This window comes from Hypanus sabinus, chromosome 28, assembly GCF_030144855.1.
Source record: "Hypanus sabinus isolate sHypSab1 chromosome 28, sHypSab1.hap1, whole genome shotgun sequence".
Classification (NCBI taxonomy): Eukaryota; Metazoa; Chordata; class Chondrichthyes; order Myliobatiformes; family Dasyatidae; genus Hypanus; species Hypanus sabinus.
In genome coordinates this window covers 41,663,738-41,907,530 of record NC_082733.1, presented here as the reverse complement: position 1 = coordinate 41,907,530, position 243,793 = coordinate 41,663,738, and the positions used below count along the sequence as shown (strand labels likewise).

General features: G+C 44.7%; 1 protein-coding gene across 3 annotated transcripts; it reads left to right on the top strand.

Annotated features, from left to right (window-relative positions):
• Positions 1–13,220: 13,220 nt before the first annotated feature.
• Positions 13,221–199,920, top strand: uacaa (uveal autoantigen with coiled-coil domains and ankyrin repeats a). 3 transcript variants are annotated; one of them, XM_059953027.1, is made up of 19 exons: positions 13,221–13,433; positions 110,503–110,633; positions 121,942–122,030; positions 127,040–127,104; positions 132,115–132,172; positions 137,842–137,912; positions 140,899–141,005; positions 142,155–142,336; positions 155,617–155,654; positions 163,487–163,576; positions 165,418–165,525; positions 170,284–170,316; positions 175,122–175,220; positions 177,329–177,377; positions 180,325–180,368; positions 181,864–184,578; positions 187,847–187,996; positions 193,823–193,888; positions 197,989–199,920. In XM_059953027.1, the coding sequence occupies exons 1-19, from the start codon at positions 13,386–13,388 to the stop codon at positions 198,058–198,060; spliced, it is 4,215 nt and encodes a 1,404-aa protein (XP_059809010.1). In that variant the 5' UTR covers positions 13,221–13,385; the 3' UTR covers positions 198,061–199,920. The 3 variants fall into 3 exon arrangements, with proteins under 3 accessions (XP_059809010.1, XP_059809009.1, XP_059809011.1); XM_059953026.1 differs by having other exon boundaries at positions 180,322–180,368; XM_059953028.1 differs by lacking the exon at positions 170,284–170,316 and having other exon boundaries at positions 180,322–180,368.
• The last annotated feature ends 43,873 nt before the right edge of the window (positions 199,921–243,793 follow it).

Below are 243,793 nucleotides of genomic sequence, written 5' to 3'. Positions count from 1 at the left end.
CCTGGAAGGACAGTTTAGGGCCCTGATAGGTAATAAGGGAAGAGGTATAGGGGAGATGTAGCACTTGTTCTCCTTGCAAGGATAAGTGCCAGGAGGGAGATCAGTGGGAGGGACAAATGTCCAAGGGAGTCGTGTAGGGAGCTGATTTATTATCCCTCTCAACCCCATTCCCACACTGATTCTCCCAGTGAATCTCACAGCTACCTGGACTATACCTCTACCCACCCAGTTACTTGTAAAAATGCTTCCCCTTCTCTCAATTCCTTTGCCTCTGCCGCATCTGCTCTCAGGATGAGGCTTTTCATTCCAGAACTAAGGAGATGTCCTCCTTTTTCAAAGAAAGGGGCTTACCTTCCTCCGCCATCAACGCTGCCCTCAACTGCATCTCTTCCATTTTGCACATGTCTGCCCTCACCCCATCCTTCTGCCACACTACCAGGGATAGGGTTCCTCTTGTCCTCACCTACCACCCCACCAGCCTCCGCATCCAGCACATAATTCTCCGTAACTTCTGCCATCTCCAATGGGATCCCACCACCAAGCACATCTTTCCTGACTACCTCGTACTTCTTCTCTCCCTCCTGGTCCTCTTATTCTGACTTCTCATCTCTTTTTTTCCAGACCCGATGAAGGATCTTGGAATGAAACATTGACTGTTTACTCTTTTCATAGATGCTACTTGGCCTGCTGAGTTCCTTCAGCATTTTGTGTGTGTTGCTTGGATTTCCGGCATCTGCAGATTTTCTCTTGCTTGTGTTTAGACTTTGAAATTGCGCCACTTTAGGGATGAAAATGGGGTTTAAAGCACATAGAAGATAAAATATAGAACACAAAACCTAGAACATTACAGTACAGTATAGGCTCTTCATCTCACAATGATATGCCAAATTTTAATGTACACCAACATACTTTCCTCCTACATAGCCCTCCATTTTTCTTTCATCTATGTGCCTATTTAAGGATTTCTTAAATCCCCCTAAAGTATCTGCTTCTATCACCACCCCTGGAAGGTTGTTCCAAGCAATCATCACTCTTTTGTAAAGAATTTACCTCTGACATCCCTCTCTACTTACTGATAATCGCCTTAAAATTATGCCCTCTCCTATTAGCCGTTTCCACCCTGGGAACAAGTTCTTTGGCTTATCCACTCGATCGATGCCTCTTATCATCTTGTACACCTCTAACAAGTGACCTCTAACCCTCCTTCACTCCAAAGAGAAAAGCCCCAGTTTGTTCAACATAAGACATAAGAGATGGAAGTTCAAAGTAAAACTTACTTTCAGAGTACCTACACATTGCCATATACAACCCTGAAATTCTTTTTCCTGTGGACATATTTAGCAAATCTATAGAACAGTAACTGTAAACAGGACCAATGAACAACAAACTGTGCGAATGCAAATACAAATAAATAGCAATAAATAACAAGAGCATGAAATAATGAGATAGAGAGTCCTTGAAGGCCTAGAGAAGAAGAGAGAGAAATTTTAAAGGGAATTTCCAGAACTTGTATAATCTGGGTATCTTGAAACTTGGTGCTAAATTTCTGTTCAAGTAAAATATGTTTCTTTGAGTGTTATTTTAACTGTTGGAAACCTGAACTTTTTCCCAGGGTAGAAATATCTATTACCAGAGGGCATGCATTGAAGGTGCGAGGGGGTAGGTTCTAAGGGGATGTTAGGGGTAAGTTTTTTACCCTGAGAGTGGTGGATGGCTGGAGTGCACTGCCTGGTATGGTGATAAGAGACATTTAAGAGACGCATGTGGATGTAAGGAAGATGGAGGGATATGGGCATAGTGTAGGAGGGATTAGTGTTTGGGTGTTTCTGAGTTGCTTGTTAGCCAGTTTGGCACAACATTGTGGGCCAAAGAGCCTGTCTCTGTGCTGTACTGTTCTATGTTGTATGTTCTATTAAAGAGGCCGAGAACAATAAAACAATGTAGCTCTTGCCACGACAATGCCCTCTTCTTGTTACCACCATCAAGAAGGAGGTACAGGAGTCTGAAGACACACATTCAATGTTTCATGATCAACTTTTTCCCCTCTGCCATCAGATTTCAGAATGGGCACTGATCCCACAAACACTACCTCACTACTGTACTCCTTTATGTCTTCCATTTACTGCTGCTGCAAAGCACAGATTTTGTGTCATACATCAATGATAATAAACCTGATTCCAATTCTGATTCATGTCCCATCACAAGAACAGGACTTGTGTTTGAACTTGTCTGCTTTGGAAGTGATCCAGCCAATAGTTACATTAACCCTGCTGAATTGTGTTTTCATTGCCAAGAATGATGCAAGAAACAAGATTGTTTTTCTCTGATGTTCTGTCTGTTGACAAAGAGCTAACCACCTGCATTAGGTTCAGCCATCTCTGTTTATATTGACCCTGGATTTTAATCTTCTTTCCCAGGAGACACAGCACATTAGTGTAGCTGTTAGCATAATGCTTTACAACACCAGCAATTGGAAGACTGGGGTTTAATTCCCACCATTGTCTGTAAGGAGTTTATACATCCTCCTGGTGACCGCGCGGGTTTCCTCTGGGTGCACCAGTTTCCTCCCACAGTACGGTATTTGTCATCGTGGAGCAGAGAGTGAGTTTGCAAATCTGGCAGGAGCAAAGGATATTGGGAATGGCGAGGGTGGAGCGCCATGGGAGGGGTGTGGGGCAGGTGGCAGAGAAGGAGTACCAGGAGTAGGGGGTGGCAAGGATGTAGACACACCCAGCCCTGAGTCACCAGGCAAGGTTATCTGATTACAAATAATTGGTTTATTGATCATTACAGAATGTCTCTCTGGTGCTTCCCACTCCCTTCTCCTTTTTCCAACCATGGTTCCGGTCTCCTTGTCCTCTTTCCACGCTCAGTCCACAATAGAGACCCACATCAGAATCAGATTTATCATTACTCACATATGTCATGAAAGTTGTTTTTTCCTTAAGGCAGCAGTAATGTGCAAAAGTCTTAGGCACCCTAGTTCTATATGTATGTGTACATATAGATAAGTTAAAGTAGAATCAGAATCAGGTTTAATATCACTGGCATATGTTGTAAAATTTGATAACTTTGCAGCATCAGTACAGTGCAATAGCCAGGCGTGGCAATGGGGAAGAGCTCCTACTAACTACTAAATGCTCCCTATGGCATACGCCTCAAATAGCCTCTGAAAACCAAGTCCAGCTCCTGGCCTTCACGTGTGGCTTGCCTACTAGGCCCAGCAAAACTGTTTCTACTGACAAAGGTAATGTCACAGTAGTTATGGGGGATTTCAACATGCAGGTGAACTGGGAGAATCAGGTTGGTGCTGGACCACAGGATAGGGAGTTTGTAGAGTGCCTACAGGATGCATTCTTGGAACAGCTTGTATGAGAGCCGACCAGGGACAAGACTATTCTGGATTTAGTGTTATGTAATGAACAGGATTTGATAAGTGATCTTGCAGTAAAGGAGCCATTAGGAGGTAGTGATCATAATATGATAAGCTTTTATCTGCAATTTGAGAAGGACAAGGGCAGATCGGAGGTGTCAGTGTTGCAGATGGACAGGGGAAACTATGGAGCCATGAGGGAGGAGCTGGCCAAAGTTGACTGGACGGATAGCCTAGCAGAAAAGACAGTGGAACAGCAATGGCAGGTATTCTTGGGAATAATGCACAAGGTGCAAAATCAGTTCATCCCCCAGAGAAGGAAGGATTCAAAGGGGGGAAAGGGGCCACAGTGGTTGACAAAGTAAGTCAGAGATTGCATAGCATTAAAAAAATAGGAAGTATGACAGAGCTAAGGTGAGTGGGAGGACAGATGATTGGGAAGTTTTTAAGGAACAACAGAACTTAACTAAAAAGGCAATACGGGGAGAAAAAATGAGGTACGAACACAAGCTAGCCAGGAATATAAAGGAAGATAGCCAAAGTTTTTTAGTTATGTGAAGAGAAAGAAGATAGTTAAGAACAATGTTGGGCCCTTGAAGAATGAATTGGGTGAAATTGTTATGGGAAACAGAGAAATGGCAGAAGAATTTAATGAGTACTTTAGATCTGTTTTCACTAAGGAAGACACAAGCAATCTCCCAGATGTATGGATGGGCCAAGGACATAAGGTAACAGAGGAAATGAAACAGATTGACATTCGGAAGGAAACGGTGATGAGAAAACTGATGGGACTGAAGGCTGACAAATCCCCAGGTCCAGATGGTCTGCACCCTAGGGTACTAAAGGAGGTGGCCGTGGAAATTGCGGATGCATTGGTAATCATTTTCCAATGTTCCTGAGATTCAGGATCAGTTCCTGAGGATTGGGGAATGGCTAATGTTATCCCACTTTTTAAGAAAGGAGGGAGGGAGAAAACAGAGAACTATCGACCTGTCAGCCTGACATCGGTGGTGGGAAAGATGCTAGAGTCCATTATTAAGGATGAAATAATGGCATATCTAGATAACAGTGATAGGATTGGGCCGAGCCAGCGTGGATTTACCAAGGGTAAATCATGCTTGACTAATCTGTTGGAGTTTTTTGAGGATGTAACCAGGAAGTTAGACGGGGGAGATCCATTGGATGTAGTGTACCTCGATTTTCAGAAGGCATTTGATAAGGTCCCACATAGAAGATTGGTGGGTAAAATCAAAGCTCAGGGCATCAGTGGAAGGCATTGACATGGATAGAAAATTGGTTGGCAGATAGAAAGCAAAGGGTAGCGGTGAATGGGTGTTTCTCGGAATGGCAGGTGGTAACTAGTGGTGTGCCACAGGGCTCGGTATTAGGACCACAGCTGTTTACCATTTACGTCAATGATTTAAATGAAGGCATTGAGAATATCGTCAGCAAATTTTCTGATGATACTAAGCTGGGTGGCAGTGTGTCGTGATGAGGATGTTAGGAGAATTCATGGTGACTTGGATAGGCTGGGTGAGTGGGCAGATACTTGGCAGATGGCATTTAATGTGAATAAGTGTGAGGTTATCCACTTTGGGAGTAAGAACAGGAAGGCAGATTATTATCTGAACGGTGTAGGGTTGGGTAAGGGAGAAATACAAAGAGATCTCGGAGTCCTTGTTCATCAGTCACTGAAGGTGAATGAGCAAGTGCAGCAGGCAGTGAAGAAGGCTAATGGAATGTTGGCCTTTATTACAAAGGGAATTGAGTACAAGAGCAAGGAAATCCTCTTGCATTTGTACAGAGCCCTGGTGAGACCACACCTGGAGTATTGTGTACAGTTTTGGTCTCCAGGGTTAAGGAAGGACATCCTGGCTGTAGAGGAAGTGCAGCGTAGATTCACGAGGTTAATTCCTGGGATGTCTGGACTGTCTTACGCAGAGAGCTTAGAGAGACTGGGCTTGTACACGCTGGAATTAAGGAGATTGAGAGGGGATCTGATTGAAGCATATAAGATTATTAAGGGATTGGACAAGATAGAGGCAGGAAATATGTTCCAGATGCTGGGAGAGTCCAGTACCAGAGGGCATGGTTTGAGAATAAGGGGTAGGTCATTTAGGACAGAGTTAAGGAAAAACTTCTTCTCCCAGAGAGTTGTGGAGGTGTGGAATGCACTGCCTCAGAAAGCAGTGGAGGCCAGTTCTCTGGATGCTTTCAAGAAGGAGCTAGATAGGTATCTTATGAAAAGGGGAATCAAGGGATATGGGGACAAGGCAGGAACCGGGTTTTGATGGTAATTGATCAGCCATGATCTCAAAATGGCGGTGCAGGCTTGAGGGGCCGAATGGTCTACTTCTGCACCTATTGTCTGTTGACAGAAGAAGGGGCAAAGATAGGCACCTTAAAACCAGTTGCTTGTCAGCCGTGGTTGGCAACCCATGTAGGAGAAGAAAAACTCTGATCTCAGACCTCCGCTGCCCTGTGGCCATACCCTCTCATGGGTGAGGCTTTGGGAGTAAACCCCGAGGGAAAAATCCGGAGCTGGAGTCCCTAGGGCAGTACTACATTGAGTTCAATGATCACTGGCATCTCCTGTGTCGCTGTCGGTACCAGACTGTATCAGTCTCTGCTGTTCCTTTGGGATCATCTGATATGTGGAGAAGGGGAGCTTGCTACACAGGCAACAACTTGTTCTCCATATTGTACTGCCCAGGCTAGCATATCTAGACAGCTAGGACGCAGCATCCATTGTCAGCTCTGACCTACAGAGCCCCTCACCTCATATATATGTATACTAAATAGTTAAATAAGTAGTACAAAAAACAGGAAATAAAAAAAGCAGTGAGATAGTGTTCATGGGTTCAATGTCCTTTCAGAATTCAGATGGCAGAGGCAAAGAAGTTGTGAAGTTGTTCCTGAATCACTGAGTGTGTGTCTTCAGGCTCCTGTACCTCCTACTTGATGGTAACAATGAGAAGACAGGAGTCCTTAATGATGGATGCTGCTTTTCTGAGGCATCGCTCCTAGAAGGTGTGCTGGATCCTGTGGAGGCTGGTGCCCATGATGGAGCTTACTAACTTTACAACTCTCTGCAGTTTATCTTTATCCAGTGCAGTAGCAACAACCCCCCCTTTCCCCCGCCGTACAGACGGTGATGCAGTTAGAGTGCTCTCCATGGTACATCTATAGATAGTTGCGAGTGTTTTTGGTGGCATACCAAATCTCCTCAAACTGAAACTCCAATTAATCTACCAATGTGCACAACTTCAGAAGGTAGGAGGAACCTGGAGTCCTCGGAGGAAACTTGCACGGTCACATGGAGACTGTGCAAATTCCACACCGATAGCACCGGAGGCCGGGTCTCTGGCACTGTGAGGTAACGGCTCTACCCACTGTGTGGTATGCACCCGACCATGCTCTCCTCTGGTGTTTAGACTCTCCGATTCTCCAGTGCATGTAGAACTGGTGCTGCCCCGTTAAAGGTTCTGGCCCACTCCTAAAAAAGGTTTGGATATTTAAAGAGAAGCTGAACTTAGGTTCTGGACTCAGTCTTTAGCTCAACTTTGGTTCAGTCTGCAGTTGTGTTTAGAATTTCTGTCTCGTTTGGATTCTCGTCTAGCACCTAGTCAAGAACCCTGTTCTCGGCTTTGTCTTGAAATCGTGTTGATTCTAATCTCAGATACTCCAGTAGCTTTCTCGCCCAGGCCTCTTGTCACAGTACCACTGTGCTACCTGTGGCGTTCATTTCCCTGTACGTGAGAGACAGAACCTCGTTTTAGCACCTCAGCACTCCCTCAGCCCTGCATCCGCACAACAGCCTGGCTTCGTGTGCTCGAGTTCCTGGACTGAGTCGACTCTCCTGCCCACCGATCTTTGGCTCTGCTCAATGAACCTCTGTGGATGCGTGGTGGGGAGTTTACTGACTGATGGTATGTGTCCACACGGTGTTGTTCCTCACTGTAACAGTGCAGAAAACCACAGATGGAGAGGTTCGAGTGGGGGTGGAAATGGGTAATTAAGCGGGCAGGCACTGGGAAGCTCAGAATTGTTCCTATGATTCGACATTCACCGGGTCAGACTGTTGATCAGCTTTCTTATCTGTAGGACCATGAAGATGTGTACATGAGTCAAAACAATCCCATCCATTCTGTTGCCACGTGACCTCAGTCTGTTGCTTGTCTTTGCAGTTGTCCTTGATTTACCTTTAGCTCATTGGGCTTGAATATCGTCCCACATAACGAAAGTGCTTCAGGCCCTAAGCACTGGAGCCAGTATTTTATGCAGAGACAGCAGACACGATGTGAATGAGACACAGACGTACAGCGACTGGTGCATGGACAACTCCGAACCACATGATGAATGTAAAATCCTAGTCTGGATTTGTATTGGCACAAACCTTGGTCCTGGAACAGGGTTGTGGGCAGGGTTCAGGCCTGGTGCATTTAGAAGGAACTGAGAGAAAAGTAAAGGTAAGATACAACCCAATTACAGTGCCTTCAGCCTTCAGCCACCTCCTTACAGTAACCCCAGTGTAAACCCATTCTGTTCTGTCAGGAATTGTACACCGAAATATGTTGTTTGTGTAAACAACCAACAGAACCTAACGATGTGCTGGGGGCAGCCTGCAAGTGTTGCTACACATTTCGGTGCCAATATAGCACACCCACAATGCTCAGCAGAACAACACAGGACACAACAACAACAGCAGAACAAGCCCTTTTCCTGCCCTCCCACATGAACAGGCCTCCAACTCCAGGATAGGCCTTTGAGCCTCCAGTTTCCATGTTTCAGCCATCGAGCGTTGACCTCCAGATTTCCGACCATCAATTCCCTCAGGATTTACCACTTCAAAGTTCAAAGTAAAGGTATTATCAAAATACACATACATCATCATACACAACCCTGAGATTCATTTTCTTGCAGGCATACTCAATTAATCCATAATAGAATAATGACCATAATGGAATCAGTGGAAGACCTTGGGTGTTCAGCTGTAATTTACACTGGCCAGTTAACACGATAACTCATATTTCTGAGATGTTGTTGGAAACAGGAGCAGCTGGAGGAAAGCTTCAGACTCACAGGGAGAACGTCCAATTCCCACACAGACATCACCGGAGGTCAGGATTGAAGCAGGGTCTCTGATGCTCTCTGGCAGCAGATCTTCCAGCTGCCCCTCTGTGCTGCCAGTCTCAGTTTCATTCCAGTGCAGGGTTAAGCGACCCTCAGACGGGTAGTGTTGAAAAAAACACACTAAATTATCAATTTATGGGTTGACGTTTCAGGTGAACTCCTGAAGCGTGTACACACACACACACACACACACACACACACACACACACACACACACACACACACACACACACACACACACACATAGGCACACTCTCTCAGACGCACACTCATGAAAAAACACTCACACACATTCTTACATTAGAGGACCTGAAATGAGATCAGATGTGGAAGATCCATCAGATTCTCCTCTCTGTAATGCCAGGAACTGATAGTTTCCTCAGGTTAATTCACCCGGATTGCCTCAGCTGAACATTTCACCCCAGGTAACTGATTCAGTACAACTCAATTGTTATTTTTTTAGTTCAGAGTGCATTGCTTTATTTTGATGTTTCTCCAAGTAGTTGAAGAATTAAAGAAAATATTTTTTAAAATGGAATGGAATAAATATATGAGAATTGTTGATTATTTTTAAAACAGATGAACATTTTGTAAATTAATTTTTTCAATCTCTTCATAACAACCACCATTTGCTTGCAATTGGACGATGTGCAAACAGCTCCCGGGACTCTGTGGCCGCTTTGTCTGAGGAAAATGAGGGATTGTATTCAGAAAGATCATCCTTCGCAGTTCTACTTCTGCAATCTGTCGCTGATTTTTCCTCTCTCCTTGACGAGATGCTTAAAGACAAAGTTTCCAAGTGTATTTTGGCAAGGAGGGAGGTAAACTGTGCCAGGGTGTATTGGAAAATCATAACTGTTTACTTGGAAAACCTGTTCTGGCCTCCACTCAATGCTTTCCTCAGACGAATGTTGACATTGGTTTGGGGATGGTGGTTGTAAATATGGAACTTACAATATGTGGCAGAACATTTTGAACTTAAGGCTTGAACTCGGCCGTATGGACCAGAAAATTAGTGTTTCCTCGTCAGTAGGTTGTTACTAAGCGTGGGTCAAATAGCCTATTCATTGTTGCTAAGCCAGACACCAGAGACATTCAGAACGTGGTGGTTATCCCTTGTATCTGACCATGACAGGAAACTTGTGTGGGAGTGCTTATAACGTGGAAAAGCTGTCTTGACCTCTGAAGTTCAGGTCTAGTGTTACAAGTATTCCTCAGAAAGTGGGGTCCTCCTTGGTTAGTGGATGGCCATGACTTCTTCTGTGCCCCTCAGAGTGTTGCAGAGCAGTCTGTCCGGTTGTTGGATCTCACTGTCGATCTCATCTGCCCTGTCTGCCAGAGCTGACTTCACATGCTAAGACAGGCACGCCCCTATCCCACTGGCCACCATCACCTGGTTTAGCCCACCTGTTGAAGCCATGTACTGGGGTGTGTCTGCCATCACAAGCAAACAGCTACTTGGAGCTGCAGGTGAGAGCTGAGTGTCTGGTGGGAACCAAAGGCTGAGTGAGCTGCCCCAAAATAGATACGACAAGCCCCTTCACCAGAGGCGCTACCTCTCCCTAGACACCCAGATTCATAACATAATGGTTTCTCTAATGTGAGTCACATACCCACATTGGAAATTATCCATGCTCTTCCTTGAAATGGTCTACTGAAATCTTGTATAAATACCAGCTGGAGTAGAGCAAATCTCAGTTTAACAGTTCTTCCCAAATGCAAAACTTCTGACACAATGGAAATATCTATCAGCAGAGGGATACATTTAAAGTGAGAGGGGGTAATTTCAAAGGAGATATGAGGGGCAAGATTTTTTTTACTACAGAGAGTGAATGAACTGCCTGGGTGGTGATAGAGGCAGACTCATTACAGAGGTTTAGCCAGGCACATAATTGTGAGAAAAGTGGAAGGATATGGACATTGCATAGGTAGAAGAGATTAGTTCAGTTGGCCATTTGATTGGTTCAGCACAACATTGTGGGCTGTGCTGTACTGTTCTACACTGAGGAAATCACACTGGGAGTTGACTTCCTCATTGGGAGACCACAATTATTGTGGATTGGAAATAATATCTCCTCCTTGCACTCAGCGTCAAATTGATTATGGCAACACACACACAAACACACACGTACATTTTTCCATTGATGCTGCCTGGACTGCTGCATTCCTTCAGCATTTTGTGTGTGTTGCTCGGATTTCCAGCATCTGCAGATTTTCTCTTGTTTGTGAATGAAATCGGCAGAACGTGTCTCTTCAACGAGGGGTCAGCAGTGGAAAGGGTGAGTAGCTTCAAGTTCCTGGGTGTCAACATCTCCCAGGATCTATCTTGAGCCCATCACATTAATGCAGTTATGAAGAAAGCATGTTAGCAGCTATATTTCATTAGGAGCTTGAGGAGATTTGGTATGTCACCAAAGATTCTAGTGAATTTCCATAGATGTACTGTGGAGAGCATTCTGACTGTCCACCTGGTATGGAGATGCCACTGCACAGGACCAGAAAAAGCTGCAGAGAGTTATAAACTCAGCCAACTCCACCATGGGCACCAATCTCCCCACCATTAGGGACGTCTTCAAAAGGCGATGCCTCAAAAGAGTGACATCCATCATCAAAAACCCTCAGCACCCAGGACATGCCCTCTTCCCATTATTACCTTCAGAGATGAGGTACAGGAGCCTGAAGACTCGTTCCTCTGCACCATAACTCCAGGCAATGTCACTTGCATCATGTCATGTGCCTATCTAGGAGTCTCTCAAACGTCTCTAATGTATCTGCCTCCCCAACAGCCCGGCCACACATTCCACACACTCACCACTCTTGGTGTAAAATATCACCTTCAATATCCCCCTCCCCCATTGGTCTTTCCTCCAATCACATTAAAATTAAACTCTCGTATTAGCTATTTCTGACCTAGGCACCTGAGCAAGCAATTCATCCCACATAATAAATTTCCTAATAAAAATTACAGTTTATCTTTATTTGCCATTTATACATTGAAACACAGTGAAATATGTAATTTGTGTCAATGACCAATACAGTTTGAGGAGATGCGGTGGGGTTGTGGGGAAGGTGTCACCATGTTTCTGGTGTCAACATAGCATCCCCACAGCTCACTGACCCTAACCCAAACATGTTTGGAATGTGGGAGGAAACCAGAGCACCCAGAGGAAACCCACACAGTCATAGGAAGAACACACAAAATCCTTACAGACGCTGGCGGGAATTGAACTCCGGTCACTGTCACTGTAAAGTGTTTTGCTAACTGCTACACTATCATGTATTAAACCTTCATAAGGTAAAATATTTCTTGGCACCTTGTTGAATCAAAACTGGACAAAAATTGTCACCGAGCCAAAAGAGACACTAGGGTGGTGACTGAAAGTTTCCCTCATGTTCACACATGCATTATTATTGTGAATGCAGCACTCAGGTATTCAGCTTAGCTACATGGTCTGTATCAGATCAAAGATCTCAGCATAAATAACAGACATTATTTTCTTCTCTCTAAAATACGTAATAATACACATTTAACAATTACCTATCAACTCTTGTCATTATCACTAATACAAAAGAAAGTTTACAAAAGTAGGAACATGTTCCTTAATAGAATGATTCATAAAATAATCCGATACAGAGTACTTTTAAAAATAATCTTCAGAAGCAGAATCAGAATCAGGTTTATTATCACCGGCATGTGAAGTGAAATTTGTTAACCTAGCAGCAGCAGTTCAATGCAATACATAATCTAGAAGAAAATAATAATAATGAATAAATAAGTAATCAATTACAGTCTACTTATATTGAATAGATTGAAAATCATGCAAAAACAGAAATATATATTAAAAACTGCGTTAGTGTTCAAGGGTTCAATGAGGAATTGGATGGCAGAGGGGAAGAAGCTGTTCTTGAATCGCTGAGTGTGTGCCTTCAGGCTTCTGTATCTCCTACCTGATGGTAATAGTGAGAAAAGGGCATGCCCTGGGTACTGGAGGTCCTTAGTAATGGACACTGCCTTTCTGAGACACCGCTCCTTGAAGATATCCTGGGTACTTTGTACTTTGTACCCATAATGGATCTAACTAAATTTACAACCCTCTGCAGCTTCTTTCAGTCCTGTGCAGTAGCTCCCCCCCCCCCCCCATACCAGACAGTGATGCAGCCTGTCAGAATGCTCTCCAAGGTACATCTACAGAAGTTTTTGAGTATATTTGTTGATAGATAATAAATGAACAAAATTAATTTCAATTAGTCAGCTTAGTAGAAAAATTACCAAACAGGAACTTATAAATTAATTTGAAGATCGGGGGTCTTGCAAATAAAATTCCTATAGATAAAATAATGCTGAACAATGAATAGAAACTGATACCCTAAGATTAAAGATAAATATATTGAGTGCTGGATAATAATACTGGAAGAAACAGAATAATTACTAATGGGGGATTTTTTTTTAAAGAACTTAGGGTCGGTTGCTATGTAAATAAAATTCACCAACACGAACCGGAGCTGTGAGTTTGCCGAGTGGCAGGTGAGGGACTTTGGAGGGTTCCAGGTGAGTGCCCATCCGCGCTTGCGCTCTGAGCCGTCCATCAAAGCCAGGAAATCCCGCCTCCCCATCCATCGTAGGCTGGTCCCGTTCGCTCCACCCACCGGCGTTGCTGCCGCGATTGGTTAGGGGCGGACGTCAATCGGAGGCTACGCTGAGCGTCAGGTGAGCTGGTGCCGGGAGGAGGGAGGTTGTGGCGGAGTTCGTCAACGGTGTTTCGCTGCCCGGAAAGTTCAAAAGTTTGGTTGGGGGGAAAAACAACAAAGTCCGTACATTCAGTCTCTCGCACCATCTCTGTCTGGAGAACTAAATATACAGCTTATTCTGGAGTTAGCCATGAAGAGCTTGAAGTCACGGCTGAAGAAGCACGAAGTGACTCACAGCGTAAGTTTAAAGTTGTGGATTTAGCGGCCGAAGTCGCTGTGTTTTGGTTATTCTGTATTTCTGAAGCTTCAATTAATGTTTCTTCTCCCTCCTGGGGTGTGTGTGTGGGGGTGAGTGCTAAATTGTTTTGGAGGTTGACTATTGTGCGTGCCCAGTATGTTTCTGCTGTCTCTCTTTGATCCTGGAACTTCTGCTTCAGTTTTGAGTCCAAACGGGGAGGTGTTAATTTGGCAAGGTAATTTTATTAAACCTGCTATTTCTGCAGTGTGTCGTATCGGGAGGTTGTGGTTCAGTTGGGATTTGCAGATGGGCACAGGCAGACAATATTGCACAATACTATGCTGAACTACTTTTCGACTAAGCTAACCAAATGTAATGAATTTTATTCATATAAGATCTGTGGATTTTTTAAAAGTACTCTACTCTATATTACATTGTTACTATTAAAAGACATGTTTCTACTTTTGCAGGCTTCCCCCTGCAATATTCACCAGAATTCATTGGGAATTGTTAAATGTGTAATATTGTGCATATTATTCCAGAGAGAAGTAAATACTATCTGCTATTTATGCTGATTTTTTTGATCAATCACAGACCATGCAGGAACCTCTATCACAAAACAGCATACCAGGCACTGCCTGTGAGGTCTGGCAAGGCATTTATGTCGAGCCCAGTGAGGCCATCCACAATGGCATTGGCTGTGATTTTTGGGTGTATACATTTGCGAATTGTGTTGAATCCTCTGAAGGGTTTGTCAAGCATTTGGATAATTCCTGGATATCTATCGGTGCCCAAGTTAATCCACAATCGTGTATTAATTCCCAGATACCACTTCTCCATAGAAAGCAGATGCTGACTTTAGTTTGATGGTAGGCTTATAATCAGTCCCAATTATGTAAGATTTTCCATGCATCTGCATTGACTCCTTTGTAAGTTTATAATTAGTTTCAAGAAAATTACAGCTCCCCCATGAAGTGTGACGATTCTGCTGACTATGCTTTGATATTTACCAGAATCAAGTTTAATTTCACTAACATACGTCTTGAAGCTTGTTCTTTTGTGGCAGCAGTACATAAAAATTGCTGTAATTTTCAATAATATATACAGTACTGTGCAAGAGTCTTAGGCACACATACATAGCTAGAGTGCCTAAAACTTTTACACAGTACTGTAGTAATTTTATATATTGCACTGTACTGTGCCGTAAGTAAAAACAAATTTCATGACGTGAGTGATAAATCTGATTCTGATTTGGGTCTCTATTGTGGGCTGAGAGTGGGAAGGGGGCAGGGAGAGTGGAATCATGGTTGGGAAAAGGGGAAGGGAAAGTGGAGGGAGCAGGAAGCACCAGAGAAATATTCTGTAGTGATCAATAAACCAATTGTTTGGAATCAAATGACCTTGCCTGGTGTCTCAGGGCTGGGTGCGTCTGCACCTGCAGCATCCCCTGCCACTCCTCTGCCACCTGTCCCACACCCCTCCGCTGCACTCCACTCCTGCCTTTCTCAACATCCTTGGCTCTCACTAAATTTACAAGCTCTCTCTGCTCCACAATGAAGAATACAGTACTATGCAAATGTCTTAGGCACCCTATATATACATATATGACTTTTGCACAGTTCTGTAGATTTAAAATGAAATCTCAGAAAAAGAGAGCAAAATAGTGAGGTAGTGTTGACAGACTGTTCAGAAATCTGATGGTGGAGGAGAAGAAGCTGTTTCTAAAGTGTTTGATTGTGTGCCTTCAGGCTGACGTACCACCTCATTGACAGCTTGCCCTGAGCAATGCTGGGCAATATCTGACAATTTGTCTTATCAATGTAGCTGCATGCTTATGCTGCTGATCTTGTAATCAATGTGCATGTCATTCTGAAAGTTTTTGGGAATTGTCCACCTAGTTTAAGATGGTTTTTGATCTTTGAAGTGATTCATTTGTGGAGTTTGGCCTTTGTTAAACTATGGTGATTTTCGGCTAATTGGAACACATGAGGATCAGTCCATTTTCACTTAATTAAGTGCCTTCCCCAATTAGCTGAAGTTTCAATGAAATAGTTTAAAAGTTATAAAAATAAGAGAAGCTACCATTTAACTGAGTAGCAAATTGTGTATTAATGAAATGCAAAACAAATTAGAACACTATCAATACTGCTACAGTGCTATAAATCTGTAATTTTGTTCCTAATAGTTATCGATGGAGGAATTCACCTGCTGTGTTCCTTTGTAAATGAACAAAGTCAGTGCAGACATCTAGTTCAGATAATGAACTGCCTTCATACAGTTCCTTGGATGATTGCATCCTCCTGATCTTCATTATCATTGTAACATTTAAGGTGATTGGCGATACCTTCAAATTCATTGTAGTACCTAACTTGTTGAAGTAGGGAAATTTTCATTTTCACTCCCAGGCATTTCTGGCATCATCTCCAAGCCTGAATGCTTGAAGCCACAGTGAGTGAAACAGTTTTGAAACATAAGAAGATCTTCAGATGCTGGAAATTTTAAAGTAATACACAGAGTGCTGGAGGAACTCAGGACTGGGGAAAATAAGATGAGAAGTCAGAGTACGAAGGTGGGGGAGGGAAGGAAGATGAGAAGGTGGTGGGTGATTGGGAAACCAGGGGAGGGGTGAAGTAAAGAGCTGGGAAGTTGATTGGTGAAAGAGATAACGGGCTGAAGAAGGGGGAATCTGGTAGGAGAGCACAAAAGGCCATGGAAGAAAGGGAAGGAGGAAGGGACCCAGAGGAGGTGAGAAGAAGTAAGAGGCCAGAGTGGAGAATAGAAGAAGAGGTAAGGGGGAGGGATTTTTTTAACAGAAGGAGAAATTGATATTCATACCATCAGGTTGGAGGCTCCCCAGATGGAATATAAGCTGTTGCTCCTCCATCCTGACGGTGGCCTCATCTTGGCACAAGAGGATTTAAAAAAATTAGAGCTATTTAAAACTGTTCACTCTAAGCATGATGTAGTGTCTACTGGCCACACAAGTGGACATGACTAACCTTAGTTTAGAAACTGTTCAGCAATGGTCTCCAGCCCCAGTTTTGTGCAGCCTAGTGTCCCGGATAAACAAAGGGAATGACGGTTATTTCCTCATTTAGTTTTTGATCTTTATGAGTTGTCCCAAATAAGCAGCTGCCACAATGAACTGAAATCCATGGTATATTGTCAATATATGTTTCCGGTTGAGTATTCCCTGCCCTGGTTCCGAGTGCTGTGAGAACAAACTCACTGCCAAACTTCGTATATTCTCTACATGGATGGCAGCTGCTGTTGGTCTTTAATACAAAGACCTCATTTCCCTGCGGCTGGAAATGAAGTTGATTTGCCAGTGCACGCATTCGCGTTTGTGACTTTGGGACTAAGTTCATTGATTTTTGTGTTCACTCAACTGCCCCACAGCTGAGTGATACAAGTAAATTGGCTTCTTATTGTCACAGAAATAACTTTGACTTGCATGCTGTCCATACTGACACAATCACATCAGTGCATTGAGATAGTATCTGCCTCATCGGGGTATGAGCTAACAGGGATAGAAGACTGGTTGAGTGGCAGATGGCAATAAAGGGAGCCTTTTCTGGTTGGCTGCCAGTGATTAGTGGTGTTCTGCAGTGGCCAGTGTTTGGAATGCTCTTTTTTTTAACATTATATGTCAATAATCTGGATGACGGAATTGATGGCTTTATGGCGACGTTTTTGCAGATAATATGAAGTTGGCTGAAAGGACAGGTAGTGTTAAGGAAGCAGGGAACCTGCAGAACGACTGACTCGGAGAATGAGCAACGAAGTGGCTGATGGAATACATTGTTGGGATGTGTATGGCCATGCACTTCGGCAGAAGGAATAAAGGTGTAGATTATTTAATAAATGGAGAAAATTCAGAAATCAGAGGTGTAAAGGGACTTGTGAGGCCTTGTGCAGGATTCCTTAAAGGTTAACTTGTAGGTTAAGTCAGTGAGGAAGGCAAATGCAATGTTAGCATTCATTTTGAGAGCAAAGATATAATCCTGGGGCTTTGTAAGGCATTGGTCAAACCGCACTTGGAGAACTGTGAGTGGTTTTGGTCCCCTTATCTAAGATGAGATGTGTTGCCGTTGCCGAGAGTCCAGAGGAGGTTCATGAGAATGATCCCAGAAATAAAAGGGTTAATGTATGTTGTGTTTGATGGCTCTAGGTCCTTGGAATTTAGAAGAATGAGGAGGGGGAGTCTCATTGAAAATTCTGGATAGTGGATGTGGAGAGGATGGGGTGCTAGAACCAGATGGCAAAGCCTTAGAATTGAGGGACAGAGATGAGGAATTTCTTTAGCCAGAGCATGGTTAATCTGTGGAGTTCATTGTCAATGACGGCTGTGGAGGCCAAGACATTGGGTATATTTAAAATGAAGGTTGATTAGTAAGGGGATTAAAGGTTCTGGGGAGAAGGCAGGAGAATGAGTGCACCTCAGTCAGAGTGGTGAGAGTGTGGAACAAGCTGCCAGCTCAAGTGCTGGACGCAGGTTCGATTTAGCCAAAGAGCGGTGAGTCTGTGGAGTGCTTTGCCACAGACTCTGGTGGAGGCCAAGTCCGTGGGTATATTGAAGGTGGAAGCTGATCGTTTCCTGATTGGTCTGGCATCAAGGGATATGGTGAGAGGGCAGGTATGAATGGGATCTGGGATCAGCCATGATGAAATGGCGGAGTGGACTCAATGGGCTGAATAGGTATCTTAATCTTGACAATATAAATGAGAGAAGTTTTATAATGCTAAACTTTTAACCATTAACAAAGTGATGGGACAGTTATGATCCTGTCACAAAAGCTTCATGCGTGTTCACTCCAACTGTTGAATCCGATTCACAAATACGTTGTTTTGCAGCAGCAGGACAGTGCAGACATAAAAAATACCATAAATCAGTCAAAGAAAGTTTATTATCAAAGTATGCATGTGTCACCGATACAACCCTGAGATTCATTTTCTTGCAGGCATTCACAGGAAAAGCAAAGAAATACAACAGAATTTATGAAAAACTAGACATACAGACTGAAAAACAACCAAAAACAAAAGGAGAATTTTGCAAATAAAAAGTAAATAATACTGAACACAAGTTGCAGAGTATGTTTGCAGGTTGTGGAATCAGTTTGGTGTTGAGGTGAGGGAAGTTCTCCACGCTGGTCCAGAAGCCTGCTGGTACCAAACTGTATTGGTCTCTCCCATTCCTTTGGATTCACCAGCTGTGTGGAGCGGGGAGCTTGGTACTGTCCTGGCTTGCGTATCATGTAGACAGTTAGGATGCAATATCTGTGGTCGACCCTGACCACCCGAGGGCCTCTCTTGAGTGACTTCTCGTCATCCTGCATGTTGTTGCTCATTAACTTTGCATTCTGGTGGGCAATACTGCCTTGCCAGCAAGCTTAAAATAGAATCCGTTTCAGCAGAGTTGTTTTGTGTGTGGATTAGACTAAAGTCAAAGCAGCTTTAGTCCTGTGCTTGCATAGGCTGGATGCCTGGACTGGGTGAAGTTTTTCCAAGGATTAGTCATAATTATAGAATGTTACAGCACAGACACAAGCCCTTTGGCCCATCTAGTCCATGCTGAACCATTATTCTGTTAGTCCCATCAGCCTGCATCCTGACCATAGCCCTCCATATCCCTCCCATCCATGTGCCTATTCAAATTTCTGTTGAATGTTGAAATTGAACTTGTGTGAACCACCTGTGCTGTCAGCTCATTCCACACTCTCTCCACCCTCTGAGTGAAGAAGTTTCCCCCTTATGCTGCCCTTAAACATTTCACCTTTCATCCTAAACCCATGACCTTTATTTGTAGTCTCACCCTTCCTCAGTGGAGTTACCCTCATTATTCTGTATACTTCTGTCAGATCTCCTCTCTAGGGAATGAAGTCCTAAACTGTACAACTCAGTTCTTCAAGTTCCAGCAACATCCTTGTAGATTTTCTCTGCACTCTTTCAACCTTATTTATATCTTTCCTGTAGGTAGATGAGCAGAACTGCACTCAGTACTCCAAATTTGGCCTCACCAATGTCTTGTACAATTTCACATAATCAACAATTCCAACTCCTGTAAAATCACAAACAGTAGAAAATCTGCAGATGTTGGAAATCCAAAGCAACACCCACAAAATACTGGAGGAGCTCAGCAGGCCAGACAGCTTCTATGGAAAAGAGTAAACAGTCGACATTTCGGACTGCTGCCATGGTAGTGTAGCAGTTAGTGTGATGCTATTAGAGCCCTGGGTATTCTAGAGTTCAGAGTTCAATACCAGTGCCATCCGCAAGGATTTTGTACGTTCTCCCTGTGTGGGTTTCCTCCCAAAGTACAAAGACCTATCTATAGTAGGCTAACTGGTCATTGTAAATTGTACTGTGATGAGGTTAGGGTTAAATCGGTGGACCGCTGGGCAGTATGGCTCAGACCAGAAGGGCATGTTCCGCACCGTGTTTCAATTTAAAACAAAATAAACACAGTGGACAGCCGGAGACTTTTCCCCGGCGGAAATTCAGTACTGTGATGCCTGCTGCCCAGCTGAATCACAGTAACAGAATTTGCTTTGAATACAGGAAAGAATTTTAATCCCTTTTCAGACAGATTTATACACATACACAAAGAAAGAATGGGTCAACCAAGGACCGGAGGAGGAGAGGAGGAAGTTCAACTGAGTAGCAGCCCAGAATGTTAATCACTTACACTCAGTGATGGGGCCCAAGAAATGCTCTCATTGTGGTGCACTGTTTGGCTTTAACATTTGGACATAAAAGGCAGAAACACAAGTTGTGTATAAACCCTGACTCTCCTGTTCAGAAGGACCATAGCTGATCTGAGCTTGGCATTTCCTGCCTGATCCCCACAATCTCTTTGACCTTTAATGTCAGGCAGAGGGTATCGCAGTATAAGACCAACTGTTAGGCTGGGTAACAGCTCCTTCCCCAGGCTGTGAGACTTCTGAACACCCAGCACACATTATTTATGACACTGTTTACTGTGTGTATTTAACTATAGGTTGTATATGCACTTTGTTAACTTGTACACCTACGGGATACTTTTTTAATCTATTAATATTATTGCACTAACACAATTTTGTGTTGATGTGATATATGTACTGTATTTTGCTCCTTGGTCCCAGAGGAACACTGTTTTGTTTAGCTGTATACATTTGTATTGTTGAATGACAATAGGCTTGAACTTAATCTAACCCTTTCAAATCTAAAAATCCATTTCATCCTTGAATATATTTAAATGATGTAGCCCTCTACGTTTCTGGATATAAGCAGTGAAAAGTTTCATGACTCAAAAGAAATCAGTCACCTTCTTCTTAAATGGGCAACCTGGTATTTAGAAACTATGCCCCCCCCCTGCAGCTCCTCACCAGGGGAATCTATCCTCTCACTCCCTCTGAGTAACTCACATTTCAACAAGTGGCCCAAATGTTTCCCGTGGTTATTTTAAGTTGCACACATCACAGGATGACAGCACAAGTTAGGCAGATCAACCAGCGTAATTGGACATGGAAAGTATTTCACTAATGGTGCTCTCGAGCAAAGATCACGTGGGACACTGCCCTACAAAAATCATTAAAATATCTACCTCGGCAGAGGGGACTCAAATTGCAACAATTTCTGGGGAAATTCCTGAGCCTGTATAGTGTGCAGAAGACTACATCACATGCTGGAGCAGAGATGACTACACCAGACTAGTACTGTGAAACATTTCAAAACACTTCATTTAAAAACCTACCTTTTAAATTTGGCCTGCTTATAGGATTGCTTAATGCCTGTTGATGTTGATTAGATTTATATAATTCGATACATTCGATTACATTTTATTCTATATAATGTTTGTCTTATGATTTTTAATTTTGTCTAATATTTTATGACTTTACTGCTTTATCTATGCAATCTATGTAAAGCAGTTTGGGGCTGAAAGGTTCTATATTATTTCTGAATCCATCCTTGCAGCTGTGATTCTCTGGAACCACTCTTTGAGACCAGACTCCACCGTTCAGAGTCAGATGTGTTTATTATGTGTCCAGTACATTGAAACATACAGTGGAATGCGCCGCTTGCATTAACAAGCAACACAGTCTATCAGGACACATTATGGCCCGTATGGCAACTGCACATGATGGGAAGGAACTGCAGAGAGCTGTGGACACAACTCAGTCCACCACAGAAACCAGCCTCCCTTCCAGGCTCTGTCCAGACTTCTCAGTGCCTCAGGAAAGCAGCCAGCCTGAAGACCCTACCAACACGGGTATTCTCTCTTCTCCTTGCTCCCAAAAGACAGAGTACAAAAGCCTGGAAGCATGTACCACCAGGCTCAAAGACAGTTTCTTCCCGGCTGTTATCAGACTCTTGTGTGATCAGATGGACTTTTGGCCTGCCAGTCTACCTCGTTATGATCTTACACTTTATTTTTTAACTGCTCTTGTGAGTAGCATTTGCACTTTATTCTGCATTGTTATTGTTTTACCTTTATTGTAGCTTAATACACTGTTTAATGATCTGATCTGCGTGGACACTGTGCAAGGCAAGCTTTTCACTGTTTCTTGGCACATGTGACAGTAACACACCAATATCAAACTGCACAATGCTTTCCAATGCCAGGGATCACTGACCTATTTATTTATTTATTGAGATATAACACAGAATGTGTCCTTCGAGCCATGCCACCCAGCAACCCCTGATTCAATCCTGGCCTAATTACGGGACAATTTCCAATGATCAATGAATCTACCAACCAGTACGTCTTCGGACTGTGGGAGGAAACCAGAGCACCCAGAGGAAGCCCATGTGGTCACAGAAGGAATGTACAAACTCATTACAGACAATGGCAGGACTTGAACTGTAAAGTGCTGTGCTAACTACTACGCTACTGAGATCAAGGATTGATTCTCCCCGCTGTCTGTAAGGAGTTTGTACATTCTCCTTATGATCACATGGGTTTCTTCTGGGTGCTCTGTTTCCTCCCACATTCCCAAAACGTAGGGATTAGGGTTCGGCATACCATGTTGGTGTCGGAGGTATGGTAACGCTTGTGGGCTGCCCTCAGCACAACCCTTGGATTGTGTTGTTTGTTGACGCAAATGATGCATTTCAGCATGTTTTGAATTTCCATGTGACAAACAAAGCTAATCTTTAAAAATCTCTCTAGTAGTTGAGAACTCCATGTTTCCTCTGCTTCCATTGCTCTGGGTCAATCGTGGGTAGATAATGGCACGTTTCTTGTGTTAAATAAATGATCCTGTGGCTTGACTCTATGAAGAGTAAGGTGGGGAATCACATAGAGGCTAGGTAGGAGTTGTAATGAATTGTAGGTTGAAAGCCCCTTTACTTTTGTCTTGGAGTTTGACATTGGAGTAGAGCTTGATCTTCTGAGGTGCCCACAAACTAATTTATAGATAGTAAATTCTGACTGTTGGAGGATATTGGCTGTACTAACAGTTTATTGGTTTAATTGTGTTGTGACTAGGAGTGGTGAGGTTTGATGGTCAAAGGAACATGTTTAGAATTGGTTTTGCACAGTGAACGAGACTGACAGTGACTGTACTTTTCATTATCACCTTATCTACTGATTTCAGCAGACACTGGTGTTTCGCGCCTTGGCATTCTTTAAAGGCTCTAATTGGCGTTTTATAGAGAGTGCTGCCATTTTTCAAAAAGAAAATCTAGATTGTTTAATGTCATTTCCAGTACACAAATGTAAAGGAGAATGAATTAATTGTTACTCCGGATCTGATGCAGCACAAAAACACAGTAAGATTAGAATTTTAAAAATACCATAAATATAAGATGGCATATAGTACATAAGATAGCTTATATATATATATATATATATATATATGTGTGTGTGTGTGTATATATGTACAATATATTGTGTATTTGTATAATATATATACAGACACACACACACTGATTGTATGTCATAAAGTGACTAGGCACAGGAGTGTCTGAACATACAATGACTAACAAGAAATGATAAAATATGGTGGGGTGGATTAGTGGGTGGAGGTGTTGATCAGTCTTACTGCTTTGGAAAAGTAACTATTTTTTGAATTTGATGGTCCTAGGGCGGATGCTACGTAGCCCCCTCCCTGATGGGAGTGTGGCAAGCAGGGTGGCTGGGATCCATAGCCAAGAGAAAATTTGCAAATGGGAAAGGGGAATGGTGAAGTGGGGGGGGGGCAGCAATTACTGGAAATTCGAGCAATGACCCCTCTCCTTCACCACTCCCATTTCCCTCTCACCTTATCTCCTTACCTGTCCACCACTTCTCTCTCTTCCTCCCCTTCCCTTTCTTTACAGGCCTTCTGTCCTCCCCGATCAGATTCCTCCTTCTCCAGCCCTTTATCTCTTCCCCAATCGACTTCCCAGCTCTTTGCTTCACTTCTTCCCTTCCCAATTTCACCTACCACCTGCCACCTTGTATTTCTTCCTCCCCTTTAATGCTAGCCTAATCACAGGACAATTTACAGTGGCCAGTTAACCTACTAACTGGTATGTCTTCAGACTGTGAGAGGAAACTGGAGCACCCAGAGAAACCCACGGGTTCATGGGGAGAATGTACAAGCAACTTACTGGCAGTAGTGGGAATTGAACCCAGGTTGCTGGTTACTGTAAAGCGTTCTGCTAACCACTACCCTACTGTGCCACCACTGAAAGTAATATTTGTGAGCTGTGGAGACTGAAGTCAAGGTGATTAAATTGTGTAATTCGGTTTTAAAGAAAGCTTCAGTATTATGTGCTTTAAGCAATTTGGAAGATGTGAATCACTAAAGAATACTTTGGCAGCCAAGTTCAGGAGAAGCTGCTTCCCATCAGCCATTTATTTGGTTCTTGAACCAACCAGCAAAACACAAATCAAGAACAGGAGATTCTGCAGATGCTGGAAAAATTTCCCCACTCTGCCCTATTACCTCTTCTCATTTGCTGATCACCTCCCCCTGGTGCTCCTCTTCCTTCCCTTTCTCTCAAACTCCACTCTTTTTTCCTATCAGATTCCTTCTCTCCAACCCTTTACCTTTTCCACCTATCACCTCCAGCTTCTTGCATCACCCACCTTCCCTCACCTATCGCCTCTGAGCTTGTCCTCTTTTTCTTCTCTCCCTCTCCCCCCCCCCCCCCATTCTGGCATCTTCCCCCTTCCTTTCCAGTCCTGATGAAGGGTCTCTGCTTGAAACGACAACTGTTTATTCATTTCCATAGATGCTGCCTGGTTTAGAACATAGAATAGTTGAGCACAGTACAGGCCTCTGTCCCATGATGCTCTGCCGCCCTTTCAACCTACTCTTAAGTTCAATCTCATCCTTCCCTCCTACATAGCCCTCTTTTTTTCTATCATTCATGTGACTATCTAAGAATCTCTTAAATCTCCCTAATGTATCTGCAATTGGCAGAGCATTCCATGTACCCACCACTCTGTCTATAAAAAAACTTGCATCTGACATCCTCCCCCTCATATTTTCCTCCAATCACCTTAAAGTAATGTCCCCTCATATTATCCATCTCCATCCTGGGGAGAGAGGTCTCTGGTTGTCCACTTGATCTGTACCTCTTCTGATCGTGTACACACCTCTATCCAGTCGCCTCTCATCCTCCTTCGCCTCAAAGAGGAAAGCCCCAGCTCACTCAACATTTCTTCAGAAGACATGCTGTCTAATCCAGGCAGCATCCTGTTAAATCTCTAAAGTTATGGAGTGAAGGTCAATCTCTGGGAAATCTGAAAGAGAAAGCTGTTGGTTCCTGGTTGGTCCTGAAACCATGCTGGATGGGTTGGTTCTAATCACAATGAAGAAATATCTGTGATTCATCCAGTAACTGTGCAATCAGTCTGCGTTCTGAAGAATGTTTTCCAGATCCGGTTGTAGGCAACTGCCTCGAGCTGATTTATAACTAAACCATTGCAGACAGTTTGTACAAATTGCTGATATAGAAGCGTCTTTATTCCAAGATTGATGTCTCTGTATCTCTGACTATTGAAGGAAGTTGTCTGCTTTGTCATTGAGTTAGCTGCATCAATCGCACATCGGTCTTTAATCTCAAGGATATGTGGATAAATGTTGTAGTTTGGAAGGTTACATGATAATGAAACTGTTTATATTTAAAACATTAAAATCATAACAAGTTTTGCTTTCAAGGATCAACTTTATTTTCCGTGTACATTTAAATTTATTAGGAATTTGCTGTTCAGCATTCAACAGTTACAAAGAATGAAGATAAAATATAGGTATAGAGTAAAATGTGAATAAATACATAAATACCAGCATTTGTTTACAATGTAAACAGCTTTATGAACAGGTTTAAAGGGTTTACAGTGCAGTGATGGGTAATCGATAGAGGGGTTAGGGGAAAGAGGCTAACTAGAATGGTTGATCAGATTAGCTACCTAGGGAAAGAAACTTCTAATTTGCCATGAATTTTGTTTTAATTGTCCTGTAACCCTTTTCAGAAGGGAACTTCTGTAAAAGGCAGTTCCCATGGTGGGTAGCGTCCACAATGATCTTTTTCCTGCCCACTTCTTAAGTTCTGGACGTGTATAAGTCACGCACTGCCGCCTCCAGACTTGACAGATCGCTGTAGTTTTTGTACATTCGTGAGGATGCTGCACCAAACCAGACAGTGATGGGTGATGTGAGGATGCTCTCGCTGATGGTTGTGTTAGCCTTTGCCTCTATGGATGTTGCCTAAACAGTTCAGTTCTCCCAACTTTTTTTCCTGCTCCACAAGTCTACTGAAGTCTGTCCAACATGTGATCAGCATGAGTACAGAATGTAAAAGTTTACTAACCTCAGGTAAAGTTATTGTCAAAGTGTGTGCAGGTATATGTATAAGCTAAGACTGAGAAACCACCAATGTGCAAAATAGATCAAACTGTGCAAATAAAAAGTAAACAATACTGAGGACGTGAGTTGTAGAGTCCTTGACAAGAGGTTGTAGGATCACTTCAGTGTTGAGGTGAGTAAAGTTATCCACACTGTACATTTTGAAGTTGAAAGTTGTGGCAGAACAAAGGGTCACACCCAGCAGATATGATGGACATTAAATAAAAGTTCACTTGCTGTAGTTTCTTTTTGGGCTAGCTTCCTTCCTCTTGCCGTCAGATTTCTTAATCCTTTTGCACTGTGTTTGTAACTTTGTCCTTGTTCTGTACTGCAGCCACAGAAATAAATAAATTTCATCACACAATTTAGCATTAAAATTTTTTTTATAGATACAGCACAGTAACAGGCCCCTCCAGAGCAAAGAGCCTGCACTGACCAACTAACTTACTGACTTGTGTGTCTTTGGACCGTGGGAGGAAGCTGGTGCTCCCGGTGGGAACCTACGTGGTCATGGGGGGGGGGATATGTAAACTCTTTACAGACACAGGCAGGACTAGAGCCCCGGTCACTGGAGCTGGAACTACACCACCGTGCTGTCCTTAAAGCGTGAAGCATCCTGAGAGTAAACTGCAACCTGCTGATACATGCTCGATGCAGTACCTGTAGTTACTTGTGTTGATGGACTTCACCCTGTTGATGCATACATACTCAGTACATTACCTGTGTAACTATGGGCTTTGACAAGTGCTGGCATGATCTGGCGCGCTCAGTCTGGGGACATCTTAGTGCCAAGCGCGAGCAAGCATTTGGTTCTGTGCCAAGCTACTCATCCCCTAGGGCTGGTCAGGTCCCGGGCTTTTAAGAGAAACGCTTGTTCTCTGTGAATAGCCTAGAAAGCAGGTCTTCAGAATGTGTGATAATAAACCTGTTTCTGAATTTAGTTCTGAATGGTTTTGCTTTTCAAATTAGAACATTTCATTTATCATTCAGTGTTAGCCTCTGCACGGTACTTGCTTGCTGCCTTCTCTCAGTGAGTATAAAGAGTTTTCTTCCACTCCTCCCACATCGTAACACTAATTAATTTCCCCAGCTGCTATTGACTTGTTCTCTGAATAGTGACCTGATCCTGTAATATGCAGTAAAACCAATTCCTCATCCAGCTCATTAACCAATTTCTTAACACTTCATCAGACTGAATGTTAAGTGTGTGGTTTATTGGTACAATATTGTTGGTCTCTGTTTCTCTTGGGCAGTCTCTCAGTGTGGAGGATAATTTACACTTGGTCTGTACTGCGTTGATGTCTTACAAACAGGTTGTTTGAACTGGAGCTCCAGGGAATTCATGTTTTCCAGCATGCTGAGAATTAATGCTCAGTTTAATAGGGATTCTTTGCCTTGTAGATCTATCTCACACTTGATTGCTTACTTGCACTTTCTCTGTAGCTTTACATTTAAAGATAAAGATCACCTTTATTATTACATGCACATTAGATAGGAACAGAATTAGGCTATTCAGCCCATCTTGTCTGCTCCACCATTCTGTTATGACTGGTTTACGATCCCTCTCAACCCCATTCTTCTGCCTTCTCCCCATAACCTTTGACATTATTACTAATCGTAAGCTTCCTTTAAATCAGGGTTCGCAACCTGGGGTTCACGGACCTCTGGGTTAATGGTAGGGGTCCATGTCATAAAGGCCAGGAACCCCTGTTTTAAATATACCCAGTAGCTTGCCCTCCACACCTGCTGATGGCAACGAATTCCACAGATTCGAGCCGTGCAGTGAAATGCATCGTTTGCTTTAATAACCAGTGTAGTCCAAGGATGTGCTGGGGAAGCCCGCAAGTGTTGCCCTGTTTGCGGCGCCAGTGTAGAATGCCCACAGCTTACTAACCCTAACCTGTCCACCTTCTGGATTGTGGGAGGGAACCGGAGCACCCGGAGGAAATCCACGTAGTCACGGGGAGAACGTGCAAACTCCTTTCATACAGTGGCAGAGTTGTAAAGCATCAAGCTGACTTCTACGTTCCTGTACCAGCCTCTTTATTCTGTTGTTGTTTTACCGTGTTCTACCTCAATGCACTGTGTAGAGATCTGATCTGTATGAATGTTGTGTAAGACGAGCTTTTCACTGTGGCTTGTACGTGTCACGACAATAAACCAATACCAATCTTGAATGTGGAAAGAGCTGTTGCCGCCTACCGAACAATACAACTTGGACACACGATTATCCAATCTTGGGCAATACTGGGTGTGTTTCATTATCTAACTTGCCCAACTCTAATGCCCATGTTCTCTTCACTGTCCTTCATGCTTTCTACTCTATGCCTGTGATACTAAAATTCTCACCACTAAATCAAAATCAGGTTTATTAGCATTGACACATGTCGTGAAATTTGTTTTCTGACAGTAGTCTAGGGCAATATATAAGGAATTGCAATAGAAACATAGAAAACCTACAGCACTATACAGACCCTTTGGTCCACAAAGCAGTGCCGAACATGTCCTTACTTTAGAAGTTGTCTAGGGTCACCCATAGCCCTCTGTTTTTCTGAGCTCCATGTACCTGTGCAGGAGTCTCTTAAAAGACTCTATTGTATCTGCCTCCACCACTGTCACCAGCAGCCCATTCCACGCACTCATCTCTCTCTGTGTTTTTTTAAAAAAATACTTAGCCCTGAAATCTCCTCTGTATCTACTTCCAAGCACCTTAAAACTGTGCCCTCTTGTGTTAGCCATTTCAGCCCTGGGAAAAAGTCTCTGACTATCCACATGATCAATTCCTATCATCATCTTGTACACCTCAATCAGGTCATCTCTCATCCTCCATCACTCCAAGGAGAAAAGGTCAAGTTCACTCAATCTATTCTCATAAGACATGCTCCCCAATCCAGGCAACATCCTTGTAAATCTCCTCTGCACCGTTTCTATGGCTTCCACATCCTTCTTGTAGTGAGGCGACCAGAACTGAGCACAGTGTTCCAAGTGGGGTCTGACCAGGGTCCTATACAACTGCAACGTTACCTCTCGGCTCCTAAACTTAAACCCACAGTTGATGAAGGCCTTCTTAACCACAGAGTCAACCTGCACAGTTACAACAAGAAATATATAAAAATATAACTAATCTCAAATAATAATGAGGCAGCCTACAGAGAGGAAGTCATTACCCTGACACAATGGTGTCAAGAAAACAACCTGTCAAGGAAACAGACTGCTTAATTCATGCTGACGCTATACTGTATTTCTAAATCGACTATCCTGATGTACATATTTATTATAAATTACAATAACTGCACATTAGAGTAGAGACATAACAAAGATTTTTACTCCTCACATACTTGGAGGATGTATGAAATAAAGTCAATTCAATATTGTAAAAAGAGAAAACAGGTAGTGTTGCTGGTTTCACAGACTGTTCAGAAATGGGAAGAAGCTGTAAGACCATAAGATAAAGGAGCAGAATTAGGCCATTTGGCCCATAGTCTGCTCTGCCTTTTCATCATGGCTGAGTTATTGTCCCCCTCAAACTCATTCTCCTGCCTTCTCGCCATAATCTTTGATGCCCTTACTAATTGAGAACCGATCAACCTCTGCTTAAATATATCCAAGGACAATTTTCTAAGTTAAAAGCACAATGAGGCCAATACTATTGTGTGGGTGAGTTGGTTTTTGAGACTGGGCAACTCATTGGGAAAGAGTTCATCTCCCATAATGGGAATTGGAATAAAATTTGAAAGAATAATAATACACAGCAGATTCCTTCCTCTCCAACCCTCTGTCTTTTCCACCCAACTGGCTTCACCTATCACTGAGCTATCCTCCTCCTCTCCCCCCATCCCCTGCACCTTTTCATACTGCCATCTTTCCCCCTTCCTTTCCAGTCCTGAAGAAGAGCCTTGGCCTGTTTGTTCCTCTCTACAAACACTGCCTGACCTGAGTCCCTCCAGCATTTTGTGTGTGTCACTCTGGATTTCCATCATCTGCAGAATCTCTCGTTAATGTTTTGTTTTTGTTGCCTTTATCTAGTTTCCATTCTGATGTATTTGTGCTGCTTGCTTGAATTGATTGTTTTGTTGAATTCCAAATGTGGAGCACTTCTGAATAAAGAAATTTCTCTCGAACCTCAGACAGGATTTTCTGGATTGTCCTACTTGCTGTTCATTTCTGTTGCTTTGTTTTGAGTTCCTCTCCAAAGTGCTGAGTATTTCAAATCCATTCAACCTCAAAGACTTCAATCAGCATTTTCTTTTTCAGAGAGTGGAGCCCTGGTCTGATTTGGTATTATCCTAGTAAATTTCTTTTTTGTAGTTTTTAAATGTCTATAGGCTCATAAATGTATCAGATATGGTCTGCACTGTGGTCTAATCCAGGGTTTGTACAAATTCAAAATAATGTGCATGTTTTCCAATTTTCTCTGCAGCGCTGACCCACGTACCTTTGCTGCTTTTTAAAACCTCTAAGATTTGCTTCCTGCCCCTCTACTCCAACTTGATTCAAGTTTAATTGTCATTCAACTCCATGCAAGTACGTGTTAATACAAACAAGACAGTGTTACTCCAGAGCCAAGGTACAAAACACAATACTAATGGTCATACACAGCACAAAGCGCGCACAGCATCTATAAGATAGAAAATTATAGTCATTCAAAAAGATTCTAAACTCAAGCTGTCCAATGCCGTAGAAATCTGCCGATGACCACAAAGGAGCCTGTCTTCTGCTGAGGGGGAGGGTACCAACTCCAGGCTGGACGTGTGCCACACCGCCCCTGGTGGAGTGCACCAGCTCCAACCCCTCTCTGGTGGCTGTAAGCAGGCAAGACCGTGGCTTGAGGCCTAGTCCTTTCTACGTCTGAGGCCGCGCAGCTCCCCCCGCCATCCGCCCCTGCTCCCTGCCAATAAATCAGTGGATGAAACTTGTGGCTCACCACGTTAAGTGTCCAGAAGGGTCTTGTGATTACAAGAAAAGCGACCATCATGGCCACTCGCTATGAGTCTGTCCGCTTCCTTGGGCACAGGCAGGAGCACAATACGCAGCTCCTTTTTTTTCTGCCAGCAAGCAACTTGCTGATGGGATGGGCCTGAGTTGAACTACCTCTCACAGCTATTACAGCTGGTAGTCGTCTTGAATAAGTCTCTCCTGTTCAAAGCCCAAGTGACACAATCTAGCTTGTCTTCCACAAAGTGAGCACTGGAGGGCAGCACCAACGGGAGGGGCCACCCGCAACCCAGTGTGGACGCAGTGTTACACCACCTCCATCGTCTCCTCAGGCAAGCCCCCAACTTGAGGCCCAGTCCTCACTACAACTGAGGCTACACTCTCCCTCCCCTACCGTCTGCCTTGCCAATAAAGGGAAGTGAACTTGCTGCATTTTACATCACCAATGTCAGGCATCCCACCCTGCCAAAACTCATTTCAGGGAGGTAGCACCCTCCTGGAACTTCTGGGAAAGGTGGGATGTCTGCAGTAGAGGAGTTCCTTAGCAGCTAGCCAGCTAGTTTAAATAACGTTAGCTATGCTAATGAATGAATGACATCTGTTAAACTCACCTCAACATGTCTTTTACATTTTACCCCACCATGGGCAATAGAAAAGTCACTGTTGCAAACAGTGCAGCGAGCAACACTGTCATTATTTCTGACCCCTATTAGGCAGGGTTACACCTTCGTGTAGTCTGGGGTGAAGTACATTTTCATTTTTTGGAACACTCTGCCATAGTGTGCTCTCTCGCTTGCTCTCTTCCTCATTCTCTCTCTTTTGCTCTCTTTCGTTCTCTCTCTCTCTCAAAAAAAAATTGATTTCCGGGATATTGTATATAATTAGCGAGTGTCAGGGAGCCGCTATCAATATGTGGGAGACTCCCAGAACTTATGGGAGAGGTGGGATGTCTGCAATGTCCAGCAGGGTCCTCCGGTCACAAGAAAAAGGTCCAAGACAATCACTCACTGTTAGGCTGCACACCACGCACTGACTCTGACGCCTTTCTGGAGCAGGCAGTGACACAGTCTGCACCGAGTCCAGCTCCTCCGCCAACTGGCAGCTTGCTGATGGGGTAGACCTGCAGTACTTGAAGTTCTTAATATCTGGCATTGTCTTGCGATCGAAAGATACACGTTTAAAGAAGACAACAGCACCATAGGTTGGCCCCCGAGAGACCACCGCATCTACATGCTGCCATTTTACCAGAAGTTAATGCATTAAGTGTAGGTTGTTGGTGTGTACATAGTGTGGTGAATGGAATGTAAGACTCTAACTTCAGTAATTGTTACAAATGACCAAAAGACTCTGCAGGGTCTTGGGGCAGTGAACAATGCCAGTGGAATCAGCGTGTGTTTGTTTTGTAGAACTTAGAATCAGAATCAGGTTTATTATCACTGAGATATATCATGAAATTTGTTTTGTGGCAGCAGTACAGTGCAATTCATTAAAAATTACGTTACAATAAGCAGTTCAAAAAAAAAGCATAGTGCAAATAAGGGTGGTGGGGTGGAGATATGTCTCTACCAAAGGAGGTGGAAGTCTCTTGTTCCCCCCACTAGCCTGCGGGTCACCCTTGGGCAAGGTGTAGCACCTGCTTAGACTCCTGATCAGGATCATGTAAAGCCACTTGGGATCAGGTGGTGGATGGTCACATGAACAGTTGGTCCATGCCACGTGTCCTGGTTATGTGACCACTGACGTCAGGAAGACAACCTCTGTGGAGTGTTGATAATGGCTGGGGTCACCCTGTCTTGTAAAGACGCTGTCCAAAAGAAGGGTAGTGTAGAGAAAAATTTGCCAAGAACAATCATGATCTTTCCAAGTCTTACAACACGGCACATAATGATGATGAGTGCAAAAAGTGAGCTAGTGTTCAGAAATATGGCAGAAGGAAAGAAGCTGTCCCTGACACGTTGAGAGTGTCTTTTCAGGCTCCTGTATCTCCTCTCCGATGATAGTAATAAGAAGAGGGCATCTCCTGCAATGTTTCCTCTAAGATGTGCCCACACACACATCTTTGGTGCTCGCCCACAAAGGAATTTAAATTTCGCATAAAAGTTTGTCACCCTCTACCTCATTGACAAGTGAAGTATATTTTACAATTGTACACAATCACATTTCCTTTTTCCGGCTTCTGATGCAGACGGTGTTGACAACGTGAAGTTTGTGAAGATTTGCCAGCAGCTTTTACAACTGGTTTATTTGTACTGTTTTTGTTGAATAAATTATTCAGTGCGCACATGTTGTTGTCACTGGGCAAAAATTTGCACAGCACAAGATTTTTGCTAACATTACAAACTTAAGGGAACTTTGATCTCCTGGATGTTGGGGTCCTTAATGAAGCTGTCGTTTTGAGGCACCACCTTTTGAAGATATCCTCAATTGTGGGAAGGTTGGTGCCCAAGATGGAGCTGGCTGAGTTTACAAACCTCTAACTTTTCCTGATAGTTTTGTGCCATTCATTGAAGGACCACAGGGAGGGCGGTTTTGGTACAGTTGGTCTTAGATTAAACCATGATCGTAGCATCCTGGCTGTCCTTAAACCAGGTGGTGTATGGCATACGTTGGTATGAGATTGAGAACCTGGGGACTTCTTGTTTCCCAGACACTGACATGGATTTGATTTCTACCTCAGGGAGTTACCCTCAATGATTGCCAATTACTTTCCTGTCTTTTTATTTCAAACCGATAAACATGTTGGAGCCTGTGGCTGTTTTTAGGACTGAAGTTACTAATTTTGGGATCATTCCTTCAGCAGTAACCTGAACATGTGACCCTGTGGAATGTTATTGTCACTCGGTTTCTTGGAACTGTAAAAATGGGTCTGTTCCACAGATAAAAGCTGGCTTGTCCGTTCAGACACATGGCAATGAAGTTAAGCTATTTTAAATCCAGTTTTAGTTACAATAACAAATTGCTCTTGATGAGATAAAGTTTATTTTTGTATAGATCTAGGAGCATTGTATTTTCCTTTTAGTGTCACCACTCCTTACTCAGTTAATGTCTTTGAGGGCAGTACGTGAGTTTTATGTTGCTGGAGGGTTTGTACAGCTGGGAACTTGGAATTTTTTTTTGCTGATGCTCCCAGCCTTTGATAAACTTTTGTAGATGTGTAGTGCAGAGTATATTGACTGGTTTGGAAATGCCAATACTCTTGTATGGAAAACTTTACAAAAAGTAGTTGATACAGCCCAGTCCATCATGGGTAAAACCCTCCCCACCACTGAGCACATCTACATGGAGCAGGAAAGCAGCATCCATCAATAGGGACCCCACCATCCAGGCCATGCTGTCTTCTCACTGCTGCTATTGGGAAGCAGGTACAGGAGCCTCAGGACCCACACCACTAGGTGCAAGAACAGCTATTACCCCTCAACCATCAGGCTGTTGAACCAGAGGGGATAACTTCATTCAAATTCACTTGACCCATCACTGAACTGTACTCACAACCTATGGACTCACTTTCAAGGGCTCTTCATCTCATGTGACATACATGCTCTGTGTGATAAATATACTTCGTCTAAAGGGTGAACTTATTTGTGCTGGAGTGAGATGCCAAGTTGGATTCTGAGGTAAAGTCTGTTGGGATTTTAATCCTTTTAACTTACTCAGTTATGGAGCGCTAGAGTACAGAAACAGGCCTTTCAGCCCATTTAGTCCATGCTGGGCTGGTCTTTGGCCTAGTCCCATTTACTTGTACCTGGACCATAGCCCTCTGCATCCTCTTTCATCCACGTGTCAATCCAAACTTCTCTTGAACCTGCATCTATCACTTCCACTTCCACTGCGGATGCTGGAAATCTTGAGCAACATGCTACCGCTTTCTCTGGCAGCTTGTTCCAAGCTGGCGTGGCCCTCTGAGTGTAGGGGAACTTGTTGGGAAGAGTATCACTATTTGTGTTAGGTGGACTGTTGACAATGGGAACATTATACACCTAATGACATGAAGCAATAAAGGAAAGAGTGGGTGGTTCAGCTGTTCAGAGATTGTAGTGTTGGAGGCAGTCTGTTAATGATTCATCAGACCAATTCCTGAACTGAGATGTTTGTCCTTTCAGGAGAGGCTGAACAGATTGGGTGTGTATTCTTTAGAGTATCTTCCACTCCCCAGACATTCTCAGTTCTCCCCTCTCCCATCAGGCAGAAGGTACAAAAGCTTGAAAGCACGGACCACCAGTTTTAAAGACAGCTTCTACCCCGCTGTTAGCAGACATTGGAATGGATCTGTTGTATGATAAGATGGACTCTTGGCTTGACAATCTCTGATCTTACACTTTATCCTTTGCCTGCGCTGTACTTTTCCAGCAGCTTTTACACTTTGTTCTGCGTTGTTATTGTTTTACTTTATTCTACCTCAATACACAGTGTAATGATTTGATCTGTATGAGCAGCGTGTGAGAGACGCTTGGAACATCTGACAATTCCAATGAAGGGGTGATCTTATTGAAACAAAATCCTGATCAGCATACGATCGACATTTTAATCAGAGTCAGGTCTAATATCACTGGCATATGTCATGAAATTTGTTGCTATGTGGCAGCAGTACATTGTAATATATAATAAAACGTAAATTACTGTTTGTGTATATGTATCTATGTGTATAAAGAAATTAAATAGTGGAAAATGGAGAGGAAAAAAGTAGTTAAGTGGTGTTTATGGGTTCAGTGTCCATTCAGAAATCTGATGGCGGAGGGGAAGAAGCTCTTCCTGAATTGTGTGTGTGTGTCTCTTCAGGCTCCTGTACTTCTTTCTTGACGGTAACAATGAGAAGAGAGCACACCCTTGTTGATGGGGGTCCTTAATGATGGATGCTGCTTTTTTGAGGCTCACTTCTTTTCACAAGAATGTTGAATGAGGGGCATAGTCTTCTGATAATGTGTCTGCAGAAGTGCTACAGTCTAATTCAAACACACAGGTCAAAGAACACAATTGAGGATTGTAGAAATTTCTTCTGGTGAAGGGTGGTGAATCTCTGGAATTCTGTTCTCATCAGTTTGTGGTCCTAAGCTCATTGGAGGTACTTAAAGTGGAAGTAGACACACTTCTGAGCGATCTCACTGTGGACATCGAACTCAGAAGATTAAAAATTCACTTTATTTATTGCATGTATGTTGAAGCATGGTTAAGTGTGTCATTTGCATCAAGTTAAATTAATGATTATGTGCTGGGGGCAGCCCATGCTTGGCATGCCACAACTCATAACACTAACATGAGAAAACCTGCTGATGCTGGAAATCTGAAGCAGCTCACACAAAATGCTGGAGAAACTCAGCAGGCCAGGCAGCAGCTTTTGGAAAAGAGTGCAGTCGATGTTTTGGGCCGAGACCCTTCATTAGGATTGGATAAAAGAGATGAGACGTCAGAGTAAGAAGGCCCAGCTCTTACTTCTCCCCCTTCCCCTCTCCCGGTTTCACCTATCACCGACGACCCTGTACTCCCTTCCCCCCCCCCCCCATTTACTGAATTCACATCTTTTTCTTCTCCAGGCCTGAAGAAGGGTCTTGGCCTGAAATATCAACTGTTTACTGAAACACTGTTTGGAAAGTGGGAGTGGGAAACCCATGTAGTCATGGAGAGAATGTAGAAACTCTGTACAGACAGTGCAGGATTCGAACCTCATTCTACAGCTGCTGATGTACAACCATTGTGCTAATTGCTTTCCGCCCTGCTTTGAGGGCTGGTGAAGATCAGCCAAGATCACATTAACTGGTGGGGCAGGGCAGTCTTGAGTGGCCAGATGTGCCTCTCCTAATCTCTTGTGCTTTCTTCGTTTTCGACTCGGTCTGTAGCTTTTCCCTGTCTCAAATCTGTTTTCCCAATTCAGCCACATTTTTCCCTTTGATAGGGGCAGAAGAGAGTGCAAGTCATTTGATAGTTCGTGCTCTGTAATTCTAAGTCATGCAGTGAGCTGAATCTTTGCAAAGATTCTAGTGGATAATTAAGATGGAATGTGGGCAGCCTGGAGTACTATTGTAACACGGTTTTAATGAAACCCATTGAGTCTGTGTAATTAATATCATGTCTGCAGTAAGTAACCAAATAGTTCTGTGTAGGCCCCTCAACCACTACCTCATCCAGTGGGTTTGGATAGACTTATTATCATGAACATGAGAATTCATAAGGAGAATTTGGCACAGGAATGTGACAATGCAGAAACAAGAGCTTGTCGAGGAAGTTTGCAGACCATGTGTTGATCATTAATTACAACACATCCCTTCTCTCAGAAGGCATTAAATTCACACTGGGGGACCTTGCCGAGATCTGTTTGCTGTTGGTATTCCAAAGTGTATCATCATCGACATTTCCAGGTTTTGCATCCGGTTTAGTTGTACAGGAGCACTCAACGTTGTACTTCCCCTCCGCAGTCAGATTTCTAAACGGTCCATGAACACGACCTCACTATTTTGCTAAACATGACGTTCTGTAGATATCGAAATCCAGAGTAACACGATGCAGACCTGATGAAGTGTCTCTTACTGAAACGTCGAGTGTTTATTCATTCCCGGTGACGCTGCCTGGCCTGCTGAGTTCCTCCAGCATTTTGTGTGTTTCTCACTATGTTACTCTCTTTTTGTAGTAATATATGTACAGGTGGCCCCCGTTTTTTGAATGTTCGCTTTACAACACCTTGCTGTTACAGAAGACCTACATTTGTTACCTGTTTTCGCTAGCAGAAGGTGTTTTCACTTTTACGAGAAAAGGCAGCGCGTGCCCCGAGCAGCCAAGCTCCTCCCCTGGAACTGCATTCTAGCCGGCATTGCTTAAACATGTGTCTGTGAGCATCTGTGCTTTATGTCGATTTATTCTGTGCATCTGTTAGCAAGGTGAGTTCTAAGGTATCAGAAAAGCCTAAAAGAGCTCGTAAGGGTGTTACACTTAACATAAAACTAGACATAATTAAGCGTTTCGATTGTGGTGAACGAAGTAAGGACATTGTTCCAGCGTTGAACCATTTGCACTATTTATATGCAGAGAGAGAATTTTGAAAGCTGCTGATGTTACTGTTGGTTCTGCTCAGCAAAGTGGTCTCTCTTAGTCCAATAATGAATAAAATGGAAAGGCTATTGCTTGAGTGGATTGATGGGTGTACAAAGCGTGGTGTTCCGTTAAGCTATCTTATACTTGAGGAGGAATCAGTCAAGCTTTTTAATAAGCTGAAACAGAAAGCACTGGACGATGGTGATGAAAGTGGAATTTAAAGGTAGTCATGGGTGGTTTGATCGGTTTCTGAGGTGAGGGCAGCTTCATAGCTTAAAGTTTACTGGAGAGAGTATCGGCTGATACTGAAGCTGCTGAAAAGTTCCCAGCAGAACTGAAGAAAATAATTACAGAAGATGGTTATTTGTATAAGCAGGTGTTCAACTGTGACGAAACCGCAATTTATTGGGAAAAATTGCCGAGCGCCCCAACCTCCGACTCAGCCTAACACACCATCAGTGTGCTCGCTGTCTTCCCGATTCCTGTAAGTGAAACTACACTGTACATACATTATTTCTACTTTATATAGACTGTGTATTTTTATGTGTTATTTGGTATGATTTGGCAGCTTCATAGCTTAAAGGTTACCTGAAAGTGTTTCTGCTGAGAGTGCTTGCGAAAAATACGGTGGACAGTGCTGCAATGATTGCAAAAAAGTATTCATACTTTATATAGACTGTGCATTTATCATATCATTCCTACTTTTACTATGTGTTTTAGGTTTTATGTGTTATTTGGCATGATTTTGTAGGTTATTTTTTGGGTCTAGGAATGCTCACAAATTTTTCCCATATAAGTAAATGGTAATTGCTTATTCACTTTACGACATTCCGGCTTACGAACCATTTCATAGGAACGCTTGACTTTCAGATAGCGGGGGAACCTGTAATTGTAATTCACAGTATATTTTGTGTGCTGCTGACACAAACAAGTTTCATCGTGATAATGAACAATATTCTGATTCTTCCCCATCCTCCTCCCAATCTTTTTATCCCCCTTCCTTTTCCAGTGCCGAAGAAAGGTCTTGACCTGAAACATTGACTGTGTATTCATTCCCACAGATGCTGCCTGGCCTGCTGAGTTGCTTCTGATTGTCTCCCCAGTGTCACCAGTCACTGCTGAAACTTCATGCAAATAATGAATACCTGTGTACGTTCCCACTATGTTGATTCAGTGGGCCAGGGAAGGAGAGGGATTTAATTAAATGCCGCAGCTGATTTGCACACAGCAAGCACTCACACATAAGCATGATACCAATCAAGTAAACTGCTTTACTGATGTTGATTGAGGAGCAGAAATGCCCAGGGACAGAGAGCAGAATTAGGCCATTCAGCCCATCAAGTCTGCTCCGCCATTCCATCATAGCTGATTTATTATCTTCCTCAATTCCATTCTCCTGCCTTCTCCCCATGACCTTTGACACCACTACTTTAAATATACCCAATGACTTGGCCTCCTTGGCTATTGGTGACAATGAATTCCTCCCTTTGGCTAAAGAAATTCCTCCTAATCTCTGTTTAAAGGGATTATTTTTTTCTGTTCTGAGGCAGTGGCCGGTCCATCATGGGTAAAGCCCTCCCCACCTCAAAGCGCTGATGCAGGCAAGCAGCATCCATCATCGGGGACCCCCCACCACCCAGGACATGCTCTCTTTGCACTGCTGCCATCAGGGCGAAGGTACAGGAGCCACAGGACCCACACCACCAGGTTCAGGAACAGTTACTACCCCTCGACCTCTTGAACCAAAGGGGATAACTTCACTCAGTTTCACTCGCCCCATCGCTGAACTGTTCCCACAACCTACGGACTCACTTCAAGGACTCTTCATCTCATGTTCTCGATATTTATTGCTTAGTTATTATTATTTCTTTTTTGTACTTGCACAGTTTGTTGTGTTCTGCACGCAGGTTGAACACCCAAGTTGGCTGGTCTTTCATTGATTCTGTTATGGTTATTATTCTATAGATTTATTGAGTATGCCCACAAGAAAATGAATCTCAAGGTGATACATGATGGCATATATGTGCTTTGATAATTTGGTTCGCACTTTGATATATTGGACAGAGTCCACTACTCTGCACCTTGGCTAACTCATGTGAAGAGTGAGCAATTGATCTAACAACTTGGTGAGCAGAGTGGTCACTTATGGTAAAGTTCTCAAATTAAATTTGACGATTGTATTTTTCAAAACAATGCTGCTACTCAGCTGACTGTGGAACATAGATAGCAGTGTTCTGTTGCTCGTGGAATACTATCTGGTTATCTTATCGAGACTTACCTGTCTACAAAGCAAACAGATATAAATGTAAAGAGCCCACTAACCTCCGTGACTGCATCGAGTAAGGATTTTGAATCCATACTTTGTCAGTCTTTGGCTTTGAAATCTCTCTCGCTAGTTGCTGCTTCGCTGACTCTGTGAGTGAGTTGCTGTGAGCGGAGGACTATACAAGTAACTGATGGAGTTCTGCCAATCTTCCGGAATGTTTTTAAGTTGAAGAAAAAAGGAGGAAAAATATCTGGAAGTTAAGTATCCAACTTACTGCAAATTATAATGCAGCTAATGTTGTAGCAGATGTTAGTGTTGGAGGGAAAGAAGAATTTGCCTCTGCCCAAGAGCTTGTACTCAAGTTCTCCAAATAATCGCAAGTTTAATATTTAACAGAATAGGGTTTCAAAGTTCAAAGTACATATATGTCAACATATACAAACCTGAGATTCATTTACTCGCGGGCATACTCAATAAATCCATAATAAAATAATCATAATGGAATCAATGAAAGACTGCACCAACCTGAGTGTTCAGCCAGTGTCCAAAAGACAGCAATCTGTGCAAATACAGAAAGAGAGTAATAATAAATAAATAAGCAATAAATTAAAAAATTGAGATGAAGAGTCCTTAAAGGTGAGTCCACAGGTTGTGGGAACATTTCAGTGAAGGGGCAAGTGAAGTTATCCCCTCTGGTTCAAGAAACTGATGATTGACATGTAGTAACTGTTCCCGAACCTGGTGATGCGAGTCCTGATCCTCCTGTGCCACCTTCCTGATGGTATTATAATCATCGACTTACAGTCAATGGCCAATTTATTAGGTACTGCTGTACTCCTGCTCATTAATGCAAATATCTAATCAGCCAATCATGTGGCAGCAACTCAGTGCATGAAAACATGGAGACATAGGAGCAGAGTGAGGTTCAGGTGTTCAGATTAAACAACAGGGTGGAGAACAAATGTGATCTCAAGCTTTGGATGTTGGCTTTATGGGTGAAGCCAGAGAGTGGCAGTAGATGGTTGTTTCTCTGACTGCAGTGGTATCCCGTGGGGATCAGTGCCTGGTCTGTTGTTCATTACAACGAGCTGGATGATAATGTAGTTAACTGGATCAGCAAATTTGTGAATAGCACCAAGATTGGGGGTGTAGTGGACAGTGAGGAAGGCTGTCATGGCTTACAGAGGGATCTGCATCAGCATGAAGAATGGCAAATGGAGTTTAATGCAGGTAAGTATGAGGTTTTGCACTTCAGTAGGACCATCCCGGGTAGGTCTTACACCGTGAACACTAGGACACTGAGGAGTGTGGTAGGACAAAGGGGTCTGGGAATACAAGTCCATAATTCATTGAAAGTGCCGTCATAGATAGATACAGTCATAAAGAGTGTTTTTGGCACATTGTCCTTCATAAATCAATGTATTGAGTACAGTAGATAGCATTTTATGTTGAAGTTGTAAAAAATGTTGGTGAGGTCCAATTTGGGGTATTGGCTATGGTCTTAGTCACCTGCTGACAGGAAAGATGTAAATAATGTTGAAAGAGTACAGAGAATGTGTACAAGGATATTGCCGGGTCTGGAGGACCTGAGTTATAGCGAAAGATTGAAGACGTTATGACTTTTCCTTAGAAGGTAGAAGATTGTCAGATTTGATCGAGGTATACAAAATTCTGAGATATTGATAGGGCAAATGCAAGCATTTTTTCCACTGAGGGTGGGTGGGACTACAACCAGAGGTCATGGCTTAAGGGTGAAAGGTGGGAAGTTTAAGGGGAACATGAGAAACTTCTTCACTCAGAGGGTTGTGAGAGCGTGGAATAAGCTGCCAGCACACATGGTACACACACGCTCGATTTCAACATTTGAGGAAAGTTTGGAGAGGTACGTGGAAGGTGAGGATATGGAGGGCTGTGGTCCCAGTGCAGGTTAATGGGAGTGGGCAATTAAAATGATTTGACATGGACTAGATGGGCCCGTTTCCACACTATACATTTCTAAAGTTCAAATACATTTATTATCAAAGTATGTATATTATATACATCCTTGAGATTTGCCTCCTCAAAGGCAGCAACAAAAGAAGGAAACCCAATGGAGCCCATTTTTTAAAAAAAAGACCGTCAAATACCCAGAAAAATCATGCAAACAATAAAAGAAAGCAAATAACATTCAGAACTGAAGTTCATCGAAGTGGGTTCACAGCCCCGAAGCCAGTCTCAGGCGATCCAGGAGCCGATTAGTTGCAGGCCACAGCCTCGGTTCAGCGCAGAGACGAGTAAATTTTACCCAACAGCACACTGAACACCGGCTCATTCCTCAGCTCGGGCCCTGACACGCTGAGCTTTTCTTTTTTTAAAAAATTTTTAAATTAGTTTTTCAAAACATTTTACAAATTAAAAACCCCAAATCCCAATGAGGAACATTAAAACAGTGCAAAATTAAGCATACAATAACAATATGTTACAAAGGAAGAGAATTTAGCAAAAAAAAAGCACCTAAATTAAAGACAAGTAAGCTTAGTGTCCTCCCCAAGCCCCACAACACAAGAAAAAACAACAGCAACTCCAGACCAACCACAACACAATGTAGAGAGTATAAGTCAGGACAGCCAAACTCCCAGACTGTGAATACACTCAGCAACAGAGGATAACAATGCCTTCTACCAGGAAAAAAAAGGAGCTGAAAGCAAGGGACCGAAGACAAAAAAAAACCCTAGTCAAGAGGAAGGTTATGAAAGTACTTGATAAAAGGTCCCCAGACCTTATGGAACTTTAGATCCGAATTGAGAACTGAATAATGAATTTTTTCGAGGTCCAAACAGGCCATGATGTCGTTAAGCCATTGAGCATGAGTGGGCGGGGCAACATCTCTCCATCTGAGGAGGATCAAGCGTCTAGCCAGGAGAGAGGCAAAGGATAATATTCGGCATTTGGTCGGACCCAGACATAAATCTGTCTCGCCCCAAAAACCGAACAGAGCAATTAAGGGGTTTGGTTCTAGGTGCTGATTCAGAATACACGATAACGTAGTGAAGACATCTTTCCAGAATTTCTCCAAGCTAGGACAGAACCAGTACATATGGATGAGAGAGGCCATGTCCCTCTTGCATTTATCACAGAGCGGACTAACGCTAGGGTAGAATCGAGATAGTTTAGATTTAGACATATGGGCTCTATGAACAATCTTAAACTGTAAAAGGCAGTGGCGAGCACAAAGAGAGGTTGAGTTAACTGATTTGAGAACTGAATCCCAGCTCTCCTCAGATAAGGAGATATTTAAATCCTGCTCCCAGGCCATTTTGATTTTATCCATGGGGGCCCATTGTAAGGCCACTAGTTTATCTGGGATGATTGATATTAAGCCTTTACCTAGTGGATTCATGGAAAGAAATAGGTCCATAGCATTTTTTGCAGGCATTTCAGGGAAGTTAGGAATTAAAGGAGCAATAACGTGTCGGATTTGGAGATATCTGAAAAAATGAGCATTGGGCAGATTGAACTTAACAGAGAGCTGCTGAAAAGAAGCGAAGCGATTATCAATGAAAAGATCTTCAAAATGTCTAATGCCCTTCCTATACCAAACCTGGAATGCTGAATCGTATGTAGTAGGTAAAAAAAGGTGATTATGAGCAACAGGGCTGGAAACGGAAAACCCCTGGAAACCATAGCATTTCCTGATCTGAGCCCATATACGCAAAGTGTGTCTAACAAGAGGATTAGCTATTGATCTGGGTGGACTACTAGGGAGTGCAGAGCCAAGAAGTGCAGAGATAGATAATTCTTTGGTGGAGCTCAGCTCCATCGCCACCCAGTTAGGGCACTCGGGTTGGCCATGGAAGAAAGACCAGAAGGTAGCACAACATATATTAGCTGCCCAATAATATAAACGAAAGTTAGGTAAAGCCATGCCACCCTCTTTTTTAGATTTTTGGAGATGGATTTTATTAATTCTAGAGCGCTTATTCTGCCACAGATATGACAAAATAATAGAGTCTAAGGAATCAAAAAGAGATTTAGGAATAAAAATTGAGATAGATTGAAATAGGTATAATAATCATCATCCGATAGTAAAGTTGAATCAAACCGCCAGTGTTTATTCCTCTGAGGGAGACCAGGCAAATTCAGAGAGAGAGTAATTGGGGCATGGTCAGAGATCAGTATACTCTGATAGTCACAAGAGTGGGCAAATGGAATAAGTTGGTTATCGAGTAAGAAATAATCAATTCTAGTGAAGGTATGGTGAACATGTGAGAAAAAAGAATAATCTCTCTCCGTAGGATGGAGGAAACGCCATATATCAGAGATACCATAATTAGAGAGAAACGATTGGATAGCTAAGGCAGATTTAGTAGGTGGTCTAGTAACAGAGGACGATCGATCCAAATTGGGATCTAACCAACAATTAAAGTCACCACCCAGTATAAGAGAGTATGAGTTTAAGTCTGGTAGTGAGGAAAAAAACCGTTCAAAAAATTAACATAATCAAAGTTGGGGGCATACAGGTTTGCTAGTGCAACTTTAGTGTTATATAGTTTGCCAGAAACAATAATAAAATGGCCATTTATATCAGATATATTATTATGGAGTTCAAAAGGAATATTTGAGTTAATAAGAAAGGAGACACTCCTAGCTTTAGCGGTAAAGGATGAATGAAAATGCTGACCCGCCCACCTTGACAAAAGCTGGGGGTTATCAGAACAACGAATATGAGTTTCTTGAAGGAAAGCAATGTCAGCTTTGAGTTGTTTGATATGTGAGAATACCTTCCTCCTTTTAACAGGGTGATTCAATCCCTTTACGTTCCAGCTCACGAATTTAAGTGCACTAGCCATTATCGATTACTAATGCATAAAAGGCAGAAGGCATATAAAAAGTCAAGCAGTACAATAGCAGTCTGGGAGCAGAGATGTAAACATAGATTCGTAAAATCAAAACATATACATGTCCTGAGCAACAAAGAGATATAATATATACAGTGAGTGATGTTGGAACTGGAAGACCCACCCCATCCAAACAACCCAAAACTAGACGGCTACCAAAACAAGTAGCTAGCTCTACCAAAAAAATTAACCCAAATACAACTTCCAGATCTGTGTCATTAACAGCAGTTCTGTGTAAATACTATAATAAATAGTAACTAGAAAAACATAACTACAGATTAGAACACCTTCTGCAGGAATATAAAACTTAATACAGAGAAAATCCGAAGAGGACCAAACCTAACCTGCCAGCGAAAAAATTATAGAAGAATAAAGTAAGAGAAAGGAAAAAAAGGGATAAAAAAAAAGGAGAGGAAGGGGAAAATTATAAATTCAAGACGAGTATCAACCACTTACGGAGAAGAGAGAGAAAAATTCAGAAATTAGAAAAAAGGGGGTGAAGAAAAGAAAAAAGTATAATAAAATAAATAAATATAAAAAGAAGGAAAAATAGATCGGCAATTAAACTGTGAACCAACAAACAGGAAGGCCTTCACTGAAGACTTCAAACCTCCAAAACAAGTTAAAGTCAGTTGTAGAACTCTGTAGGTAAAGTTGTACAAAAGATAGATTACACACACACCAAATCCAGGGAGAGATTGTCAACAGTTTCGATGAATAATGTCTGAATGATTCAAGTAAAGTCTGAGTCCAGAAAAAGTAATTTTACTACGAGAAGTACTTATCCACCATTTTAGGTTCCGAAGATGACTGGATAGCTGGAAGACTTGCCACAAATGCTTCAGCTTCCTTGGCTGACTTAAACTATTTGTATTTCCCAGTGTTAAGTTTGATTCGTAGATCAGCAGGGGACCGAAGCGAAGGTTTAAAACCACGATCAAAAAGCACTTTCATTGCACCTTTAAACTCAGCGCACATCTTTAAGGTCTGGGGTGCAAAATCTTCCACAAAGCGAATGGTTGTATCCCGGAAAATAAAAGAACCTCTGCGACGTGCCTCTACGATCAGACGGTGTTTTACCTGGTATTGATGGAAACACAGGATTACTGGTCGCGGGCGGTTGCCCAGAATTCCAGCGGGAACATGGACCCGGTGTGCCCGTTCGAGCTCAGGCGGGTTCGGGAGCAAATCTTTCCCGAATATCTCACAGAGAAACTCGGCGAAAAACTTCACTGATGATCCCTGTTCGGTGGCCTCTGGCAATCCAAGAATTCTAAGATTGCAGCGTCTGCTGCGATTTTCGATATCCACCGTTTTGAAAAGGAGTTTGTTACACTTTTCCTCCAAGCTGGAACAGAGAGTCTCCAAGTATCGAACACGACTTTCTAAATCTTCAGAAGTCGAATCGATGCGAGATAAGTGTTGGGCATGTTTGCCCACCTTGTCGTTGATTTGATCAATCTTGACCTCCAACTGTTTGAAAGCGGTTTTGAATTCCTTTAAAATTTCGTCTTGGAGCTGACCGAGCGCAGCCAGGGTCTCGTCTGAGAGAGCCGGAGCTTCCTTTCTCCCGGATTTAGAGCTCTTGCTAGACATTGTAAGTTAGATGTGTTTACAGGCAAGTAAGAGGTACCGAAAAAGTTCCCGACTAAGGTTTAAAAAATGGAGACATTTAGTGCAAAGATAGTGACAGTAACGGAACAAAAGTTCGGAGCAGCTAAGCAATCGCCATCTTACAGGAAGTCCACGCTGAGCTTTTCAAATTAGCCCAGCGATTAAGTCAGTCAAACATTGGCTTGTTCCTCACTTTTGGGCTCCGCTGCCTTAACTCTGCCTCACCTCAGTTGCCAATGAGTCATTGCTGTGCTGTGACTTTGACTGTGGAATGATTATTGGTGCCAGATGAGGTGGTTTGCGTATCTCAAACTGCTGATCTGCTGGGATTTTCAGACATGACATTCTCTAGAGTTTACAGAGAATGGGGCAAAAAGCAATCAAAAAAATAGTAACAGGTGTGTTGGGCAAAAATGCCTTGTTAATGAGAGAGTTCAGAGGAGAGTGGCTAAACTGGTTCAAGCTGACAGGAAGGTGATAGTAATTCAAATAACCATGTTTTACAATGGTGGCATGCAGAAGAGCATCTCTGAACACACAACATGTTGAACCTTGACGTTGATGGTCTGCAACAACAGAAGACCACAAGCCTACACTCAGCGGCCACTTTATCTCAAGTTTAATATTTGTAGTAATCAGGTTTACAATAATTGACATGCTATGAAATTTGTTTTGTGTCTTGTAGTACAGTTCAAGACATAAAAACTATAAGTCACAAAAAATAGGAGAAATAATGAAGGTGGTGTTTATGGGTTCATGGACTGTTCAGAATCTGATTTTTGAGGGGAAGGAGCTGTTCCTGAATATTTGATTGTCTTCAGGCTCCTGTATCTCTCCCCTGATGGCAGTAATGAGAACAAGGCATGACCTGGATGATAGGAGTCGGTAATGAGGGATACAACCTTTTTGAGGCATTTGTGTGTTCTTGGTGATGGATGCTGCCTTCCTGAGACACTGCATCTTGAAGATGTCCTCTCTTCACTCCTCTTCGTTGGTGGCACGGCAGTAGGAACGGTGAACAGTTTCAGTCTCCTGGGACAGTACACCTCGCACAACCTCTCATGGTCCCAGAACACATTCTACACAGTCAGGAAAGCTCACCAATGCCTCTGCTTTCTAAGGAGTGTGAACAGAGCTGGACGATGCACATCTATACTCACAGATGCGCAGTAGAGAGCAGGCCGTATCACTGCACGGTACGGGAACTGCAGTGCCGTGGACAGGAGGGCTCTGCAACGGGTAGTCTAAACTGCCCAACGTATCACTGGCACCAGCCTACCCATCATCAGGGACATGTATATAGAAAGGTGCTGGAATAGGGCCAGGAACATCGTGAAGGATCCCACACACCCTGCTCATGGACTGTGCCATTCCCCTCAGGGAGGAGGCTGTGTAGCGTCAGGACCATAAACAGTTACTTTCCCCAAGCAGTCAGGCTGATTAACATCTCCAGCCACTAACCCACCCCACCACCACTACTTTATCATATTCTATCAGTCTCCTGTGCCTAGCGTCGCCTTATGGAGATGCAATCAATGTGGGTATACAAGCTGTCTTATGTATTTATATTGTGTTTTTTGTGTTCTTTATTTTGTGCTTTTCGTTTTTTTTCTATTTTTTTGTGCTCTTTTGAATCGGGAGTAACAGTTATTTAATTCTCCTTTACACTTGTGTACTGGAAATGCCAGTAATCTATCTTGAAATGACGGTGGGGGATAATTGGCTCGGCAGCTTTGCCCATATTTGGCTATTTTGCATGCACCATTTCTCCTTGATATTTATTCAATATGTTGTTAGGTGTTTGTAACACTTCATTCCACAATATTAGCCCCAAATTTAGTCATTAAATGGCTTAAACTTGTACAGCCGTATCCTGTTATATTAATTAAAGTTCCTGGTTTGCTATTAATTTCTTTAGCAATCTTTCAATTAAAAGATCTTGGATACTGAATATCCAGGATGAAAATGTCAGCAGTGAGAAGGGGGTTCAAGGTAACTTTATCAAAGTACGTGTAGATCACCACTTACAACCCTGAGATTCATTTCCCTTTGAGCATACTCAATACATCTATAGAATAATAACCATATAGAATCAATGAGAGACATCCCAACTTGGATGTTCAACCAGAGAGCGGAAGACAACAAACTGCAAATATAAAAACAAAGAATAATAATAGTAAGCAACAAATTCAAAAGCATGAGATGAAGAGTCCTTGGAAGTGAGTCCATTGGTTGTGGGAACATTTCAGTGATGGGGCAGGCTGGATCTTCAATACTCTGTAGCCTCTTTTGATCTAGACATTGCAGTCTCCACACCAGACAGAGGTTCAACCATTCAGAATGCTCTCCATGGTTACATCTGTAAAAACTTTGCAAGAATCTTTGGCAACATAAACAAATATCTTCCAACTCCTAATGAAGTCGAGTTGCTGGTATGTCTTCCTTGTGATTGTATCAATGTGTTGAGCCCAGGATATATCCTTTGAGATACTGAAATTGAAGCTGCTCATCCTCTCCACTGCTGTTATTAGATAGTACTTATTTAAGAATTTGAAGTCTTTTGTGCCTGGGCATTCAACAGATGTAGTGAGGGAGTCCAGACCAGAGGGCAAAGCCTCGGAATACAAGGATGTCCCTTTAGAACGGAGATGAGGAAGTACTTCTTTAGCCAGAGAGTGCTGAATCAGTGGAAAACATTGTGATGGAGGCCAAGTCATTTGGTATATTGAAAGTGAGCGCTGATAGTTCTTAATTAGGGTGTCAAAGATTACGGGGAGAAGGCAGGAGAACGGGGTTGTGAGGGATAATATATCAACCTTGGCGGAGCAGACTTGATGGGCCAAATGGTTTAATTCTGCTCCTGTGTTTTATGGTCCTACTGTGGCGACCCACTTACTAGCGCACTCGAACCGGCTCACAAATAGCCAGCGTGCCGGCACAAAGGCCAGTCCCAAAAGGGCGCCAGGTCTGCTTCACCAACAAAGGGAAAAGCCTGCGGGGGATTGTGAGTACGTGCCTCTACAGCATCCGCGCCCAGGGAGGGCGGGATCAGGGAGGCTTTAAAGCAAGGCTGTGAAGTTCGAATAAAATCTTTCTTTAACTGCAGTTTACCGACTCCATGTCGTTATCTTAACGCTGCGTGTAGCACACTGCTACAATTGGTGACCCCGACAGTCCAAACGATTTTTGGACCGGAGATGAACGACGCCGCATCTGTTCATGCGGTTTCGTTGAAACTGCCAAGCTTCTGGACGCTGCGACCTCACCTGTGGTTCCAGCAAGCAGAAGCCCAATTCCACGTTCGGCAGATAACCTCAGAGGACACACGTTACTACTACGTGGTGAGCTCCCTCGACCAGGACACAGCGGCCCAGGTTGAGGAGTTCATACAGTCTCCCCCAGTGGACGGCAAGTACACGGAATTCAAAGCCCTGCTCATAAGGACTTTCGGACTCACGGCGTGAGCGGGCTGCCCGTTTACCGCACCTGGATGGCTTGGGAGACAGACCTCCATCGGCTTTAATGAATGAAATGTTGTCTCTGGCCGGCGGACACAAACCCTGCCTCATGTTTGAGCAGGCATTCCTGGAGCAGCTGCCGGAGGACATACGCCTGCTGCTGTCCGACACGGATTTCAGCGACCCCCGGAAGGTGGCAGCCCGGGCGGACTTGCTGTGAAATGCCAAGAAGGAGAGTGGGGCGTCCGTCGCACAGATCACCAAGCCATGCTCCCAGCAGCAAACCAGACCAGGCCTGGCCACAGAGCCCGCTAACCCCAGAGGCAGGGGTGGGGAGCCCAACGAACAATGGTGCTTCTACCACCAGTGGTGGGGCGCAGAAGCCCGCTGCTGTAGCCTGCCCTGCAAGTTCCCGGGAAACGCCAGGGCCAGCCGCCGCCGATGGCTACGGCGGCTGGCCATCGGGATAGCCTCCTGTATGTGTGGGACCAGCGGTCGGGACGCCATTTTTTGGTTGACATCGGTGCCGAGATCAGCGTCTTACCCCCGACGAGTTACGACACCCACAACAGGGCACCGGCACCTGTACGGTGCAGCTACAGTTCAGCTCCAGCAGGTTCACATGGGACTTCACACTGGCCGCCATAGCCCAACCACTTCTGGGTGCGGATTTTTTGCGGGCTCACAGCCTGCTGGTCGACCTGCCGAGGCAGAGACTGGTCCATGCCGAGACCTTTCAGACATTCTCCCTGGGAGAAGCCCAGTTGCCAGCCGCACACCTCGACTCCATCACGCTGTCCGACAACGACTTCACCAGAGTCCTGGTGGATTTCCCATCGGTTCTGGCACCGCAGTTCACGGCAGCCATGCCCTGACACGGCGTACAGCACCACATCCCGACCCAGGGACCACCCCTCCATGCCCATGCTCGGTGGCTTCCCCCGGACAAGCTGCGACTGGCAAAGGAGGAGTTCAAGAGGATGGAGGAATTGGGGATCATCTGGCGGTCCGACAGCCCATGGGCCTCCCCCCTGCACATGGTGCCCAAAGCGACAGGGGGCTGGAGACCATGTGGCGACTACCGCAGGCTGAACGAGGCTACCACACCGGACCGCTACCCTGTGCCGCACATTCAGGACTTTGCAGCAAACCTGCACAGCGCATGGATCTTCTCCAAGGTAGACCTCGCCCGGGGATACCATCAAATCCCGATGCATCCGGACGACGCCCCCAAAACGGCTCTCATCACCCCGTTCTGCCTTTTCGAGTTCCTCCGCATGCTGTTCGGCCTGAAGAATGCCGCACAGACGTTCCAGCGGTTAATGGACGCGGTGGGACACGACCTGGACTTCGCATTCATCTATTTGGACGACATCCTCATAGCCAGCAGCAGTCGTCAGGATCATCTGTCCCACCTCCGTCAACTCTACGCCCGACTGAGTGAGTACGGTCTAACAATCAACCTTGCCAAATGCCAGTTCGGGCTCGACACCATCGACTTCCTGGGCCACAGGATTACTAAAGATGGGGCGACCCCTCTGCCCGCTAAGGTAGGCGCTGTCCGCCATTTCTCCCGACCCACCACAATCAAAGGCCTTCAGGAATTCGTAGGTATGGTCAATTTCTACCACTGCTTCCTCCCTTCAGCTGCCCGAATCATGTGCCCCCTGTAAGCCCTGATGTCGGGTCCGGGCAAGGACATTACCTGGGACGAGGAGTCCACTGCCGCTTTCATTAAAACAAAAGAAGCCTTGGCGAATGCCGCGATGCTAGTGCACCCCAGAATGGACGTCCTTACCACCCTCACAGTGGATGCATCTAACACGGCAGACGGTGGGGTACTGGAGCAGCTCATCGCGGGTCGCTGGCAACCCCTGGCATTTTTCAGCAAACACCTGCGGCCACCCGAGCTCAAGTACAGTGCGTTCGACCGGGAACTGTTGGCGCTATACCTGGCAATCCAGCATTTCAGGTACTTCTTAGAAGGTAGGTCCTTCACCGCATTCACGGACCACAAACCGCTTACCTTTACGTTCACGAAGGTGTCCAATCCCTGGTCGTCCTGCCAGCAGCGCCATCTGTCCTGCATCTCTGAATACACGACGGATGTCCAGCACGTCTCGGGTAAGGACAATGTCGTGGCGGACGCGCTCTCTCGCCCTAACATTCATGCCCTTTCCCAAGGGGTAGTCTTTGAGGCGCTGGCAGAGGCGCGGCAGGCAGACAAGGAGATCCCAAGTTACAGAACCGCAGTCTCCGGTTTGCAGCTCCAGGACCTCCCCGTAGGCCCAGGTGAGAGGACCCTACTCTGTGACGTCGCCACCGGCCAACCGCGTCCCATTGTCCTGGCAAACTGGCGGCGCCGTGTTTTCGACTCCATTCATAACTTAGCGCACCCCTCCATCAGGACAACCGTCCGGATGGTCTCCAGCAGGTTCGTTTGGCACGGACTCCGCAAACAGGTCAGTGAATGGGCCAGAACGTGCATGCACTGCCAGACGGCCAAGGTGCAGCGGCACACCAAAGCTCTGCCGCAACAGTTCCACCCCATCCTCCGGCGTTTCGACCACATTCATGTGGATATCGTGGGCCCCCTGCCAGTGTCGCACGGAGCGCGGCACCTCCTCACTATCGTGGACCGGTTCACAAGATGGCCAGAGGCGATCCCGCTCACTGACACCACCTCTGAATCTTGCGCCCGGGCACTGATCGCCACCTGGGTGTCCCGCTTTGGTGTACTGGCCCACATTACCTCCGACAGAGGCGCCCAGTTCACCTCCAGCCTGTGGTCAGCTATAGCCAGCCTTTTGGGGACACAGCTGCACCACACCACGGCCTGGTGGAGCGTTTCCACCGTCACCTAAAGTCGGCTCTCATGGCCCGCCCGAGAGGAGCTAACTGGGTGGACGAGCTTCCCTGGGTCCTACTCGGCATCCGCACGGCGCCCAAAGACGATCTGCACACCTCGTTGGCCGAGTTGGTGTACGGCGCACCCCTGGTCATCCCCGGGGAGTTCATACCAGCCCCAAGGGGGCACGACGAAGAACCCGCAGCAGTCCTGGGCAGACTACACGAGAGGCTCGGTGACCTGGCCCCCATACCCACTTCGCAGCATGGGCAGAACCCGACCTGCGTACCCCAAGACCTGCAGAACTGTAAGTTTGTGTTTGTACGAAGGGGCGGGCATCGGCCACCGCTGCAACGGCCCTACGAGGGGCCGTTTACAGTGCTCAGGAACAACGAGTCCACATTCGTGCTAGACGTTGGGGGGAGAGAGGAGGTTTTCACAGTGGACCGACTCAAACCGGCCCATGTGGACTTGGCGCAACCAGTCGAGTTTCCGGCACCGCGGCGCAGAGGCAGACCTCCCAAACAGGGTCCGGCTCAGACTGTGGACATTGGGGGGTGTATCGCCGGTTCTGGGGGGTGGGGGGGGCGGTTATGTGGCGACCCACTTCCTAGCACACTCGAACTGGCTCACAAATAGTCAGCGTACCGGCACAAAAGTCCCAAAAGGGCGCCAGGTCTGCTTCACCAACAAAGGGAAAAGCCTGCGGGGGATTGTGAGTATGTGCCTCTACAGCATCCACGCCCGGGGAGGGCGGGATCAGGGAGGCTTTAAAGTAAGGCTGTGAAGTTCGAATAAAATCTTTCTTTAACTGCAGTTTACCAACTCCGTGTCGTTATTTTGGCGCTGCGTGTAGCACACTGCTACACTACAACCTTTTTAGCAGGCAATTCTCCAACACGCCTAATACCTCTGCTTAATCCCATTACTTCTGCCTTTAATGTGACCCAATCTGCAGTTTCCCTTTGGGGTGAACTCTCTTGCTCATCAGGGTTCTCTAATCAGATATTTCGATTCTTTTTCTTTCCACAGGTGCTGCCTGACTGGTTGAGCACTCCCAGTATGTTCTGATTTTATTTATTTATTGAGGTACAGCGTGAATAGGCTCTTCTGGCAGCCCCTGTTTTAACACTAACCTAATCACAGGACAAATTACAATGACCAAATAACCTAGACACCAGTGGGAGGGAACGGGAGGAGTCGGAGAAAGTCCGCATATTCCAAGGGGAGGATGTACAGACTTCTTACAGACAATGTCGGAATTGAACTCCGGATTCTGATGCCCAGAGCTGTAATAGTGTTGCGTTAATCGTGGTGCCCATTTTATTCAAGAAGGCATCTAGGGCTCAGAATCAGAAACATAATTTTTATATTCAATTGTTTTGTCCAATTTGTTTTATGACTGCAGTACAGTGTAGTAAATAAATTACTAAGTTACAGTAAAGAAATATGTAGAGCAAAATAGTGAGGTACTGTGTTCATGAACCATTCAAAAATCAGGGATACCTCCTCCCTCACCTCCATTCAGGCCCCAGGCAATCCTTCCAGGAGAGGCAACACTTCCCCTGTGAATCTGCTAGTGTCGTCTGTTGAGCCTGTGCTCCCTATGCGGCCTCCTCTACATTGGTGAGTCCAATGGGGAACTGCTTCATTAAGCACCTCTGCTCCATCACCCACAAGTGGGACTTCCTGGTGGCCAAACATTTTAACTCCCATTCCCTTTCCAATGTGTCCTTGGTCTCTCCTTGTGCCAGGATGAGACCACCCTCAGGGTGCTGAAACGACATCTTCCATCTGGGTAGCCTCCCCCTGATGTCATAAGTATCAATTTCTCCATCTGATGAACAAATTCCACTGCTCTTCACCTCCCCCATCCCATTCCCCACTTGCTTTTACATCTGTGTATCACCTCCTCCTGGGTCCCCTCCTCCTTCCCTTTCTCCTACGGTCCACTCTCCTCTCCTAGGGATTCCTCCTTCTCCAGCCCTTTGCCTTTCCTACCCACCCGGCTTCACCTGTCAACTTCCAGCTTGCCTGCCTTCCCCATTCAATCCTGACGAAGGGTCTGGGCCCGAAATGTTGACTCTGTTGATTTCCGCAGATGCTGCCTGACCTGCTGAGTTCCTCCAGTATTTTGTGGGTGCTTCATCTGATGTCTGATTTATTCTTCTGGACTGCTGGCTTCACCAATCCCACTGACATAAACTGCCAGAAGGGGTAGTGGTGTGAAGTCAAATTTAAGTTTGTCATCTGAACAAATACCTGTATGTGCAGGTGTAAATCGAATCAAAGTGTAAATTAAACAAATTATGCTCATTTTTACAAGAAAATACAATTTGAACACAAGCCTAATTTACAGTTGGTCATGGTATTGGTAAACTTAATTTGTCAGCCCATATTTTTTTTTGTAAATCTAGTTTCCTTGTGTAGTTTCTTAAAGGAGGGTGTGGATGGTATGTTGTTTAATATAACAGGCAAAACTTTCCATAGTGAGCCAAGTTGATGACAGGTGTGATTAGACGCATGGTGATCCGATGTTGAGCCCTGTAGCACTGTTTAGAAACATAGAAACATAGAAAATAGATGCAGGAGTAGGCCATTCGGCCCTTCGAGCCTGCACTGCCATTCAGTATGATCATGGCTGATCATCCAGCTCAGAACCCTGTACCTGCTTTCTCTCCATACCCCCTGATCCCTTTAGCCACAAGGGCCATATCTAACTTCCTCTTAAATATAGCCAATGAACCGGCCTCAACTGTTCCCTGTGGCAGAGAATTCCACAGATTCACCATTCTCTGTGTGAAGAAGTTTTTCCTCATCTCGGTCCTAAAAGGCTTCCCCTTTATCCTTAAACTGTGACCCCTCGTTCTGGACTACCCAACATGGGAAACGATCTTCCTGCATCTAGCCTGTCCAATCCCTTTAGAATTTTATACGTTTCAATAAGATCTCCCCCCCTCAATCTTCTAAATTCCAGTGAGTATAAGCCTAGTCGATCCAGTTTTCAAACATCTTCACCGCACCCCCCTTATTCACAATGCTTACAAGAAAGAAGATCAGGCTCAAGTACAGCTTCTATCCAGTCTTTCTTCATATGAAAGTCCTGCCATCCCAGGTGTCAATCTGGTGAACCTTCTCTGTACTCCCTCTATGGCAAGAATGTCTTTCCTCAGATTAGGGGACCAAAACTGCACACAATATTCTAGGTGCGGTCTCACCAAGGCCTTGTACAACTGCAGTAGAACCTCCCTGCTCCTGTACTCAAATCCTTTTGCTATGAATGCCAACATACTATTTGCCTTTTTCACCACCTGCTGTACCTGCATGCCCACCTTCAATGACTGGTGTACAATGACACCCAGGTCTCGTTTCATCTCCCCTTTTCCTAATCGGCCACCGTTCAGATAATAATCTGTTTTCCTGTTCTTGCAACCAAAGTGGATAACCTCACATTTATCACATTTAAATTGCATCTGCCATGAATTTGCCCACTCACCTAACCTATCCAAGTCACCCTGCATCCTCCTCACAGCTAACACTGCCGCCCAGCTTTGTGTCATCCATAAACTTGGAGATGCTGCATTTAATTCCTTCGTCCAAATCATTAATATATATTGTAAACAACTGAGGTCCCAGCACTGAGCCTTGCGGTACCCCACTAGTCACTGTTTGGTGAAAGATGCATGCTTAAATGTGAAACTGCTTCCACGCGTGGTTACCTTCTGATCTGCTGAAAGTTCAAGCGACTTCTCTTTTTTAATTAAAAATTTAAGTTTTCCCAAAATGTTTGTTAATCCTCAATCAACATTGCGAAAACAGAAACTGAAATAGAAAGTGCTTACATATTCGGCAGGTCAGGCAGTGTCACTGGAGAGAGAAACCTAGAACATAGAAATCTACAGTGTATTATAGGCCAACACACGCAAAATCCCAGCAAGCCCACAATGACCACGTATCCGACTGTAGAAACTGCCTCGACTTACCCTACCACATAACCCTCTATTTTTCTAAGGTCCATGTATCTAAGAGTCTCTTAAAAGACCAGTTTCAGGTTGATGACCAACAATGGGAAGAGTTCCAAATCTGACATGTTTGAAGTTGCATTGAAAGGGAAGGGCTGGGGAGAACAAAGGGGGTTGTCTGTGATGGGATGGAGGCCACAGGATCCAATGGAGATCACTGAGAGAGGATGATGAAGCTGATGAGTTTGGATGCTGTGTATAGTTTTGGTAAATGTACATGAGCTCTGGTAGCGTATTACAGCTCTGGGTGTTGGAGTTCAGTTCAAATTTGGCGCGTACCCGTGGGCATGGGGGTTTCCTCCAGGTGCTCTGGTTTCCTCCCACATTCCAGTAAAGGAAAGGTTAGTAGGTTAATTGGTCATTGTAAATTGTTTCGTGATTACGCTCGGGTTTAAAACATTGCTGGGTGCCCTGGAAGGGCCTGTTCTGCACAATATTTCTAAGAAAATACATTAATAAATGAACCCCCATTGTGGAGTTTACAGCGGGCAGACGGGCTCTCAGGCCCATCGTGGAGTTTACAGCAGACAGGCTCTGTGCCCCTGTCGTGGAGTTTACAGAGGGCAGATGGGATCTCTGGTAGTATTCCTATGCAATATCCCACATTTTTTGTCTTTAGCTCTATAGTAATAAGCAGACCTGCACCATCCTGTCAGCTGCCCACCCTGGATTTTGTGTCGTGCCGTCACTTGGTTTCCATTCCAGCCCAGATATTCCCCGCCTCTCTCCACCCTGCCTCCTCCCCAGACTTTTTAATCTTAAAACATGTTTGATTTTAAACTCTTCCCAATTCTTATGAAAGGTTGTGGACTGAAAGCAGAACCTCTGTTTCTCTCCCTGCAGGTGCCGCCTGACTCGCAGAGAATTTCCAGCCTCTTTTTTGTTCTCTTTTGAACTTTTATGTTCTGCAACAACACACACAAAATGCTGGAGGAACTCAGCAGGTCAGGCAGCATTTGTGGAGAGGGATAAAGAGTCGATGTTTTGGGTCAAAACCCTTCCTCAGGACTGGAAAGAAAGCGGGAAAAGCCAAAGTCTTTATTCCTCCAGCGCTCGTGTGTGTAAGGAGTTTTTACATTCTCCCTATGACCACATGGATTTCCTGCGGGTGCTCCAGTTTCCTCCCATGGCCCAAAGATGTACAGGTTGGATGGGTAATTGGTCATTGTAAATTGTCCCATGATTAGGCTAGTGTTAAATTAGAGATTGCTGACGATGCAGCTTGAAGGGACCGAATGGCTTATACCGCACTGTACCTCAATAAATAAATAAAATTAATCTGGATCCACAGAATCTACTTCTATTCTGCAGTTCTTATTTTGCTTTTTTCTTGACGTAAATGCACTATCTTCTCGCCAACACTACTGGTCTTGTGATCTTACTGTGTACAAATTCTGTCTTATTTCTGAAACAGCACGGATGGTTACATCTCACAGATGTTTCATTGGTTGTAGTTTCTTTGGCCATTCTGAAAAAAGGCCTTGAAGCTTTATTTATAGCAATGTAAGTCTGTTTTGTGGAATTCTGAACTCTTCCAATTTGTTCAGACAGTGCTGGGCTGGTTTTCAAGTCTCTACTTCAGTTGAGGAGGTATTAGTTAATGAAATCTTCACTAAGAGTTCTTGAATTTGTACGTTTCAAAGCTGGGCATCAAATTCTTTTAATATTTTAGGTGTATCAAGAATGATATTGCTGCTTGCTTTTGATTTATTTTTAAATATTCAAAGTAGATTCTTTTTTGAAAATTTATTGGCATACTGTGAGAAGTAGGCTAGCAATTCCCTGGTTTAATTCTAGCCAAATTATGGGCAAATTTAAAATGAGCAATTAACCTACCAACCGGACCACTTGGTCGCAAACTGGTGACGGGCAGTGGCAGGAATTGAACCTGGGTTGCTGGTTCTGTAAAGCATTGTGCTAATAACCACTACGCCACCGTACTATGAAGTATGTATGCAGTTTACAACTGTGAAATTCATCTTCCCACGCACAGCCACAGAACAAAGCAAACATGGAACCCATTCAAAGAAAACATTAAACACACAAAGTCGACAAAAAAACAAAACAAATATTACAGTATAAAACATCAAACCACAGAGTCATTGAAACGGTCTAGGAATGTTCAGTTCAGTTCAGATCAATTTAGCACTGTGTCATTCACTGACTGTAGATCGCAGAGCCAGTCTTCCCCAAACAGAATCGTGCAGAATACCAATTAAAAAAAAGAGTAATCTGCAACCAGAACACATCATAACATGAAGTGCAGTGTCCTATTCACAAACCATGTTGGTTAAACTTTGCAAACACGAGGAAATCTGCAGATGCTGGAAATTCAAACAACACACACAAAATGCTGGTGGAACACAGCAGGCCAGGCAGCATCTATAAGGAGAAGCACTGTCGACGTTTCAGGCCAAGACCCTTCGTCAGGACTAACTGAAAGGAAAGATAATAAGATTTGAAAGTAGTGGGGGGAGGGGGAAATGTGAAATGATAGGAGAAGGGGTGGGATGAAGCTAAGAGCTGGAAAGGTGATTGGCGAAAGTGATACAGAGCTGGAGAGGGGAAAGGATCATGGGACGGGAGGCCTCAGGAGAAAGAAAGGGGGAGGGGGGGTGGGAAAGCACCAGAGGGAGATGGAGAACAGGCAAACAACTAAATATGTCAGGGATGGGGTAAGAAGGGGAGGAGGGGCATTAACAGAAGTTAGAGAAGTCAATGTTCATGCCATCAGGTTGGAGGCTACCCAGCCGGTATATAAGGTGTTGTTGCTCCAACTTGAGTTTGGATTCATTTTGACAATAGAGGAGGCCATGGATAGACATATCAGAATGGGAATGGGACATGGAATTAAACTGTGTGGCCACTGGGAGATCCTGCTTTCTCTGGTGGACAGAGCGTAGGTGTTCAGCGAAACGGTCTCCCAGTCTGCATTGGGTCTCACCAATATATAAAAGGCCGCACCGAGAGCACCGGATGCAGTATACCACACCAGAACAAGAGCTACACCTGCCCTTACACTTCCTCCCTCACCACCATTCAGGGTCCCAGACGGTCCTTCCAGGTGAGGCGACACTTCACCTGTGAGTCGGCTGGTGTGGTATACTGCGTCTGGTGCTCTCGGTGTGGCCTTTTATATATTGGTGAGACATGACATAGACTGGGAGACCGTTTCACTGAACACCTACACTCGGTCTGCCAGAAAAAGCAGGATCTCCCAGTGGCCACGCATTTTAATTCCATGTCCCATTCCCATTCTGATATGTCTATCCATGGCCTCCTCTATTGTCAAAATGAATCCAAACTCAGGTTGTAGGAACAACACCTTATATACCGGCTGGGCAGCCTCCAACCTGATGGCATGAACATTGACTTCTCTAACTTCCGTTAATGTCCCTCCTTCCCTTCTTACCCCATCCCTGACATATTTAGTTGTTTGCCTGTTCTCCATCTCCCTCTGGTGTACCCCCCCACCACCTTTCTTTCTCCTGAGGCCTCGCGTCCCATGATCCTTACCCTTCTCCAGCTCTGTATCACTTTCGCCAATCACCTTTCCAGCTCTTAGCTTCATCCCACCCCCTCCGGTCTTCTATCATTTCGCATTTCTCCCTCCCCCCACTACTTTCAAATCTTCTTATTATCTTTCCTTTTGGTTAGTCCTGACGAAGGGTCTCGGCCCGAAACGTCGACAGTGCTTCTCCCTGTAAATGCTGCCTGGCCTGCTGTGTTCCACCAGCATTTTGTGTGTGTTGATGGTTAAACTTTGCCCAAGATGTACAACTTTGGCAGCATCGAGCAAGAGACCAGTCAGACGTTGGCACCCTGCTCCGAGAGAGAGAGATATCAGACGCAGGCACCCTGCTCCTGCAGGAGTGTGAACGAGACACCAGTCAAACGCAGGCGCCTTCCTCTGGCAGCAGCAATTTCCTATTGTTTGCACATTTGTGCATTTTTCAAATGTGATGTGTAAACATACAAAGCAATATTTTGTCTATGAATGTTTTATTTTTATCGTATGTACTGAGATACAGCGTAAAGATTCTGTTTGGATTTGTGTGTGGAATTGTTAATTACCTTTTAGCTTAACTTTCCTTTGCTTATTTTTATATAATTGCTTGTGTGTAATTACTCAGTGGATTTTCAGTAATTGTAGTATAGCTGGTACTGTTCTCTGAAGCCTGTGTCGAGCCCTGAACCTGATCACTTCATAAGTGTAATGTGTCTGATGCTGCTGATGTGGCCTCCCCTGTGCTGGTGAGACCCAGTCGTAAATTGGGGAACCGCTTTGTTGAGCACCTCTGCTCAAGCCTTCATAGGCAGAGCTTCCCAATGGTCAAATACGTTAATTCCGATTCCCATTCTGTTACGTTGGCCCAAGGCCTCCTCTTTTGACACCATCAGAGTGGAGGAACAACACCTTGTATTCCATCTGGGTAGCATGAATATCAATTTCTCTTTCTCGTTTTATATATCCCATCCCCTCCCCCTTTTATTCTCCCTTCTGGCCTCTTGCCTCTAACTGCCTATCACCTCCCCCTGAGTCCACTCCTTCTTCCCTTCCTCCTATGATCCACTCTCCTCTCCTATCAGATTCCTTCCTCTCCAGCACTTTACCTTTCCCACTCACTGGGTTCACCTATCACCTTATAGCTGTCTTCGTTCCCCTCCCCCTTCCCCTTCCCCTTCCCACCTTTTTATTCAGGCATCTTTCCCCTTTCCTTTCAATCCTGAAGAAGGGTCTCGGCCCGAAACATCAACAGTTTATTCATTTCCATAGATGCTGCCTGACATGCTGACTTCCTCCAGCATTTTGTGTGTGTTGCTCTGGATTTCTTGTGTTTATTATTTCATAGATTATTCCTTGTATAACAAGAATGTCTTGTTATCCCTCAATCCCCAATGGGCTCCATTCCTGCTTTATAGGCAGAAGTCTGTGGGTTGGGTCCCTTTGCAGAAATGAGTGCAGAACCTCTCTATGTTGTTCTGGGGGTCTGTGCACTGCTGGTATGACACTGAACTGAGCTTCCAAGCTCCATCTCAGGTGGAGATAAAAGATAGTTGGGGTGTTTTTGTGACAAGTGGTTATTCCTTGTTACAGATTCGATGTTCCAGTCATTGCTGTTGGTGGGATCTTGATAATAAGATGTTTCCTATAGTGGGGAGTCTTGGGCCAGAGGGCACTGCTTCTAAATAAAAGGTTGTCCCTTTAGAGCAGTGATGAGGAGGAATTTCTTTAGCCAGAGGGTGGTGAATCTCTGGGGTTCATTTGCCGCAGGTGGCTGTGGAGGTAAAGCTGTTGTGTGCATTTAAAACGGAGGTTCTCTATTAGTCAGAGCGTCAAAGATTCGCAGGAGAATGGGGGTTGGGAGGGAAATAAATCGAATGACACAGAAGACTCAGTTGGCTGAATGGCCTAATTCTGCTCCTGTGTCTTCTGGTCTTGTGCGCGTGGCCATGTTTACTGCCTTCCAGCATTGTCCAAGCCTCAATACTCCACTGGCTTTTGGGAACCAGTAGCTGTGAAAAGGGCTGAGAAAAATTATGCCCAGTGGTTGGCACAATGCTATTACAGTGCCAGTGACAAGGTTCAATTCCCATCACCGTCTAGACCTGCCTGTACCTGCGTAGGTTTCCTCCGCTTTCATCCCACATTCTGAAGGCATACGGGTTAACAGGTTAATTGGCCAACTGAGTGGCGTGGGTTCATTGGGCCAGAAGAGCCTCTAACTAAATAGTGTTTTCCTTAAAGATGTTTTCACACGCAATGAATTGATCAGCTGGTTTCAAATGTCCTGCAACTAAATAACAGAACTGTGAATCTAAAACTGGGTGTGTTTATTGACATACTCCAGAGGCTGAATTGGCTGTTTAGTTGGGTTACGTAATTGTCTGTTACTTGACTCTGCACACTATATAAGTACCAGTATGATGTAATTGGAAGTTTCATGCCAAGCTCTGTAGGAGGCATGCCAGTATGGGTTCTGAGGCGACAAGTGTCTGAGCATGCCAACTGCTAGAGGGTAAACTGACAATTGCAGGGCTTGTTTGATGAATTGTAAACTTCTCCCAGCATGGAGCTCTGATTTCAAGGCTCTGCAACTCGTGTTCTCAGTTTTTTTTATTTACACACTTGTGTTTTGCACATCGGGTATTATGCTTGCTTTTCATAAATTCTATTGTATTTCTTTAGTTTCCTGGAAATGTCTGCAAAAGAAAAGAAAGAATCTAGGGTCAGACAGAAAATGTACTTTGATAAGAACTTTACTTTGATTTTTACTTTAAGAGCCAAGATTTCAGGATCCAGATGTGCTAATTATGTAGTCTCATTTTCATCCAATTTAAATGCTTGTAGTGGTGTTCAGGAAAAGTAGCTGGATTCTCTGCACCGATGTGTTCCTTTTATGGACAGGCTGAATGTGATGTTTTTGTTTCTTGACCAAATGAATTCTGAGTTCTGATGAATGGTCTCCAACTGAACTATTGAGACTTGTCTCTCTCCAATGTCCTTGAATGGAAAATCCTGCAAAAAGTAGTGGATATAGCCCAGTCCATCACGGGTAAAGCCCTCCCCACCATTGAGAAAGGCTACGTGGAGCACTGTCATAGCAAAGCAGCATCCATCATTACGGATCCCCACCATCCAGCCCATGCTCTCTCATCGCAGCTACCATCAGGAAGCAGGTACAGGACCCTCAGGACCCAGGTTCAGGAGCAGTTATTATCCTTCAACCATCAAAGTCTTGAACTAGAGGGGATAACTTCACTCAATCCAACACTAAACTATTCCCACAACCTATAGACTCACTTTCAAGCACTCTTCATCTCAGGTTCTCAGTATTTATTGTATCTGTTCCCAGCATGTGAATTTCCTTACCAGTACATCAGAGATGTCTTCCATCTACTAAGAACAGGATTTCCTTTCCTCCACCATTGATGCTGCCCTCACCCACATCTCCATTTCTCAAATATTCACGCCGCGACCATCTTTCCATGCCTCAACAGTGATAGAGTTCCTGCTTGTCCTTCCCTACTTCCCCGTGAGCCTCCACATCCAACAAATCATTCTCCGAAACTATTGCCATCTTCAAAGGAATACTACCTCCATTACTCCCTCTGCCAGTTGCCCCTACCCCACTACTCTCCCTTCTGGCAAGTGGTCCAAGCGCTACCTGCTCACTTACCTCCTCCCTCGCCTCCATTCATGGCCCCAAACAGTCCTTGCATGTGAGGCAACACTTCACCTGCTGGAGTTGTCTATGGTGTCCATTGCTCCCGATGTGGCCTCTTCCACGTTGGTGAGATCTGTCACAGATTGGGGGACCGCCTCATCAAGGACCTCTGTGCCATCTGGCAAAAGTGGAACTTCCCGGTGGCCACATTTTAATTTTGATTCCCGTTCTGACGAGTTGGTTCATGGCCTCCTCTTGAGTGAGACCGCCCCCCCCCAGGATGGAGGGGCAACACCTTAATTTCCGTCTGGGTAGCCTCCAACCCGACGGCATGAGTATTGATTTCTCCTTTCAATTTGGGGGAAAAATATTCCCTCATCCTCCCTTCATCTATTCCCCTCCTCTGTCCTTTTCTCACCTGCCTATCACCTGCCCCCTGGAACTCTCCTTCCTTTCCTCCTATGGTCCACTCTCCTTTCCTATCTGATTCCTTCTTCTCCAACCCTTTACATTTCCTACCCACCTGGCTTCACTGTCACCTTCTATCCTCCTTCTCCGCCCCCACCTTTTTATTCTGGCACCTTCCCTCTTCCTTTCCAGTCCTGAAGAAGGGCCTTGGCCAAAAATGTTGATTGTTTATTCATTTCCATGGGTGCTGCCTGACCTACTGAGCATTTTGTCTGTTGCTCGTTATTCAGTTTTTTAGTTTCTATATGCACACTTTGTTGTCTTTTGCACATTGTTTGTCCTGTCGGGTGTAGTCTTTCACTGATTCTATTGTGTTTCTTTGTAGTTACTGCGAATGCCCACAAGGCAATGAATCTCAGGGTTGTATATGGTGACATATGCGTACTGTGATAATAATTTTACTTCGAACTTTGAAATGCTACCTCACTTGCTGAATGTCCTCAGCCCTTTCAGGTTCCTGCAGGAAGAAAGAATGGAGGCTCAGTAATTGAAGTTATGACTGGGGAGGAGGAGTGACTAGATTTAGGAATCAAGTGGGCAGTAACTGGGATGATATTAAAAAGTCCCATCATTATGTCAGTGAAATCCAGCATGGAGGACTGTCTCGATACGGAATTGCAGTGCATTTCAGAATCAAATTAATTTTCACTGACCTACATAATGTGGAATTTGTTTTTGTGGCAACAGCACTCCAAAATGACAAAAATACTATAAATAACAAAAATAAACAGCAGGAATTGATCACTACTGTACAGGACCGAAAGAAGCTTCAGAATGGTTGTAAATCTAGTCAGCTCCTTCTTGGGCACGAGCCTGCAAAGTACCCAGGACATCTTTAAGGAGCGATGTCTCAGGAAGGCAGTGACCATTATTAAGGACTTCCAGCACCCAGGGCAGGCCCTTTTCTCAGTGTTACCATCAGGAAGGAGGTGCTGAAGCCTGAAGGCACACACTCAGCGATTCAGGAACAGCTTCTTCCCCTCTACCATCCGATTCCTGAATGGACATTGAATCTTTGGACACTACCTCACTTTTTTTAATACACAGTATTTCTGTTTTTGCACATTTTAAAAATCTATTCAATATACGTAATTGATTTACTTGTTTATTATTTTGTTATTATTAATTTTTCTCTGCTAGATTATATATTGCATTGAACTGCTGCTGCTAAGTTAACAAATTTCACTTCACATGCCGGTGATAGTAAATCTGATTCTGATAGTGATTCAGAAAGCAGTCATGTTGACAGACCATTCAGAACTCTGATGGCAGAAGGGAAGAAGCTGTTTCTGAATCATTGGGCATAGGTCTTCAGACTCCTGTACCTCTTCCCTATTGGAAGCAATGAGAAGAGGACATGTCCCACATGGTGAGGGTCATCAGTGATGGATGCTGCCTTCTCGAGGCATTGCCTGTGGTGGAGAGGGCTGTGCAGCTGATGGAGTTGGCTGTGTAAACAACCTTCTACACCCTCTTTTGATCTCTGTGCACTGGAGGCTCCATACCAGACGGTGATGCGACCTGTCAGACTGCTCCCCGTGGTACATCTGAAATCTGGATTAAGTTTTGAATTAGCTATAGATTACAAAATGCATAGGATTTGCAGTGGTAAAATGTTTATATAAGTGGTCTGAAGTGAAACATCCATTTAATTGTGGGTCTTGTGCTACAGATACTGCCTGACCTGCTGAGCACTTCCATATTTTCTTTTCAGATTTCTATCATCTGCAGTTCCCTAGATTTTTCATGCCGTTGATACAAAACTTGGTATCAATTCTAATGTCAGAGTAGAGGGGGTATCTGAGAATCGGGCAGTTGTGAACAGCAAGGATGCAGCAGATGAAAAATTGAAAACGTAACATGAAGTCATCCACTTGATCCAAAGAAATGGAAGCACATTTGACACACAGTGACCATTTTATTAGGTACACCTGTACACCTGGTCGTTAATGCAAATATCTAATCAGCCAATCTTGTGGCAGCAACTCTGGGCATCAAAGCATGCAGGCATGGTTAAGAGGTTCAGTTATTGTTCAGACCAAACATCAGAATGGGGAAGAAATGTGATCTAAGTGACTTTGGCCGTGGAATGATTGTTGGTGCCAGATGAGGTGGTTCAAGTATCTCAGAAACTGCTGATCTCCTGGGATTTTCATGCACAACAGTCTCTAAAATTTCGAGACTACGGTGCAAAAAATGAAAGAAACATTCAGTGAGTGACAGTTTTGTGGGTGAAAATGTTTTGTTAATGGGAGAGATCAGAGGAGAATGGCCAGACTGGTTCAGGCTGACAGGAAGACAACAGTAACTGTAATCACCGTGTGTGTAGAAGAGCATCTCTGAATGCACAACACGTTGAACCTTCAAGTGGATGGAGTACAGCAGCAGAAAACAGTGAATGTACGCTCTGTGGCCACATCATTAGGTACAGGGGGTAACTAATAAAGTGACTACGAAGTGTATGTTTAAGCACTGAGAGGTGATGGCGTTGAAAGGACCCTGGCTATCCTGAACAATAATGAACAGTTCCACAAGCATTCGGGAAGGCAAATGATACATTTATCAAGAATAAAGCTGTCCTTTCAGAATTAAATCAAATCTAGTTGAGACCACACCTATGCAGTTTGGGTTCTGTGCCTCAGGAAGAAATGTACTTAAAAGTTTGTTATAAATTTATTATCAATGCGTGTAATTATCACCACATTCTACCCTGAGATTCATTTTCTTGCAGGCATTCATGCTAGGTACAAAGAAACAAAATAGAATCAATGGAAGACTATATGAATGTGGATAAATAGCCAATGTGCAAAAGATAAACTTTGCAAGTACAACAGAAACATGAATAATAAATAATATTGAAAATGAGAGTTGTAGAGTCCTTGAAGGTGAGGCCAGAGGCTGTGGACAAATCACAAACAAGAGAATTTGCAGATGCTGGAAATCCAAGCAATACACACAAAATGTTGGAGGAACTCAGCAGGCCAGGCCGCATCTACGGGGGGGAGGAAAAGTACTGTCGACGTTTCGGGCATAAAGTCCAGCTAAAGGGTCTCGGCTGAAATGTCGACTGTACTTTTTCCCATAGATGCTTCCTGCAGCATTTTGTATGTGTGTTGCCAGAGGCTGTGGAATCAGCTCAGAGTTGAGGAGAGTGAAGTTAACCATGCTGTTTCAGGAGCCTAGCGATTATAGGGTAACAGCTGTTCCTGCACCGGTTGATGTAGGACTTGAGGCTCTGTACCTCCTGCCCGATGGCAGTAGTGAGAAGAGAGCATGGTGGAGGTCCTTGATGGATGCTGCTTTCCTGTGGCAGTGTCCTTGTAGACGTGCAAATTTAGTGCCTTGAAGAAGTAGCACACGCAAAATGCTGAAGGGACTCAGCAGGTCAGCATCTATGGAAATGAATAAATGATCAACATTTTGGGCTGAGAGCCCTTCCTGTGTGTTGACTGTTTATTCATTTCCATGGACGCTGCCTGACCTGCTGAGTTCCTCCAGCATTTTGTTTTTGTAAGGGGGGGGGGTGTTGTGTGTTGCTTTGGGTTTCCAGCATTTGCAGACTTTCTTATGTTTATGCATTGAAAAGTATTCGGCCCCCACAAATATTTTTTGCATTTTACTGTCTCATTTTCTAAATTTTAAAATATATTGAAGCAGGATTTTTGAGCAAATTTACAAAATATTGTGTAACATGTCAAATTGAAAGAAAAATTCAAAAACACGTCAACAAATTTACTAAAAATTAAAAACCAAAATTGAGGCTAAAGAAGTAGTCATCCTCTTTGTAATTACTACGATGATTTTCCTCACATGCAGTCCATTATCTGCGCGAGGTGCCTGCGCCGATTGTTTACAGTCAATCAAAAGAACACGGCAGCGTACACTGAATTCCTCTGATAACGATTAGGATCTAATACAGTTTTATAGTACTATAGTACTCTTTGTAGTGTCCTCATCTATTCTGTATTTCTCTTCAATGCATAATTTGCTACTTTGACTTTTTTTATATCCATGAAACTTCGGCTAACTGAAGCAGCCTTACTTGGGCCAAAATGTACTGGTCCCGATGTGTCCCAATTAGCTGGAATTTTATGTATATACTACCAGAGGCCTGGGAGCTTGAGGGTTCAGCGCAGTACCCTTGCCGTTCCTAGCAGTGCGCTCTTCTGGACCGAGATCTCAGATGTTGCTCCCGGGATTTGTTGGAGCCACTCTCCCAGTCCAGCTGTTACGGCTCCAAGTGCCCCTGTCATCACCAGGATTACTCTGGCTTTAACCTTCCACATCCTTGCTATCTGCTCTTCCAAGTATTTCTCCAGCTTCTCATATTCTTTCTTCCTGGTGTTACTGTCCTTCGGCATTGCCATGTCTATTACTGTTGCTCTCTTCTGTTCCTTGTCCAGTGCCACTGTGTCCGGTGGGTTGGCCACTACCTGCTTGTCAGTCTGTATCGGGAAGTCCCACAGGATCTTAGCTCTGTCATTCTCCACTACATTCTCAGGTATTTCCCGTTTGGACTTGGGAGTGTCCAATCCATACTCGGAGCAGGTGTTCCTGTACACAATTCCTGCAACTTGGTTGTGCCGTTCAGTGTATGCTGTCCCGCCTGCATCTTCCACCGTGCTTCTATGTGCTGGATGGTTTTAGCAGATTTCCTGCACAGTCTGCATCTTGGGTCTTGTCTGGTGTGACAGACCCTGTTTCTATCGCTCCTGTGCTGTCCCCCAGCCCTGCCATTTCCAGCCATTGGTAGGACTCTCTTATGCCAGCCACCTCTGATATCATGCAGGGGCTTGTCCTGCCATGGCCTCTGGTCCTCTGACTCTGCTTCACCCACTTCCACATACATACATTTCCTTATTGTAATTCAGTGTTCTTTACTATGCGTTGCACTGCTGCCCCAAAACAAAACAATCCACGGCATGAGCTTTAAACCTGATTCTGACAAATACAGCTAATCTTTTAAAAATAAAACTTCTTCAGATGTGCAAGATCATTCGGCACTATGTTCTTTAAGCATTGGGAGTTCTCCCTCGCAACCTGGCCAACATTGACATCACTTCAAAAGGTCAAAATTGGGTTTATTATCACCAGCATACGTTGTGAAATTTGTTGGCTTTGAGGCAGCCGTACAATGCAATGTGTAATAGGAAAATACTGTGGATTACAATAAATATATATTAAATAGTTAAATAAGTAGTGCAAAAATAAAAAATTAAAAAATAGTGAGCTGCAGTTCATGGATTCATTGTCTATTCAGAAGTCGGATGGCAGAGGGGAAGAAGCTGTTCCTGAATCATTGAGTGTGTGTCTTCAGGCTCCTGTACCTCCTCCCTGATGGTAGCAATGAGAAGGTTGCATGTGGTGGGGGTCCTTAATGACGATGCCACCTTTTTGAGGCATTGCACCTTGAAGATGTCTTGGATACGACGGAGACTCGTGTCCACGATGGAGCTAACAGAGTTCACAACTTTCTGCAGCCTATTTCGATCCGGTGCATTGCCCCCACCCCCCCACAGCATACCAGACGATTAATCAGTCATTAATGTATCACTCCTTGTGGGTGCTTGTTGGTGTGCAAATGGGCTCCTGAAAGTGCATGTGCAGTTTCTGCACTGGGAGGTTGGGCCTGCATTTAATTAAATGTTAGTGAACTTTTGTACTTTCAAGTTGTTAAGCTGGTGACACCCACACTATTGTTAGGGTTTTAAAACTGCTAGTCTGCATCGCTGTGATGCCAACGTTCCGTGTGTTTCACCTCTCTAAATTGGTACCTGTCACTCACAAGACATTTCTGTTCTGTTTTCATTTCTTCAGGAATCCTAAACTGGTGCCTGTTTTGAAGCAAAACTCTACTCCTAATATGTACAGGGTGTCTGCCAGTTGTTCTATTTAGAGGCAGCGGCTGAGCCAAGTCACAAGGGATGTCCAGTTTGTAATGTGAACTGGGATGTCCAGTGTGAATCCCTCGTCATCTGTGTAGGGCAAAACCAGAGTCAGATTTCTGTGTGTAAGTGTGTGCGCGTGCAGTCACAGTTGTGCCCTTTAACAGCAGTGTGTTCACGCTGAGCAGGGTGGTTCGATCCTGAGGGGAGTGCCACAGTAGTGTAGTGGTTAGCGCAGTCACTTTTACGGTGCCAGGTGTAAGGTCAGGATTCGATTCCAACCACAGTTTGTATGTTCTCCCTGTGACAGCGTGGGTTTCCCTCGGGTGCTCTGGTTTCCACCTGCAGTGCAGAGACATACATGTGCGTGTTCATAAGCTGTGAACATGCTACGTTGGCACCGGAAGTGTGGCGGCACTTGTGGGCTGCCCAGCACAATCCTTACTGATTTGATTTGATGCAAATGATGCATTTCATTTTGTTTTGGTGAACATGTGATAACTGAATCTATACTGTGTGAGAAACACTTGGATAGGTTGATGGGCGTGGAGGGGTTTTGGCCAAGTAGTTGGATGGTCATTGTGGTCAGCATGGAGTGGATGGTGTGAAGGGTGCATTTTCGTGCTGCGTGGCTTTATATGGGTAGCGGGGTGGGGTGGAGTTACATCACTGCCAAAGGAGGTGTAAGGTGCTCCTTCCCTCCGCTAGCCTGCAGGTCACCCTTGAGCAAGGTGTAGCACCTGCTTAGCCCCCGATCAGGGTCACGTGAAACCATAGGAACGGGTTGGTGGATGGTCATACGAGCAGCTGGTGCATATCACAAGCCCTGATTATGTGACCACTGACGCCGAGCAGACAATCTCTGAAGATTATTGATAATGGCTGGGGTTACCCATCTTGTAAAGAGACAGCCATTGCCTGCTTCTGGGCAAACCACTTGTTTAAGAAAAATTTGCCTAGAACAATCATGGTCACAGGATATATGACATGGCACATAATGGTGATGAGGATTGCTTTAAGGAGTTTGTACATTCTCCCTGTGACCATGTGGGTTTCCTCCGTGTGTTCCAGTTTCCTCCCACTGTCCAGTGGATTGCTGAGTGGCAAGACTCAAAGGGCTGGGAAGGTCTGCTGCTCTGTACTCCAATAAATAACAAATATAACCCTCTTACAGTAATGAACCAATTTCATGTCAGTGTGTAGGTGGCTGAATTGACTTGGAGATTAGGTGCCAGTGTTGATGGATCAATGTGGTTGTTGTCCACTGTTTATCAATGCCATCATATCTATTGGTAGTACTTCACCATAAGATAATCCATTTCTTTGCAAAAGAGTGCATAAAACATAGACCCATACAGCACAGTACAGGCCTTTCGGCCCACAATGTTGTGCCAACCTTTTATCCTACCTTACAATCAATCTAACCCTTCCCTCTGAGATAGCCCTTTTTTTTTATCCATTTGCCTATTTAAGAGTCTCATAAAAGTCCATAATGTATCTGTATCTTTCACCACCCCTGTCAGGGTGTTCCACAAACTCACCATTTTTGGGGCAGGGGGACTCTTAGATCCTCCTCCTTTCCTTCAATTCCCTCCTTTCCTCCTTACAACCTTAAAATTACTACCCCTTGTATTCGTTATTTCAGCCCTGTGGAAAATGTCTCTGGCTGTCCACTCGATCTATGCCTCTTATCATCTTGTACACCTCAGTCAAGTTATGGCTCATTCTACCTCACTCCAAAGAGAAAAGCCCCAGCTTACTCAACCTTTGCTCAAGACATGCTCTCTAATCCAGCAGGAGCTCAGCAGCGTCTATGGAAAGGAAGAAAGAGCTGATGTTTCAGCTGGAGATGCTTCATCAGGATCCTGATAAAGGATCCCGGTTGACTCTTTATTCCTTTCCATGGATGTTGCCAAATCTGCTGAGTTCCTCCAGAATTTTTGTGTTTGTGTTAATCTGGATAGTCAGCACCTGTAGAACTTGTTGTGTTTATGGTTTGCTGTCTAATACAGGAGGCATCCTTATAAATCTCATCTGCACCCTCTGATGCTTCCACATCCTTTCTATAATGGGGTGAACAGAACTGAACACAATTCAAAGTAAATTTTATTACCAAAGTACATATATATGTCACTATATACAACCCTGAGGTTCATTTTCTTGTGGGCATACTCAAATCTATAGAATAATAACCATAAAAAAGTCAATGAAAGACTGTCTAACTAGGGCATTCAACCAGAGTGCAGAAGGCAACAACTGTGCAAATAAAAAAAAACAATAAATTTTGAGAACATGAGATGAGGAGTCTTTGAAAGTGGGAACATTTTAATGATGGGGCAGGTGAAATTGAGTGAAGTCATCGCCTTTGGTTCAAGAGCCTGATGGTTGAGGGGTAATAACTGCTCCTGAACCTGGTGGTGTGAGACCTGATGGTTGAGGGGTAATAACTGTTCCTGAACCTGGTGATGTGGGACCTGATGGTTGAGGGGTAATAACTGTTCCTGAACCTGGTGGTGTGGGACCTGATGGTTGAGGGGTAATAACTGTTCCTGAACCTGGTGATGTGGGTCCTGATGGTTGAGGGGTAATAACTGTTCCTGAACCTGGTGGTGTGGGACCTGATGGTTGTAGGGTAATAATTATTCCTGAACCTGGTGGTGTTGGGACCTGATGTTTGAGGGGTAATAACTGTTCCTGAACCTGGTGGTGTGGGACCTGATGGTTGTAGGGTAATAATTATTCCTGAACCTGGTGGTGTGGGACCTGATGGTTGTAGGGTAATAATTATTCCTGAACCTGGTGGTGTGGGACCTGATGGTTGTAGGGTAATAATTACTCCTGAACCTGGTGGTGTGGGACCTGATGGTTGTAGGGTAATAATTATTCCTGAACCTGGTGGTGTGGGACCTGATGGTTGTAGGGTAATAATTATTCCTGAACCTGGTGGTGTGGGTCCTGAGGCTCTTGTACTTTTTTTTTCCCGATGACAGCTGCGAAAAGTGTCCTCTAACTAGGATTTTAACTAGGATCTGCATTCTTGGTAAACATTTGAAACGCCTTTTTGAAATGCAAGGTTTACTATTTTATTCTGTTGTTTTTGCATGTTGTGTATGCATTGTCTTCCAATGTAGTGGAGGGCATTTGGTTCACTGTGCTTAAAAGAACTAGTCAATTAATTCCAGGGTTTTCACACAACCAACAATGCAAGTATCGACCTAATTAATTTTTTTTTAATATTATTGCCTCAAAGGACAACAGAAGCAGGTTTTACAATGATGCTGATGTCAAAATTGTTTAAAAAAATCCTTCTGTTTACCAAACCCTGGAAACTATTCTATGCTCACTGATCCTATGTTACTGCAAATAGTTTTTCCTTAATTACTGTCAAAATCAGTCATGTCTCTTGTCTCCCACGACAGCTACATCATGCATATAAACATGTACAACATTAAATGCAGTAAAGAACATAATTTTTAACTTGATACTTGCAAGCAAGTCATACAAAGTACAGAGAAGAAGAGGAATTTTTTTAGCCAGCGGGTGGTGATTCTGTGGGATGCATTGCCACGGGCGGCTGTGAACACCAAATCATTGAATATATTTAAAGCAGAGCTTGATGGGTTCTTGATCAGTAAGGGCATCAAAGGTTACGGGGAGAAGGCAGGAGAAATGTGACCGAGAGCGATAATAAATCATCCATAGTGGAATGGCAGAGCAGTCTCGATGAGCCGAATGGCCGAATTCTGCTCATGTCTGATGAAAACCTAAAATACTGCAGTTACTGGAAATCTGAAGTAAAAGCAAAAAATATAAGGGTGTGCTGTCTTTACGACAGTTATTTAGTTTATAATATTTTCGCTTAGTAATTCATTCAATAGTATTTTCTAGTTAGAATTAGGAGTGTTTAAAGTATATTCATTGCATGTAAAATATATCGGCATGCGATGACGTCACATCCGGTTTCGCCGCGTCTTGTGGGAAAACACCGGTTTGAAATTAGCGCGAGGGTCGGGGCTTTCCACGAGGCTCACCTGAGCACAAGCAGTTTTGCAGGCATGAGAAATCACAGTGAGAGCAACGCTTTTTCACCATATGTTAATGTGAAGAGTGAACAGTAAATGGTTAATCTTACTGCGATCTGGTTCTTATTAACTGTGGTTTATCCGGACGTTAAATTCGGCGTTTCGTTACACCCGAAGGAGAACGTGACAAAGGGTATAAAAGTACAAAATGGTTAGCAAGGCAAGCAGCGTTTATACAAAGTCAGAGTGAAGTTTATTACTAAAGAATGAATATATTACCATTGTTACATGCCCCGTGGGTATCTTGTGACTGTCTTATGACCATGATGTAATTGAGTATCTTGTGAGCATGATGTGATGGTGGGGTGATGTAATTTCCCGCCAGTGTGAGGTCACATGATGACATGTTCCAACAGGTATAAAACGGGAAAGCCTGCTGTGATGCAGGAGGTTTTTGAGTTGAGTCATTGTTTAATTCGTCAGTTACTCTGTTATGCTGCATATTTGTCTCGTGACGCAGTTTCGTTTCAAAGTGGAGTTTCACTTTCTACTGTGGGGTACAGAATTGTTGTGTTGACAGTTGCACTAATTGCTGCCAGTTTTGTTTGATGTATCTTTCATTTAATTTTAAAGTCTAAGTATTGGGGAGTGAAGATTTTACCGAAGTACAGGAACCCGAAGGATTGAATGAAGATGGTGTCATTTGGTGGTTTAATACAGGATTGACCTTATTGAATCTTCGTTCAGAAAATAGTGACCTGCATCTGAGCTAACTCCAGAGCAGAAAGGGTTGTGCTGTGTTATTTGCCAAGAACAAGGTCAGTTCCTTTAAGCCGTTTTTATTTCCTTCGTCGTGAATCCTTCAGACAAGGCTTATTTTGGCTAGGATCAGCAGTAACGTTACGTCGTCGAGGAATTTGTTACTTCAGGAAAGTCTCTCCTAATTGACTGTATAAATTACTTGGACTTTCGTATTTACCACTTTAGGACTGTGTTTGCATTTACCACTCTAAGAACTGTTCCAGAGTTGCCATATAGCAGTTAACTTTCGGTTAAGTTAGTTGTTGGTTTACTTTCATTTTTGTTGAGCAGAGTTTAATATTTATCTGTTTATAAAACCTGACTCTATCCTATATTCATTGTTGCCGGACTCGTATCGTAACACCATATGGCCTGAGCTTCATTTTCTTGCAGGAATTAACAGGACAATAGAAATATATAGAATTTACAAAAAACTATGAAGGCTGACAAATAACCAATATCAGAACAAACCAAACTGCAAATACAAAATACCGAGAACACATTATAAAGAGCTCTTCAAAGTGAGCTGTAAGTCATAGAATCAGTTCAGAGTTGTGCTGAGTAGTTACCCGTGCCAGTTCGAGAGCCTGATGGTTGTAACTAAAGATAAAAGATTAGCTTTATTTGCTCCATGTACTGTACATTGAAACAGGCAATGAAGTGTGTCAAATCAATGAGATTGTATTGGGACAGTTCACAGATGTTGCCACGCTCTGGTGCCAACATGGCATGCCCACATCTTACTAACCCTAAGCTTGTATGTCTTTGGGTGGAAACTGGAGCACCCAGAGGAAACGTGGTTATGGGGAGAAAGTGCAAACTCCTTACAGATGGCAGGGGGAATTGAACCCTGGTCATTGACGCTAACTGCTATGCTACTGTGTAACCTGAGGTTCAGTGACTTTGATAGCACAGGGTTGGAGGAGGACCAAGGGAGGAGTGAATTAGTGTAGATTAACCAAACTGTGGATGGAATTTTAGCTATTGAACTAGGTAGGAATCAGAATGCTTCCTTTAACCAAACTGGGCTGGGAATTTTAATGGCAAGAATGTTGAATTTCAGGTAACACTGAGTGCTGTAGTGGTATCAGCCGGTGGTGTAGTGGTATCAGCACCGGCTTTTGAGGAGAGTAGTCCCGGGTTCAAATCCGGCTAGCTCCTTGCATGTGTGCTGCGCTAAGTGTCGCTAGCAACTCAACCTCACAAAAAAAAAGACAAAAAATGCTAAATAAACAGCAAGGTTGCTGCCCAATGTGTCGCAAGGCACAGATTGAAATTAGATCTATCATGCTCATTGACATGGAAACCTGCACTCTGGATGTGAAGGGATTGGTAACAGTCAGCAATAACCAAAAAAGTGAATTGAATGCAAATGTGTCATGTTTAATTCTCAATAATGTTGGAAGGTTGACTTTTGGTGCTGTTACGGAATTGCTTTGCTTAAAATTTCTGCTTTCTGCAAGGGTTAGAGTTGGGCAGCTGATAATCAAGCAAAGTCAAGCCCACAAAATCTCCAGGGACTCGTGGTAATTATGGACAGCTGTTGTTAAGTGTGTGTGCGCGCGCAGGTCATTTTTAGCCAAGTTTTGTTAAGCATGTTATTTTTAAAACACAGTTCATGGATATCACTGGGATGCAACCGTGTTACTGAATATATTTTGGTAACCTTGTTTACTCAGAGAAGTGAGACAATCCCAGCATTAAAATAGTATTAATTTTATATATTAACTTTATTCAGAGATACAGAATGGTAGCAGGCCCTTCTGCTGCAATGAGCCTGCGTCGCTCAATTACACCCATGTGACTAAATAGCCTCGTAGCTACATGCAATGTGGAGGGAACCTGAGCACCCAGGGGAAACCTCAGCTCGTGGAGAGAATGAGTAAACTCCTTGCAGCCTGTGGTGGGGATTGAACACGGGTCAGTGGTACTGTAACGTGTTGTGCTAACGGCTGCTCTACCATGGCACCCTATAGATTTCAGTAGATTAAAGATTAGCTTGCCTTGTCACGCGTGCTTCAAAACAAGATGAAATGTGTTTGCGTCAAATCAAATCAGTGAGGATTGTGTAGGGCAGCCCACAAGTGTCGCCGTGCTTCTGATGCCAATGTAGCATGCTCACAGCTTACCAACCCTAACCCGCGCATCTTTAGACTGGGGGAGGACTGGGGCAGCAGGCTGAGGGTAGCAGACACCAACAGAATTAACAAACTCATTCGTAAGGCCAGTGATGTTGTGGGGGTGGAACTGGACTCTCTGATGGTGGTGTCTGAAAAGAGGATGCTGTCCAAGTTGCATGCCATCTTGGACAATGACTCCCATCCACTCAATAATGTACTGGTTAGGCGCAGGAGTACATTCAGCCAGAGACTCATTCCACCAAGATGCAACACTGAACGTCATAGGAAGTCATTCCTACCTGTGGCCATCAAACTTTACAACTCCTCCCTCAAAGTGTCAGACACCCTGAGCCAATAGACTGGTCCTGGACTAATTTCCACTTGGCATTATTTACTTACTATTTAATTATTTATGGTTTTACATTGCTATATATCTACACTATTCTTTGGTGCGACTGTAACGAAGCCCAATTTCCCTTGGGATCAATAAAGTCTGTCTGTCTGAAACCAGGACAGCCAGCGGAAACCCACAGGGAGAACGTACAAACTTCTTGCAGGCTCTGGCAGGAATCGGACTGCGAGGGGTGACTACTGGCATTGTAAAGTGATGCGCACATCTGTGGCGCCTCGTGTAGATTGAAGGAAGCTGGGAAACGCCTGTTCTTTGGGCTGTAAATTCTGGATGAATACATTCGTGGCCTGAGCAGTGTTTAACCTTTGAGCATTTTAGGAGCCTGGGTGGCCAGATGGGCAGGAATTAAAGTGGGTCAAAAGGTCGGCACAACATCGTGGGCCAAAGGGCTAGTACTACGCTGGTGAAAATTTCTGTAGATGTACTGTGGAGAGCGTTCTGACCGGCTGCGTCACCACCTGGTTTGGGGAAGGGGGTGTACTACACAGAATCGAAATAAGCTGCAGGGAGCTGTAAAATCATTCAGCTCCATCGTATGTACTGGTCTCTGTAGTATCCAAGGGCATCTTCAAGAAGCAGTGCCTCAAAAGGGAGGCGTCCATCATTAAGGACCCACACCACCCAGGACATGCCCTCTTCTCATTGAGGAGATACAGGAGCCTGAAGACACACACTCAATGATTCAGGAATCATTCTTCCCCTCTGCCATCTGATTTCTGAATGGACACGGAACCCATGAACAGCAGCTCACTACTTCTTAACATTCCTGTTTTTGCTTTACTTGTTTAATTTAACTATTTAATATATATACTTTAATTCATTTATTATTTTCTATATTTATTACGTATTGCTGCTGCAAAGTTAACAAATTTCATGACATATGCTGGTGATAATAAATCTATTCTGAGAGTTTTATATCCTAAAAAAAATACTGAAAATTTGCTTTGATTTCAATATTGGAGTGACTAATTTATTTTTCAAAGCAACACTGAGATTTAATGTGGAAATTCCAATTGTAAAAATAAAAGTGGTTGGTCAGTGATGAATGGTGCTGGTTCTATTCTCAGCTGGAAGGGTGGTGTTTGGAAACTGTGTTGTAAAAACAAGGGGTGCCGAGTTCTGGTGTGAAATCTTATCCAGCTGATTGTCACTTACTGCAGAGTGGCTTTGCTATGGCAAATGCAGTTCGAGTGGACTGTAAGCAGAGAAAGGGTGAAGCACTTGGAGTAATCATGTAGGGTTACTTTCAGAATCAACAATGTCTAATGTCATTTCCAGTACCCAAGAGAACAAAATTGATGTTACTCTGGATCTGACGTAGCATGAAAGGCAGACAGGAAGACACAATAACGTGTGGTCAAAACTGCCCAACGCATCCCTGGCAGCAGCCTCACAGACATGGAAATCTGCAGATGCTGAAGGTCTGAGAAACACACACAATACTAGAGGAACTCAGCAGGCCAGGCAGCATCTATGGAAAAGAGTAAACTGTCAACATTTTGGGCTGAGAAGAGGGGTCTTGACCCAAAACATCAACTGTTTACTCATCTCCATAGATGCTGCCTAGCCTGCTGAGTTCCTCCAGCATTTTGTGCGTGTTGGACTGTCACTAGCCTACTCACCAAGGACATCTATACGGAAAGGTGGTGGAAAAGGGCCAGTAACATCACGAAGGAAACCACCCATCCTGCTCATGGACTGTTTGTCCCGCTCCCATCAGGGAGGAGGCTACGTAACATCCACTCTGGGACCACCAGACTCAAAAACAGTTCCTTTCCCCAAGCACAAGCAGTAATGCTGACCAACACCTCCACCCACTGGCCCCAGCACTTCATTTACTATTGGTCAATTTATGTACAGCCTTGCGTCATATTATGGACATACACTCTCTATGTATATAAGCCATCTTGTGTTTTTATGTTTATTTTGTTTTTTAGTATTACTATCTTTTTTTGTGCTGCATCATATCTGGAATGACAATTATTTTGTGCTCCACACACTTGTATTCAGAAGATGACATTAAGCAATCATGAAGCTTGAAAAACTCAGCAATAAAAGACCACAATAAAAACATAAGAAATATAAATGCATGAGGTAGGTTATCAGGTTTAATATCACTGTCTTATGTTGTAAAATGTGTTTTGTGGCAGCAGGACAGTGCAATACATCAAAAAGCTATAACTTACATAGGATGTATATATTTAAAACAAATTAACGAAGTACAGTAGTGCAAAAACAGAGCCATGAAATACTGAGATAGTGTTTTGTGCGTTGGTTTATTGGCTGTTCAAAACTCTAATGGAGGGGAAGAAGCTGTTCCTGGATTGTTGAGTGTGAGCCTTCAGGCTTCTGTACCTGCTCCCTGATGGTAGCAATGAGAAGAGGTCATGTCCTGGGTGGTGGGCGTCCTTAGTGACAGATGCCGCCGCCATGAAGCTTCACTTCTGGAAGGTGTCCGTGACTGTGGGAAGGCTATCATGTCGGAGCTGGTTGAGTTACAACTTCCTGCAGCCTTTTCTGATCCTGTGCAGTGGGCCCTGCAGCCCCTCCATGGTACAGGTATTCTGCAGGAGCTTGTTGAGGTTGAAAAGAGAGAGAAGGCAGCTGATTTTATTGATGTTGACGTAATAAAGAATCACAACTTTGAGGACAGTAAGCTTTCCTTCAGCTTTAGAAAACATCGAAAACCTACAGCACAATACAGGCCCTTTGGCCCACAGTGCTGTGCCAAACATGTCTTTACCTTAGAAATTACCTGGGGTTACCCATAGCCTTCTACTTTTCTGAGCTTCATATACTATTTAGATGAGTGTTTAGCCCAGGAGGTAAAGAACTTACTCGCCTTTGTAAAGCTCATGAAGAAAATAACATGCATAGCAATAAATATAACCAATGGAGTGGTGCAAAGTTTCACAGTGGTGTCATAGAATCAGAGAGCACTATAGCTGAGAAACAGGCCCTTCAACCCATCTAGTCCATACTGTACTCTTAATCTGCCTAGTCCATAGCCCTGCCATCCACGCACTTATCCAAATTTATCTCAAATGTTATAATTGAAACCACATTCACTTCTTCCACTAGTTTCACACCCTCGCCACCCTCTGAGTGAAAAAGCTCCCCCTCATGTTCCCCTTGAATATTTCACCTTTCACCTTTTACCCATGTCCTGTGGTTTTATTCTCACCTGATCTCAGTGGAAAAAGCCCGCTTGCATTTACCCTGTCTATACCTTCATAATTTTGTTTACCTTTATCAAATCGCCCCTCGTTCTCCTATGCTCCAGGGAATAAAGTACAGCCCTATTCAGCCTTTTCCTATTAATCGGGCCCTCGAGTTGTGACACCACCCTTTTAATCTTGTTAATATTTTCCTGTACGTAGGTGACCAGAGCTGCACACAATACCCCAAATTAAGCCTTGTCAATGTCTTGTACAGTGTCAACATAACATCCCAGCTCTTGTACTCAGAAGTTAGGTTTCTGAAGGCCAACATGCTAAAAGCTGTCATTACAACCCTACCTACCTGTGACGCCACTTTCAAGGAGTTATGACTCTACCAGCTATGCTAATATGCTTCTTGAATATAGAACATTACAGCACAGTACAGGCCCCTAGTCCCATAGTGTTATGCTAATCTTTTAACATGCTACAAAATCAACCTTGTACTTCCCTCCTACATAACCTTCCAATTTTCATTCATCCATGTCTTCATGAGTCTCTTTGAAGGTTTAAAAAGACCCAGAGAGAGTGGAATGGAGAGGATGTTTCCTTTGGTGGGGGGAGTCTAGGCTCAGAGAATGAAGCCTCAGAATAGAAGGGCATCTATTTAGAGCAGAGATGTTGAGGAATTGTTTTAGTCATAGGGTGGTGAATCTGTGGAATTCATTGTCACAGATGGCTGTGGAGGCCAAAACATTGGGTATATTTAAAGCATATATTTAATTAGTAAGGGTGTCAAAGGTTATGGGGAGAAGACAGTTATGATCAAATGGTGGAGCAGGCTCAATTGGCTCCTGTGTCTTACGGTCTTTTAAATTTCCTGGTGTATCTACCTCTACCACCACTCCTGGTAGTGTGTGCTACACACCCACCACTCTGTGTGTGTGTGTGTGTGTGTGTGTGTTGGGGGGGTGGGGGTGACCTACTTCTGACATGCCTCCCCCTCCACCCCATACTTCAATCACTTTAAAATGTTCACTTTCGTGTCAGCCATTTCCACTCTGGGGGTGAGGGGGGGGAGGAAGGTACATCAATGCCTCCTATAATCTGGTATGCCTCTGTCAGGTCACCGCTCCTCTCCTTTTGCCCTCCCATCTCACTCGGAGACTGGGGGACTGCTGTTTATGTTGGTGGGAGGGAGGAGAAGGGCTTGTTTTACTGTTGTTGTTTTGTTGCTTGTTGTGTCCTGTTGTTCTGCCGAGGCTTGTGGGCATGCTATGTTGGCACCAGCATGTGTGGCGACACTTGTGGGCATCCTTGGGTGTGCTGGTACTTTAACACATGTACGTTTGCAGGTACGTGCGATGAATCTGAACTGCAGAAGCAGGTTCAATGGGCGCTGGCCCAGATCGTGTGAATGTTTTCCCTTTGTCGCTCAGCTTCACAGTGTGGGGTAGATTTGTTTCACTGAGTCATCATTGGGTGTGTTTGGGAGAAGAGGGGTCAGAGCAATAGTTCTTGGATTTAAATCCTGCCTTGTGGCAGATTCTTTAGGATTCTCTGAATAAGCTTGTTCCAACTCCTCCCAGTGAAATGTCATTTCACTAAAACCAGCTGTGAAAGTGCTTTCTGGCTCTGGAGCTTGGTGTTAGCGTTGGTTAAGCCAACGACCTATAACTGTGAAATAAATTCCCGGAAGCTTTCTCTTTAACTTCTGCACGCTGTTTATTCTAGGGATTGTCTTCTTCTCCAGCGATATGATGTGCCTAGATGACTGCAAGGATAAAGTGAGCTCGTAATTTAGTTATAAAACAAACACCCAACTCTCAAAGGGCAGTGCAAAATTATTATCGTAGCTGGGTGTGAAACTGGAAAATTCTGCTGTGCTGATAATTTGCTTGTAGATTGATTAGAATTGTTCTCATCTCAGAGAATAAACAGCTAAATGTGATCTTGTGACAAAAGATGGTTACACTTAAGGGGGATCAGAATCAGGGTGGAACTATAGCTCATAAATCTGTCATTAGATGTTATAACCGTTAGCTTTTTTAAAATAGAATTCTTTACTGTTTATTATTGTTGAAGGTTGCTCTTTTATGTGGGTCATCGTGCCCTGGCCAACACACCACAGCAAATTCCCAGTGCATGAAAATATGAGTGAGGCCTCCATCGGTGATGGTCGACCACGGATGTTGCGTCCTAGCTGTCTAGATGCGCAAGCCTGGGCAGTACGATATGGAGATCAAACTGTTGCCCCCTCTCCACGCATCTGATGAGCCCAAAGGAACAGCAGAGACTGATACAGTTTGGTACCAGCGCTGATGCAGGAGTTGCCCCCCTCAACATAGGACTGCCTTCGGCACTCCAGCTCCGGATTTTTCCCTCGAGGTTTACTCCCGAACCCTTCCCCATGAGAGGGTAGAGCCGCAGGGCAGCTGAGGTTTGAGATCAGAGTTTTCCTTCTCCTAGATGAGCTGCCAACCACGGCTGACAAGCCCCATCTGTCCGAAGCTACTGATTTTATGGCGCCAATAACCCGCCTTTGCCCCTTCTCCTGTCCGTAGAAATGGCTCCAATGGGCTTGGTAGCTAAGCCACACAGGAAGGCCAGGAGCTGAATGTTGTTGTCAGAGGCTATTTGAGATGCACGCCTCTGGGGGCATTTAATAGCTAGTAGAGCTTGTCCCCACTACCTCCCTCTGCTATCACACACATAAGGAGCCAGATGTAAATGTACATGGTGAATAAAGTTGATCCTTGATGAGATAGATAACAGTGAATTCCCAAGAACTTCACTTACCCAGAAATGGTGGGTGGGGTGGGAAGTGGGGAAGAGTGTGGTATGGCCAGGGAGGTAACGTTAGCGGTTACGCTGGCAGTGATCACCGATCAGTTCCCACTGCTATTCTGTTAGATGTTCGTGTGTTTATGAATGGTTGGGAGATCCTAACCTCCTCCTTATGCCATTGATCAATACCATTCGGCAAAGTTTCCAGGATGGGAACACCTGCCCGAGGTGTTCCAGTTTCCTCTCATATTCCAAAGACAACCGGGTTAGGGTTAGTGAGTTGTGGGCATGCTCTGTTAAAGTTGTATTGTCCAAGTTGCATGCCATCTTGGACAATGACTCCCATCCACTCCATAATGTACTGGTTAGGCACAGGAGTACGTTCAGCCAGAGACTCATTCCACCGAGATGCAACACTGAGCGTCATAGGAAGTCATTCCTACCTGTGGCCATCAAACTTTACAACTCCTCCCTCGGAGTGTCAGACACCCTGAGCCAATAGGCTGGTCCTGGACTTATTTCCACTTGGCATAATTGACTTATTATCTATCTATCTATCTTTATTTATTTATTATCTTATATTGCTATATTTCTACACTATTCTTGGTGCGGCTGTAACGAAACCCAATTTCCCCCGGGATCAATAAAATATTATTGTCTGTCTGTCAGCCCCAGAAGCATGGTGACACTCGTGGGCTGCCCTCTGCATGTCCTTGAGCTGTGTTGGTTGTTGATGCGAACGGTGAATGTACATGTGACAAATAAAGCAAAATATTTTAAAATTTGTTATGTCGCTTGATGAAGATTAATGCAAGTAGCAGCAGTCTCTATCGTTTTTGTGGCAACAGTTGCAGATTATAAATTGCCCTTTTAAACAGGGAACAGAATTACCCATTCAGAAATGTCAAAACAATTCCAAGTAACAGGATAGATCAGTTTTTCAGTTTTGGAAAAGCTTCAGACAATTTGTGCACAGCAAACAATGTGTTCTACTCTCTCTGCGCCTGTGACTATGCAGCTAGGCACAGTTCAAGAATCGTCTATAAGCTTACCGATGGCTGAATCTCAGATGGTGATGAGGCACATGGGTGGGATAGATTGGCTGGTTGAGTGGTGCCGCAACAACAATTTTGCACTCCCTGTCAGTAAGAAGAAGGAATTGATCGTAGACTTCTGGAAGGGGGAGTCAGGAGGACACACACCAGTCCTCATTGAGGGGTCACCTGTGGAAAGGGCATGCGGCTTCAAGTTTCCGGGTGTCAGTATCTCAGAGGATATACTTTGGGCCCAACATATTGATGCAATTACAAAGAAGGCACGACTGAAGCTGGACATTCAGAGTTTGAAATTTGCCATGTATGTCACCAAGTTCCCTTAAGTTTCTACAGATGTACTGTGGAGAGCATCTTGACTGGTTGCATCCCTCTCGGGAGAAGGGGTCCCCAATGCATAGGATCAGAAAAAGAGTTGTAAGCTCAGCCAGTTCCATTGTGGGCACCAGCTTATTCCCTCAGACAGCTGTGGAGGCCAAGTCACTGAATAATATTTAAAGCAGAGGTTGATAGGTTCTTAATTGGTAAGGATAAACTGCCCATTCTCTGTTCTATCTCTTCTCTCTTCTCTCCCCCCCCCACCAGATGCTGCCTGACCCCCTGAGTTCCTCCAGCATTTTGTGTGTGTTGCTCTGGGTTTCCAGCGTTGGCAGAATCACTTGGGCCTGGATTGTATTGTCGGTGTGGTCTTACCAACACCCTGAATAGTTGTAGCAAGACTTGCTTACTTAGTGCAACATTCCCTTGGTGATAAAGGTCACATTCCATCTGCCTCCCCAATTATTTGCTGTGACGACACACTGACCTTCAACTACCGATAAATAAGGCCACCCAGATCCCCTCTACAACCATGTCCTTTAGTCTTTCTCCATTCAGATAGCTTTATGCTGTTCTCAGATTAAAGATGAGTTTTATTTGTCACGTACATTGAAATGTGACAGTAAAATGCGCCATATTGTGTTAACAACCAGTGAGGTCTGAGGGTGTGCTGGGGGCAGCCCACAAGTGTCACCACATTTCTGCCTGTGATTTACCATCTCTAACCTCTATGTCTTTGGAATGTGGGAAGAAACCGGAGCTCCCAAAGGAAACTGGGGTGGGGATTGAACCCCGATCGCTGGCACTGTAAAGCGTTATGCTCGTCGCAACGCTACTTTGCTGCAGGTAGCCAGATTCTTCCTCTCCCTTCCCTCAATCGCACCTGAACAAGCTGGTAACATGGTACCCGTGCAGTCGGTTCGGGGTATTCTACTGGAGGGGGTGCTGTGTGAATGTGAGGTCATTGTGTGAGTGAGGAGGTGGTATAGTAGTGTCGTGGCTAGTGTAACGCTTTACAACACCGGCGATTGGAGTTCATTCCTGCCACTGTCTAAGGAGTTGATGTGCTGAAGCAGCATCACATTCATGCAGCATATCAACAGTGTTCACAAGAAGACTATAAATTAAACATAACCGCAAGAAATAGATGCTTTTGGCCCATCAAACCTGTTCCAGCATTCAGTAAAGTCTTGACTGATATGGCTGTGGACTCAGCTCTACCTAATACCTGCCTTTTGTTCTATAACCCTTAATTCCCCTGCTCTGAAAAAAATCTAACTGTGCCTTAAATACATTTAATGAGGCAACCTTGGGTACCGGGGTGGAGATATGTCTCTACCAAAGGAGGTGTAAGGCATTCCTTCCCTTCACTAGCCTGCAGGTCGCCCTTGAGCAAAGTGTAGCACCTGTTTAGACCCCCGATCAGGGTCACATAGGTGGTGGATGGTCGTATGAGCAGCTGGTGCATATCACAAGTCCTGGTTATGTGACCACTGACGCCAGGCAGACGATTTCTGAAGAGTATTGATAATGGCTGGGGTCACCCGTCTTGTAAAGACATGACCCCAAAGAAGGCAATGACAAATAACTTCTGTAGATAAATTTGCCAAGAACAACCGTGGTCATGGAAAGACTGTGATTGCCCATGTGATGCAACACAGCACATAATGAACTTCTGCTGCTTCCCTGGGCAGAGAATTCCACACATTCACACTCTCTGGGAAAAGCCGTTTCTCCTCATCTCTATTCCCCTGAATCCTGAGATTATGTATTGCTATAAAATCCACTCCCATTCTTCTGAATATCAGTGAATACAGTTCCAAGTAATTCAGTCTCTCCTTATAAGAAAAGTTGTGTATAGTTTCTAAGAGAAAGAACACAATTAGACTTTTTCTTTAAAAAAAACAATTTATTTTAGTGCAAAGTGATCAAAGAGACTGCAGTGATACTAAACTGTAATGATTAGGCTTGTGCTGTTCAGTTCAAGAACAGAATGGTTAAAGGGAAGTAGCTGTTCCTGAACCTAGTGGTTGGGATTTCAAGCTTCTGTACCTCCTGCTTGATGTTAGCTGTGAGACCATTGCACGGCCCAAATGGTGTGGATCTTTGTCACCTTCTTGAGGCAGCACCTCCTGTAGACAGTGGTGGGGAGGGATGTGGGCAGAGTCCGCTCGTGTTGCTGTGTATTTGAATTGCATGTAACCACAGTACATCTGCAGAAGTTTGTCGATCCTTTTGGTGACAAGCCGAACTTCCTTGATCTCAGCGTTGTGCAATGCTGATCAGTGGTGCCCAGTCTGTGAATGATAAATATAGAACTATTTTATGATTATGCCCTTGTTGTTTGTGGGTGTTTGTACTGTACCAACTTTCCAGAGTGGGAGAATACCTTCCTTAAGGCATGTCTTATGAAATTAGGCTGAGCGAGCTTTTGAGCAAAGGAGGATTGAGGTGACTTGATAGAGGTGTAAAAGATGATAAGAGGCAAAGATAGTGGACAGCCAGAGACTTTCTTTATTTTTAGGATGGATACAAGGGGATGTATTTTTAAGGTGATTGGAGGATGTCAGAGTGGTGAGTGTGTGGAACCAGCTGCCAGGGGTGGTGGTAGAGGCAGATACATTAGGGACATTTAGGAAACCGATAGGCACATGAATGATTGAAAAATGGAGGGCTATGTGGAGGGTGTTACATGGAGGCAATCATTTTTTTAAAAGTGCTTTTCAGCCTTGTAAAATTAGTTTTAGAGTAGGTTAAAAGGTTGGCACAACATCATGGGCCGAAGGGCCTGTACTGTGCTGTAATGTTCATAAAGCTCAGGCTGTCCTCTTGCGATCGGTGTTCTGGTAACGGGCCAGCATTCTATTCTTGCACTGCGTAGTCATGGAGATTGAGAGCTGGACAGTAATATTACCACAGCAGTGTAACATTCAGAGCAATTTTTGTGAAGCCGTTATACGGATGCAGAAGTTTGTTTTTACGGCTTTTCAACTTTCTGAAATGCATAAATAGAAATAAAAGTGGAACAGTGGACTGGGCTGTCTGCGAACCTTTCCCTTTAGGAGAAAATCTGCAGATGCTGGAAATCCAAGCAACACACACAATGCTGGAGGAACTCAGCAGGCCAGGCAGCGTCTGTGGGGAGAAAGATACAGTGTCTCCCGGAAATGCCAACTGTACTTTCTTCCGTAGATGCTGCCTGGCCAGTTGAGTTCCTCAAGCGTTTGGTGTGTGTTGTGTGAACCTTTCCTTCTGGAATTCAGTTCCATTGACCTTGGATGAGTGCATTTCCATCCCTGAATTCCCCGCAGAAAGCAAGACTATCATCTTGAGTTCTGAAAAGGCCAATTAAGGAAATCTAACCTTGCTTCAGAAGGAGGTGAGTATTAGTCTTAAGCTCCCTCTCCAGTTCAGGATGTTTGACCTCATTTGGGGGAGAAGACTCAGAACGGGGTTCTGGAGTGATATTGGTTGAATAGGCCATTCCTGGGTAGCCAACAGGCTTTCTTTCCCATTCAAAATAAATTTTAATCATAATATAAAATTATTTACAGGAATAAACTGCACAATGCCTTTTCCTCTTCACATTCACTGTCGATGTGTATTACATTCCTTAAAACCAATAGGGCTGTTGCCGCATTGTTCCCCCATTGGGGGCATGGGGCATTCACTGCTACAATAATTGAGGGGCTTCCTCACCCTGCCTGACTCCTCCAAGCCTGGCAGCGGAAGAACCCTCGACTGGTCCTTCTCTACCGAGCCCTTGTGGTGGCTGCACAGGGCTTCAGTGCGTCCCGTAGCACGTCCTCCTGCAGGCAGCGTTCCTCCACGGACTCACACAGATGCTGCTTTTACTGGTCAATCCTGTCCACAAGTTGAAAAAAACATACAGAAAAAATAATCCGTTTATGGTCAGTTTGCATCCGCAGTGTTGTAATAAATGACATCCTAAAGTCATCAGACTGATAAAGTTTGGGGGGGGGGGGGTGGGAGGTGGGAGGAGAGAGGAAACTCGTCCTGTCATTTATAGGAACAGATGTATGTCCATTGGACCTCTTAGTTTAATAATATCAAGTGTGCTCCTTTGTATAAGGGATGTCCATCGTTTTATAACCAGGGATCTTCCTAAAATTGTGGATCTGCTGCAAGGCTCTTGTTTTTTTTAGATTAAAGGACATGCACTCTGTGTTGCAGCCCAGCATAACCCGAGAGCCCCTTTTCATATCGCACCAGTAGGATGCCAAGGCATTGCCCAGGGGAGTGATTTGACACTGAGCTGCGTAACGATGTGATAGGTCAGCGGTTAGCGCGATGCTTTTGCAGCTCAGCGCTTTGGAGTTTGAAGCTGTCAGAAGTTTGTACAATCTTCCCGTGATGCGTGGGTTTCCTCCAGGTCCCCCAGTTTCCTCCCACGGTCCAAAGGTGCACAGTTTAGCAGGCTAATTGTTCATTGTACATTGTCCTATGCTTAGGCTAGGGTTAAACTGGGGTACCGGGTAGTACGGCTCGTTGGGGTGGTAGGACCTGTTCTGCATTGTATCTCTAAATGAATAAATAAACAAGTAAATAAATCAATGATTTTGGCATGGAAGGTATTTGACCAGCTAGATTGCACTAGCTCTGTGTAAGATCACAGCCTCCCCTCTTCGGCATCAGAGCGATCCCACCAGCAATTAAAAGGCAATCTCCCCTCTCTGTAGCAGAGTGATCCCACCAGTGATCAAAAGACAGTCTCCCCTCTCTGTAGCAGAGTGATCCCACCAGCGATTAAACGGCAGCCTCCCCTCTGTAGCTGAACGATCCCACCAGCGATCAAAAGGTAGGCAGCCGGTGATCACCTTCTGTATTCACCTCTATGCTTCAAGCTCCCTTGTCGCTTTAATTGGTGAACAATGGAAGTTTTAATCAGTGAAATGGAGTCTAACATCGGCTTGTGCCCCATCCCACAATCTTCTCGCCATGAGGTTTGTGCGCACTGCCTCTGTCTTCCAGAATCCTCTCGAAGACTGCAGAGCGCTGAAACACCCAAACGATCTCCAAACTGCAAATCACCGGCTCCAACAGTTTCAGAATCACATTCAAGATGAAAAACAAACGTAAAAGACATGAAAGAAGATGGTTTCACGATCTATCCGGGAGATGTCGACTATGGGAGTGTTGTATGCAGGTACTATCTTGACCACCCCTCTGTCTTCACCGAGGCTGCTCGACCCTCTGTCTGCAACCAGGAGCTTGATTTTTCACCTGTCGTGGGCTGTTACCACTGTGAGGGCAACGTGCAAGGCGTGCAGTGTATTTGGTGGGTAATGAATCACATTCTGATGTGTTGTTTGTGGTTTATAACCACTATCTAGTAGATAGATCCTTGAAGTAAGGAATAGATCTTTGGACAGGAGTTTAAGATGAGTTCATCTATAATTAGGGTATGAAAAGCTATGATTATCCAGCGTTCGAAAATTTAGTTTGTTTCTAAAGAGTCCAGTAATTGCCAGTTGGATGACCAAATGAAGCAGTTGCAGATAGACCAGTAACTGGTTATACTCCATTACAGTAATTTTCCAGACTTCTAATTTATCTTCAGGGCAAAAGTGAGGCTTGAGATGGTTCCATATTGTAATCTTGGAGTATGGGTTTGAAGGGTGGCACTGTCACACAGTGATGCTTTACAGCATCAACTGTAGGACTGGGATTTGAATCCTGCCACTGTCTGTAAGGAGTTTGTGCGTTCTCCCAGTGACCGCGGGTGTTTTCTCCGTGTGCTCCGGTTTCCTCCCACACTCCAAAGACATACTGCCAGGGTTTGTGAGTTGTGGGCGTGCGATATTGGTGCCAGAAGCATGGCCACACTTGCAGGCTGCCCAGCACAATCCTCGCTGATTTGATTCGTCGCAAATGGCCACATTTCACTATGTTTCAATGTACGTGTGACAAGGGTTCATTTTTCCCTCTTTGTAAGTTACTTCCTGACCCATTACGCTATCGGTGTTCAGGGCAGCAATGAAGTTCCTCTATCTCTGTCTGTCCTTGGCCGTCTTCTCTATTGCGCCCCAGGTGTGGTTCTGGGTCCTCAGTCACACACAAGGATTCTTCATTGCTGTTTCCGTAACAATTTTTTTTTGACCAGTCAGGATTGTTAGCCCTGAGCTTGAACCCCTGACCACTCTAAGTCTGGCCTCAACCCTTTGACTTCTTTAGCATGGCTGTCCCTACCAAGAGCCAAAGCACAAGGCCCTGACTCTCTCTGGTCATTGAGGCACGCAAACCTCCAAACCCTATGACAAGGTAGTGGTCCTTTTGGAGGTTTTCTTTATAAAGCCAGTTGCAATATGCAGTGAATAATGGTTAGTTTGAATTCTTTGTTTCCACCAGGGAATCACACTGGCAAATTTCTCCAAATAGATAGATAGATAGATACTTTATTCATCCCCAAGGGGAAATTCAACATTTTTCCAGTGTCCCATACACTTATTGTAGCAAAACTAATTACATACAGTATTTAACTCAGTATAAATATGATATACATCTAAAATCACCCTCCCAAAAAGCATTAATAAATAGCTTTTAAAAAGTTCTTAAATAGTTTACTAAAGTGCATTGAGTGGTAACTTAAGCTCAGTCCTAACCCCGGCACTTTAACATGTCTTACCCCTGGTGGTTGAATTGTAGAGCTGAATGGCGTTGGGGAGTAATGATCTCTTCATCCTGTCTGAGGGGCATTGCATTGACAGCAACCTGCCGCTGAAGCTGCTTCTCTGTCTCTGGATGGTGCTGTGCAGAGCATGTTCAGGGTTTTCCATGATTGACCATAGCCTACTCAGCGCCCTCCGCTCTGCCACCGATGTCATACTCTCCAGTTCTGTGCCCACGACAGAGCCCGCCTTCCTTACCAGCTTATTAAGACGTGAGGCGTCCCTCTTAATGCTGCCTCTAATGAAAGACATAGTTTGAAAAATACATGTTGCATCTAATCATTGTACATTATTGTACAAAGCACAGCACTGATTTAATAAACACACTGATCATAAACACAACAATCAGAAAGGAGGCATAGGAGCCTGAAGAGAGACTTGATGTTTCAGGAATCACATTCTTCCCCTCTGTCATCAGATTTCTGAAAGGTCCATGCGCACCACGTCATTAATTTGGTCTCTCTTTGCACTTTTTAAAATGTATTTTTCTATTGTAACATAGTAGTGCTAAGTAATGCTGCTGCACAGCAGCTTTCACGGCATAGGTCAGGGATAGTGAAACTTAACAATTGGCTTTATTTGTTGAAACATACAGTGACATGCATCGTTTCACCTCAATGACCAATACAGTCACAATACAGGGGCAAGCTGTAAGTGTTGTCGCGCTTCCAGCACCAACATAGCATGCCCACAACTTACTAACCCTGACCTGTACATTTTTGGAATGTGGGAGGAATACTGAGCTCTCGGAGGAAACCAACACGGTCATGGGGAGAGTGGGCAAACTCCTTGCAGACAGCAGCAGGAATTGAACCCCGTTCTTGCAGCTGGCATTGTGAAATGCTGTGCTAACCACTACACTACCAATCTGAATCATTTGGAGCTGAATTAGTCCATTCTCCTGCCTTCTCCCCATAAGCTTTAATGTTCTTACTAATCAAGAACTTATCAACCTTGCATTGTTCTTCTTGATGAGATATTTCCAGTCAGTCAACAGACTATTAGGCAAAAACAAGCTGCATGTAATACAAACCACTTGACCCTTATCGAACCAGGGCTGAGATTAGATCATAGGCTTATAGTTACTTGTGTCCCTATTACAACGACATAACTTCTACTGGGCTTAGTTACTACTGTTGCAATTTAGAAATAGCTACGGCATTTCCTCCATTTTTCTGTAGTAACTATGAAAGTAATACAGTACGACAATGAATATAAATGTTATATTTAGCTTGCTGGAATTTCATGGAATTTATGGTGACATCACACGCGGGACAGGACAAGCCCTAACAAGGATATACCAGGCAGCCAGGACATCAGTGGATAGGGGCAGTGGGGAGGGAGGTGCTCAAATAATTTTAGGCTAAATGCAAGTTTGTCACTGCAGCCAAAATAATTGGGGCGGCACGGTAGCGTAGCATGTTTAGACTAATGCTATTATAGCACCAGCAACACGGGTTCGATTCCTGCTGCTGCCTGTGAGGAGTTTGTATGTCCTCCCCATGACTGGGTTTCCTCCGGGTGCTCCGGTTCCCTCCCACAGTCCAAAGGCGTACCAGTTGGTAGGTTAATTGGACATTGTAAGTTGTCCTGTGATTAGGCCAGGGTTAAATTGGGGGATTACTGGACCTGCGTGGCTCTAAGGGTCCGAAGGGCCTATTCCGAGCTGTACCTCAATAAATAAGATCGTGGTTAAATTCCTTCCTCTGTCGGTAAGGAGTTTGTACGTTCTCCCCATGACCGTGTGGGTTTCCTCCTGGTGCTCTGGTTTCCTCCCACAGTCCAAAGGCGTACCAGTTGGTAGGTTAATTGGTCACATGGGTGGAATTGTTCAGTGCTGGCTCATTGGGCCAGTGGGCCTGTTACTATGCCATATCTCTAAATAAAAATAAATAAAATATTCCTGCAAATGTGCAGAAAAAAGTTGGGCTTGCTGGACTGACGAATTCCAGCATTTGTATGGAAGCAATCGACTGACTCGTGTTACACACACTCAGTGGCCACTTTATTAGGTACACCGGTTCACCTTGTAAATGGAAGTGTACAATCATCCAATCACGTGGCAGCAATTCGGTCCATAACAGCACGCAGTGATGCTCAGGAGGTTCAGTTGTTGTTCACACCAAACATCAGACTGGGGGAAACATATTGCTTGTCTTTGGTGACAAACCAGATGTCCTCAAGCTCCTAACGAAACAATAATTGGTAACTTGGCTCATTGTTGTGCCATGTACTGAGATACTTTGGAAAAAAGATGTTTTGCATGCTATCGGTAGAGTTCATTTCATTACATCAGGTCATAGAAGGGAAAACAGTAACAGAACAGAGTAGAGTATTACAGTTATGGAGAAAGAACTTTGCAGGTAGACAATAAGGTGCAAATCATAATGAGGTAGATTGTGAGGTCAAGAGTCCATCTTATCGTACAAGGGGACTACTGACTAGTTTTCAGATAGGGGAATAGAAGCTGTTCTTGAGCCTGGTGGTAGAGTGTTCAGGCTTGTGCCCGAGTGGAGGGGTTGGGTCACATGTAGAAGAGAGACTGTCTGGGGTGGGTGGTGTCTTTGATTACATAGGTTGCTTTACCCAAGCAGTGAGAAGCACAGACAGAGTCCATGTGGGGGAAAGCTGATTTCCGTGATGTGTTGAGTTATGCCCATAACTCTCCGCAGTCTGTTGCGGTCTCGGGCAGAGCAGTTGCCTCACCAAGCTGTGATGCACCTGGAAAGGAAGCTTTCTCAGGTGCATTGATTTTAAAATGGGTTTATTCCAAATTTCTTCAGCTTCCTGAGGAGGCAGCGGTGCTGGTATTCTTCTTTGGCTTCTCATTGCAAGCTGCGTCACCACTGCAAGGCAATCAACCACGTCTGTATGTTGGGGTCTCTCTTCCACCCATCAGATATTTATCCGGAGCAATGTGTATGCAGAATCCTTGGCATTGTCAGTGATCCCTCCCACCCATCCAATAATCTCTTTGTCCCACTATCATCGGGCAGGAGGTACTGTAGCATTAGGACAAGGACTTTTAGGAAGGGAAACAGCTTCTACCCCCAGGTTGAGAGAATACTGAACTGCCTGCAACCAATCTGCTCTCATTATTCATGAAGCTCCAGTGGTATTACACTGTTCAGATTTTAATTTGTGTTGTAAATGCTCCTCATTTGCTAGTGCTAATATTACTTTATGGGTGAGTTATATGTACTGTCCTGGGCATCCTGGTCCGCAGGACCATGGTTTTGTTTGATGGTTTACACATGTATAGTCAAATGACAATAAATTGAATTTGAGATTGAGAGGAGTTTTGATGGGTGTACAAAATTGAGGGGTTTGGATAGGGTAAATATAAGCAGGCTTTTTCACTGAGGCTGAGTGAGACTAGAACTAGAGGTCATGGGTTAAAGATGAAATGTTTAAGGGGAACTACTTCACTCAGAGGATGATGTGTGTGTGTGTGTGTGTGTGTGTGTGTGTGTAACAAGTTGCCAGCGGAGGTCGTAGATGCAGGTTCAATTTCAACATTTAAGAGAAATCTATATGGGTACATGGATGGGAGGGGTTTGGAGGGCTATGGTACTGGTACAGGTTAATGAGACTAGGCAGATTAAGAGTTTGGCATGGAGTCGATCTTACAGGATGATCACAACCTTGTTGTAAGGTTTGGAGGCTTGCCTGCCTTAATGACCCAAAGAGCTACGTTGGCTGGAGTCAGGGCCTTGTACTGTGTCTCTTGGTAGGGTCCCCCATGCCGAACAGGTCAAATTGTAGAGCCCTGACTAAGAATGGTCCAGCAGTCCTCCAGGTTTGGGGATTCTGCTCAAACCAAATAATCCTGACTGGTCAAAAGAAAATTGTTATGGAAACAGCAATGAAGAAAGCCTTCATTGCTGCCCTAAATGCCAGTGGCATAATAGGCAGTAAGAATGTAGCATGGACTAGATGGACTGAAGGGCCTGTTGCTGTGCTGTAGTGTTCTACGACTGTGACTCTTATGGCTGTGTCTTACTTTCTATTTGTTGAAACAGGTTTAGTTACACAACTCTAATCATGTCTGTAATGATATTTGGATAGGTTAAGTGAAAAAGCAAAATTTGGCAGATGGAATCTGAGGTTTCCTCCCATGCCATGAAGTACCAGTTGGCAGGAAATTGCTTTTGGTGCATAGGTGCGTGATTAAAATCTTGGGAGTAGTTAATGGGAAGAATTGAAACTGAAGGGTTGTGTCATGTATCATACAGCACAGATTCAGTAATACAAGGGTTTCCTGGTATATGGATGACCTGACTTGCAGGATCCAGCTTTATGCAGATGCTCCCATACGCCTGTAATGTATATTTAATATTTGACAGTTCTCCCTAGCGACTGGAAACACGATCTCCAGTCAGTGGCCACTCTGTTAGGTATGCCTGCTTGTTAATGTAAATACCTAAGCAGCCAATCACGCGCCTGCAGTTCAATGCATAAAAGCACGCAAACATGGTCAAGAGGTTCAATTGTTGTTCAGACCAAGCATCAGAATGGGGAAGAAATATGATCTAAGTGACCTTGACCGTGGAATGATTGTTGGTGCCAGGTGGGGTGGTTTGAGTATTCTAGAACCACAGAGATTCACACACAACATTCTCGAGGGTTGACAGAATGGTGCAGGGGAAGAGGTCTAATAAGCAGCAGTTCTTTGGGCAAAGACACCTTTTTTGTAGAGACAGAGAATGGCCAGACTGGGCAGCTATAGAAAATGAATGTTTTTGACTTGTGTAGCAACTACTCGGGAACATAAACTGGGGGATGCCTGGATAATGAGGGGAAGTGTGATGTTGCTGAATTTAGGAGAAAGAACTGAATATTGCTCAAATGGAAAGGAACTACAAAGGGATCAGTTCAAGAAACAGAGTTCGCTCAAAAACAAGACATAAAACTGCCCATAAGTTACAAAGGAAGAAGTGTTTAAAAAAATGTAGCAGTGTGGTAGTGTTCATGGACCATTCAGAAATCTGATGATGGAAGAGAAGATGCTGTTTCTGAAAGGTTGAGAATGTCTCTTCAGGCTCCTGTACGTCCTTCCCTTGAGGCATCACCTTTTGAAGATGTTCTTGACGGTGGGGAGGCTGGTGCCCATCATAGAGAGGGCTGAGTCTATAGTCTTCTACGTCCTATTGTGCTTGCCAGCCTGTGAAGCACTTCAGGTCCAGGGTGACATTGTCCATACATCAGGTTAACGCAAAACATCCCATTGCATTAGTTCAAAAAACTGAATTGTTTGTCCTTTCTGTTATGGCTGATATTTATCCATTGAGTTGGGATCTTTCCCTGTTCCTCATGTTACAAAACTGGTTGTATTTCAAAAGTACTTTAGGATATCTTAAGTTTCGGAAAAACACTATAGAAATGCAAGTCCTTTTCCAAGCCATTGGTGTTCAATAAAACAGATTAATACAGAATCCTAAAATATGTCAATTAACTCAAAGGATGTAGTTCAATAAATGCAAATGAAGCTTGTTTAGATGGGCATCTTGGCATGGACAAGATGGGCTGAGTGGTTGTTTCCATTTTCAAAGTTTGAAGTACATTTTATGTCTGTAAAGTTTTGTGTTACCCTGACTCCTGTTAAATAGATTACCTACTCATTACCTAATGGGTGGCAGAGAGGAGATGTGTCTCTTCCAAAGGAGGTACAAGGCGCTCCTTCCCTCCGCTAGCCTGCAGGTCACCCTTGGGCAAGTTGCAGGTCCTCTTTAGCCCCTGACCAGGGTCATGTGAGACCATGGGAGCAAGTGGTGGATGGTTGTATGAGCAGCCGGTACATATCACAAGTCCTGGTTATCTGACCACTGACACCAGGCAGACAATCTCTGGAGTATTGATAATGCCTGGGGTCACCCGTCTTGTAAAGACACTGCCCAGAAGAAGGCAATGGCAAACCACTTCTGTAAAAGAAAGTAATTTGCCAAGAACAATCATTTGGTCATGGATTAGACCATGATCGCCCATATCAGACAACACAGCTCACAGTGAGTGAACAAACTCATTACCTGGGTATACTGGTATGTCTTGCTCCTTGTAGTATTGCTCCCATGTCTTTGACATTACAATTGTACTTTGAACAGTCCCTTATTAAGTACTTTGGCACATCTTGAAAGTTTATTATTTCTGGATTTTTTCCCTTCAGTGGTATATAACAATATGCTACTAATCTAACACTTAAATATCTTAACATAATGGGCTCTGGGTGCAGTTTTCCCACATGTTTGGATGCTGATACTTGTCCAATCTTCCAGTGGTAAATTTGGTTTGTTACTGTCATGTTTGGCAAGGTACAGTGAAGAACGTTACTCTCTCTCCCATCCGCACCAATCATCGACACGTTGAGGTCAGAAGGAAGAGCAATGCAGAGTAAAGCATAGCAGCTACAGAGAAAGTGCAGGGCAGGCCGGTAATAAGGTGTCAGGTCATGATGAAGTAGGCTGAGGTCATGAGTCCATCTTATCATACCAGGGCATGGGATTCTGACATTTTTATGCCATTGTTAACGGAGGGTGTGTGAGCCCAGGCTGGGAACCCCTACATTAGGGAATCATTCAGTAGTCTTACAACAGCAAGGTGGAAGCTGACCTTGAGCCTGGTGGCACGTGCTCTCAGCTTTTGTATCTTCTACCTGAGGGAAAGGGGAGGAGAGAGAGTATCTGTGGCTGGGGTCAGTGATTACGCTGGCTGCTTTACTGAGGCGGTGAGTCCATGGAGGGGAGGCTGGTTTTGTGGTGTGCTGAGCTGCTTACGGGCAGAGTGTTGTCACACAAGCCGTGATGCACTGGACAGGGTGTCCTCTGTTCTATGTCAGTCCAAACTGGGAAAATTCAGTGGAGCTTTCTGTCATCCGAGGAAGCAGAGCTGCTGGTGCACTTTCTTGGAGTGGTCCAGCTTTTAAAATTCCTTGTTCCTTGCTTATACCTGATTTAACCAAATAAAGTTTGAACTCTTGCTTATTTCCTTCCAGTGGGAAGTGGTTATAATTTAAGGCCAATGTGTTTTGTATCTTTCAAGCATTAAGCAATTTTTGGACAATGTAAGCCTTTTTGAAATACTTAACACGAAATTCTGCAGATTCTGGAAATCTTCAGTAGCATACCCAAAATACTGGGGCTCTCCTTCAGTCCTTTACCTCTTCCACCTATCCCCACTCAGCTTCTTATTTCATTCCTCCCCCTACCTTCCACCAACCTACCTTCACCCTCACCTGCCAGCTTGAACTCCTTCCCCTCCCACCCCCCAACCTACCTATTCTGGTTTCTGCCCCCTTTTTTTCTAGTCCTGATGAAGGGTTGCGGGCCAAAGCATCCACTGTTAATACAGCTGCCCGGCTTGCTGAGTTCCTCCAGCATTTTGTTTGTTGCTTGGTGAAGTTCTGCTCAGCTAACCAGCTTCCAAATACTGTAATCCTCTTCCTTTAACCTCCGTGTCTTTCCAACATTTCTTCAGGTCTCCCTCTTCATGATTCTGACTTGTGCTTCCCACAGGATGCCTTGTTGCTTTAAAAAAAAGTAAAAGTAAATTAAAGTACATATTGTAGTTGTAATCCGATTCCACCCTGAGATTCATTTTCCTGCAGGGATTTACAGGAAAATAAAGAAATACAATAGAATTTATGAAAAAATATACATAAAGGCTGACAAACAACCAATGTGCAAAAGAAGGTGAACTGTAGAAATACAAATACATACTAATACTGAGATCATAAATTGTAGAGTCCTTGGAAGTGAGTCTGAAGTTTGTGAAATAAGTTCACTGTTGAGGTGGGTGAAGTTATCCATGCTGGTTCAGGAGTCTAATGGTTGAGGGGTAATAACTGTTCCTGAACTTGGTGATGTGGGACCTGATGGTTGAGGGGTAATAACTGTTCCTGAACCTGGTGGTGTGGGACCTGATGGTTGAGGGGTAATAACTGTTCCTGAACTTGGTGATGTGGGACCTGATGGTTGAGGGGTAATAACTGTTCCTGAACCTGGTGGTGTGGGACCTGATGGTTGAGGGGTAATAACTGTTCCTGAACCTGGTGGTGTGGGACCTGATGGTTGAGGGGTAATAACTGTTCCTGAACCTGGTGGTGTGGGACCTGATGGTTGAGGGGTAATAACTGTTCCTGAACCTGGTGGTGTGGGACCTGATGGTTGAAGGGTAATAACTGTTCCTGAACCTGGTGGTGTGGGACCTGATGGTTGAGGGGTAATAACTGTTCCTGAACCTGGTGGTGTGGGACCTGATGGTTGAGGGGTAATAACTGTTCCTGAACCTGGTGTTGTGGGATCTGATGGTTGAGGAGTAATAACTGTTCCTGAACCTGGTGGTGTGGGACCTGAGGGTTGAGGGGTAATAACTGTTCCTGAACCTGGTGGTGTAGGACTTCAGGCTCCTGTCTGTTAATAGTAACAAGAATGCTCTGTAAGTGTAGATTGTTGTTTACACAAATATCTGCTGTAAAAGAGCAGATACTTGTGCACTGTATTGTGTCCTGATGAAGGGTTTCAGCCTGAAATGTTGACTCTTTATTGCTTTCCATGAATGCTGCTTGACCTGCTGAGTTTCTCCAGCATTTTGTGTGTTACCCTTAAACTGAACAGTTACATCTCTCACTTGCTGGATTTTCAGGAACGCAGCCTGTCGTCTCCTGAATGGAGTTTAAAGACGGCTCATGAGATGAAAAGGAGTATTCTGGTGCCCTGTGTTTTTAATAGTTTTAAATTCCAAATGAAAATATAAATTGTCATAGCTCGAAATATATTTACGCTACGTGGTTTAAAATACATGTTGTGGCTGGCAGCCTGCACTGTCCCTCCTGGTGATTGACTGCAGCTCCCACGTGATATTGTTACTGAATCTCGTTGCAGATGTAGAGTGAAGTGCTTTGATAGGGAACTGTGAGCAAGTGGTCACCATCGTGCTGCTTCATGATGGAGGACCTTAAACTGCCTTACCAGTGATGATACAATCTACGCACTGTGCTGCCGATAACTTGAACAAAATGCTGGAGGAACTCAGTAGGTCAGGCAGCGGCTATGGAGGGAAAGAAGCATCAAACGTTTGGTGCTGAGACCCTTCGTTGGGGCTGGAAAGGATGGGGTGTGGAGGTGGGGGTGTGAGGGGGAAGGAGTTGAGGCTGGCAGGTGATAAGTGAAGCCAGGTCAGGGGGAGGGATGAAGTGAGAAGCTGGGTGGTGAGAGATGGAAGACTGCAGAAGGAATCTGATGGGAGAGGAGAGAGGGAAGGGGGAGGGGAACCAGGGTGACATGATAGGGAGCTGAGAAGAGAAGGGATAAGTGGGAAGCTTGAATGGAAAAAAGGGAGAAGGAGAGGGAGGAAAAATTACCGTAAGTTAGAGAAATCGATGTTCATGCCATCTGATTGGAGGGGGAAGATAGGTGGGTAGAAGAAATGAAAGGGTAGGCTATTTTCTAAATGGAGAGAAAATATAAAAAAAATTGAGGTGCAAAGGGACTTGGGAGACCTTGTGCAGGATCTCCTAAAGGTTAATTTGCAGGTTGAGTCTGTGGTGAGGAAGGCAAATGCAATGTTAGCATTCATTTCAAGAGGACAAGAACATAAAAGCAAGGATGTAATGTTGAGGCTTTATAAAGTGCTGGTGAGGCCTGACTGGGAGTATTGCGAGCAGGTTTGGACCCCTTATCTAATGAAGGATGTACTGAAACTGGAGAGGGTTCAAAGGTCCACAAAAAGGATTCCAGGATTGATTGTCGTATGGAGAGCATTTGATGGCTCTGGGCCTCTATTCACTAGAATTCAGAAGAATGAGGGGTGACCTCATTGAAAGCTATCAAATTGTGAAAGGCTTTGATGGAGTGGATTTGGAGAGGATATTTCCTGTGGTGGGGGACTTTCAGACCAGAGAACACAGCCTCAGAATAGAGGGGTGTCCTTTTTGAACAAAGATGAGGAATTTCTTCAGCCAGAGAGTGGTGAATCTGTGGAATTCTTTGCCACAGGAGTTGTGGAGGCAAAGTCTTTATGCATATTTAAGGCAGAGGTTGATAGATTCTTGATTGGTCAGGGGAAGAAGGGGTATGGGGAGAAGGCAGGAGATTGGGGCTGAGAGGAAAAATGGATCAGCTGTGATGAAGTGGTGGAGCAGACTTGATGGGCCAAATGACCTGTTTCTGTTCCTATGTCTTATGGTCTTATGGGTGGGGGAGTGGGCATGTCACCTTCCTGCTTGTAATACTACTTTTACCCCCAACTCCTTATTCAATCTTCTTTCTCAAAACATACAAAAGCTGGATGAACTCAGCAGGTCAGGCAACATCCGTTGTCAATGGATGCTGCCCGACCTGCTGAGTTCATCCAGCTTTTGTACGTGTTGATTTGACCACAGCATCTGCAGTGTACTTTGTGTTATCAATCTTCTTTCTCCCTGCCTTTCCATTCCTGATTAAGAGTTTCGGCTCAAAATATTTATTCACCTTCATTGATGCTGCCTGACCTGCTGAGTCCCTCCAGTGTTTTGTGTTTATTTCTCTGGATTTCCAGTATCTGCATAAGACTTGGGAGCAGGATTAGGCCATTTGGCCCATCGAGTCTGCCCCACCATTCCATCATGACTAATTATCCCTCTCGACCCCATTCTCCCGCTTCCCTTTTTTGATGCCCTTTCTAAACAACCTCTGCTTTAAGCCTAAAGATCTGCAGAATCCCGTGTTTATGTGCTCCTGCTAACTTGGTGGGTCGCTCGTTTGGTGAGGCAACCGTGTTCAAAGGTCATCCAGAGGCCTTTCTGAATCTGACACTTCTGAATCTCCCTGCTGGAAGTGACTATTTCTAGAATCCTGCAAAGCATGCCTTGATGCTTCTTTGCCTTCGATGATGATAGCTCGATACCCCATTACTCAGAGGCTGTGCATGCACTGAATTATTATTAGCTGTACCTTGCAGACGTCTCTCGGAGGGTTGCAAGGTCAGTAATGCAGGAGTTGGGTGATATCATGGCCTGTTTACTGTGATCTGGCTGTGATATTTTGGTGCCAAGATGAAAGTTTGACTTAAGCTTGGCACATGTTGCTGGGGTGTGCACTACTTCACTGCAGAAGCCCCGTGATCTCTGGCTGCACTTGCTCTTGTTCGGAAGGGCTGGAATCGAACGAGCTGGCACCCAAGGGCTCTGTGCAGGGGAAAGGAGGAAGAAGTGCTTTGTTTTAATCCCTGGGCTGCAGTCTGTGATTTCTGAAACACAGCTCAAAATACTCCGAACAAGAGTCCCTCCTGGGAAGTAATGAAGTCTGACGATGACTCAGAAGATGAAGAGAATTTAGTACAATGCACATGTAGGGTTGTGGACTGGAAGCATGCAATCGTTCTGAGGTTGTAGAACAGCGCTCAGAGCCTGCAAACCCTGCGACGTTGCTGTATCTAGCCCTGGTCTGCACCGTGCCAGTTGTAGAGTTGATTTATAGCGAGCTGCATTTGCAAGCACAGACCTGTCCAGCTCCAGAAGCATTCTCGACCAGCATGAAGCACTGGTTTTCCTGTGCCTCCGTGCCCTCTGTAGGTAACTTTCACCAGAACTCTCTTTAGTTTAATTTAGTACTTGGGGAGTTTGCATGCGTATGTGTTGCATGGTTTGACTCTGATCACGTCTGCAGTTACAAAGTTGTAATTAGTATTGTAACACTGGCTTTCCCTGCAGCAGAGTTCGGTGTCTTTGGAAAAAGGGATGACCGAGTTTTCTGATGGCTGCGGAATATAGATATCCATATTGATCCAAGGTAGTTCTGCAGGCTTTAATAATAGATGCGTGGGAGTGAATGGATAGGCTGTAATCTCATTGAGTCAATGATGTCATTCAGCTGCAGGGCCAATGCTTCGAGCGACTTCTAAACACTGGCCCTTCTCCAAAAACAAAACATTTATTTCAGCCTTGTTGATTGTAGCTTTTGGCTTATTATCATCGGGGCTTGTTACTGCTGCTCTGGGATATTTGCAACCTGGTAAATTAGTTTCCAACACAGTTGAGCAAGTACTTGAGTATGTTTAATTATTTACCTTTTATTTAGAGATACAGAGCAGAACTGGCCCTTCTGGCCCAACAAGTTGCACTGCCCAGCAACCCACCTATTCAACACCAGCCTAATCTCAGAGCAATCTCTATGGCCAATTGATCTACCAACCAGTAGTACATCTTTGAACCGTGAGAGGAAACCAGAGTACCCTGGATGAAACCCACGTGATTCACCGGGAGAATGTTCAAAATCTACAGGGACGGTGCTGGAATTAAACTCTGAACTCCGGGATGCTCTGAGCTGTAATCGTGTTACGCTAACCACTGCACTACCGTGGCGCCTTACAATGTTACAAATGACAAAAACAGTCACTGAAGTGTTTTCGTATCCTTATAATGATGTTTTGATAAAGTACATTCTAAAATCATCTACTGACCCTTGTAATCGTCTGTAAGGAGGGACCAGACTGTTATTCTTTCCTCCATTTTATGTGTAGGGATGGTATGTGACAGGGCTCAAGCAGAGCTAATTTTAAACATGTCCTTTCCCTAACCCCTCTGCTTCTGCATCACCTCCCTTAAAACTTGTCACCCTGACCTTGCTCATCAGCACTAGTAACTTTGTCTTTTGATGATAAAGATTAGCTTTATTTGTCAGAGGTACAGTGAAACATCAGAACAGACAGTGAAATGTGTTGTTCGTGCCATCACTTGTGATGTGTTGGGGGGTGTGAGCGTGCAAGTGTCTCCACACGTCTGGTACTGATGTGGCATACTCACAATTTACGAACCTCTCTTCCGCCCCCCCCCCCGCCCCCCCAGCCTGTATACCTTTGGAAGGTGGGATGACTGCAGGGCACCCGGAGGTAACCCATGGGAATAATGTACAGATTCCCTACAGACAGCGGCAGGAATTGAACCCAGCTCGCTAGGGCTGAGGTAAAGCTTGGTGCTAACCACTACGCTATTGTGCCACCCAACCCGTTCCTTTGTTTATCCAACCCAGACTTGTTGAAATGCAGACGGCATGCTAGCTTAGCTACCATGGATTTTTGTCAATTATATTTTTCCTGTAAGTGCCCACAAGAAAATGAATCTGTGTAGTATATGGTGACATATGCGTATTTTGATAATAACTTTACTTTGAACTTTGGAATTGCAATGTAGATGGTTCATAGAGTCATAGAACACTACAGCGTAGAAACAGGCCCTTTGGCCCATCTAATCCATTCCGAACTATTAATTTGCTTTGTCCCATCGACAAGTACCTGGACTATACCCCTCCCATTTGTACACCTATCCGAACTCCTCTCAAATGTTGGACTTGAGCTGGTATGCACCACTTGCACTGACAGCTCGTTGCACATTCTTATCGCTATCTGAGTGAAGTTCCCCTTGGTGGGATTGTATTCGGTGAGAGACAAGTACAGCTCATGGGGCTGATGCCTCCAGTTCGGAGACTGAGTTTCATTCCTGACCTTCCCCACTGCTATCTGTGTGGAGTTCGCACGATGATCACGTGGATGCTCCAGTTCCTTCCCACATCTCACAAATATGGGGGTTGGTGGGTTATTTGTACCGGTAGTGATGTGCTCACAGTAATTCACAGGGAAGGTTAAAGGGGGAGTTAAACAGGAACAGACTAGTCCACCTATAGAGTCATAGAGGACTGCAGCACAGATAACAAACTCTTTGGCCCATCTAGTCGAACACCAAAGTGTTATTTTGCCTGGTCCAATTGAGCTGCACCCAGTCCATAGCCCTCCATACCCCTCCCATCCATGTAATTATCCAAACTTCTCTTAAACACTGCAATCAAACCTGCATCCAGCACTTCCGCTGGCAGCTCGTTCCACCCTCTGAGTGAAGACGTTTCCCCTCAGGTTCACCTTAAATATTTCACCTTTCACTCTTATCCTCTAGTTTTGGTCTCATTCAACCTCAATGGATGGACCTGCCTGCACTTACCCTCTCTATACCACTCATAATTTTCAAAATGAGGGTTGACAGAGCAAATGACTGCACTTTGGTGGTCTATCTAAAGAGAACTGAATCTCAAGCTGCTCTGCTGAAAACGTCCCTGTTAAAATCTAGCTCACAGTAAGTGTGAGCACCTGTTGTTTTGGTACAGCGGGTTTCATATTCTTTCCCTCCCTGTAATTAAACTCTGTCTCAGGATGTTCTATCTGTTGGATGGAACGATGTATTGTGGTTAAATTGCAGAGCAAACGAAAGGCTGAATGGCCTCCTGGTCATGTGACAGGCTGCATACTTTATCCCCCCATCCCCCACCCTTCATCTTCTAAATCCAAGTCATTTGTAAAAATCACAAAGAGCAGGGGTCCCAGAACAGATCCACTGGTCACTGACCTCCATGCAAATTACACCCCATATATCAGCCAAAAAAATCGATTGTTTATCTCTTTCCATAGATGCTGCCTGAACCTGTTGCGTTCCTCAGCAGTGTGTGTGTGTGTTTGTTGCTCTGGATTTTCTAGCATCCACAGAATCTCTTCTTGTTCTTATTTTCGTCGGATGGTATCAACGCCTTAAAATTTGTGCCTTCACGTAGCTGTGCTTGCATCCGGACTGATGACTGAAACCAAACCCGCTGTCGGGAGGGTTGCTGGGTATAGAAAAGAGAGGCAGCACTTGATAATTACGGGGTTGAGCTGGAGGCTTTTGCACATTAGTGAAGCTAGCAACAGTAAAACTATCATTACACTGTGCAACAGCTGCTGCAGGGTAGGAGTTCTGCTTGGCTTAAAGCTCGCTTTTTAATTGGACTTGGCATCTGTCTGATTGGTAAGATGAAGGAGTGCCGGAAAGGACAATGGTGTTTGGGCGTTAGGCATTATAATAGAAAATAAATTAAGAGTGGAATTTTAGAGAATGCCTTACTACGTACTCGCTGCGAGGAGGTTCAGGAGCCATAGGTCCCACACCACAAATTTCAGGAACAGCTAATAACCCTTCAGTTATCAGGCTCCTCCTAATGGCAGTGTCACCTCAGTTCCGAACAAATTTCACAGCCTATTGACTAATGCTGAAGGACTAGTCAATCCTAGTAATGCTGAACAACTCCTGCTTTCAGTACTATTTATTTACTACTTTGTTCTTTATTTGCAAGTTTGTTGTTCTTTGCACATTGTCAGTTTTTGTGTGCAATTTTTCATTGATTCTGTTGTATTTCTCTGTTTTACTGAGGATGCCTGCAAGAAATCAAATCTATAGTGTTATACATGTACTTTGATAATAAACTTACTTTGAATAAGCAGTTGATGTTTCGGGCTGAGATACTTCACCAGGACAGATCTTGTGTTGCTCAAGATTTGCAGCACCTGCAGAATCGCTTGTATTTGTTCTTAAAAGTACCTGATCTTTAGCCTGAAGTCGTCAGAAATTATAGTTCTGTAGTGCTGGTGTTTCACACATCCCTGGTTTCCCTTGGCGTTCCTGAATCCCATCATCCCACTCTCCTTTAACACGCTCCTTAATGGGTTCGGCCTCAGTTCGTATGGCAAGGCAGTGTGGCAGCGAAAGCATTTTACAGCATCACCTGTACGATCAGGGCTCAGTTCCTGCTGATGTCTGTAAGGTGTTTGTACGTTCTCCTTGTGACCACATGGGTTTCCTCCAGGTGCTCCAGTTTCCTCCCACAATCCAAAGACGTACAAGTCAGGGTTCGTAAGATTTGATCATGAAATGTTGGTGCTGGAAGCATGGTGACATTTATCCCACTCCCTGAACCCCAAGCACATCCTTGGACTGTGTTGGTTATTGATGCAAACAATGTATTTCACTGTGTGATACGGTACTTATCATAACTGTACGTTATGATATGCCACTGTATATGTGACAATTAAAGCTACTCTCATTTTGAGCCCAGCTTTGTGCAGATAGGTGTCAACTTGTATCTGTCAGTTGTTTCTATGAAGTATGCCAGGATGTTCTCTTGAATGAAATTTGCAGGTCACTCTGACTTGGCAGGTTTGCAAGATGACTGAAAGGTTTGCTTCCTGACCAGCACATTGCTGACACACTCATCTCAGACTGAGTTTCAAGGCTTCCTGCTGATGTCTGGACTTCTGCTTCTCATTTTTCACGTTCAGGCATCTCTGGAGAGACCAGGATACAGTGTCCATTCTCGTGTTGGTGCCAAGCTGCACCCTGTATAACATGAGTACTCCCTCACTGTTCTGGAAGGGAATTACTGCTGGTGGTTCCATTGATAATGAAAATAGGCTCAGCCTGTATATTGTCAAATTCTCACAGACCATGTACAACTTATTCCTGGATGTTATGTTGCTGAGCAGAGAGTGGTAGTGAAGTTATGTTGCCCTTCTCTGTGGTGGAAGATCCCTTTGTTTATCGAGGAACCTCACCATCCAGACCATGCTCTCTTCTCCTTTCTCCTAACTACCATCAGGAAAGAGCTACAGGAGCCTTAGGTCCCACATCACCAGGTTCAGGAATAGTTACTACCCTACAACCATCAGGTCCCACACCACCAGGTTCAGGAACAGTTATTACCCCTCAACCATCAGGTCCCACACCACCAGGTTCAGGAACAGTTATTACCCCTCAACCATCAGGTCCCACACCACCAGGTTCAGGAACAGTTATTACCCCTCAACCATCAGGTCCCACAACACCAGGTTCAGGAACAGTTACTACCCTACAACCATCAGGTCCCACAACACCAGGTTCAGGAACAGTTATTACCCTACAACCATCAGGCTCCTGAACCAGTGTGGATAACTTATTTCATCCCAACACTGAACCTACTGACTCCCTCTCAAGGACTCTACAACTGAGGTTCTTAGTATTATTTGCACAGCTTGTCTTCTCCGTATTAGTTGCTTGTTAGTTATAGTGTGTGTGCACAGAGTTTTTCATGGATTCTGTTGTATTCCTTTCATTCTACTATGAATAGCTCCAAGAAAACAAATCTCAGGTAGTATATGGTGGCATATGTTGATAACAGATTTGAACTTTTTGTTTTCTAATTTTTTTCTCTTCCAAACATCTTGTGCATCAAGCTGTGGTTGTTGGGTGGGGCAGATTGGTGCTGGTGGAAATATTGATGTGAATTCAAAAAGGCAACTTTTCAGAAGTTGGTTGAGCTGAACAGATGCATACGGGGGAAGCTGAATGAGAGGCTAAAGCTCAACTTTATTTATAACACATACATTGAGACATACAGTGAAATGTGTGGTTTGGTTCAACAGTCTGAGGATGTGCTGGGGGCAGCCTGCTAGTGTTGCCATGGTTCCGGTGCCAACATTGCATACCCACAACTTACTAACCCTAAACTGTACGTCTTTAGAACGTGGGAGGAAATATACGTGGTCATGGGGAGAACGTAGAAACTCCTTACAGACAGTGGGGGGAATTACCCTGATTGCTCAAAGTGTAAAGCATTATGCTACTGTGCAGCCCTTGTTAAACTTGACCCGCCTGTTGTCAGGGTGATTTAAGATGTGTTCAGAGCTGTTGCTTGATCATGGAGGTCTTCCCCCAGATTATTGACACACAGTTTGGATTGTTTGGTGGGTTTCACTAAAAGGAAAGTTTTGCAAGTGAAAGAGTTTATGATGAATGGAAATGAGCTACACAAGTTGCCGGCTCTCAAGAAGTGAGCTCTACTGAGAACCAGGTTTAATACCACTGACATGTTTGTTGTGTTGTACACCAAGCTTGGCCATTAGCTTGCAGACGTGGTGACATCCGCAGTGCGCCGTTGGTGTTTCTCTCTGAAAGTGCCCCCATTTATATAGGCCCCCGATTGCTTGCCTCCGTCCTGATTGGCTACCCCTACAGTTGATCTTTGAATTCTATTGGCTTGCCTTTCTTTGGCTCTTAGAGGTTCGTAGATGGCATCGATGTCGACCTGTGTGTGTTTACAGAGTTATCAGAAGAGAACCACACTTCTAAAAATTCTTGTGCCTGTGCCAGAGCCTCAGCCCTGTCCCAGTTAAAGTGGTGTCCTTCTCGGTTCATGTACTGAGATCAATGACAGTGACTTGTTGGGTAATTTGTTGTTGCAACAGCTATAAGTTACAGTAAAATTTACTATAAGTTTTACATATATAAAAACTTAAGTTAAATTGAAATCAACTCCTGTTGACTGGGGTGATATGTGTCCATAGTTAACATTTTGCAGTGTGTCTGTGTGTTGTAAAACATGTCCATGTCAGATTCCTGCTCTGATTGGATGCAACAAATGTTGCAGTATAATGTGCCAAGATATGAGGAAGGCTCCCCTTGTTATAGAGTTAAGGGGACATATATGCATCGTTACTTCACATGATATTTTTGCTTCTTTTTAAATGTAGACATTGGACTGGAGCAAGTATGACGACCGTTTGCTGAAGGCAGTGGAAAAGGGAGATGTGGACAAAGTTACGTCTGTGCTGGCGAAGAGAGGGGTCACCCCAACCAAGCTGGATGTGGAGGGCAGATCTGCGTAAGTGTCCTGCACCCATTGTCACTCCTGGTCCCACCTTAAAATCGGCATTTCCGGTTTCACCCTCCTAACTGGAGGGGGCCAGTCTCATTGAAGCAAAAACTTTGTAATAGAGACGTTCCCCCAAACTGCAGCAGCATTCCTGTCCATAAGTCGGCGATATGCTAAGTTAGTGGGAAAGGATAAACACAAAAGATTCTGTAGATGCTGAAAATCCAGAGCAACACACACAAAATGCTGGAGGAACTCAGCAAGTCAGGTAGCATCTATGGAAATGAAGAAAAGTCGACATTTCCCCTTCTTCAGGACTGGAAAGGAAGGGGGATAGACACCAGAATAAAAAGTTGGGGGGAAGGGAAGGAAGATAGTTGGAAGGGTATAGGTAAGGCCAGGTGGATTGTAAAGGTAAAGGGCTGGAAAGGAAGCAATCTGATTGGGAGAGGAGAGTGGCCCATAGGAGAAAGAGGAGGAGGAGAGGACCCAGGGGGAGGTGATAGGCAGGTAAGATGGGGTAAGAGGCTAGAGTGAGGAATAGAAGAGGGGAGGAGGGGGGGAAATTTACTGGAAGGAGAGGTTGATATTTAAAGTGGGAAAGGATCATAGGAACAAGAATCAAAGTTGAAAGTAAATTTATTATAAAAGTACATAAACGTCACCATATACAACCCTGAGATTCATTTTCTCGTGGGCATACTCAGTAAATACTTAATAGAAGAATAAACATAATGGAATCAATCTATATCACTGAAATATGTTGTGAATTTTGATGTTTTGTGAAAAGATAGTATAAGCTACAATAAAAAATATTTTAAAAAAAGAGCAAAATAGTGAGGTGGTGTTCATGGGTTTATGGACCGTTCAGAGATCTGATAGCAGAGGGGAAGACACTGTTCCTAAAACATTGAGTGTGGTCTTCAGTCTCCTGCAGCTCCTTCCTGATGGTAGTAATGAGAAGAGGGGCTGTCCTGGGTGGTGGGGGGTCGTTTTTGGTGTTGCCTTTTAGAGACATGGTCTTTTGAAGATGTTTTCGATGGTGGAATGACTTGTCCCTGTGATGGAGATGGCTGAGTTTACAACCCACTGCAACCTTTTTTGATCCTGTGTAGTGGCCCCTCCATACCTGACAGTGATGCAGCCTGTTAGAATAGTCTCCACGGTACAGCTGTAGAAATTTGCTATAGACATAACAGAACAAATCTCCTCAAACTCCAAATGAAATATAGCTTCTGGCATAACTTCTTCATAATCGCCTCAATATGTTGGGCCCAGGACAGATTTTTAGAGATGTTGACGCCCAAGAATTGGAAACTGCTCACCCTTCGCGATCACCTGACGAGGCCGGGTATGCATTCTCTCGACTTTCCCTTCCTGAAATCCACAGCCAGTTCCTTGGTCTTACTGAAACAGCAACGATGGGAGAATGAACAAGTCCAAGGAGAGCAGCCACCAGCCGGCCTTAGTGATGGAATGAATGGGTCTACTCAGTGCTCCCAGCTTTGCTCTGTTTGACCCTGCTCTTAAATTGTGTGCACCTTGGGAGGGGGTAATGGTGGGGAGGGAAAGCACATAGAAATATCATGCTTCCACCTGGCAGAAGATGCTGAGATCCTTCTGCTCTGTGTGTGTTGTGCATTTCCAGCATCGGTGCAGAACTTCTTGTGTTTATTAGTTGAGTGTTTATAACCTGAGGGGAGGACCTCTAGGTTGGAAGACAACAAATTGGAGATTTGGTGCCGAGTTAGCTGTTATTGGTAGTTATCAATGTCCCAGCAGGTTTCTAACTCACGTTTTTAGATGCTAAGCAGTATTATAGTTTGCTAGTTAATTAGGGAAGTTGGGAGGCAGAGGCCAAAAGAATGAGGGGTTACCTCAGTGAAACCTATTCAATGTTGAAGGGCCTTGATAGAGTGAATGTGGAGGTGATGCTTCCTGTGGTGGGCGAGTCTAAAACCAATGTCCACAGTCTCAGAATAGAGGGGTATCCTTTTCAAATGGCGATGAACAATTTCTTTAGTGAGAGCGGTGACTCTTTCACCACAGGCGTTTGTGGAGACCAAGTCATTGGATATTTTTATGGATTCCTGATTAGCCAGGCCATGAAGGGATACGGGAAGAAGGCAGGAGAGGGAAATGGATCAGCCATGATGGAATGTCGGAGCAGACTTGAAGGGCCAAATGGCCTAATTCTGCTCCTGTGTCTTATGATCGCCAAAGTTATACAGCACGGCACATGATGACGACGAATATCAGGAAAGTTCCCTTTACCTTACTGACCTAGCATCTCTTTAATTCTGGTCAGGATTTGTTGGTATGGGGGCTCAGTTGTGATGGTCTCTTCCAAATCTGCACATCCTGTTAGCAAAACTGTAGTCCTCCTCTGTGGGAGATCAAAAGCAGTTAATAGAAAAGCAAACACTTGAATTATTCTCAACAGAAAGCCATTCACTCTGACAATAGAAACGGATTGTTATTAAAATCAATTTGCTTGATGACTGGAGACAATGTGATCAGAGGGACACTGAACAATGCCTCAGACTGTGTGCTGAGTTGGGGAAAACATCAAGTACCACTGTGACATCTTTGATGTGGTGCACTGCCCTGAAATCATCTCAGGAACACTGTTAAACAGAAGCTGGCACTGAGCTTCACAAGGTATGATAAAAGATGTCCAACCACACAGGTTGAAGGGGGTATCTTGTCTTTGTTTAAAGGAGAGCATTCTGACAGGCTGCATCACTGCCTGGTATGGGGGGGGGGGAGGGGGAGCTACTGCACAGGACTGAAAGAAGCTGCAGAGGGTTGTAAATCTAGTCAGCTCTATCTTGGGTACTAGCTGACAAAGTACCCAGGACATCTTTAGGAAGCAGTGTCTCAGAAAGGCAGCGTCCATTATTAAGGATCTCCAGCACCCAGGGCATGCCCTTCTCTCACTGTAACCTTCAGGTAGGAGGTACAGAAGCCTGAAGGCACACACTCAACGAATCAGGAACAGCTTCTTCCCCTCTGCCATCCGGTTCCTAAATGGACATTGAACCCTTAGACACTACCTCACTTTTAAATATATATTTTTTCTGGTTTTCTTTTGCACGATTTTTAATTATTCAATAAGACCACAAGACGTAGGAGAAAAATTAGGCCATCTGACTGTCCTATCATGGTTGATCATTTTTTCTTCTCAACCCCAGTTCCCGGCCTTCTCCTCATAATCTTCCATTAATCTTACCATAAAATTCCCCCATCATCCTTCTGAATTCCAGCAAGCACAGTCCCAGAGCCATCAAACGTTCCTCGTCTGGTAACACTTGCATTCCTGGAATCATCCTGGACCCTCTCCAGTGCCAGCACGTCTTTTCTAAGATGAGGGGCCCAAAACTGTTCACAGAATCAAAGTGAGGCCTTACCAGTGCCTCAGTATCACATCCTTGCTCTTGTACTCTAGACCTCTTGAAAGGAATGCTAACATTGCATTTGCCGTCCTCACCACCGACTCAACCTGCAAGTTAACCCTCAGGATGTTCTGGTCAAGACACTCAAGTCCCCTGCATCTCAAATTCCTGGATTTTCTCCCTGTTTAGAAAATAGTCCGCATGTTTATTTCTACTACCAAAGTGCATGAGTCTGCATTTTCCAATATATGTATACTGTAATTTACTTATTTATTTGTTATTATTATTTTCTCTTCCTCTATTATATATTTCATTGAACTGCTGCTAAGTTAACAAATCTCACGACACTTGCCAGTGATAATAAATGTAATTCTGATTCTAGCTATCCAAATATTTTATGACTATGAAGGAGGTCATTTAAATTCAGATGCGCTTGTTTATCATCTGTACACAGAAACATACAGTGAAATGCGCTGTTTGCATTAACAACCAACACAACCTCGCGTTGTGTAGGGGGTGGACATACATTCAACATTGCACAGCATGCCCACAATGCTCAGCAGAACAACACAGAACACAACAAGCAACAGAACAACGACAGCAAAGCAAGCCCCTTTCCTCCATCCCTTCCACCCAAGACAGCTGCCTTCGGCCTGCAGCAGGCTCGTGGATTTGCAGACACTGGGCTTCAGCTTCTTGACAGACTCACTGATGCAGGCTTCTGCAGACTTTTGGACTGAATCGATCTTCGGGCTTCGATCAGAATTAGAATCCAGAACACTCGATCTTGAACTCTGGACTTGCCAGTGACAGGATCCTGAACACTGGGCCTCAAACTCCAGACTTGCCAATGATGGGATCCTGAATGGTAGGCCTCAATCTCTGGTTTCACCGGCTCATGAATTTAGGGATTCATTTGGCCTATAGAGTCTAATGCCGTGCTTTCTCCCCACATCTCCACAGGTGTTCTTCAATAATTTACCCAAACCCCTCAATTTCTATTGCATTAATTTCCATGAGTCTTTTGGACAACATTTTTTCGATCACAGCAGCAGGTTTCAGACCAGATAAAGGGTCTTTGTCTCTTCCCAACAATTTTACCAGTTACCTTGGATGACCTCCTTACTTGCACTTTTTCTGGACCCATCTTGTTTGTTCCTCACACATTTCCTTTATTGAACACAGAACAGTACAGGCCCTTCAGCCCGTGATGTGCTGACCCTTCTCTAGGGTCAATCTAACCCTTCCCTCCTACATAGTCCTCCTGTGTTTTATCTAAGTCTCTTAAATGGCCCTAGTGTATCTGTCTCTACTCCACCACTGGCAGGACTCTCTTATCACCTTGTATTTTCCTCCAATCACCTTATCATTATGCCCCCTTGTATTAGCCATTTCTAGCGTGGAAAATTGGATGAGTTTTCTCTACCATTCAATCATGGCTGATTTGTTCAGGATCATCATCATTATTATGTGCCGTGTCATGTGACATCATCAGTATGAGCCGTGTCTATGACATGGGCAATCGTAGTCTTATCCATGACCGCAATTGTTCTTGGAAATTTGTTCTACAGGAATAGTTTGCCATTGTCTCCTTCAGGGTAGTGTCTTTATAAGACAGGTGACCCCACCCCTCCCCACCCAGCCATTATCAATACACTAAAGGGATTGTCTGCCTGGTGTCAGTGGTCACATAACCAGGACTTGTGATATGCACCAGCTGCTCATATGACCATCCACCACCTGCCCCCATGGCTTCATGTGATTGGGGGTGGGCGGGGGTAGGACTGAGCGGGTGCTGCACCTTGCCACAAGGTGATCTGCGGGCTAGCAGAGGGAAGGAGCGCCTTATACCTCCTTTGGCAGGGACGTGTTCCCACCCAGCTACCCGAGGTTACTTCATTAACTGTATGTATTTATGGAACAGTTAAACTTAAACTTGTTAGAGACAAAGCTCCACCTGAAAATTTATTTATTATCCCTTTCAATTCTATTTTCCTGCTTTCTCCTTGTCCTCCACTTAATGTAATACCCAATGACTTGGGAAACTTAGAATGCAGTGCTACAGTGTGGAAAGTTCCTTCCAACAGTCTTCTAGCAGAGACCACTGCTCTCTGCCACATCTTCCAGGGTCAGCTGCTTAGCCAGCAGGAATGTTCATATTTAGGAGAATTTCTGGAAAGAACTGCAGCCAAGCCAGAAGTTTATCCTGAGCTGAATCCTTTCTGATTATTTCCTAATTTAAAAAAAAATCTGATTTTGAAATGAATCCCAATTCGTTTCCTTGCAATAGAAACAGGTTAAATCCTGAAGGGTGGTGTTTGACAGCAGCTAGGAACAAGTAAACCTGTTTGACAGTGCACTCAGTAGCCACTTTGTAAAGTACACCTGTTCGATGATGCAAATATCTAGTCAGCCAATCATGTGGCAGCATAAAAGCATGCAGACATGGTCAAGAGGTTCAGTTGTTATTCAGATCAAACATCAGAATGGGGTGAAATGTGATCTAAGTGACTTTGACTGTGGAATGATTGTTGGTGCCAGATGGGGTGGTTTGAGTTTCAGAAACTGGGATTTTCACATACAACAGTTTCTCGAGTTTACAGAGAATGGTGTGAAAAACAAAAAAATATCCAGTGAGCAGCAATTCTGTGGATGAAAGCACCTTGTTAATGAACGAGGTCAGAGGAGAATGGCCAGACTGGTTCAAGCTGATAGGAAGGAGACAATAACTCATATAACCCACACATTACAACAGTGGTGTGCAGATGAGCACCTCTGAATGCAGAACACGTCGAATCTTGAAGTGGACGGGTTGCAGCAACAGAAGACCACACCAGATTCCACTCCTATACCTCAGAACATGGTCACTGATTGTACATGAACTTGACTAGTAACTTTTTTGCCCCACTTTAACAACCAGCAGAACTACGTAATTATTTGTAAATGGATGTTTTTTTTGACACAGCCAGTACTGTTTTGCTTTGGGCATTAGTGCATTGATTTAAGTGTACAGAGGCAACTGCAAAAGTATAATTTCTGCTCAGTTTAATTAAACTGAACTGAAAATTAAAGATGATTTATTGCATTGTAATTTTTGAAAGAAATTGTTCCAAATCCGTTCCTTTGGAGAGCTCAATTGTGCTACAACTGACTGTTTGTTTCAGTGACTACATTTCATTAGGAGTTAGAGTAGATTTGGTATGTCACCAAAGACAATCGCAAATTTCTACAGATGTACCGTGGAGAGCGTTCTTACACTGTGTGTACGGTGGAGAGGTAGACTCTGCACAGGATTGAAATAAACTGCGGAGTGTTAAAAAATTAGTCAGCTCCATCATGGGCACCAGCCACCACAGCATCCCGTGCATCTTCAAGGAGCGATGCCTCACAGAAGTGGTAGTCCATCATTAAGGACCCAGGACATGGCCTCTTCTCATTGCTACCATCAGGAAGAAGGTACAGGAGCCTGGAGGCAGGCACTCAATGATCCAAAGATATATATATATATACTCACTGTAATTTACAGTTTTATTATGTGTTGCAATGTACTGCTGCCTCAAAACTACAAATTTCACGACATGAGCCAAGGATGTTAAACGCGATCCTGATGTACAGTGGAGAAGTGGGTACATCACTGTCTGATATGGAGGCACCGATGCACAGGATCAGAAAAAGCAGGGGGTTGTGAACTGAGCCAGTCCTATTATGAGCACATCTCCCCATTGAGGACATCTTCCAAAGGTGGTGCCTCAAACGGACAGCCCACCGCCCAGGACACACCCTCTTCTCATTACTCCTGGATCGGGAGCCTGGAAGCACACACTCGATGCTTTAGGAACAGCTTCTTACAGTCATAGAAGTAGGAAAATACAGCACAGAACCAGGCCTTTCTGCCATTGAGTCCATATTGAACTATGTAAGCTGCCTACTCCCATCGACCAGCACCGGGACCACACCCCTACCATCCATGTTCTGATCCAAACTTCTCTTAAGCATTGAAATCGAGCTCGCATGCACCACCTGTGCTGGCAACTCATTCCACACTCTCGCAGTCCTCTGAGCGGAGAAGTTTCCCCTCATGTTCCCCTTAAACTTTTTACCTTGCACCTTTAACACATGACCTCTGGGTGTAGTCCCACCCAAACCTCAGTTGAAAAAGCTGCATACCTCCATCAAATCTCCCCTCAATCTTCTATGTTCCAAGGAATAAAGTCCTAACCTCCACTATCAGATTCCTAACTGTGACAACACTACCTCACTAACATTGCTCTCTTTTTGCATTAATTATATATTATAGTTGTAATTCATAATAATTATGTACTGCTGCTACATAGCAACACATTTCACGACCAAAGCCAGTGATATAAAACCCGATTCTGATTCTTTTAGATGGTTGTCTGTTACTTGCCCTGTTAACATGCGATACAGCTTAAAGCTAATTAGTTGAGCTTCCCTAAGTAATGCTGACATTATTCAACATATCAGTTTCAGTTTGAATTCTTAGGAGTTTATTTTTGGCTGTGCAAGAAAGCTTGTTCATGTGCTATGAAATCCAGCAGGGATACTGATAGTGAAGCTGTAAGCTTCCCCCCATCTCCCCCCTCCCTCCACACACACAAAACACAGGGGCAGGATTAGAGTACTGTGCAAAAGTATGTATGTGCCTGAGACTCTTGCACAGTACTGTATTTGCCAATGTGGAGTGGAGAGCGAGTTTGTAAATGTGGTGGGAGCAAAGGTTGTTGGGAATGGCAAGGGTGGAGTGCTGCCGGGGGGGGGTATGTGGGAAAGGTGGCAGACAAGGGGTGCAATGGGTAGCGGGGGGTTGGAGGTGTGGGTGCAGACACACCCAGCCCTGAGACACCAGGCCAAGCCATTTTGATTCCAAACAATTGGTTTATTGATCATTATAGAATGTCTCTCTGGTGCTTCCCACTCCCTCCCCTCTCCCTTCCCCTTTTCCCATTATTCTCTTCTCCCCAACCATGATCCCCTCTCTCTGCCCCCTTCCCAATCTCTGTCCACAATAGAGACCCAGATCAGAATCAGGTTTATCACCACTCACGTATGTCATGAAATTTACTTTTTTTTGCGGTAGTACAAAGTAGTAAAATTATTCCAGAATCAGAATCAGGTTTATTATCACTGGCATATGTCGTGAAATTTGTCAGCAGCAGCAGTTCAATGCAATACATAATATAGAACAAGAAAAAAAACCTAATAAATAAATTAATTACAGATTAAAAATTGTGCAAAAATGGGAATGATATATATTAAAAAAGTAAGGTAGTTTCCAGGGGTTCAATGTCCATTTAGAGAACAGGTGGCAGAAGGGAAGAAGTATGTGGCAATGAAATCCTCAGATTCTCCATCCTTTGGCTAAAGAAAATTCTCCTCATCTCTGTTCCTTGACTCTCCCACTGTTGGAAAAATCCTCTCTACCCACACTCTATCTGGACCTTTCAATATTAAGTAGGTTTCAGATATGGGGCCCAAAACTACTCACAATTCTACAAGTCCACTCTTGACCAATGCCTAAATGTCCTCCCTCCTTTCCTATTCGAAGTGATCTCACGAACCAGCATCTCAGATCCCAACATCCCTGCTGCACACACCCAATATTGAATAACATTCCACCGCTGGCTGTCAAACCCGTCAAAAGCATTCTTTCCTAAAACCTCTCAGAGCCATTAACAAAAGTTAAAAATGTTATCAAAACAAAACTTCTGAAGTACTAGAACAATTCCACTGGTAGCTTTAAAGAAAAAATAAAAAGTCAGGTTTGTCGACTGCACAAGTCAATGGGTGGACAGGTGCAGAATCACAAGGACAGAGCATCATTTGAAAGAAAAACATAAAACCATACAAGAAAATGCAGTCAGAACAAAGTCCATCTTTTGTGCAAAATGATGAAAATATTCACAACGTTGCTGAACTGTATTGACTAGGGTTTGCTCATTGGCTCAAGAACCAAATGAGTGAAGTGTAGCTGTTCTTGAACCAGGTGGTGTGGGACCCCAGACTTCCTCTTGCCTGGTTGGGAGTTGTGGAATGATGGCATGACCTGGATGCTGGGAATCTTGGAATGACAGACATTGCCTTCTTGAGACAGCACCTTCTGCAGTTACTGCCAATGATGGGGATGTATACTGTGCAAAAGTCTTGAGTAACTATATATCAATATAGCTAGGGTGCCTAAAACTTTTGCACAGTATTGTAGTAATTTTGTATTGCACTGTACTACCGTCGGGGGGAAAAAACACTACTTTTATGACATATGCGAATGATGATAAACCTGATTCTGATATGGGTCTCCATTGTGGACTGAGAGTGAGAAGGGGGCAGGGAGAGGGGAATCATGGTGAGGAAAAAGGGAAGGGAGAGGGGAGGGAGCAGGAAGCACCAGAAAGACATTCTGTAATGATCAATAAACCAATCAATAAACCATTTGATTGGAATCAAATGACCTTGCCTGGTGTCTCAGAGCTATGTGTGTCTGCACCTTTGAACACCTCTGAACATCCTTTGCTCCCGCCAGGTATTCAAACTCGCTCTACCGACAAATACAGTTCTATGCAAAAGTCTTAAGGACCCTAACTTTAATATGTGCCTAAGACTTTTGCACAGTCCTCATTGAGCAGAATCTTTAGGGCAACCAATCAGGACACTTTCAACAGCACATCTATAGAGTTTGTTAGTGTTCAGTGACAAGCTAAACCTCCTGAGAGAATGAGGATTCTTGAACTGACTATCTCTGTGTAGGGCTTAGGACGATCAACTGATAGTGTTGTAGTGTAGATTTGCTCCGGCTGCGCGTGTACTTCTCAACCGTTAGTACCAATTGCTGTACTCCGCACCACGGGAGCATAGCAATTAGTGTAACTGCAGTTAGCACCGTAGCATAGTAATTTTCAGCACCAATGATCGGGATTCCATTCCCGGTCCTGTCTGTAAGGAATTTGTATGTTCTCAAAGTTCAGAGTAAATTTAATCATCAAAATACATATATGTCACCTAAGCTTCATTTTCTTGTGGGCATACTCAATCTGTAGAATAATGACCATAACATAATCAATGAAAGACTGCCCAAGTTGGGCGTTCAACCAGCATGCAGAAGACAACAAACTCTGCAAATACAAAAATAAAATAATAGTAGTAATAATTAAATCAAGCTCACAGCTTGCAATATCCTCATGATTTACTGGCACCATCTTTAACCTCCGTCTGGGTTTCCTTTGGATGTTCTTTCCAAATACGGGCGGGTTAAGATGAGTAAGTTATGGGGAAGCTTTGCTGGTGCCAGAAGCATGGATTGTGTCGGTCATTGACACAAATGTACACGTGACAAATAAATGTAATCTTTAATCTTAACTCCACTGTTATTGTAGCTATTTGTCTGCTCTTCAAAAAAATACAGAAGAAAGAATTTTAAAAAAAGAGAGGGGGAATCTCATTGAAACAGCAAATATTGAAAGCAACACACACAAAAGATCTTCGCTCGTTTGCGATTGAATATTGAAAGGCCTGGACAGAGTGAATGTGGAGAGGACGCTTTCAGTAGTGCAGGAGTCTAGGACCAGAGGCCTCAGCCTCAGAATAGAAGGACATCCCCTTAGAACAGCGATGAGGAGGAATTTCTTTAGCCAGAGGGTGGGGAATCTGTGGAATTGATTGCCATGGACGGCTGTGGGTATAGTTGAAGCAGAGCTTGATTGTTTCTTAATTAGGGCTTCAGAGCTTACAGGGAGAAGGCTTGAGAATGGGGTTCGGGGGAAAACAAGAGTCTGCAGCTATATCTTATGTTCTTATACGTGTAAAGTTAGAGCAGTTCCAGGGTGGGAGTCTCGTGTTCAGGCAGAATATTCTGAGGAAGTCACCTGTAACGTGAGCCTAACTTCCCTTTCGCCTTCCTTCTCTTCCAGCTTCCACGTTGCAGCAGCGAAAGGAGATGTCCCCTGCATCAATGCTATGCTCTCCCACGGTGTCGACGTCGCGGCAACGGACGCTGCAGGTAATGCTTCCTTCAGTGTTCTCTGGAGCATCGGCGGCCGAGCAGGGGATGTGATCAAAGTTTGTATAATGAGGTGTAGACAGGATGGGCAATCGGAATGTTTCCCCCAGGGTAGAAATATCAAATACTAGGGGACGTACATGTAAGGTGGGGGGAGGGAGTTTTACCCAGAAAGTGGGGTTTGTGCCTGGAATGTGTGGCGGTGGAAGCAGATATGCCAGTGGTGTCAGAGGTTTGTAGATGAGTGTGCAGGAATGATTTGGTGTTGTGTTGTTTGCAGCCATTGTGAAGGGCCTGTTCCTGTGCTGTGCTGTACTGTGCTTTGTTTCATATTCTCGGTGAGAGCTCTGGGGAAAACTGAACTGACTTTATTTCTTCCATCCTTCACATACACGAGGAATAAAATCTTCACATTACATCTCTGTCTGAATGTGCAAAGTGCAAATTAGAGTATAATTTGTAGTAAATGGTATGTACAGTAAGATATATTGTGCCCTGATTCAGCATCTCAAATTGTCAGTTTGCAGGTTACGGGTATTTTGCAAAGGGGCAAATTGGGCCATTTGACCCTCAAGTAAACCTTGCCATTCTGTAGGACCTGAACTTTACTGGGGCAGCACAGAAGTGTAGCAGTTAGTGTGGCTTTATTACAGCATCTGCAATCTGGATTCAGTTACACTGCAGTCTGTAAAGAGTTTGTACCTTCTCCCCGTCACCATGTCAGTATCCTCCGGGTGCTCCGGTTTCCCCAAAGTTCTAAAGAAGGTCGGTAGGTTAAGTGGAGTTGGTGGGTTATGTGGCCAATTGAGTGACATAGCCTCATTGGGTCAGAGAGGCCTGTTTCCATGCTGTATCTCTAAATAAAAAAAACTTTATAGGTCTACCCCAAAACCCTGATTTCCTCTAGTGTCTAGAAATCTGACACCTTGCCCTGCTGTCCTGTTTATTATTTATTGTAATGCCTGCAGTGGTTTTGTGCACTTTATGCAGTCCTGGGTAGGTCTGTAGTCTAGTGTAGCTTTCTCTGTTTTTTTTATTACGTAGTTCAGTCTAGTTTTTGTACTGTGTCCTGTAACACCATGGTCCTGAAAAATGTTGTCTCATTTTTACTATGCACTGTACCAGCAGTTATGGTTGAAATGACAATAAAAGTTGACAACTTGACTTTACTTAATTCTCAATGGCTGAGATATCTCCAGTAGTAGAGAATTCCAGAGACACTAAATGAAATGTTCTGAGACCATGAATTGTAGCTCAAGAGCTCCCAGCCAAAGGAACAGGAGGGAAGTTACAAACATGACACCGTTAGTTCTTGTCAGACTATCGGTAGCCATCTCACTGAGGGGCTCTCTCCAAACTACTCCATGGAATAAAGGTCTATTTTACTCGTAGGAACAAATTTACCAGCTCAACAATCTGGTGAACCGTAATTGGATGCCATATTAGCATAGCGGTTAGAGCAACACTTTAACAGCTCGGGGCACCGAAGCAGATGCTGTCGGTAAGGAGTCCCCGTACGTGCACTGCGTGGGTTTTCCCGGGTGCTCCGGTTTCCTCCCACAGTCCAAAGATGTACCAGGATTGGGGGTGGTTGGGGGAGAGGTTCATTGGTCATTGTAAATTGTGCTGTGGTTAGGTTAGGGTTAATCGGAGTTGTCAGGGGCAGCTGGAGCGGTGTGGTTGGAAGGGCAGACTCCACGCTGTATCGCTAAACAAATATAAAAAATAAAAACTTAACTCCTGTGAGAAGTATTTCACTCCTTTGGGTAGGCAGTCTAGAAATGTGTGGGTTGGGCTGTTCGTTGTAATATTTTGCTTTCTGACAGGCCTACTTTGTTCAGGCAGCTGAAGGTTGAAATCCCTCAGTTGTGGTGTTCTCTGAATCCTTAGCACTTCTTGCCTGAAGTGTAGGCACTTGCATCTGTACTTAATGGAAAGGCAAACACTGTGATAGTTAATTTATTCTCAGGATGTGGGTGTGGGTATCAGTCTTCACAGTGGAAGACATTAGCTGTATACCTGATAGTCAGAGGTCTCAGGGAATAGAATTAGGTACAGTCAAGATTACTAGAGAGAAAGTTCTTGGGAAGCTAAATGGACTAAGGATGGATAAGTCTCCTGGACCGGATGAGGTGTACACACGGGCTCTGAAGGAGGTGGCTTTGCAGATTGTGGAGGTATTGGAAATGATCTTCCAGGAATCAGTAGACTCTGGCATGGTTCCAGAGGACTGGAAGGTCACAAATGTAGTTCCGTTGTTTAAGAAAGGAGGGAGGCAGCAAAAAGAAAATTACAGACCTCTCAGTCTGACATCGGTAGTTGGAAAGTTACTGGAGTCGATCCTCAAGGACGAGGTTATGAAATACCTCAAGGTGCATGTCAAGAGAAGCCCAGGCCAGCATGGTTTTGTGAAGGGAAGATACTGCCTCACCAACCTATTGGAATTTTTTGAGGTAATCTCAAATAAGATTGACAAGGGAGAGGCTATAGATATTGTGTATTTGGATTTTCAAAAGGCCTTCCATAAGGTGCCGCATAAGAGGCTGCTTAATAAGATGAGAACCCATGGAATTACAGGAAAGATATTGGAATGGGTGGAGCATTGGTTGATAGGCAGAAAACAAAGGGTGGGAATAAAGGGATCCTATTCTGGTTGGTTGCCGGTTACTAGTGGTGCTGCGCAGGGGTTGGTGTTGGGGCCTCTTGTTTTTACACTGTATATCGATGATTTAGATTATGGATGAAATGGTTTTGTGGTTAAGCTTGTGGATGACACCAAGATAGGTCCAAAGCTACTTAATATCAGACAGTGTATATGGTATGCATCCTGAAATTCTTACTCCTCACAGACATCCACAAAGCAGAAGAAAAGCCCCAAAGAATGAATGACAGAAAAACATTAGGACCCCAATGCCCCACTTCCCCTCCCACACACAAGCAGCAGTACAGCATCAACCCTCACAGAGAGAGACCCTGGTCTGCGGTCCAACAAATACCCAGCAGTTCACCCAACAGTCCTACATGCCACAGGCCTGCCCTTTCTCACTAACAAAGATGTCATCCGTTCCACAGTGAGAGGGGAGATGAACAGATCGCTGTTTTGACTTTACAGTCTGAAGCGGTGTTTATTTGAGCTCACTGGACTCAAGAACCCACAAACTCTTCTCTCCCCCCCCCCCCCCCCCCTCAACCGCATGCACACAGCCTTTTGCCAATAGGCTGTAATTAGGAGCTGGATATATTGACATTAATCCGTATCTTGCCTCCTTAGTGTTCGCTAAATCAGCACACTTCCCTCATTTTCTTGTTTTGGAGGAATGTTTAATTTTCTCTTGCCTGGAGACGCTGGTAACAAACCAGTGCCTTGTGTTTCAGTACCGGTTTGTGATAATTGCGCTTGTAAAGCTTGCACCGGTGGTTTGGGACTGAACATGCAACCAGCACGTGAACCAGGGCATAATGAAGAAGGGAGAGACCTTTGTGCCAATGACACTAAAGTTGCTGGAAATCTAGAGCAATGCACATGAAATATTGGAGGAACTCAGCAGATCAGGCAGAAGGGAATGTACAGCTGATGTTTTTGTTCTGATGAAGGGTCTCACCTGAAACGTTGACAGTTCATGTCCCTCCATAGTTGCTGCCTGACCTGCTGAATTCTTCCAGCAGTTTGTGTGTGTTGAAACTACCTTTTCCGTTCTTGGATTATCCCTAACCCTTTACAGCTAATGAAGTAGTAATTTAGGAATTTTGTTTACAGCAAGCCCTCCTCAGAATCAGCAACAAGATTGTAACCTGTTGTTGATTTGAAGGATAAATATTGGACAGGATGTCTGAAAGTTCCTCTGCTCTTCACATAAGTAGGCAAGGCACTTTCATGTGACCTGGAGAGAGCAGATAGGGCATTGGCATATTGCCAGGAGGACAGAATTCTGAGTGTGATGATCTCAGCTGCTGCATTGGGAACACAGCCCAGATTTATTTTTTAATTGAAATACAGCGCAGAACAGGCCCTTCCGGTCCTGTGAGCCACAGTGCCAGCAATCCCCTGATTTAACCTGAGTCTAATCATGGGGCAATTAACCCACCAGCCGGTATGTCTTTGGACTGTGGGAGGTAACTGGAGCACCCGCAGGAAGCCTCGGCCATCGTGGGAAGAACGTACAAACTCAGTACAGACAGCAGTGATCCTCCATCATCTGAAACTGAGGAGTTTTAATATTGTTTTTGACTCTTAATGTAGAGATACAGCACAGTAACAGCCAAACCAGCTGTGCCCCTAATTGTACCCATGTGACCCGTACACCATACAAATCTGTACATCTTTGGAATGTGGGAGGAAACCAGAGCACCCAGAGGAAACCCACATAGTCATGGGGAGAACATGCAAACTCCTTACAGACAGTGGCTGGGATTGAACCCCAGTTGCCAGCCCTGTAAAGCGTTGCTCTAACCACTGTGCTACTGTGCCACTCCACGGTAGTACTGCTTGGGGACCTAGTTCCCACAGTAAATACTAGTGACTAAAGGCAGCAAGTACAGTAGCATAGTGGTTAGCACAACTTTACAGTACCAGCGACCTGGGTTCAGTGATCTATTGAATGGCCTTGATAAAGAAGCGATGGAGAGAAGGTTTCCTGCAGTGGGGGAACACAATTGGAGAAGGGGGTTGAGAGGGATAATAAAGCAGCCATGGTGGAATGGTGGAGAACACTCGGAGGGCCACATGTCCTAATTCTGTTTTTGTGTCTTATGGTCTACGCTACTCATTATGGGTGCAATGGGATGATTGGTGGTGTCTGCACTGTAACTGTCTATGGTTCCATGCCAGCTTGTCACCTGTTGTCCACTGGCCCTACTGTGAATACTGAAGAAGCCTATATAACCATTCTTCGAAAAATTCTGGTCGTACTTTCAATGGCAGCATTGTTGTAAAAGAACTCATTGAAATCGAGCCCACGTTGTGTCCGAGTCTCAACTGTTACCCATTTTATTTTCTCTTTACCCTGCAGGACGAAGTGTGTTACATCTCACTGCTAAAAGTGGACAGTCACTGTGTTTGCAACGGTTACTCCAGGTAATTGCCTCTTGTCTTTAAAGATACATTAATAAGAAGGTCCATTTCATCCCTTGGTAAAGCAATTTTTCATGAAGAGTTCCCAAGGATAAAGCTGAAACCTGTAACGCAGGGCTTGCCAGCCTGGGGTCCACAGCAAAGTTCCCTCTAACTTGTGCACAAAAATCTTCTGCTGTGCAATTTTTTGCCCAGTGACAACATGTGCGCACTGAGTTTTGTATATAGATTTTAACAGCTAGCAGAACACTGTCAATAAGGACTTTGATCTCCTCAGGGTTTGATTGTTTTTGCCCTCGTTCATCTGCACTCTCACAGAACATGTATAGCAGGCCTGTGTTGGGTAGTGAAGGATTTTCTCGCTGGAGATTTTGCACACTCGCCATATGTGATCTGCTTGCTAAATGATGCTTTAAAAAATTAAGTTTCCAAATATCATTCCACTTCCTCCCACTTGCAAACTCTCCAGCAACTTTTGCATTGTGACAATACACGCAGGTAACACCAGTTTCTGTATTGTACACTAAGATTTCTCTTAGCTGCACGTTTCTGACCTCATGAGCTTTCAGTGTGGTAGTTTCCACTGTTTGGTCAAGCCATTCCACTTTAAATGAACTAGCAGTTCTTTCGTGCTTCTCGCCCTTCTTTGGAATTCAACATAGTGAATCAATAATTTCTTTAATAAAAACAGTATAAGTAAGCCAGTTCTAAAATCTGCAGACAAATCATCACAAAATCCATGTTGTCAACACAGTCCACATCAGAAACTGGAAAAGGAAATGTGATTGTGTACAATTGTGAAATGTACTTCACATACCAATGAAGGAGAGGGTGACAACCTTTTGTGTGCAGTCTAAATTCCTTTGTGCACTAGTAGCAACAGACGTGTGCGTGTGCACACACACACACACACACCCTTCCCCCACCCCCCAGAGGAAGCATTGGTCCATGGCCCCTGTGCTTGTGCTCCATAGGATAATAAAGTTTCTAAAGCTTCTGAATGTATACACACTCAATTCGTTGTTTCCAGTCTTAGTGGGTGATGGGGTGGAGATAGAAATTGTGAGGTGCTCCTTCCCTCTGCTAGCCTGCAGGTCACCCTTGGGTAAGGTGCAGCCCCTGCTTAGACCCCCCCCCCCCCACCACAATCAGGAAGCCATGGGAGCAGGTTGTGGATGGTCGTATGAGCAGCTCACTAGTCCTGGTTATGAGACCCCTGACACCAGGCAGGCAATCTCTGAAGAGTATTGATAGTGGCTGGGGTCACCTGTCTTGTAAAGACACTGCCCAGAAAAAGGCAATGGCATACCACTTCTGTAGAAAAATTTGCCAACAAAAATCACAGACATGAGACCATGCTGGCCCACGTCATATGACATGGCACATAATAAACAAAAGATCCAGTCTTGGAACAGAGTAAATACTTAGCATCATGGAGGAATTTTTAAATTCCACTCTTGTCTCTTCTTGGATGACCTGGAATTGGTTTATTATTGACACAACGTACCAAGATAGCGTGGAAAGCTTTTCACAGCAAGCTATCTAGGCTGATCATTCTGATAAGTACACTGAGGCTGTAAGAAGGAAAACAGAATGCAGAATAAAGTGTTTCAGTTACAGAGGAAGTGCAGAGCAAGTAGACAATGTGCAAGGGCCATAACGAGATAGATTAAATCAGAATTGGCTACTTTATCACTGACAGATCGAGTTGAAGTTTAATTGTCATTCAACCATACATGACCAAACAAAACTAAACTCAGCACTGTTTCAGAGGAACCAAGGTGCAAAACACAGTACATACAGTCACCCACAATACATGCAGTTACAATAACAGTCAGAAAAATAGCACAAGGCCTGAAGTCTGATGATGCATGGGATGTTGTCCTGGAGCCACGGTTCTGCAAGATCAAGTAATGTAGGTGGAAGTTTATTTTGAAATTTGTTGTTTTGTCACAGCAATACAGTGCAATGCATAAAAAGAGTTACTATAAATGAGCACATACGAAATTAAATAGTGCAAAAAGTGAGGTAGTGTTCATGGACCATTTGGAAATCTGATGGTGGAGGGGAAGAAGCTGTTCCTAAAACGTTGAGTGTGTGATTTCAGGCTCCTGTACCACCTCCCTGATGGTAGTAATGAGAAGAGGGCATGTCCTGGGTGATGGGGCCCGATTGCAACAGGTACAATGGAATGTAAATTAGTTCACGAGTTTATTTGCCCAATAGTATAACCCATTGGTTTGAATAGAAGATACACAAGTCTGCTGCGATGAAAGGTCTGGACTGAAGGGATTTGAGGCACCAATTTAGAATCGGGTTTATTACCTTGGTATGTTGTGAACTGTTGCCTTATCATAGCAGGACAGAGCACGACGTAAAAATAATGAAGTTACAGCAGAAGGTGCCATGTTAGCAGAGCAGTTAACATGACACTATTACAGCTCAGGCCACTGGGGTTCATAGTTCCATTCCACTGCTGTCTGTAAGGAGTTTGTACACTCCTCTCCACGGGCGTGTGGGTTCCTCCAGGTGCTCTGGGTTCCTCCCACGTTCCAAAGACATGCCAGTTTGTAAAATAATTGGCCATCGTAAATTGTCCTGTGATGAAGCTAGGATTAAACAGGTGGGTTGCTGGGCAGTGTGACTTGAAGGGTTAGAAGGGCCTTTTCTGAGATTTATTTCTAAGTAAATAAATAACGCGATTCTGCCTCCCAGTGTTGATGTAGCAAACATCCTGAGATTTCTTTGTCCACAATTGATTGACTTTCTTTAAGAATGTAACTTAAAGAAGTTATGTATGGATGTTAGTTTCACAGCAGCTCCATCCAGCAGAGGGTGATCAGTAAATGAGGCAGACTGTTGGAGGGATGTGGCTGAAGCAGGTATATTGACATCTGGACAGGGGCATGGACAGGAAAGGTTCAGAGCAACCTGGTGTCCTTGGACCCCTTGCTTAATGGTAGGGGTCCATGGCATAAAAAAGGTTAGGAGCCCCTGGTTTAGAGGGTTACAGTACTTGCTTAGATATGCCTTGGTCATTATGGACTGGCTGTGATCTGTGACGTGGGAAGGGCCATTCACCCATCAGATCCATGGGAGCAATCCCACTAGTTTCGGGCTCATCCACTCTACTTTGAGTGTTTTTCTTTGCCACATTAAAGGGAAGTCCAGTCACAAACTAGAGAAAATCTGCAGGTGCTGGAAATCCAAGCAACACACACAAAATGCTGGAGGAACTCAGCAGGCCAGGCAGCATCTATGGAAAAGAGTGCAGTCGACATTTTGGGCAAAGACCCTTCATTAGGACTAGAGAAAAAAAGTTTGGGAAATTGAAGTTTGTGCCATCAGGGTAGAGGCTACCCAGATGCAACATAAGGTGTCGCTCCTCTGACCCGAGTGTGGCCTCATCGCAACAGTAAATTGGAATAGAAATAGAAAGTGGGATTAAAATGGGTGGCCACTGGGAAATCCTGCTTTTTCTGCTGGATGGAGCATAGTTGCTCGACTAAGTGGTCTCCCAATCTGCGTCGGTCTCACCAATACTGTATATAGAGGCCACACCGGGAGCATCGGATACAGTAGATAATCCCAGTAGACTCACAGGTGAAGAGTCGCCTCAATTAGAAGGATTGTTTGGGGCTCTTGAATGGTCGTGAGGGAGGTGGTGTAGGGGCAGGTGTAACACCTGTTCCACTTGCAAGGGTAAGTGCTGGGAGGGATGAATGGACAAGAGCATCGTGTAGGGAGTGATCCCTGTGAAAGTGGGTGGGGTGGGGGGGAGTTGTGCTTGGTGGTGGGATCCCGGTGGACATGGCAGAAGGAAGACATCTTTATTCTGGAATGAAAAGCCTCAACGTGAGAGCAGATGCGGCGGAAAAGGAGGAATTGAGAGAAGGGGATGGCATTTTCACAAGTAACAGGGTGGGAAGAGGTGTAGTCCGTTGGTTTATAATGGACATCAATAGATAAGCTGCCTCCAGAGGTAGAGATCGAGAAAGGGGAGAGAAGTGTTGGAAATGGACCAGGTAAATTTGAGGGTGGGGTGGAAGCTGGAGGCAAAGTTGATGAAGTCGATGAGCTCTGCATGGGTGCAGGAAGCAGAACCAATGCAGTCATCGATATAGCGTAGAAAATGTTGGGGAGTGATACATTAAAGGGGAATCGATTGGGTCTTTGGAACATGGTGGGAAATTGATGTACCTGGAGGAAACCTAAACTATCACAGAGAATGTGCAAACTCCATACAGACAGCACCAGAGGTCGGGGTTAAACAACAGTCTGCGGGCAGTACAGTATCTATGCTAGCTGCTCCACCACTCTGGATTCCTTTGGGTGGCTCGTGCAGTGTTTCAGAAACTCTGGTGAGTGGGAAAAGCGATATTCCATAGAAACTTGTATATACCCGGAGAAAGTATCCCACATTGAGAAAGCTGAGCAGACACATAGCTTTTGAAAATAAGTTTTCAAAGCACAGTTCTGCTGCAGGGAGTGATCTTCATCTGGGAATAGAAGTTCCCAAGATACCTGGGGAATATCCCTCCCCACCATCGGTGCTATCTACAGGAGATGCTGCCTCAAGAAGGCAACATTTGTCATTGAAGATGCCCGCCATTTGGGCTGTGCCATATTCTTGCAGGAGGTACAGAAGCCTGAAGCCCTACTCCACCCTGGTTCAAAAACATTTATTTCAACCATTTGGTTCTTGAACCAACTGGTACAACCCTAATCATCACAGTTTAGCAACTCTATAAGCACATTGATCATTTTCCGTGAAAATAGTTTTGTTTTGGTTTGTTGGTCTGAAAATTCTTGCTTATCTTGTGAATTTTGCTTAGGTGCCTGTGATGCTGCTGCAGGTAAGTTTGTCATTGCACCTGTGCAGTCATGGACTTGTGCAGATGACAATAAACCAGACTTTGGCGTTTCTGCAGTTCTGCAGTTCTGCAGTTTCAACATTGCAGGATATCTTATTACTGTTTGCCTGTATTAAATAAAAGCCTCTTTGTTTTCCAGCAAGATTGCCCTGTTGACACCATAGACCACGAAGGTAAATCTGCCCTTCACGATGCAGGTGGGTATGAAATTGTGTGAACTAGCTTTTTACCTCACAGGTTCTGATTTAATGAGGTTCTGGTTCTCTTTTTTAAATCTAGGGAAGGACATTTTTCACCAGAATTGTTATGCACTTATAGGATCTATTTGAACATTCACAAAATGCTGGAGGGACTCAGGTCAGGCAGTATCTATGGAGGGGAATAACCAGCTGATGTTTCGGTCTGAGACTCTTCATCAGGACTGGAAAGGAAAGGGGAGAAAGCCCAAATAAGGTGGGGAAGGGGTGGAGGGGATTCCGGTTCCCCTCTTAACCCTTCTCTTCTCATCTCTCTCTGGTGCCCCTCCTCCCTCCCTTTCTCCCATGATCTGCTCTCCTCTCCTATCAGGTTCCTTCAACGGCTCTTTACCTTTTCCACCTCTCCCTCTCCCAGCTTCCCACTTCAACCTCTCCCTCTCCCAGCCTCCTGCCTTGTTTGAACTGCTGAGTTCTCTGTTAATCTGTAAACCCAGATTTCCACTTGCCTCAGTCACTCTCTTCCACTAGCACAGATGGTTTCTCAATTGCCTGTTGATTTTTTTAGCGACTGTTATTTTTAGCCCCTGCAAACGAAATCATCTAGCCAAGGCCTCTATCAGAGCAAAATCCCGGACATTTCAGTCTTTTTATAGAAGCAGAGAGGGATATGGTCCAAAGCATATTTATTATTAAGGTGCTGTGTATTAGACAGCTATGAAACAAAGAAACCCAAAGTAGCCCATTAAAAGAAAGATTGTCAAACACCCGATGTGCAGAGAGAAAAAACAAATCATGCAAACAACATCTGCAAGCAAATAGCATTCATACCTGAAGTCCACAAGGAGAGTCTATCCACACACCCTTAGTTCAGCACAGCGCAGAGCAGCAGGCTGAACTGGCCCATCCCTCGCCTTGGGCCCTGACACCCTGGCCTTTAAAATCTGGCCCGGTGCCTACATTGTCATCCAAACACACATACCTCCCGCACCTAAAAAAAAAAGTAGCCACAGGAATGTATGTTCGTGGTCTTCTGCTGCTGTAGCCCATCCAATTCAAGGTTTGATGTGTTCTGCATTCAGAGATACCCTTCTGCACACCACTGTTGTAATGTGTTTGAGTTACTGTCACGTTCCTGTCAGCTTGAACCGTCTGGCCGTTCTCCTCTGACCTCTCTTATTAACAAGGCTTTTTCGCCCACTGAACTGCTGCCCACTGGATTTTTTTTGTTTGTTTCTCACACCATTCTCTGTAAACCCTAGAGACCATTGTGCATGAAAATTCCAGGAGATCAGCAGTGTCTGAGATACTCAAACCACCCCATCTGGCACCAACAATCAGTCAAGCTCATTTAGATAACATTTCTTCTTCATTTAGATGTTTGGTCTGAAACCTCGTGATATAATTTGATATATCACATGATATAATTTGATAATTTGCAGTAAAGTGTGACTTTAGGATGTTGCAATTTCATAGACCTTTTTCCTTAAATGAGTATTACATGGATATTACATGTGAGGTCTTATTTATAGAACACAAAGCACTACAGCACAGTACGGAACCTTTGGGCCATGATCTTGTGCTGATACTCTAAAGTGAATCTAATCCTTCCCTCCCATATCGTTCACCATGTTCCCATCATCCACAGGCCAATGTAAGAGTCTCTTAAATATCCCTAATGCATCTGCCTCTGCCACCACCTCTCACAGGGAGTTCCATGCCCCTCGCTACATTCTGTGCAAAGAATTTACCTCTGATATTCCCTCCAATCACCTTAAAATGATGCCCCCTTTATTGTCTATTCTAAATTAGCTTGCTCAAATGAGGGCCTTACTCAGTCTTGGGTAGCATGGAGTGCAGTGGCCAGCACAACGCTTTCTAGTACCGGCAACCTGGTTTCAATTCCTGCTGTTTGTTTGTAAGGGGTTTGTACATTCTGCCCGTGACTGTGTGGGTTTCCTCTGGGTGTTTCAGTTTTCTTCCACAGTCCAAAGACGTGAGTTAATAGGTTAATTGTAAAGACCATGATCGTCTATATCATTTGACACTGCACATAATGATGATGATTGTAGACAAATTAGATTGAGACAAACACTGGTCAATAAACAATTCACATCGACACTAAACAATAAACCTACCAAATAGAAATGTTATTTTATGCAGCAAATATGGCCTAGAAATTGACTAGTTCAGCAGAAGTTGGGACTGAATGCAGTTGCATCGTAATTATCACAGCAACATCAGCCATCACTGTCTGGTTTGGTACAGCATCCTCTCACAATAAACATAAACTGCAGGTCAGCAGAAAGGTCACTGACTGCAGACTACCGTCACTGCACGGCCTGTGTGCGTCTGGACAAAAGAGGTGGCCAGGAAAAATCATATCCACCCACCAGACTGACTTTTCCAAAACCTTCCTTCTGGAAAGTGCTCGAGGGCTATTAGGGGGGTGGGGGTACACAGTACACACAGTAAACACTTGAAACCACTGTTTACATTATAAATACATGCTGATTTCGGGTAGATGGAGCTCAGCCTGGGAAGGCAGTCCATCAAGGAAAGGGAAAACTCAGATTCCAAACCTCCTTGTGGGTATTCCCACTCATGGGAAAGGCTTCGGGAGTAAACCCTGAGGAGAAACCTAGAGCTGGAGTCCCTAACGCAGTCCGATGTTGTCTTCAATCTCGTTCTGGCAACTCCTGCGATGACACCAGTGCCAAGCTGTATCGGCCCTTGCCCTTCCCTTGGACAACTTCGGTGTCATGGAGAGGGGAGACTTGCTGCACGGACAACTGCCGGTCTTCCATACAACTTTGCCCAGGCCTGCACCCTGGAGAGGGCTGAAGCAAGACTTTCCAGGCGCAGATCCATGGTCTCGCAAGACTAACAGATGCCTCGTCATCATCACTTGCTGATATTTATGTATTTATGCACATTTTGTTCCATATCTGTACTTCAACCTCTAACATGAGACATGGCACATAACGAACGAAAGAACTGACGTAATCTTACACAGTAAAAAAAAAATGCATGATGTCTTTTTACCTCAGATAATGGCCAAAACGCCTGAGTCTCCTCTTGCTTTTCAGAAGCCAAAAAGCAACCTTGGTCTCCTGTAACTTGGAGAAACTTTGAAATAACAATGGGTGGGACAGATGCGAAACAGTTAGCATAACCCAATTACAGTGCGGGCGATCGGGGTTTGATTCCCGCTGCTGTTTGTAATGAGTTTGTGCATTCTTCCCGTAACTGTGTGGGTTTACAAAGATGTACGAGATGGTAGGTTGAGTTGCTCATATGGGTGTAATTGGACGGCAGGGGTTTCATGTGCTGGAGGGGCCTGTTACCTTGCTGTGTCTCTAAATTAAAACAAGCTGGCAGGAGCCATGACGTCAGTGTACAGGGTGTGGGAACAGGAAGGCAAGTACTCCCTATCAACTGGTCTGGGTCACAAACAATTGGCTCATGAGTCAACCAGCGTCTATGACAGAAGATAAGAGAGTTATTTATGAGCAGTCCAAAATACTGCGTGTTATTAACCTGATTTTCATATTTAAAGTAGAGTTTGACAGGTTCTTGATAAAGAAGGGCATCAACAGTTACAGGGAGAAGACAGAAAAATGGGGTTAAGAAGGAAAATAAATCAGCCATGATCAAATGGCAGAACAGTCTTGATGGCCTGAATGGCCTAATTGTTATCCTATGTCTTATGCTCTATAAAATCCTCCTTTCATTTCGCAAATAACTGTAGGGAAGTTTTGGTGTTCTACGTGATCGGAGGTGTAAATTCCTAATATCTGTATTAACCATCTTGGAAACTAGTCTCTGGCTGTGCACTCAATGGCAGAGAAACAAACCACCCCTTCCAACTGGTACAGTGGTCTTAGACCGCCCTTCATCTTGTCTGAGATCTTCCTTCTATCTTCATCACCATCATTATGTGCTGTGTCGTGTGATGTAGAAGGTCATTGTCCCATTATCATGATTATTGTTGGAAAATTTTTCTACATTGCCTTCTTCTGGGCAGTGCCTTTACAAAACGGGTGCCCCAGCCATTGTCAATACTCTTCAGAGATTGTCAGTGGTTGCATAAGCAGGACTTAGGATATTCACCAGGTGTTCGTACGATCACCCACCACCTGCTCCCATGGCTTCACATGGCCCGGGTTGGAGGGGGTTTGTGTGCACTAAACTGGTGCTACATCTTGCCCAAGGGTGACCTGCAGGCTAGCAGAGGGAAGGAACTCCTTACACCTCCTTTGGTAGAGACATATCCCTACCTGCCATCTTATTATGTCAGTAGGTCTTTTGAAAGTAATACGCAAGTGGAAGATTCCTTAAAAACTTTGGATTGTGCTGTTTCTCTGTACTGCAGCTCCTCCTGGCTTTGGTTCAGCATCGTTCTCCTCAAAGCTTTAGGAAGTTACTGATGCAAGATAAAACCATATCTTGTGAAACCATTTGAATTAGATCAGTGTACATAGTCATAAATTGTCATTGCGCAGAAACAGATCCTTTGGTCTATTGAATATATCTTGTTTTCTGCCTCGTCCCCATCCACCTGCACTCGGACCATATCCCTCAAAACCTCTCCCATCCAGGTACCCATCCAAACCTCTCTTAACCTGAAGCTGCATCTATTGCTTCCACTGGCAGCTCGTTCCTCGCTCTCACCACCCTCTGAGTAAAGACTCTTCCTTCAGATTTGTGGTAGCGTAGGGGTTCACGCAAAGCATTACAGCGTGAGCTGTAAGATGGCGGTTTGATACTCGCCGCAGACTGGGAGCATGATATTTTTTATTGACTGCGATACAGCGTGGAATAGGTCACTGTCCCTTCGAGCCGTGCCATCCAGCAATCCCTCCATTTAACCCTAATCACAGGACAATTTTCAATGACCAATTAACTTACTAACCAGTAAAAAACACAAAATGCTGGCAGAACTCAGCAGGCCAGACAGCATCTATGGGAGGAGGTAGTGACGACGTTTTGGCCCGAAACCCTTCATCAGGAGTTTCAGCCCGAAAAGTCGTCACTACCTCCTCCCATAGATGCTGTCTGGCCTGCTGAGTTCTGCCAGCATTTTGTGTTTTTTATTTATTTCCAGCATCTGCAGATTCACTCGTGTGAACTTACTAACCAGTACTTGTTTGGAACTAGGAAGGAAACCGGAGCACCAGGAGAATGTTACAGGCAAGGGCGGGAATTGAACCCATGTCACCCTTACTGTAAAGTGTAGGACTAACCACTACTTGGCTGTGCCGTCCCATATTGTGTTGGCTTTGGAAGTGATCTGGCCTATGAGCTTCCTGTGCACAAATTAGCTGCTGTGTTTCCTAAACGGAGGCACAGGCCTGCAGTGAAAAGCTCTTCATTGATTGTTTGGCATTTCAGGGAGATTTGAAGCCATGACAAGAATATATAAATGTTTCCCTGCCCCTCCCTCTCTTTGTGCGTCTCTGTCTCTGTCTCATCCTCTCTGTTACCAAAGATTTGCTAAAATGCCGAAACAATGCTTGTGTTATTTTGGTGGCAACACGGGGCTACTAGGGGCAGCTTGCTGTTGGATTCAGACCATCAGGCTAAACAAAAGTTCAGCTCTTTGCTGTTAGACTTCTCGTGAATTAACTGTAGTGTTGTAACTCCCCTCATACTTGTGCCCTGTGTTTCAGCTGTTGCTGGGTGTGCGTCGTGTGTGAAGCTCCTCTTGGACCATGGAGCTGTTGTCAATGTCAAAGATCAGGTAAGTGTGCGTTGGTGCAAGTGTCATGAACGCTTCTGGGGTTGTGCAATGGGGCAATGATTGGAAAGGGCAAGGGCAGTGAATGGTGGCGCCCGGGATTCCATCCATTTCTGTACTCATGCCGAGTATTTCGTTGCCACAGATGTAATCCAATTTAATGTCCATTGGAGAGCAGAATGGACGGGAGAGCCGGCCGGCTAGGGTTTGAAGTCGCACAATCTACCCAGCAGGTTTTCATGAATCCCTAGAATGGCCTAGAACACAGTGACATTTTTAGGTACCTTCAAATACGACACTATTTAACCAGAGTTGTTGAATTAGAAATTTTCAAGATTTTGAATTCGGTTTACAGCTCAATACCAAGTAAATCAATTTCTCAATTATATAATGCCCTCTCTCATGCCAAAAATGAAAACACATTATATATTAAAGAGAAGTGGGAGAAAGAAGCGGAGTTGGTATTTTCAGAGGAGGCTTGGGGGAAAATATGCAGCTTTCAGTCATCTTCAACTAACACTTTGGTTTGGAGAGAACATTGCTGGAAAAATATAAGATACTTCAAGACCTCATACCAAGAAAAATATAAAGACACAAATGTGGCGTGTTGGAGAAGATGTGGCTTCAAAGAGGCAAATCATTTCCATATTTTTTGGGATTGCTCTAAATTAAGTTTATATTGGAAAGATATTCACAGAACATTAGTTAAGGTATTTAAGATACAGATACCTCTGGACTTTGTGACTCTCTATTTGGGGCGTGCATTGTTTTCCGAATGGAAGAAAGATATAAAGTTGCTGCAGGCCCTTTTAGCGGCAAGTAAGAAATCAATCACCAGAAAGTGGCTAAATCCAGTATCACCTACTTTAGAAGACTGGCATGAAATTGTTTAGGAAATATTTAATGTGGAAAAGATGACTTACTCCCTGAGAATTCGAGAGGAAAAATTTTTATCAAATTTGGAATAAGTGGATTGAATTTATAACCCCAATGCGAGCAGACTTTAGATGACTCTCCTAATGGTTCATACTGCTTCCCTCATCAACATAGTAATAGTGTTAATGTAAGCTCCCTTGGTTCGAATGTTCACTGTTTTATTTCTGGAAAATGTGGAATTAACGCAAATAAAGAAAAAGATTTGGGGGACAAAAAGATAAATTGAGGTAAATGAGTGCACAGGAATTGGATAAGTATGCTTATGGGTAAGAGCAAACATGAATGTGTTAAGGTACAAACACCTACGATGAAAGTTACATAGGGTTACACACATTATTTTGGGCAAGAAAGAAATGGACGAGAAGAGATTCATGGAAATTATTATTCAAACACAATTATTGATATTTTAACAATTAATATTATTATTTAGTTTAATAGAGTAGAATTATAATTGCACATAAATATCTATTTAAGTGCCTAATTATTTTTCTTTTGATATCATTCAGTGTGTACTTGTGAATATATAAATATATATAGATTTATACATTTATAAAATGGAAAAGGCTTTATATGTAAAAAAAAGATTGTGAATACCTTATCCAAATAAAAATAAAATTTTAAAAAAAGCAAAAAAAAGAAAGAAAATGAATAAATGTGATGTTTCCGGCCGGAGGCTTCATCAGGACAGGTGAAGAATGGGACAGAAGCCAGAATAAGAAGGTGGGGGAGAGGATGAAGAGTACAAGTTGGCAGGTAATAGGTGAGACCTGGTGACGGGGTAGGTGGGTGGATGGGTGGGAGAGAAATGAAGTGAGAATCTGGGAGAAGATGGGTGAAAGGGGGACAGGGCTCAAGAAGAAGGAGTCTAATAGAAGACAGTGGATCATGGAAGAAAGGGAGGGAGGAGGGGAACTTAGAGGGGTGAGGTGATAGGTAGTTAAGGAGAAGAGATAAGGGAGTAACCAGAATGGAATGGAAAAAGAGAGGGGGAGGGAAAGGGAGGAAATGACTGGAAGTTAGAAAAATTGTCATTCATACCTTCAGGTTGGAGGCTACCCAGATGCAATAAGAGGTGTTGTTCCTCTAACTTGAGTTTGTCTTCATCATGGCAGTAGAGGTCATGGACTGAAATTTTGGAATGGGAAGTCAAATTGAAATGGGTGGCCACTGGGAGATCCTGCTCAGAGTGAAGGTGCTTGACAAAGCAGTCCCCCAGTTTGCGTTGGGTCTCATTGATGTAGAGGAGGCTGCAGAGGGAGCACCGGATACAGTAGATGATCCCAACAGATTTGCATGTGAAGTGTTATCTCATCGGGAAAGACTCTTTGGGGGTAGGAGAAGAGGAAGAACTTTCTATTCCCATTTCAACATGTTTCTTCATGGTCTCCTCTGCTGCGATCATGGGGCCAAACTCAGAGTGGAAGAGCAACACCTCACAGTCTGTTTGAGTAACCTCCAACCTGGAAACATCAGTGTGGATTTTGGAAGGTATTGTTTGAGGAGCAGATGGGGCTTGTCATCTGTGGTTGGCAGCTCATTTAGGAGAAGGGAAACTCTGATCTCAAAGCTCTGCTGCCTTGTGGCTCTACCTACTCATGGGGAGGCTTCTGGAGTAATCCCAGAGGGAAAACCCAGAGCTGGAGTCCCTAAGGCAGACCAACGTTGAGTTCAATGCTGATTGGCAACTCCTGCGAGACTGCTAGTGTCAAACCATATTAGTCTCTGCCCTTTCAGATGCGTGGAGAAGGGCAGCCTGTTGCATGGGCATCAGCTTGCTCTCCATATTGTACAGCTCTGGTTTGCATATCATGTAAACAGCTAGGATGCAACATCCATGGCCGACCTTGACCAATGGCGGGCCTCATGTCAGGGGAGCCTTGGTGTATTGTCGAGTCCTGTGGAGAATCCAAACTGCTGTGTGTTGGTGTGGATTGAGTGAATGGTTGTGGATGAGGTGACTGTCAAGCGGGCAGCTATGTCAAATGCATTGGGGAATTAGCTGGAGAAGCTGTGATTTTCCTCACTGCCTTTGTCGTCTTTGCCTCGTACTCAGGACGGAAGGACCCCTCTGCTGCTGGCTGCCCAAGCGTGTCATCCTGCGGCATGCCGGCTCTTGCTGGATCGCGGAGCAGAAATCAACTCCAGGGATAAAGAAAGCAGGTAACTTGGAAAAAATCTGCAGGTTTGAACAAAATGTATCACATCTAAATTCCACTATTAAATGTTGTCCAGTGGACGATGTGTGGTTGATTCTTGCTGAGATGCACAGACCAGAGACAATCCCAGTTAAAGATAACCCAAACGATTCTGCGGATGCTGGAAATCTTGAGTAACATACACAAAATGCTGGATGAACTCCGCAAGTCAGGTTGCATTTATGGAGAGGAATAAAGAGTTGATGTTTTGGGCCAAGACATTTCATCAGGTCCTGCAGAAGGGTCTCAGGCCAAAATGTCAACTTTTTATTCCTCAGCAAGAGTAAAATGCTTGAGAAACTCAGCAGGTCGGCCAGTATCTATGGAAAGGAGTAAGTGTTCATGTTTCAGGCTGAAATCCTTCATCAGGTCTGGAAGGGAAGGGGGCAGCAGCCAGAATAAGAAGGTGGGTGAGGGGAAGGGGTACCAGGTGAGACCAGGAGAGGAGGAAGGTGAGTGGGCTATGAACTTAAGCTGGGAGGGGACCATAAGTGAAAGCAGAGGAGGAGGACAACCAGAGGAAGGTGATTTGGAAAGAAAGATTGAGAGGGGAACCAGAATGGCAAAACAGGAGGAGGGAGGGAGTAGAGTTTGACTGGTTGTAGAACGCAATGGTCAAAGTTAGTTGACCTTGGCTGTGGGCACTACAGTTCAGAATCAGAATTAGGTTTAATATAGCTGGTGTATGTTGTGAAATTTCACAATGCGTAGAACTAGAATAAGGTAAGACAGTAACAATGCAAACGAAGTGTAAAATACAGAGAAAATGCAGGTAGTAAAGTACAGGATCAGAACAAGTTAGATTGGGAGGCTGAGTCCATCTTATCACATGAGAAGTCTGTTCAAGAACCTGATAAAGTGGGATAGAAACTGTCCTTGCGCCTGGGACGTGCTTTCAGGCTTTTGTATCTGCTGCCCGATGGGAAAGGGGAGAAGAGAGAACGTCCAGCTAGGTGGGGACTTGGATCTTGCCGGCTGCTTTCCAGCATATTGTCATTATCAGTGGTTTTCCTGTACCGATCTCCAGGGAGCTTGGTTACTGAACTCAAGGTCAAGGTTTCCGAGCTTTGGGAGGGGGAGCTGCTTTTACTGATCTGATTATCCGTTGTTTCAGGACGGCACTGATGCTGGGCTGCAAGTCGGGTTGCAAGGAGGTAGTGGAGGTCCTGCTAAACCACGGAGCGGACGTGAGTCTGACAGATCAGCACGGGCACCAGTGTGTCCACTATGCACAGCTCTCTAAAATCCCCGAGGTGTTGACTTTGATCAGAGCTGCGGTGGAGAAGACGGTGAAAGGTGAGCTTGTATTGATGTACACAATCATATATCTGGTGAAGTCTGGATGGACTGTCTCGTAATTCGTGTTGTGGGACTGATAGCTGTGATCTGAACTGGCAAACCACCTACATATATATAGCTAGGGTGCCTAAGACTTTTGCACAGTACTGTATTTGTCAACGTGGAGCTGAGAGTGAGTTTGTAAATGTCGTGGGAGCAGAGGATGTTGGGAATGGCAAGGGTGGAGTGCTGTGGGAGTGTGTGGGACAGGTGGCAGAGAAGGAGTGCCAGGGACGGGGGGGTGGCAAGGTCATTTGATTCCAAACAATTGGTTTATTGATAAGTACAGAATGTCTCTCTGGTGCTTCTTGCCCCCTCTACTCTCCTTCCCCTTTTCCCAACCATGATCCCCCTCTCCCTGCCCCCTTCCTACTCTCAGTCCACAATAGAGACCCAGATCAGAATCAGGTTTATCATCACTCACATATGTCATGAAATTTAATTTTTTTTGTGGCAGCAGTACAGTGCAATACATAAAATCACTACAGTACTGTGCAAAAGCCTTAGGCACACCAGCTATATACTGTATATATGTCTAAGCCTTTTGCACAGTTACTGTACTTTGTAATTTATTTTGCTTCCTATTGTCCTTATTGTCCGAATCAGAGGATCCTTGGTCCAGGGGGAATAGACAATGCTCGGTACAGTATTGAGGGTATTGAACTGAATCGACTTTATTTCTTACATCCTTCACATACGGGAGGAGCAAAAATCTTTACATTATGTCTCTGTCTAAATGTGCAATCATTGTAATTAATAATAAATTATAATAATTTATAATAAATAAAACAGTCAATGTTACATAGATGTGCACTCAGGTCAGCGTGAGTTAATCTGTCTCTGGCCTGGTGGAAGAAGCTGTCCCGGAGCCTGTTGGTCCTGGCTTTTGTGCTGCAGTACTGTTTCCCGGATGGTAGCAGCTGGAAAAGTTTGTGGTTGGGGTGACTCAGGTCCCCAATGATCCTTCGGGCCCTTTTTACACACCTGTCTTTGTAAATGTCCTGAATCAATGGAAGTTCACAACTACAGATGCGCTGGGCTGTCTGCACCACTCTCTGCAGAGTCCTGCGATTGAGGGAAGTACAGTTCCCATACCAGGCAGTGATGCAGCCAGTCAGGATGCTCTCAATTGTGCCCCTGTAGAAAATCCTTAGGATTTGGGGGCACATACCAAACTTACTCAACCGTCTGAGGTGAAAGAGATGCTGTTGTGCCTTTTTCACCACACAGCTGGTGTGTACAGACCACGTGAGGTCCTCGGTGATGTGGATGCCGAGGAACTTGAAGCTGTTTACCCTCTCAACCCCAGATCCATTGATGTCAATAGGGGTCAGCCTGTCTCCATTCCTCCTGTAATCCACAACCAGCTCCTTTGTTTTTGTGACATTGAGGGAGAGGTTGTTTCCTTGACACCACTGTGTCAGAGAGATGACTTCTTCCCTGTGGGCCACCTTGTTATTGTTTGAGATTAGGCCAATCAATGTTGTGTTGTTGACAAATTTAATTAGCAGATTGGAGCTGTGGGTGGTGACACAGTCATGGGTATACAGGGAGTAAGGGAGGGGACTCAGTACGCAGCCCTGAGGGGCTCCTGTGTTGACAGTCAGAGGGGTGGAGGTGAGGGAGCCCACTCTTACCTCCTGTCGGCGATTTGCTGTGCTTCAGAGGCATTGTCTTTCAGCTGAGGCAGTCTTACTCACCCTGAGGGATTTGAGATCACGAGTGTCCTGTGGCCAATATTTTCCCTTTGCATCACAATATAATAGAGTCATAGAAAGTTCAGCACAGAAACAGGCCCTTTGGCCCATCTAGTCCATGTCAAACCATTTAAACTGCCTACTCCCATTGACCTGCACCAGGACCACAGCCTTCCATCTCCCTGTACAAACTTCCCTTAAGTGTTGAAATTGAGCCTGCATGACTTGAGCTGACACCTCGTTCCACACTCTCAACCCTCTGGGTGAGGATGTTTGCCCTCATGGTCTTCTTAAACTTCTCACCTTTCACCCTTAGACCCTGACCTCTGGGCCTAACAGAGTGAATGGGGAGGAGACGGGTCTGACGGGGGAATGGAGGGAGATGGGTCTGACGGGGGAATGGGGGAGATGGGTCTGACAGGGAATGGGGGGAGATGGGTCTGACGTGGGAATGGGGGGAGACGGGTCTGACGGGGGAATGGGGGAGGAGACGGGTCGGGCGGGGGGAATGGGGGGAGATGGGTCTGACGGGGAATGGGGGAGGAGACGGGTCGGGCGGGGGGAATGGGGGGAGATGGGTCTGACGGGGGAATGGGGGAGGAGACGGGTCGGGCGGGGGGAATGGGGGGAGATGGGTCTGACGGGGGAATGGGGGAGACGGGTCTGACGAGGGTAATGGGGGGAGATGGGTCTGACGGGGAAATGGGGGAGATGGGTCTGACAGGGAATGGGGGGAGAGGGGTCTGACGGGGGAATGGGGGGAGACGGGTCTGACGGGGGAATGGGGGAGATGGGTCTGACAGGGAATGGGGGGAGAGGGGTCTGACGGGGGAATGGGGGAGACGGGTCTGATGGGGGGGTAATGGGGAGACGGATCTGATGGGGGAATGGGGGAGACGGGTCTGACGGGGGAATGGGGGAGACGGGTTTGACGGGGGAATGGGGGAGACGGGTCTGACGGGGGGGTAATGGGGGAGACGGATCTGATGGGGGAATGGGGGAGACGGGTCTGACGGGGGAATGGGGGAGACGGATCTGACAGGGAATGGGGGAGAGGAGTCTGATGAGGAATGGGGGGAGATGGGTCTGACGGGGGGGTGGGGGGAGACGGGTCTGACGGGGAATGGGGAGGAGACGGGTCTGACGGGGGAATGGAGGGAGATGGGTCTGACGGGGGAATGGGGGAGACGGGTCTGATGGGGGTAATGGGGGGAGATGGGTCTGACGGGGGAATGGGGGGAGACGGGTCTGACGGGGGAATGGGGGAGATGGGTCTGACAGGGAATGGGGGGAGAGGGGTCTGACGGGGGAATGGGGGAGACGGGTCTGATGGGGGGGTAATGGGGGAGACGGATCTGATGGGGGAATGGGGGAGACGGGTCTGACGGGGGAATGGGGGAGACGGATCTGACAGGGAATGGGGGAGAGGAGTCTGACGAGGAATGGGGGGAGATGGGTCTGACGGGGGGGTGGGGGGAGACGGGTCTGACGGGGAATGGGGAGGAGACGGGTCTGACGGGGGAATGGAGGGAGATGGGTCTGACGGGGGAATGGGGGAGACGGGTCTGATGGTGGTAATGGGGGGAGATGGGTCTGACGGGGGAATGGGGGAGATGGGTCTGACAGGGAATGGGGGGAGAGGGGTCTGACGGGGGAATGGGGGAGACGGGTCTGACGGGGGGGTAATGGGGGAGACGGATCTGATGGGGGAATGGGGGAGACGGGTCTGACGGGGGAATGGGGGAGACGGATCTGACAGGGAATGGGGGAGAGGAGTCTGACGAGGAATGGGGGGAGATGGGTCTGACGGGGGGGTGGGGGGAGACGGGTCTGACGGGGAATGGGGAGGAGACGGGTCTGACGGGGGAATGGAGGGAGATGGGTCTGACGGGGGAATGGGGGAGACGGGTCTGATGGGGGTAATGGGGGGAGATGGGTCTGATGGGGGAATGAGGGGGAGACGGGTTTGACAGTGGGGGGGGGGTTTGACAGGGTGAATGGGGAGCGTGCCCCAGCAAGCAGTTCCTGTTCTCTCCATTACACATGTAGAGTGTTTTGTTAAAATCTTAGATGACATTTAATTTTCACAAATTTCTCAGTAAGTAGAGGTGCTGGCGTGCTTTGTTCATAACGGCACATGTGCGGGACACAGACTGGATCCTCTAAAATGATAACACCCCTGAGGAATTTTAAGTTGCTGACCCTCTCCACCTCTGATTCCCCCAGTGAAGACCTGCTCATGGACTCCAGTTTCCTCCTGAAGTCAACAGTCAGCTTCTTGGTCTTTGAGAGGTTCTCCTTGTGGAACACTCAGTTCAGAGTAGTGGTAAGTGGAGTTATCCACACTGGTTCAGGAGCCTGATGACCATTCCTGAACCTGGTGGCGTGGGACTTTGCCAGATAGTTGCAGTCAGGAGAGAGCATGGCCTTGGCTGGTGGGTGGTCCTTGATGGATGTGGCTTGGGGCAGCATTCCGTGTAAATGCACCAGTGCTGGGGAGGCCTTTGCCTGTGATGGACTGGGTTTAATCCATCATTTCTCTGTAGCTTTTCCCTTTTTCGGTGTTTCCATACCATGTCGTGATGCAGCCAGTTAGGATACTCTCCACTGTGCATTTATAGATGATTCTTCGTGATCCAGACTAATTGTTCAATATTCAAGTACATCGAGGCAATACACAAGGAAAACAGAATGAAGAATGTCGTGTTACAGATGCAGAGAAAATGCAGTGCCATGACAGGGCAGATTGAGGGATCAGGAGCTTATTGTAAAAGACGTCCAGTCGAGAGTCTTATAACAGTGAGATAGTAGCTGTCATTGAGTCTGGTGCTACATCTTCCCAAGATTTTGTCTTTATCCAGTGGGAGGGGGCAAGCAGGCAATGTCTGGGGTGGATGTGCTACTTTATTATGTTGACTGCTCTCCTGAAGCAGTGGAATTGTCACCATTATCATCATTATGTGCCGTGCCACATGATGTGGGTGATTGTGGCCTCGTGATCATGATTGTTCTTGGCCAACTTTTCTACACAAGTGGTTTGCCACTGCCTCCTTCTGGGCAGTGTCTTTACAAGATGGGTGACCCCAGCCATTACCAATACTCTTCAGAGATTGTCTGCCTGGTGTCAGTGGTCGCATAACCAGGACTTGTGATATGAACCAGCTGCGCTTATGATCATCCACCACCTGCTCCCATGGCTTCACGTGACCCTGATCAGGGTGGTGGGGTGTGGGGGGGGGGGGCTAAGCAGGTGATACACCTTGCCCAAGGTTGACCCTCAGGCTAGTGAAGGGAAGGGTGCCTTACTCGTCCTTTGGTAGAGATGTATCTCCACCCCGTCACTCGTAGTGTAATTGCAGACTGAGTTAATAGAGGGGAGGTTGTTTTTGATAATGGATTGGCTGTGTTCACAAAGCTCCCTCAAAGAACCAGCAGAGGCATGATTTTGTGATTTTGAACCCTTCAGCAGCTTTCCATGAAGTTGAGATACCAATATAGAACAAGGCATTACGGTGATTTGTTACGTTAACTGCTCATTGTAAATGCAGATTGTTGACGTACAAAGCTATGATAGGACTTGTAATTGGGCGATGCACCTGACTATAAATTATCCAGTTTATTCATTGTTGATAGATTGGAGCACTTTCATGTGTGATTAGAGTTTTATCCGGTGAAATGAACTATAATTGTCTAAGGGGAAAAAAAGCAGTTATTCATGATTTATGAGGCAGCTAATGTCTTGAAACATTCAAGTGTGCATTTTCCTAAATCAGCTGAATAAACCACTCATGTGAAGGCAAAGTGTCATGTGCATAACCATCAAGTGAGATGGTGTATGGAAATGTGAATGGAGGATAGGAGGGGCAGGTTCTGTCAGCAGAAGGTCATGCTTCTGGTTATAGCCCCGTAAGTTAGAATGGAAATTTGGTCACCTTGTGGCATTCTGCCGATGGAGTTCAACCCAGAAAAGTGTGAAGTGATACACTTTGAAATGTCAAACTTGAAGACAGAGTACAAGGTTAATGGCAGGATTCTTAGCAGTGTGGAGAAACAGAGGGATCTTGGGATCCAAGTCCATAGATCCCTCAAAGTTGCCACACCAGTTGACAGGGTGGTTAGGAAGGTGTATGGTGTGTTGGCTTTCATTAGTCAGGGGAGTGAGTTCAAGAGTGGCCAGGTAATGCTGCAGCTCTATAAATCCCTGGATTAGACCATACTTGGAATATTGTGTTCTGCTTTGGTCATGTCAGTATAGAAAGAACATGGAAGCTTTCGAAAAGGTGCAGAGGAGATTACCAGGATGCTGCCTGGACTAGAGAGCACGTCGTATGAGGATACTTTGAGTAAGCTAAGCTTTTCTCTTTGGAGTGATGGAGAGAGAGTAAGAGATGCCTTGATAGAGGTGTACAAGATGATAAGAGAAGAGAAGGGGTAAGAGAGGAGTCAGAATGGCTGCTGTCCTCACCTAACTATTATCTCCCTCCAGTGCCTGCCTTCCCTCTCTCGCAGGGTCCACTCTCCTCTCCTATCAGAGTCCTTCAGCCCATCACCTATTCCACCTTTCACCTCCCAGCTTTTTACTTCACCACCTGCCTTCCCCCCCCACCTGCCTTCCCCTCCACCTACCTTCCCCCCCCTCCACCTGCCTTCCCCTACCATCCACCTAGTCTAGCAGCTCCCAGCTTGTGCTCCATCCCCTCCGCTAGCTTCTTCCACCTTCCTCTCCAGTCCTACTGAAAGGACTTGGCCCAAAACATCAGATGTTTATTATTTTCCACAGAGGCTGCCTGACCTGCTGAGTATCTCTAGCACTGTGTGTGTGTTTCTCTGGATTTCAAAATCAAAGTAAATTTATTATTAAACCATACACTATCCTGCAATTCTTTTTCCCCACTATCTGCTCGATTTCCAGTATCTGCTGAACTCTTGTGTTTATGAAGTGAGGCATACTTTGAATGGCCACTGTCTGTGCACTCTGTAACCAAAGTAATAGAAGAGGAAAATCTTTATTAAAAATAATAATACTCCCTGGCCTCCCATTACCATGAAAGGTGACTGGGTGGCTGAGTTATGAAGATTGTAATGATATGCATTCTGCCTTAAGCAGGTCCATGCATTCCACAATAAACCCCTAAATGAATGTAAATCAGGCAATTTTGTTTTGAACTTTCTATTCAAAACTGTCAAAGGAGAAGAATTTGTAATGTGCTTTGTATTCATTCAGTGCCTCTGTTTTATCTTTTCCTGGTGTCGAGAAGGATTTTTATCCTCCTGTAAATGGGTCATTTCACTTCACAAAGCTGAGGTTTATAGCGATTCTTTTCTTGCACCTGCTTTGATTTTAATTTTCAACTTCGGTAATTTAAAATCACTTCACTTATCAATTCCTACGCTTGCAGTCTCAGCAGTGTTTTATATTCAAATGGAATTCATTTGACAAATTTTCTGGTTAAGTTCACACTTCTGTGAAGCTCGAATGAAATGTTCAGAGCATGGTATTTAAATCATTTGCATATCTCATTAAATATTCTTTGCATTGGTTTATAAGCTTCTTAAAATAAAGTTGAAAGATTACAGAGAAAACTTAGAAGGATGTTGTCAAGTCTGGAAGACCTGAGTTAGAAGAAAAGATTGAATAGATTTGGACTGTATTTAGAACTTGGAAGATTGAGAGGAGATTTGATAGAGGTATGTTAAATTATGAGGGGTATAGATAGGGTAAATGCAAGCAGACTTTTTCCGCTGCGGTTGAGTGGGACTACAACCAGAGGTCATAGGTTAAGGGTGAAAGGTGGAATGTTCAAGGGGAACATGAGGGGAAACTTCTTCACTCAGAGGGTCATGAGAGTGTGGAACGAGCTGCTGGAGCAAGAGGTGCATGCGAGCTGGATTTCAATCTCTAAGTGAAATTTGGATAGGTACGTGACTAGTAGGGATATGGTCCGAGTGCAGGTCGACGGGCGTAGGCAGTTTAGATGGTTTTGGCATGGCCTGTTTCTGTGTTTTTCTATCACTCTATGACCTTGTACGAGGATAAGAAATAGGAAAAGGAGTGATACGTCCTGTCTTCCAGTTTGCTTCAGTGAGTCATCAAATACTACAGAATTGAAACAGGCCTTCAGCCCATCTAGTCCCTGCTGATCTGGTCTTCTACATAGTCTCATTGGCCCACACTTGGAACATAACCCTCCATACCCTCCGATCCATGTACTTAACCAAACTTCTCTTAAAATTGGGGCGCCACGGCAGTGTCACAGTTAGCACAATGCTATTACAGTTCAGCGCGTCAGAGTGCAATTCCGATGCTTTCTGTAAGAAGTCTGTATGCCCTTCCCCTGAAGATATGGGTTTCCTCGGGGTGCTCTGATCCTCCCACACTCCAAAGACGTACAGTTAAGAGGTTAATTGGTCATTGCCAATTGTCCTGTGATTAGGCCAGGGTTAAATAGGTGGGTTGCTGGGCAGAGCAACTCGTTAGGCCAGAAGGGCCTGTTCCACACTGCATCTCAAAAAAACTAAAGGTGAAATGTTTCACTGAGTTATGGATAATTTTCAATCTTTTTAAATCTTTTTATTGTTATTAGTAATATAGACAGAATACAAATGATATATTGATAATTTTCAATCTTGCTGCCAATTTCCATCACTCTGCACATCTCTTGGAATCTAAGTTGTGTCTTAAGCCATTTAAACTCTAATATACAGCAACTCCTCTGCTTGCTCTCATACTCTCGCACATTTTCCAGTGGTTTAATTTCCCTCGGTTGGGAAATTTTCATAATTGGCCCCATGTGCTTAAGGGGGAGTGAATTTATTCGTGTTATTCATTACTAGGCAATGGTGGATATTGTTAAGGAGGATGTGAATTTTATTCCGCATCCAGGGGATATGATTTCATATCCCATTATGACAGCTGGGGACTTAAAGTTATTAAGTAAGTCTGGATTAGAAAGGATCCTGAAAGAATTGATCTTGTTCACAAATATCATCTGGGAAAAGGTCTCCCTGGCTGCTGTAATCTGCCCACGTGTGATCCAGACCCTGTGAAGGGTTAGTGAGTTGTGGGCTTGCCACGTTGGCATCGGAAGCATGGCAACACTCGCGGGCTGCCCTCAGCATGATTCTTGCTGCTTCGATTTGACGCAAGCGAAGCGATTCACTGCAGCCCACGCAAAGGTGTGGAGAAGGTGATAGGTGAGTGGGAAAGGTAAAGGGCTGGAGAGGAAGGAATCTGAGAGGAGAGGCGAGTAGACTGAAAGAGGAGGGGACCCGGGAGGAGGTGATAGGTGAGTCGAGATGAGAGGCCAGAATGGAAACATACTGTGAGCATTCACTGTATGTTTTGATAAACATGTGACAAATCCTACTCTGACCTAGTAGGGACATAATAAATTACTGATCTCGAGTGGGAAATTCTTTCGTTACAGCAGCAACATTTAAAAACACACTTAGTGTGTAGACTTAACGAATAATAGTATACACAATAATGTACAGATGTGCAATAATACTGTACGAAATAATAAAGTAGAGACTAATATACTGTGATGTGTGTTCTCCTGTTGCACAGAGATGAATTGTTGTTTGTTTATTGCATTTGGTAGGAAACATTTTCTTTAACAATCCTTGTGACAGAGGAGCTGAATGCGTTTGTTTGAAAGGTGCTCCACTGCTTATTCAGTTGGTCAAGATACTATCACAGGCTAAAAATCATTGATACTGTTATTTGCTGATACTTCTTCGATTCTTCATTCTTGCTAGACACACGATAAATCTGTGTGGATCACTAATCACAAGCACACGAGATTTTGTAGGTGCTGGAAATCCAGAGCAACACACCAAAATGCTGGAGGAACTCAGCAAGTCAGGCGGCATCAATAGAAATGAATCAGCCCTTAACGTTTCGGCCTGAGACCCATTAGCAGGGCAGTTGTTTTGTGTGTGTAATGTTAACATCTGACAATTGATGAGCAATTAATGTCCTTGTGGTGGTTTGGAGGTTTGCATTCCTCAGTGACCCAGAGAGCTATGCTGGCTGGAGTCAGGGCTAAGTTTTGACGTGATTGGCATGAGTGACCCTACCAAGAGTCACCAAGGGTAGAGGGCAAGATTGATTGGTCCACTGGTCCTTCAGGTTCGGGGGGTTCAGCTCAGGGCCAACAACCTGATTGGTTAAACAAAACTGTTACAGAAACAGCTGTAAAGATTCCTTCTATATCTGAGTGCGACAGTATTTCTCAGTCTCCACCCAGGACTTGCACGGCTGAGTATGACAGTAGTGAGAACCAAGAGGAAGCTACTGACATGATGGAGGAAGCCCTGAACACTATCAGAGATGGGGGACCTTCATTGCTGCCTTAAACGCCAGCAGCACGACAGGCAGTACTGGGCTAACAATGTAGGAGTCAGTGTGAAATATTGATGGAATAGATATTATTGATGTGATTTGACACAAATGACATGTTTCACTATGTTCTGATGTACATGTGACAAATAAAGCTAATATTTACCCATACAGTAGGACATGATGGGCTGACTAGCCTCCTTCCATTCTGTGGAATCAGAAATGCCCTTGTGCAGTAAGGGTGAGTGGAGGCAGGGAAGTTGAAATCAATGTTTGCAGGCAAGGAATTTGAAGAAGTGATTGCATTAGATCTGTCTTAAATGTACAGGGTTTGACTTGCAGCTCTACAGCGCCATCTGCTGTTTGCAGACCAGGTTACTGTGACACAGAATACATCTGTACTGACAGCTGTGTGTAATATTAACATCAGACTGATTTACCAGCAATTAGTTCCAAGTCTGAGCTAATTATGTAGTCGTTAGTGTGATACATTACTGAGATTATTCATTGATGCTCCCTGTAAGGATGTGTTTGTTATTAGCTTTGATCACAAACTGGGGTGCAGTGTGAGAGATTCTGCAGCTACGATATCTTGAGCAACACACTCAAAGTGCTGGAGGAACTCAGCAGGTCAGGCAGCGTCTATGGAGGGGAACAAACAGTTGACTTTTCAGTCCGAGACCTTCTTTAGGTTCGGAAAGGAAGGAGAGAGAAGCCGGAATGAGGAGGAGGAGGAGGGGCACAAACCGACAAGTGATAGGTGAGACCAGATGAAGGGGAAGGTGGGTGGATGAAGTAAGAAGCTAGGAGGTGATAGGTGGAAGTGGTAAAGGGCTGGAGAGGAAGGATTCTGATAGGAGAGGACAGTGGACCAAAGGGAAGGAGGTGGGGAATCGGGGAGGTGATGGGCAGGTGAAGAGAAGAGGTTTAGTAACTTAAAAACATCAAATTAATTCAAAGGAAGACACAGGTCCGAAGTGTAACTTCATGTTCACTTTAAGTGAGGCGCGCATGTATCGTGTTGTAGAGTGATGATGCATGCAATTCATGTAGTTATACACATAACCTGCAATGAATTATTAAAATGAACAAGACTGCTTAATCAAACAATATATCACCATGAATACTCAAATATAAAATCGATGTCACTGCTTTTAAAGAGGCATTTGTATAATATCCAGACCTCAGCACATTCCAAAGTTCTTGTAGTTAGGAAAGCAGCTGTTTGTCATGTATACTTGTATATGGCATATAAGGCCATCCAGCCCATCGAGTTTGTACCTAGCATCAGTAATCTCAACATTACACATTTATTTCCCTGTACCTGTCCAAATGCCCTTCAGATTTTCTAATAGTATCTGCCTCCCACATAGCCTCCGGAATATTAGTAGGCTAAAAATCAATCCGTTCTGTGATACTTCAGATCCTCGTTCTTGCTAGACACAGAGTGCATCTGTATGGACAGCTGTTTGTGTGTATTATTAACATCAGACAGCTGATTTACAAGCAATTAGTTCTAAGTGCCAGCTAATTATACAGTAGTCAGTGTGAAATGGTACTGATGTGATTTGACACAAATGCCGCATTTCACTATGTTCTGATGAACAAGTGAGAAAGATCTTTATCTTTAGACTTCTGGTTTTCTGGTATTTCTGAAGAATTGGGGGTGTCGTGGACAGCGAGGAAGGGCATCAAAGCTTGCAGCAGGCTCTGGACCAGTTGGGAAAATGAACTGAAATGTGGCAGATGGAATTTCATGCGGACAAGCGTGAGCCATTGCACCTTGCAAGGACAAACCAGGGCGGGACCTGCACCGTGAGTGGTAGGGCACCAGGGACTGTGGTAGCTCAAAGGAACCTGGGAATACAGATCCATAATTCCTTGAAAGTAGCGTCACAAGTAGATAGGGTTGTAAAGAGAGCTTTTGGTATGTTGGCCTTTATAAATCGAAGCATTGAGCACAGGAGTTCGGGTCTTAGGTTGGAGTTGCATAAGATGTTCAAGCCTAATTTGGAGTATTGGAAAAATATCAGTAAGAGTGGAAGAGGGCAGAGAAGATTTACAAGGACGTTACTAAGACTTGATTCCCTGAGTCACAGGGAAAGGTTGAGAATGAGGAGAGATCTTACAGGTATACAAATTTATGAGGGATAATCACGTGCAGGCTTTTCCCCCTCAGGGTCGGTGAGAATAGAACTCTAGGTAGTAGGTTTAGGGTGGAAGTTGAAATATCTAGAGGGAACCTGAGGGGGAAATTCACTGTGAGGATGGTATGAGTGTGGCTGCACATCCCAGGGCAATTGTAGCCTATTCAGTAGAACAATAGACAGCCAACGTACAACAACAACAAAATAATCCCCTTTCTCTCACTTACACTCATGCACACTCACACTCACTTCCAGCTCCAGGCCTCGGACCTCCTGACCGTGGCCCCAGACTTGCAGGCCCTAGACCTCCAACCTCGACTTGCTGATGTCCGGGTTTCGACCTCTGGTCTTTCGCCCTGAGGAGTTGCTGGCCTCTGAGCTCCATATCAAGATGGGCTGACACATGGCGGTGACTTCCACGTGTACCTGCAGTGTCTTTCCGGGTGGAAGAAGTCAGAACTCCGGGATATCTGTTGTGTGGACTGGTACACGAATGACCCTAACTATCGTGTTGCCATGGGCACCCGTTACTAAAGTGTTCACAATTACTTTGCTGTCAATTCCATTTCCTTGCAAATCCCTTTTCCCCCAAGAGTAGGAGAACCAGAATATGGCAGAAGGAAGTCTACTGCAATAGTTGTAATGGATGAAGGGGAATAACTATTCCAGGTTCAGGACCAGTTATTCCCCCTGAACCACCAGTAGGGATAACTTCACTAGCCCCATCACTGAAGTGTTCCCACACCCGATGGACTTGCTTTCAAGAAGTCTTTATCTTATGTTATTGATATTTATTTATTTATGATTACTATTATTATTTTCCCCTTTTATATTTGGAGTTTGTTGTCCTTTGCTCATTGGTTGTTTGTACGTCCTGTCGGGTGAGGTCTTTCATTGATTCTATTGTGTTTCTTGTAATTACTGTGAATGCCTGCAAGAAAATGAATCTCAGGCTTATATATGGTGACGTGTACGTGCTTTGATAATAAATTGACTTTGAACTTGGTGTTCATAATTATGCTGCTGACATTTTGCCTTTTCTTTTCTCCACAGCGAGAGAATCAAGTATGAAATTACACCTACCGTCGCAGGTAAGACATGAAAAGTAATACAGTCATAGCTTTCGGAAATATGAAATTAAAAAAGAAAGCATTGGGCATGTTCAGCAGGTCAGGCAGCATCTGTGGAGAGGGAAGCAGATGGTATTTCAGGCTAAGTTGAGTCAACTGAGTTTCTCTCTCTACAGATGCTGCCTGACTTGCTGAGTATATCCAGTACTTCCTGTTCTCATTCTGGTTCTGTTTGTTTGCTGAATTAACTCTCAGCACACCCATGGAACTGATGGGTTGATGATATTTGTGTGTGATTAATCTGTTAATGAGGAGTGGCTGTTCCACATGAGCTAAAGCATTATGTTAAGAAGGAACTGAGAGAATTCTTGGTCCAGGTAGAGCAGTCTAAGGCAATAGGCAACTGGGCTCTTTGAATTTCATGTGGACCGTAATTGTACAAAGGACTCAGACCTACATGCTTTTGGTTACATCTCTTCCTTTGCCTTCCCCAACCTCAGGTGCGTCCCTCTCTCTGTCCTTGTGCTGTCCCCTTGCCCTTCTCATCCCTGATCTGGCACCTTCCCTTCCCCCTAATCGTGCCCTACGCTTTCCACCCCCCCCCCCCACTACTTGCCCCTCCCTTCATGTCTGAACCAGTGCTCCTCCAGACACTCGGGGCAGGGCATGGGGGGAGTGCAGTGGATGAATTTTGATTGCACTCTCTGGTGCTGGGGCGCAGGATGATTGACCCTGAGTTACCAATTTATGTTCCACTAGAGCAACACAGAAATTTAAATACAAGTAATTAAATAAATCTGGGTGTTAAAAGCTAGTCTCTGTGTACACAGAACAGAACAATACAGCACAGTACAGGCTGTTCGGCTCACGATCTTGTGCCAGCACTTTAATCTGCTCCGTGATCAATCGAAGCCTTCCCTCCCATGTGACCCTCCATTTTCCTTTCATCCATGGTCTCGTCTTAGAGTCCGTTAAAAGTTCCTAGTGTTCCTAGTGGCTCTCACGACCAGACTATGTAACAGTTTCTTCCCCCAAGCTATCAGACTCCTCAATACCCAGAGCCTGGACTGACACCTTACTGCCCTAATTGTCCTGTTTATTATTTATTGTAATGCCTGCACTGTTTTGTGCACTTTATGCAGTCCTGGGTAGGTCTGTAGTCTACTGCAGTTGTTTTTTTACGTAGTTCAGTCTGGTTTTTGTATTGTGTCATGTAACACCATGGTCCTGAAAAAGTTGTCTCAGTTTTACTATGTATTGTACATAGCAGTTATGTTCAAAATGACAATAAAAGTGACTTGACTAGACCTGCCTCTGCCACCACCTCTGGCAGGGTGTTTCATTCACCCACCACTCTCTGTTCGAGTGAAAAACCCTCTTGCAGACCCCCCCCCCACTATACTTTCTTCCAATCACCTTAAAATTATGCCACCTCATATTAGTCATTTCCACCCTGGGAAGAAGTCTCTGGCTCTCCACACGATCTGTGCCTCTTATCATGTACACCTCGATTGAGTTACCTCTTATCCTCCTTCACTCTAGTGAGAAAAGCTTTAGTTCGCTCAAACTATCCTGAGGACATGCAGTGTAATCCAGGCAGCATTCTGGTAAATCTCCTCTGCACCCGCTTTAACCCTCACATCCTTCCCTAAATGAAATGACCAGAAGTGAACACAGTACTCCCCAGTGTGGTGTAACCAGGGTTTTACCTTGATAGGAGTGACAAGGGATATGTAGAAATGGACAACATACTTAGTGGCCACTGACTGTATGTTTGTGGTCTTCTGCTGCTGTAGCCCATCCACTTCAAGGTTCGACATGTTGTGTGTTCAGAGATGCTCTTCTGCACGCCACTGTTGTGATGTGTGGTTATTTGAGTTACTGTCACCTTCCTGTTACCTTGAACCAGTCTGGTCATTCTCTGACCTCTCTCATTAACAAGGTGTTTTCACCCACAGAACTGCTGCTTGCTAGATGCTTTTTTTTGTTTCTCACACTGTTGTCTGTAAACTCTAGAGACCATTGTACGTAAAAAGCCCAGATCAGTTTCTGATGTACTCAAACCACCCCATCTGGCACCAACAGTCATTCCATGGTCAAAGTGATTTAGATCTCATTTCTTCCTCACTTTGATGTTTGGTCTGAACACCAGCTGATCCTTTTGACCTCGTCAGCGTGCTTTTATGCATTGAGTTGCTGCCACATGCTTGGCTGATTAGATATTTGCATTAACGAGCAGATTCAAATGGTTCAGTTTAGTATCGGAGAATGTATATGTATGCCCAGAGACATCCACAAAACAAGAACCCCCAGAGAACGAGTGGTAGTAATATCGGAACCCCAAAGCCCCCCTGGCCCTGCTCCCACGAGCCGGCAGAAGCGCTGCCACTCCTCGTGACAATGTCTGCGTGCTTTTCTGTATTCACCGATTAGATATTTGCATTAACGAGCGGGTGTACGGGTGTACCTGATGAAATGGCTACTGAGTGTCAGTTCCAGTCTTTCTAGTGATGTTCACACATTGCAATTTTCCATGTTACTGAAGGAGGCCATTTAGCCCATTGAGTTTAGACTGGCCCTTGGAGCAATCACATCCCCCCCCCCCCCCCCCCAATTATTACCAGGTAACTTTCTGTACCCGTCGCCTTCCCTTTCTGCTGCCGGCCATCTACGTGATAGACAATCTGCGCCTGCCGTTCAGTCCACTGACCTGCTCACTTTTGGGATGTGGGAGGAACCCAGAGCCCACGATGTCACAGACAAAACTTTCCAACTCCACGCAGACTGCTCTGGAGATCGGGAGTGAGTCCAAGTTGCTGGGACCATGAGTTGGCCTCCCCACCGTCAAGGGCATCTTCAAAAGGCGGCATCCATCAATAAAGACCCCCCCATCAGCCAGGACATGCCCGCTTCTCATTGCTACCATCAAGGAGGAGGTGCAGGAACCTGAAGACACACACTCAGTGTTTCAGGAACAGCTTTTATCCCTCTGCCATCAGATGTCTGGCTTGGTCATTAGTCTGCATACACAACCTCACTATTTTGCTCACTTTTTCCACTACATATTTATTTTTTAATAAATGTTTGTTTTTAATTGAGGGACAGCACTGAATAGGCCCTTCCAGCCATTTGAGCTGGGCCACCCAGCAACCCCTCCCCCCCCATTTTAACCTTAGCCTAATCGCAGGTTAATTTGCAATGACTAATTAAGTTTCTGACTGACGTGTCTTTGGACTGTGGGAGGAAACCGGAGCACTGGAAGGAAACCCTTGTGGTCACAGGGAGAATGTACAAACTTCCTGACAATGGTGGGAGCTGAACCTGGATCTCTGGTACTGCTAGCCACTGCGCCACTGTACTGAGCTTATTGTAACATCAGATTTATTTCATATATTGCACTTATTTCTGCAACAACATGACGTATGTCAAGTGATTTAAAAATAAATCTGATTCAGATCATAAACACAGGAGATTCTGTAGATACTGGAAATCCAGAGCAGCACACATAAAATACTGGAGGAACTCAACAGATCAAGCCGCTCCTATGAAAGTGAATAAAAAGTCGACATTTTGGGCTGAGGCCCTTCATCAGGACTGGAAAAGGGGCAGGGGGAATGGCAGGATAAAAAGGTGGAGGGGGAGGGGAAGGAGGGTAGCTAGAAAGTGTTAGGTGAAGCCAGGTGGATTAGAGAGGTAAAGGGCTGGAGAGGAAGGAACCTGATAGGAGAAGACTGCAGACAATAGGAGAAAGGGAAGGAGGAGAGGAGGAGGTTATTCTGGCATCTTTCTCCCTTCCTTTCCAGTCACCATGAAGCAACTTGGCCTGGAACATCGAATGTTTATTCCCTCTCCATAGATGCTGCCTGATCTGCCGAGTCCCTCCAGCAATGTGTTGTTCTGATTCATACACCTGCTCTGCCACCGTGATGCTTGTATGAACTAATTTTACCAATCTAAATGATGCCAGCCACCTCTCTCGGATACCTAGTGGTTTTAAAGATTGCTTTCTGCAGCTGCAAATATTTTTGTCCTGGTAATCGTCCAGCAGTAAGCCACTTCACCTGAAAATTGGTTCCTGATGAAAATCCCTGCAGTAATGTCCCATCTGTAGGTAATTACAGCTGACAACTAACCTCTCATTTAGCTGTTCGACACGCAGCCTCTCCTGTTGTTTTCAGAACTAACATGGGGGAAATTTGAGTATGCTGGAGCGGAAGGCGGACAGGAAAGATGATTACATTTCAATCTGTGTTTAGAAAGGCATGATTAAGTGAATAGTTATCTAAGTAAATATTGCGCAAGGTCATTGCCAGGTTCTTGGGAAGAAGTGATCGTCCCAAAAACTCTCCGTCAATCTCCAAGTTGAGGAGAAGCCAGAGTGTTCCCACACTGAATGACCAGAAGACTAAAAGCAGTGAACATCAGCAGTGAAGCCTGTTTAACAACAAACTATAGAACATTACAGCAGGTTCTGGACCTTTAACCCATGATGTGCCGAGGCTTTAACCTCTTAAGACCAGTCTAACCTTTCCCTCCTACAAGGCCTCCCATTCTCTATCATACATGTGTCTAAAAAGAGCTTCTTAATAGTCCATAATGTATCTGCCTTTACCATCACCCCTGGTAGGGCGTTCCAAGCACTCACCACTCTCTATGTAAAAAAAAAAGCTTACCTCTGATATCCCCCCCCCCACATACATTCCTGCAATTACCTTAAAATATTATCCATTTCCACCTTGGGAAAAAGTTTCTCTCCACTCGATCTGTGCCTCTTATCATCTGGTACACCATTGGTTGGAGAAGCTGAGCGTATTGAACCGCCACTGTGGAAGAAAAGGAACTGTCGACGTTTCAGGTTGGAAGTCTGCTACGCAATCTGAACAGAAATGGCACCCATTTATTTCTCCCCACAGATGCTGCTCGACACGTTGAGCTCATCCAGTGGATTGTCGCTCCAGATTCCAGTCCCTTCTGTTTCACAGGCTGCCATGTAGCTTGCACAGTTTTCCTGGGGTCTCAGATGACATTTGCAAAGTTAAAGGAACCAGATCTGCTCCAGGTCTGTTGTCCTGGGGTCTGCTGCTCCGGCGTTCTAGAAAGGTGCTCATTAGCGTCGCAGATTTCCGAAAACTTGTGTGGATCCTCAGCAACGCCACAAGGTGGTGGGGCAGCATCAATGATGGGTTCCCACTCTGGGCTTCACGGACCCCTTGCTTAGTGGCATTAAAAAGTCTGGGAACCTCTGAGCTGTGGAAAGGAATAAAGTTTTGAGCTGAGGCTTCATCAGGGCTGGAAAGGAAGGCAGAAGAAGCCAGAATAAGGTGGGGTGGGAATATAAACTTAGATGGTGGTAGGTGAGTCCAAGTGGCGGGGAAGATAGATAGGTGGGGAAAGGGCGTGAAGTAAGAAGCTGGGAGATGATAGGTGGTGAAGGCCATGGGGTGAGGAAGTAGAAATCTGACAGGAGAGTGGAATGAACTGTGGGTGAAAGGGGCATCAGCTGGAAGTGCTCTCAACTGTGAGCATTATCTGCAGACTCACTGTCCTCGCCCTCGCGTGTCTCTCTGTCCATCCATTATCAATGAAGAAATTACATTTTTGGATGGAAATGGAGAACCAGTAGAATAAAGTCCTTAACATTGAAAATACTGTAATTCTCAGAGATGCCTAACCCCACAGCTCAGTGTCAACACTACTACTATTGAAAGCACTGACCAAAAGGCTTCCAGCACTGCAGGATTATGTAAAGAAACGTATCAACTCAGAAACTGACAGACCAGATGGGTCAAATGGCCTCTTTTTGTGCTGTACTGCTCTCTGACTCTGAGGTTGAGGGCCAGCAGTGGTTCCTGTGGTGTGCAGCTGTTTTAAGCAACGCTACCCCGAGAATGAGCTGCTCTTTCCCACTCTATTTTCTGACGACCCAAAACCTCACAACCTTTAATTTTGCTCAATAGACTACTGTTGGGTGGTGGGGTCTCTACCAAAGGTGCTCCTTCCCTCCACTAGACTGCAGGTCACCCTCGGGCAAGGTGTAACACCTGCTTAGCCCCTGATCAGGGTCATGTGAAGCCATGGGAGCAGGTGGTGGATGGTCGTATGAGCAGCCGGTACATATCACAAGTCCTGGTTATGCGACCACTAATGCCAGGCAGACAATTTCTAAAGAGTATTGATAATGACTGGGGTCACCCATCTTGTAAACTTACTGCCTAGAAGAAGGGAATGGCAAACCACTTGTGTTGAAAAATTTGCCCAGAGCAATCGTGGTTATGGAAAGACCGTGATCACCAACTCAGAAGACGCGGCACGTAATGATGATGATGAGGTTGACAATTTCACTGCTCAGATGAGCAGCCAATGTAATGTAAGTCCTTTCACCCCAGTTCTTGTCTTTTTCCCTCCTCCCTTTGGACAAAGAAACAAAATGTTGGGAACATGTACCACCAGACTCAATGATAGCTACAATCCTGCTAGTAAGACTCCTGAATGGACTTCTTGTACAATAGAGATAAACTCCTGATCATACGACACCGCACATAAAGATGAGTCTATTGTATGATATCTGGTCAAAGTCCTTCTTAAAATCCAAAATGTTACCTTCAATGACTGTCTCTTTTATAGCCCCTGCTACTTACAAATTTAGAAGGTATAAAGGGTTAGTGAGACATGTTTTCTGTTTTGAAACCATGCCCAGTCATCTTGTTTCTCTCTGAATGCCCTGATACGGCACCTTAGAAATAGATTCCAATGAGTCAGAGTTTGATAGAATGAAAACAGGCCATTCAGCCCACTGTGTCCATCCCAACCCTTCTGCCCAACTACATTAATCCCATTGGTCCCTATTAGGACCACATTCTTATGCATTGCTCTTTTAAACACCTGTCTAAATATCTCTTCACTCCAGTTATTGTATCTGATACCACCACTTCCTCTGGCAGCAAGTTCCAAATATCAGTCACTGTTCAAAAATAAAGTTTCCCCTCAAATCTCTCTTAAAACTCCTTCCTCTCACCTTAAATATATACGTGGAGTAGGTGTTAACAGAGACAGCAGTGTATATGGAAGAAAAAAATAAGGCTTGGATGACACATCATCTGCACAGCATCTGTTTTCGGTTTGCAACCAGAGCTATAATTATCGATACCTAATCTCCTGCTGCAGCACTGATTCATCATTGAGATAGACCGGAGAAAGGCCATGTAAAATGCTATCTGAATATTTATGTTGCTGAGTCCTTTCACTGCTCTGTCTCATGTAAATCAGTGCACGCCGGCTGAAAACCTGCTTAAAGGTGAGTTTTATTTGTCGTATGAGTCATTTGCATCAATGACCAATGCGGTCTGAGGTTGTGCTGGGGGCAGTCTGCAAGTGTTGCCGTGCTTCTGGTGCCAGTGTGACTCATCCTAACACGGTCTTCGGACTGTGGGAGGAAACCGGGGATCCAGAGGAAAGCCACGCAGTCACGGGGAGAAGGTGCAAATTCCTTATAGACAGCGTAAACACGAATTCTGCTGATGCTGGAAATCCAAAGCAACACGTACAAGGTGCTGGAGGAACTCAGCAAGTCAGGCAGCATCGATGGAAATGATTAGACAGTGGACGTTTCAGCTTTTTATTGATCTCCATCGATGCTGCCTGACTTGCTGAACTCCTCCAGCATTTTGTGTGTGTTTCTCATGGATAACAGTGGGAATTGAGTCCCAGTGTACAGCTGATTCCAAAAAAGTTGCACTAAACTATATGCTACCCTGTTTGTCTCAACACTGGAAAATGGTGTATTTGAGGAAAGTGACTGCAATCTTGTTTTCCTTAAATGTGGTTTTATATTTTTTTAAAAATCACTTCGACAGGCTGCTGAAATGCCACAGAAGTTAGACGCAAGACATCATCCAGCTGAAACCAGTTTGCTATTCAGTCAGAAGGAGCAGCGCTCCATAAAGGTATGATTATGTTAATGCTTTCTGTGAACAGCCAACATTATTGTATGCAAAATTACAGTCCATGGGGCGGGGGGGGGGCGCAATTTCAGTGAGCTATACAGCTCCTTGCGGCAGTGAGAAAGGGTGGAACAACACACTCGACCCACAAAAGTTGAAAGTCAATTTATTATCAAAGTATGTATATGTCACTGTATACCACCTTGTGATTCATTTTCTTGCAGGCATTCACAGTAGGACAGTAGAATCAATGGTAAAACTAAACATAAACAGAGTGGCAATCAATGTGCAAAAGACAACTGTGCAAATAAAGTGTAATAAATCAGTAAATAAGGCTGACAGTGAGCTTCAGCCCTTGAAAGTGAGTCCCCAATCTCCTCCCCAACCCCCACCATTCCCATTTGGACCTCACTCCTCCCTCCTGCACTGCTGTTGGTTTATTACTGTCACATGTACCAAGATACAGTTTAAAATCTTCTCTTGCATAATCATGCAGATTGAATCGTTACACAGTGCTTCCAGCTAGAATAAGGTAAAGAATTCAAGTCTGATATCCATGGGATAGAAGCTGTTGTAGACCCTGGTGGTATGGGCTTCTGTATCTTTTGTCTGATGGATGAGGGGAGAAGGAAGAACGTCCAGGGTCAGGAGAGTCTTCGATTATGCTGGCTGCTTTCCTGGGGCAGTGTCCGTGAAGGGGAGGCTGCTTTCCGTGATGTGAGAGCTGTGTCCAGCTCTCTGTGGTCACTTGCTGAGCAGTTGCCAACCCAAGCCATTCTGCAACCAGGCAGAAAACTTTCTATGATGCCTCAGTAAAAATAGGTAAGAGCGACAGAGATGCTAAATTTCTTATCTGGTTCCATCATCTTCAGCCCTCTGTTAGCTGCACCTGTTTTAGTCTCAGTCTCCCATACCTGGCTCCATCTGCCCACTAGCTCCTCAGCTGGATCCATCTATTTCTTTCCAGTTCCTGCCTCAGCTCTTCAGATAGATAGTTAGATTTATTTATTTATTACGTGTACATGATGCATCATTTTGTGTTGACAGCCAACAAAATCTGAGGATGTGCTAAGGGAAGCCCACAAGTGCCTTAAAGAGAATGCTGGCTATCTCACCTGCAGACAGTACATTCTCAGTCCTGATGCAGGGTCTCGGCCACCACAGATGCGGCCTAGCCCCGTTGAGTTCCTCTAGCAATTTGATTTGTTTTTGCTCTGGATCCCAGCACACTTGTCCTTCTTTTTATTTGAGTAGGAGATTGGCTCCTAGATTTGAACCAATGTCAACCAATTCTCAACTTCAGATTCAAGATTGTGTTTTTTTTGGTCATTCTTCAGTACACAAGTGTAAATGATAACAAAATGATTTTTTTTAAAACTCTGGATCTGATGTAGCATATTTTTTAAAAAAAAGCACAAGCATAGAAAAATACCATTTACAAAACCAAAATGGCACTATAACTTTAAAAACAACTCTATAGAACAAGTAACTGTTATATACAACGACTGTTTGTATGCACGTAGTGATGCTGGGTGATGTAAATGTGGTGGGGGTGGGTTTGTAGGTGGAGGTGAAGCCACTGCTTTTGAGTCCGGTGGTACTGGTGTCGATTCCTCCCGATGGGAGTAGGACAAACAGTCTATAAGCAGGTTGGGTGGGATCCTTTATGGTTTTGCTAGCCTTTTTCTGTCAGGTCCTTCATGCCATGGGCAGTTATAACTACCCTTGGTGGAGCCCAGCGATGGGTAATTGCCCAGATCCAGTTCTTTCCCTTGTGATGTCTACTTGCCCAGCCCCGGACCCACTGTATGGATAAATTCTCTTTTTCATCTAATTGTCCCCAGGAGCTTCAGAGTGAAAATGAAGATCTTAAGGGAAAGTTGAAAAAACTCCATCACGAGCAGAAGATCTTCCTGGAGAGGGTGAGCGGACTTCAGAAACAACTGAACCAGGTGCGTTACCAGTAATCTGATTTTGAGTAGAGCCTTCAATAAGGAAAATAATATGGTTGGGTGCGTCACAGGAACCTTGTTAAACAACATTTAACACTGATCTACAAAGGGATAAAGGAAAATTGTCAACAGATTGATTAAGGAGGTAGGTTTTCATAGGGAGAATTGGTAGAGACAGACAGGATTAGAGAGAAAATTTTGGAGCTTTGAGCAGGGCTTCTGAAGGTATGGACATCAGTGATGCAACAATTAAAATGTGATTAAGGTGAGCCAGTCTTAAGTAGCACAGATGCTGTAGGGTTGAGGAAATTGGCATCAAGGGGCTTAAGAAAAAAAAAGGCCAATCATTTAAATTTGACTCCCCATTCTCATTCTGACATGTTGGTCCATGGCCCCTTCTACTGCCACAATGAGGCCACCCTTAGCTTGGGGAAGCATCACCTCGTATTCAGCGTGAACTTTGATCTGTTTAACTTATGGTAATCTCTCCCCTCTCCCGCTTTTTTTCCATTCCATTCTGGCTTCCCTCTTACCCCTCCTCTTCGCTTCACTATTTTGTCACCTCACTCTGGTACCCCTTGTCCTTCCCGTTCTCCCATGGTTCACTGTCCTCTCCTGTCAGATTCCTCCTCCAGCCCTTTTCCTCCCAGCTTCTCACTTTGTCACCCCTCCCCCACTTGCCTACCTTCCCCCTCGCCTGCTTTCACCTATCCCCTGCCAGTCTATACTCCTCCCTCCTCTCCCCGACTGCTTATTCTGTTTGTATAGTCTGTACTCCTCCATCCTCTCCCCTCCTGCTTATTCTGGCTTCTGCTGCCTTTCTTCCCAGTCCTGATGAAGAGCACCGACTGGAAATGGCAAATGTTTATCCTTTTCCATAGATGCTGCCTGATCTGAGTTCCTTCAGCATTACAGACCATAAGACATAGGAGCAGAATGAGACCATTTGGCCCATCTAGTCTACCCTGCCATTCCATCTTGGCTGATTTATTATCCCCCCCCACCAACCCCATTCTCCAGCCTTCATCCCGTGGTCTTCGACACCCCGACTAATCAAGAATCTATCAACTGCCATTTTAAATATACCACTGACTTGGCCTCCACAGCTGCCTGTGGCAATGAATTCCACAAGCTCACCACTCTCTGGCTGAAGAAATTCCTCCTCACCTCTGTTCTAAATGGGCGCCCTCTATTCTGAGGCTATGTCCTCTGATCTTAGGCTCCCCCACCATAGGAAACATCCTCTACATGTCCCCTCTATGTAGGCCTATGTAGAATTTGAAGTGGGTGAAGAGTTTAGAAGGTTTTAAGTTTATTGTGAGGAGTGTATTGGGATGTAGGTATTGGAGGACGAACTGTGCTTTGGGGCACAGACCTTGGGATTGTGTTTAGTTCTGGTCACCTCATTATAGGAAGGATGTAGTAACTTTAGAGAGAGTACAGAGGAGATTTACCAGGATTCCGCCTGGACTTGAGACCGTGTCTTATGAGGAAAGGTTGAGCGAGCTAGGCTTTTCTCTTTAGACCAAAGGAGAATGAGAGGTGACTTGACAGATGAGTAATAAGAGGCACAGATCGAATGGACAGTCAGGCTTTTCAGAAGAACAGGTGTGGATAATACAAGGGGCTTAATTTTAACAGGGTGATATCAGAGGTAAGTACTTTCCACAGGACTGGTGGGTGCACGGAATGCCCTGCCGGGGTGGTGGTAGAGGCATTTAAGAGATTCTTAAATTGGCATAGAAAAGTGGAGGGCTCTGTAGGAGGAAAGGATTAGGTTGATCTTAGGGTAGGTTAAAAGGTCAGCACGTCATTATGGGCTGAAGGGCCTGTACTGTGTTGTAATGTTCTACGTTCTATGTTAAGTGAGCTGTAGAACAATTGTGCACCTGTGTGGAAAATGTAATCCTTGATGCTTTCTGCTGCAGTGTCACTGACAGTAAAAAGTTTGACTCGTTGTTTTCATCCACATCTTGCATATTTTTATACAAATTCCTATTCATTTTATTTAATGGCCTTTAATCTTCTAATTTTCACTTCAAGCACTTCTGACATGCTGTCAGTTGTAAGTAAAAGCGTTTTAATTCTCCCCAAATCCATTCATGCTGTTTAATGCAAATTGGGCCATTATTTCATGTTCTTCCCTTCTTCCATTTGCACGGTGTCGCACAATTTGCTAAATGTCTTTTACAGCAAAAACGTATTAAATTGATTCTAAATGAATGAAAGCAATCTTAAGATTTTGCTCTGTATTTAATTATATGTAAAGAATTTTACTGTAATTTTCTTATAAATGAGTGCGCAGTTCACGGTTAGTAATTTTAAGATCAGGCGGTGCTCCTTGTTTAAAAAAAACTAATTTGTGGGATATGATTGATAATTATCTTTGCCTTTAGTAGTAGCAGTGCAGTCAGTCAAGTCAAGCGTGATGTTCTCCTTGGGGGCTGGTATCTACTGGTGGGTCCTCTGGTGGCTGTACAGGTCGATCTGTGGGCGAGTAAGTGGTGGCTGTGGTCGGTGGTTGGGCCTTTTGGTTGTTCAGTCTCTGTTGCCACTTGCTCTCTGTGGTGCCCCGGAGGTCGTTCTCAAGTAGCACAGCTCCCTCTTCAACAGATTTGCTCCAGTTTGAGGGCAGTGTCTTCCCAGTTTTTAGATGTAGTGTTGAATTTCTTCAGGCTGATTTTGATGTTATCTTCAAAGCATTTCCTTTGCCCCCCCCCCCCTCCTCCCCCAGGGCCTCACTGACCTTCCTAGGAGTAAAGGATCTGTTTAGGGAGACGTGAACTGGGCACTTGGATGTCATGACCTATATTTCGCAGTTAGTAGTTAGTGTTGCTTTATTGTACAGACAATTTCATCACATCAGTACATTGAGGTCGTACAAAGGAAAAATGAAAGCAGAATGCAGAATAAAGTTTTTCAGAGAAAGTGCAGACAGATAAAGTGGATTCCAAAGACGTACAGGTTGGGGTGAGTGACCTGTATGTTCTGTTGGTGCTGGAAACATCCCGACACTTGCAGGCCACCCCAACACGTCCTTGGACTGTGTGGGTTGTTGATGCAAATGACTCGTTTCACTGTATGTTTCAATGTACACGTGACAAATAAATCTAATCTTTAATATATTTTATTTGTAGTAATTCATATTTATATTTGTTTTTATGTCATCGTTTAATGCATCATTTTGGAGCTTGTGGCTCAGTTGCTGTACTTTTCTGAAATCTGAATAGTCTGTGCTGAAGTTCAATAGATGTGGCCCAGGTTTGTTATCAGCCCTGATATTTTCTCCGCAGTCTGAAGCTTTTGTGATCCAAAGGTTCTTCAGAAGTCAAGAATGAAGCATAAAGCTAATTGCTTATCATTTCATTAAGTGGTACAAGAGCAAAGAACGTGAAGAAACGCCAAGAGAATGGAAAAAAACACAGACTAAAAAATAGTCAGTCATCTCATAGAGATAACAAAATTCCACTGATAACAATGAACCTATCAAGCAGCCAGATTCAAGTGGTGTGACACCTGATCCTGAAAACTAAGTTTCTGGAAAAATACTTAAGTAATTGTACTGTAATTACTGGAAAATTCACTGAACAATTGCATGTGTACAGGTAATGATATAAAATTACAAGCAAGCATAGGAAAGTTAAACTACAAGAAAAATCACAGTTTTACATCCCAATTCAACGTTTCGTATTTTACTTTGCTTTCGTAGTCATGTTATTTCCCCTGCTTTTTTTTCCTTTCTCAGGCCACTTTTCCCCTTGCCTTCAAACAAGCTCCTTTATCTCATTGCTGTCTCAGCTTTGTGATATTTCTCTAACCTGCTGCTTTCCAGATACTTCAGAAGCGTGGTGCCCTCTCCTTCCTCTGATCTGTGGGCTTTCTGAGTTTGGGCTTGGCATTGCCTACCCGTTTCCATTAAACTCTCTCTGACACCCTAAAACTTTGGCACTCTTGGGCACTGTGGACCTTTGGTTTTCAGAGCTTTCTAGATATTGAGGAGAACAGCACCTACAGGTCGTCCCTGGGTTACGAACGCCCAACTTTTGGAAACCTTGCACATATTTGAGGGACCAGGAGGATGGATGCTGCAGGAATCTCCTGGGAGGGAATGAGACATTTCTTTGTGCCTTATCTTGCCTCTACATCTCACCCCTCGTGCAGCAACAGCCAGGGGCTGGGTGGAGCCAAATGGAGCTGGGAGCACAGAGCAAACTCACTCATTCGCTCACTGAGGCTGGGCAGCAGTAGTTTTTCCTGTGCCTGCTTGCTCTCCCCTCACCGCCATCTCTGTGACCCTCTCCCATGTTCTGCTTTTGTTCATTTCCAACTTCTGAACAGTTTAGTCTACAAACAATTCTCTAGAATGGCACCCTATCATTACCTGGGGATTGCCTGCAGTTCTTTGCTGGAAGTACAGCCAGTGAGGTTGCTGCAGCGAAGCATCACAGTGGTTTCAGTCTGCATCTGCTGGAGGCTGAGGATTGTCGGCCCTGGGCTTGGAGGGCTGAGTACGTACGAGTGTTTGGGAGGGAGGAACAGGGTTTGTCTTGTTGCTTGTTGTGTTCTGTCTTGCCCTGCTGACCATTGTGGACGTGCTATACTGGCGCCGGGAAGTGTGGCGACACTTGTGGGTGTGTTGGTTGTGAATGCAACCGGCACATTTCACTGTATGCTTCGATGTAGAAGCGCTAATTAAACTTGAATCTTGAAGTGGAGTGCTTTGTGATTGATGGCAGATTTATTGTTCCCATTATACAGGAGTGCAAGTCATCGGGAGAGCTTCAGAATGAGGTGAGTTTTTAAAAGGTAACAGTGTGAATCGAAGTCTGTGTTAGAACTTGGAACTGCAGATGCTCTTATTTCTCTTACATATTTTAACGAAATCAAGACTCCCATGTCACCTCTTCCATCTCTACATTCCTCAGGACATCAGGCTGGTGGAACCAATTATTTTCCTCTGTTTCTGGTCTTGTTGAGTATCTAAGGTCTGCCTTGTCAAATTATAATTCCTCTCCATTTTCCTGCTGTCACCCCCTCAGCCGTATTAAACTGGTGCCAGATGGTGGTAAATTATGGGCAGATTTGCTGAAAAAGTGATTCTGAAAGCTAAGCAGGAGGTAGCCACTGGGATCATTGGGGCAAATGCTGGTTCCCGAGGGGGCAAATCCATTCCTACACTCATTTCCCTGAACCCTGCAACTTTTCTTCATCAAATGTATTCATCAAAGTTTAAAGTAATTTTATTATCAGGATATGTACATGTCATCATTTACTAGTCAAAGAAGACTTATTAAAGATTCTGTATAAATTATACAACCTTGAGATTTGTTTGCTTACAGACAGTTGCAAAGCAAGCAATCTGGAAGAACCCAGTTATTAAAAAATAAGGGCCAACCCCACAAAGTGCAGAGAAAGAGGGAAAAACCCAACAAATCATGCAGACAATGAAAGTGAAGAGCAAACAGGAGTATTCTGAACCAAACTGAGTCTTTAGGTCCAGACCCCCTGAGCAGCCCGGGGTAGGATCCAAAGCCTTGGTATCAGTGGGGCACATCACCATAAAGTTTGCAGACATGAATCACAGCAACTGGGGGCCGTCTCACAGTCTCAGCGCCACAAAGAGAGGAGTCCCCAGACTATCTAAGATGGCATATAAATTGTCCGAACAGCGGATTGGAGCCTTCAATTTCATTTTCTTGCTGACATTTGCAGGAAGATAAATACCATAGAATTTATGAAAGATTGTAAATAACAAGGACTGACAATATGTAAAAGTTGACAAATCATGCAAATAATAATTTAAAAAGTAAATAAATAATACTGACAGCACACACGAAATGCTGGAGGAACTCAGCAGACCAGGCAGCATACATGGAAAAAAACTACAGTCGACGTTTTGGCTGAAACCCTTCAGCAGGACTATGTTTGTAGTTATTTGTAATTAATACTGAGTTGTAGAGTCCTTGAAAGTGTGTCGGTAGATTGTGGGGTCAGTTGATCATTGAAGTGAGTGAAGTTATTCATGCTGGTTCAGGAGTCTGATGGTTGTAGTTTAACTCACTCTACTCACCTTGCACTCACGACAGTGAAGCTAATCACAGCTCCAATGCCTTATTTAAGTTTGCTGATGACACCACCATGGCTGGCCGAATCAAAGGTGATGACGAATCAGCGTATAGGAGAAAGATTGAAAATCTGGGTGAGTGGTGTCACAACAACCTCTCACTCAATATCAGCAAGGCCAAGGAGCTGATTATCAACTTCAAGAGGTGGAAACTAGAAGTCCATGACCCAGTCCTCGTCAGAGGTGTAGAGGGTCAGGAACTTTAAATTCCTTGGTGTTACCATTTCAGAGGACCTGTCCTCTGTCCAGCGCAAAAGTGCCATCACGGAGAAAGCACAGTGGTGCCTCTACTTAGAAGTTTGTGAAGATTTGGCATGTTATCTAAAACTCTGACAAACTTCTCTAGATGTGTGGTGGAGAGTTTATTGACTGGTTGCATCATGGCCTGGTATGGAAACACCAGCATCCTTGTACCCTTGTCACGTGCCCATTACCTGGTCGAAAGACACACCATCTGCCAATCAAGGTTTGACCCCCTCCTCGCCCATCAATGCACACCTAACCATTGGCCCCTTTAATTAGCCTTGTACTTGACCTCGGGCAATTGGCCTTTGTAATCAGCTGAACTCGCTGTCACCGAGCCATTGGCTTCCCTGTGAATTACCTGGGCTGGACTCATCAGCCCTGCTGCACTATGAAGGAAGCCACGTGTGCTTGACCCACTCTCTTTTTTGCTAACTCCGAGGGACCACCCTGCTGTTGGTGAGTTGTGCATTGAATAGGGTTGGGAGTGAGAGTATTGTCTCTAAGCAGAAGAGCCGTGTCTGTACAGAGTCAAGGGGAGCGTGTATTGTATTGACTTTTCCCTTGGTTGTGTGTGTATGTGTGTGTGTGTGCGCGCACGTGTGTACTTTGTTCCCATGTTCGTTATTAATTGTCAGCATGTGTTTTATTGCAGATCCGACTGCTGTAAATTGTGCGCGTGCGTGTGTTGCTCCTGTTGCCATTTTCCCACGTTTGCCTTCTGTAAATAAAATCCTTTACTACCAAAACTGCGTGTCCAGAGTCCTTGTCCGTGAGACCTATCGAATCTATTTCCTCACTCACAACAACATCTGATCCTTCTTTGACGATTAGTTTGTGTTCCCTCGTCATACTCTTCCAGAAGTCCGCAATCAGCTCTTTGGTCTTTTTTTTGCACAGTTTGTTGTTTTTTTGTGCCATTTGTTGTTTGTCCAGTCTTTAGACCATCAGATGAAGGAGCAGGTTTAGGCCATTTGGCCAATCGATTCTGCTCTGCCATTTTATCATGGTGGATCCATTTTTTAAGTAATTGATCCTATTATGTTTCTTGCATTTATTGTGAATGCCTGCAAGAAAAGGAATCTCAGGTTTGTATATGGTGACTTGTATGTACTTTGATAATACATTTTTGAACTGTTACTCACCAGTACCGTTCATACAAGATACACTGATACAAGGAAAGTATCATAGAAGACCCCCCCCCACCCCCGCCGCCCAGACCATGTCCTCTTCTCACTTCTACCATCAGCAGCAATTAGAGAAACTTTAGGTTCCACGCCACCAGGTTCAGGATCAGTTATTACCCTTCAAACATCAGTCTCCTGAACCAGTATGGATATCTTCACTCAGCTCAGCTCTGAACTAATTCTGTGGCCTATAGACTTACTTTCAATGACTCTGCAACTCACTTTGTCACTTTTGCACACTTTGTCTTTTGCCATTTTATGTCTGTCAGTATTTGTTTATGTATAGTATTTTGTAAATCTTTTATTTCTTTTGCTGTCCTGTGAATGCCTGCAAGAAAATGAAATTCAAGGTAATATGTATGTACTTTCATAATCAATTTACTTAAACTTTGAAACATACTCTGAATCTTCTGATCAACTGGAAACATGACTACGTTTCTCTCTCCACAGACCCACTGACCCACTGAGTGTTTCTGACACTTGTTGTTTTTATTTGAATTTGATTATTTCTATTCTATTCTATTTACTTGTTTATTTATTTATCTATCCATCTACATCATCCAGTGTGGAGTAGGCCCTTCTGGCCCTTCAAACCGTGTTGCCCCAGCAGCCACTGATTTAACCCTAACCTAATCACAGGACAATCTACAAAGACCAATTAACTTGTCTTTGGACAGTGAGAGAAAACTGTAGCACCCAGAGAAAGCTCACTGCATTCCACAGGGACATACAGAGACTCCTTACGGATTGAACTTAGAACTCTGGAATGTCCTGAGCTGTAATGAGCATCATACAAACTGCTAGGGTACTGGGTGCCCACAGTTTCACTTTCTGTGTATCAGTGCTGTTTGTCTGAACTATTTTTCAAGTTCTGAATTCCACATTCAGAGCATTTCTGAATAAAACTAATTCCTCTTGACTTCCCAATGGGATTTATTCGGTTGTCTCAATGTTGCTTTGTTTTGAGTTGCTGTCCAAAGTGCTGAGTATTTTGAATTCTTTCAAACTTCAATCGCATCCCTTCCTCTCTTTTTCACGGAGGTCTCATCTATCATTCTTGATGGTTTGATATCTTCTTCGTACATTTCTTTATAGCTTTTCATGACCCTATACATTTTACATTATTATACATGGTGTGCACTGTGGTCTAATCCAGAATTTGTGCAAAGTACCTTCTGTTCTTCCCAGCTTACTCTCTGTGACGGTGACAAGCGACAGTGATGCAGTCCTGAACTGGCTGATAATTCTGCCCTGCACTCCATCCACTACACTGCTCAGATCCTCCGGAAGATTTACTTTGTGAGGTACAGCACGGAATAGGCCCTTCCAGTCCTTTAAGCCAGGTTGTCCAGCAACCCCCAATTTAACTCTAGACTAAACACGGGGCAATTTGCAATGATCAATGAACCTGCCAAGCAGTACACCTTTGGACTGTAGGAGGAAACCCACGGGGAGAACGTATGAACAGTGGTGGGAATTGAACCCAGGTCACTGGTTCTGTAAAGCGTCGTAGTAACCACTACGCTAATGAGCTCCAGATTCCAGTGTTAAATTTCTTGTCTCTTCAAAGCTTTGTCTGCTTTCAAAAGCTGCATTAATTCTCGTTTTCTCAAGGGTCAATGGCATTTTATGCTTTGCACCAGCTGCACTATTATTTGCTAATTAAACATCTGATCTATCACACTCGTGTGTTCTTTGAATTCATCCCAATTTTTCTTGTGTATGCTACTGATTTGATGTTGTCTGCAAAGCTCTTAATTTTTTATAATTCCCAGTTCTTGAATCACTCTGCTCTTTACCTCCTCTGCTCTACTGAGGGAATCTATTCTGATGGGTGAAGTAAGAGTATCTGACAACATTCTTGCATTTCCTAGTAAGAAATGCTGTAGTTTGCTTGTATTTTTGTGATAGTGTTCAGATTTTTGTGGCCTTCTCATTGGTGGAAAGTGGCACACCCTCGGTGCCGGTGAAACCCAGCGCTGAATCAGAGTGGAGGTGCAACTGTGTTGATTTAAGATCCTCTGCTCTGTCCGATCTTCCAGAAGCAACAGCTGAAGAATTTACTGAAGGCACGAGACCGAGAACAGGAGGACAATTTGAAGATGCTCGAGAACCTGAAAGCAAAGCTTAAAACTTATGAGGTGTGTGGATGACGTTTATTTATTTATTGATACAGCGCAGAACAGGCCCTTCCGGCTCAGTGAGCTGCACTGCCCAGTACCCTAGCCTAATCACAGGTCAATTCCAATGACCATTTAACCTGGTTGGACTTTGAGCTATGGGAGGAAATCCCCCCCCCCGGTCATAGGAAGAACATACAAACTCCTTTCAGAGGACACTGGAATTGAATTCTGAAATCCAACACCCCAGGCTTTAATAGTGACTTGCTAACTGCTATGCTGCACGGGCGACTCAGAATGACATTTCAGGAATGGAATTCCAAACGTCATTCATCATTGAGAGCAGATATGTTTCCTATTGTAGTTGCCAGCTGCTTTAGATTGGTGCTTACAGCACAGGCAGTCCATTCGTCTAATCCAATGGGCCAGTGCTAGTGTTGGCACTCCACACGAACCTCCCAGTCCTCCTTGTCTAATTCTAACTTCCTTGGAGGTTCATCCGATTTTTCTCTCAAATGTCCTTAAGCTACTCCCTGTAAAGTGAATCCCACCTTGTCTCCCCTCAAGACAGAATTCTTAACTAGCTCCAGTGAATGCAGTTTCCATCAAACCTGGGGCACCGCAGTGGTGCTGTTACAGCACAGGGCATTCGGAGTTTGGAGTTCAGTTCTGTTGCCATCTGTAATGAGTTCGTATATTCTTCCCGTGAACCATGTGGGCGATCCAGTTTCCTCCCATAGTCCAAAGACCCATCGATCAGTAGGCTAACTGGTCAGTGTAAATTGTCCTGTGGTTAGACTAGTGTTAAATAGGTAGGGTGCTGGCTAGTGCAGCTCGTTGGGCAAGGTCCTGTCCCATACTGAATTTCTAAAGAAAAAAATTTCAAAGGTTCATTTATTATCAAAGTGTGTATGCAGTATACAACTCTGAAATCCATTTTCTCCAGACAGCCGCGAAACCAAACCATGGAAGTCATTTGAAGAAAAACGTCAATCCCCCATGGGCCCCCCCACCATGCAGAAAAACAAATCAGCAAACCGCGAGAACATCAAACCCCAATCCCTGCCCACACAAAAAAAACTTACACATCGTTCAATGGCAGCCAAAGTGAAACTTAATAGTCTCTCTTATTATGACCGTACTGTAATAAATACTGGGGCATTCAACACAATTGCCAGGGTAGGCTGGGCACACTTGCCCAAGGCAGGTGGGGGTGTCATTCAGCTGAGTCTGCAAACTCGATGGCTTCCCCATGAGCTGTACTCCAGACGTACCTAACCTCTCCTGGACTGTGCTGGTACAGAGGGGGTGTCACAGTTAACTCACATGCTTGTGTTGGGGGCTCCAGGTTACGTGCTTGCAATAGTCATGTTCTGAATCACCTCTTTAATCCCCTTTTTGGAGAGGCAGAGCAATTCCAGCCCATCACATTCCGATCTGTTCTGTGTTTACTGACTAAGCTATGTTTTACTGCTTTTAAGTGCCTGCAGAAATGTTCGTGCGCTTTGCTGACTTGAATTGGTTTAAGATGAATTGTGAAATTATTTTTTGAAGAGGAGGATGAAAACAATTTTCCGCTCTTTGGGTGCTCATTCCGTGTTACAGTCCTGTCAAGGGATATCATTCCAAATGTTTCCCTGGCTTTGTGGTTCAAAGAAGGCTTGTGTGTAAGCAGATAAGAAGTAGAAGAGAACTCTATCTCTTTCATCTTACAAGACATGCATTAGGACAGTCTGGTTCCTGGAGATTTAGTGCTCAGAACATTCTACTTCTCCTGGCTTCCACACAACCTCAAGTTTAGTCACACTGATAAGCAGCCATGCCTTCAGCTTTCAGGGCTGTAAGCTGTGGAATTCCTTTCCTAAATCCCTCTATCTCATTAAAGATGTTCCTCAAAACCCACTGCTTGACCAGATACTTGATCTGTCTGAACACCACCACTTGTGACTCACTGTCAGTTCTCATTGGATAAGATGCTGTTTTTAAAAAAACTTGCATATTGTCTTCTGTTAAATTTGCTGCATATTCAAGTTGCTCTCAAAGCATCAGGGAAGCCTCTTGAATCCAGCTATTTAGTGTGTTGAAGTTATTTAATTGAGCTAATTAGTGTGTTCCTTTTATTCTTACAGACTGGCCATTTGTATGAACAGATGACACCTGGCATCCAGGTGGCAAAAGGTAAGATTTTAAATTCTGACTTTGATATTCTGCTAAGCCCGTGAATTTACGTTTGGAATGGTCAGTAAGCAGGTTCATTGATGAATGGCCAATCAAATTTTGTAGTATCAGAGACAAATGTAATGGATAAATCTGTACTTGTGTAACTTAAGTTGGTTTGAGGGCTACGTTCTTCAGTATGAAAATTCATAAATGTGTGAGAAATTTAAAGTGCAGGAATCTCAAAGTCAAAGTAAAATTTATCATTAAAATGTGTGTATATCTCTATATACTACCTTGAGATTAATTTACTTGCATTTCTTTCTAATAATAACAAGGACTAATAGAATATTTTTGCAGGCATTTACAGGAAAATGATTACAATAGAACTTATGAAAAGCTATATATAGACAAGGACTAAAACCAACATGCAATGAAGACAAACTGTGCAAATAAAAAAATAATACTGAGAAGTTGAGTTGTAAAGAGCCCTTGAAAGTGAGTCTGTCGGTTATAGAATCACTTCTGAGTTGTGGTGGGCGAAGTTATCCACGACAGTCTGAGAGCCTGGCAGTTGTAGAACTGCCAGACCCTGTTGGACGTTGGTGGTATGGAATGTTGCAAGTCCGTCTCGTTGGTTTATTGGCTGGCAATGGGAGATAGTGAGGACTAGGCCTGAAACCATGGTTGCAGCTGTGTGGCCTGGCATCCATGATGGAGTGGTTGCTGCCCCTCTTCCCCAGTGTTTGTTCAGCAGAACACACGGTGGATTGTGTTCTTCTGCAGACTGCTGCAACATTCATGGACTCGAGGACTTGCACTGTCTTAATTTTTGTGTGACGTATATTCGTCCTTAAGTTTGTTATAGCCAGGGGTGGCAATGAGGCCAAGCACCCACTGTTGATTAAATGCTCCCAATGACGTGCACCTCAAATAGTCTGTGACAACCAAGTCCACTTCCTGGCCTTCACGTGTGGCTTAGCTGCTGAGCCCGGTGGAGCAGTTTCTACTGACGGGAGAAGGGGCAAAGGCAGTCTACTGGCTCCTTAAAACCAGTCATTTTGGGCAGATGGGGCTGGTCAGCCGGGATTGGCAGCTCATTCAGGAGAAGGAAAACTCTGATCTCAAACCCTGTGGCTGTACCCACTCGTGGGGAAGGCAGGCTCCAGGAGGAAACCCCGAGGGAAGAATCAAGAGCTGGAGTCCCCAAGGCAGTCCTACATTGAGTTCAATGCTGACCAGCAATTCCTGCGATGCTGCTGCTATCAAACTGTATTGGTCTCTGCAGTTCCTTTAGGTTCATCAGTTGCGTGGTCAGGGGAGCCTACTGCATGGGCAACAGCTTGCTCTCCTTATCGTACTTTGCTGGCTTGTATACCTAGGCAGCTAGGACGCAATCTCTATGGTCGACCCTGACTGATAGAGGTCCCAGACTGTGATTTACTGCAATCTTATATGTGCTATATGTGCCTTGTGCTGTGTGCGACTTCTGGTATTGTGTTTTGGACCTTGGTCCCTGAGTAATGGTGTTTTGTTTGGTGGTATTCATGTATGATTGAATGATAATCGAACCTTCCTGAACTTAGTGGTTGTGTTGGACCCAAGGCTCCTGCACCTCCTGTCGTGGTTTCTCGTGCCCCACAAACGACCAGGAGACGCAGAAGATTCTTCAAGAAGGGTTAAACTTTAATTTGCAAATCAAAGCTGAGACAGTCATTGAGCTAGTCGCTGATTGCCCACCGATCCTTGTATTTAGCATTTTTTATAGTAATCTCCTGGTTTAGTTGTATTAACAAGTACATCCGCCACTATTGTTTCTACCCATTGACTTAATCATCTACATCTCTTAGCTACCTCTCATTAACACACCATTATAATCTACATCTCTTAGCTAGCCTCTCATTACCACACCATTATCTCCTACATTCTTAAGATTTCATTCTCCTACTAAATCGGATGCATGCATAGCAAATAGCAAGCTCAAAGCTGACTACATAGTTTTGGTTACACAGCAAACAATGCAACTTTTATACTCCCAATACTTCCCAGTGCTAGTTGCAAGAAGAGGGCATGGCCAGGATGGTGGGACACAATTCCACAAACATCTCAATAAGTCATAACTTTGCAATCTCCCCTGACTATCACTTGCTCTCAGAAATTATTGTGGGTGCTGTATTGTAAGTGGTGTTCTGTCAGTTTCTTGGGGTGAAGCAAGACTTTCCAGGCGCAGATCCATGGTCTATCAAGACTAATGGATGCCATCATCATCATTATCTTGGGTTGTGAATTGTTAATTTAGTAAGCTGTGGTGATGCTTAAAAGACCTTGCTGTTTTATGACTACAAAAGTTATATTTTTTACCCCTGATGCATTGACCCAATAATCTTGGTTTTGATGAGGTCATTGTCTTCAAGTGGAATGAGTTTCCTGATTGATTCTTGGTTAACTGGCTGGTGTTTAGGGCAGATGTAATGCAGTTCAATCATTTGCCTTTATTGATGTCCTAGGCTTTGCTGTCCCAGTAGAGCCATGATGTGCGATTCCATCTGAAATAATATCATCTCCCTCCTTTGGACCTGACCTCAAACAGAAAGAATGTTCAGATGTTCCAGGGTTTCTGTATTGAAAATCTTTTAACAAGCATGTAGTGGTTTCAATTGGCAATGTTTACATATCTTGTAGCCTTTGGGATGGGTTAAGGAATGAAATGCTTTGGAACGTAGAACAGTACAGCAGAGTACAGGTCTTTCGGCCTGAAATGTTTTGCTAATCTTTTAACCTACTGTAAGATCAATCTGAACCCCTCCCTCTCATAGCCCTGCATTTCATTCCTTTCGGGGATGCTTGGAAAATAATATTGCAAGCACAATGAGCAGTTTGCGAAGCTACCAAATGTAATTGAAAATTGTGTGACTTTGGGGTAAGTAATTGTTTTCTGTTTTCTCTCTTCTGAACCATGTGAAAGAAGAACTGGCTCCAAAGGAAGTTAACCTTCCGAGTGTTGAGTCGCAAGTAAGTGCTTCCCTTATCCTGTCGGACCGGTGTATGGAAGTAATTGGACAAGCAAGGCCCGGTTTTCTTAGCAGAGTTAATAGCCAGATTTGGTATGTCTAGAGGTACTGTAGAGGGCATTCTAACTGTCTGCTGTGGAGGCCCCACTGCACAGTCAAGTCACTTTTATTGTCATTTCGACCATAACTGCTTTTCAGGACCATGGTGCTACATGACGCAGTACAAAAACTAGACTGAACTACGTAAAAAAAAACAGCACGGAGAAAGCTAGACTACAGACCTACACAGGACTGCGTAAAGTGCACAATAACAGGGTAGGCAGGACCGGAAGCAGCTGCAGAGGGTTCCATGATGAACACCATTGCACTGTTGAGGACCCCTTCAAAAGGCGATGCCTCAATGAGGCAGTATCCAACATTCAGGGCCCCCATTGTCCACTATTTAATTTAAATATTTGTGAATCTGGTGGGAGCAAAGGATGTTGGGAATGGCGAGGATGGAGTGCAGTGGGAGGGGTGTGGGACAGGTGGCAGAGGAGGTGTGCCGTGATCAGGTGGGGGAGCGGGTAGCGTGGATGTAGACACACTCCGCCTTGAGACACCAGGCAAGGTAATTTTATCCTAAACAATTTGTTTATTGATCATTACAGAATGTCCCTCTGCTGCTTCCTGCTCCCTTCCCCCCACCCCACTCCCTTCCCCTGCTCCCTTCCCCCCTCCCTGCTCCCTTCCCCCACCCACTCTCTTCCCCCGCTTCCTTCCCCCCTCCCCGCTCCTTCCCCCCACCCCCACTCTCCTCCTTCCCCTGTCCCCGCTCCCTTGCACCCCCCCTTCCCATTTTCCCAACCAAGACTTGGACATCCTAGCTATATATTTTGTGCCTAAGACTAAGTATTTGCCTTGCAATCTCCTTCCGCATGTTACCACGAAAACCCTGCAGACAACTACACTACCCACAGGGTTACCGTGAGTCAATGACGACCCAACGGCACTCAACAACCAGACCTTTGCCCAATCCTGTATTTCAGACGCTTTTGGAATCGACTAGTATTAGCCACCCCTGCAAGATCAATATTGTTATTGCAAAATCGTTATTTTATGGTTACACTGTTTTGTTTCAGTATTCAATTGGATGCAAGTCTCCTGTGGGAAGTCAAATTGAAATACTGACTGGCGTAATGGATTTAGCTTTTCAGTGGATTTTTTAGCAGCTGCTGATCGTATCACTGTACTGCGACATCTGACTCCTCACGGTCCCTGTAAAGTTCAAGTTTATCATTATTCAACCATACAGGTGTATCCAGCTAAACAAAAAGCCAAAGAATAAATGACAGAAACATCAGAATCCCCAACCCCCCCAAGTGGGATCGTGCCACCATTTCTCTAATCAGTTCAGGATAAAATTACCATGTTCTGGTTATTTAATTCTAATTGTTATGCTTTATTAACAGCTTTCTAAATGTGTGTGTGTGTATTTATATATTTTGTAATTCCAGCAAACATCCACATCAGCTGTCAGTTCAAATGATAAGCTGTTGACTGATGAGAGCGTGGCTGGTGAACATGAGGGTTTGAAGAAGGATCTGGAGATAATGAGGAGGATGCTTGAGATGTCGAAGAAGGAGAAGGGAAGTCTTCAGCAAGAGCTACTGAGCAGGAGTAAGCAGTGTGACGCTCTGAGAGAGGAGTGTGACCGTGTGAAGCAGGAATCGGAGGAGCAGATCGGGCAGCTGGAGGACGCGCTGAGTGACGTGCAGAAACGAATGTTTGAGTCAGAGGGCAAGGTGAAAGTTCTCCAAGCTCACGTCATCGCCTTGAAGGAGCACCTTTCCAAGCAGGGCTCGGTGGGCAGTGGGAGGGCGGTGGAGGAGCTTCGAAATCAGCTGAGGGAAGTGAAAGCCAAGCACGAGGAAGCTGTGGCCAACGTGGAGAGGCTGCAGCACCAAATCAGGCTCGGCACTTTGCAGATTGAAGAATCGGCTGAGGTAGCGAAGGTGGAGCAGTACAGGAGGGAGGTGGAAGAGCTACAGAAGGCCGTGAGCACGGCAGAACAAAGGAAGCAGGAGGCAGAGCGAAGGGCCAGCGGCCTTGAAAGTGAACTGAAGAGTGTCAAAGCCAAGCTGTCACAGTACGTGCCAGCTGAGGAGTTTGAGAACATGAGGAACTCGTTCCTCAGTACTTTGGAAGAGAAGGAGAAGAAGGTGGCATCAGTGCAGAGTGACTATGAGAGGGCTCAGTTGGAAGTTACTCAACTGCAGAAGGACTTGGAGCAAGAGAGAGCTCAGACCGCAGCATGTGTGAAGGCGGAACAGTACCAATTGCTGAGAAGAACGTTAGAGAGCCAGAGTGGTACTCTTACTGATGTTACACAGAAGCACCAGCGGTTGCAGAAGGAGAATGAAGCTGTTCAGCAAGAGAATGCTGCCGTCAAAGCTGAGCTGGAGGAGTTGACTCTCAAGCTGAAAACGCATTATGTACCCTTGACAATGCATGACACCATGAAATCCTCACTCAACCAGACTATTGAAGATCTGAACAAGCAAGTGTCTGAGGCATCACAAAGGTACAAAGATGCTTTGACAGAAGCAGAAACACTGAAAGTTGAGAGGGATGCCCTAAGCAAAAATCTTAATCACGTGACGACTCAGTATATTCCTGCGGAGAAGCACAAGGAGGAGATAACGGCTCTGAATTCTATCGTTGGCACGTCAAAGACGGAGCTGGAAGATCTGAGTAAGAAGTATGGCCAGGCACAACAGCAGACTGAGAATGTACTGATAGAATTAGCTGCCGTGAAAGACTCATTGAAGAATCAGTATGTGTCACTGGAGAAGCATGAGAAACTGAAATCCCAGCTGAACACCACCTCAGAGAAGGCTACGATGGAGCTGTCGGCAGTGAGACAGAAATGCAGTGAAGTGGAGGGTGAGCTGGCAAAGCGTGAGAATGAAAACCGTGATCTGAAAGAGCAGTTGGCAGTCCTTCAAGGTGAAGTTCAGAAGGACTATGTGAGTCTTCAACTGCATGAGGAAATGAAGGCTGCCTTGAGTAGGAAGGGGGAGGAACTGCAAATGAAAATTGATGATTTGCAGCTGAATTACAGGAAGGTTCAGGAGGAAGTTGCACAACTGAACAAGGAAAGGGAAAGCCAGGTGAACAAATTGCAAGCGCTACAAGAATCCATCAGTTCGCAGTTTGTTCCCATGAAAGCCTACGAAGAAAACCAGGATAAATTTAACGCCACTGTGACCGATCTGAACAATCAGTTGTCGGAGAAGACTCAGCAATGTTCTGCTGTCCAGGAGCAAGCTGAGGGGTACAAGGCAGAAATGGATGAGCTGGGGGAAAAGGTTAGGCAGTTGGAGGAAAGCTTGGAGTGTCATTACATTTCCAAAGCTGTGCACGAAGAAATGGAAGACAAGTTGGTCAGTGGTATGAGAGAAAAGACCGAGCAGGTAGAAGAAGTGAAGAGGAAGTTTGTGAATGCGGAAGTGCAAAATGAGAAGTTGCAGGCAGAGAATGCCAGGCTGCTGTTGACCATCCATAAGCTGGAGGAGAAGATAGAGTCAGAACACATCCTCGTCGAGGAGTTTGAGACCATGAAAAGATCACTAGGTGAGAGGGTTACAGAGCTACAGGAGGAACAGGAAAAAATGAAGGAGTCTTGGGCGCAGGAGCAAGCGAAAGTAGCCAGCCTCCTCCTCGAGCTGGATGACCAGAAGAAGAATTCTCTCCCACTTCAACAGCATAATGCATTGAAAGAGAAGCTGCAAGAGGATATTGCAAGGCTGAAGTGCCAAGTGAACGAGAGAGAGGAAGAAATGAAAGAGAAGGTTCTGGAGATTTCCAGGCTGCAAGTAGATACAGAGGCAATGAACAGAACAATTGAAGAGCTGAAGGCAAGGCAAGTGTTGGATCTGTCAGAGCACGAACGCATGAAGGCCTCCTTAGAGGCCCAGGTCAACTCGCTGAGCGAAAACCTGGCCAGCCTGAAAGAGAGGCACGAGAAGATGTCCACGGAAGTGTTGCGCGCCAAAGAGAAGGAGTTGTCGGCTAAAGATGAGAAGGAGACCTTTCAGTCCAGAACGTTCAGCTTCGAGCAGGAAGTAAAGGAGCTGAAGAACAAGTACGATGAATCCATGGCAACCATCTGTGATCTGCAGAAAAGCATTCAGGAGTCTGCCAAACAAATTGAGGCCAAGGACAACAGGGTAATGTGAAAGGAGGGGTCTGTATTGACATCTGGGCGTTGTGGGTGCTAAGTTAGAACATAGAACAGGACAGCACAGTACAGGCCCTTCAGCCCACAACGTTATGCTGACCTTTTAACCCCTCTAAGATCAATTTAACCTTTCCCTCCCATAAAACCCTCTATTTTCTTTCATCCAGCTGCCTATATAAGAGTTTCTTAAATAACCCTAATGTATCTGCCTCTACCACTGCACCTGGCAGGGTATTCCACACGCCCACCAATTTTTGTAAAGAATTTTCCTCTGACGTCCCCCTCTGTACTTTCCTACAAATACCTTAATGATGCCCCTTTGTATTGTGTCTGTGGTGCTGCAGGGGTATCCGCACCCAGACTTTGGAACAAGGGGGCACGGGTTCGAATCCAGCTGGCTCCTTGCACACCTTCCATCTGTGCTGGGTTGACCAATCAAGTTAGCAACTCGGCCTCATAAAAAACAGATAAACGCTAAAGAAAGGTTGCCACCTGATATGTCAAACAACGCATGGGGGAGAATTTGTATCACACACTTCCATCCTGGGGGAAAATCTGGCTATTTATGCCTCCTAGCAGCTTGTACACATCTATCAAGTCATCTCCCATCTTCCTACATTGTACATCTCAGGCCCTTCAACCCAACTAGGCTGACTGCAGCTCAGAAACGGGCCTTTCAGCCCATTTAGTCTGTGCTGAACGATTTTGCCTAGTCCCATCGTCCTGCACCCAGTCCATAGCCCTCCAGACCTCTGCCATTCATGTACTTATCCAAATTTCTCTTAAATGTTGCAATCAAAGCCGCATCCACCACTTGTTCCCACTTGTTCTCGCCTCTGAGAATAAGGTGTTTGGAGGAGCGTCTTTAGCCAGAGAGTGGAGAAAACAGGGAATTTGCTTGCATGAGCGAAGTATGGGAAATTGATGAGGGAATGGGAGAACATACAAACGCCAGCGGTGGGTGTTGAACCACTGGAAGAACGATTCGCATGTTCTCATTTGAGTGTGGAAGAATTGGCTGCTGTGTTTCTTATGTTAGACTGATTGGAAATGCTTTGAAAGTACGAATTATCTACGAGCCTTTGTGAAATGAACTGGGTCAGAAAAAGTTCAAGTAGGTCAATTTGGTATCAGAGAATGTGTACAGTACACAACCTCAAATTCTTACTCTTCACAGATCTCCACGAAACAAGAAAAGCAAAAGAATGAATGATAGAAACATCAGAACCCCAAAGCCCCCCCAAAGAGACTTTGATGAAAGTCCATCAAAAAGTACATACAGTCCATAACCCAGCGCTCTGGTATCTCACACAGGCTCTGGCGCCATCTGTTGTGCAGAAGAAGTCCTGATGTCTCGGCTCAAAACATCGACTGTTTAATCCTCTCCAGGGATGTTGCCTGACCTGTTGAGTTCCTCCAGCATTTTGTGTGTGTGTTGCTGCAGAAATGTTATTCTTTAGTTGCAGTAGACTGTTTCAGAAACCTTAGTGTGAGGTTGTAAATCCCTAAATCTCGTCAAATCTATAGTAAAACTCAATGGACCATCTGGAAATTCCGACACTTGGCGTCTGGCTCACCAACTCATGTTTGCTACACTCCCTTTCGACTTGCTTGGAGCCCTGTTTCTAATATTCCCTTTGATCCTACTTCATTCCCTGGGAAATTTATCACAAGATCAAGTAACAAATTTAAAAAGTGACTGAAGAATTGTGTTGAAGTGTTAGTACTTGAATCACATTCAATAGTCTGAAACATCTGCTAATCCAACACTACCAAATTCCTGAGTGTGCTGCGCCACTGAAGTTTTATTGCATCAGTGCTATCCACCCTTGCAGTGTGACAGCTTGGTGTGAACTGACAAAGTTGTGATACAAAATCAAAGTAAATTCCTCCCTTTATCACTTCCTTTCAGTCACCTTATGTTCAGATGCTCCAGCACCCACTGTCACCCTATGTACATACAATCAGACCATGTATATGAGCTAGGGTGCTGGGGTGGAGATGTGTTTCTACCAAAGGAGGTGTAAGGTGCTCCTTCCTTCCGCTGGCCGGCAGCTCACCCTTGGGCAAGGTGTAGCACCTGCTTAGTCCTCCTCCCCCACCAGATCAGGGTCATGTGAAGCCATGGGAGTTGGTGGAGGATGGTTGTATGAGCAGTTGGTGCCTATCACAAGTCCTGGTTATGCAACCACTGACACCAGGCAGACAATCTCTGAAAAGTATTGATACTGGCTGGGGTGGGGGGGGGGGGGGGGGTCACCCGTCTTGTAAAGACACTGTCCAGAAGAAGGCAATGGCAAACTACTTCTGTAGAAAAGTTTGCCAAGAACAATCATGATCATGACCGTGATTGCTCACGTCATATGACATGACACATAACAATGTAAGCTAATCTTATGTATAAATAGCCATACTGAAACAGTTACTGTACATTGTATTTTATAGGATTGTATTTATATTTATTGCATTTTTTATGCTGCATTGGATCCAGAAGTAACATTTCACCTTTCACTCTTAACCTATGACCTCTGGTTGTTGTCCCTCTCAACCTCAGTGGAAAAAGCCTGCTTGCATTTACCCTATCTATACCCCTCATATTTTGGTATATTTCTATCAAAGCTCCACTTGTTCTCCTACTCTCCAGGGAATAAAGTCCTAACCTACTCAGCTCCTCTCTACAACATGGGTCCTCAAGTCAAAGCTCAAAGTACGTTTCTTATCAAAGTATATGTGCAGTATACAAATCTGAAATTTGTTTTCCCCACAGGCAGTCATGAGACAAAGGAACAGCATGGAACCAACCCGTTCAAAGACAAACATCAAGCCCCCCCCCCCCCCCCCGTGCACAAAAAAATTGCGCTAACAGTAACAAAGTAAGCGAGAGAAAACACAGAACGGCATACTTCAAGACAGTTCAGCTCAATGTTCATTGTTTGCAGGCTGCCTCCATTCAAAAATTGCCCAATGCTGTAGTAGTAACCAAAACAGAGGGACCAGAGTTACAACGAGAAACACAACACATCATAAAAACTGAATTAGAGTCCAAATCTACAATCTGTGTCAATTAATCCTTGCTCTGAGTTGGGATGTATTATCTGGCTCTGTAACAATCTACTGCAATTAAAGAATAAACTTGTTTCTGCGCTGCTTTTTCTGACCCAGTTCATTTCCGAGAGCCTCGTGTACAGTTATACTATATTGTGTCCTGTCTCGCAGTGGTGTGTAATTGACTTAAACTGTGCTGCTTCCCCGGACAGATAACGGAGCTGTTGAATGATGTGGAGAGGCTGAAACAGGCGCTGAACGGTCTCTCACAGCTTTCCTACTCTGCCGGTAACACCAAGAGACCAAGCCAGCAGATGGAGGCACTCCAGAACCAAGTCAAAACCCTGGAGCAGCGGCTGGCTGTAAGTTGTCTATGTTGAATATACACGACGCCTCTACACTTTAAATGTGCAGGGAGCCTCGAGGCACCGTGTTGTTCTGACTTCACTCTGTTCTCTTCAGTGTAGTAATATTGAGATACAGTGCAGAATTGGCCCTTTGAGCTGAGCTGCCCAGTTTAATCCTAGCCTAATCACAGGACAATTCACAATGACCAATTACCCTACCAACTGTTACACCTTTGGTCTGTGGGAGGAAACCCATGAGATCATGGGGGGAATGAACACACAGAGGTGTGAATTGAACCCGGGCCACTGGTACTGTAAAGCCTTGTGCTAACCACTACTCTACCGTGCGATGGGAATTGAACCCGGGTCACTGGTACTGTAAAACATTGTGCTAACCACTACACTACCGTGCGATGGGATTTGAACCCGGGTCACTGGTACTGTAAAACATTGTGCTAACCACTACACTACTGTGCGATGGGAATTGAACCCGGGTCACTGGTACTGTAAAACATTGTGCTAACCACTACACTACCATGCGATGGGAATTGAACCCGGGTCACTGGTACTGTAAAACATTGTGCTAACCACTACACTACCGTGCGATGGGAATTGAACCCGGGTCACTGGTACTGTAAAACATTGTGCTAACCACTACACTACTGTGCGATGGGAATTGAACCCGGGTCTCTGGTACTGTAAAGCGTTGTGCTAACCACTACACTACCGTGCGATGGGAATTGAACCCGGGTCACTGGTACTGTAAAACATTGTGCTAACCACTACACTACCGTGCGATGGGAATTGAACCCGGGTCACTGGTACTGTAAAGCGTTGTGCTAACCACTACACTAACGTACCAGCCCATCTTCAACCAACTATTTACTGAAGCCCATCATTCCTACTCTTTTGTGGACCGGTCTTTCAGGTTGTACTCAGGTGTAGCCCATCTTCAAAGATCCTTCCTCTCCCACGGATGAGGTTTTTGGAGCTTCTGTTGCCATTTCTGTACCTCTGGGTTTTTACGGGATGAGGTTACTAGCCCCTTGCCCAACCCTGCTCCTCTCACAGGCTTGGGATTATCGCAGAGATATTTTCAACCGAGGTTGGAAATAATGTTTTCTTTATTGCTGATGGAGACGGGGTGATGGCCTGGTCTGGCTTTTTCCTCTAAGGTTGGATGAGGCTACAACTAGAAGTCATGGGTTAAGAGTAAAGGGTGAAAGGTTTAAGGGGAAAATGAGGGGGAACTTTTTCACCTCAGAGAGGTGTGGGTGTGTGGAACGAGCTGCCAGTGCAAGTGATGCATGCGAGCTCGATTTAGGTAATGGGAGTAGTCAGTTTAAATGGTTTTGGCATGGACTAGATAGGCTGAAGGGCCTGATTCTGCTGTACTGTACTTTTCTATGACTCTAACATCATTTCCAGGTGTAAAGGAGAATGAAATGATTGTTACTCCAGATCTAATGCATTGCAACAATACCATAATAAAGTCACCATGGTCATTATATGCTGAGTCATATGATATGGGCGATCGTCGTCTTTCCATGACCATGATTGTTCTTGGCAAATTTTTCTACACAAGTGGTTTGCCATTGCCGCCTTCTGGGCAGTGTCTTTACAAGACGGGTGACCCCAGCCATTATCGATACTCTTCAGAGATTGTCTGCCTGGCGTTAGTGGTCGCATAACCAAGGCTTGTGATATGTACCGGCTGCTCGTATGACCATCCACCACCTGCTCCCATGGCTTCACATGTCCTTGATTGGTGGAGGTGGGAGGCTAAGCAGCTGCCACAGCTTGCACAAAGAGCACCTTACGCCTCTTTTGGTAGAGACATATCTGCACCCGCCACCCTCAATAGTATAAAGAATACAATAATAATAAAAACTTCAATAAATATTAATACATAATATAGTTTATAACACATTAAATGTACCATACATTGATGGATTTGTATTTATGCATAAAGTGACGTTAGGCACTGGGGTGTTTGTACTTAAGGTGACTCTGAGAGGAAATGACAAAGTAGTGGTGTTGGCTGTGTGGTGGGGGGGTCAGTTAGTGGGTGGAGGTGTTGATCAGTCTTACTGCTTGGTGAAGGTAACTTTTTGAGCGGTGGTGCTGGTGTTGCCCACGTAGCCCCCTCCCTCGAGACAGGGACAGCAGTCACTGAGCAGGGTGGGTGGGGTCCCTCACTATAGTACTTGCCTTTCTCGGACACCTTTCTGTATTTACAGCAGGTGGGCTGGTGCTTGTGGTACTTTGGGCAGTTTCGAGTGTTACGGATGTTATGAGATGTCTTTTTCAATAAAAAGATTAAAGTGGAAAGAGTACAGAGAAAATTCCCAAGGAAGTTGCTGGGACTGCAAGACCTGAGTTATAAGGGAAGATTGAATAGGTTAGGACTAAATTCCTTGGAATGTAGAAGACTGAGGAGAGATTTGATAAAGATGTACAAAATTATGAGGGTTATAGACAAGGTAAACACAAGCAAGCTTTTTTCCATTGAGGTTGGCTTGCTTACAGCTAGAGGTCATTGTTTAAGGGGAACTCTGGGGGAAACTACTTCATTCAGAGTCATGACAGAGTGGAACAAGCTCCCAGCATAGCTGGTACCTGCGAGCTCGATTTCAATGTTTAAGAGAAGTTTGGATAGGTACATGGATAGTAGGGGTATGATCCAGGTGTGGTTTAATGAGACTTGTAGTTTAAATGGATTGGCAGGGACTAGATGGGCCGAAGGGCCTGTTTCTGCGCTGTACTTTTCTGTGATCTAAAAAGTTGAGCTAAATTGTTCATTTTATATGCTAACTCAAGGTTAAATTTGTGACAATCTGCCTCTGGTTTGTTCTGGTTATTTAAGATGTAAGGATACAATAAAAATATTAAACTTTAATTTTCATGATTCATAGCAGTAAATTTTCAAGTATTAAAAAAGTTGAGCAGTATGTGTGAATTTCCAAAGCAGGGAGTAAGGAGCAATAAATCTTCATATTCTGTGTTACTCACCTTGCTGTATGCCAAAGGAATATTGAATTATCATGTTGAATATTACATACTGGTTTTCTTCCAAGTGTCCTCTGTACAAGTTCAGAATATGTTATGGATAAAATGTGATGTACACTTAGTGGCCATCTGTACATCTGCTCGTTAATATAAATATGTGATCAGCCACTCATGTGGCAGCAACTCAATGCATAAAAGCATGCCAACATGGTCAAGGGGTTCAGACCAAACATCAGAATGGGGAAGAAATGTGATCTAAGTGACTTTGACCGTGGAATCATTGTTGGTGTCAGATGGAGTGATTTGAGTAACTCAGAAACTGCTGATTTTCACACCATATAACAATCGCAGCACGGAAACAGGCCATCTCGGCTCTCCTAGTCCGTGCCGAACTCTTAATCTCACCTAGTCCCACCTACCCGCACTCAGCCCATAACCCTCCACTCCTTTCCTGTCCATATACCTATCCAATTTTACCTTAAATGACACAACTGAACTGGCCTCTACTACTTCTACAGGAAGCTCATTCCACACAGCTATCACTCTCTGAGTAAAGAAATACCCCCTCGTGTTTCCCTCAAACTTCTGCCCCCTAACTCTCAAATCATGTCCTCTCGTTTGAATCTCCCCTACTCTCAATGGAAACAGCCTATTCACGCCAACCCTATCTATCCCTCTCAAAATTTTAAATACTTCGATCAAATCCCCCCTCAACCTTCTACACTCCAATGATTAGAGACCTAACTTGTTCAACCTTTCTCTGTACCTTAAATGCTGAAATCCAGGTAACATCCTAGTAAATCGTCTCTGCACTCTCTCTAATTTATTGATATCTTTCCTATAATTCGGTGACCAGAACTGCACACAATATTCTAAATTTGGCCTTACCAATGCCTTGTACAATTTTAACATTACATTCCAACTTCTGTACTCAATGCTTTGATTTATAAAGGCCAGCGTTCCAAAAGCCTTCTTCACCACCCTATCTACATGAGACTCCACCTTCAGGGAACTATGCACTGTTATTCCTAGATCTCTCTGTTCCTCTGCATTCCTCAATGCCCTACCATTTACCCTGTATGTTCTATTTGGATTATTCCTGCCAAAATGTAGAACCTCACACTTCTCAGCATTAAACTCCATCTGCCAATGTTCAGCCCATTCTTCTAACCGGCATAAATCTCCCTGCAAGCTTTGAAAACCCACCTCATTATCCACAACACCTCCTACCTTAGTATCATCGGCATACTTACTAATCCAATTTACCACCCCATCATCCAGATCATTTATGTATATTACAAACAACATTGGGCCCAAAACAGATCCCTGAGGCACCCCGCTAGTCACCGGCCTCCATCCCGATAAACAATTATCCACCACTACTCTCTGGCATCTCCCTTCTAGCCACTGTTGAATCCATTTTATTACTCCAGCATTAATACCTAACGACTGAACCTTCTTAACTAACCTTCCATGTAGAACTTTGTCACACACGACGGTGTCTAGAGTTTACAGAGAACGGTGCAAAAAACCAGAAACACCCAGCGAGTGGCAGTTCTGTGGGCGAAAATGCCTCGTTAATGGGGGAGGTCAGAGGTGAATGGCCAGACTGGTTCAAGCTGACAGGAAAGTGACAGTAATTCAAATAACCACCTGTTTCTACAGTGGTGTGCAGAAGAGCACCTCTGAACACACATGTCAAACCTTGAAGTGGACGGGCTACAGCAGCAGAAGACCACGAACATACACTCTGTGGCCTCTTTCTTAGTTACAGGAGGTACCACTTCATGTTCTGGCAACATCCTTGCAAATTTTCTTTCTATTATTTCAGTCTTTTTGATATCTTTCTTGAAGGTATTGTAGCTGCTTAAATCATTAAGTTAAGTTGTAGGCTTTCATGATCTGACAGATTTAGGGTGTCTTAATGATGGATTTTTTCCTGACTTAACCTGCACCACTTAGCTTGATCAACCCTACTGGGGCATCTACAGCTCGCCAGAGTCCTCTGTCCTGGCCCAGTCTCTCAAGTTGCCCCAGGTGTCACCCATAATCTTTGTCCTTTCTCTCGCAGGGATGAGGGCTTTTGTTGCTGTTTCTGTAGCTCTGGGTTATTATGGGTTGGATTTGCTAGCCCCATGCCTAACCCTCCTTTCACAGTTGAGCTTGAGACTGTCCGCGGTGGAGTTTTATGCTCTGCGGGCTTGGATAAGACTGAATCAAATTGGAAAGCAGAAAGGAAAAAACTGCACCTTCTGGTAACCTGAAGCAAAAGTATTGCTGGAAATGATTCAGCAGGTCGGGCAGTGTCTGCTGTGAGACAAACAGAATTTGGGTTAATTGGCTTCTCATCAGAACTGGTAAATTAAGATGTTGTTTTGAGTTGCTGAGAGGTAGAGGGGTGGGAAAAACAGCATGCCTGTGACAGGTGGAAACCAAGGTCGTCCGAACAACCTGGATCTCCATCTATCACACACTTGCTCTTCCGTCTGCAACCTCGTTTCTTACTTCCCTGATTCTGATGAAGGAAAATCGACCTTTATTGTCCATTTCACTCTCTGTAGATAATAGATAAAGAAGAGCTTTATTTGACATATTTGCATTGAAGTATCCCCGTTGCACATCTATGGCTCTGCCATGGAGAGTGTGAAGAGCACAAAGTGTGCACATGATGGATGATCTAACCTGGGCCCTCAACTCTAGTCAAGCAGCCACATCAGTGCCTCCACTTTCTGAGGAGATTGAGGTGTGCAAAGCTCTCCGCTCCTGTTGTAACGGCTTTTGTTTTGATGCTTTGCCCAGTTTTTAATCTGTGTCTTTTCCGATTCTCTGCAGGATGCTGATAGGCAACACCGCGAGGTTATTGCGATCTACCGGACACACCTCCTCAATGCTGCACAGGTAGGAGGGGTGCTACGGTCAGAAATGTTGCACAAGCCCCATTAGCGACATTCCTGACTAGAAGTGCATCGATACTGCAGTCAGAGACTTGTACAGAGGATGTTTCCTATAGTGGGGAAGGCTAGGACTCGAAGGCACAGCCTCAGAACACAAGGATGTCCCTTCAGAACAGAGACGAGGAGGAATTTCTTTAGTTGGAGAGTGGTAAATCTGTAGAGTTCATTGTCACAATTCACTACCAGTATGTTTAAAGTAGAGGTTTATATTTATAAGAGATATAATGCTGAGGTTTCATAAGGCATTGATCAGACCGCATTTAGAGTATTGTTAGTAGTTTTGGGCCCCGTATCTAAGGAAGGATGTGCTGGTATTGGAGGGAGTCCAGAGGTGGTTTACAAGAATGATCCCAGGAATGGAAGAGGAGATATGTGTGTCTCTGGGCCTGTACTCACAGGTGCTTAGAAGAATGAAGGGGGTGGGGTATTTCATTGAAACCTACTGAAAGGCCCAGTATAGCCAGGTCTGTTAGGACAGGGAGGGGATGTTTCCTGTAGAGGGTGAGTGTAGGGCCAGAAGGCACAGCCTCAGAATAGAAGGATGTCCCTTTAGAATAGAGATGAGGAGGAATTTCTTTATCCAGTGAATGTTGAATCTGTGAAATTCATTTCCAAAGACAGCTGTGGAGGCCACATCATTGGGTGTATTTAAAGTGGAGGTTGATAAGTTCCTGATTAGTAAGAGTGTGAAAGGTTATGGGGAGAAGGCAGGAGAATGGGGAATCAGCCATGATCGAATGTCGGACCAAAATCAATGGCCAAATGAATTAATTTTGCTTCTTTGTCTTCTGGTCTTACAGCACAGAAACTGGCCTCTCATCCCAACTGGTGATGAAAATTCCCAACCAATCTGGTCCCATTTTCCCACTTTTGGCCTATATTCCTCCAGTCCACGGGTTCCCAACCTGGGGTCCACGGGCCCGTCGGTTAATGGTAGGGGTTCATGGCATACGAATGGCTGGGAACCCCCAATCTAAGCCTTCTCTATTCACGTACTTTTATAAAAGTGATGTTAACCACTTTCTCTGGCAACTCTGTCCATATGCAATCTGTCCTCTGGATGGAAATATTTTGTCAATGCTTTGTGAGAGGCAGAAATTTTATTTTATCCCTCGCTGTCTTTGGAGGGAAATTGAAACTCCTGTCCCTGAAATGTGGTTCCAAGCTCACCGATCTTTTGTTGGACTGTTCTGATATAGAGCATTACAACATAGTACAGGCCCTTCAAGCCCACGATGTTGTGCTGAACTTTTAACCTACTCTAAGATCAACCAAACCCATTCCTCCTGCACAGCTCTCCATTTATCCATCATCCATATGCCTACCTAAGTCTCTCTTAAATGTTCCTAGTGCACCTGCCACTACCACCACCTCAGTCGGTCATTCCACACACCCACCACTTCCTGTGTTTAAAAAAAAACCTGACATCTCCTCTGTACTTCCCTCCACCTTCAAACCGTGTTCTCTTGTATTAACAGGAATGTCCTCACTGTAGTCATAAATTCATACAGCACTACAGCACAAATACGGGCCCTTCAGCCCATCTAGTCTTTGCTGACCTCCAGAACCCTCCCATCCATGTACTCATCCAAACTTCTCTTAAATATTCTAAGTTCAAATCTTCCGGTTTAAGATGGCACTGGCGGCTAACGAAACTAGGATAGCAATTAAGTACTTTTTTCTGGCAAATGATCATCACAGGTAATAGTCCGCAACTTCCCTTTGGACTTGGAAGCAGTTCGATGTGGCAGAACCGAGGCAAGGGGAGGCGGCAGGCTTGTCACCAAGAGTGTGGAAGAGCATGAAAGGTCAGGTGCAGGACGAATCAAAGCTGCGGGGTCCGGGCCTCAGAGTGTGTTGATGCTACCGAACATGATGTTCAGGCAGAGATCTACAGGCCGAATTGAGGCAGTGAAGTCTGGCCTATCCAAGTGGCAGAACCCATTGTTTGGACAGAGATGTCAGTGCCAGGCCAGATTGAAAAGGTCAGGGTGTCGGGGCTGAGCTGAGGTGGGCCGGTTCAGATCGCATCTTGAGTCAGCAGGACCCAGTGTTCAGATAGAGAGTTAAGTGCTGGGCCAGATTGAAAAGGTCAGGGTGTTGGGACCCGAAGCGAAGTCGGGGCCGATTCACATTGCTGCTCTGTGGTGTTCAATTGGTTCTGCACTGAACTGGTCTTTTTATGGATTATTTCATTTTCTTAAGGGTTCTTTTTTATGGGCACGAAGTGGCTTTTATTTTCTGGCCATTAGACAGCCTTTGGTTTCTTTGTTTCATGGCTGCCTGTTAGGAGACAAATCTCGAGGTCAGATAATATATATGGGTTTCCCCCACTATCTGAAGGTAGAGCGTTCCTATGAAACCATTTGTAAGTCAAAATGTGGTAAAACACAGAAGCAATTACCATTAATTTATATGGGGAAAATTTTTGAGTGTTCCCAGACCCAAAAAATAACTTACCAAATAACACATAAAACCTACAATAACACTAACATATAGTAAAAGTAGGAATGATATGATAAATACACAGCCTATATAAAGTAGAAATAATGTACGTACAGTGTAGTTTCACTTACCGGAATCGGGAAGATTGAGCCAAAACCGATTTGTAGAATAAAATTGGCATGTACACGCATGTGCACACACAAGGCTTCACGGTCGTGGTAGTCTTTCCCGGGGTAAACACAAGTTTAAAGTGGGCGTCTTATTTCGTGAAAGTGAAAATCCTCTTTCAGTTAGCGAAAACAGGTACTAATGTAGGTCTTTCGTATAAGCGAAATGTCGTAAGGTGAACGTTCGGAAAGCAAGGGACACCTGTACAGACTTTGATAATAAATGTACTTTGAACTTTGAATTCAGTGGAAAAATGCTTGCATTTACCCTATCGATATCCATCGTTACTTTGTACACCCCTATCAAATCTCCTCTCATTCTCCTACTCTCCAGAAAATGAAATCCTGACCTATTCGACCTTGCTCTATAACTCAGATCCTCAAGTCCCAGCAACATCCTTGTAAATTTTCTCGGTACTCTTACAATCTTATTGATACTTTCCTGTAGGTAGGTGACCAGAACTGCACGGCATTGATGTGGGATCTTAGGTTAGATTACCTTTCTCTGTCACATGGACATTGAAATATAAAGCAAAGTGCTCTGTTTGTGACAAGTTAAATCAGTGGGGATTGTGCTGGGCAGCCCACAAGTTTCTCACTAACCCTAACCCTAATTCAGAAAGTGGGAGGCATCTGGATCACCTGGAGGATACCCACGTTGTCATGGGGAGAATGTACAAACTCCTTTCAGACTGCAGCGGTAATCGAACCCAGATCTTATAGCTGGCAGTGTAAAGTGTTATGCTGATTACCAAGTAACCATGCACCCTGTTTGTGTGGAGAAGCAGAGGCTGTGAATAGAGGTGGCGGAGTGAATATTTAACAGTTAAGAGTAGGGGTGGTTTTGATGGGGGGGGGTCAGTGACTAGAGGATGAAGTGTTGTTGATAAAGGAGGTGGGAATTTTTGAGGGAGTAGATTCAACACCACCTTTCAAAAGGGAATTGGAGAAACTTCAACGGGAAGAGAAGTTCAGGTCTCTGGGGAAGGAGTGGAGGAATGGGAGTGATCCAGCAGCCCTAACAAACAAAGAACCAATGCTGTTTCATCCTCTGGTTGTTATCAGGTGGCCTGCAGGTAACGAACAAGACTGCTAGATTGAACTGAATATGCCTGGGTTGTGGGTTGGCATTTTATATATTCTGTTTTTTTCCGCCAATTTATTTTTGCTGTTTGTGCAATTTGTTTTGTTTGTGCTTTGGGGGTTTGGGGTTGATGTTTTTCTTTGAATGGGTTCCATGTTTTTCTTTATTTTCTGACTGTCTCTGGGAAGAAGAACCTCAGGGTTGTATACTGCATCCATACTTAAGTACTTTGAATGTTTGCTTGTACGCTCACTCTGTCACCTAACCCTTCCCTTCATTTTAACTTTAAAATAATGTGTGTGGAAGGAATGTTTGTTTAGCATCTTTTTTTCTCCCTTCTCTTGTCAGGGTCACATGGATGAAGATGTCCAAGCTGCTTTATTGCAGATCATTCGGATGCGGCAGGAGTTTGTCTGCTAGCAGAAGGCTGCAGCCTGACTACTTACCCTGGCTGTGCTAAAGGCTGCCGCAAGTCTACTGGAAGTTGCTGGACAGTATATTCGGTGGCTGAAATTGTTCATCTTTTTAAAATAAGCCCCATAATATTGGGGGGAGAAAAGCCTAGCCTATTCCAATTTGCACCCTCCCACATTCATCATTTCAGATATATTGCTTTATTAAGAGTACAAGTCAGTTCGTATTATTGGAACGAGCAAATAAATGCTACAGATTGAAGTTACATTTTCATCTTTGATGCCATTGTCATTTGATTAGGTTTCATGCCAATCTTTAGCCCTGCCTGACTCCCTTGGGAAATCTGTAGCCACAGAAGTCTGTTTTAACTTGCGCCTTGGCCCCAGGGGTTTAGTAACGTGTTGGACTTGGGTTGTGCTGTTCTGTGACATTTACAGAACTGGAAGTGTGAAAGCCTGCTGTAAAGCCCAACATCCGATGGGCAAGCGTTCTATTAGATGTCGTCCCTTTCATGGGCCTCCTGGGATGCGGTGAGCTTTGAGTCCAGGAAGATTTACAGACATAACAAACATAAAGCAAATGTTTAGTTTGCTTTGATGTCCAACGTGAGCTGCAAACACGTCGTAAAAAGATGCATTTTGTGTTTTACAAACCAGTGGCTGTTTCCACCAACCTTTGGCATCTTGGCACACAGTTCCAACTTGTTTCTTTTTGCTAATTGGCCCTCTGGAATTTTTTTTTTGATTTCCTTTACAAACTGACCATTTATTTTCTACAAATGCGGATACTGTTTTTGAGGAACGAAAGGAAGTATGAAGAGAATGTTTGAGGTGTTGAAGCCTAATCAGATCTTCTGAGGATGGGTGGGATATCGGAACTGTTGACACGTCGTCACGATCAAACGAGTACTATCAGCAGTATTTGTAGTTGTGTGCTTTCTATCAAACTCTGATCACGTACAGTTCCCTTCCTCTTCCTGCGCAATCTGAGTCTCGGGTAGCTTAACAATTCTTGTGTTTGTCCCTTGTGACAACGGAGCAAGAAGAGGGTCGGTAGGTCACAGTTAGTGCTGTGTACACACTCAGGGCGTGTGTCCCCTGACCTGTGATGGGTTCAGCAAGGCCATTACTATCATCTGAAATACAGGCTGTCTACCCACAAATTAATTGCTGAAGGATTATAGTCCACTTCCATCACTGAATTGTAGTTTCCCTGTCTTCCTATCTTTAGCATTGAAGCTTCGATGTACAGGGTGCAATAACTATCTGTATGGAATAAGACAGTAATCTGATTTCTTAAACAGTGCCTGAAACAGCCATCAGTATGAAGCAACTATCAGCTATGTGCAGAGAGCTTAACCCAGTTGAAATCAAAAGGGGCCACCATCAATATTATTTCAAAGCAAGTATATATATCTACAGCAATGCCACAGATTCTCTTAAGTTTCTGTGCTGCCCCTTAAATCCACATTGAAGGCAAGGGTGGTGTAATGGTTCCTTTATCGAGTTACTTGGCTGGCCAAGTCTGAGTTTTAATTTAACTGTTAATCAAACTGCTAACTTTTCACAGCAAGTTTGTAGGTTTGTGTTAGGTTTCTGCTGTACACTGTTACCGCTTAGTGCAGTCAGAACTGTTCTTTTGATTAGATTCTCTACCAAACCGAGGTACTGTGCTATTTCTCAGCTGGACTGGTCCTGCAATTTTTGTTACTGAATTATACTGGATACGTAAACCTGTGTTTAATTTTGTCAGTATTCATCACTTTATTCCTCGAGCACATCAGATAGTGACCTATTTGTAATGTGACTGGATTGAATGTTACAGAATGAATATTGTACATCTAATTATAGATCTTGCTGTTCATGACTGAATCGTTTCTTTCGACGTTAGTTACAACTCCATCTGCTACCACTGATTGGGGTGGATTATCCAGTAACTTAAGGGTGGAAAGGCATGGTCTGCAGTCACCCAAAGTCAAAACCAAGTTCACTGCCATCTGCACAAGTACATTTATGCACGAGTGCAATGAAAAGCTTACTGTAGCATCATCACAGGCAATTCACAAATAAAACAAACTGTAGACAATTTTTACAAGAAAACACAATCGGAACAAATCAAACACAAAATCTATTTTATTGCAAACTGGTCAGTGTTGCTAAACTGGGTGTTTAGGGCTGTGCTGGTCGAAGGGGAGTAACTGTTCTTGAACCTAGTGCAGGTTTCCGTACCTCCTGCGAGCAGATGGCATGGCCTTAGGTGCTGGAGATCTTTAATGGATTTTGCCTTCTTCAGGCTGCACCTTCTGTAGATACAACCCACGGAGGGGAGGGAGGTGCCCCTGGTGCACAGGGCAGCCGGCTGGTGAACCTGTGTCGTAGAGTCGATGGTGAGCTCCTCAGTGAAGTATCTGGTGTGAAGACCCGATGCACCCATACTAAGCGTGTTGCTCAGCGAGTTCGTCCCATCTGCCCGTGTTTGACCCATAGCCTTCTAAACCTCATTTGTTCATGTACTTACCTAGATGGGATTTAAATGTGCCCGCCTCAACCACTGTTTCTGGTAGCTCATTGCAAACACTTAATGTAACTTGCATGAAACAATTACCTCAGAAGTCCCTTTTTAATTTCCTTGCCTCTGATCTTAATCTTCTGCCCTCTTTTTTTTGGCAAGTTCCTGGGGAGGGTGTGGGGAACAAAACTGTGTACCTTCACCCTTGTCCATGCTGCTTATGATCTGTCAGGGTCACCTCTCAATCTGCTGCCTGACCCACTGAGTTCTTCCAGCATCTGGAGTGTTTTGTTTCAATCCTGATTTAAAGACCCATTCTCTTCTCGTTTCTCTGTCAGCACAAGTCCAACTGTATCCTTTTGATGCCCTTGACGGGGCTTGTAAAATTAAAACTGTTACACAGCTTATTTTTTTTTTAGAGGAACAGGCAATGGGCTGTGCCACCCAACAACCAAGCCATTTAACACTAGCCTAATCACGAGACAGTTTACAATGACCCTCCCACCTGTATGCATTTGGACTCTGGGAGGAAACCAGAGCACCCAGAGGAAATCCACGTGGTCGCAGGGAGGGCGTTCAAACTCCTGACGAACAGCGGCTGGAGTTGAGCTCCAAACTCTGACGCCCCGAGCAGTAGTAATAGTGTCAAGGTGGGTTTAGAAAATTTCAACTGTTGTGATCAAAGAGACATCTGTAGTTATAAAGCGGGACAGTGCTCTCCCAGAGTGTACCAGCTATTAATTGCAGTTATCTATTCATTTCAGCTGTCAGAAACCCAAAGCATCATGTACCAGGATTAAATCGCTGCTGCACTATAACACAAATTAACTTCAAAAGGTTTGGGTTCTTTGTTGCCAGTCATTATGTCAGCGAGTTTCTTGGATCACTTAATTTTCAGGTGAAAAGCAAAACTATCTCCTTTAGTTAAGACTATTAGAATATTAAGCTTAATACATTGAGTATCGCGTCTGTCTGCCATGGTTGACAGTTTTCATGGGCAGTGGGGACACGCTCAAAATACTGGAGGAGCTCAGCAAGTCAGACAGTGTCTGTGGATTCCGATTTATTTGCTTTTCAACATGTACATTGAAACATACAATGGAATGAGTAGTTTATGTTAACCGACTCACCCAAGGACGTGCTGGGGCAGCCAGTAAGCACTGCTGTCGTCTTTGATCAACTGGACTCTGACAATTTACCTCGTTCCTCAATCTCACTTTATTTACTATGCTTAAGGAGAACAGCTCAGCCTGTCACCAAGTTTGAACAAAGAAATGCCGCTTCTCTGCAGAAATTCACCAGACGTTGACTCTGTGCACTTCTGAATCCCGTCATCTGCATATTTAAGTACCAATCATAATACATACTTCAGGTGTAAATTACCGGTTAAATCTATGTCTAAAAGGCCAATCGCACTTGAGAATTAGGAAAATAACTGTCCAATGGCAAGTGTTACTGTAGAATCTTTGCATCTTTATCTTGTCCTGGTTCCCAGCTTTGAACAGCCTGGGTGACTGCACAAGGTCTCCGTCAGCTGATCATCTCGACTCTCACCTTGCTGAGCCTCCACACTGTACAAAGTGGCTACTCTCTTGTGTTAGCACACCAATTTAACCCCTTCCTTGCTAGGACACATCACCAGTTACTTACACGCCACTGTGCATTCTGGCACCAACATTGCAAGCCTGCCATAGGACACAACCGAAGGGAACACGCCAAGCGTCAAAGCAAATCAATTAACATTTCAGGCTGAAGTCCTTCATCATGAAAGGAAAGGGCAGAACTCGATGAGAAAGGTGGGTGCTGTCTCCAACCCTTAATAATCCCGTTTTAATTCAACTGGATTACAAAGTGGCATTGGCATCAACCTGAGAAGGCCGATTGAGATTCGCTGTCTGCAGTGATCGAGGGAACACAGCATCTGAAAGGCTCAGAGGACAAGGAAAGCAGGGTGATGTGCGATCTAGTATCAGAAAATGAATTGATTCAGCGGTGACCTGCGGGAAGGAGGTGGCTCAACTCTTAAGGGAAAGCTGAATCGTGTTGGGATTGACAAAACTATTAGCAATGTACAAAGAGCTGGAGGAATGCCATGGGTCAGGCGGCATCTATGGAGGGAAATGGACAGTCAGTATTTCAGCTCACGAACTTCACCAGTGATAGCATCATCACTGTTAATTCAATGCATTAAATTACTTCAAAGGAGGAACAAGAGAGCGAGCAATGAGAGTCTAACTTTGTGTTTGCTTCCGGTGAAGCATGCACGTATAGTGGTAGCGTGATGACTTAACTGATTCATGGATTTTTTACATATAATCCATAATGAATTATTTAAACAAACAAGAATGCCTTATCAAACAATATTACTCAAATGTTGTTGAGATATTAAACACAACAGTGGCTAGTGTATTTTACTTCAGGCCAAAATAGAAGACTACAGCACAGTACAGGCCCTTCGGTCTGAAATATAGTGCCAACCTAAATTTAAGTTGTTCCAAGATCAATCTAACTTCCCCCCCCCCCCCCACATTTGAATACTGTCTCTCTCTTTGCACTTGTCATCTCCCATATACACACACACAAACTCACACACCATCCCCACACAGACACCCCCCCCCCCCTTTTACACACACATACTCACACTCTGACCTCTGGCATTCCCCCTGTGCTTTGCTCCAAATGCCTTAAAATTAAACACACTGCCTGGTGTTAGCCATTTCTGCCCTGGGAAAAAGTCCCAACTGGCTGTCAACACAGTTACTGCTACAGCTGGATTCACATAGCATTATAAAAGGTCCACTCTCCCTGCATCTGTAGGTCAGTGCCCACGGGCATCCAGCACCAAACGTCCTTTGTGTTCGGGGGTTTTACTCTTACCATGGCATTGTAAAATGTTTTTCAGTTATTGGGCTAGCAAAGCAATGTCTTGTGTTTAAACCACTAACCAGGTCATTTCCATCTCTCACACTCACTACCATCACTGCCCGACTTGTCTGTGTCCAGGGCTAAGAAGTGGGCAGGAAAAAAATCACTGTGGACTCTACCCACCCCACAAGCTGCCTTTTCCAAAAGCTCCCTTCAGGACAACACTGTAGGGCTTTTAAAACAAAAAAAAAACTTCACACCGTGTTAGAAGTTCCTTCCTCCAGACAGTTAATCTGATCAACCATTCTAGTTACCACTCTACACCCCCTTCTTTTACCCCCTCACTGCACAGTAAACACTTTAAACCTCTTTCTTATTATGTTGTTTATAAATATGTTTATGCACATTTTATTTCACATTAACCTTTTATATAATTCTTTATAATTGTTGAGTCTTGTTTTTTGTTGTGTGCCACATATTGACCGACACACCACAGCAAATTCCTAACACGTATGTGGTGAATAAAGTTGATCCTTGATCCTTAAATCTAGCTTCCTTCCTATTTAAGCCCAGAGCCTGTTGGTTAAAATATTCCCAACATATTTTCTGCCTGGTATCTGGCTGTTGGCCATGCTGGACGCTCTCTGGGGACCGGGAATGAAACCTTGGATTCGTGCATTCAAAGTCCGTAAGAGAGACTTTGTCCACACTGCTGACCATCGCCGTCAGGTTCAAGGTGCATCAGTGGATGTTGTTAAGATAACTCATTCATCTGCTCCATTGGCTCTGTACTAACAATCCAGCTGCTGCTGTTTCCAGTCTCTCCTCGTAATCCAGATTTCAATTCAGATTTATCACTGAAACATACAATAAAATGTGATTGCATTAACAGTCAATTCACCCAAGGACGTGCTGGGGGCAGCCGGCAAGTGTAGCCACACATTCTGCCGCTAACAGCAAGTCCGAGATGTTCAGTGGAACAACCGCCAAACAAGCCCCTTTCAAACCTTCACACACAGGCAGGCCTCCAACCCCAGGACAGGTCGCCTCTGGGCCTCCAGCCCTTGGCTTTGGACTCTCACATATCAGGCCTCTAACCTCCAGACACAGCCTGAAATCGCAGACATCAGGCCTGCAACCTTCAGCCCCTGGCCTGTTGCACACATCAGGTCTGCACCATTCTGTCCCCGGCCTGAAATCGCAGGCATCAGGCCTCTACTTCTGGACTAGTTGATCGTGGGTTTGACTTTTGGGCCTTGACTTCCAGACTCACACAGAGTCCCAATAATTAATCAATAAGCAATTAATATTATGAACATAAAGTGAGGAGTCCTTGAAAGTGAGTTCATTAGTTGTAGGACTAGTTCAGTGATGGAGTGAGTAAAGTTAACCCTCCAGTTCTGGAGCCTGATGATGCTGAGGGGTAAAATCTGTGAGCTTTTGGCTCACGTTGCCGACCTTTTAACCTACTCCAGGATCAACCTTCCCCTTCCCTACCACATGGCTGTCCATTTTTCCATCATCCATGTGCCTATCTAACAGCCTCTTAAATGTCCCCAATGTATCTGGCTCTATCATCCCTGGCAGCAACTTCCACACACCCACCATCCTCTCTGTCAAAAAGTTACTTCTGACATCCCGGATACTTCCCTCCAATCACCTTAAAATTATGGCCCCCTCATATTAGCCATTTCCACCCTGGGAAAAAGTCTCTGTCCACTTGATCTGTGCTTCTTGTCATCTTGTACACCTCTATCAAGTCATCTCTGCTGCAGAGTAAAGCCTTAGATCACTCAGCCATTCCTCATAGGACATGCTCTCTAATCCAGGCAGCATCCTGGTTAATATCCTCTGCGTCCTCTCTAAAACTTACCTCCTTCCCATAAAGAGACGTTCAGAACTGGACACAATACTCTGAGTGTCGACTAAACCAGGGTTTTATAGAGCCGCAACGTTACATCGATAGGTGCGTCAATTATTTTGTTTGATTTAGCGATACAGTATAGGAACTGCGCCTTCGGACCCAATGAGCCCACGGCAAATTACACCCATGTGTCCAAATGACCCACTAACCCTTACGTCTGGATTGTGGGAGGAAGCCAGGGGGTGGGCAAAGTTGAAAGTAAATTGTACTATCAGAGTACATGTATGTCACCACATGCAACCCTGAGATCCAATTTCCTGCATACTTGGCAAATCTATAGAATAGTAACTATAACCGGATCAATGAAAGTTCAGCCCGAGTGCAGAAGACAACAAACTGTGCAAATGCAAATATAGATAAATAGCAATAAATATTGAGAACATCAGATCATAAGATTGAGTCCTTAAAGTGAGATCTTTGGTTGTGGGAACATCTCAATGGACGGGCAAGTGAGTATAGTTATCCCCTTTTGTTCAGGAGCCTGATGTCATCTCATAGGAGGTTCCGGACCAAACTGGAATCAGTGAGGGATGTTTGACAGCTGTGGCAGGGTTTGAATGCTATAACCTCCTATAAAGAAACCCAGGTGGTCACAGGGAGAACGTACAAATTCTTTACAGGCAGCAGCGGAAATTAAGCCCCAATCAGCGGCGATGTAAAAGTGTTGTGTTAAGCACTACACTACTGTGAAGAAGCTGTCAGATGGGCACATTAAAAAAAACAGAGTATGGAGCTGTATGGAACTAGCCATCATCTTAATTGTTTTGCCAGAACATTGCTCTATTCTAACAACCCCTCAAGAAACACCGTATGCTCTTTGGAAGATTATTCTTTAACTTCGTAAATTGGGAAATTCCAGGATTTAGATAATATAAAGTGGGACATTTCCAAATCAGGAGTGTGTGCCGCTTGAAGGTGAACGTTCAGATGATGGTGTTCCCTGAACCCAGAGCCTTTGAACTCTTAAAGGGTGACGATCATAGGCACAGGAGATGCTTTGAAGACATGTATGTCTTTCTTTGCTTTTTCTCTGGCAGCTGGCCATTCTCGTTTTGGCTGCTGTGTTTCATAATAGTAATAGCTGTACTTGAAAAGTACTTTTTCTTGGCCGTGAAATGCTTTGGGAGATTCTGAACACCACTTAAATCTTCAATAAAATGTCACATTTATGCCCTGGAGCCTATAGGGAATTATTCAATTTGCTCGTTACTCAGGGACTGGTGTAACACCCACGCCCTCTACTGGCAGGACAAGGTAGGTCCCGCTTGGTATTTATCGTTAGCTCATGAGGGGATGGATGCCTGTGTGGCCTACACGGACTGGGGGACCATTTCGTCAAGTGCCTTCGCTCTAACCGCTGCAAAAGGTAGGAACGCCGAGTGGCCACCACTTCAATATGACTTTCCGTTCCCATTCCGACAATAGCCTCCTGTACTGCCACAATGAAGTCAAACTCAGGTGGTAGGAGCAACACCTCATATTCCATGTGGGCAGCCTCCAACCTGATGGCATGAACGTCGATTCCTCAAACTTCCATTAATTTCACCTCCCCCCTCACTTTTTCCATTCCTCATTCTGGTTACTCTCTCAAACCTTCTCCTCCTCACCTGACCATTACCTGCCTCTAGTTCCGCTCCTCCTCCCCTTTCTCCTATGGTTCACTCTCCCCTCCTATCAGATTGCTCCTTCTTCGGACCTTTACCTCTTCCATCTATCATCCCTCAGCTTCTCTCTTCATCCCCCCCCCCCCATTCATCCACCCTCCTCATCCCCTGGCCTCACCTATCACCTGCCAGTTTCTGCACCTCTTCCCTCCTCCCACTTTCTTATTCTGCCTTCTATCCCCTTCCTTTCCAATCCTGATGGAGGGTCTCGGCCCAAAACGTCAACTGTTCACTCTTCCCCATGGATGCTGCCTGACCTGCTGAGTTCTTCCAGCATTTTGTGTGTGTTTTGTGCATTTTGTGATGCTTCCAGCATCTGCAGAATCTCCTCGGCGCCTTTCTCCACACCTTTAAAATCTATTGGCCCCGCTGGTATCTGTTTATATAGCTGGGGATTACACATTGTTTAATAATGTCCCAAGAATTACCTTGTGACATTTTGGTTTTGGAATGTCAAATGGAATGTAAAAGCAGGTTTTAAAATATTGAGTCTCGCCTCGATGCCTGTGTAAAGAGGTGAGGGGAGGTGGTGAGGCAATGGATAGGTAGACTGACTTCCCAGCCCCTGACACGATTTTCACTCTTCCCTCCTCCCTTTGCCTGTCACCTTCCTCCCACCTATCACCGGCAGCTCTTGCCCTCTCCCTCCCCTCTCCCACCCTTCTATACCAGCTATGTTTCATTCCTGCGCGTCAGACTGGAGATATACCCCCACCAAAGGAGATGTAAGGTGCTCCTTCCCTCTGCTGGCCTGCAGGTCACCCTTGGGCAAGGTGTAGCACCAAATTACCACCCATGCCTGATCAGGGCCATGTGAAGCCGTGGGAGCAGGTCGTACGAGCAGCACAAGTCCTGGTTATGCGACCACTGACCCCAGGCAGACAATCTCTGAAGAGTATTGATAATGGCTGGGCTCACCCGTCTTGTAAAGACACTGCCCAGAAGAAGGCAAACCACTTCTGTAGAAAAATTTGCCAAGAACAATCATGGTCATGAAACAACCATGATCACCCACGTCAATATGACATGGCACATAATGATGATGATCTTTCGTTCCAGATGAAGGAACTCTGTCTGAATTGTGACTATTCATTTCCCTCCACGGATGCTGCTTGACCCACAGAATTCCTCCAACATCTTGTTTGTTACTCTAGATTTCAGAATCTGCCACCTCTGGTGTTGCTTTTTATTGTCTCTTCCCTGACACACAGGACTGTACAATAGTCTCAGACACATACTGTATATATAGCTAGGGTGCACAGTACTGCATTTGTCATCATGGACCAGAGAACAAGTTTGTAAATCTGGTGGGAGCAAGCAATGTTGGGAATGGTGAGGGTGGAGTGCCGCGGAGGGGTGTGGGACAGGTGGCAGAGAAGGAGTGTCGGGGGCAGGGGGTGGTGCGGGTGCAGACACACCCAGTCCTGAGACACCAGGCAAGGTCATTTGATTCCAAACAATTGCTTTACTGATCGTTACAGAATGTCTCCCTGGTGCTTCCCACTCCCGTCCCCTTTTCCCAACCATGATTCCCCTCTCCCTGCTCCTTTCCCACTCTCAGTCCAAAATAGAGACCCAGATCAGAATCAGGTTTATCATCACTCACACAGGGCATGAAATCTGGTTTTTTTTGTGGCAGCAGTACAGTGTAATACATAAAATGCCCAAGACTAGTACTGTGTACAAGTCTTGGGCATCCTAGCTATATATACAGTATACCTAAGACTTTTGCACAGTACTGTGGTTTAAGTGCCTGTTCTGACGTTGGTGTATCTTGGACAAGTATAGATTCCTGTTAGTGGGTGAATGGGATGGACAACCCGTGTGAAGTTAGTGAAAGAGAAAAATAGAGTCAGGCAAAGAGAGACGGTGTGAAAGATACACTCAATGGTCACTTTATTTGACATCTCCTGTACCTAACAAAGTATGTTTGCGGTCTTCTGCTGCTATAGCCCACCCACCTCAGGATGATGAGAACACAACATGTTGTCCGTTCAGAGATGCTCTTCTGCAGACCACTGTTGTAACGTGTGGTTATTTGAGTTACTGTCACCTTCCTGTCAGCTTGAACCAGTCTGGCCATTCTCCTCTGACCTCCCTTATTGACAAGGCGTTTTCACCCATGGATTTGCTGCTCACTGGATATCTTTTGTTTCTCACACTGTTCTCTGAAAACTCTAGAGAATGTTTTGTGTGAACACCCCAGGAGATCAGCAGTTTCTGAGATACTCAAACCACCCCGCCTGGCACCAACAATCATTCCACACTCAAAGTCACTTCGGTCACATTTCTTCCCCATTCTGATGTTTGGTTTGAACAAGAACTGATCCTCTTGACCATGTCTGTGTGCTTTTATGCGCTGAGTTACTGCCGCACAATATTTGCATTAATGAGCAGGTGTACAGGTAAAGTGTCACTGAGTGTGAACAAAAGGGGACTGTGTAGATGCTGGAAATCCAGAGTAACACACACAAAATGAGGGAGGAACTCAGCAGCGAAGGGGAGGAATAAACAGTTGATATTCTGGGCCGAGACCCTTCATTGGGACAAGAATTAACTCATTGATAACTTTGAAATGATCTCTGACAAGCGTCCAGATGGTTTTGCAGTTCATTGGGTGGACAGAGATATAAAAGTCTCAATGTGCTTCGTGCTTGGATTCAGGAACCTGTGCGTCCCCTTTAATCCAGGGAATTTTTATTCTCACTGATGAAGTGAGACCAGTCCCCGTGGCCAGCGAGAGGCAATGCTTCACGTGGGCAAACCCCACAAGGTCAGCCTGGCTGCTGGCTGCCTGCCACCCCAGCTGGAGGAGCTAATGAGGAGCAGATGGCATTGTGGTGTCAGAGACATCCATCATCACGATGCAACGCTGGAGCCTCAGTGACCGAGTGATCACAGATCACAGGCTTTGCAAGTGCTTTGATAGTTCAGCTCAGTAGCCCCACACACTGCCCTGCGTTAGTTGGACAAAGGACGAAGGCGGCTTGTTGTCCATCTTGGAATTTAAAAATATAAGATTAACTTTATTTGTCATATTACGGGACTGTGCATGTATACAGGTGTATCTAGGGTGCCTGGGAATTTTGCACAGCACTGTATTTGTCAACGTGGAGAGGAGAGTGGGTCTAAATCTGGTGGGAGCAAAGGTTGTTGGGAATGGTGAGGGTGGAGTGTGTCATGGAGTCGGATAATTGGCAGAGAAGGAGCACCAGGGCAGGGGTGGTGTGGGTGCAGGCATGCCCTGCCCTGAGACACGAGGCAAGGTCATTTGTTTCCAACAATTGGTTTATTGATCAGTACAAGATGTCTCCCTGGTGCTTCCTGCTTCCTCCCATTTTCCCAGCCATGATTCCCCTCTCCCTGCTCCCTTCCCACTCTCAGTCCACAATAGAGACCCACGTCAGAATTGTCGTCACTCACACTGTGGAAGACACTAGCGGTATGGTGGAAGTTTCAGGTGTCAGGGGTCATGAAGTGTGGGAAGTTTCCATAACTAGAAAGAAGGTTCTTGGGAAACTGAAAGGTCTGAAGGTAGATAAGTCACCTGGACCAGATGGAGTACACCCCAGGGTTCTGAAAGAGGTGGCTGAAGAGATTGTAGAGGCATTAGTATTGATCTTTCAAGAATCTCTAAATTCTGGCAGTTAGACTAACTTCAGTGGCTGGGAAGATGTTGGAGTCCATTCTTAAGGATGTGGTTGCAGGGTACTTAGAAGCACAGGATAAAATAGGCCCTAGTCAGCATGGTTTCCTCAAGGAAAAATCTTTTCTGACAAATCTGTTGGAATTCTTTGAAGAAATAAGCAGGATAGACAAAGAAGAATTGGTTGATGTTGTGTACTTGGATTTTCAGAAGGCTTAGACAAAGTGCCTTGAGTCTGCTTAACAAGCTAAGAGCTCATGGTATTTCAGGAAAGATTCTTGCATAGATAAAACAGTGACTGATTGGCAGGAAGCAAAGAGTGGGAAATCTTTTGAATAATGAAAGGTCTAGACAGAGTAGATGTAGAAAGGATGATTGCCATGGTGGGAGAGTCTAGGATAAGAGGGCAAAGCCTCAGGATAGAGGTGCACCCTTTCAAAACAGAGATGCAGAGAAATTTCTTTAGCCAAAGGGTGGTGGATTTGTGGAATTTGTTGCCACGTGCAGCTGTGGAGGCCAGGTTGTTGGGTGTATTTAAGGCAGAGATTGATGGTTTCTTGACTGGACATGGCATCAAAGGCTACGGGGAAAAGGCGGGGAATTGGGGTTGAGAAGGAGAAAAAAAACGATTGAATGGTGGAGCAGACTCGATGGGCCGGATGGCCGAATTCTGCTGCTGTGTCTTATGATGTTAAAGGGAGCCTTTTCTGGTTGGCTGCCAGTGACCAGTGATGTTCCACAGGGGTCTGTGTTTGACCGATTCTTTTTATGTTATATGTCAATGATTTGAATAGTAATGAGTTGATGGCTTTGTTGCCAAGTTTGCAGACAATATGAAGATAGGTGGAGGGGCAGGTAGTTTTGCAGAAGTAGAGAGACCACAGAAGCATGCCCAGTAGGCAGCCATCAATCCCAGGGGATCATGGGTTTGTGCCTCTGGCAAGGCAGCGGAGGTTTAAAATCAGAGTTTTCCTTCTTCAAGCCCACAACTTACTAACCCTAACCTGTACTTCTTTGGACTGTGGGAGGAAACTGGAGCACGCGGAGGAAACCCACAGGGTCACGGGGAGAATGTACATACAGTGGCGGGAATTGAACCCAGGTCGCTGGAGCTGTAACGCATTATGCTACCTTGCCACCCACATGATTTTGACTGCAGGTTACAGATACTTTCTTCCCAGTCCCACCTTATTTATCGCTGCCTCTGAATTATCTCCACCTTTGCTAATCCAGCTTGTGGTCACGTCATCCCTGTGCTCGCGGCAAAGAAAATATCGGAGCCAGTGTCTACTAGGCGGGATGGAATTTTCTGTTGCTTTTGAGGTGTGTTGTCGCTCCACAGCTGATAAATATGAACATGCTGTTCCTTCGCGAGATTTACATTCTGGTTTTCACACTCCTGCGAGCCGCCTTTGGGTCTTGTGCTGTGCATGGTGTTAATCTATGCTTTATTGGTTCAGTATGGTTCTCACCAAACATTCTGCCTGAATTATGAGCTGAAAGGATGTTTACTGTTACAGCTGTGGACGTCTCCAATCAGGAACCAGAGGGCACAGGGTTAAGGTGAGAGGAGAAGGATTTGAGAGCCAGCCATTTCTCCCAGAGGGTGCAGTGAGTAGCCAGAGTAAAGAGCCAAAGTTTCGGGGCGGCTGATGGGGGGGAGGGGGGAGGGGCTCGGCACGAAACATTAACTGTTTCCTCCCCTCTGTTGATGCTGCCTGACTTGATGGGGGGAAAGAGTTGTGACCTGGGGAACAGGAGGAACAGTAGGTAGTACAACCCCTGGACTATGTGCCAACCTTCAAAGTTCAAAGTCAATCTATTATTGAAGTATGTATTGTGTACATCACCGTATACTGCATACATACTATATACGTCACCATATACTAAGTATGTACTGTATATGACACAATATACTGTGTGCATACTGTATTAATCACCAGATACTACGTATGTACTGTGTGCATCACCAATACTGCGTACGTCCTGTATATGTCACCCTGTACTGCCCTCAGATTCATTTTCTTGCGGGCATTCACGGTAAGTACAAAGAAACCCAACAGAATCAATGAAAAGCCGTGCCCAGCAGAGATGGACAGAGAACGCGGGTGCAAAAGATAACAGTGTGTGCAAATATAAGACAAAAAGAAAAGTAATAATAAAAAATAGATGAATTAATAAGCAATGAAAATCAACAACATGAGATGAAGGGTTGTTAACAGTGAGTTGTGGGAGCATTTCAGTGATGGGTTGAGTGTAGTTATCCTCTTTGGTTTAAGGGCCTGATGGTTGGAGGGTAATAACTGTTCCTGACAACACCTTCTCCAGATAGTCTCCAGAACTGCTTATTCTATTTACGTCTGGTTTTCATCTTAAGTGCATTTCTGGAACTGTTAAAGCCTGTGATTTACATGGAGATTGATTGAATGATGCAGCTCCTTGCTGTCTCCAAGACGGTTCCGGGAAGCAAGTGCACACTCAGGCGGCCTCGAGGCAAAGAAACCTAGAGGCGGACATTCGACTCATTTCACCGGGTAAAGCGTCCATTGAGGAAGATTGAGGCATGGAGGCGAGTGAGGGTCCGGAGCTGGCTGCCTGCCATTTGATCGCTGATGAGACGGGTCTCTGCTGCCGGAGGAGTCTGAGAGCAGCTCATCGCTGCGACAGCTGGGCAGGGTTTTGTGTTCGTGTGGTGTCCCTCTCTTTCGATGATGTTGGAGGGTGTTACCATGGTTCTGTGTTCATGGATTGGACTATTGTGTTTATGGACTGTGGACTTCCTCCAACTCGTGGTTCTTACATTGAGTGTTTTCACGCTTTCCTTTCCGTTTTGTTGTGTGAGGTTGGGGTTGATGTTTTTGCTGCTTTCTGTTAGGTTTTTTTTGTACGGGGAGGGGAGCTTGGGAGGGTCAATGTTCTTGTTCCATTTGACTGTTTCTTTGTGTGGAAGGAGGAGGGTTTGGGAGGGCTGATTGATGATTGGGATGCTGTTCTTTTCTGTATGGGGGGGTGGCTGGGTTCGATGTTTCTCTCTGAATGACTTCCGTCGTTTTTCTCTGTTTCGTGGCTATCTGGAGAAAACAGGCCTCAGAGTTGTATGGCTCTCTTCCACGTCGTGCGGCACATTGGGCGGCAACGCTGCCGTTTCTTAAGTATTTGTCTGTTTTTTACGAGGCTGAGTTGCTAGTCTGACGCTCAACCCAGCACGGATAGAAAGCGTGCAAGGAGCTGGACGGGTTCGAAGCCAGGACCACTCGTTTTGAACCTTTTGAGGCCCCTGTACCTCCTTCTTGATGGCATCAATGCAAAGGGAGCATCGCCTGGATGGTGGGGGTCCTGACTGACATTCTGTGAGCATCTCCACGATGATGGAACCCTGCAGACAAGAAGATGGACACAGGCCCAGGCTCCATCACTCGGCACAGGCCCCACTTTCTGTCTTCAGCATCTGCTTCGTGTCATTCCTGTCCGAAGATGGCAATTAACTGACTGCACGCCACAGCACGCTCTCACTCTCAGCCGTCTGTGTGCCTGTGCTTTCAGTTCCAGCCTGTCTAGACTTACAGGAAGAAGTCTCATCTGCTACTTATTCGGAATAAGCCAAGAGTGCCTGCACTGATCTGCTTTTGTTCATTACCTCACCGTGAGGTGCTGCGCCAAAGTCGAAGAAACACGTTCCTGATTTGTGATTCATTTGCAAGTGTGTATGTGTTTACTGAGTCATCGAACACTACGGCCAGGAAACAGGTCCATCAACCTACCTAGCCTATGTTGAACTGTTATTTGGCCTAGTCCCGTGGACCAGCACCTTGACCATACTCTCCTATCTAAGCTTCTTGTTGAAATCGAATCTTCTGTTCCACACTCACACCTCCCTCTAAGTGAAGTTCCTCCTCAGTTTCCTCTTAAATATTTCACCTTTCCTCCTTAACCCATGACCTCTAGCTCATCTCACCCAGCCTCAATGGAAAGAGCCTGCTGTATTTACCCTGTCTATACCCCTCATAATTGTGTACACTTCTATCACATCTCCCCTCATCTTCTATGTTCCAAGGAATAAAGGCCTAACCTATTCAAGTGTTCCTATCACTCAGGTCTCAGCAACGTCCTTGTAAATTTTCTCTGTTCTCTTTCAACCTCATCCACATCTTTCCTGCAGGCAGGTGACAGAAACTGCACACAATGCACCAAATTAGGCCTCACCGACATCTTATACAACTTCAGAATAACATCCCCGATCCTGTACTCAATACTCTGATCTACATAGAGCAATACAGCCCAGTACAGGCCCTTCAGCCCACAATGCTGTGCTGACCTTTTAACCTACTCTAAGATCAATCTAACCCTCCCCTTCTACATAACCTTCCATTTCTCTGTCATTCATGTGCCTATGGAAGATTTTCCTAGCTCTCCCTAGTGTATCAGCCCCTACCCCCACTCCTAGCACCGCATCCCACGTACCCACCACTCAGTGTGCAAAACTCCTTCTCTGACATCCCCTATACTTTGCTCCAATCCTCCTTCAAATTGACGATGGTGAAGATGGCATCCGCCTGTCTCGAAGGACCCACTGGAGCGACCTCTGCAGGGCACAGGCCTGATGGGAGGTATGGAGATCCCAGGACACCCAGTCATCAAGATCTCTCCCCTGACCTCACCGGAAGAAAGTTTATGAAACAATACGTTTGGCACCGGCTTGGCTGCTGGAGCTGCCGGAAGGATGTTCAGTGACGTCCGGCTGTCTTGGGGGCTCCACTCCGGACTTCCTGTCTGGGTTTACTCCCCTAGCCTTCACCTCTCCCCAGCCTGCCCACAAGGCAGTGGGGACCTGCTTCATTGGCACTATTAGTTACTAATGTGCCAAAAGCTCTTTCAAGTGGTCTGCATGTATTGAATTTATGTGTGCATGTACGCAGGAGCCCGTGTGTGTGAGCGTCTATGTCCATATGTACCTGAGAGTATTTGAATAATTTTTCTCAACCTCATGCTCCATGTCTTGCCCACCTCAGGAGTCCATCCCATTCAGCTGCTGCAGAATGATCTCCAAGCCGTGCACGTGAAATCAATTAAACTGGGATGCAATGCTTGCTGTGTTTATATTTTGTTTTTTTTTTAAAAACTATTTTTTGATGACTTTGTTAACGTGGAATGCTGCAAGTCCAATTCACTGATTCATCAGCGGATGGTGGGGGAGCTGTGTGACCCCGGCCTCAACGGCCCAGGAGAGGGCAGTACGCTCCACCAGAGTGCCAGAGGCGGTTTGGCACAGCATGCAGGCTGGAGTCAGTGCTTCCCCCCCAGTGTTCGCTGGGCAGAAGACAAGCCGTATTGTGTTTGACTGCAGACTGCTTCAATGTTCATGGACTCAGGAACTTGGATGATTTTTTTTTTGTGTGACTATATTTTTACTGATATCTTATTCGTGCCTTGTGCTGTGTGTGACTGTTGTTGCTGTGTCTTACTGCTTGGCTCTGGAGTAACGCTGTTTTGTTTCACTGTATTCATGTATGACAATTAAACTTGCATTTGAACTTTAAATTTGGAAGCCATTCAAAAGTGACTTACTGAAATCAGTGGCAAGATCAGAAAGTGCTATAAATACTCAGCAGGTCAGGAAATGTCTGTGGAGAAGGTCAAGGTTTCAATTCCATGACCTTTCATTAGAAGTTCCATCCGATCAGTGTTAACTATCCTGTCCACTCAGATGCTGTCTGATTTGCTGAGTATTCCAGCTTTGCTTGCTGTATGTTAACTAGTTGTTGGTTATAAGTTCTCAACAACAGGATGGTGAATTTATTTTGGAGCAACAAACAAAGGTATCGGAGGAACTCAGCAGGTCAGGCGGCATCTGTGGAAGGAGACGGACGATGGATATTTCAGGCTGTGACCCTTTATCAGAACCAGTTCTAGTCGCTGGCTCTGTTGTTGTTTGTAATCTTCATCAACAATCTGGATGATAATTTGGTAAACTGGATCTGCAAATTTGCAGGTGACACCAAGATTGGAGGTGTAGTGGACAGTGAGAAAGATGATCAGAGCTTGTGATGGGATCTGAACCAGCTGGAAAAATGGGCTGAAAAATAGCAAATGGAATTTAATGCAGAAAAGTGCGAGGTTTTGCACTTTGGTGGGAACATCCAAAATACTGGTGACAAACAGTAATAGATCTAGCACCAGTCCCTGCGGCACTCTGCCAGTCACAGGCCTCTGGTCAGAGAGGCATCTTTCACTGCCCCTTCACTACCTCATCTTGGACCTTCTTGACTGACCTCCCATGTGGCATCTTGTCAAGGACCTTGCTGAAGTCTGTGTAGACACCAGATGCTCCAGTTTCCTCCCACAGTCCAAAGATGTTTGCTTCAGTAGATTAATTGGCCATTGCGAATTGTCCTGTAATTAGGCTATGGTTAACTAGATAGGTTGCTTTGATGTGTTGCTCGTTGACTAGGAAGGGCCTATTACAGACTATATCTCTAAATAATAATAAAAAAATGTCAGGTTTAGTGAAGACACTGCTGACACAAGAGGGAGTATCATCCATCTTCTGTCTCAGAGGTCGGACCAACAAGGAACAAGCCGTGGGTCTTTACAACCAGAATGAAAGAGAGGGTAAGAGTTAGAGCACACACAAGTGTTCCCCGAATTAAGCAATTCTGACAGTGACAAAGTTTCAATGATAGGTGATGTGTGTTTTGTTTTTCTCTCTGGAGTCAAGGCTTCCTGGCTGAAGGGTTCTACCTTCGGATGCAAATCCTCGTAATATTTTTGCACTGAAACGTGATTTTGCGCTTGCCTCGAGAAGTCCGGGGCATCGCTTACCTTCGGTGTAGCCCTGAGAGCATTGTTGGCTTGTTACGTTGGTGCTGAATGTGTGGTAACACTTGTGGGCTGCCCCCAGCACCTCCTTGGGTTGTGTTGGTTGTAAACACAAACGACGCATTTCACTGTTGGCTCAGCAGCCACCTTTTTAGGTACACCTGTAAACCTGCTCGTTAATGCAAATATCTAATCAGCCAATCAACTCGAGTTCAAGTTCATTGTCATCCGACTGTGCAGATATGGAACCAAACGGAACAAGTAGCGGTTAGCGTGACGTGAGTACATCTCGGGGGGTCAGAGTTCGGAGTTCAATTCCGACGTCCTCTGTAGGAAATCTTTGTCCATCCTCCCCATGGAATGTGTGTGCTTTTTCCCAGTGCTCTGGTTTCCTCCCACAGTCCAAAGATGTGCCCGTGAGTAGTTTAATCGGTCAATTTAGATTGACCTGTGATTAGGCGAGGGTTAAGTTGGGCTTTGCCGGTTGGTGCCAGAAGGCACTTTTTGTTTTACAAACATACTAAACTTCATTCAAACACAAAAGACATACCAAGGTTAGGGGTTCCAATACAGTCCGTGAATTGAAATTAAAATATAGGTATTACCATCTATAACACACTCAATTCCCTGGGGGCGAGCCATTCCCAGAAATCCCTCACTGTGCCCATTAAAGGTGGCATGTTCCCTCTCCAAAGTCACCCTGGCACAAGCATAGCCCGGCAGACAGTTGGCTCGGCCAGAGCCCTCAACAGCCCGCAGCCCGGACCCACGAGTGGCCAAATTGGGCAGGCCCAGGGGTGAGCAAAGTAAGATATCCATCGAGTGACCCGATTTCCCCCCCCCCCCCATACTAGGTACCCATAACCACTACGGCCTCTGCCGCACTGTATTTCAAATTTTGCATATCTCACACGCAGCACATAAAACAAAATATTACTGTAAGTTAATAAATTATAACTCAAGACGTATGTGAATTGTGCAACACAGGTAAACAGTAAGCAGCTTGGTGTCCTGGTGATGAGATCTCAGTCGGGACAGTGTTATCGTTAGCCACACAGCCTGAGGGAAGAATGCACAAAACCATGCAGACATGGTCAAGAGGCTCAGTTGTTGTTGAGACCAAACATTAGGATGGGGAAGAAATGTGACCTTGTGGAGAGATTATTGGCGCCAGATGGGGTGGTTTGAGTATCTGAGGAACTGCTTCTGGGATTTTCATGTACCACAGTCTCTAGAATTTTCAGAGAATGGTGTGAAAACTGAAAGGCACCCAGTGAATGGCAGTTCTGTGGGTGAAAACACCTTGTTAATGAGAGAAGTCAGAGGAGAATGGCCAGACGGGTTCAAGCTGACAGGAAGACAACAGTAACTCAAATAATCACACATTACAATAGTGGTGTGCAGAAGAACGTCTCTGAATGCACAACACATTGAACCTTGAAGTGGACGGGCTTCAGCAGCAGAAGACCACAGACATACACTCAGTGGCCACTTTGTTAGGTACAGGAGGTGTCTTATAAAGTGACCATTGAGTGTATCTTTCACACCGTCTCTCTTTGCCTGACTCTCCTTTTCTCTTTCACTGATTTCACACGGGTTGTCCATCCCATTCAGCCACTAACAGGAATCTACACTTGTCCAAGATACACCATTGTCAGAATAGGCACTTAAACCATGGTACTGTGCAAAAGTCTTTGGTATACCATATATATAGCCAGGGTGCCCAAGACTTTTGCACAGTACTGTAGTAATTTTATGTATTACACTGTACTGCTGCCGCAAAATAAAGCAAATGTCCTGACATATGCGAGTGAGGATAAAACTGATTCTGATTGTGGACTGACAATAACTCAAATAGCCACGTGTTACAACAGTGGTGTGCAGAAGAGCATCTCTGAACACACAACACGTTGAACCTTGAAGTGGACGGGCTCCCACAGCAGCAGAAGACCTCGAACATACACTCCGTGGCCACATGCCAAATTCTGAATGTGAGCTGCAGAAGTACAAGAGATGACCAGTAGGTGGCAATGGCGCCACACGGGGTCGGCCGCAACCCTCTGGCCAGCGGATCTGGGCCTGAAGATGTACAGATAATGACTGAGCAGTGAACCAGGCTTCCCTTCCATGTCCTTGCCGATGTATGAGGCCAGTCCCAGCAAGTTTTCATGAGAAAATCAATGAACCAGGCTCTTGAACTTGTCAAATGTGCAGACGTTTTAGAGACAGCGCAGTTTCCTCGGGTTTTCCTGGTCTGGCAGTCTCAGAGCCTAGAAGGAATCACTAATTTCCACATTTTATTATGCATGTTTCTCTTTTATCTTCAAAGCTGTTCAAGGATATATTAAAGGGGATGTTGGCATTAAAGGGAAAGTCGAAAGCTGATCACAGGGCTGGTTTGTCAGGGCTGCAAAGATGGAGGGAGAGCTGTTGGGGTTCAGAACTAAAATTACATCAATTTCTCCAATCTCTGATAACTTCCCCCACCTCCTCCATTCCCCATTCTGGCTTCCCTCTCACCCCTTCTCAGCTGCCCATCACCTTCCTCCGGTGCCCCTCCTCCTTCCCTTTCTCCAATGGTCCACTGCCTTCTCCTATCAGATTCCTTCTTCCTCAGCTCTTTACCTCTTCCACCTATCACCTCGCAGCTTCTTACTTCATTCCCCCCCTCACCCATCCACCTGGTCTCTCCTGTCACCTTGCATTGCTCCCCCTCCCTCCAACACCTTATTCTGGCTTCTTCCCCCTTACTTTCCGATTCCAAACAAGGGCCTTGGCCCGAAACATCGACTGTATATTCCTCTCCATAGATGCTGCCCGACCTGCTGAGTTCCTCCTGCATTTTGTGTGTGTATTGCCGTGGTTTTCCACCATTTGAAGGTTCACTTGTGTGGGAACATAGAACAGTACTGGACCTACATCTCATGACGTTGTGCAGCACTTTCAGCCTACTCTAAGATCAATCCAGCCGTTCCCTCCCCATCTCCCTCCTTTTTTCTGTCACCCACATCAGAGCAGCATTTTCTGATCTTTCCCTCCTAGCCCTTCATTTCTCTCTCATCAGTATATCTACCTAAAAAGACCCTAATGCGCCTGTCTCTACCAGCACCCCTAGCAGTGTGTTCCATGGACCCAGCTGTCCGTGTAAGAACATCCATACCTCTGATATCTCCCCCATACTCTCCTCCAATCACCTCAAAATTCTGCCCTCTTGTATTAGCCATTTCTGCATTGGGAAACACTTGCTGGCTGTCCATTCTATCTGTCCCTCTCATCATTGTGTACACCTTTATCAAGTCACCTCTCATCTTCCTTCAAAGAGTTCACTCATCCGTGTGTACACCAGAATTTAGAAGGATGAGAGGGGATCTGATTGAAACATCTAAGATTATTAAGGGATTGGACATGCTAGAGGCAGGAAACATGTTCCCGATGTTGGGGGAGTCCAGAACCAGAGGCCACAGTTTAAGAATAAGGGGTGGGCCATTTAGTACGGAGTTCAGGAAAAACTTTTTCACCCAGAGAGTTGTGGATCTATGGAATGCTCTGCCTCAGAAGGCAGTGGAGGCCAATTCTCTGGATGCTTTCAAGAAAGAGTTTGATAGAGCTCTTATAGATAGTGGAGCCAAGGGATATGGGGAGAAGGCAGGAACGGGGTACTGATTGTGGATGATCAGCCATGATCACATTGAATGGCAGTGCTGGCTCAAAGGGCCGAATGGCCTACTCCTGCATCTATTATCTAACCTTTCCTCATAAGACATGCTCTCTAATCCAGGCAGCATCCTGGTGAATCTCCTCTGCACCCTCTCTAAAGCTTCCACATCCTTTCTATAATGAGGTGACTAGAACTGAACACAATACTCCAAGTGTGGTCTAACCAGCGTTTTATAGAACTGCAACATTGTCTTGTGGCTCTTAAATTCAGTCCCCTAACTAATGAAGGTCATCACACCATACACCTTCTCAGCCACCCTAACAAGTAGATTTAGGATGCATAGACCATCTTCAGAAACTTTCACGCCCTGTTGGTGAGACTCTGGTCCACAAAACCGTGGCTGGCATCAGCCAAGCCCGTAACTCAGTTACATCGATAAAGAGTATCAATGCTTCAAGATGGTGACGCTTGAGGGGCAACAGAAGGCAGCCAGTCCTGACCAGCAATGCCAATGTCTCTGGAATGGGGGTGTCACAATTTCAAAGCTTGACACTATTACAGCTCAGGGCATCAAAGTTCAGAGTTCAATTTTAGCGCCGACTGTAAGGAGCCTCGACATCCTTTCTGTGGCAAGTGTGGGTTTTCTCCAGGAGCCGTGGTTTCTCCCCACTGTCCAAAGACTACTGGTTAATAGATTAATTGGTCATTGTATATTGTTCTGTGATTAGGCTCGGGTTAAGTAGGTGGGTTGATGGGTGGTGTGCCTCGTTGCCCCGGAAGGGCCTGATCCATGTTGTGTATCTAAGCAGATTTTAAAAAAGATTACTTCAACATATACACCCATCCGTGACCTCAGTTCCAGCTCTGTTAACCTAAAGTAAGTTAGTAACTGGGAAACTGGCCATCTGGGTTTAGTTTCCGATGTATTCCTCTGGGATCCGTCAGTTAGGAGTATCGAAGTCCGTTAGCAGGGGCCATCTGCTTCCAATTAGTCGCGAGGTTGTGAATTTACAGGACTTCATTACTTGTAATTCCCTGCCCGGTGGCTGGGTGTAGACTCTCGGACAGTACCACACTGGGTGATCCATCTTAATTTACGGCTCCCTTGTGGGCTTGTCAATACGTCACCAGCACACATAAGCTAATGGGCGAGCAGAGGGCCGGGCTAATGAGATGATTTTGCATTAATCCGTGGGTTTAATTAGATTTCAGGGAGAGAAAGGAAGGCATTTGTAAACTTGCCTTATGCGAAAGTGAAACATCTCTGCTCTCTGTCTGTGGGGTTAATTCTGGCCGCTTTACGTCCATCCAGATTCATTAGTTCGTCGAAACGTACAGTGAAATGCGCCATTTGTGTCAATAACCCACGCACCGAAGGATGTGCCGGGGCAGCCTGAGAGTGCTGCCACTCATTCTGGTGTTGGCGTAGCCCATCGTGGTCGGTAGAACAACGCAGGGTGTTTGTGCAGCGCGGTAGCGTCGTGGTTAGCGCATCACTTTACTACGCCACCGACCCGGGTTCAAATCCCTTCGCTGTCCGTAAGGAGTTGGTACCTTCTTCCAAAGACATACAGGTTAATTCAACACACGGGTGTAATTGGCTGGTAGGGGCTTGTTGAGCCAGAGGGGGAGTGTTACTGTGCTGTATCTCTAAATTTAAAAAAATTTAAAAAGACAGGTAACAAAACAAAGCCTGTTGCTCCCTCTCTCTACCCACAGGCCTCTAACCCAGGACAGGCCTTCCTCGGCCTCTAACCCACAGGCCTCTAACCCAGGACAGGCCATCCTCGGCCTCTAACCCCAGGACAGGCCTTCCTCAGCCTCTACCCACAGGCCTCTAACCCAGGACAGGCCATCCTCGGCCTCTAACCCAGGACAGGCCTTCCTCAGCCTCTACCCACAGGCCTCTAACCCAGGACAGGCCATCCTCGGCCTCTAACCCAGGACAGGCCTTCCTCAGCCTCTACCCACAGGCCTCTAACCCAGGACAGGCCATCGGCCTCTAACCCAGGACAGGCCTTCCTCAGCCTCTACCCATAGGCCTCTAACCCAGGACAGGCCATCCTCGGCCTCTAACCCAGGACAGGCCTTCCTCAGCCTCTACCCATAGGCCTCTAACCCAGGACAGGCCATCCTCGGCCTCTAACCCAGGACAGGCCTTCCTCGGCCTCTACCCACAGGCCTCTAACCCAGGACATGCCATCCTCGGCCTCTAACCCAGGACAGGCCTTCCTCAGCCTCTAACCCAGGACAGGCCTTCCTCAGCCTCTACCCATAGGCCTCTAACCCAGGACAGGCCATCCTCGGCCTCTAACCCAGGACAGGCCTTCCTCAGCCTCTACCCATAGGCCTCTAACCCAGGACAGGCCATCCTCAGCTTCTAACCCAGGACAGGCCTTCCTCGGCCTCCAGCCTCCAGTGGATGTATAACTCGTTGTTTGATAATTTTTTTGTTCTTTGTGGTGAATCTTGGTGCCTTCTCCTTCCCAACCTTGCTCACTTTTCCAGGTCAGATGAAGGATCTTTGACATGAACCATTAACAACCCTTGCACTCAACGTCAGTAAGACCAAAGAATTGATTGTGGACTTCAGAATGGGTAAGGCGAGGGAACACACACACACCTCTCCTCATTGAGGGATCAGCTGTGGAAAGGGTGAGCAGCTTCAAGTTTCTGGATGTCAACATCTCTGAGGATCTAACCTGGTCCCAGTGTATTGATGCAATGACGAAGAAGGCATGACAGTGGCTATACTTCATTAGGAGTTGAGGAGATTTGGTACACTTGCAAATTTCTACAGATGTACTGACTAGCTGCATCACCGTCTGGTGTGGGGGGTGGGGTGAGTTACAGCACAGGCTTGAAAAAAGCTGCCGAGTTGTAAACTCAGTCAGCTCTGTCATGGGCACCGGCCTCCATAGTATCCAGGACATCTTCAGAAAGGTTCAGAGTACATTTATTATCAGCGTCCATGCAATGTACACAACCTTCCTGCAGGCAGCCACAAAACCAAGAAGCACAAAAGATTCCACAAAAAGCCCCCCTGCAATAAAGTCAGACAAACACCCAATGTGTCAAAAAAAAAGAACAAATGGTGGAAACAACAAACAAGTAACACAGGGAAGATGATCCGCAGAGTCTGCTGAGGTGAGTGAGGCCAGTCCAGGAGCTCGATGGTTGCAGGGCAGCAACTATTCCCCAACCTGGCCACAAGGTCCGTCAAGCGCACATCTGGGTAAATGTGATAAATCATCTGCCTCCAGCCGTGAGTTTAAACCCACCACCATCCTCTGGACAGGAGATTTTCCCCTCCAGTCCTTGTACCAATAACTTTAAATCTCCGAGTTTTCTAAGTCTGGCTGACTTACTCTAATTCTACCTCTGCACACTCTAACTGTCCGATCTCCCCTCAGCACCCACCGTCTCAAAGCAACTCTCCGAGCTTCCCTCACAGCCAAACCTGTCAACATCCCCCCCTCACTCCAGAACATTCACACCTTTAATGTGATCACCAGACTTGTACACGGCACCCATGCTGTGCTTGGACTAACGTTACGTCCCGCGCCTCTAATCTGTTCCATTATATTATATCCTCAGGTCTTCTTCCGCTGAGTTTAAACAACCCCCCTCAAATTTTAATTGGCAGGACAGCTTTTTTGAACTCCGCTCCTAAACTGTGGAATTCGATAGCTAAAATTATAAGGTTCATCCCATGGTAAAGCACTTTGGACTACATCGTCTGTATGAAAAGTGATCTGTAAATCAGTTATCATCATCATTGTAAATTTCCCAGATCAGTTTCGGACCGCTGAAGGAATGCATTAAAATGGGTTGTTATTGTTTTACTACTGAGTTCTGAAGCCTTGAAGTAAATTCTTGTCGAAAATTTTCCCTTTACTGTACTATGATCTGTTTTCTTTGCTTGTTGATATCCCAAATACTTAAATGTTTCATATCCATCCATCGCTTGTTTTGTGTCCTGCTGCCCTGTTTTCTATTTCACTAAGCTCTATTGCACCTTTCTTTATGTTTAATGTTCTGCGTTTATCTAGTCCAAAGTTCATGTTTATATCTTGCAAAATATTGTTTTTTCCCAGCCCGAGCTGGTAGAATTGAGGTACAGGCATAGCCAAGCACTCTCATTTCTCCATTGTTAGGAACTTACAGACTGTTCTAGTGGTGTGTTGTGGCTTTCTGAAGATTTATGTGGATATTGCTGTGTAGGCCTAATTGTTTAATACTATTGTGTAGTGACTTTGGGATGATACCAGTTGTTGATGTTACTATCGGGACAGTGTTTACTCTGTTCATGTTCCAAAGTCTTGCAAATTTCTCTTTTAATTCAGCATATTTCTGGTGTTTTTTACTTATTGATTTCTGTGTGTAATGTGTGTTGGAATGGCTGCATCTATTAAGTAGGTTGTTTGTGCTTGTTCATCCTGTAATTTTATATCCGGACAGTTATTATGGATTGTTCTATCTGTAATAATGGATCAGTCATAATATAATTTGTAGGATTCTGACTCTGAAACTGGATCAAGCTTGTACTTATAGTGAGGTATAGTTTCTTTTACGAGTTTGTATTTTAAAGCAGGATTTTGGTGCACGATGTTTGCCACCTGATTGTGCCTGTGTCGGTAATCAGATTGAGTTAAACTGCTACAGGATCCTGTGATGTGTTGGATTGTTCCTGGTTTCATTGGCATTTTCTGCATTTATCACCTTGAATTTGTTGGTCTTTTATTATGTATTTTTGGTATTTTTTTTTGTGTTAACCACCTGGTCCTGTATTGCCACAAGGAACCCCTCTGTTTCTGGGAAGAGTTCTCCAACTCTGAGTCAGGCCTTTGACGCTTCCTTGTCAACATCTGGTCTGCTCAGATTGTGAGGATGTCTTCCATGGAGGGTCATGATCTTCCATTAGTTAACCTTTTCTTCAATGGTGATAACGTCTTCATTTTTCCTGGTTGTGCTCTCATTTAAGTTTCGTGATGTGTGCTTCTTACCAGAATTGCATACACTTGTGTGCAGTGCTGATTCCTGATTTTGTTGATGAAAATGTATCCATAGTATTTTCACCATATCTTCTGCCTTTTAAGATCTGTGAATACTCTCTCCTTTGCAACTTTGAATATTCTCACCTTTATATGAAAATTACCTTTCCTTGCAGCATTTGCCAGGTACTAAGGCTCACAATTTCATGGACAAACTACACAGAAAATGATGGAGGAACTCAGCAGGTCAGGCAGCATCTATGGAGAGGAACAAAGAGATGACTTTTTGGACTGTGATCGTTCATCGTGATGAAGGATCTCAGCCCGAAACGTTGATGGTTTATCTCCCTCTGTAGGAGCTGCCTGACCAGCTGTGTGCTGCACAAGATTCCAAACTATAGATCTGCATATGAAGCAACTTGTACAACCAATGTCAGGTACAGGAACCATCAGACCGGATTTAGGCCCTATAAAACTCTGCGTAGGCCAAGATCTGTGAGGTAATGTCGCAGCTCTATAAAGCTTTGGTTAGACCACACTTAGAATGTTGTGTTCAGTTCTGGGTGCTTCATTATAGAAAGAATGTGGAATCTTGAGAGAGGGTGCAGAGGAGATCTACCAGGACGCTGCCTGGATTAGAGAGCATTTCTTATGAGGATGGGCTGAGAGAGCTCAAGCTTTCCTCTCTGGAATGAAGGAGGGTGAGAGGTGCCTTGATAGACTTGTACGAGATGATAAGAGGCATAGATTGAGTGGATTGAGTCTTTTCCCTGGGGCAGAAATGGCTAATACAAGGGGTCAAAGTTCAAAGTTCATTTACGATCAAAGTATGTATTCATTAAACAACCCTGAGATTCATCTTCTAGCAGGCAGCCACAAAACAGAGAAACCCAAAAACAAACCCCATATGTATGAAAAAACACTGGCTAACACCCAATGTACGCAGAGAATCGTAAACCACGTTATGCCCATAAGAAAATAAAAGAGTAAATTAACCCATAAAAACACACAAAGTGCAATGGAAAATAAACATTCAGACAGTAATCACAAGCAAATGGTGTTTCTGAACTGAAGTTGTCGTTTTAAGGTGATTGGAGGAAGGTATGGAGGGGGTGTTAGAAGTAGGGTTTATATGTAGAGTGCAGTGAGTGTGTGGAACTTGGTGATGGTAGAGGCAGATACATTAGGGAGACTCTGAGATAGGCACATGGATGATAGTAAAATGGAGGGATATGTAGGAGGGGAGGATTAGATTGATCTTAGAGTAGGGTGTAAGGTTGGCACAACTTTGGGGCCTGAAGGGTGTGTACTGTGCTGTAATGTTTGACAACACCAGAGATTCTGCAGATGCTGGAGATCCAGCAGAGAGTAAAACAGTCAATGTTTCAGGCCGCGACTCCCCACACGAACCAATGAGACCTGATATAGAGTAATGGCCCCAGGACGTTGACTGTTTATTCCTTTCCGTTGATGCTGCCTGACTTGCAGAGTTCCTCCAGCATGTTGTGCGTGTCACTGTAGTGTTCTATGTTCCTGGGCTGAAATCGGCCCATAAAGACAGGGAGTTCCAATTAAACATTGAACAGGAGGATGATAATGAGCTTTGGAAGAATTTTTTCCAAGGGATGGGAAACTCCTTCCTGGTAAACTGCTTCCTAGTATTATGCAGTAGACATGTGCAATATTCCAAACTCAAAGCAAGGAGTCCCTTGGACAATCGGAGGGCAGGGTTAGATGTCCCACTCACCTTTACTTACAGATTAATCAGACAGTTTTGCAGCAAATATCAGCTGGGCAGGTTGCACTTCAATCTTCTACCTGTACTTCTCGTTGATAAATCTGACACCAGAGAATCTCTCCCTCTCCTGCTAAGCATGAAGAAAGTAAGAGAGCAAAGAGGTTGGAGGCCTGATGTCCGAGTCTGAGAGCTTGGGGCCAAGGACTGGGGTTTGCAGGCCTGATGTCTGAAAGTCTGGGGCCGGGCCCAGAGAAGGCTGGTCCTGGGGTTGGAGTCCTGTCTGTGTGTGAGTGAGTGGGTATGTGGGAGGGTGGGAAAGGGGCTTGATTTGTTTTCTGTTGTTTCGATGTTGCTGTCTTGTGGTGTTTGGCTGAACACTGTGAATATGTTCTGTTGGTGCTGGAATGTGTGGTGCCCAGTTGATCCTCGGTTGTGAACACAAATGGTGCATTTCACTGTATAGATTGGTGTACAATTGATAAATAAATCTGAATCTAACATATAGAATATATATCTACATAAGGAGTCAGTGAGATGGCTCTCTGTGTCTCAGCTCTCTTAGAAACAGGTGTATTGCTAAGCTCTGAAGATCTGTTGGTGTGGGGAAGGGTTAGTCCAAATGAGGTCCTAACAGAAAGGGGAGCAGTGTCCAGACAGGAGTAGCAGAAATTAAGCCATTTAGTTTAGATTAATCTGGCTGCTTTTTCTTACCTGACTGGACTCTTCCAGGCATCAGAAGTTTGGAGATGGAGGGAGACGGATTTTTGTTGCCTGTCTCGTGATGGAGGACGAAAGAGACAGAGAGAGCCAGAGTATTGACACAATTGCAATATCAACATTTAAGAGACATGTGTAGGAAATATGTGCATGAATGGGAAAGGTTTAGAGCAGAGGTTCCCAACCTGGGGTCCACTGACCCCTTGCTTAATGGTATTGGTCCATGGCATAAAACCCCTGGTTTTGAGGGATACGGGGCAAGCGCATGTAGATGGAACTAACTTAGGTGGTCAGCATGGATGGGCTGAATGGACTGTTTCCATGCTGTATCACTCTATGAGTATTGTTGACTGACCAAGCAGAGAGTCTCTGAGATAGCAGTAATTGTTTATTCATGCTGATCGCTAACGGTTCAAGCTTTGTATTTGTTTCTCGTCTACTAGAGTCTGAGGGCACAGTGATCCTGGTCTACGGCCATATGCAGTGGTGACGTACGGAGAGCCCTGCATTCTTGGCTTTACGTGCCTGCTGCCATTCAGATGTTTGTGATCTGCTGAATATCAGAGATCATATTCCAAAGAGCAAAGGGAAAAAAAACAATCACATTAACTTGATAAAACAGACACAGATGGTTTCAGCAGTGTCTGTAATTTAATTGTGAATGGTAGCAGATTACTAAGTGATCCTTGATGTACAACCTAAGGCCAGGATTTCTCACTCGCGTGTTAGCACTTAGACTAATCTAATATAAGTTCCTTTAAACTTGATTTAGCATGTGTTTTTCTTCAGTGAGGTGACTTCCTGAGACATCACGAGGTTGAGGAAATCTGATCCACAAATTAAAGGCTTGTTATTGATCGGACTGAATCATTTTTCAAGCTCGGCTTTTCAAATTGATTGTTATGAGTTCTCGCAAGCAGTTCCCAGACTAGCACCTTGATTAGACTGGCTTTACTTAGGAGACCTCGTACAGGATGCCGCGAATTGAGCTGGGAATCAGTCTGCCTGCCCTTTGCTGGATGCGGGAATGTTGGTGACGGGCTGATAGAAACCCCACTCTTCAGCCGTATTGCTCCTTGTCAATGTGCTCAATGTTGGAGAGAGTTCTGCCTGTGATGGACTTGGTGAATCTCTTCTCCCATCCTCCCTTCCTTCCCTCCCTCTCCTCCCTCCCTCCCTTCCTTCCCTCTCTTCCTTCCCTCTCTCTATCTATTATTTGTTATTTAGTGATACAGCATGGAATAGGCCCTTCAGAGCCATTGAGTCTCTGCACCTAGCAACACACCCATTTAACCCCCGCCTAAACACAGGGCAATTTACAATGACCAATTCACCTTCTGACTGGTACATCTTTGGAAGGCATGAGGAAACCGGGTGCTCACAAAGACAATGTACAAGCTTCTTGCGGATTGCGACGGAATTGAACTCCGAACTCAGATGCTCCAAGCTGTAAACCTCTCCCTGTCGGCTCGTAGTAAGTTAGCTAGTACTGGGAAAGCAAACTAACAGCAACATAACTCAACAATGCATGGGGAATAATGGTGAGAAGGCCATTTCCAATGAATAAGCTCGTCTAGGGTAAACATAATTCAGGTAAACACAAAAACACAAGAGTTCCAATGTTCCTTTCAGGGAAAATGAAGCTATCACTTGTATGAATATGGAGACACCCATATGAACTTGCTGTTAGCCAGGAACCAGTAATTTAGCTGACACCAGTATAAACTTAGATCAACAACTGTATTGACAAAATATTTTAAACTACAACAAACAAAATAAAGAAAAGGGCCCATTACATATGTATTCGCTTGTTGTGTGCTCATAGTTGGAGCTCATTGTTGTACAATCTATCCAGCTTGCTTCACTTCATTCACTCATGGCACTGAACAGTTCTGTGCTGAAAAACTAGCTCAAGCAAAACATTAAATATACACACAATGTCCAAGGACAAGGCGTCAAACTTTCTCCAAGGTTGTGTGCTAACTAGCTAGCTAAAAGTTACCAACACATTATTAAGCCAGGTAGTTTGGGTTAACCTAGCTGCTGTTTCCTACCTGAACAACCTCTCTAGATTAGAAAATTGGAGATGAAGATAAAGGTAACTTAGTGGAGTTTGAATACTGATTAGTTTCTACCAATTTGAAGACTGGGGTAGGATTGAGGGGATGAATGGACTCTTCTGGCTCAGGTAGGATGACAGACAGGCAGGAGGTAACAAAGCATTAGGACAAGAATGGTTAGGATGTGCAAAAGCTTCTTCTCCCAGGCCATAAGACACTGAACTCCCTGCCTCCACCTGGGTCTCATCACGTATGAAGCGCCAGTAGCGTTATACTGTTTACTTTTTAACTTGTGTGCTAAATGCAACTTATGCTAAACGTCGATCTTCTGGAATATGTTTTATTATTTGTTAATTTATTACTTTACGTGTTGTGCATCTCGGCAGGAGGAACGTTTTGTACATGTATATGGCTGAAAAGCAATAGCCTTGTATTTGAACTTGAACTTGAAAAGGTCAGAGCACAAAGCCCCAATCTGAACGTAAGAAGCGGGGCAGGCAGAGCTTGTGGCTCACTGCAATCCATTGGAATGACTCAGCGGGCCTTTGGAATTGGATTTGGTTTATTATTAAGGATAATTGTGAATTTACCACAGAAAAGGCAGCCTCTTGGACACATTGATTTACACCTGACTTTAATTTCCAGGTAGACTATCTTCTCATCCACACAGCCTCTCCTTCTCCTCCTCTCTCCTGATGTTCAAAAGTCAGGAAGTTACGTTGCAGCTTTACAAAGCTCCAGTTCGGCTGCATCTGGAGTTTTGTGTACAGTTCTAGCTGCCCCACTATAGGGAGGGTGTCAAGGTTTTGGGGAAGGTGCAGAAGAGGTTTACCAGGATGCTGCCTGGATTAGAGCACACGTTCTATAACAAGAGGTTGGACAAACTTCAGCTGTTTTCTCCAGAGCAGTGGAGACGAAGGGGAGTTCTGACAGAGATTTATAAGATTATGAGAGGCATAGACAGAGTGGATAGGTCAGGGATTCCCAGCTTGGGGGTCCACTGACACCTTGCTTAATGGTATTGGTCCCAAGCATTAAAATGGCAGGGAACCCCTGGCTGACAGACAGTATCCTTTCCCCAGGGTTGAAATGTCTAGTTCCAGAGGGCACCCAATTAAGGTGCAAGGGGGTAATTTCAAAGGGGACATGAAGGGCAAGTTTTCTTACACAGAGAGTGGTGGGTGTCTGGAATGCACTGCCTAGCGAGGCAGGAACATTAGAGATTTTTAAGAGATGTTTAGATCTGCACATGATTGTGAGGAAAATGGAAGTATGTGGACGTTGTGTAGGCAGAAGAGATTAATTTAGTTGACCAGTTGATTACTAGTCTGGTTGTCTCAGCACAACATTGTGGGCTGAAGGGCCTGTTCCTGTGCTGTACTGCTCTGTGGTCCCTGTTTCTTCAGCATCCATTGAGGGTGCTGCAGGCACGCAGCAGGTAGTGCAGCTGCTTCCTGCTCCAGTGACCTGGGTTCAGTCCTGGTTCTGAGTGCTGTCTGTGTGGAGTTTGTAAGTTCTCCCTGTCACTGTCTGTATGCTCTGGTTTCCTCCCACATCCTAAAGGTACATGGGTTGATAGGTGAGTGCTGGAATCTGGAGTACGTCAAGAATGAGGTATCAAACTTGGTGATTCTGCCTGTTTTATTAAGTGTTACATGGTAATGTTGTAGTTAGTCTGCACTTTACAATGCCACCAATTGGGGTTCCATTCCTGATACTGTGTGTAAGGAGTACTCGCCCATTCTGACCACGTGGGTTTCCTCTGAGTACTCCAGTTTCCTCCCACATTCCAAAGATATACAGCACTGTGTGCAATTCTTTGGCATATATATCCAGCTAGGGTGCCTAAGACTTTTACACAGTATGTACAAAAAAAAAACATGCCATGGCAAATGTTAGTGATGATAAACCTGATTCTGATCTGGGTCTCTATTGTGGACTGAGAGTGGGAAGGGGGCAGGGAGAGGGGAATCATGGTTGGGAAAAGGGGAAGGGAGAGGGGAGAGAGAGAGGCATTCTGTAATGATCAACAAGCTAATTGTTTGGAATCAATTGACCTTGCCCGGTGTCTCAGGGATGGATGTATTTGCACTTACATCACCTCCCGCCCTGGCACTCCTTCTCTGCTACCTGTCCCATACCCTTCTCGTGGGCGCTCCACCCTCGCCATTCCTAACATCCTTTGCTCCTGCCAGATTTAGAAACTGGCTTTCTGCTTCATGTTGACAAATACAGTACGTGCAAGGGTCTTAGGCATCCTAGCGATATATGTGTGCCCGAGGCTTCTTGGTCAGTTCTGTTCGCGTTAGGGTTAGTAAGCCTGGATGACACTGCTGGGCTGCCCTCAACACAACCTCAGACTGTGTTGGTCACTGGTGAATAAGCAACGCTGTATGGTTTCAATGTTCCAAAGTACATGACGACAAATAAAGTCATCTTTAACTTTTAGAAGAACAAAGAATGAGCAAAGTAAAAAACAAAGAAAACAGAAGTCATGATCGTCTCATACTTGGGTTGGAAATAAAAGAAAATCTCACTGATAAGACGTAACCTCCTCAGACACCTGAACTGGCGTGGATAACTTCACTCACCTCAATACTGAACTGACTCCAAAAGCCACAGACTCACTTTCAAGATCTACAGTTAATGATCTTGGTATTATTTATTATTAATATCTCTTTATGTATTTGCACAGTTTGTCTTCTTTTACACATTGGTTGCTTGCCAGTCTTTGTGTGCGGTTTATCACTGATTCTGTTGTATTTCTTTGTTCTACTGTGAATGCCTGCAAGAACAGAAATCTCAGGGTGACACATACGTACTTTGATAATAAATTTACTTTCAACTTTAAATTCTGAATCTATGAAAGAGCCGGATTCAGGTGGTGTGACACCAGCTGCGGAAAGACTGAGAGGCTTCTGTATAATACAGTGTCAGTTACACTACGAACACCTGAAAGTTCACTGAACAACCACAAATACATCCTGAAGGCGATCATACAAGAATTATAAGCATAGGAAAGTTAAGCTACAAGCAAAATAACAATTCTACACCAAAATCCAACACTAATTAAGTAGAAGGGTTGACTTAAACTTTCCTTATATCAATAAAATTCAATTCTGCCCGTTGCAAGCTTTATTAAAATATTTAAGTGCTTATTCCTCATAGGTCAATGATTCATCACCCCCCCCCCCCCATTCCCTGACCTGTGCTAGTCATGTGACACTATCGTTTACTCACGTCCTCATTAGAACACGGTCCACAGTAGCCCTCGTGGTTACTAAGTGCTTACTGTCTGCAGAGGACACTCCAGGAGCTGGTGCTAATTAGGTGAGGCAGTGACTATTTTCAGGCTTCAGGACCACATCAGAGGTCACATCAAAGCAGCCTGTTCCAATTAAATACCAAAGATGATTTTAAAAAGAATCACTTTCATACAGTTGAGTATGTAGGGGAATGAGAAAAGATATTTGTGAGATGGGACAGTTGATTTTACTCCAGGGCTTTGACTTTTAACTCAGACTGAAGTGCAGACAGATCCCAGCCTGAAACTTGAAGTCGCACCCTGGGCAAGTTTCTGGAACGGAGAAGACTGGTTGCTGCTCCTAGATGTTCATCGGAGTTGGTGATTTTTTTTTGGTTTTTGGCATTGCTTTATCATTGTCACATGAACCCAGATCCAGGGAAAATCTTGATTTGCGTACTGTTCATACAGAACAAATCATTGCTTGGTGCGTTGAGCTAGAACAAAGTAAAACAATAACAATGCAGAATACGGAGTAACAGCTACCGGAAGAGTGAGATGCAGGTAAATGATCATAATGATGTAGATTGTGAGGCCATGAAGTCATTCAGGTCTGGTTACAGTGGGATGGAAACTGTGCTCGAGCCTGGTGGGACGTGCTTTCAGGCTTTTGTATCTTCTGCCCATTGAGAGAGGAGACAAAGGCTGGGGTGGGTGGGATCTTTGATTGCGCTGGCTGCTTTACCCTTTGGAGAAGATAAAAATAGAAGTTTGTATTTCTATAGTGCCTTTCATAGCTTAGGATGTGCCAATTTGCATTGAGTGGAGTATTTTTGAAATTTAGTTATAGTGGGAATGTTTTAGCCATCTGATGTATGGTGAAATCCCACAGGCAGTGGTGTGCTGGGGAGCGGGTGATGTGCTTCAGTCATGGTTAAGGGATGGTCCATCAAGTCTGCTCTGCCATTTCATCATGACTGATCTATTTTCCACTCAGCCCCAATCTCCTGCCTTCTCACCGTATCCCTTCATGCCCCGACCAATCAAGAATCTGTCAACCTCTGCCTTAAGTATACCCAATGACTTGGTCTCCACACTTGCATGTGGTAACAAATTCCACACATTCATCACTCTCTGGCCAAAGAAGTTCCTCCTCATCTCCATTCTAAATGGACATGCCTCTATTCTGAAGCTGTGCCCTCTGGTCCTAGGCTCTCTCACCATCCTCTCCACATCCACTCTGTGGCAGATTTCAGTATTTGATAGGTTTCAATGAAATTGCCCCTCATTCTTCTGAATTCCAGTGAGAAGAGGCCCAGAGCCATCAAACGCTGCTCCTATGACAAGCCTTTCAATACTGGAGTAATTTTCATAAACCTGCTTTGAACCCTCTCCAGTGTCAGCACGTCTCTTTTCAGAGATTCTCCATGGAATATTCTCTTCCAGCCCTTCGAGCTGCACCGTCCAGCAAGACCCAACAACCCCAATGTACCCCTCGCCCAGTCCCGAGATGATTAACTTACAATCACTAATCAGTCTACTGCCCAGTACGTCTTTGGACTCTGGGAGGAAACCGGAGGACCTGTGGAAAACCGTCATGTTCCACGGGGTGACTTCCTGCAGAGGAGGCTGGGATTGAACTCCAAACTCTGAGGCTCTGAGCTGTCACGGCGCTGTGCTACCGTGGACTCTGGAAGGTTTAATGAGCTAGAATCTCTGATGTGCAGCCCTCCCTCAGCACAGCAGTGGATCCTCTGTGCAGAGGTGGAGGTTTGTGTGAAGCACTCTAGATGAGGTTTCGCATCACCTTGCTTATGGGTTCAAAAATAGCAACGATGCATTTAAGTACCATTGTTAAATAGCTGAAGCCTTCTCAGGTACCGATTTCAACTGGCAGGTAGCTAATGTTGTTCCGTTATTCAAGAAGGGAACCAGGGATGATCCTGAAAACTATAGACTGGTGGGTCTCATGTTAGAGGTAGGGAACCACATAACAATTACAGCACAGAAACAGGCCATCTCGGCCCTTCTGGTCCATGCCGAACGCTTACTCTCACCTAGTTCCACCGACCTACACTCAGCCCATAACTCTCCATTCCTTTCCTGTCCATATACCTATCCAATTTTACTTTAAATGACAATATCAAACCTGCCTCTACCACTTCTACTGGAAATTCGTTCCACACAGCTACCACTCTCTGAGTAAAGAAATTCTCCCTCATGTCACCCCTAAACTTTTGCCCCCTAACTCTCAACTCATGTCCTTTTGTTTGACTCTCCCCTACTCTCAATGGAAAAAAGCCTATCCATGTCAACTCGATCCCACTCATAATTTTAAATACCTCTATCAAGTCCCCCCTCAACCTTCTAGATTCCAAAGAATAAAGACCTAACCTGTTCAACCTTTCTCTGTAACTTGGGTGCTGAAACCCAGGGAACATTCTAGTAAATCTCCTCTGTACTCTCTCTATTTTGTTGACATCTTTCCTATAGTTCGGTGACCAGAACTGTACACAGTAAGTTACTGAAGAGAATTGTTAGGGATAGGATTTATGAGCATTTGGAAAACCATGGCCTAATTAGGGAGAGCCAGCATGATTTAGTGTGAGTCAAGTCATGTCTTTCTAACTTGACTGAGTTTTTCCAATGAGGTGATGAGGATGATTGATGAAGATGGAGCTATGGATATAATCTACATGGATTTTAGTAAGGTGTTCCCAATCATGATTCCCCTCTCCCTGCCCCCTTCCCACTCTCAGTGCACAATATCAGAATCAGGTTTATCATCACTCACATATGTCATGAAATTTGTTTTTTTTTCGCAGCAGTACAGTGCAATACATAAAATTACTACAGTATTATGCAAAAGTCTTAGGCACCCTAGATATATATACTGTATGTGCCTAAGACTTTTGCACAGTACTGTATGTGTGACTTTTAACCCAGCTAAATGTGAAATGTTGCACCTTGGTAGGTGAACTGTAAAGAAACAGTACACTATTAAAGGCAAGACCCTTAACGGTGTTGAGAGGGATCCTGAGGTCCAAATTCATAGCTCTCTGAAAATGGTTACACAGCTTGATAAGGTGATTAAGAAGGCGTAGGGCATGTTTGCCTTTGTTAGTCAAAGCACTGAGTTTGAAAGTCAGGGAGTTATGTTGCAGCTTTATAAAACTTCAGTTAGGCTGCGTCTGGTGTACTGCACACAGTTCTGGTTGTCCTGTTACAGGAAGGATGTCGAGGATTTGGAGATGCTGAAGAAGAGGTCTACCAGGATATTGCTGGGATTAGAGGGCATGCGTTTTAATGAGAGATTGGAATATATGTGTTGTTTTCTCTGGAGCGGCAGAGGCTGCGGGGAGATCTGACAGAGGTTTATAAGATTACGAGAGGCACAGATAGAGTAGGCAGACAGTATCTTTTCCCCAGGGTTGAAATGTCTAAAACCAGAGGGCATACGTTGAAGGTGAGAGGGGGTAATGTCAAAGGAGATTTGAGGGACAAGTTTTTTACACAGAGTGGTGGGAGCCTGGAATGCATTGCCTGGGGTGGTGGCAGAGGCAGATCCATTAGAGGCTTTTAGGAGACGTTTAGATAGCTCATAAATATGCGAAAGTGGAAGGATATGGACATCGTGTACAGCAGAGGGGATTAGAGCCATTTGATTGGTTCAGCACAAAATTGTGGGCTGAAGGGCCTGTTGCCGTGCTGTACTTTCAACACCTCAGTGTAGAAAGATGCCACTTTAGAATGGAGATGGGGAGGAAACTCTTTAGCCCAGAAGGTGGTGAGAATTCCATGGGCGGCTGTGGAGGCCAAGTCATTGGGTGTATTTAAGGCAAAGATTGACAGGTTCTTGATTGGTAAGAGGGTTAAAGGTTATGGGGAGAAGGCAGGAGAATGGGGTTAAAATTTAAAAAAACAGCCATGAATGAATGGGGAACAGTCTTGATGGGCCACATAACCTAATTTCCCTCGGGATCAATAAAGTATGTCTGTCTGTCTGATTCTGCTACTGTATCTTATGGAGAAAGAGGCAGTGGATTCAGGGAAGCAATTGTAGAGCTTAAGCAGCTGAAGGAGAGGGCACCAATTGAAGAGTGGGTGAGTTGTGAGGCGGAAGGGGTCACAGCTAAAGGAGGGAAAAGATATGGGAAGGTGATTGGAGATAACGAGGAATGAGGCCCTGGAGTGATTTGAGGATGGGGCTCCAAGTTAGACTTTAGCTATGTGCCAGTGAACGAAAGGGTGGTGGATGGACTGAGATCAGAACAAGTTAGAGTGTGGGTGAATAGTTTGATGTTTCTTTATTTAATAATTTAAAGATACAGTATGGAACAGACCCCTAGCCTAACAGACTGCACTGCCCAGTAACCAACTGACTTAATCCTAGCCTAATCACCGCTCAGTTTACAATGATCAATTAACCTACTAACCGGTATATTTTTGGAATGTGGGAGGAAATCAGAGCACTTAGAGGAAATCCACACACACAGGGGAAGAACATACAAACTTCTTATAGCAGGATCAGAATTGAACTCTGAACTCCGACACCCTGAGCTGTAATGGCATCACATGGCGCCCTGAAAACTGGACCTCCCAGCTGGTCATGGGGAGAATGCGCCAACTGCTTTACAGGCAGCGGCAGGAATTGAACCTGGTGAGTTACGCTACTGTCCTGTAATAATGTATTCTCTAGAAGCACCATTAGAATTTAAAACACTACCACATCCAGAAACTTTACAACAGGGACAACTATACATCAAAGTCAACGCCAAGTTTATTGCCATCTACACAACTTCATGTGTACACAGGTGCAATGAAAAACTTAGCAGCATCACAGGACCGTAGCAACAGTACACAACATAAATTAGCGAAAATTGTAAAAGAAAGGACACATTGGAACAAAAAGACTGAATTCCATTCTAGTGTAAAGTGGTGGAAGTAGTCATTGTGAGGGAGTGATTACGGCTGTGGTGGTCAGTACAAGAACTGAATGGTAGCTGTTCTTGAACTTGGTGGTGAAGGACTTTAACCTTCTATACCTCTTGCCCAGTGGTAGTTGTGAGAAGAGAGCATGGCCCGGGATCTTTGGAGAATGTTGCCTTCTTGAGGCAATACCTCATGTAGATGCTTCCAGTAGTGGGAGAATGTCTATGAGGTATCAGGCAATGTCCACTACACTCTGCGGCTTCTTGTCATACCAGACCACGATGCAACTGCTCGGGATACTTTCAACAGTACAGCAGTTGTGGTATGTTAGATGTTCAGTGACAAACCAAAACTCCTTACCCTCCTCAGAGACACTGGTATACCTTCCATGTGATTACATCTACGCGGTGGGCCCCAGACAGGTCATCCAGTCACAAGATGGCCAAATCCTCCTTTCTTTGCTCAACGTTACAATTCGAGGTTGATCCCCAGCAGAAAATGAACAGGCACAGTAAATGATCTCCAACCATTTTCAAAATGTTGTGAGCAGATTTTAAGTATTGCTCTTCTGGGGAACATACACACAAACCTGATGAATCCCAGCAATTAATTCATGGGGTGGGGGGGAAGATCTTGGTGGGAATAGAGCAGTGAATGAATATCAAAAAGGAAATCTTTTGAAAGTAATGAAATGTGATTGTAACTGGACGAGTGTCGGCATAAGAAGTGATTAAGCCTGTTTAAATGCAATTCATCACATCTACTTTTGATCATTTTTACTCTTCCCAATTATCAGAGCCCTGGCAATGCTCTTTGATGTGTTGAAAAGTGCAGAGGACTGAGTGAGATCTTCCAGAGTGTCCTCACAGTGAATAGTCTTTTCTTTTGCTTCATTAGGCAAGTTAATGTATTAACTGTATTTTTAATTTTCTTATATAAAAATCTACCAGTGTGGAGCTAGAGATCTGTTTAATCCGAGTTCTTTCATCGTCACTTTGTGTTTTCTTCTGTTACTTTGATCTGCTGGTCTTTGATCACACCTTGTGCGTAATTTGTCTTTGAATTTAAATGCTAATTTTTTATAACAGAATTTCTTTTTTTCTATTCTGCTGAGGTTGTGAGCATTTTTCTCAGTGAGCGTGTGTATCTGTGTGGTGCTGTGTAAAAGTCTTGGGTCACCTTGTACCAAGATGAGGCCACCCTGAGGGTGGAGGAACAACACCTTATATTCCAAACTGATGGCATAAATATTGATTTCTCCTTCTCCCTCCCCTCTTCCTCTATTCCCCACTCTGGCCTTTTACCTCTTCTTACCTACCTATCACCCCCCCCCCCCCGGGTCCCCTCCTCCTTCCCTTTCTCCTATGGTCCACTCTCCTCTCCGATCCGACCCAGCTCCATCTTCCAACTAGATTCCTTTCCCTCACCCCCACCTTTTCATTCTGGCATCTCCCCTTTCCTTCCAGTCCTGATGAAGGGCCTTGGCCCAAAGTGTTGTCTATTTATTCATTTCCATAGATGCTGCCTGACCTGCTAAGTTTCATGACATATGTGAGTGATGATAAACCTGAGAGGGAGAGGGGAGGGACCGGAGAAGCATTCAGTAATGATCGATAAACCAGTGGTTTGGAATCAAATGGCCTGGCCTGGTGACTCAGGGCTGGGTGGGTCTGCACCTACGCCACCCCCCACCCCTACTGCTGGCACTCCTTCTTTGCCACTTGTCCCTCTATTCCCAATACCCTTTGCTCCCGCCAGATTTACAGACTCACTTTCAGTGTCCTGATGAAGGGACTTGGACTGAAATGTCAACCGTTTAGCCCATTGATTCTGCTCCACCATTCCATCATGGTTGATTAATTACCCCTCTCAACCCCACTCTCCTGCTTTCTCCCTGTAACCTCTGTCTGTTACACTAACTGCGTGATCCTGATGTGGGCCAAGTGCTTCACGTGCCTTAATGCACTTTGGGCTACCCTGAGGTTGAGCTAGGAGCAATAGACATACTAGTCCTTACTTTCAGTTCTTCAGATCCTTGATGTCATGCCAGCCCGAAGCCGGGATTTCCGGCAGCGAGGGAAGGCAGGTGTACGAATCAGAGGCCTTCTCGCCAAAATCCTACCTGCAGTTGAGTTGTTCAGATGAATTTCAATTGTGCTTGAGTGTCTCTGAGAACTCATTTGTAGCACTTGGAGTTAATTAGTGCTGAAGAGTTTATTAATTGACTTAGTTCAGCCAAGACTCATTTTAAATCTCGAGAGCCCTTGCATGTATCACAAAATTGTCTTTGAATGGTGATTTATTGAGTTTCTCAGCCGATTCTACATTAGGCCACCGTTCTGTCTTATAAATGAGTAGCACAGTAGCAGGTTTCAGCCTGAAATATCAACAAGCTTTGTGTGTCTTTCTCTGGATTTCCAGCAACTGCAGAATCTCTTGTGTTTATGAGCGTTCCATTGCCAATGATTGGTTTCACTCTCCACAAAGAATCAGGTGGAGGTTAAAATGAGGGCAGGTTTGATTTTCTGAAGACTGGTTCTTACTTTAGTTAATCCAAAATTATTCTATCCGTGGTTTCGTAGCTCTAGAAAGATCCCTAACAGTGCGGACCCGGTGCTGACCTCTCGCGCACAGCAAGAGACTACCTCCACATCTGGACCAGGTGAGGGTGGGCTGCTGTCATGAAGTCACAGGACAGTACAGCACAGATGTGGACCCTACAACCCATCTAGTCCATGCTGAACTATTATTCTGCCTAGTCTTATCAACCTGCACCCACCCAGACCATAGCCCTCCATATCCCTCCCGTCTGTGTACTTATCCAAACTTCTCTTCATTGGTAACATAGTATTTAGTGCCGTGCTTTCCAGTGTCAGTAACCCAGGTTCAATTCCCACCACTGTCTGTAAGGAGATCATACCTTCTCCCCATTGACTTTAGATGCTCCGGTTTCCTCCCGCAAACTGAAGATGTACTGGTCAGTAGGTCAATTAACCACTTGGGTGTAATTGGGCGGGGTGGGCCCATTGGGCCGAATGGGAGAATTTTGTGTATCTCTAATGGGAGCCATGGTGGCATAGCGGTTAGAGTGACACTATTATTGATTGGGGCCTTCCGGAGTTTGGAGTTCAATTCCAGCATTATTCTGTAAGCAGCCCTCTCCGCACTGTATCGCTAAAATAATCTTTAAAAATCGAACCTGCATCCATCACTTCCACTGGCAGCTTGTTCCATATGCATTCTGCCCCCCTGAAGTTCCCCTTAAACGTTTCACCTTTCATCCTTAATCTATGGCCTCCAGGCGTAGCCTCATGCAACCTCAGTGGAAAAAGCCTGTTTGCATTTATCCTATCTATACCACTCATACTTTGGTATATCTCTATCAAGTCTCCCCTCCCGCACTCCTCAGCCCCAATGCCAGAAGTTAACTGATCCGTCGGAGAGGAACACACACAAAACGCTGGAGGAACTCGGCAGGTCAGGCAGCATCTATGGAGGGGAATAAACAGTCAACGTTCTGGGCTGAGACCCTTCTTCAGGACTGGAAAGGAAGGCGAAAGAAGCCAGAGTAAGAAGGTGGGGGACAGGAAGGAGGACAATCAGGCAGGTGATGGGTGAGGCCAGGTGAGGGGGGGAGGATAGAAGCTGGGAGCTGATAGGATGAAGAAGTAAAAAGGCTGAGGAAGAAGGAATTGGATAGGAGAGGAGATTGGACCATGGGAGAAAGGGAAGGAGGAGGGTCACCAGAGGGAGGAGGTGAGCAGGAGAGGAAAAGAAGTAAGAGGGGAGCCAGAGTGGGGAATGGAAGAAGAGGGAGGAGAAGGAGGAGAATTACCAATGTTCAAGCCTTTGGTTGGAGGCTACCCAGACGAAATATGAGGTCTTGCTCCTCTGCCCGGTGAAGGGGTGTTGCCAAGAGGAATTGTAAGTGGCCCTGATAATTATTGTGTTATCACACAAAATGAAAATAAGTCCCTTTGGATCCCTGTCTCCTTGAGTTGAGGCAGCTGGACTCAATTAGAGTAAAAGCCGGCTGCCAAGATATTGTGACTGAGCTTGCGAAATAGTGGAAGGTGAGAAGGGACGGAATTGGCCTCATGCTGACACACTTAACGAGAAATGAATCTGCCCTGCAAATAGTGGGTAGAGAAACTTACTCCTCTGTTCTGGAAATCTAGGGGAATAGTTTATAAGCAGTCCTGAAGAAGGGTCTCAGTTGAAGTATTGACCCATTATTTCTTTCCATAGATGCTGCCTGACCTGCTGAGCTCCTCCAGCACTTTGTGTGTGTTTCTCTGGAATTCCAGCATCTGCAGAATCTCTTGTGTTTACAAACTCGCTATCGTGTGTGCAATACACACAACCTCCTGGAAGAACTCAGCAGATCAGACTGCATCTATGGACCCTTCGTCAGAATTGGAAAGGAAAGGGGAAGAAGCCATAATAACAAGATGGGAGGAGGGGAGGGAGTACAAGCTGGCAGGTGATAGGTGAGACCAGGTGAGGGGGCAGTGAGAAGCTTGGAGGGGATTGATGGAAGTAGTCAAGGCCTGAAGAAGAAGGAATCTGATAGGAGAGGATAGAGGACGATAGGAGAAAGGGAAGGAGAAAGGGAACCAGAGGGAGGTGATGGGCGGGTGAGAACAGAAAGGGTAAGAGAGAGCCAGAATGAGAAATGGTAAAGGGGAGAATAGGGAGGAACTCAGTCAGGAGCAGCTCAGCAGAGGAGGAAAAGTTACTAGAAGTTGGAGAAATCAATGTTCACACCATCAGGTTGTAAGCTACCCAGACAGAATATGAGGTGTTGCTCCTCCAACTTGAGAGTGCTCTCATTGTGGCTGCAGTGGAGATCATGGACTGAGATGTCAATATGGAAATGGGAAGCTGAATTAAAATGGGTGGCTACCAGAAAAACCCATATTTTATAGTGGACAGAGTGAAGATATATAAGATTATATATATATATTTCAGAT

Bases quoted from the DNA above. Each gene is read 5' to 3' on its own strand.
- uacaa (XM_059953026.1), top strand. From the start codon at position 13,386: ATGAAGAGCTTGAAGTCACGGCTGAAGAAGCACGAAGTGACTCACAGC. The intron at 13,434-110,502 runs GTAAGTTTAAAG...TTTTAAATGTAG, and splicing joins AGCACGAAGTGACTCACAGC to ACATTGGACTGGAGCAAGTA. The intron at 177,378-180,321 runs GTAAGATTTTAA...ACCATGTGAAAG, and splicing joins TGGCATCCAGGTGGCAAAAG to AAGAACTGGCTCCAAAGGAA.